General features: G+C 45.6%; 4 protein-coding genes, 1 long non-coding RNA gene and 1 pseudogene across 17 annotated transcripts; 2 read left to right on the top strand and 4 right to left on the bottom strand.

Moving 5' to 3' along the window:
* Positions 1–5,166: 5,166 nt before the first annotated feature.
* Positions 5,167–23,361, top strand: EEF1AKMT1 (EEF1A lysine methyltransferase 1). Of its 7 annotated transcripts, none has more exons than XM_020891191.2 (6): positions 5,167–5,268; positions 16,996–17,149; positions 18,763–18,845; positions 19,292–19,458; positions 21,806–22,081; positions 22,843–23,361. In XM_020891191.2, the coding sequence occupies exons 2-6, from the start codon at positions 17,003–17,005 to the stop codon at positions 23,010–23,012; spliced, it is 843 nt and encodes a 280-aa protein (XP_020746850.1). In that variant the 5' UTR covers positions 5,167–5,268; positions 16,996–17,002; the 3' UTR covers positions 23,013–23,361. The 7 variants fall into 7 exon arrangements, with proteins under 7 accessions (XP_020746850.1, XP_070327755.1, XP_020746849.1 ...); XM_020891190.2 differs by having other exon boundaries at positions 5,196–5,329; XM_020891193.2 differs by lacking the exon at positions 5,167–5,268 and adding an exon at positions 5,357–5,478.
* A 413-nt stretch (positions 23,362–23,774) lies between these two features.
* On the bottom strand, positions 23,775–56,187 carry IL17D (interleukin 17D). The gene is made up of 3 exons (XM_070471657.1): positions 54,513–56,187; positions 53,785–54,080; positions 23,775–25,119 (listed from the first exon to the last, which is right to left on the bottom strand). Exons 1-3 carry the CDS (start codon positions 54,525–54,527, stop codon positions 24,837–24,839), a joined length of 594 nt encoding a protein of 197 aa, XP_070327758.1. The 5' UTR covers positions 54,528–56,187; the 3' UTR covers positions 23,775–24,836.
* Positions 56,188–58,997: 2,810 nt separating this feature from the next.
* Positions 58,998–122,115, bottom strand: IFT88 (intraflagellar transport 88). Of its 7 annotated transcripts, XM_070471646.1 has the most exons (27): positions 121,999–122,055; positions 117,681–117,767; positions 114,967–115,062; positions 107,852–107,914; positions 101,416–101,472; positions 100,272–100,325; positions 99,592–99,655; positions 98,833–98,902; positions 96,108–96,198; positions 94,675–94,779; positions 93,341–93,443; positions 92,839–92,953; positions 90,813–91,044; positions 89,790–89,860; positions 83,457–83,543; positions 82,970–83,069; positions 80,233–80,319; positions 77,434–77,620; positions 76,464–76,572; positions 75,053–75,203; positions 74,481–74,596; positions 73,083–73,135; positions 72,128–72,193; positions 69,030–69,136; positions 62,883–62,949; positions 59,523–59,633; positions 58,998–59,304 (listed from the first exon to the last, which is right to left on the bottom strand). In XM_070471646.1, the coding sequence occupies exons 2-27, from the start codon at positions 117,681–117,683 to the stop codon at positions 59,183–59,185; spliced, it is 2,487 nt and encodes an 828-aa protein (XP_070327747.1). In that variant the 5' UTR covers positions 117,684–117,767; positions 121,999–122,055; the 3' UTR covers positions 58,998–59,182. The 7 variants fall into 7 exon arrangements, with proteins under 7 accessions (XP_070327747.1, XP_070327750.1, XP_070327748.1 ...); XM_070471649.1 differs by lacking the exon at positions 117,681–117,767 and having other exon boundaries at positions 121,999–122,115; XM_070471647.1 differs by lacking the exon at positions 101,416–101,472.
* Positions 122,116–132,841: 10,726 nt separating this feature from the next.
* On the bottom strand, positions 132,842–138,724 carry LOC139036345 (uncharacterized). The gene is made up of 2 exons (XR_011489084.1): positions 138,000–138,724; positions 132,842–135,032 (listed from the first exon to the last, which is right to left on the bottom strand). It is a non-coding gene; the product is annotated as an uncharacterized lncRNA (long non-coding RNA).
* Positions 138,725–138,740: 16 nt separating this feature from the next.
* Positions 138,741–192,357, top strand: CRYL1 (crystallin lambda 1). The gene is made up of 8 exons (XM_070471645.1): positions 138,741–138,971; positions 141,859–141,966; positions 153,696–153,822; positions 176,700–176,861; positions 178,665–178,859; positions 187,700–187,805; positions 191,353–191,459; positions 191,801–192,357. The coding sequence occupies exons 1-8, from the start codon at positions 138,922–138,924 to the stop codon at positions 191,909–191,911; spliced, it is 966 nt and encodes a 321-aa protein (XP_070327746.1). The 5' UTR covers positions 138,741–138,921; the 3' UTR covers positions 191,912–192,357.
* A 27,147-nt stretch (positions 192,358–219,504) lies between these two features.
* LOC110141629 (snRNA-activating protein complex subunit 1 pseudogene) lies at positions 219,505–224,639 on the bottom strand (annotated as a pseudogene).
* Positions 224,640–230,125: the final 5,486 nt, after the last annotated feature.

Raw genomic sequence — 230,125 nt, 5'->3', positions numbered from 1 at the left:
CATATTTCCAAACTTTGCAGTTTTTTTCAAACTAGTTTTAACAATTTAGTCTTATTTCCTTGTAAACAGTGTTTTTAACTATATTACATTACTCTGTTCAGAGGAGGTGGTTACTACCTTTTTTTTTTTTTTTCTTCACAGCTTGCATTTCAAAACCAAACATCTTTCCCCCAGTCAGCTTTACTTAACTTCCCTTACTGTCTTTGGCTGGATTTTCTCTTCTACCAAAAATGTCAAGTCTTTGTATTTCTGATATGACCATATTCTCCATGTCTGTTAATACTTGTATAAATCCCTCAAGTACTGAAGGAAATGAGTTGTCAGTTTCAAGGATTTCAAGTTTGAGTATCTTAATCTGCAGGGTCTGTTGCACCCTTAAAATATTATTTTCATAATTTTACATGTTTCTGTTTGTCACCTCTGCTGTTAGAGGTGTTGTCATTAGATCTTAGTAATTAGCTGTCTCTGACAATGATTCTTGTTATAAGTTCCTGAATAAAATATTAACTGTTCAGAAGAAGAAACCTCAGTACTTCTTAGGGGTTTTTCATAACCAGAGAATAAGGAACCAATTTGGAATTTGAGTTCTTAATATTATAATTTTATGTAAATTTCTCTGTAAAACAGCATAGGTGATTTGAGGATATGATAATAATGTTTTAAATTATTTTTAAATGTAAGTGGATATTCTCTGACTTGGTAATAACTATGTTCTGAAAACACTGCATCTAAGAACTCTTTAAAAATTGATATTCTAAAATTTTAAAATATCCAACTTAGGTATATTGCTGAGCTGAAATTAGTTTGAAGTGCTGTAGTTCAAATTGAACTCTAAACATTTTAATTTAGATGTAAGAAATGTGACGTATTCCTGATCAGTTATACTGGGAATCCATGACATTTAGCCAAAGACTGTATTTGGTTCAGGTAAAGATGAAAGCCTAACGATGGGCATCCTCTGTGTCCTGCAGAGGATGGATGACGTCATCTGTTTCTTGTCTCCAGCTCTGTGCACATTAAAGGTGGATGCACGGTGGTCCGCATGTCGGCCCCCACGGCTCTCACCCCAAACCATCTATGTCCCGCTTGCCCTCTGTGATCTGCCCTTCACCTGGTCCCAGAGTTTCCAGCATTGGAGAGCTTTTGGCCTTGGATTTTCTTTTCAATCTGTGTTCTTAGGCTCTCAGCTGTTAGGAGCGGTCAGAATGTACTGATGGCTGACTGTCCCAGCTTGACATTCAGCAGTGCGTCTGTGCTCTGTACCTGAGGGGTGTGTGCCCCACAGTGTCTCAAGCCAGGCTGCCTGGTGTGGTGTCATCTACCATGTAAGATGGTGACAGATTGCAAATACTGGTATTGTGATTTGGTTCTCTGTACAAAGGAAAAAGCTCCATGCAGTGAGCTTTTTGGCTTCATTTCTGGTTTAATGGTCACAAAATGTTAGCACTGCTACCATTCAGCATGTGTAAAATTTTTTAAATTTATAAATATTAAAATTTTAAACTTATACTGACTTTTCAGTTTTTTTAAGAGACCCAGGGATAAGTATACTGTTTAAATATTCACCTCTATTAACATTATTAATAAAGATATAAAGTTGCATTTAATTTTTCAAAAGATGCTATAGTACAATTCTAGGAATTAAATCAAGGCTGTGTATTGAGCCAGTTATAAGCTGAATATCAAATTGATAAAATTTTATTTGTATTTTTAAATTCATAAATGGGAGTTAAAATGTCTTCACTAAATATTTTTATTACATTTTTGTTTTGATCATGTGTGATTTGTTCATGGGAGTTTAGCTAGACTACCATATGAAACTTACGGAATGGTGCTACTTCACTGACCAGCCAAGGATGACTGACACTGGGGACGTTACACAGTCAAAATAATTTTAAATAAAAAACATGAGGACATATCTGCACAGTTAAAAATAGGGAGTTGCATTACCTTCTGGGAGAATACCCAATCCTAATATTAATAGAATGTCCAAGATTCAAAGAGAAAATCAGAATTTCATTTATATTCTGTTGTACTGAGTAGATGTGTTTTTATCTCAGCTCACACTCTTAGAAAGAATTTCAGAGTTATTAGTTAAATCACTGGAGTGGAGGCATATTTGTAGTAAGTGTAGTTGGATCATTGTTCTTGACTTTTCAGGGAAGATGGAAAAGTACCATCTGCTGGTACTTTTTTCTTTCTTTTTTACCTAATCCTAAATCTTGTAGACATATTCCGTGAAAGGTAAAGTTTTTATTTTAAATTTGATATTGCTTTGAATGTTTGTTGATTTCTTAGGTTATGTTGAGATTTAATTCTACTCCAAGGATGGATAAAGAAACATTAGGCTGTTTAGGAATTCAGTGGAGTTCTTTCATTCTCAAGGGGGGGACCTTAACCTGGCATCACCTGGCATTTGAGGGAGCTGTAGATGGTCTTAGAGGCCATGAATGTAAAAGTCTGGTGTTGTTTCTTAGATACCATCTTTAAAATCCTAGTGTTCTCTTTAAGTATTGTGTGTTTATAGTGTGTGGTCTATGAATGATGACTTTGGTGAATTAATTAGATTATGAAACATTTTTGTATGTTTCTTAAACATAGGATCTCAGATTGGGTCCTGTGCATTTTTTGTAATCTCAAGTGGTAATTCTTTTAAAACTTAAGTGGAAGCAAAGTGGAAGCAAAGGTATTTGGTGATATCAAGGAAAAAATCTTTTGCTTGGAAACACCATACAATACCAATGGCAGCAAGCACTGTCATTTCTAGCACATAAGTCAACATCCTGCTGAACTCTTTCAGTGTAAATTATTTTTAACATCTAGCAAGAGAATGAACTGTGATTAAGGCACTGATGCTTCTCAGAGCTGATAAATGAAAAAAAAAACCTGAAGGAAAGACAGATTTTTGTTTGTTCGTTTGTTTTTTATATGTTGTGGTCTCGCTGTGGAGCATGTGGGATTGGACCCTCGCCCTTGCTTTGGAAGCACAGTCTTGACCTCTGGACTGCCCGGGAAGTCCTGCAGAGAGAGTTTAAAACAGGGACGTGCTAAATACTTTTATTCCTGTAGTAGTTAGCAGTTTTAAGTTTTGGTGGTGTTCACTCTTGATTGCTTTGCCAGGTCAGTTTTCAGATACTCCTCTCAGTAAGCCCTGCCTCTCGGGCTGCAGTTTTATTTGCACAACTGCTTGTAACTGCAGTGCCTGGGATGGTCCTTTCTCAGGACTGACCTGGCGAAGCTGTTGGGACTGGCAGAGTACAGGCTGGAGACATAGACTCAGTCTCTGACTAAGCTTCTTAGGGTTTTCATTGATCACAGGTCTGTCATGTGTATCACAGGGCCACACAAAAGGAGTAATTCCTGAATTGAGGTTGATTTGAACGTATCTTTCTAGTCCAGTTTACTTGACGAGTAGCTTCCCTTTATTTATTTATTGGCCACAGGGCTTGTGGGATCTCAGTTCCCTGACTAGAGATTGAACCCAGGGCCTCAGCAGTGAAAGCACTGCATCCTGATCACTGGGCTGCCAAGGGAATTCCTGCAATTTCTTTCCCCTTTGTTTCAATGATAATAAAACTGCCTCTTGGTATCTTAAATTTTTTTTTATGATTTGCAAAAGCTATTAAATTAATGCAAGCGTTTCAGCTGGAAGAGTTTAATCTTAATGTATGTATTATGTGACATGCTGTCTTAGCAGTCAGCACTGTTGGTGGAGGTGAAACTATCTGAACTTCTGACAACTGTGGTCACTTTAATTATAAAAATAACAGTAATACACATTAAATGGCAGATAACTATTGTCTCATGGTGAAAGCAGTTGAAACTTTGAAAGCTTAAAATATTATAGATCTGTTTAATCCAAAAATAACTTGCTTTAACATAAATAAGCCTTTCTGCTGAATAAGCCAAGGCAGTGTGTCCTATGTATGGAACACTACTACCTCTGTAAAAAATATACTGCCATAAAAGTCGGTTATTGTCTCTCGGTTCATATTTATTCTTTTTAGCTTGATGTATATGTTTTCTTTCCTGCTGCTTTCCTAAATTATAGCTCATTTTGACATATCCGGCTTAGTGGACTTGTCATCCAAGCAATCAAAGAAAAAATGAAAGCATGGTTTGCCCTAAGCTTGGGGGCCGTATTTAAAGTGGAAATTACGGTATTCCCACAGTGACAAACCTGTTTTTAATTTATATCCTCACCTTATAACTAGAAAGGATTAAAGGTATTCAACAGAAGGTAACGTGGGAAGAGGACGGAATTGGTAAGGAGGATGAGGGGAAGGCAGGCAAGGATGCTGCATGGATTGGTGGCCCTGGGGGAGGACAGTCAGGACACTGCTCGGGGTCTGCAAGCGCCTCCTGTCAGCACGCAGGCGTCGGCTCTGACCCAGCAGCGCGGAGGGCGCGCTCCCACCCATGAGTCGCTGCACACAGCGCTGCCGCTTCATGAGGGGAGGGCATGCCCAGCTTGTAGGTGGTCTCAGCACGGGGACCGCATCTTCGGATCCCCGGAGCCCTAGGTGTCAGGCGAGGGTCTACCGTGGCTCCGGCAGACGCACCGTGGAGGGGCCCATGTGCGGGGTTTTAAAGGCCTCTAACGCAGGGGTTAGGGCTTCCCTGGTGGCACAGGGGTTAAAACGTCTGACTCCAGTGCGTAAGACCCGGGTTCGATCCCTGGGTTGGGAAGATCCCCTGGAGAAGGAAATGGTAACCCACTCCAGTATTCTTGCCTGGAGAATCCCATGGACGGAGGAGCCTGGTGGGCTACAGTCCACGGGGTCGCAAAGAGTCTGACACGACTGAGTGACTTCACTTAAACGCAGCGGTGGCGCGAAGCCTCGGTCTGTATATTTCCATTAGACGGAGGAGACGGAACAGACGGGGCCTTGCTGCTTGTGAAACACACAATGAAGTGCAAAAGGCAGGTCTCTTGGTGCGCGTTAAAACCTGCAGAGTCTGCTGCCCCTGTCCTCGAGGACACGTGCGCAGCCCCGCAGCTCCTGGTTCGAGGCGGCCCTGCACGCGGCGGGGGGGCCCAAGGGCCTCTCGGGAGCGCTCGTCTGCGCGTGCGCGGACCGGGCCGGCCCGCAGCCCCGCCCACGGCCACGGCCCCCCACCCCGCCCCGCGGGATTGCTGTGCTGGCGCGGACGCGTCCCTGCGCACGCTTCCGGCCTGGCGCCGCATTGCGCACGCGCAGACGCAGTCGGCTGCCCGACCAGGCCCCGCGGGCTACGGATCACGCGTGGACTCGAGCGGCGAGCCGGGTGAGCAGCCCGCGCCGACTCCGCAGGACTCCGCTCGTCCGCGTCTCCCAACACAGCCAGGGTAGAGGCTCTGGTCCGCGGGGCCGGGCGGAAGGGTTGGGAGGGGCTGCCGTGTCGGGTGCTCTCAGGGCGGCCGCCGGGCCGGGCTCGGGCGCGTGGAGCCGCGCTTCAGCGGGTGTCTCAGCGTGTGGAGGAACGGCCGTCTCCAAGGTGTTGGGGGTAGGATGGGGCGGCGTCCGGCGGTGCGGTTTCGGGAGGCGGGGCGATTGTGGGGGCAGCCGCTGGGGGTGGGCCGTGTGCGTGTGGACACCGGGCGCGCGGGCGGCGTCGGTTCTGTGGAGGGTCACGGGGGAGCCTGCCGGCCACGGCCGCCGAGCCGGCGTCCCCGTAGAGGCCCGGATGCTGGAAATACGGACAGTTTAGAGATCCACCCTCCACAGGAGTTTTGTTTTTTTTTTTTGTCAGCCATGCAAGTAGTTTTCTTAAGCTGCCCTTCGGAATTATTTGCTTTGAAGTTAAAGGCAACTGTTTTGTTTTCATGTTTTTATTTCTAAATAATTAGCTAACAGATTTCAGGTTGCAAATTGAAAGCCATTCTCCATCCACAAATGCAGCTGTGGAAACATCCTTATGCATTCATATGTGTACATAGGAAAGTATGTGAACTCGTGCACTTTTCCTTGCCGTTCAGCTCTTCCAGGCCCTGTCGTCATGCAGCTGGAATCAGGAACCGACTGTACCTGCAGTCTCGCAGGAGACGTTGGATTTTAATATTTGCTAAAGTGGTGTTGCTTGTTTTTTATCTTAGCACTTGCTGTTGGCAGCTGCCAAGGCGTGTGTGTTGTTTTCCCCCACTCCCACGAGTAATCTGTGGCTCCTTCTCTGGCCAGTAAACATGATGGCAGGACTGGGAGATAATTTAGACTTTCTGCCCTTGACAGAGCTTCCTAAAAGGGAAGGAGAGAAAGCCACCCGCCTTTGCTTTACCTTGAATGAACGCACACTAGGCTATTAGGTAGGGATGCTCCCAGGAGATCGTAAGCATTGTGAAGTAAGACCATCCTGAGCAAATGTTGATGGCCCCCCATCACCTCCGCTGAACTGATGTGGTCTCTGGGAGACAGGTGGGCACCCTGGAAATACCTCAGATTTTCCACCGAGGCTCTGAATATGCACAAGCAGCTACTCAGTGTGACCATTTCACATTTATACATGTGCTGCCTTGGAGTGTATGATCCAGTTTTCTGGGGGTGAAAGGTTTCATATTATCTGGGGTCTTTGATCAGAGTAGCTTGAGTGAGTTGAAGAAATTACATTATCTACAAACATTATTTCCAAACCTACAGAAAGGGGTAAAGTTTTTTTAATTTTTTAATACAATTTTTAAGAATTATTTTAGCCTTGAGCGCAGTCTGTGTTTGTTCATGTTTGGCTGTGTCAGGGCTCAGTTGCTGCGTTTGGGATCTTGTGTCATATTTAGCTGCAGCATGGGATGTCTTAACTGCAACATGTGAGATCTAGTTCCCCAACCAAGGATCAGACCTGGGCCCCCTACATTGGGAGCACGGAGTCTTAGCCACTGGACCACTGGGGAAGTCCCAAAAGGGGGTAATTTTTTTGATAGGTATGTTCCTCCCTGGAGCATATTAAGTTTACCTAAGATGTGTAAAGCTGTTCAAAGAAAATTGAACTGTCGTCATACTAGACAAATTCAGCTTGACCCAAAGCTGGCACAGTCAGAGATTTCTCCTGGACCTACTGTACTTTCTTTTCCGTATTACTTACAGTCATAATTTGTGGTAATTTTCATTTTCTGTCTAAGAAGAGGACAAAGAGAAAGGATAGTCAAGGCTTTCCAAGATTCCTGAGACTTCTAAGCTGTCTTTTACTCTGACAATGAGAGGAGATGGGAGAATGGCAGTATGTTTGTTGGCAGAATGATTGCCTTGCTCAGACATTTTTAGGATTCCCTGTCTAGAGTAGTAACCTTTAGAGAGATCCTGAAGGAAAAGAAAAGATGATGTGCCTTGTGGGTGTCACTGGACGACCTCTCAGAAGGCGCTTGGGTACACGTACTTCCATCACGTCCGTTACTTCTCCCCACAGTAGAAGCTCGGCCTTCCACTTAGGAAGGATTAATGTATATTTGGCTAACTGAACAAGACAGAATCCTTTCAGTGATGGCACATTTGATTCATTAGAGCTGATCTTGGCTTCTGGGGAGGAAACCAGCTTGTGACTGAGATGGAGGTGATCTTATCACCTCTCGATCCAGCTCTGCAGGGAGCTCTAGAAGTGGTGCTGGTGGAATGGCAAGCCTGTGAGTCCCCAGAGACTTGACTTTGAAAGGCAGTGTTTGTTGGGATATGTAAGCGTCAGGTGCCCTGTCATTATGTGCGTGTCATTCTGAACATAAACCTGCCCCAGATGTCATATTCCATGATGAGGGTATCTGAACTCCTTGGTTCAGCCCTGCAGCTTCGCTCTCCTGTTACTGATGATTGCGAACAGTGCCCCTCATCGGAGCACTAAATCACCCCCTTAGCAGTTCTGCTCCATTTCTCAGCAGCTTCTAGCACAAATGTGGGACCTTTGGACAGCCCTCGCCAGAGTCTGATGCCCAGTCAGTGGGCAATCTCTTTCCCTCCCAGACTGCAGTCACTTCTTAAAGAACTCGTGTTTGTTCCCATGTGTAGCTCTAAAGCAGGTGACTGCCTGGTTTGTAGCATCTAGAGCTGTTACTGTGTGGGTGATGCTTGCAGTCTTTTATCATGTATGCACACATACACATGCCAAAAGTTAAGGCTGTCAACTTTATATTTTAAGAAAAGTTTTTAATTAAGGAATATTGGTAGAGACCAATAAGTAAATTATACTTTTCTTTATTTTGAAGTAAAAGAGCTGAAGCAAGAAATAACTTTTTAAGGAAATAACCTGATCATGAAAAGTATTTGTGTGAAGAAATACCATTTAAGTCAGTAGGGAGAGTCAGAGGGTCATGAGCAATACAAGAAGATGTGATTTTGCAAACTTTGTGGAAGAAAACATTTCCTTGTATTTTTCCTACTAAAAAACCCTGTCTTATAACAAGTTGGTTACATGAGCATGCATTTCTGAATCATTGATTAAAATCATTCGCTTCTGATTTGAGTTGTGGATTTTATAACTCTTCAGCTTCCCTGCCCTCATCTTTCTTTTTTTTAAGGTGAATTATAAAACTTTAGAGTTTATAAGTACAGTATACTTTAAGTCATTCTTCTGTTAGCTGAGCTCACGTGTTTGGTCTTGGAGGGCCTGGCTTCTCTGCTGCTTGTGATCTTGTGGAGTCTGTACATTAGCATCAGTGTCTGGCGACCCCTGTCCCTGTGATGTGCACAGATACTGCTTTAACTCCAAACACACTCTGCTTCTGGGCAGCCCTTGGTGGTCTGCAGTCGCTCACTCAGGGATGCCTAGTAGTGACATTAAAATACCCACTAGCTGTCTGATGGTATGTTAAGACTGCTTATCTGTTACAAGGGTGTTGGTTCTTTCAGCAGTTGTTTGGACATACTGTTCACTAGACCCCCTCTGGAAATGTCCCAGCCCCATCCTCAAGCAGGCAGGAACCTGTGTCCCGAGGCCACCTCTGTGGTTTCTTGTTGCACTGCTGCATTGGGGCCCCTGGGGCACGGTGATGTGATCGTCAGATGCAGGCGGTGATCATCTTCTCCACTTTCCTTAGAAGAAACAGGCACTACTCTGCAGAGCAAGTTTTCAAGATTCTTTGGTTACATTTTTTAATCACTTGTCTTTCATGGTGAACAAATGTTTTCTGTTAAGCTACCTGAGAACACAAGAAAGAGATATTGCTTGTTTTAAGGGTCGTCCTGTCTATTTTACAAATTTTAAAGTGTGGTCAATATCTCCTCCCTGTACTTTACAAACAGAAGCCACCAGGGATGCTTGCTTGGTACCCTTGCAAAGCTGATCCCATCCACAAACTCTGTCTGTTTATAGATGTGTATGGAGTCGGTGATGACAAGAAGGGTGACCTGGAAGTAATTCGGTTGCTTCCCAGAAAGCTGATGAGCCAGTCTCGTGGCATGTTTGATGCATGAGTCCCCTGTGTCATGACAGTTTCACCACAGTGTCAGGAAACAACCCATCTGCCTCATTTGGAACTGACTGGGAACAGTCCATGTCGGATGAGACGTGTGTTAAGGTTGATTTGATCTGGTTAACAGATTGGGCAAAATGGTGTCTCTATAAAGAAGAGTCACTTTTGACCAGATGCCAGAGGCTATGATACATGTAGATTTCCTTGGATTTCTTTTGGAAGTCAGCATTTACTTCTCCCGCAGTGTTCTTTGGATTGTTTGTGATTTTGTAGATCCATGCCCTTTGAATATCTGTCACATGCAATCCCACATTGCCTGTTCTTGTCTTTCAGCATTTTCAGTGAGCATCATAATGACAGTAGAAAGCAACTGTCCTGTGGTTTGTTGATTCCTTAATTTTAATGGACCTTTACTAAAAATATTAAGTGTTGGAGCCGTTAAGGATCAACTGATAAATGAGAATTTCATATTTATGTTTCATGTAGAAGTCTGTCCAAATTCTTACTCTGTATCTTGTGGGTAGGGGGAACAAGGCAGGGATTTACCTTTTTTGCAAAAATATTTGAAAACATCTGATAGATTTTATATCCATCATTTATAAAAAAACTTACTTTTAAAGCACTAAAAATTTTTTTTCCTGATTCTGAATCCTGAAATACAAGACCAGAATGAAGCCTCTTTGTACGTTGCAGATCAGTTTGCAGTGTTTGACTCTCAGTCCTGCACAAAAGCTAATAATCTCTCGCTTTATTTTTTCTTCTGGGACAGTGAGCATGGTTCACTTGAAGGTGTACCCTGTCTCTGTTGATATTTGCATTATGTTCATTTATTGTTTTTTTAACTTTGTCCATACTTTTTAGTTCTTTTAGCATATTTAGTACAGTTGAGGTCTTTGTCTAGCAGGTATGCTGTGTGGCCTTTTTCAGACATGGCTTCTGTTGGTTTACATTTTTCTTTTCAGTGGGCCATACTTTGCTGTCTCTTTGTATGCTTTGTTCAAAGTGCTTTTGTTCATACTTTGTTCAGAGTATGATTTTATTCAAAGTGCTGGAAATCAGATTCTCCCCCTTCTCCAAGATTTGTTTTTTCTCTCATTCTGTTGTTATTGCGATTATTGTAGTCTGTTTTTGTGCTAAAGATCAGCCTGAGGAAGCTTAAGGTCTTTCTAAGCCTACACCTTTTCCTGGGCATGCACATGGACCTTCTAAATGCCTCCATGTTTGCGATTGCTGTTTATAATGGTCTGGTCCTTAAATGTGTGGCCCATGAAGGGGGTGGGGCAGTGGTAGCACATTAAATCCCCTCAGAGTTGCTTCTGCTGGGGGTGTGGGGGTGGAGTGCTGCAGCAGTGGCTGCCTGCCTCTGCCTCCAGGATCAGAAGTACCATCAGCAATCAAAATCCAGACTCCCATTATTTGAAGAACTGGGTCTTTATTGCCCACTTTCCTCCCACTGGTTACATACAAGCTTCTCCTAGAGCTGTTGGAGTTGCGTTCTGAGACTCGAGCACGTCTGTCTGCCTGGTGTCTGTTCCTCTCAGGGCCGGAGGGGCTTACGTCTTCTCCACAGCTTAGCTCTCAGGTGCACAGGAAAGTCACCTCTGCCCTCATAGGATGTTTTCCCCTTCTGCCCACTGTCTGAGCAGTAAAAACACTGTCCCCATTTTCTCCCTGCCTCCTTGTTCCTGCATGTGACCAGTCTTAGGTGGTCCTTCCCGCTGTGCTGTGACTTGGATTTCTAGAACTGGGAACAGCAAACTTCCCGTGGCATTGACCTCGCTGTGTCATTGTCCTCACTCAGCTGTGTAAGTTAACCCCTGAGCACAAAACCTTCTGAGGCAAGTGGGGATAGGAAGCCACTGGTGAGTTAAGGGCCCAAACTGACTGAAATTAACGACATTTTAGGTCTTCTCCTGGGAGTCGAAAACCTTTGAATAGACTAGTAATCCAAAGTAGTTTCATCAGATAGACTGTCAGTACAATTATCTCAGTATGGAGACAGTCTTCCCAGATCCTTCTAATAACTTGATACACACTAACCATTCCTTCCCACCTTTAGATCACACCTTGATGATGTCTACCTTCTGAACAGTCTCACCTCTCTGACCACTTTATTTTGTGCTATGAGATGATAGATCTGTTAATCTGTGTTTTGTCTAAAAGTGATATAGTGATAGCTTGTTCAGTTGTGTCCAGCTCTTTGTGACCCCGTGGACTGCAGCATGCTAGGCTTCCCTGTCCCTCACTATCCCAGAGTTTGCTCAAATTCATGTCCATTGATTTGGTGATGCCATCCAACCATCTCATCCTCTGTTGTCCCTCAATCTTTTGCAGCATCAGGGTCTTTTCTAATGAGTCAGCCCTTTATTTACATCTGGTGGCCAGAGTATTCAGCATCAGTCCATCTTACATCTGTGAAGGTGACATGTGACAAGTCAGCCAGAGCCAATCCTGCTCCCTGCACACAGCGTTCTCCATGCTCATCGTTTGCTGTCACACTTCGTAGTGTTCTTTAATTATTGATTTCTTGTGGTCCCTTTGCTGCCAAGTAGATAGTCATATGAAGGTACTAAACTACTGGTTGCCACAGATTCCATATTGTCAGTGAGATGCTGCAACTTGAACAGTACTGAAGGTAATTGTTTTTGTTCCTGTTGTGTGCCAAGGCCGATTAGGTGGTTTGTCACTAGAAACTCATCTAATTCAGAACAACTGTATTAAGTAAGTTTTAACATTATCTCCATTTCATAGATGAGAAAATTAAGGCATAGAAGAGTTAAACACTTGCTTAAAGCTATGTAGTTAAGAAGTGGCAAAGCCATGATTTACGCTTAGGTAGTTCGTCTGCAGTTCTTGCTCTTAATCCAGTATTATTGTTTTTCTGAATGTCTAAATAATAGCAGAAATGCTTTTTCACAATCAGTATAAAAAATACCAAGTATCTGCTTCAGATAAGAGCTGTTTGTATAAAGTATTAGAACGTCTCCGTCTTGAGATGAGTCTGTGCAAAAATTATAGATTGTTTACAGTGAAAAATTCCACAAACATTTAAGACTACAGCCTGCAATAGGAAGTTTGTCATGATGCACGACCCTATACTCACGTGTATTTTTTTGTTAAAACATTTCACAGGCACTACTGGCTTCTACTATAAGCCATACATGTACTTGGATACATTTTTTTCTGTTTTTAAAAAAGCTTATATTTTCCTATGTTGAATTCATACCTTAATGGAAATCATTGTACAGTGTGAAAAATGCAGGTAGAAAAATAGATAAGTCATGGGATTTATTCTAAGTTCTTTGAAAAAGATTTTTACTTGGGGAAGGCTCAAAGTGTTTAGAAGCCATCTCAGACACTTTTTGGTTACAGAATCAAGTCCATGGGTCTTTGCAGATAATATAATAAACATTTTAAAAATTATGTATTCCTCACTCCCAGTGATAACCACTATCTTTAATCTTTAGTTTTTCATTAACTTGCTTTTATCTCCATGTTTCTGAACTTCACTAAAATAGAATTATTGATACTATATGTATTCTGTAACTCTGTGATTTAACATATTCTTAAGGTTGATTCTTGTTAGGATATATGGCTGTAGGTTTTTTTTTTTTCCTGTGGTGAACTTCCACTAGGAGTAACAAGGACTAAATTTCCCCTCCCATCTGATAGAACTGAAAAAAAAAAAAAGAAAAACAGGTAAAATATGTGGGGGAAAATGCCTTTGAAGATAACAGGAACCAGGCCACAAAGGTCAGTGGACCCTGAAAAAGGGAAATGAACAGACTGTGCCTGATGGTTGTTCCAGCTTACTGCCTGAGAGAGTTTTTAGGCTGCTATGCAGGGAAGGGAACCCAGGGACCCCTCTGAGTCAAGGAAATACTGATAGATTTGGGGGAAGCCTCATGGGAAGCAGGCAGGGCAGAGTGAGTACCAGAGGAGGAGCTCCAGAGAACTGTGTTACAAGAAACGTTCGTTCAAGCAGAAGGAGAATGACAAGTGATGGCAGTATTAATCAATACAAAATGAAGTGCAATGTAAGTGGTTACTATGTAGGTAAATATAAAAGATTTTTTAACAGTGTGGTGTGTTTTAGTTCAGTCACTCGGTTGTGTCTGACTCTGCAACCCCATGGACTGCAGCACTCCAGGCCTCCCTGTCCATCACCAGTTCCTGGAGTTTACTCAAACTCATGTCCATCGAGTCGGTGATGCCATCCAACCATCTCATCCTCTGTTGTCCCCTTCTCCTCCCGCCTTCAATCTTTCCCAGCATCAGGGTCTTTTCCAGTGAGTCAGTTCTTTGCATCAGGTGGCCAAAGTATTGGAGTTTCAGCATCAGTCCTTCCAATGAATATTCAGGACTGATCTCCTTTAAGATGGACTGGTTGGATCTCCTTGCAGTCCAAGGGACTCTCAAGAGTCTTCTCCAACACCACAGTTCAAAAGCATCAATTCTTTGGTGCTCAGCTTTCCTTATAGTCCAACTCTCACATCCATGCATGACATGACTATTGGAAAAACCATAGCCTTGACTAGATGGACCTTTGTTGGCAAAGTAATGTCTCTGCTTTTTAATATGCTGTCTAGGTTGGTTATAACTTTTCTTCCAAGGAACAAGTGTCTTTTAATTTCATGACTGCAGTCACCATCTGCAGTGATTTTGGAGCCCCCCAAAATAAAGTCTATCACTGTTTCCACTGTTTCCCCATCTATTTGCCATGAACTGATGGGACCAGATGCCGTGATCTTAGTTTTCTGAATGTTGAGCTTTAAGCCAACTTTTTCACTCTCTTTCACTTTCATCAAGAGGCTCTTTAGTTCTTCACTTTCTGCCATAAGGGTGGTGTCATCTGCATAACTGAGGTTGTTGATGTTTCTCCTAGCAATCTTGATTCCAGCTTGTGCTTCATCCAGCCCAGCGTTTCTCATGATGTACTCTATATAAGTTAAATAGGTAGGGTGACAGTACACAGCCTTGACGAACTCTTTTCCCATTTGGAAACACTTTGTTGTTCCATGTCCAGTTCTAACTGTTGCTTCTTGACCTGCATACAGATTTCTTAGGAGGCAGGTCAGGTGGTCTGGTATTCCCATCTCTTGAAGAATTTTCCACAGTTTGTTGTGATCCACACAGTCAAAGACTTTGGCATAGTCAATAAAGCAGAAGTAGATGTTTTTCTAGAACTCTCTTGCTTTTTCAGTGATCCAACGGATGTTGGCAATTTGATCTCTGGTTCCTCTGCCTTTTCTAAATCCAGCTTGAACATCTGGAAGTTCACGGTTCATGTACTGTTGAAGCCTGGCTTGGAGAATTTGGAGCATTCCTTTGCTAGCATGTAAGATGAGTGCAATTGTGTGGTAGTTTGAGCATTCTTTGGGATTGCCTTTCTTTGGGATTGGAATGAAAACTGACCTTTTCCAGTCCTGTGGCCACTGCTGAGTTCCAAATGTGCTGGCATACTGAGTGCAGCACTTTCACAGCATCATCTTTTAGGATTTGAAATAGCTCAGCTGGAATTCCATCACCTCCACTAGCTTTGTTCATAGTGATGCTTCCTAAGGCCCACTTGACTTCACATTCCAGGATGTCTGGCTCTAGGTGAGTGATCACACCATTGTGACTATCTGGGTCGTGAAGATCTTTTTTGTAGAGTTCTTCTGTGTATTCTTGCCACCTCTTCTTAATATCTTCTGCTTCTGTTAGGTCCATACCATTTCTGTCCTTTATTGTGCCCATCTTTGCATGAAAACTTCTTTGGTATCTCTGATTTTCTTGAAGACATCTCTAGTCTTTCCCATTCTGTTATTTTCCTCTTTTTCTTTGCATTGATCACTGAGGAAGGCTTTTTTTTAATCTCCCCTTGCTATTCTTTGGAACTCTGCATTCAAATGGGTGTATCTTTCCTTTTGTCCTTTGTCTTTCGCTTCTCTTTTCTCAGCTATTTGTAAGGCCTCCTCAGACAACCATTTTGCCTTTTTACATTTCTTTTCCCTGGGATGGTCTTGATCACTGCCTCCTGTACAATGTCACAAACCTTCATCCATAGTTCTTCAGGCACTCCCTGTCTATCAGATCTAATCCCGTGAATCTGTTTGTCACTTGCGCTGTATAATCGTAAGGGATTTGATTTAGGTCATACCTGAATGGTCTAGTGGTTTTCCCTGCTTTCTTCAATTTAAGTCTGAATTTGGCAATAAGGAGTTCATGATCTGAGCCACAGTCAGCTCCCTGTCTTGTTTTTGCTGACTGTATAGAGCTTCTCCATCTTTGGTTGCAAAGAATATAATCAGTCTGATTTTGGTATTGACCATCTGGTGATGTCCATGTGTAGAGTCTTCTCTTGTGTTGTTGGAAGAGGGTGTTTGCTATGACCAGTGCATTCTCTTGGCAAAACTCTGTTAGCCTTTGCCCTGCTTCATTACTTGAAGGCCAAATTTGCCTGTGATGTGTTTATTTTATATCAAATATAAAAATAAGACATTGGACAATAGTAACACAAAGGCTTGGAGGAGAGAAATGGAAGTTATATACAAATCGTAAGGTTTTTGTATAACACAGGAAGTGGTGTAATGTTATTTGAATGTGTGCCATGATATCCTGTAAACCTATAATCCTTAAAGTAACTACTTACATAACAGTTACAGGTGGCAAGCCAGCCGAGGAGAAAAGGAAGTGTTTTCATTGTGATCTAGTATCCTACTGTAGGAACATACAGCAGTATATTATGTAACGTCCAGTGAGTGGACATTTCAGTAGTTTTAGTTGTGGCCAGTACACATTCCCACTTTGAACGTATCTCCATGTCTATCTATGTGAATCACAGGAGTTTCATATAGTTATGTGATACTGAATTACTGAGTTTGAAGCAGAGGTAAGGTAATATTGTTATCCAGAATGTTTTCATCAGTTACATTCAGCAGCCAAGTAGGCAGTTTCTATTATTCTACACTGCCCCCCCCCAAAACATTCGGTATTACCTGTCTTTTCCATTGTAGTCAGTCTGGTAGGTATATAGTTATATCTCATTGTGATGGTAATTTGCATCCTCTCTCATCCCTTTTAATTTTCCTATCTCTTCCTCTACCCCTCCTTTACCAATCCTTCACTTATCCCATCATAACAGCTAGGAGCTTTAGGTCACCTCGACAATGACATTCACACATAAAAAGCTCTGATTCAGAGAGTCTACTGTGAATTCTCTGCATGTGACCACTGGGGTGAAAGCAAAACATCTTTACAGATTTCATTCTGCAAGGAGTCATAAAAATGTGAAAAATTTTATTGTAAAATCTGTATACATGGAGAGAGAAAGCATGCATTTATTTGTTCAGCTGTAGTTCAGGGGAAGATCTCTGCAGACGTATGTATGCATGTGTTTGGCTGCGCCAGGCCTTTGTTAATGGCGCGTGGCGTCTCGTTCCCTGACCAGGGATAGAACCGGGCCTTGCACTGGGAGTGTGGGCTTGGCCACTGAACCACCTGGGAGGTTCCTGGTCTCAGAAATTTTAAATACCTGTTTTCCTTATACAACTCACTTCCAGGTTGGATCACTGCTGTGAGTTAATTTTTTTAATTGTTTGATGGAAAGGAAAAACACACTCACATCACTTACTCACTCCCCACAGGTGTGAGATGAGTGACTCGGAAGACGAGGGCCGCCCCCAGCTCTCCTCGCGCGCGCTCGCAGCTCTGCAGGAATTTTACGCTGAGCAGCAGCAGCACCACTCTGACCTCCGTGGTGATGACAAGTATAACATCGGGATAATAGAAGAGAACTGGGTGAGTGAACAAGCGCCGCATCCGTCAGGACGTGTTGGCAGTGTGGAGCGTGTTCTGTAGCTAGTCCACTGTTGGTCTTTACCCCACCTAACAGCCCAGTTTGTCTCACTTTCACTAGGAAGCTGATAGTCTGTTCAGTAGCTAAGACACTGGGAGTGCAGATTCTCTTCATTCTGACCCGGGCTGCTTGGTGGTCAGAGGAGGGGACGTTTCAGATAGGGGAAGAGCATATCACCGTGTCCAACACAGTGTACTGCTTTCTCGTAGACAGGTTCCTTCTGTCGGTTTTTACTGGAGCCCAGCATTCCTTGTGGGAAGGGATCATTGTAGTAATGGGGCAACTGGTGTTAAACATGTAGTGAAAAATTGATGAAAGGGATTTTTAAAGAAGATATTAATAGTTCCTGGTGCACAGTATGTATTTTAATTGTATTTCTATGGGCCAAATAAAAATAGGAATTTTTAAAAGTGAGTTGAGGAAAGCTAACCTAAACTCTAACGTAGAAATCTACCTTTTTTGAAGCATAGTTAGAAATAGATGAGGCTTGAAATTTCTTTGACTACCTTGATCATTGATCTGCCTCTCTTCATCCCTTTGCATCTGGGAGGTGTGTGTGTGCAGTCTTTTACATTTTGTGTCAAGTTTGGATCTCTTTAAGTTATATAAAGTTTATATTATTTTATATAAAATTCATCATCTCTTTGAAACTGTGACAGAAATGTTTCTTTACTCTGAATGTTCCACCTACTCATTTGCCTCTAGTTTTCCTTCGTCACGATTTTGTCTTTAGCTTGATGCTTTGAATAATAAATATTAGAAACCTGAAGTCCACCTTAAGGTAATCTTTTTGTCTTTTCCTTTTGCTTATTTAAATACTGTGTACTTTCTGATTCTGAAAGTAATCTATGGTTGGTGTAGAAGATAGGTAAAAACATGAATTAAAAAAAACAAGTCATAATTTCACTACCTGAATTAACTAATTGTATATTTTTGGCACTTGTTTTGGTTTGTTCACAAAAATGAAGAAATCTCCCAGGAAGTTTGAAAGAATACATTATAAAACTAGAGGGCAAGTCCAGGAGGCATGTGTGAAACTTCTGGATGTAGGTGACTAAGAAGATCCTAGAACCTTCTGTAGAAAAGCATGTCACTTCCAGTGTCTCAAGACAGGTCACATTGCACTTCTCAATAGCTTTATTAGAAACTAGGAAAAAAGTGAAGCACTGCCTTCAGTGTTTGGAGTGAAAATTTCATTCAGTCTGGGACTCTATGCCCAGATGAGTTACCAATGAAATGTGAGGATAAAATCTTAAATGTATTGTCAGACATGGTAAGTCTCACGACATTGACTTTCCATGCACCACTTTTCAGGAGCTACAGGATGATGTTGAGAGAATTAGGGATAGTTTCGGAGAACCCAAGCAAATGCAACAGTGGTTTGTTTATTAACTCTAGAAGAATAGGAGATGCCATACCAGAAGGAAGCGCAGAATATACTGCATAGCCCAGCAGTGACACTGGCTGTTGATAGAGTTCATATTGGTAAGTAGATATGAATTAAAAGGACAAGTGTATGCCAGGTCTAATATAATTCACTCGTTTCCTGTCACAGCAGCTGAGCCAGTTCTGGTACAGCCCGGAGACGGCCCTGCGCCTTGCTGAGGACGCCGTAGCAGCTGCCGGGGAGGGCGGCAGGTGAGATACCAGGTTTGCTTCTCTTTTGCCTTTTAATCTAAAGTAATACTTTAAATATTCTTCCTGGATGAGAGGTGGTTCATAAGAAGGTTCAGCTGTAATCTACAAAACCTGTGGTTGATGATTTGAAGACCACAAGGAAGTAGGAATGCTTTCCTATGGCATCTAGGGGCACACTCAAAACTCTGTTCCGTGTATGTCATCTTAATCTGTTCCTTATTTTAACATTTTTCTAACCTGTTACTTTTATTCCCCTAGAATTGCTTTAAAAGAAAAAAAATCTTAATGTTTGATCTTTCTGAAATTTTAAGAATTACAGGTTTTGTTAGTTTGGTTTTTATTTCTGTCAAAACTTTGTGTGCATATAAAGTCAAATGGACCTGAAAGACTTGTTGAAAAAAGTAATCCATTGTTAATTTTCCCCTTGTCCCCCCCTTGCCTTTCAGCTCTTCTACATCTCTAAGGCTGTTTATGTTGGCACTTGTTCATTTGTCACTCACAGACATCTTACCTGAAGAGACTAAGGATTTAGCTCCTTCATCCTCCACTGCACAGTGCTTCCTGTCTACGCTCCCAGTAGCTCTGCCCATCTTTTTTATGGTTGGACTTGTTGGTAATGTTTTGTTGAGGCTTTTGCTTCTACATGCTTCCCTGGTGGCTCAGCTGGTGAAGAACCCGCCTGCAATGCGGGTGACCTGGGTTTGATCCCTGAGTTGGGAAGATCCCCTGGAGAAGGGAAAGGCTACCCACTCCAGTACTCTGGCCTGGAGATCCCCATGGAAAAGTCCATGGGGTCACAAAGAGTTGGCCACGACTCAGCAACTTTCATGAGTGATAATTAATTTGAAATTTCCTTTTATTCCCTTGGTTTGGGTTTCATATTAGTAGCTTCATAAAATGACCTGGGAAGTGTTACTGTATTTGTTTTCTGGAAGTGATTGTGTAGAATTGGTGTTAGTTATATCCTATCTTGGTTAAATAGGGTTTATACGTCCATATCACTAATCCTCAAATTCTCCCCAGTGGCATAAAAGTCTTAATCAACGAACTCACACATATTTCAACTCCTTGAAAAAATACCACTCCCCGCCCCCAACTTTGCCACCTCTTCTGTCTGGACTGGTTGATGTCCAGTTCTGTTCTTGGTGTTTCCCTCTACCATCTACCAAGTGTCCTCTTAATCTGGTTTTGACCTTCCTGTATCCAGTATCCCAGTCCCTAGTTCACAGCTTTATCCTGGTTGGGTACATCCTTCAACACTTTTCACTAGAGGGAAATTTTTAAAACCTGTCTGAAAATATTTTTATTCTACCCATTCTCTTGATGTGTTAGTTATTGAGAAATACAGTGCCATTCTGATTTCTTAGGCAAAACCTGTTTTTCCCCATCCCTGCCCCCTGCTGGCTTAGGGTTTTCTCCTGATCCCCAGTGTTCTGTGTGTCCTGGTATGGTGCTTTCATCTGTTGAATGGGGTGGAAGCCTTTCTGGTCTCATAACTCGGGTCCTCCAGTTTGGAAAAATTTTTTTTTTTTCTATTCTTCTTTACCTGATTCATTTTTCTTTCTGTCCTTTTCACATATTTTGTCTTACCTGACCTTCTGGGGAAATTCCTCAACTTTATCTTTGAAAATTTCCACTGAGTTTGCCATTTCTGCTGTCATGTACTTTATCACCTGTAATTTCTTAGGTCTCTGGATATTTATCATGGTATCTTGTTCATCCTTCTGAGGATATCACATTACAGGATTTCTTCTCTTCGCAGTCTCTGACTCCAGCATGCCTCTCGTGTTTTATTAATATTTTGGCTCTAGTACGTGCTGACTCTTCTGAGTTGTCTGCTGACCCTCTGCTGTGTGCTTCTAGTTGAGGTGGGCATGCTAAGGCTGGAAGCTCTGATAGTTGGGCAGGCTTTCTCTTTGGTGTTTGCAGTTGGCTGCTGCGGTCAGCTGTTTTCCCAGGAATGCCCGGTCAGTATATCCAGGCTTTTTCTTGTGGGCTGGAAAGAGCCCCAGAAAGAGCGACCTTCCTTAATGGGAGTCATGCATCTCGTTGACCTCATTACAGGAGGCACATAGATCAGGGGTCCCAACATCCGGTGGGTTTAATGTGATCCTTGCCATTCCACACAGCCCTTCACCACTAGTTGTGCCCCCACCCCCATCCGGAGAACATCCTTCCCGTCTTCTCCCACAGTGTGGTGGCTTGGCACAGAGATGAGAATCCTGGGAAGTTTCCTCTTCGATAGACCTTCCAAAGATAGTCCCCCTGCCGCCCCTTCACCCCTACTTCTTGAGTTACTTGGTTTTCAGCTTCCTGAGCTGCAGGTGCTTTGGTGTCGGCGAGGCCCCCTCTCAGCTTTCCTGGCTGCCAGTTTGGGACTTGGCTCCCTTGGGCCTGCAGAGTCAGAAACCACCCAACCCACACCCTTGCCTGTCAGCTTCCTGAGTGTGTTTCCTTTGTCTTCCCTCATTGTCTTGCTGTTGGAGGTTTCTTTCTCATGATTTATTTGCTTTGAAGAAGCAAATCTAAATGAATGTGTTCCCTCTGCATCTTTATCTGAAAGTCCTAAGGCTTTCTTTTTCTTTATATATTAAATATATGAATATTACAAAATAACTTGAAAATATTTAGTTTGAGGCTTAAAAGTATTTGAAATAAATGTTAAGAGAGACCAACAGGAAAATAATAGGTAAATTCAGGTCATGGCCTGCATAACTCTTGTACCTAATGTTTCACATTTTTTACTATGAAAAAAGTACACTTCATACTTAAAAATTATGAGTTGTAGATCTGTAAACACCACATTCCTCCCAAAATTCACTGCTGTTATTACTTTAATTTGTAGTGTTGTTTTAAGAAAATCTGAATGCAGGCCATACTTTTTTAGTGAAGTGGTTATTTGCTGCTATAACACTATCACAAAGCTTGTTCATGAGCTGGGTCTCTCTGTCCCAGAATAGCGTGTGTGAGCGCCCCCAGCGTCTACCAGAAGCTGAGAGAGCGGCACAGAGACAATGTCTCCGTCTGCATCTTTGAGTACGACCGCAGGTTTGCCGTATACGGAGAGGACTTTGTCTACTATGACTACAAGAGCCCTGTGGACTTACCTGAGAGGATCGCCACACACAGCTTTGACATTGTCGTAGCAGATCCCCCCTATCTCTCGGAGGAATGTCTTAGGAAAATGTCGGAAACCATCAAGCTCCTGACCCGGGAAAAGATCATGCTGTGCACAGGTGGGTGCTGGCTGACCACACACTCTGTGACCTCATTCCACTTAACTCCCTGCACCCTGGGGCTGAGGTGCTGGAGACTCTCGGGGCCTGTTGAGAATTCTGTGGCACAGTGCCCCGGAAGTGGGGTTTGGCATGGGGTGAGGGCACCAGGAGTGCTATCTGTACTTAGCAGTGTCAGTTCTAGTAACATGTCTGACTCAGCCTCTCCAGCTGATAAAAGAAATTTGCAACCTCTGGGGTTAAACTGGATGTCAGAGGTTACAGAGTGAGACATTAGGTTCGGTTTACCAGAACAGAAGACATTCTCACTGCTGAGGGGAATTATCCTGGTGTTTCAAAATGAAAACATGAACTGTAGGTCCCTTTACTTCCAGGCCTGAAGCCCCTTGCTCCCCATGGTGCAGTGGGTCCTAAGGACGGGCTGGAGGGAGAAGTACATTCGTACCAGCCTCTGGCTGATGAATGCATCAGTATGAGTTTGCGCAATTAGATATTATTGAGAAAGGGGCCTCTCAGTCCAGGTTGGAAAAGTTTTTAGTAAAATTATCTTTTGTTACTTTGTAGAATATAAGCAATTTTTAAAGTTTCTAAATATCTTAGCTTTGTAGAGGTAGAAAAAAGTAGGAACTTGGCAAAAATGTTGGAGGAAGTAAAAGGATAGAAAGCAGTGACCTTCCCCCTATTGTTGAGTGGAACTGTCAGCTCACCGCTCCTCGCCCCAGCCAGCGTGGCGCTGAGGCTTGTCTGGTGGTTCTCTTCAGGTGCTGTCATGGAGGAAGCGGCAGAAAAACTGCTTGGAGTGAAGATGTGCAAGTTTATTCCAGAACACACTCGCGCCCTGGGAAACGAGTTTCGCTGTTTTGTGAATTACGACTCCGGGCTGGACCGTGATCTTTCAGTGCAGCTCTCAGGGCAGGAAGGACCCAAGTGACATTTCCCCTCTGAAAAACTACCACCTCCCCAGTCCTCATTTTCGAGATGAAGACATCATGATTTCCTTAGGATGTCCCTGGAGCTCAGGGTGCTTTTGCTGACTTGAGTCTGTGGAATTATATCTGGAAGAACTTTTAGACTCCATCTAGTCTGCTCTTCTCACTTAACACAGGTAAAGAGCAGTACGTAGTGACCAGCCAAGACCTCAGCCCCTGGCTCTAACAGCCAAGGGATTTGTAGTTGAGGACACAGTTTGTGTTCAGAAGAGGGAGGGCACGTGCTCAGTAAATACTTGTTAAATGAATTCCATTCAGAGAAAAAGTGCAAATAAAGGTTACCTTTCTGGATCTTGGCAAGGAAAGTCAATTCTTCCATTGGGAATGTGATGCCTTTAACAGCTAAGGTGAGCTAAACTGATGAAAATGGTTAATGGAACTGCAGTATTTTCCACATGCAATCCATTTACTCTTTGTCCAGTGCTCTGATGTTTGCACTATTTATATTTGCAGAGTGGCTGGAAAATGTTACACAATAGTGGCGATGATTGAAATAATTACCCAAGGTTTGAAAGGCAGTTTTTCTTTTTGTGTATTTCTTTGTTGTTGACCTGAACCCTTCTGAAAGGTTCAGATATACCAGTATATCTAGTGGTGTATTCCAGATATACCACCACTAGTCTTACTTTACGTTGTTATTTCCAGAGGTTGAGCAGGGAAGTAATATTTGCCCCAAGCTGTATAGAACTACCCACAGCTATCAGTTTCAGTTCTGAATTTTTATTTGGAAAATATGAATTTTGCTCAGCAATGTTTTTCATGTACAACCTCTGTCAATATATAATACAAACTGGAAGTTCTCAGTAAGGCTTCCATTCAGATCAAACCAAGGCTGATTTTAAGTGGGGAAGAGAGCACATAAACAGAGAGACTGATTCACAGTTGCTCTTAAAAACTTCAACCATAAAATTAAGATAAGACCTTAGTAAACATCGTTTCCTCTAAGAACTAGTTGAGCCTATCAAAGCCGAGTCCAGAGAGAAAACCACAGCCAGCATGCCCTTCACCTACCTACAGGTGTTACATAAATCGAGTCTCACGTTTACAAATAGTTCTGGGCTTTAGCTGCAGTGCTAGAAGAGGCTCCACTCTTGGCATTCTGGAAACTGTTAAGTCTGCGCACTTAATAGCTCCTGAAGCCCTTAAAACTAGCCAGATAGCTGGGAATTGACACAGATCTCGAATGCCACGCGCTGACCTCACTGCTTCTTGTCCATAAACTGGCCCCTGACTTTGAAAAGTAAAAAGCTTTCTCCCTGTATAAACCTGTGGCGATTTATATCCTCATGAAAAAAGTGAGACTGGGGTAAGCTGAGCTGCCCATTGGGAGGGCAGGTTCTGTCCAGCCGTGTCCACTGGTGACCAACCAAAGCAAGAGTCAGCCTACCTGAGCTTCTAAAAATTCCTGCTGAGCAAGTGAAAACAATGTTTATAAAATGTTTACAGATCAGGTAAAAACAATATACTTGCTCAAAACGGCTAGTATGAAAATATTTTGTTCCTGCCCCTATTGAAAAAGTAGCTGAATAAACGGTTTACTCTACTTTTTAAAAAAAGACTGCAAACATCCGTCTGTCCTCTGAGACTCGCCCCTCCCTTGGTCCTGGGGGCAAGGCGGGCCACCCCTCTCAGTCCCCATCACCTTCCGGCCGCCCTGCGCGCCTGCTCAAGAGGAAGTCCGGGGCGGCCCACCACGAGGTCCAGTCTGGTCTGGTCCAGTCCACGGCTGGGCACGTTTCCTCGGGCCCGGGGTCCCGGGTGGGCGGTCAGGGCCGGGCCGATTTGTCCAGGCTGGAGTTGGCGGCGTCCGCATCCTTCTCCGGCCCAGGCACGCAGGTGCAGCCCACCGGCACGGTGACGTACTCCTCGACGTAGACGGCGCGACCACCCGCGCAGCCTGGGGTCCGGCGCAGGACCACCGCGGGCACGAGCACTGGGGCGCTGCGCAGGCGCACGTCCTCCTCCCCGCGTGGCCCGGTCAGGCAGCCCCGGCACAGGCAGTAGGCCTCGGGCAGGTACCGCGGGAAGCGGCCGGGGTCGTAGGAGATCCTGTGGGGAGAGGGCGGCGCTGGGGCCCGGGCCACACTCCCTGAACCGCGCCCAGAGTCTAGTGCACACCCCGAAAAGGGAGATGCCCCTTCTCAGCCCGGAGCCTGCAGCTCCTCCAAGGGTCCTGTGGCCTGCCGCTCCGAGCCGCCAGACCCGTTCAGGAGGACCAGACCCAGGTCCCTCTGTCCATCAAGGTCCACGCACCCCCCTGTCTGCGCGAAAGGGCTGAGTGACACGGGGAGGGGGGCGGGCAGGCCGGGACCTGGAAAGTGAAGGAGACTCTAAACCTGACCACTCCGTGTTCTTCCAAGTCACCCTACTTTCTGGTCAGACGCCAAAATCCAAGCGTCAGCGCCCACAATGGGCCTGCAGCCGCGGGCGGACTGACCCCGCCTCCCTGAAACCAGGAGGTCACACTGGTGGGGGCCAGCACTCCTCCCTAACGTCCCCCACGTCACAAGGTTACCATGACCCCAGACCCTCATCGCTGTTCATCTGCCTTCTTCTAGAGCCGAGCCCTTGTGACCCTGAAGTCTCAAGAGTCACAGCTGTGACCGCTGACCTCATGGGGGACACACTATGCTGGTCACGCCTGGGAAGGCCCTAGAATGCTAGTCCCACGGGAGCACAGGACAGAAATAAACCAAACGAGATCAGCCCAAGGGGACCTCTGTGGACTGGTCTTCCCTGGCCTGCACTGCCTGGGACTGCTGGGCAGCAGCTGAATTAAGAAGTGTCCAACTAAAAAGGACCTTCACACAACCAGTTACGGAAGCACAGATGCGGGAAGGCACGTGATGGGTGACAGGGTGGGGAGGCAGAACCTGAACGGCTGTCAGCGTTGGAGGAAGGAGACCGTGTCAGCCAGGCTAACTGCCCACGGCCTGGGGGCAGCCATGGCCCCTGACTTGAAGGAAGGCCCATGGCTCGCTTCCTCCTTTGGGTCCAGCCTCTTTAGACACTGATTGAGCAGATGACTGAGCAAGAAGACCTAGTAATGGCATCTTGGCAGCAAGTCCACCTGATAACGCTGCGTACAAGCCACTTACACAGCAGGAAAGAACTAGGACAGTCTGTGGGGTGATCTGTGGCCCCAAAGAAGGAGGGGGTGCTTAAACTCAGGGACCACGCGCCTGCCCCCAAGCACCCCAGTGCCCAGAGGGACGTGTCAGAGTCGTTGGCCACCACGTGGATGTGGGGATAAGGTCAGGAAAGGTCAGGTGACCAAGACAGGCGTCACAATGGAGAGGGAGAGCCAACTCAGGTGTGGACCCCCCTCAATTCCCTTCTCATTGCTGTGGGGGGTGGCAGCAGAAATCTGTCGAGATGAACAGGAGGAGGGCAGCAGAGCCAGTCAGCCAGCACCCCTGTCTGCCCCAGGACCTCAGATCCACACCGAGCCTGTCCAGCGTGCACACACAGGGCTGACAATATGTTACGGGATTTTCATCACTTACGGTCAGTCCTGTCTTTGCAAGAGCTTTACCTTTCCAGCCCTCCACCCCCAAACCGCCTCATTCCCATCCTTCAGTGAGGGCACAGCCTCCCCGAACCCCTGCAGGCAGGGGTGGGGGTCATGTCAGGAAGAACCCCAGCTCCTCAGCTTCGCCTTCAAAGGCCTCCACAACCTGCTGCTACCGCCTACCTGCCCGAGCTTGGGCAGGCTCCCCGGCCCCACAGTGGGACACCTGGTGGGGGCTGCAGCTGAGCTTTTGCTCAAGGTGAACTCTCCCCAAAACCAATCTCATAAGGTCCAATCTCATTGGACCTTAAGGTCCAATGCAAGTCAGTATCTTAAGAGTTTTCAGATTGCCTTAGTCAAAGTTAACCTTCACTTTCCCCATATTCCTGTAACACTTGGGGCCTCTCAGACAGAACTGCACCTTTTCCTTACCTTCCCCTGGGGGGGGAAGGTAAGGGCTACATCTGTCCTCCCCTCTTGCTCCAGAAAGCCCACCCAGTGCCTGCACAGCAGATGGTGAGAGGGTGGGTCTGACTCTGGACCCCTCAGCTTCCTGTCATTCACAACTTAGCATTAGAAGGACAAGGAATTTATTATAATATCTCCACTCACATTCAACAAACACCTGAGTGCCAGGGATGTTTCAGGCAGTAGGAATACAGATGAAATAATACAGTCATCGGTCATCCAAGGACTCACCCTCTCCGGGATAAATGTACAAAGAAACAGTTAACCCAGCCATGGCAGCACGGGCGACTTCCTGGCAAAGTGGAGCCCGGGTGGACTAGTCCAGATGGAGGGGAGGAAGGGCCTCTGGGCAGAGGTCAGAGCCTAGACTCAGGACCACGTCACTTAGGAGGTGCCACCCAGGAGAACTGGTGTGGCTGGAGCCCTCTGTGGAGGGTCTGACCCTGAAGGCAGCAGGATGTTACAGGAAGAAGTGACCCAGTCTCGTGGAGTTTAGATCCCTCAGGGCACAGAGTGGAAGACAGTCTGGAGCCCAGGAGGGATCCTGGCTGAGAGGGAGACTTTTACATTATTAGCACAGGAATAGTAGTTAAATAAGATCATTCATGGAAGTGCATATAGAGAGAAACTCAACAGGTTTCATTCCAAAAGGGAAAAGAGGCAGGGGAACTAATTATTAAAAGAGCCTTGAGAAACCATCAGCAAAATGAAAAGGCAGCCCACTGAACAGAAGAAAATATTTGCAAATCATATACAAGGGGATAATACACAAAATACACAAAGAATAACTCAATACCAGAAAATAAAAATGTGATTTAAAAATGGGCACAAGACCTAAACAGACATTTTTCCAAAGAAGGCATATAGATGTCCAACAGGCACATGGACAGATGTTCACCATCACTAATTATTAGAGAAATGCAAATTAAAACCACAATGAGATGTCACCTACATCTGAAAGGAGAAGAGCGGTCATCAGAAAGACAAGAAGTAAGTATTGCTGAGGACACAGAGAAAAGAGAACCTTCATGTACTCTTGGTGGGAGTGTAAATTGGTGCAGACACTGTGGAAAATTATACAGAGATTCCTCAAAAAAGTAACAATAGAACTACTATATAATAGAGCAATTCCACTGCTGGGTATTTATCCAATGCAAATAAAACACCACCTTTAAAGACATATGATCACTGCAGCATTATTTACAACAGCCAAGATATGGAAACAACAAATGGATGAATGTACAGAGAAGACGTGGTATATATACAATGGAATATCGTTCAGCCATGATAAAGAATGAAATCTTGCCATTTGCAACAACATGGATAGAACTTGAAGGCATTATGCTAAGTGAAGTAAGTCAGAGAGAGGAAAATAAACACTGTGTGATCTCATATGTGAAATCTAAACAAAAGACAACACAATCATAGATACAGAGAACTGACCAGTGTTTGCCAGGGCAGGGAGTAGAGGGTGGGCAAAATGGTACAGGGAGTCCACAGTACAAATTTCTGGTTATAAATTGTGGGGATGTACAGTACAGCACGAGGACTAGTTAACAATGCTGTGTGCATATTTGAGAGCTGATAAGAGAGTAAGCTCTTAGGACTCCCTTCAACAGCCAGGAGATCAAACCAGTTAACCCTAAAGGAAAGTAAAAGTTGCTCAGTTGAGTCCAGTGGAATTCTCCAAGCCAGAATACTGGAGTGGCCTAGAGGAAAACATAGGCAAAACATTCTCTGACATAAATCATAGCAGGATCCTCTATGACCCACCTCCCAGCAAATAAAAGCAAAAATAAACAAATGGGACCTAATTAAACTTAAAAGCTTTTGCACAACAAAGGAAACTATAAGCAAGGTGAAAAGACAGCCTTCAGAAAGGGAGAAAATAAGCAGCTCATGCAGGTCAATACCAGAAAAATAAATGACCCAATCGAAAAATGGGCCAAAGAACTAAACAGACATTTCTCCAAAGAAGACATACAGATGGCTAACAAACACATGAAAAGATGCTCAACATCACTCATTATCAGAGAAATGCAAATCAAAACCACAATGAGGTACCATCTCATGCCAGTCAGAATGGCTGCTATCAAAAAGTCTACAAACAATAAATGCTGGATAGGGTGCAGAGAAAAGGGACCCTCTTACACTGTTGGTGGCAATGCAAACTAGTACAGCCACTATGGAGAACAGTGTGGAGATTCCTTAAAAAACTGGAAATAGAACTGCCATATGATCCAGCAATCCCACTTCTGGGCATACACACTGAGGAAACCAGAACTGAAAGAGACACATGTACCCGTGTTCATCGCAGCACTGTTTACAATCACTAGGACATAGAAGCAACCTAGATGTCCATCGGCAGACAAATAGATAAGAAAGCTGTGGTACATATACACAATGGAATATTGCTCAGCTATTAAAAAGAATGTATCAGTTCTAATGAGGCAGATGAAACTGGAGCCTATTATACAGAGTGAAGTAAGTCAGAAAGAAAAACACCAATACAGTATATTAACACATATATATGGAATTTAGAAAGATGGTAAAGATGACCCTATATTCAAGAAAGCAAAAGAGACACAGAGATAAAGAACAGACTTTTGGACTCTGTGGGAGAAGGTGAGGGTGGGGTGATTTGAGAGAACAGCATTGAAACATGTATATTACCATATGTGAAACAGATCGCCAGTCCAGGTTTGATGCATGAGACAGGACGCTCAGGACTGGTGCGCTGGGACAACCCTGAGGGATGGGGTGGGGAGGGAGGTGGCAGGGGGGTTCAGGATGGGGGACACATGTACACCCATGGCTGATTCATGTCAGTGTATGGCAAAAACCACTACAATATTGTAATTAGCCTCCAATTAAAATAAATAAATAAATTGAAAAAAAAAAACAAAACACTGGAGTGGGTAGCCTTTCCCTTCTCCAGGGAATCTTCCCAACCCAGGGATCAAAACCAGGTCTCCCACATCGCAGGTGGATTCTTTACCAGCTGAGCCACAAGGGAAGCCCAAAACCACTGGAGTGGGTGGCCTGTCCCTTATCCAGCGGATCCAGGAACTGAACCAGGGTCTCCTGCATTGCGGGTGGATTCTTTACCAGCTGAACTACTAGGGAAGCCATCCTAAAGGAAATCAACCCTAAATATTCATTGGAAGGACTGATGCCGAAGCTCCAACCCTTTGGCCACCTTATGGGAAGAGCCAACTCATTGGAAAAGACCCTGATGCTGGGAAAGACTGAAGGGAGGAGGAGGCGGCAGCAACAGAGGATGAGATGGTTGGATGCCATCAACAACTTAATGGACATGAGTTTCAGCAAACTCTAGGAGATAGTGATTTATTGTGGTGATCATTTTGTTATACATGCAGATATTGAGTCATTATACTGTACAACTGTAACTAACACAACTTGTCAATTATATCTCAGCAAACTAAGAGCCTGAGCAGAGATACTAAGTGCCAGAGCACTGCTGACCTGGTTTACACCTCCAGATCAGGTGCAGTGAGGAAATGAGTCTCAATTAACAAGTGTTTTCATTTGGATGAGAAATTATATGATTGCTTAAAAAAACATCAGACCTTAAGGACATTCAACAAAACAACACTCCAGCATTGTTTCAAAGTGTCACAAAGTGCCACGATAGACAAAGGATGGAGGGACCATCACAGACTGAGGGCCCTGAGCTGCCCCTAGGCTGGACCCCAGGAGGTAAAGAGGCACCAGTAGGACCCTCTGCTGGTCACAGGTCAGAACACGGCAGCACCTCCACACACGTCCTCATCGTGCTGGGTGGTGACGCTGACCTCTGGGCAGAAGGCACAGGGATTTCCTTATGCAAGTTTCACAGGTTTTTCTGTTACTTTGAAATTATTTCAAAGCACAGGATTAAATAATAAGAGAAAAAATTTTTAAGTTTTAAAAAATATGAGGCAATCAAGAAAATCTGAACCGGACTATTTGAAGATATTAAGGAAGTATTCACTTTGAGGTGTATTAGTGGTACTGTGGTTTTGTTAACAGAGTCCTTACCTTTTAGAGAAACTACCAAATTGCAAGTGTCTACACATGCACGCACGCACACACACAGACACACACACACACACACACACACACAGTGACCATGTGCCTCCGAACCTGACCCTGTCAGCCAGGGGTCAGGACACACTCACGCAGGCCCTGAGGGAGGCCCAGGGGTGAGGTGAGGACAGAGAACTGCTGGGCAGGGAGCAGCACACCTGCGGGAATGGCTGGTGTGTGTGTGGGTACACACGTGTGTGCAGTGGGGCAGGGACCTGTAAGAAATCTGTGAGCTGGCAGGCGCCCTGAAGCCCAGAGCAGAGTCTGGAGTTCCAGCCCTGGAAGCCACGAGGGGCTATGAGTGGCAGACCGGCTCGGGGCAACACGGGGATGCTCAGGCGTGTGGATACCACCACGGGAGGGACAGAACCGGCCTGGCAGAGAGGCCCTGCACAGCTTCCGCATTTGTAACCTGAGTCTGACCTTGGGGCACAAAGGTCCCTTTCGCAGCTGGGATTTCTCTTTTGACACAGGTGACAGTCCCCGTGTCACTGGCTAGTGGACCTGACGGTTGCCTGGATGCGACGATGGGTCAGAAGCCTCATCCGACTAAAAATATCCGCCCCTCTCCCACCAGTCGGCCTTGGGGACGCGCTGGCCAAGGCACTGGGACAAGACCCCCGCCCATCGTGCAGCATCTGGGTTCATGGCCAGGGTTTCTCTCAAAACACAGAGATGCTGGCAAGGGAGGGGGCGCCACGCACCCATGCCATGGCACCCAGCACGGGGGGCCTGTGGGGACCACAGCGTGAGGAGGGGAGGGACCCAGATGCCTCAGGACACAGGACAGATGCACGTTCAACCTGATCCCCCCAACCTCATGCCTCAAGATCCCAGACAGACCCTCGACTGGAGCACTTTGTGAAGAACACTGCCATCAAGAACCGCCAGAGGGGTTGTCCCTGTCACCAACAAGGACACACCGCGGATGTGCGCGCCCGCCTAGAGGAACGGGAACTGGGCCAGGTCTCCTCTGCTGGGACCCACATGTGAAGCTTGGCCGGAGGCAGCGACAGCTGGCTGGCTTAATCCAGGAACAAAGGACGTGAGGAGGGGATGGAAACCGAGCCCAGAGGAATGTGGGTGACGGCAGGGCCAGGAAAAGCCGCTGGGCCCTGGACCGTAGGAAACAATTTGAAGCAGCTCACGAGGACGGTGAGCAGGTCGAGGACAGAGCTGTCGAGTCGGCGCACAAACCCACCCTCCCTCTTTGCAAAGCATAAACCAGTCCACAAACAGTAAAGGCTGTGGGATCGTCTCTCCCACGGCAGTCAGTCTCAAGACCCCAGACCCCAAAGCCAGGAAGAAGTGGGGAAAGGCCCTCCACCACAAGCACTGGAGGAAGTGGCCTCAATAGCCGGGGGTCCCCAGATCCCAAGGTCAACAGACTTTAAGATAAAGGGGCGGCCTGGAATGAGGGTCCTGAACCTACAATTTCATTCCGACCTGCTTACCGACCAGCAACAGGGGCGTGTCACCCCCACTGGTTCTCAGCAAAGTGGAGGTCCCCCAGCTTCCTGAAGGCAAGACTGATAAAGTGACATTTTTATCAATGTTTTCTGCTTAAAAAAGATGCCTGTAATCCCGAGGTTCCAAGGTATCAGAGACTCTGCCCACAGTAATCTGTCAAGTCAGTGCAGTTCTTGTCGATTTCTCTTAAAATTTGGCAGGCTGACCCTAAAATTCACACAGACAAAAAAGGGCTCAGAATAGTCTAGACCATCGTGGGGAAGGACAGGGGGACTCCCACTAGCTGTCAAGATAACAGCTGGTAACAGCAGCGGCCCTTGGGGAAGTTTAAAGGGGCATGTTCCTTTCCCAAGAGCTAGAACTTCTCCTGCACGGGTGCAATTGAGGCAGAAACCAGGCTTCCAAACTGTTTTTTTCAGAATTGGGTGGTGACATGGGGCCTGTGACAGCCCCAACTTCTCACCCTTCACCCCACACCCAGCAGCTCAGCCCTCTGGCCACCAGGGGGCCCAGGACAGAAGCCCCCCCAGCTGGGCTGTAGCCCCAGGCACCTCAGAGGTGGGGAGCATTTTCTGATACACTTCCATCTCAGGATGCCTCCCACCCCCTGCTGGGACGCCCTGGCCGAGGAGTCTAACTAGAGTTCGAGGCCACTGCTAACCCAGCGTGGACGGAGTGGCGCTGACACTGCCAGACGCAGCCAGGCAGTTGAGCCCTCCCCAGGGCTTGGAGCTCAGCCCAGGGGCAGGTCTGAAAGCCCCCTAGACAACCCTGCCCAGCCCAGCGGAGGGCACTGGGCCCAGGTCTGAGGCCACGGAGCACCGAGACGGGGGTCTGTGGTTCCCGGTGGAACAGGCCCCACAGCTGGGAGGAGGAAAGGGGACAAGGGGACAGAAGACCGCAGCACCGGCACTTAGGCCAAGCCTGTGCGGTGCATCCCAGGGGAGGGCCGTGGGGAGGGCAGCAGGCCTGACCTGCTCAGACCCCAAGGCCACCCCTTGGGAGCACCTGGCCCCATGCCGGTGAGGACAGCCAGGGTCAGTCACCCCAAGCCGAGGCCACCGCACTGCCATCCTGAAGCTGAGTCAGACCCATGGGGTCCTCTGCCTGCCAGGCTGGTCCTCACTCCCACCCCTGCAGGGTGACCCAAGGCCCCCAGAGGCTCAGCCCCACCACCAGGGGTCCTGGAAAGGGTGAACCCCCCGAGGCCACAGCAGACGCGCCCACCTGGAGGTCAGGGAAGAGCCCGGAGACACTGGAGGACCAAGCACTGCCCAGGGACAGAGAAGGGGCTGGGTGAGCCAGAAGTCCCCGGCCCTCTCCTCCCTCGGGGCAGATGCCACGCATTCCGGGCGGCCAGCAGGTCTCTTCAAAGGAAAACAGAACTCTTGCCACAGAGGCTCCAAGGAAGCTGCAGAATCTGGGGTCGGAGCCACATTCTCGCGCTGTCCCCGGGGTGAGCGGACAGGCCAGCCCCTTGTGTGAGGAGCTTCTGGAAGGTTACCGTCTCCCTGACCTCGTCAGCTGGGGGCAGCGCACGCACCGCCCTCCTCCAAGCCTCACCAGGCGGCTCTGGAAGATGGATGCCAAGAGCTTGTCCACCCTCTCCCCGCCCGGCCCCATGTCAGCCTGAAGAGCATAGACACTGTATCCGGATGTCGGGATCTGAGAGGCAATCACGCCACGAAACAGTCACGCACCTTCCATGAAAACCACATAGAGCAAGACCCAGCAGTCGGAGAAGACAACCTTCAAGGCACAACACTCTCATCCCGTGACAAGGCTCCCAATGACACTTGTATTTTTACTCTCAAACAGTGGTGGCTGCAGCCAAGCCTGCTGTGTTCTGAGAAGCTTGGAGAAAAAGAAAAACTATATAGGACCTCGACCTATTCAAGTCATTTACCGGTAAAAATATGTGGGGGAGACACACCAACATTTAACAAGCAGCTTTAAACAATGAGCTTGTCCTTTCTCTACCTCGGAGTCTGATGATGTCCCCCCAACCCCCATGTCACATGCTGTGGCTGGAGGCCATCCGCCTGGTCCTTTTCTCCCTCCCTCCCTGCCCTTTGTAACAGAAAGGACTCAGTGCCCGTGACGATGTGTAGACAACACATAGACCCCCTTGAGGGCTGAAAGCTTCCTTTCTAAGTCTTTAGGACAGTGAAGCAGCCCCAGGCAGCAGTGAACTTGCAAATGAGACAGAGACGTGGCTCCCCAGGTTCAAAGACGCAAGGGCTGAGGGCGGGTGGGCCGGTGCTGCCCCCTAGCGGCCCCCCCGGGAGCCCCGCTCCTGCCGATGGGCATCCTGGGCCCTCGGAGCCTGAACACAGGTCTGACCCTGCACTAGGGGAGGGAGGTCACAGAGACAAAGCTAAGCAGGGAGACTAAGAAGGGGGGAAGGCTGTCTCCAGCGTCAGGCCCCTCACCTCTCTGCTTTCTCTAATTAACATTCTTCTACCGGGACTTCCCTGGTGATCCAGTGGCTCAGACTCCATGCTCCCAGTGCAGGGGACCTGGGTTCGATCCCTGGTCAAGCTAGACTCCACACACCACTACTAAGACCCCGCACAGCCAAATAAATAAGAAAATAAAAAAATATTCTTTACAATTTTATAATTCTTTTACAATGAAGAAAAAATGATGTCCAGGGCATAGCCCTGGGCAGTGGATTCGACGAAGGGGCACTGCAAGGAGGACGGTTGATGCGGGGTCAGGGGTGGGGGTGGGGGGAGCAGAGCACCTGTTTCAACCTCCTGAAACCAACATTACCAAACACGCACTGAGGGGCTTGTGGGAATGAGGGTGACCCCTGTGGGCACCCTGCTGGCCTGGCTGGGAGAGGGGTGACCCCCTCCACAAGCTGTTGCTGCTCCACCCCTGCTCCCCAGAGTCACCTGCACAGAGTCTGGGGTGCAGAGAGCAGAGCCAACTGAGTTCTCTTGGGAAAATGCCACTTTTCCGCCACCCCCTAACCCCGGGATGCCCGTGCAGGTCCCCCAAGCAGGCACATCCCCATGGCCCCACAAGATGGTGGCCCCCACCCCTCCCATCAGGTCCTTGACCTCCCCTGCTGGTCCGCCCCACTCCTCCCTGTCCTGCTGCTTTTTCCCTCCATTTATTCCCGAGCTGCTGCTCTGATCCATGCACTTCTTTACTACACAATCAACATAGGTGTGGTTGCTTAAAGGTCCAGGAGGAATTGACAAAGAAAGGTGGCAAAGCCTAAAAATATAAATCCCAAAGGAAAGTTATCTTTAGACTACTACCCAAAATTGAGAAATATAAACAAGTAAATTACACAGCGTGTTGGAGGGTATTTATCTTTGGGGAGTCAATACAGCAATGTGTATCTTTAAACCCTAATAAACCTCTGTGTTCTTACAATAGGTTCCTTAATACGTCAGTGTAGCTTAAAAGTATCTATTGAGCAACCACACTGATTTTATTTTTGTCATATTTGTTTCTAAGCTTAAGAGAAACAAACAGGATGCCACAAAGTAAATGAGAAAATATTTTTATATTCTGGAGGCTGAATGTTGCTTTTCTAAGAGCCCATTGGCGGGAGCACAGTGGGGAAAACAGCACCCTCTGCACCTGTCTCCTGGCTGGGTCTCCCCCTGGCCCCTGCACACCCAGCCTGTGGGTCCCAGGGGTCTGACCTCCGTGAAGCCTGTGAGAGCAAACAGTTTCCTCCAAGCCAAGGCTCCTGGGAAATGGGAGGCTGTCACGACCCACTGAAGCTCTTTTCTCCTGTATCTACTCTTTCCTCATGACTGGTAAATTTCCCTTTCTGCTTTCCACTGTAAAATTCAGATGCTTTGCCCAACCCCCACTCCTTTTTTTTGAGCTTGGCCACGATGGTGGAGCAGGAAGACCACAAGCTCACATCCTCTCACAGGCACACCAAAATGACAAACATTTATACCAAAATGACAAACATTTACAGAGCAACTACTGATAACACATACCAGAACCTACGAGGAAAGATGCTCTATGACTGAAGATAATGACACTCAGCATATACACACAAGCAAGATACTATACATAGAAACTCCTAAAGATACTACTAAAAAACTACTAGACTCAGTGAATTTGGTCAAGTGTCAGGATACAGGGCTTCCCAGGTGACTCAATGGTAATGAATTGGCCTGCCAATGGAGGAGATGCAGGTTCAATCCCTGGGTTGGGAAGATCCCACATGCCTCGGGGCCACAACTCCTGAGTCTGTGCTCTAGAGCCTGGGAACCACAACTACTGAGCCCATGCGCCCTAGAGCCCTTGCTCCAAACAAGAGAAGCCACTGCAACGAGAAGCCCACACACTGCAACTACGGAATAGCCCCATCACTACAACTAGAGAAAAAGCCTGGGCAGCAATGAAGACCCAGCACAGCCAAAAGTTTACAAAATAATAACTAAACAAAAAATTTTAAAAGTTTCCGGATAAAAAATATACATTCCTATACTCTAGATGGGGAAACAATGGAAACAGTGACAGACTTTTTCTGGGCTCCAAAATCACTGCAGATGGTGACTGCAGCCATGAAATTAAAAGACACTTGCTCCTTGGAAGAAAAGCTATGACAAACCTAGACAGCATATTAACAAGCAGACATACTTTGCCAACAAAGCTCCATCTAGTCAGAGCTATGGTTTTTCCAATAGTCATGTATGGATGTGAGAGAGTTGGACTATAAAGAGAGCTGAGTGCCAAAAAATTGATGCTTTTGAATTGTGGTGTTGGAGAAGACTCTTGAGAGTCCCTTGAACTGCAAGGAGATCAAACCAGTCAATCCTAAAGGAAATTGGTCCTGAATATTCATTGGAAGGACTGATGCTGAAGCTCCAATAATATGGCCACATGATACAAAGGACTGACTCGTTGGAAAAGACCCTGATGCTGGAAAAGATTGAAAACAGGAGAAGGGGACGACAGAGGATGGGATGGTTGGATGGTATCACCAACTCAATGGACATGAGTTCGAGCAAGCTCCGGGAGTTGGTGATGGACAGGGAAGCCTGGCATGCTGCAGTCCATGGGGTCACTAAGAGTCAGACACGACTGAGCAACAGAACTGACTGATAAGCTAACTAAACAAAAGATCAGAAAGAGAAATTCAAGAAACAATCCCATTTACCATCTCATCAAAAAAGAATAAAATGCCTAGGAATAAACCTACCTAAGGAGGCAAAAAAACCTGTACTCTAAAAACTATAAGATGCTGATGAAGGAAACAGAAGATGATACAAACAGATGGAAAGATATAACATGTTCTTGGATTGGAAGAGTATTTTTTAGATAACCGTACTACCTACCCAAGGCAATATAGAGATTCAATGCAATCCCTATCAAATTACCAATGGCATTTTTCATAGAACTGGAACAAAAAATGTTTTAAATTCACATGGAAACACAAAAGATCTCAATCTTGAGAAAGAAAAACAGAGCTGTAATAATCACGTTCTCTGACTTCAGACTATACTACAAAGCTACCGTAATCAAAACAGTATGGTACTGGCACAAAACTGGCACAAAAACAGCTCAATGGAACAGGGCAGAGAACCCAGAAATAGACCCACACACCTATGATCAATTCATCTACAACAAAGGAGGCAAGAATACACAATTGGTGAAAAGACAGTCTGTTCAATAAGCACTGCTGGGAAAGCATATAAAAGAAATTAGAACATTCTCTAACTAAATACACAAAAATACACTCAAAATGTATTATTAAATACATAAATGTAAGGTCAGATACTATAAAACTTGTAGAGGAAAACGCAGGAAAAACACTCTTTGACATAAATCACAGTGATATCTTTTTGAATCCACCTCCTAATGAAAATAATAACAAAAATAAACAAAAGGGACCTAGTTCAATTTAAAAGCTTATGCACAGCAAAGGAAAGGAATAAACAACCCACAGAATGGGGGAAGATATTTGCAAACAATGCAACCAACAAGGGATTAATCTCCAAAATATACAAACAGCTCAGGTAGATCCCCTTCATGGATCACAGCCTTGATGTGATAAAGGGGCTTGCATAACTAAATGAAGCTTTGAGCCATGCTGTGCAGGGCCACCCAAGTTGGATGGGTCATGGTGGAGAGTTCTGACAAAACATGGTTCACTGGAGGAGGGAATGGCAAACCACTCCAGTATACTAGCCATGAGAACACCATGAACTGTATAAAAAGGCAAAAAGATATGACACCAAAAGATGAGCCCCCCAGGTCAGAAGGTGTCCAATGTGCTACTGGGGAAGAGGGGAGCAACCTCTAATAACTAATAAACTAACTTCAGAAAGCATGAAGCAGCTGGACCAAAGCAGAAATGACACTCAGTTGTGGATGTGTCTGGTGGTGAAAGTAAAATTCAGGGCTGTAAAGAACAGTATTGCATAGGAACCTGGAATGTTAGGTCTATGAATCAAGGTAAACTAGACGTCATCAAGCAGGAGATGAGATGGCAAGAGTAAACATTGAGATCTTAGGAATCAGTAAACTAATATGGACGAGAATGGGTGAATTTAGTTCAGATGACCATTATATCTACTAATGTGGGCAAGATTCCCATAGAAGAAATGGAGTAGCCCTCATAATCAACAAAAGAGTCTGAAATTCAGTACTCAGGTTCAGCCTTAAAAATGACAGAATGATCTCAGTTCGTATCCAAGGTAAACCATTCAACATCACAGTAATCCAAGTCTATGCCCCAACCACTAATGGCGAAGCAGCTAAGTTGAACGGTTCTATGAAGATCTACAAGACCTTCTAGAACTAACACCAAAAAAAGATATCCTATTCATCATAGGGGACTGTAATGCAAAAGTAGAAACTCAAGAAATACCTGGAATAACAGGCAAGTTTGGCCTTGAGAGTACAAAATGAAGCAGGGCAAAGACTAACAAGATTCTGCCAAGAGATCGCGCTGATCATAGCAAGCACCCTTTTTCAACAACACAAGAGATGGCTTTATACTGGACATCACCAGATGGTCAATACCAAAATCAGACTCATTACAGTCAGCAAAAACAAGACCTTGAGTTGACTGTGACTCTTATCATCAGCTTCTCATAGCAAAACCACTAGGGAAAACCACTAGGCCCCAGTCAGGTACAACTTAAATCAAATCCCCTATGAATATGCAGTGGAAATAGGGAATAGATCCAAGGGATTAGATTTAGTAAACAGAATGCCAGAAGAACTATGGGCAGAGGTCCATATACTGTATAGGAGGCAGCAAACGAAACCATCCCAAAGAAGAAATGCAAGAAGGAAAGTGGTTCTCTGAGGAGAACCTCCTCTCTGAGGAGGCCTCACAAATAGAGGAAAGAAGAGAAGTAAAAAGCAAGGGAGAAAGGGAAAGGTACACCCAACTAAATGCAGAGTTCCAGAGAATAGCAAGGAGAGACAAGAAGGCCTTCTTCAATGCAAAGAAATAGAAGAAAACAACAGAAAGGGTAAGACTAGAGATCTCTTCAAGAAAGCTGGAAATATCAAAGGAACATTACATCCAAAGATAGGCACAGTAAGGGACAGAAACGGTAAAGACCTAATAGAAGCAGAAGTGATCAAGAGATGAAAAGAATACACAGAAAAACTGTACAAAAAGATCTTAATGACCCAAATAACCACGATGGTGTAGTCTCTCACTTGGAGCCAGACATTCTGGAGTGTGAAGTCAAGTGGGCCTTAGGAAGCACTGCTGCCAATAAAGCTAGTGGAGGTGACAGCATTCCAGAAGAGGTATTTAAAATCCTAAAAGGTGATGCCGTTAAAGTGCTGCACTCAATATGCTAGCAAATTTGGAAAACCTGGCAGTGGCCACACGACTGCAAAATGTCAATCCTCATCCCAATTCCCAAGAAGGGCAGTACTAAAGAATGTTCAAACCACTGGCAACTGCACTTATCTCCCATGCTAGTAAGGTAATGCTCAAAATCCTCCAAGCTGGGCTTCAGCATTAGTGAACTGAGAACTTCCAGATGTTCAAGCTGCGTTTAGAAAAGGCAGAGGAACCAGAGATCAAATTGCCAACATTCACTGGATCATGGAGAAAGCAAGGGAATTCCAGAAAAACATCTACCTCTGTTTCATAGACTATGCTAAATCCTTTGACTGTGTGGATCAAAACAAACTGGAAAACTTTTAAAGAGGTGGGAATACCAGACCATCTTACCTGTGTCCTGAGAAACCTGTATGCGGGTCAGGAAGCAACAGTTAGAACCCTGTATGGAACAACTGACTGGTTCAGGATTGAGAAGGAATACAACAAGGCTGTTTATTGTCACCCTGTTTATTTAACTTATACACAGAGCACATCATGTGAAATGCTGGGCTGTATGAGTTACAAGCCAGAATCAAAATGGCTAGGAGAAATATCAACAACCTCAGATATATGGATGATACCACTCTATTTGCAGAAAGTGATGAGGAACTAAAAGGAGCCTCTTGATGTGGGTGAAGGAGAAGAGTGAAAAAGCTGGCTTAAAACTCAGTATTAAAAAAACTAAGATCATGGCATCCAGTACCATCACTTCATGGCAAATAGAAGGGGAAAAAGTGGAAGCAGTGACAGATTTCCTCTGCTTGGGCTCTAAAATCATTGCAGATCTAAGATCACTTAAGACGGCAGCCCTGAAGTTAGAAGACGATTGCTTCTTGGCAGGAAAGCTATGAGAAACTGAGACACTGTGTTAAAAAGCAAAAACATCACTTTGTCAACAAAGGTCCATGTAGTCAAAGCTATGGTTTTTCCAGTGGTCATATATGGATGTGAGAGCTAGACAATAAAAGCACCAGAGAATTATTTCGAACTGTGGTGCTGGAAAAGATTCTTGAGCATTCCTTGGAATTAAGGAGATCAAACAAGCCCATCTTAAGGGAAATCAACCCTGAATACTCTTTGGAAGGGCTGATGCTGAAGCTGAAGCTCCAATACTTTGGCCACACATGCAAAAAGTTGACTCACTGGAAAAGACCCTGATGCTGGGAAACATTGAAAGCAAAAGGAGAGGAGGGTGATAGAGGATGAGATGTTTGGATGGCATCACTGAGTCAATGGACATGAACTTCGGCAAACTCTAGGAGATGGTGAGGCACAGGGAAGCCTGGTGTGCTGTAGTTATGGGGTTGCAAAGTGATGGACATGTGACTTGGTGACTGAACAACAGATAGCTCAATATCAAAAAACTGAACAATCCAACCACAAAATAAGCAGATTGACACAGACATTTCTCCAAAGAAGATATACAGACAGCTTAAAAAGCACATTTAAAAATGCTCAACATCACTAATTATTCAGTTCAGTTCAGTCGCTCAGTCATGTCCAACTCTTTGTGACCCCATGGACTGCAGCACGCCAGGCTTCCCTGTCCATCACCAACTCCCGGAGCTTCCTCAAACTCATATCCATCAAGTTGGTGATGCCATCCAACCATTTCATCCTCTGTCATCTCCTTCTCCTCCCGCCTTCAATCTTTCCCAGCATCAGGAGCATCAGGAATTATCATCTAATAATAACTAATTATTAACAAAATGCAAATTAAAACTACAATGAGATCTCATACTGGTCAGAATGTTCATCATCAAAAAAACTCTACAAATAATAAATCCTGGAGAGGGTGTGAAGAGGAGGGAACTCTCCTATACTGTTTGTGGGAATGTAAACTGGTGCAGCCACTATGGTGAACAGTATGGAGATTCCTTAAAAAACTAAAAATAGACCTACCGTATGACTCAGCAATCCCAATCCTGGGCACATATCTGGAGAAAAACACAATTCAAAAAGATACATGCACCCCAATGTTCATAGTGGCACTATTTACAACAGCCATGACATGGGAGCAACCTAGATGTCCATCAACAGATGAATGGATAAACGTGATGTGGTACATATATACAATGGAATATTGCTCAGTCATAAAAAAAGAATAAATAATGCCATTTACAGCAACATGGATGGACCTAGAAATTGCCATATTGAGTGAAGTCAGACAGAGAAAGACAAATATGATATCACTTATATGTGGAATCTTAAACAAAAAAAGGGTAGAAATGAACTTATTTACAAAACAGAAGTAGAGTCATGGAGGTAGAAAACAAACTTATGGTTACCGGAGGGAAAGGGTAGGGGGACAAATTGGGAAACAGATTGACATGTATATGCCACTACATATAAAATAGATAACAAGGACCCAGGACCTACTGTATGATACAGGGAACCCTACTCAGTATTTTGTAATAGCCTAAATAGGAAAAGAATCTGAGAAAGAATTGATAAATGTATATACATATATAAGTGAATCACTCTGCTGTACACAGACGAACACAACACTGTAAACCAACCACATGCTAATATGAAAAAGATTCAGATGCTTTGCCCACCACTGCCCTCCTCTAGCTTTTTTCAGGAGCTCGGCCATGATGGGGGAGCAGGAAGACTCCAAGCTCATGTCCTCTCACAAGCACACCAAAATGACAGATACTTACAGAGCAACTATTGATAACACAGACCAGAACCTACCAGGGAAGACCTTCTACAACTAAAGATGTAAAGAAGGAACAATGGTGAAACAAGCCGGAAGGGCTAAGTCACAGCACAGCCAAGGCCCACACCCCTGGGGGGCAGAGAGTGAGCAACCCACAAATGGGAGGACAACTACATTGCAGAGGTTCCCCCACTCAAGGAACAAGAGCTCTGAGCCCATTCCTGGCTCCCCAGCCTGGGGATCCTGAGCCAGGAAGACGAGCCCCTAGGATGTCTGGCTTTAAAGGCCACTAGGTCTTACATCAGGGCATCCCTGAGGGCCTGTGGCAGGTGCAGTAATCTGAGAGAAGCCCAGGTCAGCTCCCCTGCTGATCCTGGTGAGTTTCCCAGGATGCTGGCGACTGAAGCTCTGGGGGCCACAGTCATGGGCATGGCCATTCCTTGGAGTTCCTTCAACCACGTGGACAATGGCGCTGGCACACGCCACTGTGGATCCTCTCCAGTGCATCACCTGGCCCTGCCCTGGCCACCTTCTGAGGCCCCAGTACCGGGACTCCTCAAGCTAAACGGCTAACTGAGCAGAAACACAGCCCCACTTGCCAGCAGACAGGCTGCCCTAAGACCCCTGGGTCCACAGCCCCCCTAGACTCATCAGTGAGCCAGCAACCAAGCCCAGAACCCCTGGACCTGGCCGTGCCCTCAGGAGCAGTACCAGTCACCAGTGGGCTGACACCAGCTCTAGGGTCCTAGGGCCTGGCAGCCAGGGAGCCCAGGACCCAGCCCCCCGAACCCTGGGCCCCCACCAGCTCCAGGACCACGGAAGCCCCAAGGTCTGCCACAGCAGGACACAGCCCACCCAATGCCAGCTCTGAGATGCCTGGGCCCCTCAGCCAGCTTCCCCAACCCCCCCCCCCCCCGCCCCCAGCAGGCTGGCACCAGCCCAGGTCCCTAAGGCCCAGCACCATTGATCTGGGACCTGGCTCCACACATCACTAAACCAGCACTTGCCCCAGGCCCCACCCCAGGCTCCAGTTCCCCCTCCACCCCCAGGCCACCATGAGCTCTACATCTTGGACCCTCAGCAAGTCCGCCAGGATCCAGCATCACTCATCAGCAGGCCAGCACTGGCTCTGGGACACCCTGCAACCTGCAGGAGCTGTGTTAAGAACCCAGCCCCATCCCCCAGCAGCTGACACAAGATCCAGAAACACTGGCCCCAGAGCAGCCCACCTGGAATTGCTCCCCACCAAGCCTGCCATGGGCCAGCACTGTCCCTGGGACCCACAGGCCCTGCAGCCATCCTCCTTGTGGCCTAGCCCCACAATGGTTCCAGCAGCCTCCACACAAGACAAGGCCTAGTACCAGAGCCAACTGTACCAGGGCCCTGCAACACCTCCCAGACTACCCACAGTGGTCAGCCACCACAACAGAAAGACACAGGCAGCCCACATAGGGTTCACTACAACATATGGCTCTGGTGACCAGAGGGGACCTGTGTGCTACAAGAGGCCACTTCTCCAAGGTCAGGACACACAACCAACCTACCAGATACATGGAAATAAAAACAGCTAACTAGGCAAAATGAGGCAACAGTGGAACACGTTCCAAAGTGAGGAACAAGATAAGGACCCAGAAGCATTAGGTGAAATGGAGGCAGGCAATCGACTTAATAAGAGTTCAAGGTGGGACTTCCCTGGTGGTCCAGTGGTAAGAATCCACCTGCCAATGCAGGGGACGAGTTCAATCCCTGGTCAGGGAACTAAGATCCCACATGCCACACAGTGTGGCCAAAAAACAACAAAGAAGAAGGAATTTAAAAATACCTGGATACAAATGAAAACAGAAGGCCAATGATTCAAAATTGATGGGATGCAGCAAAAACAGTTCTAAAAAAAATAAGACAGGACACCATAAAACTCTAAGAAGAGAGCACAGGCAAAACATTATCACATAAGTCTTGCCAATGTGTTCTTAGGTTGGTCTGCCAAGGCAATAGAAATAAAAGCAAAAATATATAAATGGGACCTAATCAAACTTACAAGGTTTTACTTTTAAAATCCTTTTTCATTTTAAAAAGCTTTTAAATGAAAAGACTACCTACAAAAGGATTGGGAGAAAATATTTGCAAGTAATGCAACCAATAAGGGTTTAATTTCCAAAACACACAAATAGCTCATACAATTCAATAACAGAAAACTAAAATACCCATTTTAAAAAGTAGGCAGAACACCTTTAAAAGGCATTTTCCCAAAGAGGATATACAGATGGCCAAAAGGTACGTAAGAGATGCTCAACACTTCTGATTACTAGAGAAATGAAATCAAAACCACTCAGACCAGTCAGAATGGACATCATTAAAAAGCCTATGAATAACAAATGCTTGAGAGGATGTGGAAAAGATGGAACCCTCCTACACTGCTGGTGGGAATGTAAACTGGTGCAGCCACTGTGGAGAACAGTATGGAGGTTCCTTAGAACATTAAAAACAGAGCTATCATATGACCCAGTAATCCCACTCCTGGGCATATATCTGGAAAAAACAAAAACTCCAATTCTAAAAGATACATGCACCCCAATGTTCACTGCAGCACTATTTACAATATCCAGGACATGGAAGCAACATAGATTTCCATCAACAGATGAATGGATAAAGAAGATGTGGTACATATATACAATGGAACACTACTCAGCCATGAAAAACAATAAAATAATGTCATTTGCAGCAACATGAATGGACCAAGAGGCAATCATATGAAGTCAAGTCAGACAGAAAAGCAAATACCATATGATACCACTAAAATGTGGAATCCAAAATGTCACACAAATGAATTTATTTACAAAACAGAAAGAGACTCCCAGACACAGAAAATAAACCTGAGGTTACCAAAAAAGAAGGGGGAAGGATAGGTTAGGAGTTTGGGATTAGTAGATACACACTACAGTATATAAAATACATAAAAAACATAGCCCTACACTATAGCACAGGAACTATATTCAATATCCATAAGAAAACATAATGGAAAAGAATATGAATATATATATGTATACACACATATGTGTATGCACATTATATCTGAATCATTTTGCTATACACCAGACGCCAACACAACATTGTAATCAAAACTACACTTCAAGTAAAAATGAAAAAAAGGAGCTTCCCTGGTAGTCCAAGTGGTTAAGAATCTGCCGTGCAATGCAAGGGACACTGGTTCAATCCCTGGTCCAAGAAGATCCCACATGCCTTGGGGCAACTGAGCTCGTGTGCCACAATTAATGAGCCCAGGCTCTGGAGCCCAAGAGCTGAAACTCTTGAAGCCCACATGCCCGTGATCCACAACAAGAGAAGCCACTGCAATGAGAAGCCCTCACACCACAACCAGAGAGCAGCCCCTGCTTGCTGGAGCTGGCAGCTGGAGAAAGCCCTCATGTAGCAAAGAAAAGCCAACATAGTAAAAAATAAATATAAAATAAATAAAAAAATACCTAAGGGCATTTGAACAAAAAGTATGAAGACTATTTCAATAAGTATTTTTTAAAATTTAAAAAAAAAAACAGTTCTAAGAGGGAAGTTTATAGTGATACACACTCAAGAAAGAAAAACTCAAAACAACCTAAACTCGCACCTAAATGAAATAGAAAAAATAAGAACAAAACCCAAAGTTAATAGAAGGAAAGATAAAATCAGAGCAGAAATAAATGAAATTGAGACAATAATAAATAAGAAAATAAAAAGATCAATAAAACTAAGAGTTGGTCCTTTGAAAAGATAAAGTTGATAAGTCTTTATCCAGAGTCATCAAAAGAGATTTTGGTTAAAACCAAAAATGAAAAAGGAAAAGTTAACAATTGATGCCACAGAAACACAAAGGATCATAAAAGACTATTACAAACAACTGTATATCAATAAAATAGCAAAACTAGAAGAAATGGACAAATTTCTAGAAATCTACAATCTCCCAAGACTTAACAAGAAATAGAAAATATGAACAGACCAATTACCAGTAATAAAATTGAATCAATAATTTTAAAAAATACCCAACAAACAAAAGTGCAGAATCAGATGGCTTCATGGGTGAATTTCAGCAAACATTTAGAGAAGAGTTGATCATTCTGAAGACTATTAAAAAAAAAGAAAAGAAAAGAAAAACAGAGGGAAGAATGCATCTGAACTCATTCTACAAGGCCAGAATCACCTTGATACCAAAACTAGACAAGGATATCATACAAAAAAGAAAATTACAGGTCAACATCACTTGATGAACACATGCAAAAATCCTCAACAAAATATTACCACACTAATTTCAATAATACACTAAAAGGACCATACACCATGATCAAGTAGGATTTATCCCAGGGACGCAAGGATTTTTTTCAGTATCAATAAATCAATCAGTGTGATACACCACACTGACCAACTGAAGAATAAAAACCATACGATCATTTCAATAGATGCAGGAAAAAGCTTTGGATAAAATTCAAAATCCATTTATGATTAAAAAAAAAAGAAAAACTCTCCAGTCCTGGATATAGAGGGAACATACCTCCACATATACTGAGAAAAACGGAGCTGGAAGAATCATATTCCCTGACTTCAGACTATACTACAAAGCTACAGTAGTCAAAACAGTATGGTGCTGGCACAAAAAAAGACATAGTAGCTCAGACAGGATAGAAAGCCCGGTAATAAACCCACATACCTATGATCAATTAATCTACAACAAAGGAGGCAAGAATAAGCAATGATAAAAAATAGTCTCTTCAGTAAGTGCTGGGAAAACTGGACAGTTGCATATAAAAGAATGAAATCAGAACATTCTCTAACCTCATACACAAAAATAAGCTCAAAATGGATTAAAGACCTAAATGTAGGGCTGGATACTATAATATTCTTAAGAAAAAAACATAGGCAGAACCCTTGTTGATATAAACTGCAGCAAGATCTTTTTGAATCCACCTCCTAGAGTAGTGGACATAAAAACAAAAACAAACAAATGGGACCGAATTAAACTTAAAAGCTTTTGTACAGCAAAGGAAACCATAAACAAAATGAAAAGACAACCCATTGAATGGCAGAAAACATTTGCAAATGATGCGACCAACAAGGGATTCTACCTCCAAAATACACAAACAGTTCTGCTGCTGCTAAGTCACTTCAGTTGTGTCTGACTCTGTGCGACCCCGTAGATGTCAGCCCACCAGGCTCCCCCATCTCCGGGATTCTCCAGGCAAGAACACTGGAGTGGATTGCCGTTTCCTTCTCCAATGCATGAAAGTAAAAAAGTGAAAGTGAAGTCACTCAGTTGTGTCCGACTCTCGGCGACCCCATGGACTGCAGCCTCCCAGGCTCCTCCATCCATGGGATTTTCCAGGCAAGAGTACTGGAGTGGGGTGCCATTGCCTTCTCCGACACACAGTTCAGGCAGCTCAATACCAAAAAAGAAAAAAAAAAAAAAAACCAACCCAATCAAAAAATGAGCAGAAGATCTAAATGGACATTTCTCCAAAGAAGACATACAGATGGGCAAAAAGCACATTAAAAAATGTTCAACATCACTACTTATTAGAGAAATGCAAATCAAAACTACAATGAGGCATCACCTCACACTCATAAGAACAGCCATCTATAAAAAAGTCAACCAACAATAAATGCTAGAGGAGATGTGGAGAGAAGGGAACACTCCTACACTGCTGGAGGGAATGCAAATTGGTGCAGCCACTATGGAAAACAGTATGCAGGAAACAGAGCTAACATCTGATCCTGCAATCCCACTCCTGGGCATATACCCTGTAAAAAAAACATGATTTGAAATAATACATGCACCCCAATGTTCATTGCAGCACTATTTACAATAGCTGAAACATGAAAGCCACCTAAATGTCCATCAACAGATGAACGGGTAAAGATGTGGTAATATACACAATGGAATATTACTCAACCATAAAAGAGAATGAAATAAAGCTACTTGCAGCAACATGGATGAACCTAGAGATTACCATACTGAGTGAAGTAAGACAGAGAGAGACAAATATATGATACCCCGTATATGGGAAAATCCAAAAAAATGTAAAATGAACTTATTTACAAAACAGAAATAGAGTCACAGATGTAGAAAACAAACTTATGGTTACCGGGGGAAAGTGGGAGGATATATGTGTACACACACACACACACACACACACACACACACACACACACACACACACACCCCTGAATCATTTTACGGTACACCTGGAGCACTACATTGTAAATTAACTATACTTCAATTAAAAAATAAAATGAAAAAAATAGAACTCCCACCTCTAAAACAGAGAGTTGACTTTCTTAAAAATGTGGAAAAATAAAATTCAAGACAGAAAGAAAGAAAACAAGAATGCCCACTCTCACTACTTTCATTCAACATACTACTATTGGAAGTCCTAGCCATGGCAATCGGAAGAAAAAGAAAAGGGATCCAAATTGGAAAGGAAGTAAAACTGTCATTGTTTGCAGATGACATGATACTATACATAGAAAATCCTAAAGATGCCTCCAGAAAACTGTTACAGCTCATAAATGAATTCAGTAAATTTGTAGACAACAAAATTAATATAGAGAAATCCATTGCATTTCTATACATTCACAACTAAAGATCAGTCTGAACATTGACATAAATCATAGTGATATTTTTTCAATTCTTTTCTTAAGACAAAGGAAATGAAAGCAAAAATAAATAAATTTACAAGCTTTTGCACAGCAAAGAAAACTAATGACAAAGTCAAAAGTCAGTCTACTGAATGGGAGAAGATATTTGCAATTGTTAAAACCAATAACTATTATCAAAAATATACAAACAGCTCATACAACTCAATATAAAAAAAAAACAATTTAAAAAGAAGACTTGAATACACATTTTTCCAAAGAAGATATATAGATGACCAACAAGCACACGAAAAGATGCTCAACACTGCTAATCAGGGAAGTGCAAATCAAAACCACAAAGAGCTATCACCTCATTCATGTCAGAATGGCTATCATCAAAAAGATCACAAAAATCAAATGCTGGTGAGGATGTGGAGTAAAGGGAACCCTTGTGCACTGTAGGTCGGAGTGTAAATTGGTGCATCCTCTATGGAAAATTGTGCGCGTTCCTCAAAAAAACAAAAATAGGGCCTCACTGTCAGCTCAGTGGTAAACAATGGTGGTAAACTGGTGTCAAACAGGAGACAACCAGTTTGATCCCTGGTCCAGGAAGGTCCCACATGCCTCGGAACCACTGAGCCCATGCACCACAGCAACTGAACCTGTGTTCTAGAGCCTGGGGGCCGCAATCCCTGAAGCCCACGTGCCCTAGAGCCTGTGCTCTGCAACAAGAGAAGTCACCGCAATGAGAAACCTGCATTTCAGAAACTGAAACTAGAGAGTAGCCCCTGTTCACTACAACTACAGAAGAAAGCCTGCACAGCAACAGAGGCCCAGCACGGCCAAAAATAAAATAAATAATTTTTTAAAAACTAGAACTGTTATACCATATGATCCAGCAATTCCACTCCTGGATATAAATCCAGAAAAAATGAAAAAAGACACATGTACCCCAAAATTCATAGCAACGTTGTTTACAACAGCCAAGACATGGAAGCAACCCAGGTGTCCATCAACAAGCAAATGGATAAAGACATAGTAAATATATATAAGGGAACATTAGCCACAGAAAAAGAATGAAATTTTGCCACTTGCAGAATTGTGGACAGATCTGGAGGGTATTATTCAGGAAAAGACAAACACTGTTACCCTTTTGTATGTGGCATCTTAAAAAAACAGAAAAGAAGCAATAAAACAAAACAGAAACAGAGAGCAAACAAGTGGCTGGTTGCCAATGGCGAGAGGAAATCACGGAAAGACAGGGTAGGGATTTGAAACTGTCATAGTTACTCCCCAACTCTCTTCCATGGAAGCTGGACCAGTCACACCAACACTGTGTTGGGAGACTCTTTCCCCTCACACACCTGCAGCCCCGCCTGATGAATGCCCCACCAGGAAAGTTCTCTCGGTACAACACTACACCTGAAGGCAAGGTCTGTCCAGGACAGTCCATGGCCTCTGTCATCCTTTCATCACATCTTTTTCTTGGTTTGTAAGCACTCTTTATAAAACAAGCTCTTTGTCACATGGATTTTGCACCATATTTTCTTCCAGTTTGCCCTTGTATTTTTTTTTCAATTTTGCCAAGAAGAAATGGCATATTATTATGCAATTAAATGTATCGCTCTCCTCTTTTGTGACTCTGGGGGTCTCTTGTGTATGTCCTTTGTTGCTCAGCTGTGTCCAACACTGCCACTCCGTGGACTGTTGCCCAACAGGCTCCTCTGTCCATAGGATTCTCCAGCCAAGAATACTGGACAGGGTTGCCATTCCCTCCTTCAGGGGATCTTGCAGACCAAAGGATGGAACCCAGGTCTCTGGTACTGGCTAGCAGATTCACCATCACTTAGCAACCAGGGAAGCCCACTGGGGGTCTGGAAACTACTAAACAGGCCTTCTCCACTCAAGAGTATGAATATAACTTACTGCTCTTTATGTGTTTTTGTGGTTTTATTCTTCACACTTAAGTCTTTGAGTCATCTGGAACTTATTTTCATACAGGGGTGAGATCCAATTGCATCTTTTCCAAGCTGGTTACCCAGTCCTAACACTATTTATCGAATGACCTGTCTCTCCCCTAAAGACACTGAAAGCTACCTTATAGTCCACGTTTCTATTTCAAAGCCGACCTTATTCACCTAAAGTGGTCCTTTCTGGTCTGGCAAGTAGTGGCTTCCTCATCCAGTACCCTTTGTTCTAGCCTTAACCACCACTCTGAGTCTGAGCTGACTCCACACAAGTAAGGCCACTATTTTGCTCAAGACCTGCCAGGCAAGAACACCTAATAAGCCGACCCCACCACTCACAGCTTAGAATAGGTTCCTGGCTGCCAAGTGCACGACTTTTTCTAATCTTCCCAGGAACTCGGGAGGTTGGGAGGCGATCTGAGGGCGGGGCAGAGAGGGGTCCCCCAGCAGCCAGCCACCTGCAGCCCAGGCCCCGCCCAGAAGCCAACCCCCTGCAGAGGGTGGGGCCAACCGCCACGTGAGTGCTCACGAGACGCATGAAAACCACGCAGGTGTAACTCCTGCTCCTTACCAGCACCCGGGACACTGGCTGCTGTTCTCAACAATCATCTCTCCCCTCCGAGGCCTCCCCCTCTGCACCGAGGACTCCCCTGGGGAGACAGGGGCTCGGTCTACACACACACACCCTCATGCCCCCAGCCCCCAGTCTCAGGGATAAGAACCAGCAGGCCCAGCTCTGAAAACTCATCTCCTCGTGCTGCTGCTAGAAGACACCAATGCAAGCCAGTTGCATGGCAAACAGGCCCCTCATGGTCCCGTGGTCCCCGGGCCTCAGGGGCCTGGGAAGCAGCTACGCGCCTGCAGAGAGGAGTGTGTTGTCCACGATGACACGTGGCACACCAAGGCTGTACAGGAGGATACAGGAAGAGGGGCCTGACAAGAACCCACCCTCTGGGGCCCTGGGCGTGGTGGGAGGAGGGAAGGCAGAGACCAAGGCCAGGATGAGTCCCGGGAGCAACAGACGGAGCAGAAACGGGGAGCAAGGGGAGGCGGGAAGGTGGGGCAAAGACCAGGGAAGCAGCCTGGGGTTCTTCACAGGTTCCCTGCACACAAACCCCAGCGTGGACGTCTGTCCTGAGCCCCTACCTCCCGCAGTAACCATCTTCACTCAACCCGGTCAGTTTCACTTCCTGAAGCAACCCTGTTCAAACTGGTCCTGCTTCACCTCCTCTACGCCCCGGTTCGAGTGTCCTTGTTCTCTTCCAGTTTACCCTGCTGGAGGACAGCTTCCTTGATTGAAAAACACCCTCAAAGATAAATGTCAACTTTGCAACCCTGCTAAAGTCAAACCCAGGCCTGCGCTCCCACCACACACATGCACACCCGCACAAACACACATACACACAGGCCTGGGTCCCTCACTCTCCTCCTTTCCTCTGGGTCACCCCTTCCCTTTCTTGAGGCTTCGGAGTGAAGGCTCCCACCTTCTGCAGTCTGACTATGAGTGCCTTGGTACGGGGATGGCAAGGAAAGAAGGGGACAGTCACACGTGGGCTGAGGACACTCCAGCCACACTGGCCCTGTCTGCACGCTGCTCCTTTCCTCCGAGATGACCGACCTCTTGAGAAGCCACGTAAAGACTCCCTACCTCCAAAGTGCCCGGGGCGCATCCTCACCCCGACAACCACCGCACGCTCAGCTCCACTCTCCTCCCGCCTCGGTTACTCTCTGGTGACCCCCACCGCCCCTCCCGTTTGGCCATGGGCGAGAAAACTCAGAAGATGCACTACGGAGATCCAATGCCCAGCTGTCCCTGGATGGGCACAGGCACCCGGAAAACATCTGCAAGACCCGCACGGGCCGCCCGTGCAAAGCTCTGTAACAAAAGCCCACCCGGCTCGGTCCCCCGTGGACTCCACTTAACCACGTACCTGGCAAAGAGCAGGTGCTCAAGAAACCCTGGGGCGTCTGGCAGAACGACGAGTTCCCCAGAGGACGCGGTCCCCTCGGAGGAAGGTGCAGGGCCTCTGCGGGAAGGCCTGCTCCGGGTCCAGACCCCTGGCGCCCCCCGCCCTCCCGGCGCCCCGCTCACCTGTAGGCCCAGGGCGACACGCTGCGCAGGTTGGTGGGCGGCCGGAAGCGGCGGTCGGCGGGCCTGCCCCCGGCCGGGCAGCTGGCGTTGCGCGCCTGCTCGCGCGGGCCCAGCTGCAGCGTGTGGTGGAAGGCGCCGAGCACGCCGGCCGCCAGTCGCCCGTACAGCTGCTCCAGGAGCTCCTCGGGCCGGTCCGTGCAGCCCCGCGCCCGTGCTGGCCGCCGGCCCGCCTTCGGGGCGCCCCCCGCCCGGCCCGGCGACAGCGCCAGCAGGACACCGGCTACCAACGCCCAGACCTGCGGGACAGGCCGCGCTCAGCGCCGCGCGCAGGAGGGGCCGTACCCCGGCCTCCCGCGTCCCCCGCCCCGGGTCCCCGCCCCGCGCCCTCCACCTCTGGGGCCCCGTCCCGCGCCCCCGCCCGGAGGATGGGTGCGGACCACGCCGGGCCCCGCGCGCCCTCCCCGCCCGTGCGTCGCCCTCGGGGACCCCGCGGCCCTGCTCCGCGCCGGCCCACGCGCCCCCCGCCGCCGCCGCCCCGAGCCGGGGTCCGCGCGGAGCACGGGTGTGCGGTGCGCGTGTGCGTGTGCCGGCCGGGCTGCTGCGCCGCCGGCTGCGAGTGCCTATGACAGCGCCCGGGCCCCTCGGCGGCCCCCGCGTGTCCGAGGCGCGCGGGCCCCACGAGCCGCCCGGGCCCGGGACTGAGCTGGGCGCTTGCGCCGCGCACTCACTGGCGGCCCCAGCATCGCCGCGAAGTGGCTCCGGTGGTCGCGGCGGCGCGGACACGTCCGAGCGGAGCCGCGCGGCGCGGCGCGAGCGGAAGGAGGCGCCTCGGCTGGAAGGGAAGTCAGCGGGTCCGGCCGCGCGGGAAGAGCCCCGGGACGACGGGCACCTGGAGAGGAGCGCGCGGGCCTGGAGGCAGCCTGTCTCACCACGCCTTCCTGAGGGACTGGAGACTGAGTGTTCCGAACCGGGTGGGGGAGCGGCCGTTTGTCCTTCCCCCAAACGCCCAGGAAACGGCCCTTCTCTGCACCCACCCCCGCCCCCCAGCAGCTCAGAAAACCGAGCACCAAACACCCGACCCAGGCTGCCCTTTTGTGGCTGGAAACCGGCACCTCTGGGCGCGCCGGTGTCTGGACGCCTGCTCCTGAAGCCGGGACTCTAAGCGAGAGCAGTGGTGTGAAATAAGACCGATACTTTGTAAATAAAGACAATGTACTTACCTCGAGGGATTCTATTTCAAGAACAAGCAAACATGCTCGCTCATTCTATAAATCTACCTTAATGCTTTTAGGCGGCGGCCTGGTGAATACGGTCATTTCACAGCCGTCATACTTCGCCAATAAAAACAAAAGAATGATAAGAGCTGAAAGGTTTCCAAAGGTACAGAAAATACACAATTTATGATTCCTTAAACGGTTTCTAGTTTTGGTATTTGCCTTGTAAATCACTGGTGAAACCACATTTCAGTTATGCTGTGTAGAAAAACAACACTTTTGTATGCCTTGAATACCCTATAACTGAAGAGGAATCGCCCTATTTACTGCTAAAAAGCCCACAGAAATTGCCAATTTAAGCAATTAACAGCTTGGTGAGTAAGCGTTCGTTTTGAGGTTACTTTTTTTTGACTAGTAGGTAAATTGTGTTCTTTGTTTCCTTTCTGGTAAAATGGAAATAAACATATCAATGCACAAACATACTGTTTGTGGTTTTTTTCCCCCAATTTGGTAAAGGTGTGGGAATACTTTGAAAGGTTAGGCAGTACAGACCAGACTGTTCCCTCTGCATTATTCAACGAAATACCTTCCACTGTCTGATAACTCAGTAACTTCTCTCTCCTCCCTTGTTACTTAGAAACGAAAATATTTACTTTCCAACAGTTTTCATTTTGTGAAAGATCATAAACACTGAATATGCTCGCCCACTTGATAGAACATACAATTCATCTTTTCGATACTAAACAAAGTCGAGAAATTCTCTTCTAATAGGTGCAAAATCCAGTAGTCAGTACCCTCAGCTCAGAACATACTTATGAAGTGAACATATTTATGAAATAAACATGTTAACAATTCAAATCCCATCCTAAGACAAGTGAGATAATGGGAAGGAAGTTCTCAAAAGCCAAGCTCCTCATCTAGGCACTCAGAGCTGCTGTGGGGGCAGCTGTTTCCACTCACCTTCCTGGGTCAGGGCAGACCAAAACTCTTTCCCTCCTGTGAAAGTCAGTGCCTCTTCCTCTGCCGTCTCCTCTGTCAGCACCTGGATGTCCCACCCCTGCTCCTCACTCCCCACCTTGGACACCCGAGGAGTCATCCAAAACTGGCCTCCAAGTGGCTACCCCGGCTCCACCCACTGTTCCCCATCAGGTCTCAGGTCCTGGAGCATGTGGCGGCCCCCCCGCCCCTTGCACACACCCCTCATCCCCCACCTTCAGGTGTGATCACTGTGGATACCGGTTCCCAGTTTGGCCTGTGACTCACCTCAGGCACTAGCACTTTCTTCCCTCACTTTCTGCAATTCTCTGATCTCTGACCCTGCCTCTTCACCACTGCCCCCCCATCCCAACGAGTCCTGGTGTCCTCCCCCCAACGTTCGACAGTTACCCCAGTCCCTTGATCCTTTTTAGCTGCTATGTTCAGTTCACACAGCTGGCTGACCACACACAGCTGTCTATGCCACATACCTGAGGCCTCCACCCACACCCCTGTGCATCACACTTCTGGACTCACAGTCACTTTTCCCAAGACGACTAACTTCCACATCCGTCCTCGGATCTCTGCCCTCCTTCACCTCCATGTCCCGGGCTCTACACACTTCTTAGTCGTGCTGCTTCCAGCCCTCCTGTGACCTAACACCCACAATTTTCTGCTGTTCTCCCCTGGAAATTAGAGCAGCAGCCCTGACCTGGGGTGACCAACGGCCTTCCCCCTGGATCGCCCACCTCCGTAAAAGGCAACACCAACAGCCACTCAGCTCCTCAGCCGCAAAAGTGGCCATCAGCCTCCCTTCTGGGTTTCCCTCACTAGGACTCTGGGTGTGCCTTTCTCTTACTTGTCAGGGTTGGACTAAACTGTTAACATGTTTATTTCTTTAAGTATGTAGTGTTGTTTAGTCGCTCAGTTGTGTCCAATTCTTTGCAACCCCCTCCTCTGTCCATGGATTCTCCAGGCAAGAACACTGGAGTGGGTTGCCAGTTTCTTCGCCAGAGGATCTTCCTGATCCAGGGATTGAACCCAAGTCTCCTGCACGGACACGCTCCACCTCCTAAACATGGGCTCAAATGGACCAATCCCAACGGCTTTCACTGCCAGAACAAGGCCTGCCCGGTGACCTCTCACCCAGGCCTCTCCCCCATCCCCCTGACACCAATGGGGTCACTGGTTCTAGAAGTTAAATCAAGTCACATCACTCACCTTCCTCTCTGCTGTTGCTAGAAAAAGACCCACTCCTGCTTCCCTGGTGGATAGCAGCCCCTTGCCCGCTCCCGAGCACACTGTACCCACCACACCGATGGCCCCAGACGCTCTAGCTCTCTGCCCCCAACATCCCCAGACCCCCCTGCTTGTGGGTTAGCATCTGCTCCTCCTGCCCAGGGCATTGCTGCCTGAGAATCATCACCTGATGCTGATACAAACGCCCCTCCCAGAGGAGTTCCCAAATCATCTCCTCCACCATCAGCACTCTCTGGATGTGCCTTCATTTCATCTTCTAACTGCCCTCACCAGAGCTGTGGTGTTCCCAGTAGTCATGTATGGATGTGAGAGCTGGACCATAAAGAAGGCGGAGCGCTGAAGAACAGATGCTTTTGAACTGTGGTGTTGGAGAAGACTCTTGAAATCCAACCAGTCAATCCTGAAGGAAATCAGTCCTGAATATTCATTGGAAGGACTGATGCTGAAGCTGAAACTCCATTATTTTGGCCACCTGATGCAAAGAACTGACTTATTGGAAAAGATCCTGATGCTGACAAAGATTGGGGGCAGGAGGAGAAGGGGGTGACAGAGGATAAGATGGTTGGATGTCATCACCAACTCAACGGACATGAGTTTGAGTAAACTCCAGGAGCTGGTGATGGAGAGGGAAGCCTGGCATGCTGCAGTCCATGGGGTCATAGAGTCAGACACGACTGAGCAACTGAACAACAACTGCCCTACAGCTCACTGAAACTACATTCACTATCTGTCTCCCTGGCCAGAATCTAAGCTCTTTAAGGACTGGGTGTTGCTCTCTTGGTCATGACTGTGTCCTCAGAATATCGCATACACCAGACATCTCATGTATTTGCTGAACAGCTGCCCCATCAGGTCATGACCTTTTTCGGGAGCAAGGAATGTGCTCTAATTAGGTGTTTCTCTCCTGCACCTAACAGAAGTGTGCATGTGGCAGAAACAAGCTAAGATGAGACGGATGGGCCCTCCTCTCTCATGAGGTATTACAGACAAGCCACTTCTCCTGACTGCCCACCAATGCAACTCTGCAAGACACGGCCAACCAGTCAGGTGCACTGCTGAGGATGCAGGCAGGCCTGGCCTTGACCCCACACCCAGAGTCCTGATGGGGAAGCCCCCTTGATGCTGCCATTGCTTGGGTGGTTGGTGCTACAAGGCTGCAGGAGGAGGCGACTACAGAAAAGATTGAGAGGCTCAAGACCTGGTATTTCCTGTCAATACACCTTCCTGCCTTCAAGACACAACTGCTTCACTAGTGCTGGAGCCTCCGCCAGGCAAAACTTCCAAACTCAGTCCCCAAACGCCAAGCAAGCTTGCTTGAACAACAACTCATCAAGGGAATATCCGAGCACAGTATTTTTCAAGCCACAAACCATTAAGTCAATATAGTGCTTTCACTACTAACACTGTCTAAGAAATTACAGAAAAGAGCAGCACATACCTCAGTGATTAGTGATACTTACCTGGGTGTGGGTGCCAGGTAGTGCTGCAAGATTTACTTCTTGTCCGTATTTCATTGTTACTGTTATTTAGTCACTCAGTTGTGTCCGATTCTTTGTGACCCCCTCCTCTGTCCATGGATTCTCCAGGCAAGAATACTGGAGTGGGTTGCCAGTTCCATCTCCAGAGGATCTTCCTGATCCAGGGATCAGACCTGTCTCCTGCCTTGCAGGCAGATTCTCTACCACTGAGCCACTAGTGAAGAAGATTTACTTCCTACTGTGGATCAATGTTTTCAAAAGGGTAAGTCAGTCGCTGGCCTAAGTGTTATTTTCACATGTTTTTATTCCATTAAAAACAAAACCTAAACCCCAAATTCACAGAACAGAATATACTTATTAAAAGTTTTGACTGTGCAAAATTAAAGTTTGGATATTTAATTCAAAGTTCAACATGAATATAATCTTGTAAGGTGACTTCTTTCCTTTAATAAATAACACATTAAAATTGTACTATTCCGGAAGCAAATCATCTCCTAACTCTTCATCAGCAAAATCATCCTCGTCCATTCTCTTTTTGGCTGCAGTTTTAGGTCTTTCTATTTGAGGACCAAGCGGATCCACATAGGAGGCGTCTGGGTTTCAGAGCAGATGGTGACATTAGAGGGACAGGAAAAACAGCAAATGTAGAACCAGTTAGACTTGTTGTCAACAGTGAGCAACCCAAAGTGAACAGGAACGCCTTCCAAGTCACAAGAAGCTTTGTCTGTGTTGCAGAAACTCCTACCGACCCCCAGGGGCATGAGTCTGTCCCTCCACCATCCCGGCAGACCCATGGGCCAGGGGCACTCACCTGGCTCCTTGTTGCTGCTGCTCTCATAAGGCTCGTCTGTGCCAGGCAGTGCTCGGAGCTGGGCACTCAGTCGCTCGCCTTTGCCGCCAGCACTACAGTTCTGGCCACTGTCTGGAAACGGAAACAACAGGTGTTGAACATGCCGTGGGAACATCACACTGCATTATCTTACAGTATAGTTATCTGCCAAAAAACAGGCTGGTTGTTTCATCTGACAGCCAATTTCCAAGGGATGTAATTCTCGTCTTCTGAAATTTCTAAGAAATCCCATGGTGAAATCCCAAGTAGAAATCTCATACTATAGTGAGAGCATCACTTGAGTAGTCTTTACATGGCTCAGGTCCCACCGGGTGCTGGAGACACTGGCGAAGGTCCCCCAGCTTGGGGGGAGGGGCTGGGCCATCAGCTGTGTGCAGCCTGGGAGCCACCACAGCCTCACAGACTCAGTGGGCTAGGAGGCCAAAGACTCTCACTGCATGACCATGGGTTTGGTGGAAAAGTGGCAGCAGTGACCTCTCACCTACACAAGGTCGTTCCCGTAAGACACAGCAGTGGTTTTCTGGGTGTGGCCCTGGGACCACCACAGCTGGAACCTGGTCAGAAACACAAAGTCCCAGGCCCATCACTGGCCAGCTCAGAGAGGCTGGGGTTGGGTCTGTTTAAACCAGCCTTCCCAGTGACTCTGATACATGGTAAAACCTGAGGACCCCTCATAAGGAAGGGTACTGAGGTTTATAAAACAAATTATTGAGAAATAAGGCTACAATGAGACCAGTCTGACACACAAAAAAGAACCATTTTCAAAGGCCCTCAAACATTTCAGAAAGAGCCATTTTGTAGAAACTATTAATTCTGATTATATGTTCCCTATGGTCCTCTCATAAATAATCAGAATTATTTGTATAAAATGGTCCTCTCTCCTAAGCAGCACTTTAAAAACCCAGTTGTAGGCATGGCATTTATTTCAACACACTACACTTAAACCAGCTCAGGTCTGGCCTCAACTGGACTCATGAAAAAAACCCTTTCCCCTTTGTGAACTGTGATTCTCACCCAGACAGAAACGCCAGAGATGTACACGCTGAGATGTGAACGTACATCACTGGGTCTCCCAGGGCAGAAGTGGAAGTGGTAGGACTGGGCACCCTTTAACACACAGGCTGTGCTGGCAAGTGCAGGGAGGGGACACTGCTGAGGGTGGGCCGTGTCCACGGAGGCCCCATGGTGCTGTGGGAGGGGCCCCGAAGGTGAAGTGGGAGGAAGTCAGGTGGTGCCACAGCCTGGTGGACTCAGACCCCAAAGCCAGGGAGAGCCTGGCCCCAGGCCTGAGAGAACTGGAGGGGGGGTGTTGACAGGCAGGCTCCGGAACAGTGTGGGGGCGCTGGGAGGAGGTGGGGCCATCAGCGATGACAGGAAACCAGGAACAAAAAGGCAAGTGTTAGGAGAGAGCAGCAAGAGAGCCGGGTGCTGCCCCAGGGCCAGGCCCTGATACCTGGCCCATCGGGAAGCCCAGCTTCAGCTTCCAGAAGCTCGTTTGTGCACCACGACTGCCTGTTTGTGTTGGGCTGACATGAGCTGGACGACAGAAGGGAAAATTTGCTAAGAAATAGCAGCAGCGGCAGCAGGAAGGCCCCCAGGAGGCCCCTCTCCACACAGCCTTGGCCCTCCTCAGCCTGAGGCAGCATCCCAGGGCCTGGGGACACTCTCTAGGGCTGGACACTGTCCTCCAGGCTCTGGTTCAGCTTCACCATCTCTCAGGACACCTGGCTAGGGGGGACGGAGCTTCCAAAGTGGACTTTAAATGTGAGGTGGGGCCTCAGCCACACCGCACAATCCCATGATGACCCGGGAAGGTGGTTTGGTGGTGGGTTTGGGAGGAACCGGTTGCTCACTCTGAACTGAGCATTTCTGGAGGGAAGTGTAGGATCCTGAACTTCAGTAAAGAACTGATGTTCCCCTAGGGTTATTCCTTAAAGGAACACCCAATTCAAATGCGCTCACAGCCTGGGAACCTGCCTCCTAAGAGAAGGGGAGTGGGAGGAGAGGGCTGCTGGGGCCCTTTCTAGGCTCTTCTCATGGATGCACAGGCTGGTCCACAACTTCCCAGATGCTGAGAACTGTTGGTGCACGCAGGCCCACATTCCTCATCTACAAGCCCAATTCTAAACGGCGCTAAAGCAGGTTTCTGGGGGGAAACATGGCTTCATGTCAAGAATAAAACCTGCCTTGGCCTGAAGCAATCCCAGGCCATTATTTATCCTCAGTGTGAACATTCCTGTTTCACTAAAGTAATGAGATATCACCTGACACTGAGGTGATCCCCAGGGGTATTACATAGCTGGGGTTCCCCTGGAGCAGTGGGGCTGCCCCTCGGGGCATCCAGGCGCCCTGCTGCCTGCAGTGGCTGCACACACCTGAGGAGCAAAGCCCCGCCCTCAAGGAGTGGCCGTCCGGGCCACGGCCCCACTCCGCCAGGCAGCGCCCACAGTAGATCAGGGCTCGTGGGTCCTTCCAAGTCGATCCTGACTTCCTTGAGGGCAAAGGCCCCGTCTCATGTCGTTGGCACCCAGAATGCAGCCAACAGTAATGAAGGAATGAAAGGAAGACCTCCCTGAGCTGCAGGCCAGGCCTGCATGCGTTGTGTCCCCTGGACCACAAGCAGACAACAGGATGAAGTCAGTCCTGTGTGCATGGTGGGGCTAAGTGTGGACACAACTTGGATCTCAATCTAGCACTTGGTTTTCTAATTAGTTTCCTTAAAACCACCCAACTTCCCCTAAATATAACTTCTACTACACCCTGAAATAGAGAAAGAAGGTGGATTCTGTTGACAGGGAGAAGGGGGAGGAAAACATAACAAATTTTAAGTAACGATGTCACAAGCAGTCACAGAGCAGGAACTCAGGAGCAGCCCAAAGCAACAGGGTTTGCGTGGCTGGTCCAGAGGCATGCTGCTCAGTGCCCAGGCTGGCACCACTTCTGCACTGAGGTGCAGCAGTCCGTCAGCATCCTGTGAGACCCCTCCTAACAACATCCATCTGAACACCATGACACAGCAAACCTCACTGGTATGGACGCCTACAATGATCTACCCAACATGACCGTTTACTCATCAATCAGCAGAAACAGGGCTGGTTATTTAACAATTAACACCTGCAAACACCTGTTCGTAATACAGCAGGCTGATGCTTAGAAAAGTAACTTAAAGTAAGTGAGGTAAGTGACTAAAAGTGAAAGTAAGTGAGGTTTGCTGTATATAAAAAAACAAACAGGATGTTTCTGGATTGTTTCAAGGGGCTTCCAGAAGCCAGTGCACTAGGATCTGCCGACCCTGGCCTCTCCAGGGTCAGGGACACTCACCACTGCCTGCACTCCCATCTCTCCGGCCGCGGGGACACCCGCTGCTGTCCCGACCAGACTTGATGCGCTAGAGCAAGAAGACCACATGTTAACAAGGACACGCTGGACATAAGTCCTGCTTCAGTGAAAAGAATAGATGATAACCTGCAGGGACCACCATAACCAAGCATTGATTTATTGTTAAAACACAGCCCCCACACCTGACTGGTCCTGCCTCCCAGGCTGGGTTCACGTGACCTGCCCTGGAGCCGGCCCCACAGGAGGAAGGACCGGCTGTCCTGGAAATGAAGTGGGAAACCTGGAGACCCCAGTCCCACTACACACACGGATGGCACTGGCCTTTATAGGGCAGGGTCACCCATGCTTCTGCAGGTAACTTAAAAACCAAGTACTTCCCAGATGTGAAAGCTCAGGTCTTAAACACAGCAGCTAAAGAGGTGGAAGGAGAAGGGGACTTGAGAGTGGGCTGTTTCTGCTTTAGCCCCATATGACAACACTGGACCAGAACTGTTTCAGGAGGAAAAGGACAGCAGGGCTTTGAAATTCACTGTTCCACAGTAAAGGCACTATTAAATCTCAAAGGACACCTAAGGTCTGCCCAACAGTCTACTTTCCTAGATGTAAAGCACACGTAAGTCATAAGAATTATCTCCAAACTGTGACATTCTCAGGTTTCTTTCTGAATCTTACGGTTATTCTGTGTTTTGCCCAAGTTAGAATTTTTGAATTAACACTGGAGTGCCTCCAGCACTGTCAGTTTCTTGTACATATAAAGGTTCATTGAGAGAAAACAGTACTCAGTGAATAGAAACAGACAGTGTTGGACAACTATTTACAACTGAATTTTCTCAACAAAGGTTGATATCTTATTTAGATCTTTAATATCATGAACATAATTCCATAAATAACTCAAAGGACACATTATTTACACCCTCAAACCCGACAACTCTCCAATTTATTTATAAATTATCAGGTTATTGACAATATAGTCTGCTAGGAAGAAGAAAACACTTTTTTTCCCATAATCCAAGACTCAAGTCTGTACAATGAAACACTCTCCTAAAACTCCAGTCTTCCAAATATCAGTAAACATGCTCAAGTTACTTTCTATTAAAAAGAAACCTCACTGGGAACCCCGTCTCTCCCTTTGCCTCTACAGACAAAAGAAAACCCAAAGATGATGTAACAGAAATATTTATATCTATACTCAGACTGTAGAAACTTGGTGTTCATCTGTGCTTAGATGTTCAGTCATGTCCAACCAGTGCGATCCCATGGACCATAGCCCACCAAGCTCCTCTGTCCATGGGAATTCTCCAGGCAAGAATACTGGAATGGGCTGCCCCTTTCCTCCTCCAGGGGATCTTTCCGACTCAGGGATCCAACCTGCATCTCCTGTGTCTCCTGCATTGGCAGGCGAATTCTTTACCACTAGTGCCACCTGAGAAGCCCATAGATGAATAATTACTAGCATATTTAAAAGACTTAAGACAATGATAAAATAATTAAACTTATAAAGACAAATGTCCATATAATCTTCCCTCCTAGCAGGGAAGGAAGAGGGACACCTGGGGGCAGAAGAGACAGGTCCAGACTGGGGGAACCTTCTGGAAGAACAGTAATGGAGCAGGTACAACAGTAATGGCTTACTGAGGGGCCCAGCCCCACAGCAAACAGGACAGGTGCAGACACAGGCCCAGGGACACAGGCACATTTCAGTGACTGAGAAGCCTGTCTCATTTCTTTCTCAGCAGGTGGTCTGTGCTGATGCCAGGAGGAGAGACGCTGCCATCTTCTCAGAGTTTCGACACCTCGTAAAGTTCCTGGGAATCTGGACTGATCTGGGGGAGTGAAGTATGGATACAGGACCGACATGTGAAGGAAACAGCTACGTGACAGAAGAGCCACAAAAAATAACAGGAGTCTGCCTTCAGGGACACAGGATGCTCCCCAGGTTGTTTTGCTAAGTAGGGGGAAAATCCAGGGTATAAGCAGTATTTTGTAAAAATCTCACTTTTGTTAAAAAAAAAAAAAAGAAAGAAAAGTTCCCATTTTAAAATGCGTATTGAATATATGTTTGTATATATTTGTAAAAATGCTTGGGAATATAAATACCAAAATGATAATAATAGTGATCTCAAAGTTGTGGTTTAATGATTTTCAGATTTTTCTTTACACATTTTAATTTGACTACTACTTACAAAAGCCATCTACCTATATTTTTAGAATAACACTTGCCTTTCCAATAATATGGAAAAGGATGTGAGGGCGATCTGGTTGCGACATCTGTCACCCCATTGATCGCCAGGGTTGATTTGGCTGATCTGGCTGGCTAGGCGGGTGTCCCCTTCCTCCCTCACCGCTCCATGTGCGTCCCTCCCGAAGCTGCGCGCTCGGTCAAAGAGGACGACCATCCCCGATAGAGGAGGACCGGTCTTCGGTCAAGGGTATATGAGTAGCTGCGCTCCCCTGCTAGAACCTCCAAACAAGCTCTCAAGGTCCAATAATATGGAAAAAAAAAAAGAGAGAGAGAGAGAGAGAGATGCCATTCCCATATTGGGAGAAAAATGAGAGAAGAATGTAAACACAGGAGTGTCGGGAGACGGCACCCTCCCTGCCGTGAACACACAACACTGCTCCCCCACAGGGACCCACCGTGTGGTGCCCTCCGGCCACACTGTCGCCTGCCCCCAAGAGTGGCCACAGGACCCGGTGGGGGGTGGGAGGGTGGGCTGCAAACTCTCCCAGTGACTGGATGTTGCTGACATCCGAGTATGTGGCCATTTTCTAGCAATGCCAGTGACAGACTGGGACAAACCTGACTTCACTGTGGACAGTTTCTGAATGCTGACCGGGGGTAAGAAGGACAACAGCCCAGGGTTCCGTCCACGACAGGACTTTTATTCCGTAAGAGCTAGAGCCTTGTCTTAGAACAAGGAACGGATGTTACCAAGTTAAGGATCCTTAAGAAGACTGACTTCAAATTCAATAGAGAACAGACCTGAAGACCTTTTTTCGTGGCTTCAGCTCCAAAAAAACCCATGAACGTGGCTGCATCTTCCTGCTCACACCTCAACTCACACCTTCCCGCCTCTCTGCCGGGCCCTGAGGTCCAGCCACACCCTGAGGACCACAATGCATGTCTGTGGGCCGGGCGGAAGCACCCTGCATTCATTTTATTCTCCCACCAGGTGACCAGCTTCTGGAGCACCTTCCCCATTCAACTGTTTCCTGGACAGGTGAACCTAGGACTAGCACCGTCTACCTAGGACGGAAGCCCGCAAGGCCCCCAAGCCTCAACAAAATGCACCGGAGCCTCACCTGGAGAGCGTCATCCAGCCCAAATCACTATACACTTTGCACCAAGGATAAATGTCATATGGGTTATCCTCTGGTTTTCTTTCTTGAACTTTGTAAATGCAATAATATATAAAATGTGCAAAACATGCTTGCCACTTTTATTACAATTTCCTTTACAGTCAATTTAAAGCTGTCCCTTTAAGAGTTCTTCACATGGACTCTTTTTCCATTTAAGAAATATAGCCAAAAAGGTTTCTGCTCAAATAGCTTTTGGAAATAATTGGAAATTTAGGGGTAAGTACTAACTACATTTTATATTAGTTTTGAATGTCCCACGGTATTTTAAGTTGGCCAAAACAAAGAATTTCTTGAAACTGTTTGATTTCTCTGGGGTGAGGGGCGGATGGGAATGACAAATATTAAGACAGGAGTTCTTTATTTATTAATGTTACAATATAACTGCTTTACAATGTTGTATTAGTTTCTGCTGTACAACAACATAAATCAGCTGTATATATGCATATAACTCCTCCCTCTTGGGGAATTCTCCTTTTGAATATTGTAAGAATTTAGAAATTCAATTTCTAAAATTGAACAAATTATGAGTATGCTTCATGTTTGGATGAGCAATGAAAACTTCCTGCATTGTGTAAACTGTCTCTCTCCTATCCTCTTTTGCCTCCTAGTCATTCCCTTTTATTCTCTACTCCTCTCTAGTTTGGGCTAACATTTTCCTCTTCCTTGTTGTATTTAAAATACTCAGTCCTCAATTCCTGCTCTTCTCGTTTTGCTCTTTTCCAGTTGTACAACAAAGTTTTACAAGTTTCTTGCAACTAATGTTTTTATGTTCAGTGAAGCAGAAACACAAAATGCTGAAAACTCAGCACTGCTGGGGGCTGCAGTGTCCCACCCTGCCCAGCTGTTTGTCGCTGCCCCCAAGAACAGGGCGCAGGCTCCCTCCAGGCCCAGGAACTCGACCCAGAGCACAAAGGGAGAACAGTCATCTTCTCCATAAATGTTCCAGAAAAGGACACGCTCCTCTGAAAAGTCAGTCCACAGAAACAAACTTCCAGCTTTAATATCTTAAAATAGGACCTAGGGGCTTGGCGAGATCCATTATCCTGACCCAAATAAACCTGAATCCATTTACCTTTCCTTCTGTGGTGGTGGTTTAGTTGCTAAGTCATGTCTGACTCTTTGTGACCCCATGGACTGTAGTCCTCCAGGTTCCTCTGTCCATGGGATTTCCCTGGCAAGAATACTGAAGTGGGTTGCCATTTCCTCCTCCAGGGGATTTTCTCGACCCAGGAATTGAACCCGTGTCTCCTACACTGCAGGTGGATTCATCACCGTCTGAACCACCCCAGGTCTACACAAATCCTTCTTCATTTGAAAACAGTTTTTAAAGTCCATGGCCTAATTTATTTTGTGTTTACTTTTCCCTTTAAATCAGATTTTGTATCCTAGGCTGGTGTTTGATCATTTGAAGGTAACCCTTCAGAAGCATAACTCTAGACCAGTGTTTCTTGAACATTGTGGATTAAAAAATTACTTGGAGAACTTGTTTCCAAAACAAAGACTCAAAATAAAATAAAATAAAATAAAATAAAACACAGACTCTTAGACTCCAGAGATTTAATTCTGGGGCCAGGATGGGTATAGGGTGGGGCCCCTGCTCTGCAAGACCAATTTAAAGCTCTTTTAGCTTGATGGAGGTTTCCCAAGTGGTGCAGGGGTAAAGAAAGTGAAAGTGAAAGTCAGTTAGGTCTGACTCTGCGACCACGTGGACTATAGAGTTCATGAAATTCTCCAGTCCAGAATACTGGAATGGGTAGCCTTTCCTTTCTCCAGGAGATCTTCCCAACCCAGGAATTGAACCCAGGTCTCCTGCATTGCAGGTGGATTCATCATCAGCTGGGCCACAAGGGAAACCAAAGAAACCGGAGTGGGTAGCCTATCTCTTCTCCAGGGGATCTTCCTGACTCAGAAATGGAACTGGGGTCTCCTGCATTGCAGGTGGATTCTTTACCAACTGAGCTATCAGGGAAGCTGCCTTCTAATGAAGCAGAGGTAAGAGACATAGGTTCAGTCCTGGGTCAGCAAGATCCCCTGCAGGAGGAAATGGCAACCAACTCCAGAGTTCTTGCCTGGAGAATCCCATAGACAAGATTTAAAAAAAAATAAAACAGATCACATCCTCCAAGCAAACACAAGAAAACCACATTTTGAAAGCAAATATGGAACTTAGGTTTAATTATCTAAGGTAATTAAGTTCTTGAAAAAGTTTAAACTTAAAGAATATATTTCTTTCTATGAAAAACAGATACTCAAAAATAACGTTAAATTTTTAAATAGTCTAGTCTCAAACACAGGAGGGAGTACTCACTTTCAGAAGCAAAAATACCGCAGGGAACACAAACACATACAACCCTTCAGGCACCAGCACTACTCTCAGTGCCATGTCCTACTATACAACAAAAAACCACCACTGCTACACATGAGCCCCTGCATCTTGGTTCCCACAGGCATGGACTCTCCAGCTGAAGTCAGGTCTATAAATTAATCTGCGGTTATTTGTAGCAGGAAAATTACCATTGTTAGTCTATTAGTAGCCACCTACTAAGGACTACATTGAATCTAATGCACTTCCCCCGATTAGGAACAAGGTTTTGACAGAAATGTATGCTAAAACTACAGTTTCAGTTATCTCTCCTTTTATGCTAGAGCAGAAAACTAATTTCAACTTAGTTTTATTGACAGAAGCCCCGACATCACTCAGATGAGCACAAAAGGCTGATGTTTTCAGAATCGACAGACAGCAGTTTTCAGCTCATTCATGTGAGATACCTGTTCTCTGATTTCTTTCATTTTTTCCAATCTCTTGAGTTTTGTTGCATATTCTTGAACTTCTTTCAATCCAATGTCTGTGCAGAGACGGACCAAGAAACGTAGACCTAAATTATGAAAAACATTTTCAGAGACGTGTTTATACATGGTGTTCAAAGAACAAATCAATACACTCGATCCTCGGGGACAGTCGGAAAGATGCTCACAGTGTTTGTTTCTCCCCAAAAATCTCTGCAGTTTGCATTCCTGGCCTTCAAAGAAGTAGCCTCCTTGAAGGAGGGCTTAGAGCGACTCGGCACACCTGCCCGCCACCCTTCAGGGGAGACCATGACACCTACAATTCGAGCCTTTAGCTCCTCACCTGTTTCTCCTTGATGCATTTACGACTCCTGACATGTTATATATTTATTGTCTTTTCCTTCCCACTAGAATCCAAGCTCCACAAGGCCATGATTTTCATCTGTCTTGTTTTCTGTCACGCCCATAGGGCAGGAACAGTGCCATGGACCAGCATTGCAGTCACCTGATGACTTTTCTGGGTTCATCAGAAAAGTACTCTGCTCAAAGTGAGGCTGCACATGGGTGCAAGGGTTTCTCCTATGCTAGCATCAAGGTAGGCTACTGATTACACCTGTTCTGAAAATTACCCAGGCCCGTGTCCTGGACATTCCCTGTGGCATAGATAATCGTTCGACTTTTACAAGGAATCCTAAACTCTCTTTAAAGAAAGAAATGTGGCCTTGCTGGGAGGTGCTCGCTCTGCCGTCCAATGTGGAGATGCTGTGACTACCGTGGTGGTCCTCCACCTGTGTCAAGTGTGTCCCCAGGGGACACCTGGCAGCACCCAACAGAAGGTATGCAGCTGGCACTGTGGGTGGAGGCCAAGGATGCTGTTAGACATTCCAGAATTCACGGACGACCCCACAACAGAATTATCCGATCCCCAACATCAGTGGTGCAGAGGCTGGGAAACTCTGCCTAGCAGACTGCTGGGTTTCCATTTCCAAAATGGAATTACTATTATTACTACTACTACTATAATGGGCTTCCCCAATAGCTCAGCTGGTAAAGAATCCACCTGCAATGCAGGAGACCTGGGTTCGATTCCTGGGTCGGGAAGATCTACTGGAGAAGGGATAGGCTACCCACTCCAGTATTCTTGGGCTTCTCTTGTGGTTCAGCTTGTAAAGAATCCACCTGCAGTGCGGAAGATGTGGGTTCAATACCTGGGCTGGGACTACTATAATGATTATTCTATCACTGCTCCCATGTAATGTCTAAAGCATCAGTTTCCCAGTGTGGCCGAGCTTAAGAATTATATTAAAAGTTGTTAAAAAAGAAACAGGAAAAAATCAGACATCCAGGTCCACTGCAAACCTGAAGGAGACTCTCTGTGGGCTGGGCTACAGATTTGTGGTTTTTACAGGCTTTACAAGTAATCCCCATGTATCCTGTTTTTTTTGACTGGTGTTTGGAAACTGCTGTGAGCTAATGAACCCACATCTGAGCAGCATTACAAAACCCCTTGCCCTAGGCTCCTTTCAAAGGCCGTAATTCTGAGTTCTCTGCTTTTCACAAAAGCCAGATTGAGAAAAATATTACTGAAGGAACATGCAGCATATCTAACCCCTGGATTGGACTGTGCCACTGAAAACTTGGCCCAGAAAAGATCCGTTTTTACGGAAACGTGCCATTTTGTGTACACAGTCACTGGAGGACAACATTCAGAATGGTCTTTTCACACACGTATTCTACTTGCTGCAGGGATGTTAGCAGAAGGGCCAACGTCTCTCAGTGACCTTGCCCACCCTCCTCTGCGTCTCAACACGACTGCAGCAAGAGCTGAACAGATCTGCTTCCTCCAAAGAACTACTTCCTGTTTTGCTCATAAATAGTAAAGATTTCATTCATACAAACCACCGTGTTTTTTCTTTTTCCTTTAGCCCCAAGGCTACTCAGGGCCAAATGCAGTTTAGTGAGAATATACAACCTAGAATACAGTATTTTTCCCTGAAAAGTCGCATGGACAGAGGAACCTGGGAGATTATAGACCAAAGGGTCACAGAAAGTCAGAGACAACTGAGCAACTGAGTACACACACAGAATACAGTTATTTTGTCCTTTTCTGGATCCTGGTCTTGATGTTACTGTAACACTTTGCATTGTTACTTCAAGTTGCATCAAATCCACTGTGTAGTAAGATTGAAAGAAATAAATATTTTATACAAAGCCAACTTTATAAAAGGGAAATAAGATATACCATAAGGTTTAAAAATAAAACTTCATTTGCTGTATCAGCAAGATTATTAGCATTCTATTATCATAAACTCTAAAGGTATATTTTCAATCTCAAAAAGATACATTAAATGGATAGTTTAAAATGCCTTTTCTATAAAATACCATAGTTTATAAACTTTAAAAAATTAATAATAAACCAAAATCTAGTCTTAAAATTTCATAAAGCTTTGAAATATAGACGTCTTTGCTACTGAAGAGAATTAAGTGGTATATGTGTTTGTTTTTAACTGAAGCCTCACTTTTTAAAAAATTCTTTTTTTTTGGCCAGGCTTCAGAATTAGTGGAATTTAGTTCCCTGACCAGGGACTGAATATGGGCAGTGAGTGGGTGAAATCCTTTCCACTTGACTGCCGGGAAATTTCCCAGTGATGTATTTAAATCCACCAAAATTAAATTCTGTAAAAATATGTGCATGTGTGCTATGTCACTTCAGTCTAACTCTTTGTGACAATATGGACTGCAGTCCACCAGGCTCCTCTGTTCATGGGATTCTTCAGGCAAGGATACTGGAGTGGGTTGCCACGCCCTCCTCCAGGGGATCTTCCCAACCCAGAGACAGAATCTGCATCTCTTAATGTCTGCTGCATTAGCAGGCAGGTTCTTTACCACTAGCACCACCAGGTACTTGCATAGTCAATTTTTCTGATCCTAGGATCACATATTTGAATACATGTACCACAAATTATAGGTTGGTATCTACATATGCAGCTAGCTACTGTAGCAAAGGTAATTATTACATCTTTAGACATAAAATGTGAGAACCTATACCCTCAAAGGTTATAAACTGTAGTCCCACTTACATTCTACATTTTCTGGAAATTTTCTGTGAATATCTTTATAAGTGTCTAATGCTTTCTGGTAGTTACCTATAAGTAAAACAGAAAACAAACATACAAGCAATTACAGAAATTCAGAGGATTCAGCAAAGGACTGATTTAAATTCCATATGCTGGCACCACTTCATTGGTTTAGAAGAATAACTTTCATGCTTGCCACAAGCATAAGTAACCATTCTTAATACAACCTCTGGAAGAAATGCACAGATAAATGCACAGATAAATTTGAAAAAGGGGTAAAAGCAGATGTAAACCAGTGATGGCTGAAACTTAGTTCTACTTCTTAAAATAATTTGAGAGACTAACTGCAATGTCATTCACCTGGAAAAAATGAAAAATAACTTGTTTTGCAGTTTTACTTTGAGACATTAAGAAGTTTATAGAAGGCATTTTATTTTGTAATAAAGTAATTTAGCTTCACATATCAGCAAAGAATTAAAAAAGTGAATTTTGGATCAAAGATGTTTGCAAAAATCTCAGGAAATAGCTTTGGCCCTGTGTTGGCCTCCATGTACAAGAGGGCAGCCCTGCAAGCCTCAGAGTCTGGTAGGAATGACCGAGGTGAAGTAGGAGCGTCCAGCTCAGGTTTGCCGGGTTAGCTGAGGCAGCTTCTCTTCTCCTGACCTACACATCGGAGCTCAGACCAGAGGACCTCACACATACACTTCACAGACGGGCGTTCTGTGAGTTCATGCAAGTGATGTAATAAAATGTGTGTACACATCGAGGTTGTTCTGCCAACAGGTACATAACTTTTTTCTTTATTGTGGCAACCACTGTCTTTCATATAATGCCTCAAATATGTGTGCTTATAAAAAGTTATTATTAATAAATACACAAAATCAGAACACATGTTTATACATAATGACCTAAATGACAGAAAGAAGCAACATATATTAAAATGAATAAGAGCATTTACCACTTCTTCTAAAACAACTAGCTACCATCAGCTGCCATTTCACTTGTGTAGGCCTATAAAAGAAATAAATTAGATTAAATTAGATGAAACAAAAATAATATGTGGTCAAACAGCTTTATAAAGCCACCTACCTGTACTATCTTCTGATTACTTTTTGACATATGATTAGATCACCTTTGTTATTAAAAACAGCATATATATAATGTCCTTCACCATCATCTGCCATATTTATATGAGGAAATTTAGATTCAGAGTCCTTCAACCTAATTCACACCTTTATTTAGCTATAAGAATAAAGCTCACCAATCTGGGTAAAGTTCTCAGCATTCTATATTAAACTTTTGCCAGTTCTTTGGCTTAGTACCTCAGGCTTAGAAACTGAGCTTTAGGCTTGCAAATTTAGTACCTAAAGGCAATTTTTGACCTTGTATTTGAACAATTAGACTTCTACTAAAAAGAAAGTAAAAAAGAATTCTACTCATCCTTTTTTTATCCCCTTAAAAAGAATTAAATGAATTTTTTTCCTAAAATAAACATGACCAGGATTTCTAAAGACTACTATTAAAAATTTCTAAGAAAAAAATTGGCAAAATAAAAGATGAGGGAACAATTTAAAGCTCTCCTCACTTTATTTTTCCAAATCAAATATGTAGTTGATTTACAGTATTAGTTTCAAGTGTACAACATAGTGATTCAAATGACTCCATTTAAAGTTGTTCTAAAATATAGGCTATATTCCCGGTGCTGCACAATATGGCTTCGTGTCTTATTTATTTTATCCTCATAACCACTCCCTCCCCACCTTGTCCCCCACCCTCTACTTTCCCCACATTTAATGTTAAAATTCAATTAGGCCAAATACAAAACAGAACATGGTATAACCCAATTATTTTTTAATCAGACATGTACAGAACATTCTGATATGAACTTAAAGCCATCTTTAAAAGTTTCATTCTTAATATATAATATACGGAGAAGGCAATGGCAAACCACTTCAGTGTTCTTGCCTTAAGAACCCCACAAACAGTATGAAAAGGCAAAAAGATATGACACTGAACTGTACAATGTATATCAATTATAAATTGAGACAAGTGAAACACTTCTATTAGGGCTCTTTCAGAAATTAAACTCTGCCCTTGGACTGAGATAGTCATTTTCTAATTGATAAAGAAATAATAGTTGCTTGCTGAGATGTGAAAAATACACAAAGTACCTTAAAGAAGTTTTTTTTTAACTTGTGCATAAAAAGGAAATATATTTATCACAATAAAGACTGAGTCAAATGAAACACAGAAAATGGAAATGACGCATGAATGTTCACTACAACTGTTCAGGAGCGCAGCACGTCTATCAGATTTCAGGCATTTAACTAAACACAAAATCACAACAGTTACTTACTGTATAAGTGAAGCTCTTTCAAAGTACTGAATGGCTTTTTCACAAAACTGGGTGTCAATGTAATAGGCCCCGAGCCACTCGATGACCTCAATGTTGGACGGGAAATACCTATATGACTGGAGAGTGAACTAGTCAACAACGGTTCAGTCTGTAGCATTTACCCACTGGCCAGAGTAATTTATCCAGTGTGACATGCCTTAATTAAAACACACCAGCTGTCAGAAGCACTGTACAACCTTTGAAAGTACACACGATTTGGAGAACTTAAGATTCGCTTGACACATTTTTCAGTTATCTATAAACATCTTTTTGATGTACTGATACACAATCTGAGTCAAATTAAATATGTAATAGACTCAAAAGGAATGAAATCATCCTTCAGGAGAAAAATGAATTTGAACTTTTTATTTTTTATTAAAATCAATCAAAAACTAACTTTATATTCCACAGATGCTTTATTTTAAATCATTATTCATTTAAAAGCTAATAAGCACTTCTAATTTTTAAAACTTCAAAGGCCTGCTGTCTTCTTTAAAACAACTCATGGAAGGTAGGCAAGACTGCACACCCACCTCGTAGTAGTACTGGAACGCTTGGGACTTATCCCCCTCACTGTCGTACAGCCCTCCCAGTTTAGACAGGGCCCTGGAGTCAGTGGGAACAACGCTGATCAGCTGCATCAACCATTCCATAGCTTGACTGGGATCTTCCATTAACTCATATCTTAGACAATTTCAATTAAGGATAACATAATTTTTCTAAATTCATTGATCAAGAAGCAAACCTAAAGCCAACATTTCAATAAAAATGTTTCTTAGTCTATACTAATGTGCTACGTAACACTGTTTACTCCAGGTTTTCTTCAGGGATGAGGATGAAAAATGGGGTCTCACTTCTGTCCCTGTGTACACCTTGCTTTTCCTTCTGCTTCATTACTACCCACTAAGATTGCCACCACATTTGTACAAGAATTAACAGTGTGCTGTCCTATTCAATGTCTTATCCAAAATTTGTTCTTAACAAAGAAACGTGAATGCTGTGTTCAATTATTCACTGTCTCTTAACATGAGCAATATTTTAAAAGAATGGTTTCTGTGTACTTTCCGATCAGTTTTTCTCTAATTACAGTACAAGCCCAAGACAGCTTTTTGTAGCTCTGTGCCTTGTAAATCCTCTGCATACATTAAAATAATTTTATTCATACCAATACTTATGGATTACTAATTATTTTGTATTAGCTACCTTAATGAAAATATTTCAATCCAAAGTTTCACTGAAAAATAAGTTTTCTGTTTTTAATGACGACAAACATGACACAACAAGAAAAACATAAAAACAAGGAAATGTATTCAAATAGCCTCAAACACATCAATTGTTTGTCTGGACCCAAACTGATCAGGAACCAGACACCAGCAGGTCATAACACTGACATCTCAGGAGAAAAGAACTCAACAAAATAAAAAAGGCTAAAAGAAGTAACAAACACTATCTGCTCTACAACTAAAATTTTTTAGCCAAAAAATTTTATCTACCCTACCAGAAGAACAGGAGACAATATGTAAAACATTATTATTTCTGATTATTTGGCATGATGCACAGGTTGCAGGATCTTAGTTTCCTGGCCAGGAATCAAATGTAGGGCCTGGCAGTGAGAGCACACAGTCCTAACCACTGGGCGACCACGGAGCCCCCTGAAGGGTCTAATTTATGCTTAATGAACAGCCTGTATGGACCTGACATGACACCCAATTATTTCAATTATTATTTCTAAAGATTAATAATAGCTGTCACTTCTAAATAATTCCTCCTATAATGCACATGACCGTTTAAAACAGGATCACTCAAATATTTTCATCACATATTAAACTGATAGCTAGATTTTAAAATATATCCCCATTAATTACTTCACTGGTTAAGCTTATCTAGTAAGTGGTACTCAGTCACAGCTGAGTGAATTAATGAAACCGTCCTCAAGGAAGATACACATTTGCTATCTGGTAAAGGACTTGGGCGCTGTTTCTTAGGATTGCATGAAGTTTCAGGAAACAGTCCAAAGCTTCATCAAGCCGGTTTAGCTTCTTATAGGTAAGGCCTTGAAAAGAAGGAAAAGAAAAAACATAAATTATAAGTACTAGCACTGGTAGTAATTTTCTCAAAGTAACAGAATGAGTATTTAAACATAGGTAAATATTCATCCAGAAGACAAAATAAAAATGAACACAATTTGTTAAAAAGGGAGAGAAGACAGGAAATTCCATTGATGTTTGGCAGACACCAAAACAAGCCCAAAGCTTTCATAATTTAAAATGGGGGGTGGGGCAGGAATGAGAAACAGATAGAAAGAACCATAACAAACAGTTCAGAAACAAGCTGGGTTACAGAATTCAGTCAGTGGGCATTTGAAGTTGAGGACAACTAAGGGACAAATTATAAAGGTGCCAGGACAAGTGACCATGCATGACGAAAAATAGAGAGTCCTCTCTTGAATTTTTTCCTTTTTCAAATAAATTCATAATTTATTTGAAAAACAGAAAAAACAAAGCTATCAAAGTATGAAAAGAAAACAGAGGAAAATGATTTTGTAATCTTGAGGTGGGGAAGGGCTTTGTAAAGCAATAAACAAATAAGCCACAAGTTTTCAGAAGCCAAATATGACTACATAAAACATAGAAAAATTCCTTTTCACAGAAGAACAAATGAAGCTCCTTCAAGCAATGGACTAGGAGACACATTTAAATGCATGAAGAAGCTAAAACAGACAGGTGCCTGGTGAGCGACCTCCTGCCCCAAGGGGTCTACACTCACCCTTCTTCTATCTACGCCCCTTCCTTCACAGGCAGCTTTACTGTCTGCCTGCGCCACTAAGACTGCTCATTCCTCCCTGCTGGCTCCTCTTACCCAGCCCCAATCCAGGAGGGTGGAAAAAAAAGGGCAACTTTCCCATTTTACTCACCAATGTTATAAAGCGCTTCAGTGCAAGAACAGTCATTTCTTAGAGCCTCTTTATAGAACTCAGCTGCCTTCTCATAGTCTCCATTTGCAAAGACTGTATTCCCTTTATTAGTAAGAGCCGACGGATTATATCTGTCAGAGTTCACAGCTAAATCTGCATAGCTACTGGCTTGTGCAAATTCATTTTCCTAAATAAAGTACCAAATGCACAAATTACCTGAAGCTCTTCATACCTTTTCTGACCCTTCTGAGATTACAAACATGATAAATGGACTTTCTGAAATGACATATAGGAGAAACACACATTTTATATATCCTGGTCTTGCCAGACTCATCCTACAGAAGGGTTTTAATCATCAAGAAGTTTCTTATGAATGACTTCTCCACAGTCATGGTCTGAACACCCCACCACTCAGAAGTCAGCGGCTCCATCTCCTGTCACCACGGATGGAAGGTGTGAGCACCCTACGCCTACAACACCCGCACAGCTACCAAGGCACCACTGTCCCCACCACCACCCTGGCTGCATGGCCCAAGGATCCCCTCATCACCAGAGTCCACCGCCTCCGCTGCATCCCCAGTGTCACTCTGTCACTGCCTGATGCGGACACGGCTGTCCTTCACCCGCCCCATGCAGGCCTCTCACATAACTGCTGGTGCCTCGTCGTCTTGGCTGAGGGAGGGACCCAGCTTCCCACCTCCCCTCCCCTGTGGTTCTTGTCCAGCGGCTATGGAGCTCCAGGATGTGAGGCAGCACCACCCTCCCCTGCCCTGGTGAAGGTTCTTCCAGGTCTCCAGCTGCAGGGCTGGAGTGGAGACGCCCCTGGGCCCCAGGCTGTCCTCACTCGCTCCTTGCCACAAAGTCCAATTCTTCCTCCTGCTGATGAACATGACCCGGATCTGTGCCAGGCTGGGCAGTGGACCACAGAGGGGGCAGCCGCATCCCAGGGACCTCTCCACCAAGCTGACGGGCACTGGGGTGTTTCCAGCCACTTATGTTCATTGAGAGTGGTGCTGCCCTGAGCACGCACATATGAGAATCAGTGGGGACCCTGCACTCTAATTCATGAATCAGTACCTATCAGCTGGGTGCTGCTGCCAAATGCACTGAAACATGCAACACTGTCTCCTGGACTAGGCTGCAGGAAGAGCAGTGAGGGGCTGCTGCAGAGAGGCCATGAGCCACAAGTGGAGGCTGGAAATGGCTTTGAGCCTGATACTGTGGCTGGATGACCTCAGGGTCCCGGGAGGGAGGGCAGCTGTACACAGCAGGAGGGGAGGGGAGGGGAGAAGGGAGAGCAAGATTCAAGAATGGCCTCGAGGACAACCGTAGCCTTCATGCCCTCCTCTCCAAACCTTTCCCAACAAGACAACAAACTCCATGTGGACAGGAGCCTCTGCTCTCAGGGACCCTGGCAGACGAGCAAGCAGAGCTGTGAGATGGAGGGAGCACCTCCCAGCCTCAGATGATGGGGCGCCAGGTAAATCCAGGCCCTTAAGGCAGGATGTGAGGGGGCCTTGGTGACTTCAAGCACTAAGTCTTATTACAGAGCAAGAGACCCCACACTGGACACAAGCCACACACCTTGGACTATGTCACCCACATGACACCCCAGACTGGTCACACTGCCTCAAACACTCCCACAGAACCAGGAGCAGCGAGTCACTGGTCAGAGGCTGCAGTGGCTCTGCTTGGCTGACCACTCAGTTCTCTTCCTCCTTGTAAGTTTTTCTTGGTCTCCTCCTGCACACTCATCCAACCTGATAAAAATCTGGTCAGGAAGTAAATCATCTTCACAGAGTCCACGGAAGATTTTCTAAATCTAATGGACTGGCTGCAGCGGAGACACGTCCAGGAACAGCTGGGAACGCCAGGTTCCAGCCTTGCTGTCAGCCCGCTCATGACCCTGGGGTGGGCAAGGGCCCCTCCTGGGAGCAGCTGCAGGTACAAAGGCCCAGACCTACTGCAGCAGGAAGGTCCTCAGGGTCAGCTGAGGCGTCAAGTGATGGTATGAAGGCCAAGCCCTTCCTCTCCCCTCTCTGCCCCCGTAGGACTCCCACCTCCAGCCCGGGATCTCTGTCCTCCTGCACTGGCTCTCTACTCTCAAGACTCCTACTTCCCTTCGTGCCTTCCACCAATCAGAGTTGTCAGGCTGTGAGCTTCTCCTCTCCTGTCTCCATCTAACTGGCACTCTGGCCTTCTTGGTCCCCACCCTGTATCCTGTGCCCCACTTGCTCCCTGGACACGCAGCTGCTGTCTTCATACCTGAGCTGGGCCTTCAACAACAACAGTCACTCTCACGGTTCTGGAGACTGGAGGGCAAGGATCGAGGGGCCAGCAGGTCTGGTGTCCAACAAGGGCCATGTCCAGACCTGCAGGTGCCCACTTGCTGTATCCTCTGAGGGGAGGGCTCTGGTCTCCTCCTCTTCTAATAAAGGCACAAATCCCCTCACAGCCTTGGCTAAACCTAAGTCCCCACCTCCAAATACCATCACACGGGGTATGAGGCCTGCAAATATGAACCTGGGGGAGATGGTCCTCCTGTCCACGGAATCTATTATCAAAGCTTAAACCTCCAAGAGACAACTGGCCAAGTCCATCTCTCATCCTGACGTCCCAGCTGGGATCAGTTCCAAGGCCCTCATTCCAGGACAGCCCTCGCCCTCCTGTCCATAAAGCCAGTCCAGCACCCCTGACCTTGCCCTGGTGTCACAGTCCCGCAGCTTTTCCAGAGCATCACCTTGGCACCAGCACAAAAATACACAGCTCCAATACATGCTTGTGAAAAGCAAAACTCACCAAGTAATACAGGAAAGAGAGGTTGGTCGCAGCTGCACTCTTCACTCTACTGTCCTTTTTTTCAAACATTTTTAAGGTCTCCACAGCCTAGAAATGAAAAATCTGCAAGTTGTTACCCTGGTAACATGACAGCACTTAGACTGAAGTAGGGGACAAGATTAGCGTACCTGGACAGAGGACCCGGAAAGGCCGGGGGTGGCTAGTGTGTTAAGGAGAACAGGTGACAGGTCAGGAGGTCAGTGATTATCAGGACTTGTGAAAAAAAAACAAACTAGAAACAGTTAAAACTTCACAAAGGTCCCTCATTTCACAGCAAACAAATGGGGAAACAATGGAATCAGTGACAGACTTTATTTTCTTGGGCTCCAAAATCACTGCAGATGGTGACTGCAGCCATCAAAGTAAAAGCTCCTTAGAAGAAAAGCTATGACATATCTAGACAGCATATTAAAATGTAAAGACACTACTTTGCCAACAAAAGTCCATATAGTCAAAGCTATGGTTTTTCCTGTAGTCATGTAGGGATGTGAGAGTTGGACTATAAAGAAGGCTGAGCACCAAAGAATTGATGCTTTCAAACTTTGGTGTTGGAGAAGACTCTTGAGAGTCCCTTGACTGCAAAGAGATCAAACCAGTCAATCCTAAAGGAAATCAACCCTGAATATTCACTGGAAGGACTGATGCTGAAGATCCAATACTTTGGCCACCTGATGTGAAGAGCTGACTCATTGGAAAAGACGCTGATGCTGGGAAAGATTGAAGGCAGGAGGAGAAGGGGGCGACAAACAATGACATGGTTGGATGGTATCACTGACTCAGTGGACCTGAATTTCAGCAAGTTCCAGGAGATGGTGAAGGACAGGGAAGCCTGGCGTGCTGCAGTCCATGGGGTTGCAAAGAGTCGGACACAAGTGAGTGACTGAACAACAACAAGAAATAGTGACGTTACAAACACAACTGGTGGGTCCACAGCAATTATATTTGGCTAAGGGAGCAGTGACGCTGGTTCTGTGAGCCTGTGATGTAGTCAGTGTTTACCTGAAGAAGACCACCTTCTCTCAGAGAACAATCAGAAAAGTCAGATAACTCACTAAAAATATTTTTGAGGGCACTGGAGAGCTACTGAGGCAACAGAATTTGAAGCCAAGACTCAGCAAACACTGAGCCTAAATAAGCACAGAGGAAGAAAAGGCTGAGAAACATTATTAAAACATGAGGGCCCTGTGGATGGAGGTGAAGAGAGGGACAGACACGATCGCAGCCCCAGGAAAGGAGACACAGCTGAAGCAGCCTCAACAGTGGGACAGGAAACAATTCTGGAGCATTACAAAGTGACCTGCTGCAGATCCAAATTTGACTACACTCTGCAGCAAGAAGACTTTAAAGCACGTTCTTAACCTTCTGCAAGTCTGAGATGTCCCGACCAAGCAGGACACAAGGGATGTCAAACTTAGAAGAATTTACAAAAGTATTTAGAACCTCCAACATCCACTTAAAAACATGGACAGAATAAAAACATATTTCATATTTTAAGATGCTATACTATAATATTCTGAAAAGACTAAATAATTAAATTCTAATAAAAGGAACATTCTCAGGTATTTTTGGCTCTGAAGTAGGCAGTTTTCATAATGTTCTTTACATGTTTTACGAATGTCTCCAACATTTGTTTTTATGAGACTGACACGCTGCCCACTGCGCTAAGAAGGCACTAACATTTGTTTTTAAAAGTAAAATAATATAAACATATTTATAAATCAAACTGATAAAAGTTCACTTAATAAAATTTAGTTGTAAGTGGAAAAATAAATAATGAAAATAAACAGTGTTAGTTTGGGTTTTTTTCCCCTCCAAGAAGAATTGTTGTGGCTATTCAGTTGCTAAGTCATGTCCAACTCTTTGTGGCCCCATGAACTGCAGCATACCAGGCTTCCCTGTCCTTCACTATCTCCCACAGTTTACTCAAACTCATGTCCATTCAGTTGGAGATGTCATCCAAACATCTCATTCTCTATTTCCCCATTCTCCTCCTGCCCTCATTAGGAAAACAGATAAATCTCTGTTTTCATTTCTTTTCCTGGCTGATACTGTTTGAAGCTACAGGCTTCAGCTTTCCTGAATGTGTTCATCTACCACCACTGGCCTTCACCCTGTCCATGTGTAGCTTTAATGGAATTCTTTCTCTGACATAAAGATGACCACAGGGACCTCCCTAGCGGTCTACTGATTAGGACTCTGTGCTTCCACTGTTGGAGGCATGGCTCCATTCCTGGTCAGGAACTAAATCCCTGCAAGTTGCCTAGCATGGCCAAAAAAAGAAAGAAACAGAAGTGACAGGTCAAAATTAAAAAACACAGCATTGTTAAAGGAAATTATGTTTAGAAATAAAAATATTATTCTACTTCAGAATAATCACAGGTAATAGTATTCTAGAAAAGAGTTTCATAATAATATCACTTTGATCAGTTAACATGAAATTCCATCTAAACACTTTTTTTTTCTGGTTTTATTCATGAAATGAGAGTCAGTGCAAGAGCCGAGCAGACCCAGAGGGGACAGTGACAACCGGGCAGGGCCAGCAGAGCTCCATCTCACCCGCTCCACCCAGGGTCCCCTTCCCGTGGTTGACTGTATTCAGACCTACCCAAACACTAGGCTGTCAGAGTTAGCGGGGCCTGGGGGGCTGTGTGGGGGGGGGGGCAGTCCCTGTGCATCTAAACAGTTTTTTTAAACTTACTTGATTAAAGTCCTTTTGTCTCAGGTATGTAATTGCTTTGTTTATTTCCAGATCATTTGCCAGCTCTACATACTGAGAGGCTTTCACAACTTCAACACACCTATAAAATAAAGCATAAAAAAGGTTATTTTAGGCGACTTCCCAGGTGGTACAGTGGTTAAGACTGTGCACTCCCAATGCAGGGGGCATGGGTTAGACACCTGGTCAGGGAACTAGACCCCACATGCTACAACTAAGAGTTCGCATACTGCAGCTAAAAGACCCCTTGTACTCAACTAAGACCTGGTGCAGCCAAATAAATAAATAAATAATTTAAAAAAATGTTATAACTTTTAGAGTGTCCTATGCTAATTTACCACATAATATGATTTGCTTCATAAGAAGAAATCACTATTTATAATTATTTATTCATTTTTCTAATAACAAAATTTTAAATCAATAAAAGAAAACACCATGTCCATCCAGTCACAGTGAATTTCTCTCTTACCAGTCATAACCTACAGCAAAGGATGTTTCAATTACAGGAGCAATGAGTTTTGCAGCTGTCATGATATACTTTTCTGCCATGGTTTTTCTACATCAAAAAAACAAAAGTTTTATTTAGAAATATGGTATAAAAAGTTTCAATTTACTCCTTAAAATATAAACTTATGCCACTGGGGAAGAGCAGAGAAACAGCTCTAGAAAGAATGAAGCAGCTGGGCAAAAGTGGAAACACTGATCAGCTGTGGATGTGTCTGGTAGTGAAACTAGAATCTGATGCTGTAAAGAACAATACTGCATAGGAAGCTGGAATGTTACACCTATGAATCAAGGTAAATTGGATGTGGTCAAGCAGGAGATGGCAAGAGTGAACACCGACATCTTAGGATCAGTGAACTAAAATGGATGGGAATGGGTGAATTTAATCAGTGACCATTATATCTACTACTGTGGGCAAGAATCCTTTAGAAGAAATACAGTGGCCCTCATAGTCAACATAAGAGTCCAAAATGCAGTACTTGGGGGCAATCTCAAAAACGACAGAATCATCTTGGTTCATTTCCAAGGCAAACCATTCGATATCACAGTAATCCAAGTCTATGCCCCAACCAGTAATGCTGAACAAGCCGAAGTTGAATGGTTCTAAGCAGACCTACAAGACCTTCCAGAACAAACACCAAAAAAAGATGTCCTTTTCATCATAGGGGAATGAAACGCAAAAGTAGGAAGTCAAGAGAAACCTAGAGCAACAGGCAAGGTTGGCCTTGGAGTACAAAATGAAGCAAGGCAAAGACTAACAGAGTTTTGCCAAGAGAACACAATGGTCATAGCAAACACCCTTTTCCAACAACACAAGAGACGAGTCTAGACATAGACATCATCAGATGGTCAAATTATTCGCAGCCGAAGATGGAGAAGCTATATACAGTCAGCAAAAACAAGACCAGGAGCTAGCTGACTGTGGCTCAGATCATCAGCTCCTTACTGCAAAATTCAGGCTTAAATTGATGAAAGTAGGGAAAACCTCTAGTTTATGACCTAAATCAAATCACTTATGATTATACAGTGGAGATGACAAACAGATTCAAGGGATTCGATTTGGTAGGAAGACAGCCTGAAGAACTATGGATGGAGGTTCGTACATTATATAGGACGGGATGACCAAAACTATCCCCAAGAAAAAGAAATGCAAAAGGCAAAGTGTTGTCTGAGGGAGCCTTACAAATAGCTGACAAAACAAGAGAAATGAAAGGCAAAAAAGAAAGGGTAAGATATACCCATGTGAATGCAGTGCTCCAAAGACTAGCAAGGAGAAATAAGAAAGCCTTCTTCAGTGAAGAATCAAAGAAATAGATGAAAACAATAGAATAGGAAAGACCAAAGATCTCTTAAGAAAACTGGAGATACTAGGGGAATATTTCACGCAAAAATGGGCACAATAAAGGACAGAAATGGCAAGGACCTAACAGAAGCAGAAGAGATTAAGAAGAGGTGACGAGAATACACAGAAGAACTACACAAAAAAGGTATTAATGACCAGGATAACCACAATGGTGTAGTCACTTGCCTAGAGCCAAACATCCTGGAGTGTGAAGTCAAGTGGGCCTTAGGAAGCATTACTGTGAAGAACGGTAGCAGAGGTGATAGAATTCCAGATGAGCTATTTTAAATCCTAAAAGATGATGCTGTTAAAGTGTTCACTCAATATGCCAGCACATTTGGAAAACTCAGCAGTGACCACTGGACTGGAAAAGGTCAGTTTTCATTCCAAATCCAAAGAAAGGCAATGCCAAAGAATGTTCAAATTACTGCACAATTGCACTCATCTCACATGACAGCAAGAATATGCTCAAAATCCTTCAAGCTAGGCTTCAGCAGTACATGAACAGAGAACTTCCAGATGTACAAGCTGGGTTTAGAAAAGGCAGACGAACCAAAGATCAGACCACCAACATCTGGTGGGTCACAGAAAAAGCAAGAGAATTCCGAAAAAACATCTACTTCTGCTTCAATGACTACGCTAAAGCCGTTGACTGTATGGATCACAACAAACCATGGAAAATTCTTAAGAGATGGGAATACTAGACCACCTTACCTGCCTCCAGAGAATCCTGTATGCAGGTCAAGAAGCAACAGAACTGGACATGGAACAGCAGACTGGTTCCAAATCGGGAAAGAAGTACATCAAGGCTGTATATTGTCACCATGATTATTTAACTTATATGCAGAGTACATCATGAGAAATGCTGAGCTAGACGAAGCACAAGCTGGAATCAAGATTGCCAGGAGAAATATCAACAACCTCAGACATGCAGATGACACCACCCTTATGGCAGAAAATGAAGAAGAACTAAAGAGCCTCTTGATGAAAGTAGAAGAGCAGAGTAAAAAGCTGGCTTAAAACTCAACATTCAGAAAACTAAGATCATGGCACCTGGTCCCATCACTTCATAGCAAATAAGATGGGGAAACAATGGAAACAGTGACAGACTTTATTTTCTTGGGCTCCAAAATCACTGCAGATGGTGACTGCAGTCATGAAATTAAAAGACACTTGTTACTTGGAAGAAAAGCTATGACCAACCCAGACAGCATATTAAAAAGCAGACATTACTTTGTCAACAAAGGTTCGTCTAGTCAAAGCTATGTTTCTTCCAGTAGTTGTGTATGGATGTGAGAGTAAGTTGAGCACTGAAGAATTGATGCTTTTGAACTGTGGTGTTAGAGAAGACTCTTGAGAGTCCCTTGGACTACAAGGAGATCCAACCAGTCCATCCTAAGGGAAATCAGTTCTGGATGTTCATTGAAAGGACTGATGCTGAAGCTGAAACTCCAATACTTTTGGCCAACTGATGGGAAGAACTGACTCATTGGAAAAGACCCTGATGCTGGGAAAGATTGAAGGCAGGAGGACAAGGGGCCAACAGAGGATGAGATAGTTGGATGGCATCACCAACTCAATGGACATGAGTTTGAGTAAGTTCCAGGAGTTGGTGATGGACAGGGAGGCTTTGCGTGCTGCAGTCCATGGGGTTGCAAAGAGTCGGACACAACTGAGCTGAACTGAACTGCTCCTTGGAAGAAAAGCTATAATAAGCATAGACAGTGCATTAAAAAGCAGAGATATCACTTTGCCAACAAAGGTCAATCTAGTCAAAGCTATGGGTTTTACAGTAATTGTGTTCAGATGTGAGAGTAGGACCATAATGAAGGCTGAGCACCAAGAATCAATGCTTTTGAACTGTTGTGTTGGAGAAAACTCTCGAGTCCCTCGGACTGCAAGGAGATCAAACCAGTTAATCCTAAAGGAAATCAACCCTGAATATTCATGGACAGACTGATGCTAAAGCTCCAATACTTCGGCCAGCTGATCCGAACAGCTGGCTGATAGGAAAAGACCCTGATGCTGAGAAAGATTGAGAGCAGGAGGAAAAGGGGGCGACAGAAAATGAGATGGTTGCATGGCATCACTGACTTAATGGACGCAAGTTTGAGCAAGCTCCAGGAGATGGTGAAGGACAGGGAAGCCTGGTGCTGCAGTTTATGGGGTCGCAAAGAGTCACTGACCTAGCGACTGGACAACAACAATAACAACAAGCATAAACACTGTCCACGAGCAGCTGTGCTAGCAATCTGTTTACAAATCAAGTTGAAAACCATGACCAGAAAACGGGATTAGAAGGCCATGACGACCTGTGAGATCAGCAGTTTTTGGTCTGTGATGCCTCCGATGAAAGAAGGAAAGCAGGGAGTGGAAGGGGGAGGGAGGGACGCAGCGGACAGACACAGGACTCGGCAGCTGAAGCTCTGGAACTTGCACCATCTGGGGAAGTCAGAGTAAAAACCGCCACTGAAGAAGCTATGGTAAATATTAAAACTGAACTGCTACACGTCTCTACAGAGCTGCCTAATCTTCTTCACCTTTCATACAAATGGAGTCAGATTTATGTGTACTGTAGCATGTCAGTATTTCATTCATTTTATGGCTAAATAATATTTTATTGTATGGATGGACCAGATATTTTTTATCCATTCATGTTGTGGACATTTGGGTTGGTTCCCTTCTTGGATGGCTACTATGAACATTTGTTAAGTGATTGTGCAGATGTATGTTCTAATTTTAAGCATGTTCATAATTGCTCACTGAAGCATTTTTATCATGGTTGCTTTAAAATTTGTCAAATAATTTTAACATTTCTGTCATTTCAGTGTTGGCATCTATGGACTGTCTTTTTTCACTGAGATCTTCCTGGTTCTTGGTATGGTGAGTGATTATTGATCAAAACTTGGAAATTTTGAGGAGTTCCCTGGCAACCTAGTGGTTAGGGTTCTGGGTTTTCACTGCCATGGTCTGCGTTCAATCCCTGGGTCAGGGAACTGAGACCTCCTGCAAGCTGCAGCACAGACAAAAAAAAAGAAAGAAATTTTGACATTTTTGGTATATATATGATGATGGAATATTACTCAGCCATAAAAAAGGATGAAATAATGTCAAGTGCAGCAACAAGGATGGACCTAGAGATGAACATACTAAGTCAAATATGCAGTTTATATGCGGAATCTAAAAAAATGATACAAATGAACTTATTTACAAAACAGACTCATAGGCATAGAAAACAAAGGGGAATGGGGAGTGTTTATATATTAATATACAGAGAGTAAATCAACTATGTTTCAATAAAAAGTTAAAAATAAAATAATGTTCATTTAGGATCTTCTATACTACTTTCACCTTGATTTTAAGGATTTGGGAAGTGATGTATTGTAAAGAGGCAAATGCTTTTGTATTTTATTTGGGGAAAAAATGATAGGTAGAAAATAAAAAGACTGAATTTTATTGAAATCTTCTGTTTTAGCTGTCTTTCTTGACACCACTCCAGCTGGCAGAGAAGAGATATCACCGCATCACTTGCAGATAAAGGGAGACGCCCACATTCCCCAGAGCCTGCTCTGACCCTCATCTTGTCCTTTGGCTAAAGAAAGCAGACTTTTTAAAAAATGCAGCCCCTGGCTTCCTGACTCCCTATTTATTCAGCTCCCAGTCTGGGAAGCATGAGGGGATCACTGTCAGGCTGCTCTTCAAGTCACCAGCGCCCCTGCTCATCTGGCCTCTTGTCTCCACATTTCTTCTCACTTTGTTTTATATACAATTCCCAGGGTTTTTACTTGTACTTAGTGGGACAAACATGGAAAAGTACATCTACTCCATCTTCCCAGAAGGATAAACTTAATTTTTACTGTTAAACTAACTCCTAAAGATTGAGGGCTCTCCATACACAGGGCTTCCCAGGTGGCGCTAGTGGTAAAGAACCCACCTGCCAATGCAGGAGACCTAAGGGACATAGGTTCGATCCCTGGGTCAGGAAGATCCCCTGGAGGAGGGCATGGCAACCCTCTCCAGTATTCTTGCCTGGAGAATCTCCACGGACAGAGGAACTTGGAGGGCTACAGTCAAGAGGGTCATATAGAGTCGGACATTACTAAAGCGACTTAGCATGCATGTATACATACAATGGAATATTATTCAGTCTTAAAAATGAAGGAAATCCTGTCACATGCTAAACACAGATGAAAAGCCAGTCATAAATGAACAAATACCGTGATTCCACTCAGATGAGGTCCCCAGAGCAGTGGATTTCATATAACAGACAGCAGAGTGGTGGCTGTCAGGAACTGGGGGGTAGGCAGAAGTTGGTGGGGGGAGTTGTGCAGTGGGTACTGAGCTGCAGTGTGGAAGGTGAAGACTTCTGAACACCAGTCACAAATCAATGTGAATGTTCCAATACTTAACACTATCTTTGAAATGAAGAATTATCTACCATGGTTGAGATAAATTTTACGTTATGTGTATTGTACCACAATTTAAAAAAACTGAGCCTTCTCTCATGTGATATAACTTCTAAGATGCCTGATGCATACTCAATATTAGAATGTTCAAGCCATACTTGACAGAGACTAGGTACCATACTGGAGAGAGGAAGAAAAGATATAAAGAGAAAGAATTTTGTCTCTGGGAGCTGTAATTTAATTGGGCAGGATAAAAATACAGAGATATACTTAAACACAGGTAATATGAACAAAGTCCTAATACTGTACCAGATGCAGAGGGAAAGCAAACTACAGAGAAACAGAGAAACTGAGTAAAAATAACTGGGATTAACATGAGGACTGAGATTATTTTGAAGGAGAAAACAGAATTCAGTAAAGACAGAAATGGTGAAATAGCACTATTCTAGAAATATACTGAACACAACAAGTTTTGAAAGGAATAATCAGAATGCACATTCAAGTCTCTTAGAGAAGACCATATTTAATCATAAAGTGCCCAAAATATTACCTTTCACGTTCCATTTGTCTCAGATGATCATTTTTTATAGCTTCAATCACTAAATTAGTATGTGGGTCATCCTGGGGGAAAAGTGAGGGAATCAGAAGTAAACACTGAGAACTGGGTGGCTAATCAGCCTCAGCACTAGGCCACACCGTACACAGTGGAAAGTGAGTGAGTCTTTCTGAACTGTTTTTCTCATGTAAAACAGAACTTTTTCTCTTCTTTCTGATGACCTGTCACACTCTTCACTGAACTAATGCAGATTCTAGCAGTTGACACAAGGTCAGGCTGGAAAGCATAGGACCAAGAATACGGAAGCCATGGTTGTCAGTACAAAAGGGTGAAAGCCTAAGTCACATGTAATTGCCTTAATGACATCAGTGACTTAGTATGACCTTACATTGACCTCTACTTCCTACTGAAGACAAGGATGATTTCTTTCACAACATACATTATTTTTTCTCAATATGAAAGTTATATATGATAATTAACATCTACCCAGCACTTACTATGTTCCAGGATTAAGCATTTCACATGCATTCCCTCATTGGATCCTCACAACCCTATACAGCAGGCTGTTGTAATTAGTGCTATTTTAAAAACAAAGGACAAGGAGAATAAATACTGAGCAGTGGGGCCGACCACCACACTGCCATTCCCTTGTAATCCATCAAGAAAATCTAGCAGGTTCCTTTATGAAATCGACACTACTATACCATCACGATCTATCAACATGGACAATTTCACATGATTTAACTTTACATAACATTAAGGAATGGTAATTTTTCATAAGATTCTCCCTTTTGTTTTTCGAGTAAAATTGTGCAGTCTGTTTAAACCATAATCTCCAGCCCTATTTCAATAGTTCCATTGTTAACCTAATCTAAATAACAAATGAAAATGATAAAACATATTAATATAGGACTGGCAGAAACCTGAAGAGTCATTCACCCCAACTTCATCACTTTTGGAGACAGAGAAGCACAGCTAATTAGGAGCTGGCTACGTAAGAGTCTTCTTCATACTCACGCTTGGCGAAATGTATTTATCATCTTCGTCAATTTCTAGTGGAACAGCAATCAGTTTTTGGAATGACTTCTTCATTTTTTCTCGATCTCCAATGGCAAAGTAACTAAGAATCAGATTGAAGCCTGCCTTCAGATTTGGAGCCATACTCATGATATGCTCAAAAGAAGAGATGGCATCCGAATACTGGCCAGTTTTAATAAATGTGACTCCAATGTTCTGCATAATTTTAATCCTGAAAAAACACATGGACTCCCTTTAAAAGTTTGAACTCCCCAGCTGGCAATCAAGTTATTCCACAAATAATTTCCTCCTTTTCTTTGCCATGTTACTTTTTGTTTTGTTAAGATTTACTGAGGTTTATTTTACACATAAAATTCACTTGCTTTAAGTATGTGATTCAATGACTATTGCTGTACTAACACAGTTGTGAAACCACAATCACACTCTGAGTCATTTCCATCTCCCTAGAAAGAACACCTGTGCCCACCTGCAATTACTCCTCAGTCTAGCCTCTAGCCTCAGGCAAACGCTAATTTCCTTTCTGCTCTCTGGACTAGACTTGCCTTTCTAGACATTGCATATGAATGGAGTTGCACATGTGATACTCTGTGCCTTCATTCAATTAGCATAATTTTTGAGGTTCCTCCATATAACAGCATGTAAGAGGATGTCATTCCTTTTTCATTGCTGAATAGTATCCTACAGTGCAGCTATACCACCTTCCATCCATTGACTACGTGATAGATACTTGGACTGCTTCTACTTTTTGGATATTATGAATAATACTGCTACAAACACTCATGTACAATCCTTTGCAACGATATATGTTTTCATTTCTCTTGGTTATATACCTAACAGTGGAATTGGCCATATAGTAAATTTGCATTTAATTTTTTAAAAAACAACCTTAATATTTTTCAAAGTGTCTGTGCTATTTTATATCCTCAGTGCATAAGGACTCTTACTTCTCTGCATCTTCCTCAGCACTGATCATTGTCTATATTTGATGACAGCTATTCTACCTTATCCAACCACTATGTAATATAATCCCATTTCAACTAAATCTCTTTAGTCATAATTCTCTGACCATCAGACCATGGTGTTTCTCAGCCTTTTCTCAGTGTCCTTTTGTCTGGAATGTCATCTCTGTCTTCACTTCAGTAACCAACTCAAGTGCACCTCCTTCACTAAGCCTTTCCTGACCTTTCCTGAGAATTCCTATTCTCAGTAATTATTCCTGCAATTTAATTACTATACTACCTCTTGACTGTGGATTGTTAAGCACTTACCATTTACTACATAATACTATCTTTTTCTAAAATGTTTACATTCTTGGTCTCACCTGGGTTAAAAGTACCTCAAGGGCACTATGTTCTATAAGTTAGATAACTGCTGATGATACTGAGATATCTTGCATAATTCAAAAACAAATGTTAGTGAAAAGTGGCATTTACAAATAAATTAACTTTCTCAAGGGAATTGCACCATGCCCAGGAGAAATTATGAACATTAAATATCCTAGAAACCTATGTTCCCCTAGTTATTACCAGATTAAGATAACTTACTGTTTCTGCTCTTAAAATAATATAATAGGAAATACCTCAGCACCTCCCCTGCCCACCTCTTCTAAGAGTCAACAGTAACCCTTCCTCCACTATTTCCTTCTCGAAGCTCCGGTAAGAATGTAAGGAATTAAGTATCCAGTCTTGTACTCTGGAGTCTGCTATGTTCTAAACAACTGCTGTCTGATTTGGTGTGGGCAGGAAGTTGTATTACAGTGCTAATGGCTGGAGGGTTATTTCCTATACAGGCCCATAAGCTCAGTTTTATTCCAACTGATCCCGTATTATGCCTTTAACCTTTAGCTTCCATCATACAAATGCATGCAAGGGTCAGACCTAAACACTACACCTATAAGAAAAATCTAACACCTCTAATGTACCCACACCACAAAGCACTCAGTCCACTGGCAACACGTCAGAAGAGTGACTTTGTTTCTGAAGAATGACAAATTTTATAAACTTACCTCATTTCTTTATGGACACTTGGAATTTGATCTAAGGCCATTCGGTAGAATTTAATGGCTTTGGAATAATTTCTTTGCTTTAAATAAATATTTCCCATATTCACTTTCAACCGTCCTAATTTAAAAAAATATTAATGAATATATAATATCCTATTTATTTCACTTTTTCTATGAGACCAAAAAGTATACAGTATAAATACTAAATATAAACAACAATCTCTTGTGGATAAATTCTACAAGGGAACATGTTCTATGGGGTTGCTATGGCTAATTCTACTTGTGATACAGAACATAGTCTTCATTTACTGTTAGGCAATATGTCTTATACAAACTATATTTTTTCATTTGTATTTGTGTGAATTTTCATATCCTTTAAGCAGGACACTATCACAAATTTAACTTGCTTACAGCATAGATAATTTCATAAGAATAACTGAGGAAACTGTAAACTAACACTACAAAAGAACTATACTTATCAGAAAAACTAACTACACACACCTACCTGCATTGCTAAACATCTTATTTTTCACTATAACTTGATACGTGTTTAGTGCTTCAGCATACATCTCATTAGCTGAATACTGACTGGCCAAGTTGAAAAGCACCTAAGGAAAAAATATTGCAAAGAAACATAATGATCATCTTAGGTCCCTTTTGCCTATCTTTCTAGAGATTAAAATACTATAAAATACTATAAAAATGTTAGTTGCCTCTATGAAGACTCCCAAACCATTAAGAAATGAAGTCTACAGACAGTATCTTGCATTCCAACATGAACCAAAACATTAGGACAGGTGGAGTGATCCTCTAAATTCCACCTAATTTTCCATGTATTCTTTCTGGTCAATGGATTTGCTATCCTTTAATCTCAGGAAGACCCACAAAGAATATATGTGTATTGTTAGTATTGCTGGTAACAAAAAGAGTAAGGAAGATAGTGGAACAAATTCTCTTTGAAAACATAAACATCATGTGGAAATATCTTAAACCTTAATTTGTAGAGTACTGCTGCTCTATATGCAAATTTATAATTTAAATAATTGAGCTACAGTAAAGTATGTTCCTAGAGGAAAAAGATGATCATTGTAAATTATTCCCATGTCTAAAGATTCCATGGAATCTAAAAATATTAACTATAAATAGTAAATGTCTAAATTCTTCTTCCTCCAAGTTTCAATGTCCTTTTTCACTTGTTTAGCATATGAAGATTTCTCCTACTGAAAACACACCCTTTTAAACATCAGTATATATATGAAAGAAGTGTCTTTTCAGAATTGAATAAATTTTGCTAGAAACTAGCTGGTTTTTTTCCCCCTAGTATCCTCACAAAACACTGTCTTATTAAATTAGTTTGAAGCTCTCTAAAATCACAGACCAAAAAGTCAATATTCAAACCTCATTATCTAACTATGTTGTTGACGGATGTTCACTAGACTTATTGTGGTGATTATTTCACAATATATACAAATATCAAGTTGGATAGCTGAAATTAACAGAGCATTGAATCACAATTATACCTCAAAACAAAACAAAAGGAATCTTGTCAAAGTAACCACACTATTGAATAGAGTCCAAATATTAGTAATCTTCAGGAGTCCTTAGCTGGAAGGTTTACTAGTATTTACTGCATTATTTAAAATGACTAACTAAAGAAGATCACTGTACAGACCAAAGATGAGAGTGGTCCCATTAACTGAAGAGCATTATTAACTGAATTCTGGGCACCTTAAGTCCAATTAGACTTAAGGAACAAGAGAAAACAACAAAGAAAAAAGACTTCTGGAATCTATAAATTCTCACCAAAATAACTGTATTCAACAGGCACTTTGTACTTACTGAGTAAGTTAAATCCAAGTTGATGTTCTCTGGCCTTGTAACTTGTTCTCGTTGCCTCACCAGGACTCTCTCCTTTCTGCCTGCATCTTTTGCCTTTTCCAAGGCCTGAAACCAAGTGTACAGGGTGTCAACTTCTTCACAAACTCACATAGCTCTTGGTGCATCAGAGGCACCTGCAGATGCATTACCCCTACTTCCTGGGTGCTCTGAGCACTCCTACCATAAACTCCCCTCCTGTTTGCCTAACCGTGAGCTCTCATCCCTCATGGAAAGTCCATGTGTCTTCTCTGGAAAAGAAGGGGAAGCACAGGGTGGGAGCTAATACCTGGAGCATACCTGCCCACACTGAGTTTCTCATCACCTCTCCTCCTACCAACTTTAGGCCTGACCATGCCTACCTACATGTCTGACCTACAACTGTTAGGGCTTCCCTGGTGGCCTAGCCAATAAAGAATCTGCCTATAATGCAGGAGATCTAAGTTCAATCCCTGGGTCGGGAAGATCCCCTGGAGGAGGAAATGGCAACCCACTTCAGTATTCTTGCCTGGAGAATTCCATGGATAGAGGAGCCTGGCAGGCTACAGTCCATGGGGTCACAAAGAATCCAACATGACTGAGCGACTAAAACTTTCACTGCATGCCCCTCTACTTCTTTATTCCTTTCAGCTCCTGAATCTTTGGTGTTTTAATTCAATCTCATGAGACAGGAATTTAGGTGAGTTTGTTTGGTTTCTGGGATGCTCAAAGTACAGATAACCCATGGATAACTGTTACCCAATAGGACAACAGATCCTCAGTTTCACTAAGATCTTACTCAGAACATTTTAAGAACCTTTAACTGATTTTCATGGAGAGACTGACCAGTCCCATTAATGCCTTAATCTGATAATTAAGTCACAGAAACTGTATTTATGTGGTGTGATGATCAAAGTAATGTGAACAAAGCACCTAAGAGAAAAAAAATTTAGGAAAAAAAAAAAAAGCCACAGAGTTGGAGTCCCAAAAAGCAAATCATGAGTTTGCAGTTTTACTTAGGACAAAATATTTTAGGGCAGTGAGGCTTAAATAAGAAAAAAAGCCTTTAGTACTGTTATTGTGGATCACAGTAGCTCTGCCTGCAGCAGGCTGTGCATCAATCCAGTAATCCACCAGGCTGCAAAACTTAGTCAACTGATACATCAGAATTCTCTCCCCTCCTTAAATGACCAATGAGAAAAATTACAAAATCAACCAACTGTTTTGACATCAGAGTTTATGAAGCAGAGTTAAAACTGTAGGCTCTCGAAATAATTATTTCAGTGAAAACTCCAAGGCCAGTCCACAGCAAAATGAAAATATTTATCTAGATGTGTGCATGTATGGGTGCATATACAAAAGCAGATACATACTCACACACTTCATGATCTTGAATCTTAATCAGTTTATGGACTTACCAATTTTAAGTCTCCACAACTGTTAGCAATACAGCTTTCTTCTACCAACTCATTTACTTTCTTCTCTAATTGTCTGATCTTTTCTTCTGGACTGTTAAAGAAAAAACCAAGTGTATTCTGAATCATTCAACCACTAATAAAATGTACGAAATTTAACTTATTTTTAACATAGTCCATCATGTGCTCATTAACTTTAAAAGTAGGTCACAGATAAGACAAACACATAAATGGCAATGAACAATAAATTTACCACTGTTTTTAATAACTACAGTATACATTCATAATAATAGTAAATATAGTTTATGTTTTTTTCAGCATAAGTGTAATTTAATTTTGAGCTAAATGCTTTACCCTAATTATGTCACTTAATCTTCATAAAAATATTTGATACAAGTACTATCATTATTTAATTTCACTGACAGGGAAACTGAGGTTTACAAAGTTAAGTACTGGCAGTCCAGTGGTTAGGACTCTGCATGCGTCCACTGTAGGAGGCTCAGGTTCAGTCTCTGGTTGGGGAACTGAGATCCCACAAGTGGTGTGGAGAGGCCCAAAAAAGAAAGAAAGCAAGCTAAGTATTATGCCTGAGATCATACATCTGGTAAGTTACAGAGCCAAGGTTTGAACACAAATAAGGTAACTCTAGGGCCCATGCTATCATATTGTTAATACCATTCCTGAAGGGAAGTGGATCCTATGGCAAATGAAAACTTTATCAATGGTGGAATAACTGAAGGTGGAATAAAAAAGAGAAAAATTACTATGATTTACTACCAAATAGATACCAGAGTTTTTTTATTTTTTGGCCGAGGAGCACTGCCTGTGGGATAACCAAGGACGGAACCCAGACCACATTAGTAAAAGCCTGGAGTCCTAATCACTGGACCACAATAGGGAACTCCCCACAGAGACTTCTAACAAGGTAAAGAATTTTTAAAAATCTTGACTCCATCAGTAGCACACGAAGTATCTCCAAACCAATCACATTTCAAACCAGCATCAATGTTGTTTCATTACCACTTTCTTCCAACAAAGTATCACAACATTCTGTATGTACATCACTGCCTAAACAAACTTCTACTACAAATATGTCAGAATAAACATCAATTCTCCTAATTCTCTACAAATGGACTTTTAAAAAGAACACAGGAACAAATTAGGTCTATAAAATCAAATTCTTCAGTAAAACCTGGGATTAAGGCAACAAATTTTATTATAGAGATCTCCAAAATTCTGAGTAAATGAACACAATAGACGGTGGTTTTGTAAAGGTTAGTAAGGTCAGAATTCAAGTACAGAACTCTATTTTCAAGTTGTCTGAAACACTCTAATAAATGTCTTTAAACAGTACTTAAAGAGTGTTACTTATAAGCCTAAAATATCAATATAGAAATTTAAAATCTGTAAGAGAACTCCATGAAGACAGTGGCAGTAACTGACCCATCCCCACCAGATGCCAGGAGAATGACCCTGTATGCAGACCCTGCTGGAACCCCCCACAGGTACCTGCATCCGCCTACCACTGTGTGCTCGGAAGCCAGGCTACAGAAGAGTCCCCCTCTCCAGCCAAACATCTGGTTCCGTCAGACACCTGTGCTGAGATTCTGGCCAATGAGAAACAAAGACATGCCTTCCCAGGGCAGATGTCTCCCAGAAAGGCCTTTTCTTCTCAAAGGGGACCTGAGACTGGGCATCTTCGGAGTCTAGGTGTTAATGACTACATGAAGGTTCCAGACTCCCGTGACCCTCTTGGAATCATGAGGACAGGCAGTCCTTGAGAAAAGCCAAGAGAATCAGAGAGAAGCTGGACCAGCGTGAGGTTACAGAGCAGCTAACCATCCTCCAGACTTCATGTTATGGGAGATAATCAACATTCTTGTGTTTTTCCTGGTGCTTTCTGCTGTTAGCAGCTGAAAAGCTCATAAATGACATATTTAAATAAACTAATATTTATTAGCAAACTTGCTGTCACTAACTAGCATACAAAGTAAACTGAATTTCTATAGAAGTTCCTTATTAGTCAAAAAGGGAAATTATTTAATTTATATAACACCCCAAATACTGGGTTTAAGGATTACAATTTAAAGACATGAGCCCTGGAAGCAGACAGCCTGGGTTCCAATCTGTCCCACGTGTCCTTGTAGGACCCAGCTTGCTCTCCATGCTCCCCTCTCACTGAACTGAGGACACAGGGCTTGGTCTTCTAGAGACGCATGTGCATGGCACTGGGCACGTGGTGAGCACACTGTGAGCGCTGGCTGCTGTTATTTGTAAAATGTATAGATTCACAGTGCTCAGGTATCAGTACATGCTACACAGCTGATTTTACGCTGTAGCTTTTAGCTACTCTCTACCAGCATAAAACTAATACTATAAAAAATTAAATTTCTCAATATCAACATAACATACATTTTCTTAATTTTTTTTCTTTGAAGTATGCTTTTAAAATAAGAATATCTATCACACACACAACCACACTTGGCCTTCAAGAGAATCAATACTGGCACCCATAAAAATGAGACACGCCTTCAATGTGCTCCAGTAAAACTGCACAGATACATGGGGCTGCCTTTCTTAGACATGAGTCTCTTCCTAGATGCTAGGACAATGCTTTGATTACTATTCTGCTGACACAAACTTTCAAAATACGTAAGGATTATGTATTTGAGAAGTAGAAACTGAAGACATGCAACCACCACAGCAAAGTAGCATAGGACTTGCATACCTGTCTTCACTCCTGGCCTCCAGGGGCGGTGCGGGGCCCCATGACTGTCCAAGGGGGTCAAACGCAGAACCTGGGACACAACAGTCAAGAGATCACGTTCAATGTGCATCCACACAATTGGAGGAACTGTGAAACCCTGCACACACTATCTAATTCACCTATTTATTAAATGGAATGGACCTTCTTTATGCTTACATGAGTATTCTTTATATCAAGAAACTGGTAAGATTTTTAACACTCATGCTGCCGCTAAGTCACTTCAGTCGTCATAAAACCATGTAAATAAAACTGCATTAGCATATAAAAACAAAAATAAATACTCTTAGTACTTATTTCTCCCCACAGTAATCTATCCCTGTTATGACTTCTAAACTGTCAATCATGGGATTAATAACCTGGTATTGGCTTTTTAATTTTCATTATTGGTATTATAAACATTAATTTTGTCACAGTAGTTTTATTTTAAAATTATTATTTAACTTATCAAATCCATTTAAATACTATTTTCACTTTTGATTCTTTAACTCTAACTCACAAATTTTCAGTGTGCAGCACGGCATGATCTAACATGACAGGCAGTGTGACTATACCTCAACTGGGACAAAGAACACTCCCACCACCCTTTTCCTTTCCTGACCCTAACCCTAAAATAATCAATGACATGCTAAGTTTTATTTGGTAATATATTTATACATACAAAAACATTTCAAAAATTAAAAGATTTGAAAAAAAATTAATAGCTGAAATAATGTAACAAACCTCTCAAAGCTCCCTTGGTAAAGCCAGCGGCTCTCACTGCTGTCATGGGTCTAGTAACTCCATCCTTAGGAAAACAAGAATCATTTAAAAAGTGTTCTTATGTATGATCTACCTCTTATTTACAGTTCTGCACATGACACACATCTTAATAAAGCCCCAGTCTTGGACAGAGGTTTATAAACCCTCCCTACTGTTCCTCACTTCTGCCTCCTCATGTGTCAACCTGTCCGAACTTTTCCATTGTCCTATAAAATTTCAATTCTTTAATCAAACTGGACTTACTCCTAGTTTGAAAAGAAAAACACTCTCATGGTTTTTCAGTAGTACCTTATATAGCTTAGTGGCTGGCTACTCCCTACTTTGGGCTGGTCTCCTGTAGGCCTATGAGAGAAACCATAGAAACCGTTGGAAATGACAGCACAGGAGAACCGGGTCCCAGAGTCCATCCTACAGACAAACTAGAAGGCCTATGTCCATTCCCCTGTGGGATTTCACTTGAGACCTGAGTAAATGGTGATAAACCCAGAGACTGCTGCCAAAGATTTCAAGCAGTTCAAATTTCAGCTCACAGTTTAAAAGAATCAGGGTTACTATGTAAGTAACATCTTTAAAAAACACTTTGGTAATAATATTCTAAGTCACAAGAAAGGCCCAAGATGCAAACCCACACATGGGGATACCTGAATAGCCCCTGTCATCGGTCTTCCCATTGACGACGCCAGGGAGGTCTTGGACTAGTGAACAAAAAACTAAGTTTTAATCATTTTAACGATTCCAAAAAACTTCTACACTTAATTTTATAAACCAAGGTATAAAAGTTTCTTTATAACTTTTTTTCCTTCATTCTACTGGCAAGTAAACCTAATATTTTTTTCATTTACCTCCCGAGGATATAGGATCAAACAATAAAACTCTAAAACAGGCATCAGCAAACTACATCCCTCAGCCCTTGTATGGGACAGAGCCACTCCCTTCGTCTGCATACTGTCTGTGGCTGCCTCTCCACAGATGCACAGCTGGGTCCCCCAGAGCCTAAACCGTCTGGCTCTTCACAGAAAGGCTCGCTGACTCCTGTTCTGAAACATCATTAAAACCAAATTCATGAGTGATATCTGCTCTGACTGATTAATAAACCGATGTTTCACCCGATACAACATTAAGGCCACTCTCTCAGTCTGTAGGAAGGGGATAACTGGAAGGCCAGTGCCCAGGACCTCTAGGTTCTGAAGCCATCTTTACGACCCCTATGAAATATTATCAGAAAGACTAGGAAATGCTATTTCACCTTATTCCTTCATTTTTTCTCCCATTTCTCTACTGTTTAGCATAAATGAAAATATCCAAATTGTTTATAATTTGGGCAAGATTTAAAAGATTTTATGGATTTTTATATAGCATCTTTCCTCCAAAGATCTCAAATAAAAGCAAGATCCAATTATATATGCCTCTTAAATTTTTCTTCAATTTTATTTTTTCATGTATTACTTAGTAAATTTTTAGAAATTATAAACATTACGTTTATATAACACTAACTTCACACAAAATATATGAATGTAATACATATGACACTTGGTTATATGACATAGAAAATGAAAATCAACAAACACAATGTTTACAGACAAGAAAAGATAGTAAAACATTTACAACCAAAATGACTAGAATATTCAAAGTTATTTATCAACAATTAATAATATTCATCACTATTCAAAATGGAAAATACATCTGGATCACGAGCTGAAAGGTAGCCAGACTTATTTAAAACTGCCTAAAGTGAACTTATATATGAGAAAAGTATCTTCATATCTTCAACTCAAGAAAACATACCCCATATCCAGTAGCTACGGGTCTAGAAACTGCTGTGCTTGGTATTTTAGCAGTTATCTTGGGGAGGAAAAAAAAAATAGTTAATAGAATTCAGATTAAGTTATATAATAGAAAACTGGAAAATAAATGGAAAATACAGACTTATCAATAGGGAAATATTTATATAACATTTAGAATACTTTCTTTTAAATTATTCTAAATATTAAGGTGCTGGAGTATTTTAAGTACTGAGAAGGAGGTCTATTCTGGAACTCATCTGAAAGGAGAAAAGGAACTTTAGAGTGACCTGTGGATCAGTAGGATACAGGAGTCTCCAATGGACACACCTACCATTAATTCTGCATGATTATCACCACCAGACACTGGGTCTAACAACAGACACTGAATGTGGAGTCAGGGACCCTGGGTTTGAGACTCAGCTCTCCCTCTACTTGCTGTGTTTACTTTGCCTCTCTGAACATAAATGTTCTCATCTCTGAAATAAAGATACAAAGCATGTTGATCACAAAATTGTAGCCATAGTTGATCATGGAGTTTTTCATAGAAGCACTGGGCTGAACAGATAAACCCTAGAGGGGGTCTGCTGAGGGGATAGCCCTGGGATTCCTCCAAACTTCAGACTGTGACCTCACAAGGCTTCACTCAGACTGGAAGGTCAATCAGCCCGTGTAAGACCTGAGCCCAATTTAGAAACATTTCACATTCAACTGGGTTGAGGTGATTCAGTGTTCCAAGCATCTCTGCAGCCATACACAAAAGTAAATTCTCTCCAGTAAAAGACACCTGCCCTAATAAGGCAGCCACGTGGCTGTTGAGCATTTGAAATGTGGCTCAGGCAGTAACATCTGGATTTTAAATTTTTACTTACTTTTTAATGATTTAGATGTAAATAGCTACAACATGGCTAGTGGTTATCATTCTAGACAGCATAGATACATGCCTTAAATTATCTCTAAAATGTTTCATTTATAATGTCTGGCATCCAGTCTAAAACAACCAAACACATAGGAGCAAGGGTCCCTAATCAAAATCCAAGAGAAACAAAATGGAAAGACATGCAGAAGGAGAATCATATGATGGAAAGAAACATCAAACACAGGCCCTGACCAGCATGCTCAACATGTTCAGTGAATCAAAAGACAAGATTGACAATTTCAGTACAGAACTGAAAACTATGGAAAATGGATAACTGAAAATAATGTAAAAATTTGGCATTGTCCAGAAAGTAGTAAAATAGTAAATTATACTAGACTGATAAGTTAAAAAATGAGTATTGTAATCTTTACTAAAACACTAAAAGAATGGTCAAGGAATGTAAACTCCCAAGAGAACAGAGGGAGAAATGTAATAAAAATCAAACAAAAAAAGGTAAGAAAGGAGAGGAATAAAGCAAAGGAGGAAGGAAAAAACAAAAAGCAAATACTAAGACAACAAATGAAACCAATTTCATTAAATGTAAGTAGATGAAATACTTCACTAAAAGAATAAGATTATCTGACAATATTTAAACAAAAACAGAATTCTATTCATATTGCTAATAAAACATATTTCACTAAGAAATATATCTCAAATACACAGATATGAGAAAGCTGGAAGTGAAAAAAATGGGGAAGACATACAATGCAAACACTAGACAAAAGAGAACCTGGGTTCTACAGCAATGTACTAACACCTGACAAAACAGACACACAGCACTACTAGAGCTAGAATGACATTTCATAACAATAAAAGACTCAACATAAAAATATAACAATTCTAAATGTTTTTACTACAAATATATAAAACAAAAACCTAAACAAAGAAATTCAGTCATAGTGTACAATCTATTTCTCTCATTGATAATAATATAACCGCAATTCCTGCGTCCCCCCCACCAAAAAAAAATCAATAAAAATACTGAACATTTGAACAAAATCATTAACAAACTTGACCAAACTGACAAATAACAGGTCTTGGAAAAACATGAAAAGGAAGGATGTAGTTCCTAGCAAAAATTTTCTGTGAGAACAAACTGAAGGAAAGAGACTATTTTTCTTTTTAATCACTCACTAATGACTAGGTATGTTCTTCTGATTTTTACTCTTGGCACTGGACTGATCTCTTAGAAAGACTGGATCCTGTGTCACCTCGCTCCTTACTCACCCTGCACCCTCACCCACAGTGCCTTTCCTCAACATACCTCAAGGCTGATCTTAACTGCACACATCCTTAAATATTCAACTGTACATTTATCTCCTGACTGTCCCAACTAGGGATAAAGAACTTATCTTTGTGGTCCCAGAGCAATTTATACTCTTTTTAAAACACAAATTATAATATGCCCTGTCATTTCTATTTGTGTCCACTTTACTCTTCTCTGGAGCTAGCTGGAATTTCATCCCTCTTAAATGAGCCCAGGGCCTCTCCTGTAAAAGTAGCACAGTTTTTTCCCATTTAATACAGTAAGTAGGGTGTGATGACAATATCATTCAAAGGGGTGCAGACCTACTTTCTGTCCTGGTTACAGGTAACTGTGAGACCTCTCCTCTCAGCCTTGTTTCCTGTCTATAACATGAAGGTCTCTGAAGTTAATTTCTAAACATCAATGAAGGGCCAGCTTGGAGACATTATCACTTGTTAATATACCAAATCACTAAACTGAAGACTTTCACTTATTCACTAAGTTGTGATATAAAGATCTGTGGAGTACCCACAGCAAACAAAGAAAAGATCAATAAATAAGACAGTTTACCTCTTCAAAAAGGTTACAGTCTTGTCATTAGCCAAGTGCAAGAACTTAATCTATAGTTTTCCTTTCCATAATGAAGGTAACCTTAAAATCAAAATACAGCTTATGGGATGTGTAGTCAAGAACTGACTTCACCCAAAGAGAGTACTGGCTCTGCCCTTCACTACCGGGAGGTGATCTGTACGCCCCTGTAATGTCCTGCCTGATACATCCCTGTTTCCCTGGGGGGCTTTGGCCACCAGACAATCTAACTCCCAGATATATTAACTTGAAGCTCCATGAGGGGCTAGAGACTAATGGACAGCCACAAGGACAGTGTGTGATGGAGCCCCATAAATACCTTGGACATCAGCCATGGGAGGGCCTCCTTGCTGGCTCTACAAGTACCGTCACCACACAGAGGGGCCAGGGTGGGTTAAAGCCACCCCAAGGCTCCACAGGGAAAGGACAACCAGACCCCCCACGTCTGACCTCCCAGACTCTGCCCCAGGTCTCTCTTCTCTCAGCAGATTTCATCTGTACCCTTCTCCTGAAATAAACCATTAAGTATAATAGCTTTCAGTGAGTTCTTTGAGTCTTTTCAGAAAATTACAGATGCTGAAGGTGGCTGCAGCTGGAATTATAAGTGAGGACAGTCCTGTGGATGGCTGTGCTAACTTCGAGGAGAAAACCCCACAAATGTGATGGGCAAGGTCCTTCCCACCGGAAGTGGTTTAATGCGGACCTTTTATTATTGCTGAACAGTTCAGTGTGGTGGGAGGAAAGAGGCTCTGACAGAGTGAGGGAGGGTAGGCGGGAAGACACGCCATCTATAGCAGGGGATTCACTCCCTAAGAGCCTGTTGACCTGGCACTGCCGGCCTCTTTTAGGTAACTTACTGTGGGGTGGCCTGCTGCCTCCGAGATGCTGGCACTGGTCCAAGTTATGAGAACTAAAAATATCTCCAGGGCAAACATGTGCTAGGGCAGGTGGGCAAATGGGCACTGAGAACCACTGCTGTGGAGCCATGGGTGGGCAGAACATTAGGCATAGAACTTTCTGTACTTCTCGCTTTACCTAGTGCCAACATTGTTTATTTTCAGTTACAAAAGATGCTCAGTAGAGTTCCTGCACAATGGAAGGCAGAAGTCTATTCTCTGTGTGACATATAAAAACTTTCCTAATAACACTGAAAACAATCACTCTAGCCATGTATGTACTGGTGGAGGATTAATTAGCAGACAGTCATTAATCCAAGGGAGGTGTAATTTGCAACTTAAGCCCCAGTGTTTTCAAAGATCAATATTTACATAACATTAAAAATTAGAAAGACAAATTTTTAAAAATAATGTTTTGGGTAAACATATTGCAGTGTCTTACATAAGTAATAATATTTATATTCTCAAGAGCATAAAAGTTCTTTGATCTATATTACTTTAAAATTAACTTACTGGATATACTGTAAACTATAAAACATTGCTATAAGAAACTGAAAAAGAAACAAATAAATGGAAAGACATCCTGTATTCAAGGCTGTAAACCTTAATATTGTTAAGATATCTATACTGAACTTCCCTGGTGGTCCAGTGGTTAAGAATACACCCGCCCTATAATTGAATGGAAATGGCAAAAATGGGCATCATTACTAATTCTAGGGGAAAAGCTTTTGGTCTTTTACCACCAAATATGTTGTTAGCAGTGGGGTTTTCTTATATAGTCTTTATCATAGTGAGTTTCCTTCTATTTCTAGTTCATTATGTGTTTTTATTGTGAAAGGATGTGGAATTTCGTCAAGTTCTTATATTGCATCAATTGAGATGATTTGGTTTTTTTCCCCTTCATTCTATTACGGTGACATATCACATTGATTAATTTTTGTCTGTTGACCCATTCTCAAATTCCCGGAATAAATCCCACTTGGTCATAGTGTATAACCCTTGTAATACACTGCTTTGGTTGGCTTGTATTTTGTTCAGGATTCCTAGGTCAGTATTCATAAAGGATATTTGTAATTTTCTTGTAGTGTCTTTGCCTGGCTTTGGTATCAGTGTAAAAGTTTTCAAAATATATTCTGGATTAAAAAAAAAAAAGAATCTGCCTGCCAATGCAGGGGACATGGGTTCGATCCTTGGTCAGGGAAGAACCCACATGCCTCAGGGCAACTAAGCCCATGAGCCACAACTACTGAAGCCCACATGCCCTAGAGCCCACAATCCACAAGAGAAGCCACCACAATTAGAAGCCCACACACTGCAACTAGAGAAAGCACATGTGCAGCAACAAAGACCCAACACAGCTAGATATAAATAAATTACTTTAAAAAAAGATATCTATATTACTCAAAGCAACACACAGATTCAATGCAATCTCTACCAAAATCCCAATGTCATTTTTTTTTTTTTAAAGAAATGGAAAAATCCAACCTAAAATCATTTGGAATCTTAAGAGACCCTGGAGAGCTGAAAAATTTTGAAAAAGATCTAAGTTGGGGGACTCCTATCTGCTGATTTCAAAACATATTACAACACTATTGCACTGGAAACAATGTGGTGCTGGCATAAGAAACCAACGGAAGGAATGGCTTTCAACAAGGGTATCAAGAACGCACAATGGGGGAAGGTCAGTCTCTCCCAAACGGCACTGAGAATACTGGATATCCTCACACAAAACAATGAAATTGGACCCTTAGTCTTATAGAGCATTCAAAAATGAACTCAAACTATATTAAAGGCCCAAACATAAGACCTAAAACCTAAAAGACTATAAAACTGCTAGAAAATAACAGAGGACAACTTCATGGCATTGGACTTAGCAATGATTTCCTGGATATGACATCAAAAAGCACAGGCAACATAAGCAAAAACAGACAAATGGGACCACATCAAACATACAGCTCTTTGTGAGTTAAAGGATCCAATCAACAGAATAAAAAACAGCTACCTACAGAAAATATCTGCAAAGCATATATCCAATAAAGAACTACAACTCAACAACAAAACATTAAATAACCCAGCTTAAAAATGGGTAAAACACTTGAACAGACATTTCTTCAAAGATCATATACAAATGGCCAAAAAGTATATGAAAAGATAACATCACTGATCGGAGAAATGCAAATCAAGACCACAATGAGAACCACCTCATACCCATTAAAACTGCTACTATTAAAAAATAGAAAATAACAAGTATTGGTGAGGGGTAGAGGAACTGGAGCCTGCGTGCACTGTCAGCGGAACTACCATACAATCCAGCAACCCCACTTCCAGATATACACCCTGAAAACAGGGCCTCACGATATTTGTGTCCCCAAGTTCACGGCAGTGCTGCTCACAACAGCCAAAAGTGGAAGCAACCCAAGTGTGTGCAGACAAGATGTGGTCCATTCAGACAATGAAATGTCATTCAGCCTTAAAAAGGAAGGAAACTCTGACACCTGCTATACCATGGATGAACCTTGAAGACGTTATGCTGAGTGAAATAACTGTTCAATTCCACTTACATGAGGCACCGAGAACAGGCAAAAACAGAGAGAGTAGAAATGTGGCCAGCAGCTGGAGGATGTTGTTCAGTGAGGACAGAGCCTCAGTTTGGGAAAATGGAAAGTTCTAGGGGTCTGTTTCACAACAATGGGAATTAATTTAGCACTCCCAATGTGTACATTTAAAAACAATGAACAGGGTAAGCTTTGTTGTTTTTTTTTTTTACCATAACAAAAAAAAATTCACTTACTGGAGGTCTTCTGCCATGACTAGTTCTCACAGCTTGCTGAAAGGCTGTGTCATTCTCCAATTCCTAAAACAAAAAGGAAAATTTAACATTCAATGTGAGGTGACAAATTTTAAAAAATGTTTAGCTACTACTGTTTGGTGTTCAGGATCCTTTAGGATACATCTTTCTTCATCTGCTGACATCCAGGTAGGGCTCAAGGACTCCTGTCCTCAACTTGCCCTTCACAGGACAAGAAATACTGAAGGCCCTCTCCCTTGGAGAGGAGCACTGACAATCTAGTCAAGTGCAAAGACATGTCACTGGCTACTGGCTCAATAGGTACTGTCAGCATGCCTGGTCCCAAGATCAAGTCTTTCTTGTCTCTCTCTTCCAAGTGACTGGAGCAGCAAGAATAGAGAATCACCCCCACCTTTCCCCCTCCTCTCTTCTTCCATATCCTGGGCCATGGCTACTAACCTTACCTTAGAAGCTGAGGACAGAAAAAGCTGCATCCTCTCCCAGAAATTGGGCAAACTCTCTTGTCTCATCTCCCAAGTGAAAACGGTTTTTCATCTCGGGGAGAGGTAAAGTCTGAGACCCAGACTGGATCCAGCCCAGGCTCCACTGGGTCCAACCTGTCATGCTTTGGAACCAAAGGCTCAGCTGACATAAAACATTACTGTGCTTTGCTGATTCCTGACCCGTGCTCACATTCTCCCTCAGGAACCTGAGGAAAGTCACATTAGTCAGGGGCAAGTTACCAGGGCCCCCAGGTTTCCTAGATAAAATGCTATTTTCCAACTGCCAGTGTAACCAGCCTTTGCCTCTGGTTCCTTCACTACCATAAGCTCTGAGTCCAGCCCTCTATACACATCAGTGCACACTTCTCACACTTGCCTCTGACTCACTTCAGTCTACTTCCCACAGAAATATATTTGCCGATTACTAAAAAACAATACAAAAAAAGTCAGTATCAATTAGCTTTTTAAAACCCTGGAGACAACATGGCTTTATAACCAGGATGTACTTTACACATGAACAAAATACAATGTACTTTAAACATGATTATACACAAGCATTCTTTAGTTTTACTTCAAGTAATCTTTATAACCTTCCATATCAACTACATAAAATAAAGTAAGTACAACACTGCTCTATTTAAAATGTATAACCAACAAGGCCCTACTGTGTAGCAGATGGAACTCTGCTCAACGTCATGTGGCAGCCTGGATGGGAGAGGGGTTGAGGGGGGAGAATGGATACATGTATATGTATGGCTGAGTCCCTTCAAAAGAAAAAAAAAAAAATTAAGTAAGTACACAAATCTCACTCAGCCATAGAAACCAGGCAACTTTCCTGAGTCAAGCCAAGGGCTCCTTGGGACATCTTTTAGGAAAAAAAAGTCTAATATTCCTATATTACTAGTAAAATTCAATTAATCAACTCAAAGAAGTCTAACTAAACGATAAACTAAAACCTATCAACAAATTCTCCAATTACAAATACCAAACTAACACAACTTTTGTAATTTCTTTTCCTTTGTTCATGATTTAACAATTTGCACAATCTATGAACACCTTAGCAACTGTTTCAAGTAATTCAGTTATATATTAACTTATTCCAATTAATTAAAATAAAAGGAAACCATGAGCAAACCAAATTTTTATTTTACTGTATAATTTACTTTTGTGTATGATATTCTGAATATTTGCTTCAAGTTATAATAGATAATGAAGCCACACTGTGATGACCTGAAGAGTTAGGAAGTTTATTTGATATTATTAAAAATGATCATGATGATCTACTAATTGTACTTGTGGGACTCGACCCAAGAAATGTTTGATCACAAGGTAAAAAATTACTTATGCATAAAATTGTTCACTGTGTTATTGTTATTAATGGGGCAGAAAACTATAAATAACTATCCTATAGTCAGAAAGTAATCAACTATATATAGTCAGTAGTATGCAGCCATTAAAACTATATTTAAATTTTTAGTATCATGAGATATTGTTTATGACATAGCCGAAAATAGGTAAGCAAACAGAAAAGAAACGGTCAGTTCAGTTCCAAACATTCTAAAAGAAAATTCTGTGTATATGCATGAAGGAAAGACAGACAAAACATTCAGTCAGTCAGTCAGTTCAGTCGCTCAGTTGTGTCCGACTCTTTGCAACCCCATGAATCACAGCACACCAGGCCTCCCTGTCAATCACCAACTCCCGGAGTTTATTCAAACTCATGTCCATAGAGTCGGTGATGCCATCCAGCCATCTCATCCTCAACCCAACATCAGGGTCTTTTCCAGTGAGTCAACTCTTCACATGAGGTGGCCAAAGTATTGGAGTTTCAGCTTCAGCATCAGTCCTTCCAATGAACACCCGGGCCTGATCTCCTTGCAGTCCAAGGGACTCTCAAGAGTCTTCTCTAACACCACAGTTCAAAAGCATCAATTTTTTGGCGCTCAGCTTTCTTCACAGTCCAACTCTCACAATACATGACCACTGGAAAAACCATAGCCTTGACTAGACAGACCTTTGTTGGCAGAGTAATGTCTCTGCTTTTTAATATGGTATCTGGGTTGGTCATAAATTTCCTTCCAAAGAGTAAACGTCTTTTAATTTCATGGCTGCAATCACCATCTGCAGTGATTTTGGAGCCCAAAAAAATAAAGTCTGACATTGCATCCACTGTTTCCCCATCTATTTCTCATGAAGTGATGGGACCAGATGTCATGATCTTAGTTTTTGGAATGTTAAGCTTTAAGCCAACTTTTTTACAACCTTCTTTCACTTTCATCAATAGACTTTTTAGTTCCTCTTCACCTTCTGCCATAAGGGTGATGTCATCTGCATAACTGAGGTTATTGATATTTCTCCCAGCAATCTTGATTCCAGCTTGTGCTTCTTCCAGCCCAGCGTTTCTCATGATGTACTCTGCATATAAGTTAAACAAGCAGGGTAACAATATACAGCCTTGATGTACTCCTTTTCCTATTTGGAACCAGTCTGTTGGTCCATGTCCAGTTCTAACTGTTGCTTCCTGACCTGCATATAGGTTTCTGAAGAGGTGGGTCGGGTGGTCTGGTATTCCCATCTCTTTCGGAATTTTCCATAGTTTATTGTGATCCACACAGTCAAAGGCTTTGGCATAGTCAATAAAGCAGAAATAGATGTTTTTATGGAACTCTCTTGCTTTTTCGATGATCCAGCTGATGTCGGCAATTTGATCTCTGGTTCTTCTGCCTTTACTAAAACTAGCCTGAACATCTGGAAGTTCATGGTTCACGTATTACTGAAGCCAGGCTTGGAGAATTTTGAGCATTACTTTACTAGCGTGTGAGATAAGTGCAATTGTGTGGTAGTTTGAGCATTCTTTGGGATTGCCTTTCTTTGGGATTGGAATGAAAATTGACGTTCTCCAGTCCTGTGGCCACTGCTGAGTTTTCCAAATTTGCTGGCATACTAAAAGCAGCACCTTCACAGCAGCCATCCCTCAGGATTTGAAATAGCTCAACTGGAACTCCATCACCTCCACTAGCTTTGTTCGTAGTGATGCTTTCTAAGGACCACCTGACTTCACATTCCAGGATATCTGGCTCTAGGTGAGTGATCACACCAATGTGATTATCTGGGTCATGAAGATCTTTTTTTGTACAGTCCTTCTGTGTATTCTTGCCACCTCTTCTTAATATCATCTGCTTCTGTTAGGTCCATACCATTTCTGTCCTTTATTGAGCCCATCTTTGCATGAAATGTTCCCTTGGTGTCTCTAATTTTCTTGAAGAGATCTCTAGTCTTTCTCATTCTGTTCTTTTCCTCTATTTCTTTGCACTGATCGCTGAGGAAGGCTTTTTTTCTCTCTCCTTGCTATTCTTTGGAACTCTGCATTCAAATGGGAATATCTCTCCTTTTCTCCTTTGCTTTTCACTTCTCTTCTTTTCACAGCTATTTGTAAGGCCTCCTCAGAGTACCATTTTGCCTTTTTGCATTTCTTTTCCATGGGGATGGTCTTGATCCCTGTCTCCTGTACAATGTCACGAACCTCCGTCCATAGTTCATCAGGCACTCTATCAGATCTAGTCCCTTAAATCTATTTCTTACTTCCAGTGTATAGTCATAAGGGGTTTGATTTAGGTCATACCTGAATGGTCTAGTGGTTTTCCCTACTTTCTTCAGTTTAAGTCTGAATTTGGCAATAAGGAGTTCGTGATCTAAGCCACAGTCAGCTCCCGGTCTTGTTTTTGCTGACTGTATAGAGCTTCTCCATCTTTGGCTGCAAAGAATATAATCAATCTGATTTCAGTGTTGACCATCTGGTAATGTCCATGTGTAGAGTCTTCTCTTGTGTTGTTGGAAGAGGGTGTTTGCTATGACCAGTGCATTCTCTTGGCAAAGCTCTATTAGCCTTTGCCCTGCTTCATTCTGTACTCCAAGGCCAAATTTGCCTGTTACTCCAGGTGTTTCTTGACTTCCTACTTTTGCATTCCAGTCCCCTGTAATGAAAAGGACATCTTTTTTGGGTGTTAGTTCTAAAAGGTCTTGTAGGTCTTCATAGAACCATTCAACTTCAGTTTCTTCAGCGTTACTGGTTGGGGCATAGGCTTGGATTACCGTGATACTGAATGGTTTGCCTTGGAAATGAACAGAGATCATTCTGTCATTTTTGAGATTGCATCCAAGTACTACATTTCAGACTCTTTTGTTGACTATGATGGCTACTCCATTCTTCTAAGGGATTCCTGCCCACAGTAGTAAATATAATGGTCATTAGCAGCAGTTATTTCTCAGTGGTGGAATTATGGACAATTTTGTTTTCCAACAATGGGCACATATATTTTTATACATGTAACTTTTATAACTGGGAGAAAGGGAAAGATTTGATGTTTTTCATAATTAAAACTAACTTAGGAAAATGCCCATGTTTTAATACATATTTTTAAGAACTAGTCTCTACAGTTATATCCATGTATACAGATATTTGTATTAAATATATAGGGAGGGACACACCTATCTATATAAAAAGACAAGGAACACAGCAAAACATCGGTGCTCACTGCAACAAAAAGAATAAAATACTTAGGAGTATATCTACCTAAAGAAACAAAAGACCTATACATGGAAAACTATAAAACACTGATGAAAAAAATCAAAGAGGACACAAACAGATGGAGAATTACACTGTGTTCATGGACTGGAAGAATCAATATTGTCAAAATGGCTATACTACCCAAAGCAATCTATAGATTCAATGCAATCCCTATCAAGCTACCAACGGTATTTTTCACAGAACTAGAACAAATTTCACAGAACTAGAACAAATTTCACAATTTGTATGGAAATACAAAAAACCTCAAATAGCCAAAGTAATCTTGAGAAAGAAGAATGGAACTGGAGGAATCAACCTGCCTGACTTCAGACTATACTACAAAGCCACAGTCATCAAGACAGTATGGTACTGGCACAAAGACAGAAATATAGATCAATGGAACAGAATAGAAAGCCCTGAGATAAATCCATGAACCTATGGTCACCTGATCTTCGACAAAGGAGGCAAGGATATACAATGGAAAAAAGACAACCTCTTTAACAAGTGGTGCTGGGAAAACTGGTCAACCACCTGTAAAAGAATGAAACTGGAACACTTTCTAACACCATACACAAAAATAAACTCAAAATGGATTAAAGATCTAAATGTAAGACCAGAAACTATAAAACTCCTAGAGGAGAACATAGGAAAAACACTCTCTGACATAAATCACAGCAAGATCCTCTATGACCCACATCCCAGAATATTAGAAACAAAAGCAAAAATAAACAAATGGGACCTAATGAAACTTAAAAGCTTTTGCACAACAAAGGAAACTATAAGCAAGGTTAAAAGACCACCCTCAGATTGGGAGAAAATAATAGCAAATGAAGCAACAGACAAAGGATTAATCTCAAAAATATACAAGCAACTCCTCCAGCTCAACTCCAGAAAAATAAATGACCCAATCAAAAAATGGGCCAAAGAACTCAACAGACATTTCTCCAAGGAAGATATACAGATGGCTAACAAACACATGAAAAGATGCTCAACATCACTCATTATCAGAGAAATGCAAATCAAAACCACAATGAGGTACCATTATACACCAGTCAGGATGGCTGCTATCCAAAAGTCTACAAGCAATAAATGCTGGAGAGGGTGTGGAGAAAAGGGAACCCTCTTACACTGTTGGTGGGAATGCAAATTAGTACAGCCACTATGGAAAACAGTGTGGAGATTTCTTAAAAAGCTGGAAATAGAACTGCCATATGACCCAGCAATCCCACTTCTGGGCATACACACCAAGGAAACCAGATCTGAAAGAGACACGTGCACCCCAATGTTCATCGCAGCACTGTTTATAATAGCCAGGACATGGAAGCAACATAGATGCCCATCAGCAGACGAATGGATGAGGAAGCTGTGGTACATATACACCATGGAATATTACTCAGCCATTAAAAAGAATTCATTTGAATCAGTTCTAATGAGATGGATGAAACTGGAGCCCATTATACAGAGCGAAGTAACCCAGAAAGATAAAGACCATTACAGTATACTAACACATATATATGGAATTTAGAAAGATGGTAACGAGAACCCTATATGCAAAACAGAAAAAGAGACTCAGATGTATAGAACATACTTGTGGACTCTGGAAGAAGGCGAGGGTGGGATGTTTCAAGAGAACAGCATTGAAACATGTATATTATCTAGGGTGAAACAGATCACCAGCCCAGGTTGGGTGCATGAGACAAGTGCTCGGGCCTGGTGCACTGGGAAGACCCAGAGGGATCGGGTGGAGAGGGAGGTGGGAGGGGGGACCGGGATGGGGAATGCATGTAAATCCATGGCTAATTCATTTCAATGTATGACAAAAACTACTGTAATGATGTAAAGTAATTAGCCTCCAACTAATAAAAATAAATGGAAAAAAAAAAAAAGAAGTTAGTACAGTCTTCAGTAATAGCACTTTTCCAGGCTTTTAATCAACTTAACTTAATCTAAAGCATAATATAGCAGAACTGTCACATCCAAAATTTTCACAAACCAGCCGGTTAGCAAAGACCAAAGTAAAAACCAATAAAACAATTTTTTTTTTTTACCTCAGTATCATAGGTTGGATTGTAGTCATTATAGCCAGAATAAAGATCATCTTCATCTGTTTCTGGGGCCAGATGTACATTTTGCATCATTTGTACCTGTGAAAAATCACTGTTGTAAATGTATTCTTGAAATAAATAATTCTTAACTGAAATAAAGCATAACTATTAACAACCTTTCTGGTCAAATTTATGTCTACATATGTTTATGGCTTAAACATTTTTCGTGTCAAATTCTTAAAACTAGGTATCAAAACAGACACACAAGTCAATGGAACAGAACAGAGAGGGCCCAATAAATGTGAGCATTAAGATCGATTAATTTATGACAAGGGACCCAAAAATAAACAATGGAGAAAGGACAGTCTCTTCGACAAATGGTGTTGGGAAAACTGGACAGCCACATGCAAAAAAATACTGGGCCCCTACCTTATACCATATACAAAAATCAATGCAAAATGAGCATAAGACTTGAAACCATAAAACTTGTAAACATAGATGTTAAGTGCCTTGACATCAGTTTTGATGATATCTTTTCTGGAATTGACACCAAAAGAAATGACAACAAAACTAAAAATAGGTAAGTGGGACTAAATCAAACTTACAAGTTTCTGCACAGCAAATGGAATCATCAACAAAATGAAAAGGTTATTGGGAGAAATATTTGCAAATCATGTATCTGATAAGGGGTTAATATCCAAAATATATAAAGAACTCATATAACTCAACAACAACAACAACAAAAACTCAATTAAAAAATGGGCAATCCAATCAAAAAATGGGCCAAAGAACTAAACAGACATTTCTCCAAAGAAGACATACAGATGGCTAACAAACACATGAAAAGATGCTCAACATCACTCATTATCAGAGAAATGCAAATCAAAACCACAATGAGGTACCATTACACACCAGTCAGGATGGCTGCTATCCAAAAGTCTACAAGCAATAAATGCTGGAGACAGTGTGAAGAAAAGAGAACCCTCTTACACTGTTGGTGAGAATGCAAATTAGTACAGCCACTAGGGAGAACAGTGTGGAGATTCCTTAAAAAACTGGAAATAGAACTGCCATATGACCCAGCAATCCCACTCCTGGGCATATACACCGAGGAAACCAGATCTGAAAGAGACACGTGTACCTCAATGTTCATCGCAGCACTGTTCATAATAGCCAGGACATGGAAGCAACATAGATGCCCATCAGCAGACGAATGGACAAGAAAGCTGTGGTACATATACACCATGGAATATTAGCCATTAAAAAGAATACATTTGAATAAATTCTAATGAGATGGATAAAACTGGAGCCCATTATACAGAGTGAAGTAAGCCAGAAAGATAAACACCAATACAGTATGCTAACGCATATATATGGAATTTAGAAAGATGGTAACGATAACCCTATATGCAAGACAGAAAAAGAGACATAGATGTATAGAACAGACTTCTGGACTCTATGGGAGAAGGCGAGGGTGGGATGATTTGAGAGAACAGCATTGAAACATGTATACTATTAAGTGTGAAACAGATCGCCAGTCCAGGTTGGATGCATGAAACAAGTGCTCGGGGCTGGTGCACTGGGATGACCCAGAGGGATGGGATGGGGAGGGAGGTGGGAGGGGGGGTTCAGGATGGGGAACACATGTAAATCCATGGCTGATTCATGTCAATGTATGGCAAAAACCACTACAATATTGTAATCAGCCTCCAACTAATAAAAATAAATGGAAAAAAAAATGGGCAGAGGGGACTGCCCTGGTGATCCAGTGGTTAAGAATTCACCTGTCAATGCAGGGGACAAGGGTTTGATCCCTAGTCTGGGAAGATCTCACATGCCATGGAACCTGTGCTATAAAGCCTTTGAGCCACAACTACTGAGCCCATGTGCCACAACTACTGAAGCTGGTGAGCTCAGAGCCTGTGCTCCACAACAAAGAAGCTACAATAAGAACCCCATGCAACACAACGAAGAGCAGCCCCTGGGGCTCACAGCTAGAGAAAGCCCTCACACAGTAACAAAGACCCAGGACAACCAAAAATAAATACAGTATTTTAAAAAATGAGCAGAGGACCTAAATATACATTTTTCCAAATCAGACAATACAGATAGTTATAAAAAGATGAAAAGATGCTCAACCTCACTAATCATCAGGGAAATAAAATTAAAAATACAAGGAGATAGCACCTCACACTGGTTAGAATGGTTATTGTAAAAAACAATAGAAGCATTCATGAGGATGTGAAGAAAAGGAAACCCTTGTGCACTGTTGGTAGGACTATAAGCTGATGAAGCCACTATGGATTACAGTATGGAGGTTCCTAAAAAATTAAAAATACAGTTACTGAACAATCTAGCAATTCCACTTCTGGGTATTTATCTGACACAAATTAAAACAGTAACTCAAAAAAGTATCTGCACCACTATGTTTGCTGTATCATTACTACCAAGTAAGATATGGAAACAACCTAAGTGTTCATCGATGGATGACTGGATAAACAAAATGTGATACACACACAAACACAGGTGCACACACACAATGGACTACTATTCAGCCCCCAAAAGGAAATTTTGCCATTATGATTATGGATGGATCTATATGGCATTGTTGTTTAGTCACTAAGTAGTATCCTATTATTTTGCAACCCCATGGACTGGAGCCCGCTGGGCTCCTCTGTCCATGGGATTTCCCAGGCAAGAATACTGGGGTGGGTTACCATTTCCTTCTCCAGGGCATCTTCCCGACCTAGAGATCAAAACTGCATCTTCTGCATTGACAGGCAGATTCTTTACGACTGCACCACCTGAGAAGCCAAGAAGGCACTATGCTGAGCGAAATTAAGCCAGATAGAGAAAGACAAAAACTGCATGATCTCATTTATCTGTGGAATCTAAAAACAAAAACAAGGGAATTCCCTGGCATTTCAGTGGTTAGGACTTGGTGCTGTCACTGCAGAGGGCCTGGGTTCAATCCCTGATGGATGAACTAAGATCCCACTAGCCCCATAGTTGAGTTGAGTCGCTCAGTCGTGTCTGACTCTTTGCGACCCCATGGACTGCAGCACACCAGGCCTCCCTGTCCATCACCAACTCCTGGAGTTTACTCAAATTCATGCCCATTGAGTTGGTGATGCCACCAGCCATCTCACCCTCCGTCATCCCCTTTTTCTCCTGATTTCAATCTTTCCCAGCATCAGGGTCTTTTCCAATGAGTCAGGTGTTCACATCAGGTGGCCAAAGTATTAGAGTTTCAGCTTCAGCATCAGTCCTTCAATGAATATTCACGACTGATTTCCTTTAGGATGGACTGGTTGGATCTCCTTGCACTCCAAGAGACTCTCAAGAGTCTTCTCCAACACCACAGCTCAAAAGCATCAGTTCTTTGGCACTCAACTTTCTTTATAGTCCAACTCTCACATCCATACATGACTACTGGAAAAACCATAGCTTTGACTAGACAGACCTCTGTTGGCAAAGTAATTTCTCTGCTTTTTAATATGCTGTCTAGGTTGGTCATAACTTTTCTTCCAAGGAGCAAGCGTCTTTTAATTTCATGACTGCAGTCACCATCTGCAGTGATTTTGGAGCCCCCCAAAATAAAGTCTGTCACTGTTTCCATTGTTTCCCCATTTACTTGCCATGAGGTGATGGGACCAGATGCCATGCTCTTAAGTTTTCTGAATGCTGAGTTTTAAGCCAGCTTTATCATTCTCCTCTTTCACTTTCATCAAGAGGCTTTTTAGTTCCTCTTCACTTTCTGCCATAAGAGTGGTGTCATCTGCATATCTGAGGTAATGGATATTTCTCTTGGCAATCTTGATTCCAGCTTGTGCTTCAGCCAGTCCAACATTTCTCATGATGTACTCTGCATATAAGTTAAATAAGCAGGATGACAATATACAGACTTGATGTACTCCTTTCCTGATTTGGAACCAGTCTGTTGCTCCATGTCCAGTTCGAGCTGTTGCTTCTTGACCTGCATACAGATTTCTCAGGGGCCAGGTTAGGTGGTCTGGAATTCCCATCTCTTGAAGAATTTTCCACAGTTTGTTGTGATCCACACAGTCAAAGGCTTTGGCATAGTCAATAAAGCAGAAATAGATGTTTTTCTCCAGCTGATGTTGGTGATTTGATCTCTGGTTCCTCTGCCTTTTCTGAATCCAGTTTGTACATCTGGAAGTTCATGGTTCGCATATTACTGAAGCCTGGCTTGGAGAATGTTGAGCATTACTTTGCTAGTGTGTGAGATGAGTGCAACTGTGCGGTAGTCTGAACACTCTAGAATCCGCCTGCAATGCAGGAGACCCCAGTTCAATTCCTGGGTTGGGCAGATCCCCTGCAGAAGGGATAGGCTACCCACCCCAGTATTCTTGGGCTTCCCTTGTGGCTCAGCTGTACAAGAATCCACCTGTAAAGTGGGAGACCTTGTGGCTCAGCTGTACAAGAATCCACCTGTAAAGTGAGAGACCTGGGTTCGATCCCTGGGTTAGGAAGATCCCCTGGAGAAGGAAAAGGCTACCCACTCCAGTATTCTGGCCTGGAGAATTCCATGGACTAAGTCCATGGGGTTGCAAAGAGTCGGACATGACTGAGAGGCTTTCACTTTCACTTTGAACATTCTTTGGCATTGCCTTTCTTTGGGACTGGAATGAAAACTGACATTTTCCAGCCCTGTGGCCACTGCTGAGTTTTCCAAATTTGCTGGCATATTGAGTGCAGCACTTTCACAGCATCATCTTTTAGGATTTGAAATAGCTCAACTGGAATTCCATCACCTCCACTAGCTTTGTTCATAGTGATGCTTCCTAAGGCCAACTTGACTTCGCATTCCAGGATGAACTAAGATCCCACAAGCCTAATAGTGGAGCCCCAAAACAAACAAACAAAAAAACTACTGCAGTATAAACAATGAACATGCTTTAGTTCTTTAGTGCATTCTTTAGTTGTGCATTCTTTAGTTCTGTGCATTCTTTTTTTTTTTTTTAATTTTTCAACTGAAGGATAATTGCTTTATAGAATTATCTGTACGAGCTTTAGTGTAGAAGTGTATTTTCAATTCTACTGAGTGTGTCTGTATGTGTGTGTATATATATATGTACACACACACACACAGGAATGGAATTGCTGGGTCACGTGGCAACATTGTTTAACTTTTTGTCTGTTCAGATGCTTTGCCCATTTTTAAATATTGGTTTTTTGATCTGATTCATGTTGAGGTTTGACAGAAAACGACAAAATTCTGTAAAGCAATTATCCTTAAATTTAAAAAAAAGAATTCCTTGGGAGTACCCTGGCAGTCCAGTGGTTAGGACCCTGCACATTCACTGCCATGGGGCTTCATTCCCTGGTCCCACAAACCAAGTCTTGTGGCACGCAAAAAAAAAAAAAAAGAAGAAGAAGAAGAAGAAAAGAATCCCTATATATTCTTGATAATAGACCTTGTCAGAGAAACAATTAGCAAATATTTTCTCCCATTCTGTGCACTGTCTTTCCACCTTCTTGTCCTTTGAAGCACAAAACTTTAATTTCAATGATGGGCTTCCCAGGTGGTGCAGTGGTACGCTAAGAATCTACCTGCCAACGCAGAAGATGCAGGTTCGATCCCTGGGTCAGGAAGATCCCCAGGAAGAGGAAATGGCAACCCACTCCATATTCTTGCCTGGAAAATTCCATGGACAGAGCCTGGCGGGCTACAGTCCATGGGTCGCAAAGAGACAGTACCGAGCATGCACGCGCACATGCACACACATAATTCTTTGGTTGGTTGTGCTTTAGGTGTTAGAGCTAAAAAACCACTGCCTAATCCAAGTTCAAGAAGACTTACACTTGTTTTCTTCTAAGGGTTTCATGGCTTTAGCTCCTAGCTTTAGGGAATTTTTCTTTCTTTTTTTTTTTTAAGCTAAAAGGCGGGGCATGTGGGTCTCAGTTCCCCCATGCCCCCTACATTTGGTGGACAGAGTCTTAACCACTGGGCCACCAGAGAAGTCCTAGATTTAGGTCTTTTTAGTTAACTTTGCATTACTTTTTGGAGATGAAAATTCACAAGAGCAAATGTCAATCATATACAAATGTTCATTCCAAAATACCTCCGGAAAGTATTAAGTCAATGATAGAAGATATATAAAAAATTTTAACTTACAAGCTTTAGGTCAGGTAATGTGAAACCAGGGGTTCGAAAAGGTTAGCATTTGCCAGAAACCCAATATAAAAAATTTTAACTTACAAGCTTTAGGTCAGGTAATGTGAAACCAGGGGTTCGCAAAGGTTAGCATTTGCCAGAAACCCACGGACTTCTTAAAATAAGGTTGCCATTCCCCGCCTTCACCAGTATCTTATTCACTGGTGGGAGTCATCACCCTCATTCCTTGGAGAGTGAAGTTCTAACAAGTTTCTAATCAGGTGTTGCTTATGCTGATATGGTCCATGGACCACACATTGAGGACCACTGTGCACAAGGAGAACCTCCTGATTACAAGCCCCACTTAAGTCAATTTAGTTGACATGTCTGTCAGCAAAACTAGCTGCTTTACAACTGGAGATCCTTTCTTCTGGACTAACCAGACCAAAAAAGTTCATCTATGAGAAACTCGGCCTAAATCGACACGGTGGGAACAAACGCAGAGAGTGTGGGTGGGGAAAGGTGAGGCGTTCAGGTGAGGCGGTCGAGCTCCACCAAGGCCCGGTGCAACGGCAGCTCCCGGGACGGCGCCTCCCGTACTCAGCACGGGAAGTCCCCCCGGGGCCCCCGTCCCGACCCGCGGCCTCCTGCCCCCCGGGGTCTGCACCAGACAGCCCGCTGCCGAGAGGCGGGGGCCGACTCCAGCCCGGCGACGCCCACCTCTGTGAGGGAAGCCCGAGCTCGCGCCTCCCTCACCCGCCAAGCCTTCCCGGGGATTTCGGTGCTTCCCGTTACGAACTCGGGTGAGGGGTTTAGGGCCGCGCGGGAGGGAAGGGCAGAGCCCCCTACCGCGTCCCACCCCCACGGCCCCCTCAGAGGGCGCCTGGCACCCGCGCCGCCCCGGGGCCCTCCCCTACCTCGCCGCGAGTGGAGGAGGGCGACCGCGAGCGCGGCGGGGCGGGTGCGACCTTGGCGGGACTCTTCAGAGAGCGGCGCGTCCGCGGGGTTGCCACGCGCGAAACCAAGGAAGCCGCTCCCACAGTGCTCTGCGAGAGGGCGGGACCGAGCCTTTAGAGAGAAATCGGCCTGGAGGGCGGGGTGGGGCCTGAGGGGCGGGGCGGGGCCGGTCGCGTGGAAGCGGGCAGGAGGAGGGGCTGCACAGAGTCGTTCCTAGCGAGGCGGCGGGGATGGTGGAATCGGGCACGGGGTACCGGAAGGCAAGGAAGCCACAGTCCTCTAGATCCTAATGAACTCAGCTGGAGGGCCGGTCACCGGCGGGTGGTGCTAGTTGCTGTGAATAGCTCCGGTGGCTGCGGCACTGGCCTGTGAGCCCTGGAAGAGCAGTCAAGGCCGCGCTGGCTGTCTGGACCCATCCTCAGCCCCACCCCTCGGTTCCCCTTGCGTCCAGCTGGAGCCCGGAAGGCTCTCGGGGCCTCCCTCACCTCGTGGTCCTGCCTTGTGTATTCCTGCCCTGGACACCTCGGGTGTGGCCTGAGTCGGCCCAAGGCCATCACCTCAGTGTAATGCTAAGCAAGAGAATGAGGAGTGGACTTCATAACTGGTTCACATCATTAAAGTTTCTCCTACATTTTAAAATAAATCGCAAGGAGGTGTCTAAAGACACCAGTAATTAGTAATTTTTAAACTTTAAGTTTTAAAGTTTGAATTGTGCTGGAGAAGACTCTTGAGAGTCCCTTGGATTGCAAGATCAGTCAATCCTAAAGGAAATCAACCCTGAATAATTGTTGGAAGGACTGATGCTGAAGCTGAAGCTCCAATACTTTAGCCACCTGATGGGAAGAGCCAACTCATTGGAAAAGACCCTGATGCTGGGAAGGATTGAGGGCAAAAGGAGAAGCAGGCAGTGGAGGATGAGATGGTTGGATGGCATCACCGTCTCAATACATGAGTTTGAGCCAATTCCAGGGGATGGTGGAGGACAGAGGAACCTGGTGTGCTGCAGTCAATGGGGTCACAAAGAGTCAGACACAACTGACCGACTGAGCAACAACAGACTTTAAGTACATGTGGTGAGACAGTTCTCCACGAATGTCTTGTTTCTGTTCTGGACCATTGTGATGGTTAATGTAATTTTCAGCTGGACCGTGGTACCCAGTTTTTTGTCAAACACCAGTCAAGTTGTTGCTGTGAAGGTGTTTTTTAGGTGTGCTGGCAGTTAGGTCAGTAGACTTTGAGTAAAGCAGATTATCCTCCATAATGTGGGTAGGCCTCATCCAATCAGTTGAAAGGCCTACGAGGAAAGACTGACATCTCCAGGGAATGTGGGAGTCCTGCTTCCAGTCACCTTCAGACTCAGCCACAACATCAGCTCTGCCCTGGGCCGCCAGCTGCTCCCATAACCTCAGAGTGGGTGCCTTAAAGTCATTTCTCTCCCACTTGGTCTCTATGGAGACTATATTTTGAAAGAATTTTGTACAGGAAGGGCTTCCCAAGTAGGCAGAGTGATAAAGGACCTGCCTGCAATGCAGGGAGATGCAGGTTTGTTCCCTGAGTTAGGACAATCCCCTGGAGAGGTAAATGGCAACCCATCCCAGTATTCTTGCCTAGAGAATCCTATGGACAGAGGAGCCCATGAGGTCGTGACGAGTCAGACATGATTGAGCACCCACACATGCATGCACTGGAAGACTGAGATCATGGCCTTCCTCCAGTGCAAAAGGCAGGTTGTGCTCTCTGGCACAGTAGAGACAATGTCTGCCTCCAGGGCAAACGCTGAGCTCTGTGCTGGCCTGTAGTTCATCACAAGACCGAGGTTTCCTCCGTTTAGGGTCCTTTAGCAGTGACACAAACTCACTGCCTGTTTAGTAGCACTGGGCTACCCCCTTGGGACTCGGGAGGCGAGTGGGCCGAGGGGGCATGAAGTCCAGGCTCTCGCTGGCAGTGAACAGTAAGGTCCTGTCCCTGAGCTGGTGCTTTCTGCTGCAGTCACACACCCACTTAGCTTGTCAGCTAGGAGGTGCTCTTGAGAGTATCCATGCCTGGCTCAAGCCGCTGCTCACGGCATGTTTGGTGAATTAATTGCTGAACACTGCAGAGCCCTCAAGTCGCTGTGTTTCCATTTTCATTGTGTCTTTAGATCTCCTGGCTGTAAATTTCCAGCTCCCTCAGTTGTCTTTGTTTTGTTTTAAATCAGAAACAGATTCAAGTTCCTTTCCACTTGGTCACCCTTTAAGCATGATACCATTACCTGCCAGGGTGTACAGGATCATCTTTTGTTTCAAATGTTGTAATGAAGCTACTACTTAGTAGTAGTAGTAGTAATAGTGAAAATCACTCAGTCGTGTCCAACTCTTGCGACCTCATGGACTGTAGCCCACAAGGTTCCTCTGTCCATGGGATTCTCCAGGCAAGAATACTGGAGTGGGTTGCCATTTCCTTCTCCAGGGGATCTTCCTGATCCAGGAATCGAACCCATGTCTCCTGCATTGCAGGCAGATTCTTTACCAACTGAAATAGGAGGGAAGCCCTACTACTTATTAAGCGCATGCCTACATCGCCAGACAACATGCTAAGGTCACATAACTTGTGTTACTAAAATATAAGCTCTAGAGAAAACAGATTCTCATGTCTGTCCCCTCCCACCTGGAGGCCAGGTAGCCATCTTGTGCTGCCCAGTTTCCTTACCCCTGACTCTCCCCACTGCCTCCTCACTCCCATCTTCTCTCACTGTTGCTCCATCTGTTCTCACAGTGTAAGCCTACGTGATCATCCTGCAGTGAAAATCTGATCACATCCCTCTCTGCTCAGAACCTTCTGGAGCCTCTGTCCCTCCTGGCCTTGACCTGTGAACAAAGTCTAAGGCCCTTCAGGGTTCAGGACTCAGGATTCTTTGTTGTAGCCAAGAAAAATCAATTGTTGCTAACTGAAGCAGAAAAGGAATTTTTTGGAAAGGTATCAGGTGACTCAGAATTGTCAGAGAAGCTAAGGAGCAAGGTTTGGAAAAACAACAGCAGATCAGGCAGTAAGGCCCAGCCAAAATCATCCCCCAGAAGTCAGTGGCCAAAGCCGTGACCTCACCGTCAGCTCAGGACCTGTGTGGGATTTTAGAGTGTCAAGCTAGGAAAATCCCAGGAAAAGCAGGACAAGTTGCCACCCCACTTAGTCTGCTGCTGTGGGTTCCTGCTGACTCAGTACTGTGAGACCTGCCTTCTTGCGGGTAGACACGTGGTCACACAGCTGTGCTCTGGGCTCTGGCGTGTCCTGCTTTCTCACTGGGCCCTGGTTTCGTCCCAGGGCCATTTCTAATCATCCTGTCCTTTATCTGCCTTCCTACTGGGTCAAAGCCCCAGATGAGAACACATGTTGGCTGTTTTTAAGTCAAATGCTAAGAATTCCTCAGTGGTCCAGTGGTTAAGACTCTGCACTCGCAATTGAGGAGGCACAGGTTTGGAGGCACAGGTTTGATTCCTGGTTAGGAAACTAAGATCCCACAGGCTGCACTATGTGCCCAAAATATAAATAAATAAATAAAATGAGGACACCAGTCAGATTAGATTAAGTCCTGTGCTCAGGGCCTCCTTTTAGGCCCACCTTAATCCCTCCTTAAAGGCCCTGTCTCCAAATACTGTCCCATTCTGGGGTCCTGGGGGTGGAGCTTCCACATTTGAATTTGGGGGACAGGATTTGGTCCATAACACCTGGTGTATGTGAGGCCCTGTGGATCTGCCAGTATCAGAGCTCATAACAGTTGCTTTTTTTAAGATTTATATATTTATTTATTTATTGGCTGTTCTGGGTCTTCATTGCTGCATGGGATTTCTCTAGCTGAAGCAAGAGGTAGCTACTCTCTAGTTGCAGGGTGCTGGCTTCTCATCGTGGTGGCTTCTCTTGTTGTGGAGCATAGGCTCTAGGTGTGCAGGCTTTAGCAGCTGTGGCACATGGGCTTAGCTGCTTTGTAGCATGTGGGATCCTTCTGGCCTAGGGATCAAACCTGTGACCCCTGCATTATAAGGTGGATCAAACCTGTGACCCCTGCATTATAAGGTGGATTCTTAACCATTAGACCACCAGGGAAGTCCCTCATAACAGTTTTATAGTTACTGTTTATTCATAAAAGTTTATTTAAGTACACCCCAGGTGTTATCACCACTGGGTTCCCACTCCAGCTTGGCAACACTTCGTTTATCTAATAAGTAATTTATTAGGCACTGTGAAGACCTTTCACCTCTTCTACTTGGAAAAATACCGTGAAATGCAGTGATTGCCTGTTAAATATTTAAAATTATCATGGCAATTTCTTTAACCGTAAAAGCTAGAAGCCAGTTAGCCTGAAAATGTAAATCAAAGTTTTTTTCCCTCATCTTTTAAATAACTGAGACCAAGTCTTTCCTGAGGTTAACAACACGACCAGTAAAGCTTATCATCCTTTTTAATATGTGTTAAGGGGGGCTTCCCTGGTGGCTTAGAGGGTAAAACGTCTGCCTGCAATGCAGGAGACCCGGGTTCAATCCCTGGGTTGGGAAGATCCCCTGGAGAAGTAAATGGCAACCCACTCCCATACTCTTGCCTGGAAAATCCCATGGGCAGAGGAGCCTCGTAGGCTACAGTCCATGGGGTCACGAAGAGCCAGACACAACTGAGCTACGACGACAAAGAGGATAGTCACCACTCAGTGTCATGAAAATACAGTCACTGAAGTTCCATGTACTCTTTTAATCTTTTACTGTTTTAAGACATATTAGTGACCTATACTCCACAGGACGTCTTACCAGGGGTTCTCTTTGGGTTGAAATGCGCAAGAGAAGGATTGAGTAGGCCTAATTTTGCACTGTTATGCCTGATGTCCGAATCCCTGAGCGGGAAGAGAGAAGGCCTCCAAGACAATGCAACTCGCAAAAAGGGAAGTTTATTGCTGACTCGAGTCAGGGCTCCTGCTGCATCCAACGCAGTGGTGCGGGGTCAGAGAGCCCTGAGCCCAAGCTGTTACACAAATTTATAGGGTGAGCACACGCCGTTGGTAGTTGGTTTAAGCGGAAGTGGATTGCAAAGCAATTTCATTGGTCAAAACTTTCACTCGCGCGGGACTTTCCCAGGGGTTTCCGCCCCGTTCCTAACTGGCAAACAGTGGTCAGTGTTAAGCAAAAGCTGATCCAGGTGGCCTGATTATCTTACCACCCAGAAGTAGGAAGGCCTACTCCTAATCTAAGCTGTCTGCCATGGCATTACTTCTGCTCGCCTCACATGCACATTCTGCATCAAATGTCCTATGCTGCCTCCCTCCAGAGCCACCTCATTGAGAGTCATATTTGTTAACATGGAAAGCACTGCTTCTCTAACTGGCACCAGCCAAGGCCAGAGAAGTCAACCTCAGGGCCTTTGGGGAGGATTGTTAGACCCTAAATTCTGGGTGGACGTTTTGTGCTCAGGCTCAAAAGATTTCTTACTTGCGAATTACAAATTAACTTGAACCTGCCAATGATTTCAATCTGTTCTAAAATAAATGGGCATTGGACTGTGAATTACCCTCTGTCCATTCACACCACAGAAACCAGGCTCATTAATTGGTTGATATCAAGAGGTAATATACAAGGCAGCGTGAGACACTTAAGGTTGTACCTATAACCATCGCCTGCCCACAGGTGCTTCTTGAATCTGTATTTCCTAGGCTATACTCTTCCAGCTTAGCTTAAATAAAGCTCTTTTCTGTTCCTATTATAAATTGTTTATTGATTATTTTCATTGAACAGGGGTTGGGTGGAGAAGGAAATGGCAACCTATTCCAATATTCTTGCCTGGAGAATTCCATGGATGGAGGAGCCCAGTGGGCTCCAGTCCATGGAGTCGCAAAGAGTCAGGTATGACTGAGCGACTATCACACTCACTATTTCCATCAACAGGGGCCAGGCCTTATATTTCTTGGTATCCTCCATGGATATGTAGATTTTTTTTCTTCCCTTAGTTTTTCAACTATAAAAAGAAAGTTCAGTTCAGTTCAGTTGCTCAGTCGTACCAGGATTCCCTGCACATCAACAATTCCCAGAGTTCACCCAAACTCATGTCCATCACATTGGTGATCCCATCCAACCACCTCATCCTCTGTCATCCCCTACTCCTCCTGCCTTCAATCGTTCCCAGCATCAGGGTCTTTTCCAATGAGTCAGCTCTTCACATCAGGTGGCCAAAGTACTGGAGTTTCAGCTTCAACATCAGTCCTTTCAATGAACATCCAGGACTGATTTTCTTTAGGATGGACTGGTTGGATCTCCTTGCAGTCCAAGGGATTCTCAAGAGTCTTCTCCAACACCACAGTTCAAAAGCATCAATTCTTCAGTGCTCAGATTTCTTTATAGTCCAACTCTCACATCCATACATGACTACTGGAAAAACCATAGCCTTGACAAGACAGACCTTTGTTGGCAAAGTAATGTCTCTGCTTTTTAATATGCTGTCTAGGTTGGTCATAACTTTCCTTCCAAGGAGTAAGCATCTTTTAATTTCATGGCTGCAGTCACCATCTGCAGTGATTCTGGAGACCAAAATATAAAGTCTGTCACTGTTTCCACTGTTTCCCCATCTATTTGCCATGAAGTGATGGGACCAGATGCCATGATCTTAGTTTTCTGAATGTTGAGTTTTAAGCCAACTTTCTCACTCTCCTCTTTCACTTTCATCAAGAGGCTCTTTAGTTCTTCACTTTCTGCCATAAGGGTGGTGTCATCTGCATATCTGAGGTTATTGGTATTTCTTCCAGCAATCTTTATTCCAGCTTGTGCTTCATCCAGCCCAGCATTTCTCATGATAAGTTAAATAAGTTAACTTAAGTTAACTTATAAGTTAAATAAGTTATATAAACATATAAGTTATATAAGCATATAAGTTAAATAAGCAGGGTGACAATATATAGCCTTGACATACTCCTTTTCCTATTTGGAACCAGACTGTTGTTCCATGTCCAGTTTTAACTGTTGCTTCCTGACCTGCATACAGATTTCTCAGGAGGCAGGTCAAGTGGTCTGGTATTCCCATCTCTTTGAGAATTTTCCACAGTTTATTGTAATCCATACAGTCAAAGGCTTTGGCATAGTCAATAAAGCAGAAAGAGATGTTTTTCTGGAACTCTCTTGCTTTTTTGATGATCCAGTGGGCGTTGGCGATTTGATCTCTGGTTCCTCTGCCTTTTCTAAAACCAGCTTGAACATCTGAAAGTTCATAGTTTATGTACTGTTGAAGCCTGGCTTGGAGAATTTTGAGCATTACTTTACTAGCGTGTGAGATGAGTGCAACTGTGTGATCATTGGAGCATTCTTTGGGATTGGAATGAAAACTGACATTTTCCAGTCCTATGGCCACTGCTGAATTTTCCAAATTTGCTGACATATTGAGTGCAACACTTTCACAGCATCATCTTTTAGGATTTGAAATAGCTCAACTGGAATTCCATCACCTCCACTAGCTTTGTTCATAGTGATGCTTCCTAAGGCCCACTTGATTTCACATTCCAGGATGTCTGGCTTTAGGTGAGTGATCACACCATTGTGATTATCTGGATCATGAAGATCTTTTTTGTACAGTTTTTCTGTGTATTCTTGCCACCTCTTCTTAATATCATTTGCTTCTGTTAGGTCCATACCATTTCTGTCTTTTTTTTTTTTTTTTTTTTTTTTTTTTAGTTCTACCACTTTATTGCTACCAACCCATCTCCCTCCACCCTTGTGCACACATGCTCAGTCATGTAATCCCATGGACTGCAGCCTGCCAGACTCCTCTGTCCATGGACTTTTCCAGGCAGGAATACTGGAGTGGGTTGCCATTTCCTTCTCCACATTTCTGTCCTTTACTGAGCCCATCTTTGCATGAAATGTTCCCTTGGTGTCTCTAATTTTCTTGAAGAGATCTCTAGTCTTTCCCATTCTATTGTTTTACTCTATTTCTTTGCACTGATCATTGAGGAAGGCTTTTTTTTTATCTCTCCTTGCTATTCTTTGGGACTCTGCATTCAAATGGGTATATCTTTCCTTTTCTCCTTTGCTTTTCGCTTCTCTTCTTTTCACAGCTATTTGTAAGGCATCCTCAGACAGCCATTTTTCTTTCTTGCATTTCTTTTTCGTGGGGATGATCTTGATCCCTGTCTCCTGTACAATGTCATGAACCTCTGTCCATAGTTCATCAGGCACTCTATCAGATCTAGTCCCTTAAATCTATTTCTGACTTCCACTGTAAAATCATAAGGGATTTGATTTAGGTCATACCCGAATGGTCTAATAGTTTTTCCCACTTTCTTCAATTTAAGTCTGAATTTGGCAATAAGGAGTTCTTGATCTGAGCCACAGTCTACTCTGGTCTTGTTTTTGCTGACTGTATAGGGTTTCTCCATCTTTGGCTGCAAAGAATATAATCAGTCTGATTTCAGTGTTGACCATCTGGTGATGTCCATGTGTAGTCTTATCTTGTGTTGTTGGAAGAGGGTGTTTGCTATAACCAGTGCGTTCTCTTGGCAGAACTCTATTAGCCTTTGCCCTGCTTCATTCTGTACTCCAAGGCCAAATTTGCCTGTTACTCCAGGTGTTTCTTGACTTCCTACTTTTGCATTCCAGTCCCCTATAATGAAAAGGACATCTTTTTTGGGTGTTAGTTCTAAAAGGTCTTGTAGGTCTTCATAGAACTGTTCAACTTCAGTTTCTTCAGTGTTACTATTCGGGACATAGACTTGGATTACCGTGATATTGAATGATTTGCCTTGGAAACGAACAGAGATCATTCTGTCGTTTTTGAGATTGCATCCAAGTACTTCATTTCAGTATCCTAAAGGAGATTAGTCCTGGGTGTTCATTGGAAGGACTGATGCTGAAGCTGAAACTCCAATACTTTGGCCACCTTATGTGAACAGTTGACTCATTGGAAAAGACCCTGATGCTGGGAGGGATTGGGGGCAGGTGAGAAGGGGACGACAGAGGATGAGATGGCTGGATGGCGGCACCAACTCGATGGACGTGAGCTTGGGTAAACTCTGGGAGTTGGTGATGGGCAGGGAGGCCTGGCGTGCTGCGATTCATGGGGTCGCAAAGAGTCGGACATGACTAAACGACTGAACTGAACTGAACTGAACTGCATGTCAGACTCTTTTGTTGACTATGATGGTTACTCCATTTCTTCTAAGGGATTCCTGCCCACAGTAGTAGATATAATGGTTAAATTCACCCATTCCAGCTCATTTTAGTTCACTGATTCCTAGAGTGTTGACGTTCACTCTTGCCATCTCCTATTTGAACACTTCCAATTTGCCTTGATTCATGGACCTAACATTCCAGGTTCCTATGCAATATTGCCCTTTACAGCATCGGATCTTGCTTCCATCACCAGTCACATCCACAACTGGGTGTTGTTTTTGCTTTGGCTCCATCCCTTCATTCTTTCTGGAGTTATTTCTCCACTGATCTCCAGTAGCATATTGGGCACCTACCGACCTGCGGAGTTCATCTTTCAGTGTCCTATCTTTTTGCCTTTTCATACAGTTCATGGGGGTCTCAAGGCGAGAATACTGAAGTGGTATAGTAATAAGTGGTATAAAAAGAAAATTAGAAGTTAAAAAAAATACTCAAATAAAAATATTTATTTGTAAAGGATTGTAGACAGCTTCTATAAAATATTCGGACATGCACATTCTTTCATCTAACCCATAAAGCTTGTTTATCTGAGTTCAAACACATTTAATAATTCACATCCAGTTATACTGAGTATAATAACTGCCAATAACCATGACATTATTAAGAATACCTATGTAACTATGGGGCTTCTCAGGTGATGCTAGTGGTAAAGAACCTGCCAGCCAATGTAGGAGACATAGAGATGTGGGTTCAATCCCTGAGTCGGCAAGATCTCCTGAAGGAGGGCATGGCAACCCATTCCAGTATTCTTGCCTGGAGAATCCCATGGACAGAGGAGCCTGATGGGCTACAGTCCATAGGGTCACAAAGAGTTGGACACAACTGAAGCCGCTTACACACACACTCACACATCTAACTATATGTGTGTGTGTGTGTGTGTGTGTATATATAAAATTGTATATAATAACTACATAACTATTGTTAAGGGAAATTTCCTTAGTATTAATGAATATTTAAATTCAAAAATAAGATTTTCCTTTACATGAATCTCTCACTTTTAAGTCAGTAGAGTGCCCTAGATTTAATGTAATAAATCTGTGTTCAGTGTGAAAGGAGATTGTTGATTAACACAGGGGAGTGGGGCAGACAGAAAAAAGTGGAAAAATACTAGTGAATGTTCAGACAACATTTATGGATGGAAACTAGTTAAAGGCAAACTGAGGTGCCTCTGATTGCTGCCCCAGTGGTCCAGGCTGAGCTTCGAGCAAAGCAGACCAGGGTGAAAAGGTCTCTTCAGAAAGCCCTTGCTGAAGCCACACACACCATGCACCCAAGATGCTCAGGCTTCACCAAGGCCTTGCTCTCAACAGGCAACTTGTGCAGCATGTGTGCAAAGTAAATTCCCTTGGCCTTGACTTTCCCTTTCTGCTTGCATAACAACTTGCTTATAAAAAGCCACACCCTAGTAGAACATGTCAATTTTTTTCTACTTGCATGACTCCGTAATTAAGTCAGTTTCATAATAACAGGAATTTAGCTTTCTAGCTCCAAAGTAGGATTAGTGAAGGTGGAACGTGGCTTATGAAAAAACCTATAACTTTTTTCCAATCCAAAATAAACACTCATTCTCTCATCAAAATCACACACACACACACACACAACCAAGTATGCTCAAATAACCAAAACTCCTTTAGAATATTGTACAAGGATATTTAATGACCTGAAACAGTGAAATCAAGTGCTTTCTATTGTCAGCATAAATATTTTCATTGCTCTGTGTCAGTTGTGTTCAGAGTTTAATAGTAACATTTGCTCATTCTTTCATTCATTCATTCAGGTGTAGGAGAGTCTTGAGAAATAAGGCATTTCTGGAAGATGGGGCAGGATGTGTAAGCAGCATTAAGATGGTAACCAGTAGCTGCTGGTGACTATTTAAAATGAAAAGTAAATCAAATATAAAGTTTAGTTCCTTAGTCTCGTTGGCTGCATTCAGCAGGTGTGTACTGGAGACACAAGTGCAGAACTTTTCCATCATCACAGGAGTACCTGCCCATAGACTCTGTACCTGTACAGGATGCAGAGATCTTTAAACTCACCTGATGCATCACCAGGAACAATTGGAATAAACTACAGATGTTTGTAAGCCCAGAACATGGCCTAAAGAATCATCAGTGACCTGGTCAGTAAATTCTGCTAAATATCTATAACAATACAATACATAATGTTGAGAAATGAATTACTGTTGTATTGATGCGTGCTCTTCAAAATTCTCCATGTGAAGAACAGATATCACTTCACAGAAACATCGTTAGCCATCACATTCATTGGGTTCATGTTTTGGGTGAGTTTGTTTAATTCCAGGGGGAAGTGGGAGCGATTTGCGGGAAGATATTTGTGTGTGTGTGTGTGTTTTAAGCCATGCGGCTTGTGGGATCTTAGTTCCCTGACCAGAGAATGAACCTAGGACAGGGCAGTGGGAGCTCTGAGTCCTAACCACTGGACCACTAGGTAATTCCCAGGCTTTTGTCTCTTTTTTGTCTCTTGTACACAGAATTGTTGAACTGAGCCAAAAGGCAAGAGGAATCTGTTTTTATTGCAAATGTGTCTATCCAGTAATGCCTTTGGAACGGAGATCAAAGGACTTTCTCTAAAACCCCAGTAAAGTCAGGGGTCACTCAGGGTGAGGGTCTTAATTGATTGAGCCCCTTATCTTCAGCTTTCTGAGCATCCTGCCACCCCCAGAATCCTAAGCCCAGACAAAGATAAAATCCTTGAATGACATCTTCTCTGGGTAAACTCAGAAATCATTTGGAAACAAGTCATAGTGATTATAATGGTTATGAAATCCTACCTTTCTGACAAGGAGTTACAATCCCTCCAGACAGAGCTACATTCAAGCACATGAATTTCCCTAGGCAATGTTTTACTCCTCACAGCCTCTGTCACATATGATTGTACAGGTTGGGCACTGCACAAGAGGGGGATACATCATATATTGGGTATCATAGATTTGGTGCTTATCAGTTCAGTCAGTTCAGTTCAGTCGCTCAGTCGTGTCTGACTCTTTGCGACCCCATGAACCACAGCACACCAGGCCTCCCTGTCCATCACCAGCTCCCGGAGTTTACCCAAACTCATATCCATTGAGTCAGTGATGCCATCCAACCATCTCATCCTCTGTCAGCCCCTTCTCTTCCCGCCCTCAATCTTTCCCAGCATCAGGGTCTTTTCAAAAGAGTCAGCTCTTCATATCAGGTGGTCAAAGTATTGGAGTTTCAGCTTCAATGTCAGTCCTTCCAATGAACACCCAGGACTGATTTCCTTTAGGATGGACTGGCTGGATCTCCTTGCAGTCCAAGGGACTCTCAAGAGTCTTCTCCAACACCACAGTTCAAAAGCATCAATTCTTTGGCGCTCAGCTTTCTTTATAGTCCAACTCTCACATCCATACATGACCACTGGAAAAACCATAGCCTTGACTAGATGGACCTTTGTTGACAAAGTAATGTCTCTGCTTTTCAATATGCTGTCTAGGTTGTTCATAATTTTCCTTCCAAGGAGTAAGCGTCTTTTAATTTCATGGCTGCAGTCACCATCTGCAGTGATTTTGGAGCCCCCAAAAATAAAGTCAGCCATTGTTTCCACTGTTTCCCCATCTATTTGTCATGAAGTGATGGGACAAGATGCCATGATCTTAGTTTTCTTAATGTTGAGCTTTAAGCCAAATTTTTCACTCTTCTCTTTCACTTTCATCAAGAGGCTCTTCAGTTCTTCACTTTCTGCCATAAGGGTGGTATCATCTGCATATCTGAGGTTGTCGATATTTCTCCTAGCAATCTTGATTCCAGCTTGTGCTTCATCCAGCCCAGCATTTCTCATGATGTCCTCTGTATATAAGTTAAATAAGCATGAAATATAATAAAAATAAAAATGATTTCCCAGAAGATGGCAATAAAATAATCTTATTCTAAAAAATCAATATAGCACAGCAGTTTAAAGCAGATGGGAACATAGTGTCCTGAGGAGGAAGCGCCTTTTTCTCACTTACACAAAGGTGTGAAATGGCTCATTACTTGCTCTAGGTCCTGTATAAAGTCAGCCCTCTATTATTGGTGAAAATGAACTAATGCAGTTTAACAGGTAGAGAAAAGGAAAAATAATTATCTAGGGTATATTTTGAAATTCTAGCTTCTAAAATGCTGACTCCTTGTTAAAATAACAGTTTCAATATATTACATGTGCTATACAGTATGGATAACATAGCAGAGTTTAAGCTTTCCTAGGCCTCGTGGGACCATAGGTATAACCGTGATTTATGGAAATAGAGAGGAATCTTTAATTTTGAGGTACTTTTTTTGCTAGGCTCTTGCAATTCCTTTGGATGTTCCTGGAGACTGTTCCTGAGGTTATAAATTCAGAGTTGAAATTCAAATTTCAAATCTTTTGAGAAACATTGTTCAATCTTAGGATAAATATAAAACTCAGGGCAGCTTAACTGGAAAGAAAAGTTCTGATCCAAGATTCTCAGTATCTCCTTCAGCCTCTGGGAATCCCGGGTGCTCAGTCGGGGAGAGGGTAGAATGATGTCCCAGCTCTGCAAGGAGGCTCCGAGGGCCATGGGGAAAGCACACAGCAGACCTGCCATGGAGACCTGTGTGGACACATGTCAGCTGGCACTGACTGTGTTTCACAAGGCATTACATCAATGAATACAGTAACCACCTTCAGAGGGGAGCTCTTATCGTGCCCATTCTACTAGGGAAGAAACCAAGTTTTGTATTTCCCTGGTAGTCCAGTGGTCTGAACATAGAACTCTATGTTCTCACTGCCGAGGGCACAGGTTCAACCCCTGGTCAGAGAAGCGATTTCCCACAAGCCACACAGTGTGGCAAAAAAAAAAGAAAAAGAAATTTAAGTTTTGAGGAATGAATTAACTGGTCCAGATCACATAGTATGGGATGGAGAATCTGAGATGGAAGCCCTTGCAGGCCAACTCTGGAGCCCCCATTGCTGACCATGGTACCACCGAGCCTTTCTGATGCTGACCTGTAACTGTGGTCTTCATAGCAAGATGTTACGTTGAGAATTACAGTCAGTACTCTAAGACATCAGACATCAGATCTGTAAAGGTGAATTGCTAACTAACGCTAATCCTCACCACAGATCACTTTTTCCAGAGTAAGCTGTCAGGAGAGTTTAGAACTTTGGTTCCTAACTAGCCTTGGGGTAAAGGATGGGAGCTGGACTCAAAGGAGGCAGAGGAAGGATGGTGGGGGTAGGGGTGAGAAGCCATCCATGCTCTTCTACCTGCCACGAGGACTGTGGGTGGACAGAGGGAAAAGTGGACCGAAAGAGACCACTCAGAGAACTGAGGGTTGGGAGATAGAGGATGAGTATTTGACTCCTTTTGAACTGTGGTGTTGGAGAAGACTCTTGAGTGCCTTGGACTGCAAGGAGATCCAACCAGTCCATCCTAAAGGAAATCAGTCCTGAATAGTCATTGGAAGGACTGATGTTGAAGCTGAAACTCCAGTACTTTGGCCACCTAATGTGAAAAGATGACTCACTGGAAAAGACCCTGATGCTAGGAAAGATTGAAGGCAGGAGGTGAAGGGGGTGACAGAGGATAAGATGGTTGGGTGGCATCCCCCATGACGCGATAAACATGAGTTTGAGTAAACTCCAGGAGTTGGTGATGGACTGGGAGGCCTGGCATGCTACTGGGAGGCCTGGCCTGGCATGGGGTTGCAAAGAGTTGGACATGACTGAGCGACTGAACTGAAGTGAACTGATTTGACTCCTGCTGGGGAATCTAAGGAGCCAGGAAAAAGTCACAGATTGAATAGAAGCCAGGAGATGGCTGTTACGTTGGAGTCCAACATGGCCCAAGTGGGGGAGACAGGGTGCTCTGTAGCTGCGGAGCAGGAGGACCCCCTAGGAGCAGTGGGGCTCCCCCCACCCCCCAGGCCCATCTGCCCTCCCTGTATTACTGAAGGCAAGTGAGGCTAAACAATTCCACACAGCTGGAGTTTGTAGCAGACAAATTTCATTAGGGAGCAAAGCAAGGAGAACGTGGTGGTGATGGGGGCCAACTACTGAGCCTGCATGCCACAACCAGAGAGTCTGTGCCCCGCAATGAAGATCCCGCATGATGCAACTAAGACCTGACACAGCCAAATAAATAAATACATATTAAAAAGAAAAAAGAGTATGTGCTTAGTAAGGAGAAAAAGAGGTATGGTTCTTAACCTTAAGCTTACAATTTAATTGAAGACTAAACATTAAGCTGACCCTAATACAGTGGCTTTTATGGTAGAAACTTGAGTGAATGAATGACTCAGTGGACCAAAAGGTGCTTGCAGGAAGTTCAGATGCTTTAGGAAAAGAGCAGTCACCCAACACCCGGTCTAGTAGTCACAGCTTCAGAGAGGAAGTGGGACTTGGCTACTTAAAAGAAGACAAATTTTCGGGTAATTTGTGGTGAAGGCAGCACAGGAGCTGGGGCTTCATTATAAAGCCAAATAGCTATGTGAGGGCTTCCCTGGTGGCTCAGCTGGTAAAGAATCTGCCTGCGATGCAGGAGACGTGGGTTGGATCCATGGGTGGGGAAGATCCCTTGGAGAAGGAAATGGAAACCCACTCCAGTCTTCTATATTCTCCATTGCAGTATGGAGAATCCCATGGACAGAGGAGGCTGGTGGGCTACAGTCCATGGGGTCGCAAAGAGGCGGACAGGACTGAGCAACTAAGCCCCCACGCATAGTTATTTCAACATTTAAAGCCTTATCTTGGGGACATCTTTGCTGTGTCACTTTTCTCTTGAGTTGAGTGCCTTTTCAAATGCTGACCGATACCTTGTGAAACTGCTCTAGGCTCTGACATTCCTCTTTCCGTCTGGGCTGGGGAAGACAGAGGAAGGGCCCTGCGTTTCCGCTGGAGCGCTGCCTTGACCTGGATGGCTGGCGTGGCCCCACCTCTGGGGCTGCGCGGACGCGTGGTCACGGGCACGTGCGCCTGTTCCTCCGCTGTTTCCGAAAAGAGCCCGGGGCGGCGCGGGGACACTTCCTCCTCCTGGAAGAGAGACCAGCTCGGCCTCCGTGAGGGGCCTCCGAGCCTTCCAGTGTGGTGGACACCCCCTCCCGCCCCCCAGCCCTCCTGTCTGCCGTCCCAGGGCTCCCGGGCCTCGGCCTCCTCTGTGGAGAAAGGCGGGTCTTCCTCGAAACCGACGACAGTGTGAACCCAGCAGTGGATCCTTAACTCGTGCGCCCGGACGTGGTGCTAAATCTTCACATGGGAAGGGAATTCCAGGGTTAAGTTTGGGGGTTCCTTTAGCGGTCGCACCTTGTCGTGGTCTGGAGGTGTCCCCCTCCTTGTGCGCGGACTTTGGGGGTTCAGTAGGGAACTGACCAAAACAAAGTGAGTCACTAGAGTCCGAAGGGGTGGCTCTCCCACCCGGCCCCCATCCACGTGACGCTCCCGGCACCTCCTCCGTGCGCGCTCCGGGGAGAGGGAGGCGAGTGCTCCGCACGCCCGAAGGTCCAAGCCGCTCCCCCCACCCCCCAAGTCCCGGGCTCCCTGCCCGCCCCGCCCACAGCCCCACTAGCCCCTCTAGCCCCGCCCGGAGCCCTGCGCGCCCGCGGGGCGTGGAGAGGTGGAGGCTCCGCCCGCGCCCCACCCACGGGCCAGGCCCCGGGGCCCTTTCGCGGCCGCGGGGCGGGCGGAGCCAGTGCCCGAGTGGCGCGCGCCGCAGCTGTCTCCTCGGGCACCGCGCGGGCCATGGCGTCCCCAGTGTCCTCGGCGCCCGGCGGGGTGGCGGTGGTCGGCAGGTGAGGGCTCGAACCCGCGTGCCCGGGAGGGTGGCAGGTGGGCCCGGGCGTCGTTGCCCGGGCGGCGAGGGGAGGCTGGCGGCGCGACTCCAATGACCCCAGCGCGCCTCCCTAGGACCGGGCCGGCCGGGCGACGGCGGGGGGCGCAGCTCCGTGGGGCCCCCGCGGCAGCCCGGCTGCTTCGCTATGCGGTTACGGGCGGAGTTGGGTGATGCAGGCCGGGCGGGGACGGTGGCTTTTGGCGCTACGAGCGGACGCAGGGCTGTCGCGGGCCGCGGGTCCGCACAGGTGTGTTGTCTCCTTTCCCGTCCGAGGGACGGGCGCGCAGAGGGGCTGCGGAGCCGCGATCTGGGTCAGGCGAGGCGCGCGCTCGGGCCTGTGGCTGTCGCTGGGCGACCCCGCCTGGCCGGGGAGGGGTGGGGACCCACCGCGCGGTCCGGATCCGGATCCAGGCCTCCTGAATGGCGAGGGCACCCTATCCCCAGGGCATCCGGGTTCTCCGAGGCTTGGGTGTCGGGTTAGCAGCTCAAGTCCCATCCACGGTTTCCTGGTTGATGCTCCATCCTCTTTTAAAACTCCTGCAGTTTTCATTTTTTAAAGAAGGCGTCCACGTGCACCTTTGCATTGGTAAGCTGGCATAGCGAACTACCCACTTGTCGATACTTGTTGGTCATCAAGCACACCTTCTAGGAGGCTCGGTGTCGGGTTATGCCGCCGAGGGGCTGGCCCGCCTGATCAGTCACAATCGCCGTCCTGAGAATAAGTCGTGTCCGGGGCCCCTCCTTGAAGCCCCTTCGAGGAAGGGGTCAGGGTGCTTTGTCACTTTCCTTGGCAGGGAGCAATGGCCTTACCTGTGCCTGTGTGCTTTCCAGGCAGGAGGGCGACCCGCTGCCTCCTAATGGGATATAAAATATAGAAGAAAGTGCACTTTGTCCTGGGCGTGGTGACCTTGCTTGCCTTGCAGCCTTTGTCACGGTCAAGTGTCTATCAACCACGGGCTGGGACTGGCCTGCTGCTGCACCCAACAGTGTTCGGTGGAGTCTAGAGTTGATGGTACAGGGGACCCTTGGACCACTGGCAGGTGGAGGGCACCCCCCTGTCCATTCCCACCAGAGAAGCCAGTGTAATTTACCGTCAGTTCCTCTGCATCAGTGATACCCAATGGCAGATCCCAAGTTTTGTAGGATTTACCATTTTAAAAAGCTTGCTTATAGGTGGGCCCCGGGGAGTCTAGCTCCTGTTGTTCCAGGGTCCACTCTGCCCTTCTCCAGCTCTAATTGTTGTCCAAAGGAGCCGTGCTTTGGGAGTCACTTTATTTCCAATTCCCCAGGGGAGGCTGACAAGGAATTAAGTAGATTGACTGCAAGAAATTGCAGAAAGTGAAGAGGAACTAAAGATCCTCTTGATGAAGTGAAGGAGAGTAAAAAAGTTGGCTTAAAACTCAACATTCAAAAAACTAAGATCATGGCATCTGGTCCCATCACTTCATGGCAAATAGATGGAGAAACAATGGAAACAGTGACAGACTTTATTTTTTTGGTCTCCAAAATCACTGAAGATGGTGATTGCAGCCATGAAATTAAAGACGCTTTCTACTTGGAAGAAAAGCTATGACCAACCTAGACAGCATATTAAAAAGCAGAGACATTACTCTGCCAACAAATGTCCATTTAGTCAAAGCTATGGTTTTTCCAGTAGTCATGTATGGATGTGAGAGTTGGACTATAAAGAAAGCTGAGCGCCGAAGAATTGATGCTTTTGAACTGTGGTGTTGGAGAAGACTCTTGAGAGTCTCTTGGACTGCAAGGAGATCCAACCAGTCCAACCTAAAGGAAATCAGTCCTGGGTGTTCATTGGAAGGACTGACATTGAAGCTGAAACTCCAATACTTTGGCCACCTGATGCAAAGAACTGACTCATTGGCAAAGACCCTGATACTGGGAAAGATTGAAGGCAGGAGGAGAAGGGGCCGACAGAGGATGAGATGGTTGGATGGCATCACCTACTCGATGGACATGAGTTTGAGTAAGGTCTTGGAGTTGGTGATGGACAGGGAGGCCTGGCCTGCTGCAGTCCCTAGGGTGGCAAAGAGTCAGACACGACTGAGCGACTGAACCGACTGACTGACCTTCCCACAGCTTTAATACCTCAGGAAGCAGCCATCTTCACTTTTGGGGTAGCCCAGCTTCCCTTCCCTTCTCCCTCCTTCCTCCCTCTCCCCTCCTGTCCCCTCTGGCCCCTTTCTCTCCTGTCTCCCCTCCTTATCTCTTGTCTTTCTCTCTCTCAACCCTATAGGTTGCTGGGGAGTGTGAACTAACTGCTGAAACCTGGTTAAGTTTTTGTATTTCATTCTTGGATTTCAACAAACCAATACAGGGGCCCAGGTTCCATTCTTGGTTAGGGAACTGGATTCTCCATGCCTCAACTAATACCTGGTGCAGTCAAGTACATAAATAAATATATACAAAAAATTTAGCATCTCCCTTGTGGGGTTGTTTTCAGATTAATAGAGGTAAGATGTGTACAGTTTTAACATCATCATCTTTAGTGCTGGTGGCGGTAGGAAAAACTGAAGCAGCAGGGGAGATGCTGCCTTTTTTCTCCAGTCCGGGACTCAGCTGACACTGGTCTGTTGGGGGTCCCTGGCATGGTGCGTGGACACCCTGCCCCTCCAAGCTGCCCCCAGGTCTGGAGGGCACTGCAGTGAAGACCCAGGACCTCTTGTGTGGAAGCAACATTTTAAGTGGATACTGCTGTCAAAATGTGGAGTTGTAAGCCATCAGGTGTTTCAGTAACAGGATGCTGTGTGCTCTGAGACTCACCCTGGGCTGGCGTGGAGTGGCTCCACTTTCCAGCTGACCTGCGCCTCTTCCTTCTCTCCCTGCAGCGGGCTCATCGGGCGGAGCTGGGCCATGCTGTTCGCCAGCGCGGGCTTCAGGGTCAAACTGTTCGACATCGAGCCTCGGCAGGTGACCGATGCGCTGGTCAGCCTCAGGTGAGTCCCCTGCACATGCAGAGGCCCTGCGGCCTCAGCCTATCTATTCGAGCCCTTGAAGCTGGAGTCCTCCTTCTCCTGTGGGGTCACAGTCTCAGAGCCGGTGAAGCCAGGCTGAGTGAGACGTGGATCCACCCCACATCAGGGGCTCAGACTGTGAGGACAGACTTCCGGGGGTAGAGATGTGCAAGGGGGCTGGAGGAACCCAGTGTAGACCCTCGACTTGCAGCCCAAGAGCTGGTGAACGGTTCTGTGCCACATGCCCGGGAGCTGCACTGGCCCTCCCCTGTGGGCACAGAGGTCCTGAGGGCCCCAGGTGTGTTCTTACCTGTTGCTCTGCATGGCAGGACTGGAATTAACTGGGACAAGTGTTGTTTGAGGTGTGAGAGTATGCAGACCTAGCAGATGCTGAGCATTGAGCCCACGGAGGGTAGCATTTTAGGGACCACCTCAGGAAGAAAAAGAATAGGAACCAAAGGAAAAAGGCGGAGACAGGGAGGCCAAAGACAGAAGGACAAATTAATTCATGGGTTGCCCCCCTATGATGCCATTACTGATAACGGCTCTGATCATCTCAGGCTTGTCAGGTAGTTACTCTCCTGGTTGGGGGCATAGCCATGAGCATTAATTTGTGCATTTTGTGTAACAGAAGATGCTTTATCATTGGCTCTTTGAGAAGACAAATATATAGGGCATGATGTCAGGCTCTAGGCCTCAAGAAATTACATACCTTAGGTCAACTTTGTTGTATAGCAGATAAGAACCCAAAACCCAGAGAAGTAAAGTTGCTTCTTACATAGAGTAACAGGTAGCTGGTGACTAGGTGAAACAGCTTTCTAATTGTGATGCTGGAAACTTCTGAAAGTCCCTTGGACGGCAAGGAGATCAAACCTGTCAATCCTAAAGGAAATCAGTCCTGAATATTCATTGGAAGGACTGATTCGGAAGCTAAAGCTCCAATACCTTGGCCATCTGATGTGAAGAGCCAACTTACTGGAAAGACCCTGATGCTGGGAAAGATTTAAGGCAGGAGGAGAAGGGGACAACAGAGGATGGGATGGTTGGATGGCATCACCAACACAGTGGACAGAAGTTTGAGCAAACTCTGGGAGACAGTCAAGGGCAGGAAAGCCTGGCGTGCTACTGTTCATGGGGTTGTGAAGAGGCAGACACAACTGAGCAACTGAACAACAACAGATGAAACATCAATTGAAAGAAACAAAAAGCAAAAAATGAAACAACCACCATAAAGCTAAACACTCCCCAATGCTTTGTTCTGTGCCATTAGGGAAGGAGGGGGACTTGGCACACAGACCTCTATTTCCAGGCACGTGCTACTCACCAGGGACACGTGGATGAACAAGACAAAGCTAGTCCTTCCCAACAGGACAAGTTCAGCCTGGTGATCCTGCCGTATGAATTCTCATAGTGACCCCCACAAGGCAAGACCTCATGTGGCCACAAAGCCTAAGATACTACAATGTGGCTCTTTACAAAAGATTCTCAACCCACATGTTTAAAAGTTGCGATTCTGGTCTCCACTCCTGATGTGTGGGCCTTCCCAAACCAAGCTGTTCTCTGACCCCCGTGTGTGTCTTGCAACTCAGCTCAGCCCTGAGACAGCATCATGTCTGACAGGTGGGGATCTCCACCCCACAGGGCTGCCCTGCCGCTGACACGTCAGACTCCAGCTCAGTCCAGTTGCCTAGTGGCTGTGGTTCCTACCATCCCTTCTTGGGTTTGCTTTACTGGCTAGAGTGGCTCCCAGACTCAGGAGACCAGTTACTCAGTGGATTCCTGGTTTATTACAAATGGAATTAGGGTTACTGCAACCAAGCAACTCAAGCTTGGGACTTGAACCCATGGTCTTTTAACTGAGATCACACACCTGGTCTCGAGACTTAAGAAGCTCAGGTTCTTTATGTCTCATTGAGAATTCAGTGAGAGACAAAGTGATAGGGAAGTGGATTTATTTAGAGAGAAACACACTTCACAGATAGAGTGGGGACCATCTCAGAAGGCGAGAGCCACCCCAGGGTAGAGGGTTTTTAGCTTTCATGTGCTCAGTCATGTCTGACTCTTTGCAACCCCACAGTCTGTAGCCCGCCAGGCTTCCCTGTCTGTGGAATTCTCCAGGCAAGAATACTGGAGCCAGTTGCCATTTCCTTCTCCAGGGATCCAGACAGATCAAACTCTGGTCTCCTGCATTGCAGGCAGATTCTTTACTACGGCAACACCTTACTTATTTTATAGGGGTGGGTAATTTCATAGGCTGATGAGTGGGAGGAGTATTCCAGCTCTTTTGGGGATGGGATGGGGACTGTCATGGCACCTGGGAGTGTGTCACTTAGCATGCTGATGTGTTAGAGCGATTGCCTGCAATGTGAGAGACCTGGGTTCGATCCCTGGGTTGGGAAGATCCCCTGGAAAAGGGAAAGGCTACCCACTCCAGTATTCTGGCCAGGAGAATTCCATGGACTGTATAGTTCATGGGGTTGCAAAGAGGCGGACACAACTGAGTGACTCACTTTCACACACTGAGGCTTAAGGTCCAGTGGAAGTCAACTTGCCTGCCATCTTGGACCTGTTTGGTTTGGTTCTTAGCTGTTTATATCATGTCCTCAGACTGTGTCATTGTTTTAAAGGTTGTGTCCTTCCCTCCTCTTTCACTTCCAATCAACAGCAAGATGAAGAAATACATAGGAGACATGTGGTGGGCAGGGAGCTTTCCTGCCCTCTGGTGTCCCCTCTCCCTGAATATCCTGTTCAATCCTGTTTAACCTGGAGGCTCTCTGAACTCCCTCTTTGGGTTTTTTGGTGGCTCTGACACTTAGACACTATTGATTAAATCACTGGTGATTGTACTTAGCCTCCAGCTCCTGTCCTTCTCCTGAGGTCAGGGGCAGGACTTCAAGTGCTGGCCCTGAAATTACTGGATTGGTGACATAAGCAAGCAGCCCTCTCCTGAGGTGCTTTCAAAAATCACCTCATTAACATAACAAAAGACACGTTATTGCTCCCCCAACAGGATATTCCAAGGAGTTTTAGCAGCTCTGTGTCAGCTCTGTGAACGCCAACTACATCTTTCTTATTATATGTCACAACATCACAATAGTAATAGATGCTAAGATGAAAATATTAATATTAACACATTTTGCGGTGGTTTATCCCTATTGCTGTTTAGTCACTAAGTTGTGTCCGACTCTGCAACCCCATGGACTGTAACCCACCAGGCTCCTCTGTCCATGGGATTCTCCAGGCAAGAGCACTGGAGTGGGTTGCCACTTCCTCCTCTAGGGGATCTTCCCGAGCCAGGGATCAAACCCACGTCTCCTGCATTTCTGCTGAGCCACGAGGTTTATCACTAGGGGTGGAGAAATGGTCCTTTCTTTGCTTTTAGGTTCTTTGGGTGATCTGAGAGTTAAACTGATGTAAGGCAGATTAATAGGAGAAAAACAAATGTTATTCTGTGTGATGGGAGCCCTGTGAAGCAGTGGGGGCCCACAAGGAATCAAGGGGCTGAGGCTTCTGTAAGGCCTGGTGGGTGGAGGGTGGGTCAGGATGTGGGGAGGCAGAGGAGGCCTTTGCTGGGAGGGAGAGGAGACCTGCCCTGCTGTATGGGTGTTTCTTGGGTGAAACACTCTTTTGACCCAGGCCCCCTCACCCCCCGAAGTATAAACATAAGCAATTGAAGGGAAGTTCAGGAGAAGCTCCTGAACCTGCTGGGTTTTGATTGCCTTTAGGTCAGAATAATCCTTGTACCAAAGTGGCATCTTTTGGGGTGAAAAAACCCTCTCCTTTTTGTTGCCTTGTGTATTTGGTGATCTCTGAGTTTGGGTGCATTGGCTCTAATCTGTGGAAACCCTGGGCCTGCCCTGGGTCCTGGTGAGGTACAATGTGAATGCCCCGTGGGGGGGTTTCTCGGCCATCCACCTGTCTGCGGACAGACTGGGGTCTGACATTGTCTCCTTCACACCTGACCTGGGGTCTCAGGCCCAGGTCCCCCCTGCATGTACCCTCATGGCAACCCTGCCTTTTGCTGGTTTCAGTTCTTTCATTTTTTTAGTTGATAAATATTTTCTAATGAAACAACACCTTTTTAATTTCTAGGTTTTCTCTTTTTAAAATTGTTATTCAGTCGCTCAGTAATGTCTGACTCTTCGCGACCCCATGGACTGCAGCTTGCCAGGTTTCCCTGTCCTTCATGGTCTCCCGGAATTTGCTTAGACTCATGTCCATTGAGTCAGTGATGCCATCCAACCATCTCATCCTCTGTTGCCCGCTTCTCCTCCTGCCTTCAATCTTTCCCAGCATCAGGGTCTTTTCCAGTGAGTCAGTTCTTCGAAAAGTTTTGGAGCTTCAGTTTCAGCATCAGTCCTTCCAGTGAATATTCAAGACTGATTTCCTTTAGGATCGACTGGTTTGATCTCCTTGCTGTACAAGGGACTCTCAAGAGTCTTCTTGAATACCACAGTCCAAAAGCATCAATTCTTTGGTGCTTAGCCTTCTTTGTGGTCCAACTCTCACATCTGAACATGACTACTAGAGAAAGCATAGCTTTGATATATGGACATTTGTCGGTAAACTAACGTCTCTGCTTTTTAACACACTGTCTAGGTTTGTCGTGGCTTTTCTTCCTAGCTCTGGAGTTCATATAATTTTCACATGTCACAAAGTACTCCCAAGCATTTAAAAATGTAAAAATTAAAAAAAAAGTAAAAATCACCCTTATCTCTCAGCCACAGGGCAATAGTGGACTCTGGTTTGCTGACTGATGTACTTTTCAGTTCCGTTATAGTTTCATCTCTTATGTTGTAGATCTTATGTTGCGGCTGTAACCAAGAGAAAATTAAGATCCCTAATTGCAAAGTTCTTTGTCCTATCTCTTGGGTTATTTATATTGATAGACTTTATTGTTTAAGTGTATCTTGAAAGAGTTTGGTCGCTTTTTAAAGTCCTTTCAGGCATCAAGGAGAACATTGGGAAATTATAAATAAGGTTTTCTTTTTCTTAGGCTAGATTAAAGGCTTTCCTATAATATTTTCCTACTACTATGCTTAATTAAGAGCTAATATTTTAAGTATTATTGGTGGCCAGTTAGATTGAGCTTTTAGATATCAGCCTAAGATTTTTGAACCAAGGAACAAACAAATAACACCCCCTCCAAAAATTAGTTAGCAGCCTTACTGTAGGAAAAGCAAATGTCCTGAATTATGTGTCTTTCCTCATGAGTGGCTTTCTTTCTAGACCCACCCCTTCCCCCCACCACATGTAAGCTGACTGCACTTTAATGTGCAGAACTGGTTGTGCTTCTCTGACAGGAAGCAGGATTTCAGGGTATCTCGTGACACCTCTGCTCAAGTTTTTGCTGGCGAAGCCGCCAGGAGGATCAACTGTGAATCGTGTCTTCTCGCCTTCCTGATGGAGGGGAGGTACACTCAGTTTTAGATCTTATGACTTGTGTAAGGCCACCTACATCCCTTTATTTTTTTTAAATTAGGGAACTAAAAGATATCGCATGCCACAACTAAGACCCAGCACAGCCAAATAAATAAGTATTTTAAAAAAGAAGAAGCGGCAGCATAAACAGTGTATCTTCTCGACTGGATTGAATTGACTGGTGTTTGGGGAGAATGGATACATGTATATGTGTGGCTGAATCCCTTTGCTGTCCACCTAGTCTTTTTCTAACAGAGTGGGAAAACTAGTCTCTTAAAATCTCATGTATTCAAACTCATAACAGAAAGGGAACTTGACCTTGGAAAAACCTATTAGCAGATGCTTCGCTGCTTGGCTTTTGTTCTCCAGCGAATGTTCAATGCTTGGCCTGTGTTAGGGCTCAAGAATTTGAGAGAGTGGTTGTATTTCAAGAAGAAAAACCCAGGTCGAGTAAACAAAGTTGAAATGTGGACTCAGAGATTGGGAGTGTTTTGTTTCTCATGACTTGGGTTCAGTTTCATTTCCATGTGGTGATGCGCCGGGCTCGCCTCTTCGGACCAGAACCCCAGCCTGGGCCATGGTGACATCTGAGTGACAGCCCCACATGTGGGTGGGGGGCCAGCTGCCCATCTGCCTGGAGCCCTGGCTGAAATCACCATCTTTGGGTGAACTCTGCTTGTATCTCAACTGCTATCTCCATCATGTGGAGATGGTCATTCCGAACTTGAGTCACTGAAAATGGATCTGCTTTTCCATGTGGACATGGATTTAGTAGACCAGCAGAAGTGGTCTCTGAAAACTGGGTGGCTGCCCTGGGCTCTGTCGCCTCAGTAGCTGAACTTCCTATCATGACAGCTGAGTCTCTGACTCGGTTAACTCGCCACCCAGATCTGTGCATTTGCTTCAACATCTTGAACCTGGATTTGATCTGGATTCCTCTGGACCAGTCTGGTTTGAAGCTTCCTTTTAGTTGTCCACATAGCTTTGGTTGGAATAATTGAGGTTAATAGATCACAGAATGGCCTCCCCTGGCTCCCATCCAAGTCTGCTACAGTCACTGAAAAATGTATGCAATCTGGGTGTAACTATAAGAAACATGCACAAGACATTCATGGAGAAATTTTTTTAATCAATTGTATTTCTGGCTGTGCTGGGTCTTCGTTGCAGCACAGGCTTTTCCCTAGTTGTGGTGATTGGGGGCTGCTCTCTAGTTGCGGTGTGTAGGCTTCTCATCATGGTGGCTTCTCTTGTTTTGGGCACTCTAGGTGCACGGGCTCAGTAGTGGTGGTTCCCGGGCTCAAGAGCACAGGCTCAGTAGTTCTGGCATGTAGGCTTAGTTGTCCATAGCATGTGAGATCTTCCTGGACCAGGGATCCAACCCAAGTCTCCTTCATTGGCAGGCAGATTCTTTATTACTGAGCCACCAGGGAAGCCATCGCCGAGAGATTTTTTTTCAGCTGTATGAAGGCCAGTAAAGAAGAAATAAGTTAGCGGGCAGGAGCCTGTCTGCAGGGATATAACCAGGAGGGTGCAGGGCAGTGGGTGATTGGACCTCCCTGGGCTGAGAAGTTCCCAAGTGACCTGAGTGCTGTCGCCAGAAGCTGACTCCAAGGGGCCATGGGTTCCGTGGGTCGTTGAACCTGACATATCTGTGTATTCACGGGTCATGCTGTCCCTTGGCTGTCACTAGGACAGTCCAAATGATTGCTTCATGTCACTTATTGACTCTTCTTCCGAACAGGAATGGTTCCCCCTTCTCTGATTTGTGAAAGCTTTTATTGTTGTTCAGTCGCTAAGTCAGGTCCGGCTCTTTTCGATCCCATGGACTGCAGCATGCCAGTCTTCCCTGTCCTTCACCATCTTCTAGAATTTTCTCAAATTCATGCCCATTGAGTAGGTGATGCCATCCAAATATCTCATCCTCTGTTGCCCCCTTCTTCTCCTGCCTTCAGTCTTTCCTAGCATCAGGGTCTTTTCCAATGAATCAGTTCTTCGTATCAGGTGGCCAAAGTATTGGAGCTTCAGCTTCAGCATCAGTCTTTCCAGTGAATATTCAGGGCTGATTTCCTTTAGGGTTGACTGGTTGGGTCTTGCTGCATCAGTTCTTCAGTGCTCAGCCTTCTTTATGGCCCAACTCTCACGTATGCTAATTGTACACTTAAAACTGGGGAGAAGCCAGAGTACTTTGACTGTCTCTGGCTGGTAGGGTGAGGAGTGACTGCTCTTGGGTTCAGGGAATCATGCCAACGTCCTTGTCCTGTGCGCTCCAGGCGTGTGGACACATGTGTTCCCTGGGCAGGAGGGCTGTGAAGGCTCACACAGGATTAAGTGGGGTGTGGACACAGGAATGTGATTTCCGGTTGCTTCTCCCTATGAGGTTTCCCTCGAGCAGTGGGTCAGGGCATGCAGCTCCCAGGTCTCCAGTGGCACAGACGGAGGGACGGTCTGCCTGCAGCGTACTGGCCTTTATCTGCCTCTGGGGAGGTTTTCAGGTTAAGGTGTCCGAGGCACAGGGCTAGTCACCCTCGGGAGTAAACGGTGTGTTGGGAGGAGCAGCCATCAGCAGACTGGGGACTGGTCCCTGTGCTGTCAAGCAGAAGTCTCAGTTCAGTTCACTCAGTCGTGTCCAACTCTGCAACCCCATGGACTGCAGCACACCAGGCCTCCCTGTCCATCACCATCTCCCGGAGCCTGCTCAAACTCATGTCCATCGAGTTGGTGATGCCATCCAACCATCTCATCCTCTGTCATCCCCTTCTCCTGCCTTCAATCTTTCCCAGCATCAGGGTCTTTTCCAATGAGTCAGTTCTTCTCATCAGGTGACTAAAGTGTTGGAGCTTCAGCTTACTGACCAAACTGATCACATGGACCACAGCTTTGTCTAACTGGACGAAAGTATGAGCCATGCTGTGTAGGGCCACCCAAGATAGACGGATCATAATGGAGAGTTCTGACAAAATGTGGTCCTCTGGAGAGGGGAATAGCAAACCACTTCATTATTCTTGCCTTGAGAACCCTATGAACAGTATGAAAAAGCAGGTCTGGAGCTCATGTTTTTAATAAAAAGCTTGGTATTCTGCCTCTTCCCCTCCCCCCCACTTCAAAGACATTAAAAATGACAAAAATGAGATGAATGAATGAAAAAAGTGTCCACACAGTGTTCCACTGTGGGAGCCAACAGGGTCCCTTGACAGGGTCCGGAGCTGGAAAGCCCCCCCGCCACCCCCGGCTGGCCTCTTGTCTCCTGGCTGGCCTCTGCGGGTTAGGATTTTCAGTGGCAGAGGCCAAGTCACCTCACATTCGTGAGCTTGGTACTCCTGCTTCTGACTTCCCGACTCTTTCCCGTCATCAGCAGCTGTCTCGGCACCTCAGACCTCAGGGAAGAGGTGGGGAGCGGAAACCCTCCTGGGGACTCCATGACAGGCTGACGGTGAGGTGCCAGGAATACCCTGAAACAGCTAAAAGCCTATGTTGTTGTAGTTTAAAATTTTTTATTAGGGAAATACATGCATAAAGACAACTATCACTACAGAGTGTATAACCCAATCCCTCAGTCTCCAGTCCGATGTCCCTATCTGACCTGGAAACACAGTCTTCTGTTCGGGAAATATTTGTTTTATTTTTTTGAGAAATTCTTATCTTCTTAAATGAGTAAATGGTACTTTTGAATAAAATCTCATAAACAGAAATATATTTAAAAAGATCACCATATGTACCCTATACTGATCATTGTTAACATTTCTTTTTCTCCTAATTCAAAACGTAATTTTGCTCATTAGGAGACAAGTATCTATTGAGTCCTGGGTGGTGCTCCACTGCCCTCTAGAGGTGAAACTGGTGCACTGCAGTCACCTGACCAGATAGGTAGCGTATGAGGCCGAGAAGCTGGCTGAGCATCTCACCAAATAGTTCGTTCCCTGCAAAGATTGAGGCAGAAATTCTAGAATACTCAGTGTAAAATATTGGAACTAGTAGAACTAGTGTTTTGTGTGGTTCTTTTTTGCTAATATACTATAACTCTTCCAAATCATTTATATGACAAAAACCTCAGAGATTGTCTCTCCTTAAAAAAAAAAAAAAAAATTTAAACCCAAGTCTTCCTTGGTGTGATGGATTGTGATGGCTTCTTCACCCAGCTATCTGGTATCAGGAGAGGCCACACCCGCCTAAGGGGTCTTGGACTCCTTCTCTTTGCCATGAAGCTGCTTTCAGTTGAAGATAATAAGAAATCTGTATTTCAACGTGTCTTTCTGGTGTTTTTTTTTTTTTTTTTCCCACAGTAACAATAGCAAAAGTTTCCCTTCCTCTATTTGTAGCTGAAACAAAAAATTTGAAATGCACAGCTTTAAGGAAGAAACGGGACAAGGGAGCTGGCTGACCCAAGTGGGCCCTGGCATCCCAGGAGTGCCAGCTTCCCAGAGAAGGACAGGACGAGCAGGGCCCCCACAGGTGCCTGGGCTCAGGGGTGACCTGCAGACCCTTGACCCAGGCCTGCCCCTCCTATTCAGTGTTCCCACACTCAGCTGTGCCACTGCCCAGCCTGTCTTACAGTCCCCAGCCTGAGACCTGAGACCCAGACCCTTCAGGTCACCAGCTATGCTTGAGCTGTTGCCCCATCCCAGGGCCTCCCTGACCTTGGCTGACACTCTGCACCCCTGAGCACAAACCCAGCTTGCTGCCAAGAACTCCGACAGCTTAATGATAAACCTGCAGCCTAAAACTATATGAGAGTGACTGAGTCCCTGGCATGGGAATCCAGAGAATGTTCTGGAGCCTGTGCATGTGTGCTCATCTGTGTATTTAACGTGTCCTGAGTTACAGGCAGGACACACTGCACCATCTGCCAGGCCGAGACGGGAATGTGGGTCCAGCTCAGGAGTCTTCATCCTGCCTGGTCCATATCTCCAGGCACCTGCTCTCAGCCCTCTCCCCAGGGGCACTGAACTGAGGCCCAAGAAGCCCTGCGTTCTGCTTCTACATCCCATGGGCATTGTTGGGGGGACGGGGAAGCTGTGCCTCAAGGTATTGGGATCTTAGTTCCTTGACTAGGGACCAAACCTGTGCCCCTGGCAGTGGTTAAGTTCAATCTTAAGCACTGAGAAGTCCCCTATCTTAGTAACTGTTGTGTCCATTTTGGCAGTATTAAGTACATTCACAGTGTTGTACAACCATCCATCCCCACAATTCTTGTCCTCTTGAAAAACTGAAACACTGTCCCCATTGAAGAACGACTCCCCTCCCACAACCCCCATTCTCTCTGTCTCTGTGGATTCTGTCACTGCACGTCCCTCATATAAGTGGAATCACATGGAATCTGTCCCTTTGTGATGGGTTATTTCACTCAGCATCATGTCCTCAAGGTTCATCTGTGGAGTAGCAGGTGTCAGGATTCCCTTCCCTTTAAAGGCTGAGTAACATTACATTGTCACTGCAACAAAAGTCTGTGTAGTCAAAGCTATGGTTTTTCAGTAGTCACATACAGATGTGGGAGTTGGACCATAAAGAAAGCTGAGCACCAAAGAATTGATGCTTTTGAACAGTTGTTGAAGACTCTTGAGAATCCCTTGGACTGCAAGATCAAACCAGTCAATCCTAAAGAAAATCAACCCTGAATATTCACTGGGAGGACTGATGCTGAAGCTGAAGCTCCAATACTCTGGCCACCTGATGCAAAGAACTGACTCATTAGAAAAGACTCTGATGCTGGGAAAGATTGAAAGCAGGAGGAGAAAGGGGCAACAGAGGATGAGATGGATGAATGGCATCACCTACTCAATGGGCATAAGTTTGAGCAAATTCCAGGAGATGGTGAAGGACAGGGAAGCCTGGCGTGCTGATGTCCATGGGGTCACAAAGAGTCAGACACGACTGAGTGACTGAACCACAGCATTCCATTGTGTGTCCATTCATCTGTCTGTGGACATGGAGTTGTCCCCATCTTTTGACCACTGTGAACAATGCTGCTGTGGATATGGGGGTACAAATATCTGAGTCTCCACTTTTACCTTTTGGATGTAGGCCCAGAAGTGGGATCGCTGGCTCACAATAGTCTTGTTTTTAATCTTCTGAGAAAGCACCTGATGTTGGCCACACTGGCTGCAGCTGTTAAGGCCGGGCCAGTGGTGCTGGGGTTCCTTGCTCCAGGTCTCACCGCATTTGGTTTCTCTTCTGTTCTTTCGCTGCTAAGGGCTGCACCGTGCTCTGCTTTGCATTTCCTGCTGATAGGTGAAGCAGACTTCTGACTTTGAGTTGTTTTGAATGCTCATGGCTCACTCTCCACTGCTTTCCAGGAAGGAGATGAAGATGCTGGAGATGTCGGGGTACCTGAAAGGCGAGCTGGGCGCTGAGGAGCAGCTGTCCCTCATCAGCGGCTGCTCTGACCTGCGGGAGGCAGTAGAGGGCGCCCTGCATGTGCAGGTGAGTGGGAACACCTACCCACCCAGCTGGCAGGGCCTGTCCCCTGGGTCCTTGGGTCAAAGGCAGGGGGAGCCGTGGGGATCGTGAGCCCACAGGTGCGGATGGCGTTCACGTGACCAGAAACACTGTCTCCCCAACCCCCCCCCCACCCCCTCCCCAAGATGGAGTTCGCTCTTGGGTTGTTAGAATGTTAAGCAAAAAGAACATCTTCTGGACAGCTAACACTTTCCTATTTTCATCTAACTGGATGAGGGACTGTTGTTCTGAGATACAAGAGATCGCCTAAGAGAAACCCTTTCGTGTCTTGTAATGTTTGCATTTACTTTTTCCAACGACTTCACTCAGAGAATCAGGCTGTCCCCACCGCCAAGGACACTCCAGGCCCAGCAGACTGGGGGCAGCTCGGTGCCCATGCAGGCTCCAGCCCACCAGGGCCTGAAGGCAGCCCCCGCCCCATGAAGACCCGGTGTCTCCTGGCTTCCAAAACGTGACGCTTAAGCTGCCCGGGGTTGACGGGGCCTTGCTCCTGAGCCCCTCCTCGCCCCATGTCCAGCCAGTGCTGCTGTCTTGTCTGGTCTGTGACGCTGGTTGAACTGAGAACTGGGAGCAAAGCCGGGCCTGAGCGGGGCTCCTGGTGCAGAGGCCTCAGGCCTGATGCTCCTCCAGTCCACACCGTAGACTTCCTCGTCTCCTCCCGCTCTTTCTACCACATCTTGTGTCCCACTCAGTGAAGGGTCCAGGACAGACACCAACCAGGCCCTGAGCGCTGAGCCTCTCATCCTGGCCCGCTGAGGCCTCGATTGCCGTCCTCAGAGGTTGTGGTCACCTCAAGTGACCCTTATTCCAGGCCAGGCTCCATTGATTCCAATGAGAACAGTAGGAAACCCCTTTTGGGGTCAATTTGATACATGATATTTACATGATGGAAGTGAATGCTTACAATGACGTGTATGATGTGACCTGACAGGTGAGCATGTGACGTGTCACCACACGTTTCCCAGAACAATGGTGTCCACTTGGGTCTGTCTCCACTAGAGTGATTTGGCTTCTTTTCTGAACAGTTTCCAGTGCCCTTTGCTTTTTCCTCTGAGACGTTTGCTGTGCTTTGTAATCCGTGTGTGATGATGGCTGCAAAGTTTCATCTCCAGCCTCAAGTACTAATTGTCAAGCCTTCCGTTGTTTTTTTTCTTCCCTGCAGTGGTATGGTATGATCCACATGATAACTGGCAGTGTTATTTTTCTAAAGCAATCTTTGTATGTTAGTTTCGTGTTAGTTTCTCAGTCGTGTCCGGCTCTCGTTGACTCCATAGACTGCAGCCCACCAGGCTGTTCTATCCATGGAATTCTCCAGGCGAGAACACCCAAGTGGGTTGCCATTTCCTTCTCCAAAAGCAATGTTTATGAGGTTCATTATAAATTTTCCAGCACTAGCCATTGCAAGGGAAGCCCTGTGGCTTAGTGGTAAAGAATCCACCTGCCAATGCAGCGGATGTGGGTTTGAATCCCTGGGTCAGGATGATCCCCTGGAGGAGGAAATGGCAACCCACTCCAGTATACTTGCCTGGAGAATTCCATGGACAGAGTTTGGATAGAGTCGAAAAGAGTGGGACATGACTAAGCAACTGGGCATGCACACATGCAGCTATTGCAAAGTCATGCCCCAGGAATAATTAACATGTCTGTGTTAAATTTCTTTTTCTCCTGATCCCATTTAAAAAAAAAAAAAAAGGATTCTGGGACTTCCCTGGTGGTCCAGTGGTTGGGACTCAGTGCTTCCATGGCCTGGGGCCCAGGTTTGATCCCTGGTCTGGGAACTAAGATCACAAATGCCACATGGAAAAAAAGAGAAAAAAGACCTTGAACCTAAAGAGTCAAGGCTCAGGGCTGCACTTGCTCTCCAGGGGCCTCACAGCACCTCCAGTGTTAGTGCTCAGAGACCTCCTGTTAGCCGCCTCCTCTGAGCAACTCTGTATGGCTCCCTCTTTCCTGTTTAAGGAAAATTTTCTCATCGTGGAAAAATTCACCTAGGCTTTTTGGAGGCTTCTTTGTTTATAAAAAGAAAACGATCATTGCTTTAGGGAATTGCTCAAAGGCAGGAGGAGAGCATGTGAATTAACACAAACACTTCTTTAATCACAGACCTTCCAGTTGTGCGAGTTACTGAGCCCTGGGAATCACCACCCTAGAAATGCGAGTGGTCAATTTGTCTTCCACCCAAGTCCCAGTGGGCGGGTGCCTGGGTCAGAAGGTTTCCTCTGCTAAAATGTGAGAAGGAGTGAGAATGGAACCTGAATTTCTAGCACTTAGTGCAATTTTGAAATCAAATCTGGCCTGGCAAGAAAATCTAGTGTGCTGGAGAAATAAGTATATTCTGAAAAGCTTCTAAAGTATTGACCGTTGCATAGCGTTAAGGGTCATTAGCTATGACACAGAGGCTTTATCTCATCTCTGCAACTTTTTACCTAAGATCCAGGTAGCTAGCTGGTAGGAGCCATGGGAATTTTGGTCATGGAATTGTGAGCTCTAAATGGACTTTCCTTATAGTCAGCACAGACAACTCAGATGTGTTTTTCCATGTCAATCTGAACCTTTACCTCTAAAACTGGGTAAATGATTAGTCATTTTGGTAAGGACTTTGAGATTGTTAGTAATTACAGGAAGCAGTATTCGTAATAAATACTATGGTTTAAAATTTATACATTTGCAAGGTCGGCCATTTTTTTGGTCTTGTTCCACTGAGACTCAGAGTGATCCTCCTTTTGGTAGGAGTTGGGGGGGGGGGTTGCGGGGGGCGCGGGGAGAGGGGGGCGGCAGCACTGAGTGTGCGCAGGAGTGCACGTTGAAACCTGAATTTCATTTTTCCTGTTCCATGTGTGTTTTAATTTGTAAAATCGGATTATTATTCACATATAATAAAAGCCGGCAGTTTTAGTGTTCAGGTCTGTGTGTTCTGACAAATGCATGTGGCCATGTCACCACCCTCCCCCATCTCCCCCCGCCCTCCCCAGCTTCAGAGCATTTCGGCTACCCCACAAAGTCCCCTCCTCCCACTTTGCAGCCTGACCCAGGCCCCAAAGCCGCTGGTCTGGTTTTGTCCCTGCAGCTTTGCCTTTTCTGTAATGTGGTACAATGTGGACTCACCAGGACTGCACGTGATTTGTTAGATTTACTCATAAATGTGTCCTGATTTAGATGCTACTGTAAATAGTACCTTCACAAAATTTCAGCTTCTGCTTGCTCATTGCTAGTACATAGTAATATAGTTAAAAGTGGGTTGTTTAATTTATTTAAATTTGGAGGGTTTTCCATATATCTTTGTTATTGATTTTTAGTTTAAATCTGTTCTGGTCTCAAAACATACTTGACGTTATTTCAATTCTTTTATTTTGTTGAGGCATGTTTTATAACTCAGAATATAGTCTGTTTTGGTGAATATTCCATATGCAGTTGAGAGAAATGTATTTAGAAGTGAACTGTAATATGTAAATATGGGTAAAGTTGCTGGATAGTGTTATCCAGGTCTTTTCCATCGTAACGGATTTTCTGTTACTTCTATCCATCAATGAGAGAAAAGTATTGACATCTATAATTGTGGGTTCATTTCTCAGTTCAAACCAGGCATATAGTTGGGTGTTGAGCTTCTGCCCACTCTGACAGACCCTTTTAATTAGCACGTTTTGGTCCATTGCATTTAGTGTAATTATTGATAGGGTTGGATTAAAAGCAACTGTCTTGCTTGTTCTTTTCCATTTGTTCCATTTGTTTTGTGTTCTTCTTCCCCACCCTACTTTTCGGCTGGCTTGTAGATGGAGCATTTCTTATCATTTCATTTATCTCCATGATTGTTCATTTATACCTCTTAGAAATATTTTTTTGGTGATTACCATAGGGTTTATAAAGTTTTTTTCTAACTAGTCATGGTCTATCTTCATGTATTGGGTAAGAACCTTATAGCAGCACATTCCCAGCACCTTTCTGCTTTTCTGCTGTTGTCACAGGTTTTCCTTTTACACATCCTGTCACAGCACATACAGCTGCTGCCTTTTCTTTGTATAGTCAACTAGTTTAGGGCAATTAAAATTAAACTTTATATTTATCTGCATTTTCACCATTCCAGCATTCTTCAATTCTTTGTGTAAATTCAATTTCTCCTGAATTTTTTTCAATTTTATTTATTTATTTATTTTTTTCTGTGTCTGATGTCAGGGGCAGATTGGCCGATGAACTGAACGTGAAAGTACAGTAACCCAGCAGGGGTAGTGATATCTAGGTTGGTATATTTCTGGACTGCCTCTGTGAGGCATGCCAAGAATAAGGCTGGATTGTCGTCTGCCCCTTGGGTGACTTCCCTGACTTTATCATAATTGACATGGATATGAGTATTTTTCTGCATTCCTTCTAGAATGCAGGTGATCATATGATTGAGTCTCCTGACACCTGGGTCACCAGGCTGGTAAGTCCAGTGGGGCTCTAACTGAAGTACCGCCTCATCAGCAACTGGGCTGTCCCGGTCTTGGTTATGTAAATGATCAGCATGGGCTTTTGCCGCTTGCCAGATACGGTCTTTTTCATCTAGGGTGAGAGTGGCATTTAGGATATGATATACGTCACTCCATGTGAGGTTATAGGCCTGGGAGAGTCTCAGGAATTCTTTTCTGTATCTGGTAGGATTTTCAGAAAATGATCCTAACTTTTCTTCTATCTGGCTCCATATCTGAAAATGAAAATGGCACATGGACTCAGGTGGGGCCCTCTGGTCCTGCCACCTCTCTCAGGGGAAACATGTGCTGGGTACGTGACCATGTGGCAGGTGGGGAAAGAAGGGGGGAGGGGGAGTTGGGGAGATGGGGTAGCGGGGCTGAGGGGGAGTCAGGAGAGGTTTCAGTGCCAGTAGGTGAGTTGGATGAAGGGGAAGGAGAGGGGCGGCGGGGTGGCGGGTAGGGAGGGGGCTCCTCTGCAGGGTCGAACTCTGGGGGTGCAGTAGGTTGCGGTCTGCGGTTAGTTGAGGAAGAAGAGCCCTTTTGCTTGGGAGGCAAGGTGCATAGAAGGACCTCGTGGGTGGAGCAGGCCTGGCATAGGGAGGGCCTGCTCCGAAGGGCCCAAAAGGCTTGGGCATAGGGGATCTCCAACCACTTGCCATTCCGTTTAAAGAAGTCAGTGAGATTTTGGAGAATGTTAAAGTCAAATGTGCCGACTTCAGGCCGGCGGTCTTGATTGTCTAATTGGTATTGAGGCCAAATCTGTGTACAGAGTTGCTTTAAGCAGTTAGCTTTGAGTTCAGTGAGAGTGGTTTGAGATTTTTGAGAACACAGGCCAGAGGGGAATCTTTTGGGACAGATTGGCCAGACCCCATGATTGAAAGGCAAGCAGAGGCTCCTATTGGGAACTCGAGTCGTCACCCGTATTCGCAATAGGAGTTATGAGAAGAGAGCTCTGTGTCGACGTGGAGCGTCCCCCACCGTCGCCTACAGAGTGACCCTGGGCCGGGGGTCCCTGGGACCTGGAAAGGACTGAATTCTAGGGCGCCTCTAGAACTCTGTCCGGATCGGATCTTACCTTAACCTAGGGGCCGGCTTGAGTAGAGTGTTGCATGTAGAGCGGTCGAATGGCAAGAGGTCCCTATTCTGGAGGTCGTCAGAGAGAGAGAGAAAAGGGGGTAAAGCCGAGGCCTGGGGGTACGCAAATCATCAATAAACCCTTAGCACAAGGCTTGCTCTGCTCACGAAGGCACTAGGCGTCCCTGAGGGGAACTTAAGAGCCCTGGCAGAGAAGTGAGCTCCGAGGATGTCTGCGCTCCCAGACTGGGGGGGGCGGGGGGGGGGGTGGGGAAGGGGGAGACAGTGAGAGGGAGGGAGAGTGAGAGAGAGTGAGACAAGTGCCTCGCCCTCTCCCCGGTTTCGGCACCAAAATGTAAGGTACAGTTTCGGCGAGGCAGAAAAGGAAAGAGGACCTCAACAGAAGTAGGTTACCTTTATTCGGGCAAGGAGGGGCAACAGTTGGCCTAACGACCAGGCTGAGCGCCCAATTTTATTTATATTTATTATTAAATATTACTTATTTATTTATTTATTGTTTGGCACAGCAAGCAGCATGCGGGATCTTAGTTCCTGACCAGGGATGAAACACGTGCCCTCTGAAAATTTCAAAAGTGGTGTACACACACACACACACACAAATGGCTTACACTTGTAGGGGAAAGAAAAGAAGCATAAAGACATTATGAAGTAAAAAGTGAAATTCTTCTTCCTTCATCTTCCAGCCTCTGGGGGTAAATATTGTGTGGAGAGTCTGAATTTTATTTATCCAGAGTTCTACAACTCTTGTTATCATATATTACAGACTTAACATTTTAATAACATGAATCCTATAATGGTGTAATGTTTTTGACTTGATTTTTGCAGTTAGTAATATATTGACTTTCCCCCCATGTCCTTACATACTGATCTACCTATTAGCGTGTTTTTTATAGGTTGGGAAATCGTTTACTTGTACACTATCCAATTATTAACTAAATAATGTGTTTTTAACCATTGACCATTAATGTTTAGCAATAAAACAGTTTAACACATTGAAATAATCTTTATGGTTCGAAGACTACCTTACCATATGACCCAGCAATCCCACTACTGGGCATATATCGTGAGGAAACCATAATTGAAAAAGACACATGTACCACAATGTTCACTGCAGCACTATTTACTATAGGCAGGACATGGAAGCAACCAAGATGTCCATCAGCAGATGAATAGATAAAGAAGTTGTGGTACATATATAAAATGAAATATTTCTCAGCCATAAAAAGAAACACACTTGAGTCAATTCTAGTGAGATGGATGAACCTGGAGCCTGTTATACAGACTGAAGTCAGTCAGAAAGAGAACAAATATTATGTATTAGGACATATATCTGGAATTTAGAAAAATGTATGATTTGCAGGGCAGGAATAGAGACATAGACATAGAGAACAGACTTTGGACACAGCAGAGGAAGGAGAAGGTGGAATGAATTGAGGGAGTAGCTTTGATACATTTACGTTACCATATGTAAAATAGCTAGCTGGTGGGAAGTTGCTATATAACACAGGGAGCTCAACACAGAACTCTGACCATCTAAAGGGGTAGGATGGGGTAAGGGGTAGAGGGGGAGGTTCAAGAGGGAGGGGACACACATTATACTTATGGCTGATTCACCTTGTTGTATGGCAGAAGCCAATACACTGTTGTAAAACAATTATCCTCCAATTTAAAAATATTATAATTTTTTTTAAAAAAGGCATAATAGGTAGTATTTCAGCCTCTGAAAGTTTGTGTGCTAATAAAACCTGCTCTAAAGTGCGTGTGTGCTCAGTCGTGTCCAACTCTACGACCACATGGACTGTAGCCCGCCAGGCTCCTCCGTCCATGGGGTTTTCCAATCAAGAATACTGGAGTGGGTCGCCATTTCCTTCTCCATTACTCTAATATATGGTCCGCAAATTTAAAAAATAAATAAAAGCCAGATAGTAAATGTTTCAGGCTTTGAGAGCCGAGTGCAGCCTCTTGCATATTTTACAGCCCTTCAGACATCTAAAAGCCGTTCTTGGCTGGGGGCCGTAGACTGTTTGGCCTGGATCCCAGCCTGCTGGCCCTGCTCCAGTTTGCTGAGGTGCTTTCCTCCCCGCGACCTAGAGGAAGGACTCCGCCATCAGCGCGTCTAGCCTGTGGGCCTTTCCGGCTTCCTGAGCGCATCTCTGCGGCAGTTTCCGGCTCTGCGTTTCCCGCGCGCTCTCTTGCTTCCCCTGGCGTCCGCGTGCTACACTGCAGGATCTCCGAGCGGGACTGACTCCCATCCGCGTGGGGTCAGGAAACCAGCACCTCGCACCCGCGAGGCAGGCCGGTGGATGTGCCGCTCCTGCCGGGCAGAGGCTGTGGGCTGGGCTTTCCCTCCCGGCCCTGGAGGTGCTGGCTTAGGGGAGGCGCTCGTGGATGACACCCACCTTCACGCACTCGTTCTTGTCCGTTCTTGTCCGTGCACCCGCCTGGCCCCGCCGCCTCCTGGACTGTGGCCCCAGGTGAGCCTGTCTGTCCACGTCCATCTCCTGCTTTCTCTGCAAGGCCCCTGCGCAGGTGGGATTCGGTCAGCCAAAATCAACGTGATCATCCTCAGTGTTTTTACAAATGAAACCTGGTTGATGATCGCTGTGTATCGTTCTTCTGTATTTTAAGTTGTGTTTTTAAGGTCAGGTTCATTGAAAATGGAACCTCGAGGTTTAGACCACTATCTGGCCCTTGGTGGCTTGTTGCTGGTCTTGTGAGTTCCTCTCACCCTTGTAAGTGCGGCCAATTAAGACGGAGGATTTCAGGATCATCAGTGTGGGGTACACTGATCTCCAGTGTGGGGTACGTTGATCTTTAAGATGCTTATTAAATTGATAAATGAAAACAGGTATTTCATTACCCAAATTTGTAGCAACAAACATGTTCTTGTCCCAACACTGACATTTATAATTTGGTTCCAAAGTTACTGTGAAACTGAATGAGCAACCCTACTTCCCCTAAACTTTATCAAATAGAAGCTCAGATCTCTGTTTAAAAAAGTACAGTACCACTCTTTTGGAAAGAAGGGGTGACATTATAACAAATCCTGGAAGGGTGATGTAACATTGATTGTATATAATATAAATATAGATAGAAATCTAGATATCACTGTGTATCTAAACCTTTCTTCCTATAGTTAGGAACTTAATTATCCCTTATGCCTTAGGAATTGTAGGTTGCTAAATTAATGCTCAAAGTCAAAATAGTCAAGTGTTTAATATAAACATTTTTATTTTATGAAATCTGTTAAATGGAATGTATAGATACCAACCAAGAAAATTATTTTTAATCTTATCATTCAGTTTTAAAAGTAGCCGTGGCATGCATATTTAGTGCTTGGGATGTGAGAGTTGGACCATAAAGAAGGCTTATGAACTGTGGTGTTGAAGAAGACTTTTGAGAGTCCCCTGGACTGCAAGGAAATGAAACCCAGTCAATCCTAAAGGAAATTAACCCTGAATGTTCATTGAAAGGACTGTTGCAAAAAAAAAAAAAAGGACTGTTGCTGAGGCTCCAATACTCTGACCACCTGATGGGAAGAGCCAACTCATCAGAAAAGACCCTGATGCTGGAAAGGATTGAATGCAAAAGGAGAAGAGGGCAGCAGAGGATGAGATGATTAGATAGTATAACTGACTCAATGGACATAAATTTGAGCAGACTCCAGGGGATGGTAAAGGACAGGGAAGGCTGGCATGCTGCAGTCCATGGGGTTGCAAAGAGTTGGACATGACTTAGCGACTGAACAACAACAACAAATAGTATATACTTTTGCAATTGTAATATTATTTTCCCTTTTTGTTCTTGGTGGTGGGTGGTCATTGTTTACCAAGAAACTTAGGCATCATACAGCACATCATGAAGTCCTGCCTTTTTGAGAGATATATTTTAAGGCATATGAGGAATCTGGGAATTTAATATTAATAAAAACCCAGGGACACCTGGAGCAAAACTCCATTCTAGTGAAAGTTTGAGGGCTCCGTGTCCCGCAGCGAGAGCCATGGAGGCCTGGGGTGGTGTTTGTTTTCCCGCCAGCTCTCTGGCTCTGGCTGTTCCTGGTGGCACAGGCACCCGGGGTTCAGATCTGCTTACTCTGAGCCACCCTGATGTTTATTTTCATTTGAAAGTCAATATTCCAAGACTTGCTGCCCAGCATATCTGTTTGAACAACTGGGGGAAACATAAGGAAGTTTCTTTCAAGTTGGTGACTGTCCCCTTTTAGGATTGGGTTCAGACCAGCTGCCCAGGGGAGAGCTGTCTGCCTGACATGCAGAAGCCTGGTCACCAGCAGAGCCCTGATGGATGGTGTGTGTTGGGCATGGAGGCCTTCCTGGAGGAGGCGCTTTCACACTAACTTAGAACCCTTTAAGGACCACCTTGTTCCAGGTGGTCCTCTTCTTTCCTGAAGTGACCCTCGGAAGACTCGGTTCGGCTCTGGCAATGTGTCACTAGTGACAGTTACTTACGTGAGTGGGGTTCTACACAGTGACCCTGCATAAAGCCAGCTGTTAACAGCCAAAAGTGCCAGAAATATGAAACACATGTTGTCCCGGCCTTAAAACTCCAACTGGTTTCTGTCCTGAAACAGAACGGCTCTCCGAAGTGGTGGTTGAGGTCCAGCTGCTGCTCCTTATAGATTCAGGGCCCACACCCACACTTTCCTGGGTGTAAGCTGACATTTTTATTAACTGTCTGCTGTCTCCCTAACCCCTAAGGAGGGAATCCCCTTTTTTAGAGAGGAAGAGTTGGAAATGGATGTCCTTTATTATGACCATTGTGGTACAACGGAATTACCCTGTTGCTTAGATCCAGTTAACCTGATACATTTGGGGTACTTTCCTGAGACATTATTCCTGAAATGTTAGAATAGGTGAGTGTCATTGTTTTAAAAATGAGAAATGAGAAACAAGTTATCTTGAGTCCTGCCACCCTCACAAAAGACCTGTTTTTCTTTTTATTTATTATTTGGCTGTGTTGGGTCTTAATTGTGGCACTCGGGACCTTCTTTGTGGCTCACAGACCCCCTAGTCACGGCACAGGGAGCCCCCCTAGTTGCGACTCATGGACCCCTAGTCGTGGCGCACTGACCCCCAAGTTATGGCACACGGACTCCAGGTTGCGGCTCACAGTCCCCCTAGCTGTGGCACGCGGACCCACTAATTGAGATGCGTGGACCCCCTAGTTGTGGCCCTTGAGCTTAGTTGCCCCTCAGCATATGTAATCTTAATTCCCCAACCAGGAATCAAAGCCGCATCCCCTGCATTGCAAGGCCAATTCTTAGCCACTGGGTCACCAGGGGAATCCCATGGTACTGATTTTGATAATGTGTTTTCTAGCCTATTTGGGGTAGATTTTTTCATCACTGGCCTAAAGAAGACACAGAATACGGCAAACGCTATGGTCAGTCGTTGCTGATAGCGTCAAGCTGCAGCTGCCTTGGTGTCTCCCTGGTGCGTTTTCTTTCGCATCCTTGGTCCAAGCATTCAGCTGAGACCAAGTGCGTGTGTCCTAGAGGCGTGAGAGCCATGCCTGGGGAACAAAGGACAATTCTGGCTGGAAAGGACTCTCTGGAGGGAAGGCTCATTTTGTGTAATATTCTGCGGCCTGACTCTCATGCCAGGAAGAGGAGGATGAGGTGCTCTGGAAGCCTCCTGTCGGGGTGAGATGGTTTGGGGCGTGGAATGCACCCCTGTCTGCTCAAGTTATCACCTGTCCTTAGTCAAGAAAAGGATGGAAAGGCTGGCGCCCTGGCAAGGCCACAGGGCACTTCTGCCCGTGAGAAGCTTGAACCTCCCTTGGGAAGTAAGTGGGACTGGAAGTAAATTGAACACACAGCTCAGAGTGGGGAGGGGCGAGGAGAGGGTGCAAATGATCTTGGGGACAGGCAGCTTTCACACGAGGGGGAGGAGTCTTCCTACATGTCCTTCTTGAATAAAATGAAGTACCATGTGTCTTAAGGAAACTTCTGCTGCAATGACCAGACAGTTGTAGAATGGGAGTCCATCTGTGGGGTGATCTGATTTTTCAGGGGGAAATGCTGGGAAAAGACACAAGTGTCTTGGAGGTGGAGTTTTGTGAGGCTTGTCCTTTTCCTTGGCCATATTTTCTAGATTTTCCACAATGAGCATGTATTACTTCTGTGGTAAAAAGCACATGGATCCCCTGGCAGGTGTGCTGGGAGCAGCTGAGCCTGTAGTGGTCAAGACCTGGCCTTGGGAGACAGACAGATGCGGGGTCCATGGCTCGGCGCATCTCTCCCACAGTACACAAGTTTCAGCGCGTTCTCAGCTATGCAGCAAACAGCTGTCTCTTTTCTAAGACGTGGGTCATACACAAAATGATTATCCTGAGAATTAAATGAAAAGGTGTGCAAAGCACATACCACATACCAGCTGCTGTTGAAATGCTCAGGAAATACCAGAGTTTCTTACGCCAACAGGTTTTCTTAAGCTTTTTTATACCTGAGTTTGAGTTGGGCAGTTTTGGCTTTATTTCTGCTTATGAAGCATGCGTGAATGTACGTTTCCTGCAAGTATTAGAAGAATCCTGTCATTGGCTATGGCTTTGTGTGCTCAGTCACTCAGTCGTGTCTGACTTTTTGTGACCCCCATGGACTGTAGCCCACCAGGCTCCTTTGTCCATGGAATTCTCCAGCCAAGAATACTCGAGTGGGTTACCGTTTCCTCCAGGGGATCTTCCTGACTCAGGGATCAAACCCACGTGTCCAGCGTCTCCTGCACTGGCAGTCTGTTGCTTTAGGGAGGCATAAACTTGGTAGCTCCTCTGGGAGCTTGCCCAGGCCCAGGTGGGCTGCCCGACCGGGGCTTGTCCAGCCTTCTGCGTACTGAGAACCTTGAAGTCGGGCGGTGGCTGGGCCTCCCCAGAGCCGACTGGTGACACCTGCCAGGCCTGCCGAGAGAGAAACAAGTGCTTACTTATTATGTTAAATGGCCTGTGTGAGTACGTGATGCACCTCAGCTCCTGCAGCTGCCAGGAAAATGTTCCCACGTCTTCCTGGGAGGCCTGGCTGGGCCCCAGGACCCTCTGTGCTCAGACGTGTCGGGGTTGATCTTATTGCCGGTTTCCGGCAGCAGATGTGGTCATCGCTTGCTCTGTGCGTGCTAGAAGGGCATCCTAGATGCCCTAGACAAAGACCATGTCCGTACCCTGATTCTCCAGATGTTTCCTGGTGCCAGGTGCCCCCTGGCACCTCACTCACCCCTGTCACCTCCCGCCCCAGGCTGCTCCTTGCCGTCAGCACCTGATCCTGCTCCTTTGGACAGTTTGGGGTCCTACTCTTGTTCTCTTTGCTTTAGATTCTGTCTAGTGGGCTGTTCTAAGCAGTACCCCCTCCACCTGCACCACCCCCTGCTGCCCACAGGGTTGGGGTGGCTCACAGACCCTGCTCCCTGCTTCCCTCCCCTTCCAGCTCCCTGAGCTGTTGTTTTTTAATAGTTTTGTTTGTTTGTTCTTTTAATGTGGTCCCCATCACAATTATTTTTGTTTGAAAAAAATTTTTTTTTTTTTTGGCTATGCTGCATGGCATTTGGAATCTTAGTTCCCTGACCAGAAATTGAACCTGTGCCCCTGCCTTGGAAGCGAGAAGTCTTATCCACTGGACCGCGAGGAAAGTCCCTGTTGCTTTAATAGTTTTAGGTTGTTTTTATTTTGAGAGTGACCTTCAACACATATTTTTAGTGGCTTTGAGAGATCCGCACTGTGATTTGGGGCTGTAACTTCTGGCAGAATGGATGCTGGTGGCTCCTTGTTTAACACGTGTCCTTGGGCCAGACTGTGTGGTCGTGGTTGCCACAGGCCCAGCGAGGCTTGAGCACTTGACAGGTGCTGCGAACTGACACAGGTGTAAAATCCCCACTGGATTTCAGTGACTTACTAAGGAAAAAAGAAAAGAATGTAAAATATCTCAGTTTTTAATACTGATTACATATGAAAATGACAATGTTTGGGTATATTGAGTTGTTTAGTCTCTCAGTCGTGTCCGACTCTTTACGACCTCATGGACTGCAGCACACCAGATGTCCCTGTCTATCACCAACTCCATTGAGTCGGTGATGCCATCCAACCATCTCATCCTCTGTCACTCCCTTCTCCTGCATCTTTCCCAGCATCAGGGTCTTTTTCAGTGAGTCGGCTCTTTGCATCAAGTGTTCAAAGTATTGGAGCTTTGGTTTCAGCATCAGTCCTTCCAATGAATAAAATGACAGTATTTGGATATATTGAGTTAAATAAAATTTATTGGTATAACTAAGTTCATCTGTTTCTTCCTACTTTCTTAATGTGGCTACTAGAAGACAGTGTTGTGTACATGACTCATGTGTTTCGTTGGGTGGCTGGTCTGGAGCGTGAGGTCTCCTTGGCCCTGCTTTATCAGTTAATTGTGGTCCCTGCTGTTCCCCTGGGCAGGGCCTGTCCTTTTGGTTACTGTCTAAAGGGAAGTAACCACTTGTTTTACTCACCTCTGCACATTTGATCAAGCCTCTGCCCGAAGCTGTGCACTGTGATTATGCTAGCACATTTGTCTTCAGACCTCTGGGAATATTCTGAGTGAATTATCTGTGAATGTACTGTATGACACCATATCTACGATGCTATTGATTATAAGATGTCTTCCAATGTGAGAAACGCTAAGGAAAACAAATGCATCTTAGAAGGTGACCCGCAATATTCTCTAACCCTTGACCTATTTGGTGTTTTGAGTTTCTTCCTCTAGTTAATTTGTAAATGATAAATCAAAATGCTTTGTAATGTTTTGCAGAGACCTTTAGAATGACGGACGTGGTGTCAGTGAAGTGGAGGAGTCTGGCTTCAGAGGCGGGCTCCTTACCCAGTCTCTCTGTCTCAGCCCCCTCCACTGTAAAATGAGGCGATCATGGAGCTGCTCCATTGCATTGAGAGTTGAGCGGGCGTCTGTGAATTAAACGAACTCCTTTTTATTAGCACCCGAGCAGCGCATAGCTCAGAGGAAGTCAGCAAAGTGGGCTCACCCTTCAGCCCCTCGGTATCCCCATTTACAACCAGGGAACCGAAATGACCAAGGTTAAACATGCAGTCAGTGGTGGCGGTAGGTCAGTGTTTATCTTCTCGAATCAGATTGCATTTCTGAGCCAGAAGTGAATGTAAGAGTTCTGGCTCAGTGATGTATTTTCCCTCACGATCCTGAAATTGGATGAATGTTGCATCTCATGTGAACTCCTTCCCACATCAGCTGTTCTCAGAGTTAGAGAGACTGGTGGGCACTCAGCCCCAGGAAGGACGCCTGGAATTGCCTGAACCTTCAGATTTTTCACGTTAAGCAAGTGAGAAATTGGAATTTTTATTTCTGATTTTTAAATCTTAGTTCAGGTTTTCTTTTTTTTTTAATATTTGCTTCATTATTTGGCTGCGCTGGGTCTCAGTTGTGGCATGTAGGATCTTTTAACTGTGGCATGCAAACTCAGTTGTGGCATGTGGGATCTAGTTCTCTGACCAGGGATCCAACCCAGACACTCTGCACTGGGAATGTGGAGTCTTTCCTAATCACATTGTGACCATGTGTGACCTCTGACCACAATCTGGTCTATTAATTCTGTTTGACACTACTTGTTTCCTTTGAGAACTTTCATGAGTGTTTTCTTCTTGACCACTTTTGTTTTACTTCCTTCAAAGACATTTCTCTCAGGCTAGTGGATATGTATATAACCCTATTGTTTCGATGGTGACTTAGAGAGTGTTAAGAGTTTTATATCCAGTCTTCATTACAAAACACATTTTTGGTAGGAGGAGGTCTAACAAAGGCTTAACATAGATGTTAAAATACTTAACAGAATATTAGCAAATCAGATCTAAAAATATACATAGAGAATTATATATCGTGACCAAGTAGGACTTATTGGAGCTATACAAGGCTGGTTCAATACTTGAAAATAAATTAATGTAATCCATTACAATGCACTGCTCTTATTTTTGCATTGGATGTTCACTTATATTTTAGAGCAATTAAAAACAAAAATTTTATCTTGATTTACTCCATTTCCAGTGTTCTTCATTTCTTTGTATAGATCCAGTTTTCTGTCTAGTTTTTTTTCCTTCTGCCTGCAGACTCCCTTAAAATTCATTCCTATTCTTAGACTCATAAGTTGGCTTGGAATGAATTCCTAAACTTACTGTTTTTCTCAGAAAAGTTTTTGTTTCTTCATTTTTGAAAGATGTTTTTACTGACTATAGAACTATGAGTTGACAGGTATTTTTTCTTTTAGCACTTAAAAATGTCACTCCATTACTTTCCATCTTCTATGATCTCTCAAAAAGTCTTAATTTCGTTCTTGTATATATTATGTGACTCTTTTTCTGACTGCCTTCAGTATTTCTTTGTCTGCCTTACTCAGCAGTTTGAATATAACATACCTCTTTATCCCCAAATCCACATCCATGTGTGTGGATTTGGGGGTAAAGGGGGGCATTTATCCTGCATTGTGTTCTCTGAGCTTCATGCTTGTATAATTTTTTATTTTCTTTAGTTTTGGAATATTCTCAGCCATTATTTCCTTGAATGTTGTCTTCTGCCCCATTCCCTGTCCCTAGAAATGTTTGGATTTCAGTCACACATGTGTTAGATCATTTGATAATTTTCCTACAGGTCCTGGATGCTCTGTATATGCTCCTCAATCTTTTTGCTCTTTGTTTTTCACTTTGGCTAATTTCCACTGAATGATCTTCAAGTTCACTGATTCTTTCCCGACTATGTTGAGTCTACTGATGAGTCAGTCAAAGGCATTCTTCATCTTTGCTCCTTTGCTTTTCATTTTTAGCATTCTCTTTGATATTGTCTTCTAGTTTCTATTTCTCTGCTGAACTCACCCATATGATGTTGTCCACATTTTTCACTGGAGCCTTTAATATTTTTAATCACAGTTACTTAAAGTTCAATGTCAGATTGTACCAGCATCTGAATCATACCAGGTTCTGGTCCTGTGATCCCTCTGTCTCTTGGGTGTGCACTTTTTTGTATGCCTCATAATTTTTTGTTTTTGAAATCCAGACATCTTGAGCAGGACAGCAGATTTACGCCTGGGATTTGACACACCTTTCCTCCTACAAGGCTTTTATTGTAAGGATTTGAGTTGATCTAGTTAGGAGTTGGGCAAGTTTTAAGGTTTGCAGGTTCCTGTAGTCACCCTTGGTGCTTACAAGTTTCAAATCCTTAAGCAATACCTGTGTTAGGGTGAGGACTGGCTGCCAAAGGGTTTTCTCCCTCAATATATTCTCCACCCTCAGCTTTCAGTCTTCCCTTTGCACTGCTCTCAGAAAGAGTCTCTTTCCATGTTCTTGCTCTGTCCCTTCCCAGAAGTGTTCTTTTCTCACTAGTTACTTAACACTTGCTGGCTTGGGAAGGGTCTTCTCTTGGGATTCTGATTAAGCATTTGTCTCAGGCAGCCTGTGGCTCAGATGGCAAAGAATCTGCCTAAAATGCAAGAGACCCAGTTTTGATCCCTGGGTTGGGAAGATCCCCTGGAGAAGAAAATGACAACTCATTCCAGTATTCTTGCGTGGGAAATCCCTGAATAGAGGAGCCTGGTGGGCTACAGTCCATGGGGTCGAAAAGAGTTGGACATGACTGAATGACTAACTCTAGCATTCATTCCTCTTCCTGCCCCAGGGATAAGGGTTTTTATTTCAGTTCCCTTCTCCCACCTACAGTGAGTTTTCTGTAATGGTAGGTTTTGTGCTTTTGTCTGCATCCACTTCAGTGAATTAAGATGTATTTATGTGACATGCTGAAGGAGTCAAATGTTGGACCACAGTTTACCTGTATGTTAGAACTTTTCAACATTTCTGCATGTTTTAAAAAAATCTTTAAAAAAGTATTTCTTTTTATTTTTTATAATTTAATTAATTAATTAACTTTTGGGTGTGCTGAGTCATCACTAGCTACATGGGCTTTTCTCCAGTTGCCCAAGTGGGGGCCACTGCCTAGTTTGGTGGGGGCCACGTGCAGGGACCTCTCATTGCAGTGGCTTCTCTGGTTGTGGAGCACAGGCCCTGGGCACAGGGGCTTCAGTAGTTGCAGTGTGTGGGCTCACTAGTTGTGGCACACAGCCTTATTGCTCTGAAGCATGTGGGATCTTTCTGGATCAGGGATCAAACCTGTGTCTCCTGCATTGGCAGGCAGCCTCTTAGCCACTGGACCACCAGGGAAGTCCCAGAATATTTTAAACTATAATATTTTTTCATGTCAAGCATTTTAACTTAATTGTAAATAAGTGATTTCCTAAAAGGTATAAAATAAATTGTTGGAATGAAATGGGGATAGACACACCATCAAGGCCAGCAGTTGTCACCTGTGTCCCTTCTCTCACCTCCATCCCCTGTGGTTACTTGAGAAAGGAACCATTTCTGGAAGCAGACCACAGCCACCCTGGTCACCTCGACACCCAGTCCCCAGGAAGTCACATTCCTCAGGACAGCCTGCTCTGCTTTTTACTTTAGAAAGGTCTCTTATTGGGTATAGTTTATTCTAGATTACTATAGAACATTGTTTAGATTTATAATATGCTTTTAAAGTGTTTTGATTTTTAAGGAAAAATGTCAGGCTTTGGTTAGAACACAGTGCAGTTTATTATCTGTGATATTGAAAATCTGCACTTTTCTCTAACATGTGCTATTTGTTCTAGAGTAAGAAGGTTTATGGGATTTTTTTTTTTTTGTAATTATAACATCCACCTCTTGAGAAGTCTAGTTATAGTAGTCTATTAATCTGATAAATTTTTAACAATTGTCCTCTTTCAAGAAATAGTGGGACTTCCCTAGTGGTGCAGTGGATAAGAATTGGCCTGCCAATGCAGGGGACATGGGTTCAGTTCCTGGTCCAGGAAGATTTCACATGCTGCAGAGCAACTAAGCCCATGAGCCACAACTACTGAGTCTGCCCTCTAGAGCCCATGACTCACAGCTACTGAAGCCCATGCGCTAGAGCCCGTGCTCTGCAACACGAGAAGCCACCTCAATGTGAACCCTGTGCACTGCAGCTAGAGAGTAGCCCCGACTTGATGCAACTAGAGAAAGCCCCTACAAAGCACAAAGACCTAGTGCAGCCAAAAATAAATAAATTGATAAATAATTTTTAGAAATAAAATAAAGAAATAGTTGATACAAAAAAAAAGAAATTGCTGATGATTAAACAGGTTTCCCAGTAGTCATGTATAGATGTAAGAGTTGGACCATAAAGAAAGCTGAGTGCCAAAGAATTGATGCTTTTGAACTGCGGTGTTGGAGAAGACTTTTGAGAGTCCCTTGGACTGCAAGGAGATCAAACCAGTCAATCCTAAAGGAAGTCAGTCCTGAATATTCACCGGAAGGACTGATGCTGAAGCTGAAGCTCCAATACTTTGGCCACCTAATTCGAAGAACTGACTCATTGGAAAAGACCCTGATGCTGGGAAAGACTGAAGGCAGGAGGAGAAGAGGATGACAGAAGATGAGATGATTGGATGGCATCACTGACTCAATGGACAGGAGTTTGAGCAAGCTCTGGGAGTTGGTGATGGACAGGGACGCCTAGCTTGCTGCAGTCCATGGGATTGCAGAGTTGGACATGACTGAACAACTGAACTGAACTGAAACAGGTTGAAGCAAGAAATTGCTGATGATTAAACACATTGAAGCAAGAGATGTATTTAGTGCAAAGAGACAGAACTTATGATGTAGATCATGTCCATCCTCACGTTGAGAATGGATTCCCTTCTGCCATGGTTACAGTAGGATTTTAGCTCAAATTTCCATTCTTGCCATCTCTTTCCCTCTAAAATTGGCTAATAGAACTTCTTTGCATGTAAAATATCTTAAGCACCAAAGTCTTCTAGTTTAGTTTTTCTTTCTATCTGGAAAGAACATTGAGGACTGTTTCCAGGTATTTTGCACTGGCAAATGTAGATTTTTCTAGCAACAGGACGCCTATCTAAGATGCATGAGTTGCCTTTAAAAAAAAAATGAAATTTCATTTTCCCCGTGAAAGTATTTGTTCTGGAAGCTGCACAGGGTTGCACAGTGAGTGACTTCTGCGGAAGTCAGCGCCCTTTCAACCAGTCCCGCCTTTGCCTGGGGATTGTCCAGAACCCCGCCTCCTGGCCACGCCCCTGCCTCCTGGCCACGCCCCCTCCCCAAAACCGCCCTGCAGGATCTGAGTGCTGTCCTTGGTGAATTCTACTGATCTGTGTGCTGAGTCACTTCAGTCTCTTCCGAGCTCTTTGTGAATAAAACACTAAAGTATATAAATTGTTTACTTTAAAAAATTATAAGTAAATGAGAGAGAACAAAAAGTTAGACACGTTAATAATACCGTCATCCAGTGTCTTCCTTCTAAGTCTTTTATGCTGCTGCCGAGTAATCTTCTGATGTGCCAATAACAGTTGTGATACTTGGAAAGTTCCTTACACTTTCCTTGTCTTCAGAATCTGAGCTAGTGGTTGTGTGTGAGATTATCACTTATTATAGATACATCTCTCCCACTTCAAAACAAACAAAACACAAATAATAGCCATTGCTTGGAAAATGTCAGAGTTTAATGAAACAAAGTCAAGCTAGTTACCTTCAGCAGTGAAAGAATTTTCGCTGACACTTGACATCTAGTGGCTTTCCCTGGACGGGCCCTGGAAAGGCACGGTGAGCCCCGGGGCACTCTCACCTACTGGGAGCGGGATGTATGTCTAGCTGTTTGCTGTCACTTCCTCCCAGCTGTCCATGGCCACTAAGGGAGAGCAGCCACTCTCAAGCTTCGCGATCCACCCAAGAGATGACCATTCCAGACAAGCAGTTCTCAGACAAGCAGTGAGCAACAGTGAGATGATGAACTCAAGGCTTGACATGGATAGAGGCGTCATAACCCTGGCCCAGCACATAGAACACAAGTGGGTTAACAATGATGGCAACAATGAAACTTCAAGCAAATGCGCTGTTAAAACCCTTGCATAATTGTAGCAGGCTTGGGTTTCCTGCGCTTCGAGTGTTCTTGCCTCTTTGATAATCAGACGATCTAAAGAAAGGCATAGAATTTCAGGGGAGAATCTGCAGGCCAGACTCACAATGAGGCCATTCACGGGGCTCTTTCATTAGCCTGCACGGTATCGGCATCACGATTCGTCTCTGGCTTCACTACAAGGCTCCATTTAAACCCAACCCAACTCGCAGACTTAACTGATCCAGGAATTACTCAATACAGCCCGCCAGCTACTGTAGCTTTTCCCCTTTGATAAGGGGTTTAACACAATGGGCTTCACAGTTCTTAAATGACTCCACTTTTTTCATCCTGTCTTTGAGATGTGGTGCTTATGTGACCTTTTGTTCTGAATAAAATTTCACGTGGTGTGACTATATTTTTTTAAACTACTAACAGACGCAATAGTGATGCCTTACCCACAGAGGAAAGCTTTTAAAACCTTGTAGATGGTATAGAAATGAAATTCATGTCATAATATTTACCCAGCTAACTTCACTCTATTAGATTATTAGATATTATTAAACTTGAAGATATTTTATTTTGGGGGTGATTCTGATAAAGTTACAAGCAGTACTTCTGCATTTCGCATCGACTTTTGCACGCTGCTCGTTGTCTTCTGGTTTGTGCAGTTTCTGCCTCCACAGTGCTGATGGAAGGACCTGGGTACCCTCAGCAAGCTCCTGGTGGGGAGGGTGGTGGAGAGCCTGATCTCAGAGTGGGAGACCCTCAGGAATGAATGTATTTGGCCACAAGCCATCGGGAGTGCGGTTGGCTCCCATCGCACCCCAGAACTGTGGGTCTTAGACTTCAGTGAACATAAGTCATCAGAGTGATGGATAAGCATGCAGGTACCCAGGCCCCATGCTGAGTCTGACTCAGTACGTCTGTGGTAGGGGCTTGAGGATTTGCATGGTTAACAGTTGATTCTATTATCGGACCCCACTAGGAACCATTACCCCAAATTCACTGGGGACTGTGGGAACTCAGGGACCCTCCTGAGTAGGAGTGACCCCTGGTGGGATTTCCTGGGGCAATGCTGGGAGGGGAGGGCACACCTGAAGGTCCAGCTAGCATCCCCTTCTGTTCCTCGTCCCTCCACAGCAGGGCAGCACCCGCCCTGAGCATCCAGTTTTCATGGACCTGTGTTTGTGCATCTGAGAACGGCTTCCCACCCCACCCCCGCTCTGTGCATAATTTGAATTTCTGAACTGTCATTATCTGTGGTATTTAATCCAGATTTGCTACTCTACCCTCCTCTGTTGCCCCCTTATTAAAATAATTTCAGGTTTTTAGTAGCAAAGGTCTTTTTCAAAGGATTTCTGATTAGAAGCGGACTCTCAAAAAGCCTTTTGGGAATTATTGATGTAGCATGTTTGCTCATTTCATGAAGATAAGATTTTTCCTTGAAGATAAGTTGATCTGATGATCAGGACACACAAGTGGTGGTGACTATTGTTGATATTCATACACTTCGCCTGCAGTGCTGTTGGGTGTGCTGTTTGTAGAATCCACCCCCATACAGTTGGAGGGCTTTTTTATTATGAGAATTTTCAGCCTGACACAGAACTAGAAAATACAGTTCCCATATATGCATCACACAGTTCCCAGAGTTACCAAGATCTGTCGTACTTTCTGACAGCTATTTTTTTCCTGTTCTTAAATATTTAAAAAATTTTTATTTTTGTATTTTGTATAGTTCTTTTTGAATTTATTTTTAATTGGAGTATAATGGCTTTACAATGTTTTGTTGGTTTCTGCTGTACAATGAAGTGAATCAGCTATCCCCTCTCTCTTTAGCCTCCCTCCCACCCCCCCCATCCCACCCCTCTAGGTCATCACAGACCACTGAGCTGAGCTTCCTGTTTTACACAGCAGCTTCCTACTAGCTCTCTGTTTTACACAGGGTAGTGTGTATATGAGGGCTTCCCCAGTGGCTCAGATGGTAAAGAATCCACCTGTAATGCAGGAGACACGGGTTCTATCCCTGGGTCGGGAAGATCCCCTGGAGGAGGGCATGGCAACCCACTCCAGTATTCTTGCCTGGAGAATCCCATGCACAGAGGAGCCTGGCAGGCTACAGAATCACAAAGAGTCAGACACGACTGAAGCACCCGAGCATACACACTGTATATACGTCAGTGCTGCTCTCTCAGTTCCCCGCTGTGTCCACAAGTCCGTTTTCTACCAGTTCTTGAGTGTTGCTGGTGGTTTTCTAATTGGCTCATTCTGGGAATGATGCAAACACAAGATGCTTTGCTTGGGCCTGAGTGTGGCAAAGCTGCGTGATAACGTGAGGTTGTCCTTTTTAGGAATGTGTCCCGGAGAACCTGGAGATGAAACGGAAGCTGTTCGCTCAGCTGGACAAAATCACCGATGACCACGTCGTCTTGAGCAGCTCCAGCTCATGCCTGCTGCCCTCCAAGCTGTTCGCTGGCTTGGCACACGTGAAGCAGTGCCTGGTGGCCCACCCCGTGAGTATGTCCAGCCTGGAAACCCAGCAAGTCTCATTTGGGGTTTCCAGGAGCAATTCGTCTCGATGAAACTGCTTGTGCTTTTTAACTGCTTTCCTGAGATGTAATTCATATATCACACAATTCAACTTGTACAGTCTAATGGCTTTTTAATATATTTAGCGAGTTGGATGTTATCATCATTTTAAAAAGAATTTTATCCAGAATTTCTTGAATTGTATCTTGTATCTCATGCATTGTGAAAATGAACAAATCTTACAGACTTCTGACCTCAAGTCACTCACTGTCACAGGCCTGGGGTGCTGTGGTCAGGTTGGCTCCCACCACCTGAGTTGATCTAAGACAGGTGGGACATATGCTCAGGTGGGGTATGTGCTTGGGGTGGGTGTGAGAGTTACATAGTTACATACTATGCATAGTTAGAACTATGACTCAGGGAATGGGGAGGCCACATGTGGTCTCAGCGCTCCTGTGGTGCCGTGTCTCCTGGGGGGTCTGAGTGGGCAGAGGGAGGCCGGCTGCCAGGGTGGCCCGGGGGCAGCAGGGCTTAAAGGAAGTGTGGGCAGGAAGTCTGCAAGGCAGCCTATGAGCGAGACTGAGACAGGAGCGAGCCAGATGCACAGAAAGATGCCTTTTACCTGTTTGTCCTGACCTGTGTTCTGCCCCTACAAGGCTCACAGCACTGCAGAGACCCCAAGCCCAGCATCCCTGTCTTCCTGTAAAGAGAAGTTCATTACAGACAGACATGCTCCCAGTTCTTATAATTCTCATGTTTAAAAAGGCCAGAGGTCACACGTCTCTGGAAGGAACTCAGTGACTCCAGGCAGGGGGCTAGTGAGTCAGCCAAGAATTAATTTATAGTTTATTTGAAGTAGGTACTCCCCCAGGACAGGCTGGGAGCAGAGGAAACCTCCAAGGTGTGAGGGCCAGCTGCCCCTCCAGGCTGTTCCAGGGGAAATACTTTCTTCTCTCCTGTGGAAGTCATTTTAAAATGGATACCTCTTGTACTTTTTGGTAAATGTGAGATTTTTACCCGTTTTCACCCATACTCAGAGGAAAAACAACTTAAAATACAATATTCTTTGGGGAAAGAGTTTAGCAAACGTGCATCTGCTTAGTGGTGAGGGTTGTCAGCAGCCTTTTGTCAAATAGCATTTTCTTTAGAGGTAGGAGAACTCTCCCTGAGAATCTTCAAGAAGGATTTCTCAAAGTAAACCAAGAAAACCAGAGCCAAGAAGCCCCAAGAAAACCAATGCTGGGCAGGCAAGCCATCCTACCGTGGGCAGACTCTCTTCCTGTCTCAGACGACACTCAGTACTGAGGCTCTAGGGCGTCGCCTTGTGACTCGTGGGTGAGATTTGATCAGGGGAGCCAATATTTGAGGCTCAGCATGGAGACATTAAGGGAGTTCCAGGTTTGGGGAAGATACTGCCCATGGCACCGATGCAGTAGAATGGCTGTGACTCATGTGGGAAGAGGAGGCTGGGCGAAGGTGGGGAGAAGCCCGTGAGGACAGCTGATGGCACAGCCCCGGGAGGTCAGCAGTAAACATGCAGGGGCCCACTGGCACCCGTGAGCTGGAACCTCAGGGTTGGTTACAGTTCCTGTAGTTCTGTGCCCAAGTTCTTTCTTTGTCTGCCCTCTTTGTGAACGACTTTATTCCTCCAGTTTCTTGTCATCGGATGGGCCTCTCATTCCTGTGTCGAACCTGCCTCCCACCCACCCTGACTGCTCAGGATTGTGAATGACACCCCGAATGCCAGAGCCGTCTTCTCAACTCTCTCCGGCCATCTCTCTCCCCAGGTCAACCCACCGTATTACGTGCCACTGGTGGAGCTGGTCCCACACCCAGAGACGGCCCCCGCCACCGTGGACAGGACCTATGCCCTGATGCGGAGGGTCGGACAGTCCCCGGTCAGGCTCCTGAGGGAGGTTGACGGCTTCGCCCTGAACCGCCTCCAGTATGCGGTCATCGCTGAGGCCTGGCGGCTTGTGGAGGTGTGTGGCTGGGCTGCGGCCCATGGCTGAGCAGGGGTCGGGGGGGTTTGGGGGGTATGAGGGGCAGGAGCGGAGAACCAGGCGCTCCATCTGTTCCAGAGACCAGGGGAAAGCCCTTCCTCTCAGAGATTCCTCTGTACCACCAGTCACCTGATACTTGCATGTGATGAAGATTTCTATTCTTGCCCTTTCCTGTCATTTCCACACCATTTTCTCTGTGATGTGCTGAGTTTCCCCGTGGTCACAGTACCACCCCCAGTGGTACTATTTTTCAAGAGGAAAAAGAAATTATATTTTGAGTAAACTTGTGTCCTTTAAAGGAAGAGCTTGAGGAAGAAACAGTGGATGGCTTTTAAACTTTTTAGTTCTATGCTTGTCTCACATATAGAGAGCAGTTTATTTATATATATACACCTATATATTTACATATGGACTTCCCAGGTAGTTCTAGTGGTAAAGAACCCACCTGCCAATGCAGGAGACACTGGTTTGATCCCTGGGTCGGGAAGACCACCTGGAGGAGAGCATGGCAACCCACTGCAGTATTCTTGCCTGGAAAATCCCATGAACAGAGGAGCCTGGCGGGCTACAGTCCATGGGGTTGCAAAGAGTCAGATACGCCTGAAGTGACTTAGCACACAGAGGTTTGTCAGTTTCTTGAAAAGAAGGTTTTTTGTTTCACTGACTTTTTTTCCCCCTTACGGTTTTCCTGCTTTTCATCTCACTAACTATGGATGAAGGGTGTCCCTTCATCACAAGCAGGAGAGAGAAATTCTAGAGGAGACAGAGTGGGAGGGTGGGGCCGTTACTGCGGGCCTGTCGTAGTGGGGAACAAGGTGGGACATGACCAGGGGAGGTGGGCAGGAAGGGGCTCCACGGGGCACATGGTCCCACCCCCGGCCGCGACTGCATGAGGCTGGTGGGTGCTCACAGCTGCTCGGTCCTTTTTCTGTTGCCCGTTTGGCTGCAGAATTGGGCCGGAGCAGCCCTAGTTGGCTGGGAAACGCTGACGACTGCAACCTAGGGGCCCGTGGGTGATGGATCCTGTTGCTGGGAAAGTGCTTTTCAGCCCATCCTTTTAAGCTGATGGGCACGATGAGGGAAGAAGCGTTGAGATGATAGACTCTTGCCCAGACAGTGGCTGAGCTTGCACTGCCCGTAAATTCCTGTCCTGTTGCAAGAGGGTCGTGGAGGCAAGCGGGGGTGAGTCACAGAGCTGCCGAGGATTCTCAGCTCGTTGGAATGTGTGGGTGGTAATGAGTTTCAGACTGCTGACCTCAGGTGGTGTTCATGCTTCTGAGAAACAGAACCTCCAAGTGGATATCTGCCCGTGGGCCCTGAGCTGCAGGGCTTCCATTCTAGTGTCCGGTTTGGGACGTGAGGTCTGTGGTCCATACAGGAACCTTGGAAAGAGACCAGGCCTCTGTGGCCCAGCTTTATTCTGGACATGGATGCAGCCACTGTGAGCACTGCTTTCAGCTACTAAGGTGCATCTCAAAGGTCACGTGGTAAAATGAACAGACCAGGCTTTCTGTGGTAAACTCCATCAAGCATTTCTGTTGAGTGTAGTTTAGGACAGTGCAGTGTTTCCCTGCAGCAAACTTTAATCAAGCCTAATTGCTTACATACCTGATACCACATGAACACAGCTGTTTTTTTAAATACATGTTTTGTTTTTCTATTTTTGGCTGTGCTGGGTCTTTGTCTAATAAATGCTTTCATTAATTTTTCTATTATTGACTGTACTGGATCTCTGTTGCTGCTCAGGCTTTTCTCTAGTTGCGCTGCAGGAGCTTCTCATCTTGGTGGCTTCCCTTGCTGTGGAGAAAGGCTCTCGACTGTTCGGGCTCCAGTAGTTGTGGAACACGGCCTTAGTCGTTCCTCAGTATGTGGGGTCTTCCTGGACCAGGGATCAAACTGGTATCTCCTGAATCAGCAGGTAGATTCTTTACTTCTGAGCCACCCAGGGAAGCCCAACATTGATTTTTTAAAACGATTTAATTTGCTTTCACTTAAAACACAAACATGTCTGAACAACGAACACTAGTTTTCTCTGCTCCCCTCATCCCGCCCCATCCGCCAGACGGCATCTCCCTTGTCCCGCTGGCCTCCTGCTTGGCATCTTGGCATCGTGGTGCAGCCTTTGATTTCAGGAGTGGAAGTGCAGATGGCAGGCTGCTTTTCCTCATCTCCGTCATGTGAACAGAGGGTCCCTCCAAAGGTGGCGGCCGGATGGGGCAACTCCTCAGGCCTGAGAGGAAGTCCCTTCTCCGGTCATTGCGAGTCTGGTGCTCCTGGGCCAGATCTGCTGCTGGGTGGTGAGCTCCCGGCCTCGTCCTGAGAGTGTGCTTAGACTGGGGGGAACAGCAGCTCCTTGACAGAGGGGGCAGCTGGGGGAGGTGGTGTGGCCCAGGGAGTCTGGGGGCGAGAGGACCCGAATCTGTGGATGTCCGAGGAGCGCTCACACTCCTCTCGCTTGGGCTGTGATCACCTGGAGGCAGGAGGTCCTTGGCTTTCTTCTCTCCTTTCAGAGCCAGGGTCAGTGTGCGTGCTCCTAGTTCCCCAAGTCCAAGTTCATCCAGGAAGTTTACCACTCACACACGCGGCCTCTGAGAAGTACCTTTACTGAGTCCAGGGGTGGTGGGGGAAGTTTTTTCTACGAATATCACCCTGAGTGGGTTCCCTGCAGCCCAGTAAGTGCGGGCCCTCCCAGCTGTTCTGGAATGAAACCGGAACAAATGGACGGTGAGGAGGCGAAGGAAAGCACAGACCCAGGCTGAGCCACACGCTCCCCGGCCCTGGATCAGGGAGCCTGCAGCCCCAACAAGAGGAAGCAAGTTCAAAGCCTGGCTCTGAGTGGTGGGTGTGGGGCTGGTTAGAAGGTTTCTTCAGAGGAAGGTGCTGCAAACAGCAGGGCTGCTTCAGCTTGGCTCCCCTGGTGTGTGGCCAGAAGGGAAAAGCAGAGGCTTGAGTGAAGTGCTGCTGAACAGACCTTGGCGACACCCATCTGTGTATTTGGCAGGGAGATTCATGTAGAAGGATGTGAGGGAAATCAGAGGAGCCAAGAAGAAGCTGGGCTCCTGCCTCCATGCCACCACGCCCTCTGCCGTAGGACTCTACATTTTATGTTGTCTAAAATTTAAGCTTGAAGGTTTAGGGGTTGGGAATTCCTTGGTTGCCCAGTGGTTAGGGCTCCGCACTTTCACTGCTGAGGGCCTGGGTTCCATCCCTGGTCTGGGAACTAAGATCCCACAAGCTACATGCCCCCTCCTCCCCCTCAAGAAAAAGTTTAAGAGTTAAAAAAAATAAATTTATGGTCTATTTATTTGGCTATGCTGTACAGCTTGTGGGATCTTAGCTCCCCAACCAGGGATTGAACACGAACCCCCAGCAGTGAACATTCAGAGTCCTAACCACTGGACCACCCGGGGACTCCTACCATCCTCCAGATTAACCGACACCTGCTTTCTCAGCTGTTAGTTGGAAGAGCCTCCTGTCAGTGGCCTTTCATTCAGAGGTTGATGGAACGGGAGACATTTTTTGTTATAGGATAGGTCTGGAAGGACCCCATGGTCTCAGCATTTTTAAGAAGCCCCAGAACTATATCAGAAGCACACCCACGGCTCAGCAAATGTTTAATGTCTTGCACTGACCACTGGGAGCCAATCAGAGAAACTAGAGGTCACTCATAGCTAACCTGAGTTATTCCACATGTGACAAACTGTAGAACCGAAAGGCAACAGGAGCTTTTCTAAGGCCAGTGGTGGTTTTGCGCAGACTCGGGCTTCCCGGGTAGCTTAGATGGTAAACAATCTGCCTGCAGTGCCAGAGACGCGGGTTCGATGCCGCATCAGTTAATTAGAACTCTTCCAGCAGTGATGGTCTGTAAGAAGTAGACCATTTTTATAACAGTGTTTACTGTTTTATGGGAGGTGACTTTCTGAGTAGCCACAGTGGCGAGCAGTAAAGCCCTATTCAAAGGAGACATGCTGCTGATGTGTTATTTTAGAGACAACTCCAGCCCCATTAACAGATAAACATAATGAAAACACCAACCACACATTTCAATTAAAAGAAAAAAAACCTGTCTGGCATGCCTGGGGTTACTCTAACAGTGTTTAAAGCAAAAGCATTTATGCTAGTGTTCTAACAGCTCTGAAAAAAAAAACAAAGTGCGGTGCTGTTACTCTTAACACCTGACTGCGTGTCCTCTCCCACAGGTGCTCGGGCAGTGAGAGGTTTCAGCTCCTCTGGTGTGAGCTGACAGGCAGGCCGGGGGCCCCAGGTTGGGGTGGGGGTTGGGGTGGGAATGTGTCCCCAGGAGAGGAGGCAGAGAAGGGGGCCACAGGTAACAGCTGGACAGGAGCCTATTCATCCCGCCCCCAGTGCAGGCGGGAGCTGGCCCTGGAGGTCTGAGGGGCAGAGACTCAGTTGTGTGTGCCTGCTTTGGGGTGGGGCTTTCACTGCTTGATTCAAAGTGAAAGTGTTAGCCCCTCAGTTGTGTCCGACTCTTTGCGACTCCCATGGACCTTGGAATTCCCCAGGCAGGAACACTGGGGTGGGTTGCCATCAAACCTCTCTGTAAAGAGCTTCGTTCCCGAGGACCCTCAGTCCCAGCCTCACCGAGCCCCAGTGCACTTATATTTGCACAAACAAGAGATTTTGCTGTGAATGGTTTTAAGGTTCAGACTTTTTGTTTCTATTGGCCTCTTTACCACTGGTGTTTTTCTTCCTGAGAGCTTTGTTACGAGAGAAGTGGGTAACACCGCTGTGGCCCAAACAGCTCTGGACTGTCCCTTTGTTGTTCAGTTGCTCAGTCGTGTCCGACTCTTTGCAACTGCATGGATTGCAGCACGCCAGGCTTCCCCGTCCTTCACCTTCTCCTGGAGTCTGCTCAAGTTCATGTCCATTGAGTCTGTGATGCCATCCAACCATCTCACCCTTTGTCGTCCCCTTCTCCTCCTGTCTTCAATGTTTCCCAACGAGTCAATTCTTCTGATCAGGTGGCCAAAGTATTGGAGCTTCAGCATTAGCATCAGTCCTTACAATGAATATTCAGGGCTGATTTCCTTGAAGACTGTCCCTTGGATGGGCACTAAGTCTTTCCTCTCCTTCCCTTTCATTTTTTGGGTTATTTCCACTGAAGGCTTTATTCTCAAAAATACTCACAGGGAAAATACCACTTCTGTTCCCCACCCTGAGTTAGATTGCTTTTATTTTCTGCATTCTTGTCTAGTCTGTGTTGAGAATACTTTCCTTGAGTTTGTGTTCATTTTTAACAGCTTCGTGGTATTTTGTTTCATTGATCTTTTTGAAAAAAAAATCTAAGCTTTCCCCTGTTGTAGGATGTTTTAAGGTCATTTCAGGTATTCTGCCTTATGGCGCCTCTTTGTACGTCAGTCTCCTTCTCCCAGGACTACTAGGGCAGCAGGGCCACCTGTCTGAAGGGATACCTTACCGGGGGTTGGGCCCGCCTGGGCCCGCACATCCCAGGGGCCCTGCCAGCTGGAATAGTCCTCTCCGTGTCTCTCATCACATCCCCCCACCCAGGATCCTGTCTGAGGCTCTTTACACAGGGGCGGGAGGGCTATGATCCAGTGCCCTGTTGCATCAGCTAAGCGTGTTCAGTCAGCTCATCTCCAAGGTGCTCGAAGCCCGGTCATCCCGAAGGAATGGCCCCGCCCCGCTTTCCAGAAAACGCACAGCTCATGGACTGCCAGCCTCGGGTGATGAGAGCTGGCCAGCAGCACTGGGCCGTTCTCCCTGCGAAGTCCTGTGAAGTCCTGTCCTGTCCTTGCCCCACCTCCTCCAGGAAGGAGCTGTGGGTGGGGACGGGCAGAAGGGACGTCTTTCAGTCTTGCTCTGGAGCCAGTTTCGAGGTGCACGTCAGACACGTGGTGCCTGGCAACGAGTGTAGAGAGGAAACACGCAAGTGTGTGTGCGTGGAGGGAATGAATTCATGGCTCCAGGTGCTTCCTTATGAGAAAAGCCGGCCTCCTTGTCACCGTGTTAGTTCTTAATTTAAACTCCACTGTCTGTAACTGCCTTGCTCTGAATCCGGGGTCTGTACGGGCTGTGGAGTTGGACTTTCTAAAGGCAGGCCCGGCGCCCCCTGTTGAGCCTTACCGTCTTGCATTAGGGTCATTCCCATCTGGCTCGAGCTTGATCGTCTCTGGGGATCTGGGGTTAAGCCTCAAGGGGCCTCTTTCCCTGAGACCCTTTGTCTTGAGTCTCTGATGGGGGTGATGCTGGACTATCTCAGGTTTCACTCATTTTTACCTTCAGATACAGAATTTCATTGTCTAACATGTAGCAGTAAAACGTTTTTTTGCCTTGGTCAAAACACTGGATTGAAGCCTGGACGGCTCTGGTTGTGGGCTGGGAAACTATAACTTTGTCCCAATTCCTGGGGGGCAAGTGTATTCCTGGTGGTGGTGGTGCTGGCTGAGGTGGAGAAGTGTTTGCACAAGAAAAACATGAAAATTCAGGACCACGTGTGGTGAAAAGTAGAGCAAAACAAAGTAGAAGAAGATCAAGAGCTGGGAATTAGTAATTTCTAGAAAAGGATAAAAAAAAAAGAGACCAGGAAAGATGGCAGGAGAAACATGAGAAAAGTAAGTGAATATGAGGGCATACCAAAATACATGAATTAAATGAGAGAATTTAGTAGGAAAATGGGCTGATTAGAAGGAAGACTATTTCTGTAGCTGGTGATCAGTAGAGGAAATAGTCCCCGGGCTTGCCTCACTCAACACATTTTGCATCCCTGAACTGTGCACGACCCCCAGGACCTCCCCCTTCTTCTTTGTCTCCCCAGGTCCAGGCCAAGTCCCACAGTGGGTACTTTAGAGATGTCTTCCCGCCTCCTCTCCCTGCCAGACCCAGGATGCCCAAGGGTCCCATGTGAGGGTCGGCTGAGCAGAGGGCCGGTCATTCTGTCACACACAGTGCTGACAGTGTTTGATATATGTGATTAGCATCTAGTCAGCTGACTCAAGTAAGGAGATTGTTCTCAATAATCTGGGCAGACTTCATCCAATCAATTGAATGACCTTCAGGGCAGAGCTTAGGTTTCCACCAGTCAATCCTAAAGGAAATCAACCCTAAATATTCACTGGAAGGACTGATGCTGAAGCTGAAGCTCCAGTACTTTGGCCACCTGATGCGAAGAACTGACTCATTGGAAAAGACCCTGATACTGGGAAAGATTGAAGGCGGGAGGAGAAGGGGCCGACAGAGGATGAGATGGTTGATGGCATCACCAATTCAATGGACATGAGTTTCAGCGAGCTTCAGGAGATGGTGAAGGACAGGGAAGCCTGTCCATGGGGTTGCAAAGAGAGCCAGACACAACTGAGCGACTAAGACACAAAGAAGTCTACCTCAGAAAATCCATATGGAGCAGAAAGAAGCAGTTAGGAAGAGGAGGCATGAAGACTTTTCCCTTTTCTAACTTGTTCAGCTAATGAATAGCAACTGATAAAAACCTGACTGCCCTCTGTGGATGAAGCAGGAGGGAAGGACCCAGAGCCCGGAGGAGGTATGGGTTCTCCGGACCTGACAGTGTTGGGTGGTAGGAAGCCCTCTGACCCTTTGTCTAGTCAGGTCAGTGTCCCCGCTCATGACACAAATCAAGAATTAACTGCTCTGGGGTGGCTCACTTTGTAGGTGTTTTGAAATCTTTGGAAGTCAGCTCTGAAAGTGTGGAATGTAGTTGTGGAAGAAGAGAGCCAAGGCAAACAGCATCGCAGGTCAGGCTGGCCTCCGGATCCACATCCCTCACAGTTTGGTGCTGGAATGAAAACCCCAGGCTGTTGGAATGTTGACCCAGGGACCAGGGCTGGGGGGTTGGGAGTCAGCCATCCCCGCCTGGCTGCCTCTCACAGCATCCCAGGGGCCAGGGCGGCCCTCTGAGAGGACCAGCGGAGACGTGGCATGGGAGGCGGGGCACCTTGCCATCCAGCAGTCGTTTCTGGCGGTTCTGGGCGGCCCCACGGGCCTCGTTTGCGCTGTTTCCTCCTGACACCGCCCTAACCCCCCAGCGTTGCTGCCAGGAGCTGAGGCCCGTAGACTGAGCATTTGAGCAACCTGAGTGGATTTGCTCTCATCAGTGGTCACGTGAACCCAAGGATGGTTTAGAACTAATAGGAAACTTGGAGGAGGACTCTTGCTGACAAGGTGCCTGACACCCAGTGTCGGCACCAGGGGCAGGGAGCCCAGGCTGCTGGGGGCATCGGCTGTTGGCAGAGGACGCGCCAGGACATCCCGGGGGTGCCGGGGGTCGAGCAGGTTGTCACCACGCGTTCCTGGGCCTCCCCAAAGGAACGCATGGGTGATGGAGGCCCTGTGAACGGCAGCCCCACCTCTGCAAACACACAGCTCTGAGCTGTGTTTCATCACAGAAGCACTCTTCCACAAACTCGTTAAAAGCTGGGCAAGGCCAGGCTTGCAGGCTGGCAGAGCCTGAGGATGGCTTTCCTGCTCCTCCGATGGCCTTGGGTCTTAGATGTCAGGGGACACTTCTGTCCGTTTCCTCTGGCGCCCCATCCCCCATGCCCCCTCCTCCCCTTCCCTGAAGCTGTGATGGGAGCTAGAGAAGCCAGGACACTGGAGGTGGGGACCGTAGGGACAGGAACTGAATCTTTGTCCAACCACTTCACGAACTGATCTTTTCTCAGGGTTTGTTCATGTGTGATCGCTGTGTAATGCCACACCTGATGAAGCCTGTTCTAGGGCTTCTGGGGTGTTTGGGGTCCTGTTTAGAGAAATGAGGATGAGACCAATGGTAATGGATTGTCCTCCCTATGAGCTCACCTCCAGACCCCATTCTCTCCTCTCAGGAAGGTGTGGTGTCTCCGGGTGACCTTGACCTCGTCATGTCAGATGGCCTGGGCCTGCGGTATGCGTTCATCGGGCCCCTGGAGACCATGCACCTCAACGCGGAAGGTAGGGGCTGCTGAGGGGTCTGTGCCGGTTGCTGCTATCATGGTTTGTAAACAGGCTTGCCTTTTCTTAAAACTGAGGAGATGCAGCACCATGTAAGAGACGCTGCCTGGAAGTATGTGTCATGTTTTTCTTTTTCTTTCTTCCTTTTTTTCTCCTTGAGAAAAATAATTCAGATATCACAAGAAATCAATAGGGAGAGACTGAGAACAGTTAATTCTCAAACAAATAGAAACAGAAGCTGATGAAACTTGAGAACAAACAGCATGCAGACAGGAAGGAGGCCCTCGACAATTTTTCAAACAAAGCAGCTGATAAGAAAGCCTAATTGACTGACCGTGATAGTGGTGGACAGATGTAGCTTTCAACTTCAGAGCATTCCAGGGAGCAGAGGGAGTCAGTTCTGAGATCTGGCTCAGGACCGTGGACATGTGCGTGATTCCTCACTGTGCCACCAGAATGTGTTGGGAATGCCTCCTTTTGGGTGTAGTTTTCATAAAGCCAGCATCTCAGGTTAAGGCTGGTTACTGGTCTTAAAAGCTATAGTTTATCTGGAAGTGGTAGAGATATTTTAGGATGTGTTTTTAATCTAATAAAATAGTGCCTGAGAAAGAGAAGGCCAGCATGCCTACTCCCCTGTGAAGTGCCAACTGTGGCCGGCAGGGCCCTGCTGGACTTGCAAGCTACATGACCTCGTGCAGGTCAGTTCACTGCACCTCAGTTTACCCACCTGTATAACTGGTACCGCAGCCGTGACCTTCACAGGGGTGGTGTGAGAATAAGCTGGATGGAGACACTGGGCTTGAGTCAGAAACGGTGAGATGAGCTAAATCTAATCTCAGGAGAATCTGTTTTCCCCCCATCTTTTCTTATTCTGTATAAGCAGCTCTTAAGCAGTTAGGTTCAAAGTCTTCTTTCTGGAGGGAGAGGGAGCCTGTGCCATGCAGCATGAGAGATCTTAGTTCCCTGACCAGGGCTCGAACCTAGGCTCCCAGCAGTGGAAGCATGGACCGCCAGGAAAGTCCCTCGGGGTCTTCTCGAAACCTAAGCTCTGTGAGTTCTTGTGAGCGGATATTGTTGACCAGGCAGAGGGCATGGATGCAAAGGAGATGGGGGGTGGGAGTGGACAGTGGGATAAAAGGTGAGGTGGCTTTTTTCCTTCACATTGTCAGTGAGATCATTATTCCAGAGTAGTTCCCATACCACTCACTTTCATGGTGTAGAGAAGCCAAAACTACAGTTGGAAATAAACTAAAACCCTCCTTTTTTTACTGTAATGGGAGGGGAGAACTTTCCTTCACTGGATCTTCCTTCACAGCACGGGTTCCAAGTCGCCACAGGCTTCCTGTGTCTGGAGTGAGTGCAGGCTACTGGCCTAGCAGACAGTGGGCGTTTATCCGAGAGCTGAGGGCCTGCTGCAGAAAGTTTTCTTATATTAGTAGAACTGAAATACTAATTGGTTTTTGAGCAAGTTGGGGAGGAATTATGAATTGTTTAAGAGTTTTACTGTATTTTATTCTGTTCTGAAGAAGTGAAAAGCTCTTTTAAAACTACAAATTTTATAAAAGGCAGTAGGAAAAAAGGTACGAGAAAGCCCCTGGGATTCTCAGATGACTTCACTGGGGCCAGGAGAGACATGAAGTAGCCGGAGGTGAAACAGGGCACCTGAATTGCGTCCCAAGGCTCATGGTGGGGGAGGACGGGCAGGGCAGCTCGTTTTCCCCAAAAGTGGGTGAGCTCACAACTACAGCACACCTGCCTGCTCTCTCCTCTCAGTCTTTCCAGTGTTTTCTGTTGGGTATCTCTGCTCCCTCAAAATGGGTAAGCTGTGTTTGTGCCTAGATTGTATCACCTTTAGTTTGAATAAACCTACGAATAGGCAAGGTGAAGTAAATATTTAATTTCCAAAAGTACGCAAATGTTTGGGGCATTTTCCACGTTGCAGAGATGCTGCATATCCAGGAGAACTGGCGGAGGTCGGGGGGCCTCCCCAAGCTCTGAACTGTCCCCCATGCTTCTGGTATATGCAGTGAAACCCTTCAATTTAAAAAGGAGTGTCTGGAGCTTAAGTCCAGGTGCTGATGTCAGAAAAGTAGTGTGTTTGAATTTTCACCCATCGGATCACTTTCTCTTCTAAGACAAAGTGGGTGTCATCCTTCTCAGAGAGAAGGGAAATGATTTGAGCCAAATGCAGTTGAAATCAGTGAATTTAAGCTTTCACACAGATGTAGATACACAAAAACTAACCCCACAGAAGTTATGAGTCTTTTTTTTTAAGGCGTGTCCATTGGAGATCACTTTTAAGTGAATCATGCAGTGTATGTGATCCTTGGAGGAGGGCATGGCAACCCACTCCAGTATTCTCACTTTTAAGTGAATCATGCAGTGTATGTGATCCTTGGAGGAGGGCATGGCAACCCACTCCAGTATTCTTGCCTGGAGAATCCCGTGGACAGAGGAGCCTAGCGGGCTACAGTCCATGGGGTCATACAGAACCGGACACAACTGAAAGGACTTAGCATGCACACACATGCAGTGTCTGTGGGGCAGGTGTGAGCCCTGCTCTGGGTTGCTTCACATCCTGCAGTTTGTTTGTTCCCTGTTATCCTTTTAGCCTGCCTGACCAACTGCTGAGTCTCCCTGGTTCTGAAAGAGGCTGGCTGAGGGCCAGGGCAGCTCAGCAGGTTTGGAGGGGGGTTGCACTGGGCTCCTGTGAGACCTGCCCCGAGCGCAGGCCTGCACTGACCGGCCTAGCCTCCTTGCCTGGCGGGCAGGGGCAGGCTGGGCTGTGTGTGTGCGGAGCGGCCCGTTCAGGCAGGCCACCCCGTGTGTGGGCAGCCTACGGCTTCCTCTTGGAATCAGCCTCCCCCACGCACATCTGACACTGCCGTAAGAGTGGCGTCCCCTTTGCCCCTTCAGGGTCAGCCTCTGCTCCACATGCTTCTCCGCCGCAGACCGAGGACTCCGTCCTCCACTGAGGCCCGGTGTCAGCAGACGTGTTGGGAGGCGTGTGGTCGGGGGTCACCTGCAACCCCCAGGGCTGGTGGGGCCCTAACTTGGCGGCCACAGCCAGGCCTACCCCGTGGGGGTAAATAGCCCATGTTGAGAACCTGTTGCCCAGAAGATGAAGGACCAACTAGAGCCCCTGGTTAAGAGGCAAGTAGGGAATGGATGCAGTTGAACTTGCCATCTTTGGTTCTCAGGGAATGCATTTGAGTGGTGTACACAGGTGACCTCGTAGGCACATTGTTGAAGGAGACATTTGTGGTGCAAAGAGGACTCATGTGACACTTGAGGACTCAGAGCTGACCTGGGCCATCCGAGGTCCTTGAGAGATGCTAACCCAGACACCGTGGGAGCCTGGAGGTCGGGTCGCTTCTCAGGACTTTACTGCTGGGAGAGGCTGAGTTCTGACCCCTATGTGGCTGAGCAGGGGGTCCCACCCGCCGGCCCTCGACACCCACAGGGGCCAGACCCTGCGGACACGCCCAGGTTTGGGTGGAGACAGAGCTCACTGACCTGGGGGTATTCTTGTTTCCTCTGCTTCCAGGTATGTTAAGCTACTGTGACAGGTACAGCGAAGGCATGAAGCGTGTCCTGAAGACTTTTGGACCCATTCCTGAATTCTCTGGGGCCACAGCTGAGAAGGTGCACCAGGTGTGTGAGCTCCTGCCTGCAGAAACAAGGTGTCGCTTGCAGCTGGGGTCTTTGCCTTGACCTCCAGGTTCCTGTTGCCGACTGTCTATGACCCCGTCAGTGTCACAGGGGACCCTGCGAGCAGTGTGACCAGAGAGCTGGCAGCTCACCCAGGCGTGTGCTGGGGAGCTGTCCGCCCCCCTGAGTTTGGGGAGTTACATCAGTTGAGGGTTTGCCAGGCTTCTTCTGTCTCTGAAAGCAGATTCAAGAGTGTGCACAAATAGGAGTGGCTTTCCTTCTGCTTAATTAGTTGTCCTTCATGCTTCTTTTCCCTTTCTTCTCTCTTTTTTTCCCTTTCCCAGGCCATGTGCGTTAAGGTTCCAGATGATGCAGAGCACTTGGCTGCCAGAAGGGCGTGGCGGGACGGATGCCTCATGAGACTCGCCCAGCTGAAGCACCAGCTACCCCAGTGATGCTGCGGTGACCACTGCCACCCCCAGTGGGGACCACCAGCCCCCAGTCCCACAGCTTTGAGACACCGGGGTTGGGGAGGGGGGCTGCGGGAGCCCGACCGGGGGGAACCCTGCTTGCTGTCCTCACCCTGGCAGGTGCCTGGGGAGGGCGTGCCCCAGGCAGGGGTTAGTCACAGCCATTGGGGTCTGTGGGCCATGGATCCCCCCCAACTCCCAGCAGATAAGAGAGCAAATCGTCCAAAGATTTGACTGCTTACTTTCATGTGATTCCACCTGTTTACATATCATGATCAGTGGTTGTAGTTTCAAGTCATTTTAATCTGCTGCGAAATGTTTTTGTAATTATTTTCTGATCTCTTGCTGAGGACCCTGTGGTCCTATACGTTTGAGGAGTTCCCTTCATTTTTCTGATCCTTATTCCAAATAAAAGTGTTTGATTGCATAAAGACATCTTTCCTTCTGCTCTTTCTGGGAAAGACGTGTCCTGGTGATGGACATCAAGTGACCACGATAGCCAGGTCGTAAAGCAGATGCTTTGTTCGGAGCTCCCTGTCTGCCGTTCGGTGAAAACCCACACTTTGGGCTGGTGTTTCCCATGGTGCTATTGGGGTCAGGGTCAAGTGTGTTGGGGAAGCCCCCTCTGAGGGTGGCGGACAACCCCCAGATGCCCCCACAGGGAGCACACGAAGATAACTATTACCCGGGCCCTGTGTCGCCTCAGCCTAGAGAAGGGCTTGGTGTGGGGGACGGTTCAGAAAGGGGTTCCTGAGGGTGACCATGGGCTGTGGAGGCTGCACCCAGGACTGAAGCTCTGGACCAGAGGCTGGGGCATGAGGCAGAGCAGCACCCTGCAGCGAAGGGCCCTGGAGCCCACAGCCTTCCCCCGGGGCCGCCCCCTCACCCCCGTTTTAGCCCCCACCACATCCTCATCTCTGGACCTGCCCCAGCCTCCTAGCCTGAGAGGACAGCAGACAGGACAGAGGTCCTGTGCTCTCCTGTGGGACCCTCAGCTGCCCTGAGCTGGCCCAGGGCTGCCCAGCTGGGGCCACTCCCCTGGTTCCCACTGGCCCAGGGTGCCCTTCCAGGCGGCTCCTCTCCCCTGCCAGCCTCCTTCTGGCCAGGGCTAGGCTCCTGTCGGACAGCCTGCAGGACACCACGCCCTCCGGAAGAGCTGTAGCTGTCGCTTCTGGGCTGGGCCCTGGGGCTCAGCTCCAGCCTGCTCCGTGCTTGCTGGACCCAAGATGGGGTCCCTGGAGGGTCTCTTGGTGGGAGAGGAACACACATCCCCCACCGGCAAACGTTCACCTGTCCAGGTGACTCTGGACAGGTGGGAGGGACTCCAAGCCTCTCAAGGACGCTCCTGTCCTTCAAGGGCTTCGCAGTCATTCCAGCCCTGGGACTTGGGAGGGTTGTCCCAAAGCGTCCCTCAGCTGGAGGTGGTGACCTTTTGTTTCCTTCTCGGCAGGGCGGTCATTTGTATTCTGCTGAGGGAAGACTCTGTTCCCTTCCTTTTGGGCTGGCTTTTTTTTTTTTGGTTTCTGCTTTTTTTCAGATCTCTGAGCAAGGTCACTGCCCTTCCCCCAACACATCAGATTCCACACCTCCCCCTGGAGTCCTGCTGCTCCAGACCCGCTCCTGCTGGCCATCAGCTCCCGGGCTGGAGAACATCTCTGGTCCTGGCCCCCCCTCCCGGCTCCCTGCACCGCCCCCCACACCCACCCCACACACACCCCCCCCCCCACACCCCCCCCCCCGCCATCCGCCGCCCTGGTGGGTGCTGGGTTTCTGCCCAGTCCTACCTCTGGACCAACACAGTCTCTTTACTTACCATGAGGATCTCAAATGATCCCTTCACCTTTTTGGAAAAACTGCCTTTTAATTTTGTGTCCTTAGACACACCATGCTTTTTCTTTTTTTTTTTTTTTGTTTCTTCCTTTTTTGGGGGGAGTGGGGTGTTTAACCTGAATAATTCCCAAAATAACTTCACTTCCACCACCCCTTTCCTTCCGGAAGCTGGCTAGAGACCAAAGTCTGCCTCCTAACCTGAGGCCTCTTGTGAGGATGACCCTACAAGGCTCCCAGAGAGGAGACTGAGGATGCCGAGAGCTTCCCCTGTTGCTCTAAGTGTCATTGTGTAGAGGCTGCATTACTGTGCAGTGTGGATGAATAGACACGGGCCTGTGGACTGGGCCCAGAGCCACTCAAGGGCAGGGCTGCAGGGCGGGCCCAGCTAGTAGGGGGCTGCTGGTCCCCCAGTCTCCCCTGGGCTATTGTACCAGCGTGAGTGTCCAGGGGCCACCTCTTCCCTGAAGCCCTCTGGGCCCTCTACCGTTCCCTTGAGACCTTGAGCGGCTGCGGCAGCACACATTCGACCCCCAGCCAGCTGCAGGGGCCAAGGGATCATTCAAGTCTTGTTTCTGGGGGCATCTCACACAGAGCAGGTTTTCAACAAAACTGGCCCCACAAACAAACGGACTTGATGGTCCACTTCAGGCCTCTTCTGGTAACAACTGGGTGGGTGACTTGGGGCAACTCTCCACAGAGGACAAATGAGAAATGAGCCCACAGGGCTTCCCTAGAGGCCCAGTGGTTAAGAATCTGCCTTCCAATGCAGGGGACGTGGGTTCCATCCCCAGTCAAGGAGCTAAGATCCCATGTGTTAATAAAGCAACTAAGCCCGTGCACCACAACAGGGACCCAGCGCAACCAAAAAAATTAAAAAGCAACAAGTACACAAACATCTTCTCAAACAGAAGAGCTAACACAAGACATGAGGAATCTGAGCCACATTCTGAAAACCCAGGAAGGACATGCACGCAAGGACACCTCTTGAACCACCAGGGCAGCCAGCCAGGCTCTCTCTGTGTCAGTAAGAAAAACAGACACCACGAGCTAAAGCACAACCAACGTGTCAAAGTCTGTGAGCTCCTAATGAAACTAAGAAATTAAAAAACCTTGTCGATCGTGCTTGGAGCTTCACTCACACGCGTGGTGCCCACTGGGGACCTGGGCTCCTGGACATAGGGCTGGTTCCTCTGTCCTTGGTTCCCTTTCCCGGGTGACCCACTGGCCCCAGGTGCCCCACTGACTGCCAGGCAGCTCTACAGGCCCATCGTGGGGGTCAGTTCCCAGCTCTAAGTCCCTAATGTCAGATCCATAGCCTGAAATCCGGCCCCAGGTTCATCACACTGTGCGTACACAGTGTGTACGCATGTGGACACAAGAACTTGCTAAGGCTCAGAATCAAGCCCTGTGTTTGGTGTGCGCCTGTTTGTGTGTGTGTATTTGTGTGTGTGCATGTGTGTGTGCTTGCATGTGCATGCGTGTGAGAGAAGGTTAAACACTCTCCAGCTTGGCATAGGCTGGCATCAACCTGCTGAGTCCTGGTTGGAAGGGACGAACCAGATGTCCTGAAACCACCACACAGGGACTCAGCTCTGCCTGGCTCTTGTGAAGAGATGGATTCTGGGTCTCTCAGAGTCCTGCTGACTCGGGGCCACCCCAGCAGGGCCCAGGGATCTGTGTTTTTGCTGGAATTCCAAGTAACGCAGGTGAGCAGCCAGCAGCCTCCCCCAACCCCTGACACCATCTTGAAATCTCTTCAAGACCCCCGGGGGCCCATCTGACCCTGGGGACCCTGACTTGGAAGGTATTTTTCACTGTGAGTCAAATCCGCCTCCTGGATTCAACTAACCCTTGGTTAGTCAATCCCTCTAACCCTTGGCTCCCAGTCAGTCATGAACCAGCTTCCTGGCCTGCTGACTTCTGACCCGCTCTTTCCAGAACCCCTGGTACAACAGAACTCCTCTGACTTGATCATGGGATTTCCCTTATACAACTGGAAAGGCAGCTGTGTTTCAAGAAAATGGTACTTTCCATCAGGAAGAGAAAGGGGATCTCCCAAGTATGTAAGCTGCAAGTAAACTGTGCCCTTGGGACTTGGTGGCAGGCACATCATGTTAGACTCCCCATGAAAGCCTAGGCAACTGGACCTGGTTCGACGTTCGACACTTCCAGGGCTCAGACACCTGCCACGTGGGCAGCGTGATCCCAGAAAGAAACAATGGAGGAGCACCTCACAAGACTGGGTCTGGAAGCTAGAGTCCATGGCGGGCCAGCTCAGAAAATGCTGTTGACGGAGTGAGAAAAGCTTACACTGATATTAGCACACCTTTGAAAATGGAGCCAGTAGTTCTTCTCTAAGACTAAGAGTTGGGGAAACTTTCTGATGTAATGTAGGAAAACAAAGGCCACCTGAACTCGGCACCCTTCCTGGTATTAAGGCCACTGCTGTTACTGTGCCTGATACAATGAATCCTTCAGAAAAATACTTATTCCACTCAAACCCTCAACACAGCTGAGTAAACTGCCTTGCTCAGCATGGTAGGAAGGTGCTTAACTCTTGTCGGGTCCATCTTGATTATGGGCTACATTCCAGGTTTTTTTGCTTGTCTATTGCATTTCTAAAAATGACTTTTTGGGGGATTGTGAATAATCTGTGAAGACTTTGAATTGTCTCATCTTCCTCTGTCGTGGGTTGCTCGTGGGGTGGTGGGGGCAGTCAGTTTCTGGCAGGGCCTCAGGCCTGTGGGCTCCAGGTGTCCCTCTTATGGGGCATGGCCTTAAGCCGTGGCTGAGCTGTAGTCCATCTGATTTGTCAGGAACAGCCTGTGGGTTCACTGAGCCCCGTCCCTGAGTACAGGCTCAGGGCGCTTGGGCCTCCACCTCTTGCACAGACTGGTGAGGACAGAGGGAAAACACACTGAGTCAGAGCTGACCCCTCCATCTGCCCTGCCTCTTGGAACATTCACCTCTGTCTTCAGCCCAATTCGATGGCCACTTTCTGCTCAAGCACCTGTTTTGCTTTGTATTCGGTGACTGGCTGGCTGGTCAGTGTGGAGCTGGCCGGGATCTCGTCCTCCTGTGGGGAATAGGCTGCGCCTGCTCCTGCCCTTCAAACCACTGGTCCTTATGCCTGACCACTCTGCCATGATCATGAGGATGGTTAGTCCAACCCGAGCCCCGCTCCGTAGCTGGAATCAGAACCCCCTGAGCAGCTTTGAGAAGTCTGGAGGCTGTGTCTGCACCCCAGACTACCCACCAGAGTTTCCAGGTGTGGAACCCAAGCGTCAGTATCTTTCAAAGCACCCGGTGACTTCTGTGTAACTAAACTTACTGGAAATATTTCTTGAGCCCTTGTATGTCTCAGCATCAAAGTGTGAAAGTGTTAGTGACTCAGTCATTCATGTCTAACAGCAACCCCATAGACTGTAGCCCACCAGGCTCCTCTGTCGATGGAATTCTCCAGGCAAGAATACTGGAGTGGGTAGCGATTCCCTTCTCCAGGGAATCTTCCCAACCCAGGGATCAAACCCAGGCCTCCCACATTGCAGGCAGATTCTTTACCATCTGAGCCACCAGGGAAGCCCTGTATGTCTCTACTTTTCATGAATTATTTTTCTTAATTCTATGGTAGCCTCATTATTTTCATACAAGGGAACTAAGAGTCAGATGAACAAGCATTCCAAGGCCACGTGGACATGCCAGAGCCAGGACTGTGGCCAGTCTGAACTCAGACCCTCACATTAACTCCATGCTTCATCACAGTACATGGGGAGGGCACGCTTGCAAGAGACTGAAAGTTCAGATTTGAATGAATAGCACTCCGTCGTGTTGCCATAACTTACTTGCAGTTTTCCCTGTTGTAGGAGAGTCAGGATGTGGTCAACATTTTTACTTTATAAATTATTCTGCATAGAATATTCTGTGCCTAAAGCTAAGTACATCTCTAATTGCTTACTCAGGACAGGTTATTGGAAGTGGAATCAGGTTTTCACTAGATAGAAAGGTTTATAAATCTTGGTACACATTTCCAAGGACCCCGAGTGTACACGAATGCCGGGTGCACCAGGGCTGTGGGCACATTTTTCACTGGGAAATAAACAATGGGTTAATTTCCAGTACATCTTCCTTCTAACGACATTAAATTTGCTAAACTCCACGTCCGCCCAGGGGTCGTTAGTGGTAAAGAAGCCACCTGCCAATGCAGGAGATGCAAGGGACCTGTGTTCAATCCCTGGGTCGGGGAAATTCCCTGGAGAAGGGAATGTCAACCCACTCCAGTGTTCCTGCCTGGAGAATTCCATGGACAGAGGAGACTGGCGGGCTACAGTCCTTGGGATCACAAAGAGTTGGACATGACTGAGTGACTTAGCACACGCATCTGCCCATCAGCAGGTGCATGGGCTTCCTGGTGGGGAGAAGAGGGTGAGGGTTTGTCTGTGTCCATGGTGTGAACTCACCTGTCCTGGATCAGGCAGGTATGTCTGCTGAGTCACCCACAGCCAGACTTCCCCTTAAGCCACCTGAGCATTTCCTTGCCATCTGTGCCTTGCCACAGCCGCCTTGCCATAAATTCTTCACCATGTTTATCCTTGGACTGATTTGTGAAGGTTGATGAAGCAATAAGATGAGATTTAAAAAAACAAGTTCCACCCTTTCTGGACTGACTGCCTCTGTGTTTGGTGGCGAAAAGCAGGAAGGGAAGGGGGACAGACAGCAGGCGTGTGCAAGTCTGAGGTGCCCAGGGCATGATCAGAGAACTGGCTGAGTTCTTCCTTTGGCACATGTTTACAACAGGCAGATGACACAGCATTTATAGATATTTTCAAAGCACTGACCCAAGTAGAAAATACAGTGTAAATCAGGCAAGTTTTCAGTACACACAACTCTGCAACACAGTGTCCTTAATGGTTCTTCCTTTTTTTCCCCCTTTTTATTTTTGACTGCAAGTCATGTGGGATCTTAGCTGCCAGACCAGAAATCAAACCCATGCCCCCTGAAATGGAAGTGCAAAGTCTTAGCCATTTGTCCACCAGGGAAGGGCCTTTCCCTTTTTTTTTCTCTTTTGTTTTTATTTTTTAAATTATGAAAGTACAATAACATATTTATGGGACACTTGGAAAATACAGAACAATGTTACATATTGTTCCACTATATATGATAATATATACTATTTTTTAAACTAGATCAATTGTGATTTTTAGTTGGAGTTTAATATCAAACTCTCAAGAATGAATAGAATGAATATATAGAAAAGTAGAAGGCTATAGTAGACCTGAAAAGCACAATGAACCAATTCAACGTAATTAAGACTTACACAATTTTCACGCAACAGTAGGATACAGATTCTATTCAAGTTCCCATAGCCTATAAACTATGAGACACTGGAACATATCCGGGCCTTCCCCTTTTAATTTAATTTTATTATTTACTTATAACGGGGTGTGGGCTCTCTAGCTGTGGCCCATGAGCTCTAGAACGCATTGGCTTAGTTGCTATGCTGCATGTGGCATCTTAGTTCCAGGATCAGGAATCAAACCCGCGTCCCCTGCATTGGAAGGTGGATTCTTAACCCCTGGACCCAAGGGAAGTCCTTTTCTGGAGAACTCTAACACAGAAGCAGCAGTTCTTCCAGTTTCTCCAAAGCAGAGCTCGCTACACAGAACATTTAAAGTCAGGCGAAACGTGCTCCTGAGCCTAAGCCTGGAAACCGCTGAAAAGTCAGAGGAACCTCCTGGCTCCCTGCGTGAATACAGACCAAACCTGGGTAAAAACAGGTCCCAGTAAACATTATTCTGACAGTTACTAAGCTCAGAACCAATATCTATCACATCCACAGGCGTGAGGAGGTGGCGCCTTCCCCAAGTGACCAGTTGAGAAGGCGCCTCTGTGGTTTTCATCAGCTTCATGGACACACAACAAAGCGCACGCTGACATCTGTGGTGTGAGTCCTGACAGGTCTGAGTCTGGTTGCAGAGCGTTTGTTAAGAACCTCCAGAGCCTGTGTACCCTTGCTCACGCCGAGAGCTGAGTGGACACAAGCCTCCCAACCACGTCCCTGAAAAAAGCCACCTCCTGAATGGAAGTGTTTCCTGGAGTGGCCATCGGAGTCGCTGCCCTTCAGGTTTTACTTTAGAGCTGCCCACACAGCCTTTCCGAACCTGCTCCTGCACTGACCAGACGTGCGGCCTGGAAAACGGGTGATGTTTGCTGCAAGCATGAATTTGCCCAGAAAAGGCAAGAATGAACAAGTAATAAAAACAGATGGGAGGAAAGTTGGCTGTTGTAGCTCAGATTCACGAGCTCCTAGATATTAATTAAGGATGGGGTGGGCACGGGCTGGGGTGGGATGAGGCTGGGGTCCGCGCCTTGTTTGTGCCCCAGGTCTGCACTCAGAGACCAGGGCAGGCGCAGTGTCTTTCAGGTGCCAGGCATCTCACTGGACAAGCTCTCAATGGACTCTGCGTGTCTCCGTTGTACTTTTCAGAGCAACACTGAGTCATCTTTTCTGGAGAAAACACTTTATGTTGAGAATGCAGAGCAGATTTAAAGGACTTGGAGTGAATTTGGGTTTACGTTGGAAATAGACATGCCGATCTATCCCCAGTCAGCTTGCTTTCTTTTCCTCTTCTTAGGGGCACGCTCTGGGGAGAGGGCGATGCCCTCTTCTCTCCTGTCGGAACCCACCCTCCAGCCTCCTTCTGCATCTGCAGAGCCAGACTGGGCACCCCCAGGCAGCCATGGGACCCCCTGGAGAGGAGGAAGGAGAGCTGAGCCCCAGGGCCCGAGGATGCTTCTTCCTTACCGTGTGTGCTGAGGAAGGCGGGAGAGCAGCGGGTTTGTGCAAATCGTGGTCAGTTCTGTTGCAGAGCTGCACCAGGGCCACATCTCCTTTCTCTCACTTCCCAGGATGGTGCCCATCCCGTCTGTGTCCATGGGGCTGGGGGCCCGAGATGAAGACCCAGGGCTAGGCCTCATGAGCCAAGATCCCGAGCTCATGGGCAGTGGACTCGGGGAGAGGGAGGTTCCGCCCGGCCCCGTTTTGGGGCAACCTTGATGCCTCTACTTGCAGCTCAGCTCTGGTCCTGATCCGCCGCCCACATGGGAGGCAGGCTGTCACCACACCTGGTGCACAACACAGGGTGGGCCCTCCCTAGGGTGGCGGTCGAGGGTTTTTTCTGTTCCATCCTGAGCTGCAAAGTGTCAGGGAGATGAGACAACTACAGGCCTGGTCCCTGTTCCTCCTCCGGGACTTCGTGATCCTATCAGAGACTCGATTATTATACAGGACCAACCAGTGTCCTCATAGGCTTGGGGGACGCACACCCCGAGTGGTCTGGGGGAGCCTGTGGGGCATGGCTCGCAGGGAGGGGCCTTGGGGGACGGAGGGGCCTCGGGGGACAGAGGGGTCTTAGGAGACAGATGGGCTGAAGACGCAGTTAGTGGTGAAGGCCCAGAGGGTCCAGCCTGGGTGCAGAACAGGCATTGAGCCCGAGTGAGATGGAGGGAAGACCGCCTGCCCAGACCAAGGCCGGGGCAGCATCCGTTGTAAGGCAGGGCCCCTGGCTCCCCGTCTGGCACGCGTTCTCTCCCGACTTCAGGGCCCCTGTGTGGAGCCGAGGGCCTGGTTCCTGGCACCCATCCCCCGTCCTCGCACAAAACAAATGTGAGTCTCCTTCTCCAGCCCCGTTGCGGTTAGGTATCTGGGTCCGATTTGTGGGTGCTGGGGCCTGGGCAAGGGGGAGCCCCTCTGAGCACCAGCAGCCAAGGTCTGGTGGGGGTAAGTAAGTGTTAGTCACTCAGTTGTGCCTGACTTTTTGTAACCCCATGGACTGCAGTCCACCAGGCTCCTCTTGTCCATGAGATTTTCCAGGCAAGGATACTGGAATGGGTTGCCATTTCCTTCTCCAGGGGATCTTCCCAAACCAGGGATTGAACCTGGGTCTCCTGCACTGCAGGCAGATTCTTTACTGACTGAGCTTCAAGGGAAGCCTGGCGGGGGTTGGGGGGGCCCTTTCAGTGGGGAGCCCAGGACAGGCCTGCGGCTGGGAGAGGGAGGGGAGGTGGGTGCCCATGTGCTCCTGCAGGTCCCTACAGGGTGACTTGGCAGGAGCCAGGAGAGCAGCTGTGGCTTCCAGGCCCGATGGAGGCAGAAGAGTGACTTTGGGGCTGGAGGCGTCCAGATCCAAGGTGAGCTGCAACCTCTTCAGGGCCCGGAGGATCTGTAGAGTCGGCACAGTGACCCCTCTACTTGCGGGTTCTCACAGTTGGTTTGGTGCCAAGACAATTAAATACTTCCCAGAAGGCAAGCTCCTAGGAGAGAGGGAATATGAACCTCACCAGGTAATTCGTCCTGTCTTCCATGTCGAACGCAGCCACCAAAGGAAGACACTTCTCTCGCTCTCCTGTCATTGGAGCCTGGGTCACTCTGGCCGAGACTCCAGCCGGGGGAGCAGTCAAATTCCAAACACAAGAGGAGAGTCTGGCTTCATCCTGCCTCCGTGCTGCCCAGCGAGCGAGCCTCTGGCCTGAGAAGGAGAGGAGAGGAGATCGTTAAGGCAGGCGAGCGCTATGTGTGTCCCCAGCACACGGCTACTGGACATGAGACACTTCATATCCACGGACTTGTATAGTATCTGGTCCTTTCCTGACTTCTGCTTAGAATAACGTTTCCAAGGCTCACCCGTGTGTGTCAGCTCCTCACTCCTTTTTGCAGCCTAATATTCCACTGTGCAGAGGGGTCCTGTTTTATTTGTTCATTAGCTAACGGTCATTTGGGTTGTTTCCACTTTCAGATTACAGCAGTTTTTAAAACCATACAAAATATAGTTTCTCCGCACAGTAGACTTGCAAGGTTGGAGCCTGGGCTCGTGGGGAGGTGCTGACTGGACCCTATGCCCACTCCTTCCTATGGCCTCAGGTCCTGGCAGTGCCAGCCTGCAGGGATCTTGTCCAAGGAACATTGCACACACTCGGAAGTCAGCCTCACTTTTCCTGACATACTTGTCGATTTCCTTTACAGTCTACACTGAGAAGACCCATCCTGACTAGTCACATCTAGCTTCAACTGGGTCTCCTGAAGAAAGAGAAGGGACTTCCCTGGTGACTCAGATGGCGAAGAATCTGCTGGCAGTGCAGGGGATATGGGTTTGATCCCTGGATCAGGAAGCGCCCCTGGAGAAGGGAATGGCTGCCCACTCCAGTATTCTTACCTGGAGAACTCCAAGGACAGAGGAGCCTGGTGGACTACAATCCATGAGATTGCAAAGAGTTGAAACTGGGTCTAGAATTTTTTTTTTTAAAGCCATGACTCAAAGTTGCCTTGTTGTGCAGCATTTTTCTAATTTGATAAATTGGGCTTTGTTGTGTGATCAGATAGTGAGAAAATATTGGTTTTGGTTACAGGCTACAGCTGCGTCTTGGAACCATCTTCACACCAGGTGTGCAGGAGGCAAAGCACCGATTTAGCATCAGTTTAGGGCAAGTCCGCCCCTCCACCAAGACATGATGAGGTTTGTCAGTCTTCCAGGGGTCCCTGTAGACCCTCCGGGCGTTCTCCTGTTTCTCCAGCTTCACTCCTGCTGTTGGGCCCCAGTGGAGAAAAACTGTGACTCCCAAACTTTGGCATAGTGAAGGGAAGGTCATGGCATGTGTCAGCCTCGGTCCACTGGAAAAAGGAAAACAGAGGTGGTTGTGTTCTGTGGGAGGTGAGGCTTCCGCACAGCGTCTCCTATTTTCAAAGCAGGAACGAGTCCACAGCTAATATTTGGATGGGCCCACAGGCGTGCCTCCCACCCGCCGAGGCCTGGGCCAGTCCCAGCAGAGACAAAGGGCTCTTGCTGGGCACCTGGGGAGAGGGGCAGGCAGGGCCTCCTCGAGCTCTTCTTGTTTCAGGCGGAGTCTTGCAAAGGGAGCGGTTCAGAGTAGAGCAGGGTGTGGGGCGTCCGCTCTGAGACCCTCTGTTTCTCCACCCAGGACGGCTGGTTCCTCCAGGCTCGGCCAAGGACAACACTGGCCCAGGAGCCTGGGCCACGTGGAGCTTCACTGCAGAAAGGGCAGAGGAAGCAAACAGAGCCCACTTGGTCCCGCCATCTCTTAGCCAGCTCTTCTGGGGCCTCACCCAGAGCGGCAATGATCGAGGCAGCGGCGGGCCGAGACTGCGGTCCGGCCACCTCCCACCCACAGACCGCGGAGGGTCAGGGCGGGGAAAGCACGCCTGCCAGAGGCTCGCCTGTTGGAGGCGTGGCCAGCATAGAGGTGACCCCAGCGGTGATGAACTACGTACAGGGAGGGGAGGGGAGCACCGCAGGGGTGATGTGGCCGGGTTTTAAGGACAGGAAGTCACCCCGGGACAGCACGGGGGCTGGAGAGGGAGAGGTAGCACCCGAAGTCGAAGGAGCCGGACAGGCAAGGGCCTGAGGCAGTGAGGGGTGGTCCTGAGATGCTTGATCGTGGGCGAGCCTGCCCATGTGTGTGTGTGGCTACTTAAGTGATCAGTCAGCAATCTGCAAAGTCCTGCGGACATTCCCCTATGGACACTCATCAGTTTAATAAGTTATTTTAAGATTGTCAGTCTTCTCACTAGATTATAAAAGTCATCTCTATTTGATCAATCTTAAAAAGACTTGAATAACTGGAGAGCTGTATTACTTTGCTGTTAAAGGTCCTTTTAGTCAAAAAGTTTTTCCAGTAGTCATGTATGGATGTGAGGGAGAGCTGGACCATGAAGAAGGCTGAGCACCAAAGAATTGATGCTTTTGAACTATGGTGTTGGAGAAGACTCTTGAGAGTCCCTTGGACTGCAAGGAAGTCCAACCAGTCAATCCTGAAGGAAATCAACGCTGAATATTCATTGGAAGGACTGATGCTGAAGCTCCAATACTTTGGCTACCTGATGCAAAGACCCAACTCATTAGAAAAAACCTGATGCTGGGACAGACTGAAGGCAGGAGGAGAAGGGGATGACAGAGGGTGAGATGGTTGGATGACATCACCGACTCAATGGACTGAGTTTGAGCAAGCTCCAGGAGATTGCGAAGGACAGGGAAGGGAAGCCTGGTATGCTACAGTTCATGGGGTCGCGAAGAGTCAGACAAGACTGAGCAACTGAACAGCAATAATTCCACAGCCCTAGCTGAAAAAACTGTTGTTTAGTTGCTCAGTCACGTACAACTCTTTGCGACCCCATGAACTATAGTTCATCAGGTTCCTCTTTACATGGGAATCTCCAGGCAACAAAACTGGAGTGGATTGTCATGCCTTCCTCCAGGGGATCTTCCCGACCCAGGTATTGAACCCACATCTTCCACATTGCAGGCAGATTCTTTACAGCTGAGCCACCTGAGAAGCCAGTGGCTAGATGAAAAAACTTAATTTTGCAAAAACAGAGACATTCTACATTAAACTGTGGAAGTTTAATGTATTCCCAATGGGAAGCTTTTGTAATGTGAATCTAGATTTAAATTCCATCAAAAATGTAAATGAAGAATCATATTTCCAATCCCATATTAAAACTGTCAATAAAATAGATGGTTTTCATGCAAACACATGTAGAAATAGTTAGATCAACAGACCAGAGGAGGAAATTTCAAAACAAAATTAAGTATACATGATAATTCAGTTATTATAGTGGATCACACTGTTGGTGGTGTTGGAATAACTAGCTTGTCATTTGGAAAACAATTCACCCAAATGGCTTGGTGTATGTATGGTCCAGGTGTTCTCAGCACACAGCAGGTGCAACATGTTTGTGAGTTCATCAGCCAGCTCCGTGGTCTGTGTGGCCAGGGGACATCAGTGCAGAGGAGGGAGCGACAGGTCCCCCACCTGTCCAGCCACTAAACATGCCCAGGGTCCTGCCTCTTCCAGCTCAGGGTCCTGTCCAGGAAGACTTGTGTCACCTCCAGGGCAGTCTGTTCTCTGAAAGACTCCTATTTGAGCAGGTGGGGTACAGTGGATAGTGTCCATCCTCCAACATTTGGGTTTACATCTGGGGAGAGTTTGGTCCTTCTCCCACTGAGGGAAAAGCCCATCAAGCAACTTACAGTAAATTCACTGGTGGGCTTTCTGGGGAAGCTTTCAAAGTGAAGGAGTGCAAAGAATTTTATTAGGTACATTCAATAATATAATTTTAAACAAATTCCACTGAGATTACTTCAGTGCCCAGAAAGGAGGCAGAAAGGGACTGGAATTGATAAGAGGCTGATGAGAGGGCTGCTGAGGGGGAGCAGGTGATGGTTTACAACAGCGTGAGTGCACTTAACGCTCTGAGCTGGTTACATGCTTGTTGGTTACAGATTCATAAACTGAAAGTTCTCAGGGACAATGGAGTCCGGTGATGGCAGGTGTCTGGCCCATGTCCAGTCCCCAAGAGACGTCACCCCTCCATGGCACGTGGCCGTGACTCAGTGGCCTTCTCAGCTGCCCCTTCAACCATAAAGCAGTTAAGATGTTTGGTTTTGTGTACACTTTACCACATTAAGGAAGGAGGAGAAGGAGCAAATGGACAAGAGTTTGAACAAATTCCAGGAGTTGCTGAAGAAGAGAAGCCTGGTGTGCTACAGTCCATGGGGTCGCAAAGATTTGGACACAACTGAGCAAGTAAATGAGTCAAACCAAGGTTGAAACTCAGATCTAACTCTAATATGTTTTTCCTGTGAATGCTGTTGTTTCCAGGGATGTTACCACAAAGCCTTCACACATTCTAATGGGTAGTTTGTCCAAGTGACAGTCACTCCCTGGGGACTGAGCATCCCTTTGGCCTACAAAGTGGCCAGTTAGCATCAATGATGTGCTCAGTAGATGTTCCCTCACAAGCTGTGATGTGAAAGGAAAAAAGTCAAACGAGGTAGGTTGCTGTTGGATTTGGTCCCCAAAGATCCTGATCGGAGTCGAGATTTGATGGGGTGGAGCCTTGGGTGGTGACAGGGACAAACCCAGGCCCTTCTCTGGAGCAGCCGCAAATCATCACTGCGGCCGGGATGAAGGGTCCAGGGGGGAGCAGTGAGAACTGCCTAGCAGTGTTGAGGCAGGGCATACACGGAATTAGCTGGAACCCTTTTTTCTGGGAGGGGAAAACATGGGTGAGCTAAGTGACCTAAGTATACGCCTGGACCTACCCATGACCCAGGGATGATAATTCTACCTTTTATGACTCAAATCCTCTCCCTGTAAAATGGGACAAATAGTACCGCACTCCCTTTACATCCTAGAGATGGCAGGAGAACTCATAGAAACTGTCTTAACCCGGAACCCTGGTCCGGCCCCAAATACAGTCCTGAGTCTTTATTTCTTACACCCACAGGGGAGGAAGGTTTCCTACATAAAGCACAGAAATCACCGAGTGTGGTCTGAGTTATTTCTAAAATTCAGTTTCTATCAAATTTGAGCACCCTTGTTGGTTATAGATTCATAAACTGCAAGGTCTCAGGGGCAATGGGATCCAGGGATGGCAGGTGTACGTCACCCCTCCTCAGACAGCACCCCACCACGCCTCCACAGCCTTCTCAGCTGCCCCTCCATCACCACGGTAGACTGCAGCTGGGGTTGGCGCACAGCTGCAGACCTGTGACCTGTCCCTGATCCAGTCCAACCCTTTCATTTTAGAGAAGTGGACGCCCGGAGAGACGAAGTGGTGAAGCCGGGATGCAGCCAGGACCTCACCGCAGGTCAGAGGCAGGGCCTGCACCCGGGTCTAGGCCTCTGACCTTCAAGTTCATGTCCATGTCGTCATCCTTCTCACACCTGCAGGGCTAAAAAGACCCACTGTACTGATCATGTATCCAGTGAGCAGGTCTGAGAGCCCATTGTACCAGGCACTGTGCCCTCAGCCGGCCAGGAAGCGGCTCAACAGACCACTGACCCTTAATCCACCCAGCCTGGGCTGGATCAGAATTCAATGAGAGAGAGGGTGGGGGCAGGGGGAGAGGGAGGGAGGGGAGAAGGGAGGGAGGTAGTGGGCGGGGGGGGGGGGGGGGCACAGATATTCCAGCTTTATTTTTTCCAGAGATTTAAAACTTCTCAAAGGGAAGTTTGCAAAGTTAATAGCATTGCTAATAAGATAACTGGTGATTATGCCCCACTACTGGCAGTCTTGTTTGTGAGTTTTGCATTTCTCCTGATCACTGAGCTGTGAGAATCTGTGTTTAGAACATGACTATACACAGTCTTGATGAAAAAAACTACTAGAGAGGGAAATTCAACACATTCTTCCAAGTCTCACATCATAGTTTAGGAGAGAAAAAAGATCTAACGTCATAGTTCTCAGTTACATTGACATTATCCACCGTGAATAAAATGTGAGTTGAAGGTCACCTGTATTACAGGCGGGACAGCACTGGACTCAATTTCAGAAGCCCGGGTTCTGGTTCTATTTTCCCCAGGCAGATTGTGACACCGCATGACTCAGCCCCACGCTGCTGACCCTCTGTCCCCATTTGCAGAGTGACTTAGTGTCCTGCCTGGCCGGCAAGGCTATAATTAGTATTAATCACATTAATAACAGAGGCACTGCTATTGTGACTTACCTTCAGCAACACTCTTTCACAACAACTCTGAGAGGTGGGTGGGGTAGTTATAATAAGCCCCAGTTAAAGATGAGACATCCAAGGCTCAGAGAAGTGAAGTGACTTGCTCCAAGTCACCCAGTGAGAAAGTGGCCAGGGTGGGGGGAGCATCTGCTTCCCACTCACTTCTCCAGGGGAGGCCACTGTGGTCAGAACACATACTCTGTCCTGGGTGCATGGAGGTGCTCACATCCTGGTCGTTCAACTCAACAAGTAGATGTAGATCCCTCACAACTGTTTCACTCAAGAAAATTGTTTAATAAGAATATGAAGTAAACAAAACAGTCAAAATGGGAAAAAATTACAGAAAGAGATTAAAATTGAGCTTGTAGACATAAGGAAACACACTGAGGATCAAAACCTGTTAACTCCCAGATGGATCAGAAAAACAAGAGACAGAGCTGGACGCTGATGGATGTGGATGCCCAAGAAAGTTAGAGGGGTCTGACATCACCTTAGAGGATGAGAAAGATGAGAAAATTAAACTAGAAAGAAGCGAGTAGTTGTGAGTAACAAGGACGACTAACTCGGGACCCTAGGTGGGAAAACTCAGGAAATACAACAGAGACTGGGTCCAAAAGTTGTAACACGAGAACATTGTCCAGAGAAAGAACAGGAACAAAATTTTGAGTCAAAAAAGCCACATTTCAGAAAATTTTCATGCTGCTGATGGTGGTTTAGTCACTAAGTCATGTCCGACTCTATACAACACACGAAACATATAGTTAAGCTATCAAACTTCAAGGCGAAGAATGTCTTCAGACATGGAGCAGAAACATCAAAACACACAAGCCCCTCCCCCTCAGTTCAGTGTGATCCCTGACTTCCCCACGGCATGGCTCATAGATGCAGGGACAGTAGCGGGCATGCAAGGAGACCCAGGGGGCCCTGGGCCGGCCTGAAGGCCATGGAAGAAATTGGACAATGCGGGGAGGAGACCAAGGGCTGAGGCTCTGGGCTCCAGAGCCCTCATGAGCTAAGACAGAGCAGTGCTGGGGCCACAAGCAGTGGAGGCCACACCCCTGCACAAATAAGAACAGGATGGACAAAAATGGTGGGGGGATGGGACAGGGGAGTCACGAAAGGACCTACATGGTCTCTTGAAGCTGAGTCAACAAAATCTCAAAACCTGAAGCACGTACTTTGGACAACCAGCAATACTGACCCACTGTTCCAATTCTTCTCACAGCTTCTCTGTTTAAACTAGGAGTGGGGACTTTCCTGGTAGTCCGGCGGTTGAGACTGTGCTCCCAAAGCAGGGGGCACAGATTCAAGCCCTGGTCAGGGAACTAGATCCCACACACCACAGCCAAGACCCAGCTCAGCCAAATAAATAAATATTTTAAAAACCAAAACAACAACAACAACAAAAACCGAGGGTGATTTTTAGGAAATAGTATTTCTTGCAGTAAGTTCTGAATTTCAAAAATCCTTCAGGTTAATTTTCTTCTATTAAATTCAAATAAAAACAAATGTAATATTTTAGTAATAACGACATTTCAGCATGGCTATATTTTTTGGAAGGATTTCTCTCCTTCTGTCTTCATCTCCGCCAGGGGAGATGTCCTGTCTAATGTTCACATGGGGTTAGCACAGTCATCTCTGGGAGTGGAGCTGGGCACTGAACACCACTACTCTTCTATGTCCTGTGTTTTTCTACTTCATATCACAAACCTGGGGCTTCCCACGTGGCGCTAGTGGTGAAGAACACATCTACCAAGGTAAGAGACCTAGGTTCTATCCCTGGGTCAGGAAAAGCCCCTGGAAGAAGAAATGGCAACCCACTCCTGTATTCTTGCCTGGAGAATCCCATGGACAGAGGAGCCGGGTGGGCTCCATGGGTTGCAGATTTGGACACGACTGAGTGACTAAGCACGCACGCCAGGATCTAAGATCTAAGGATCACGAATACAAGTAGCCAGCTTGTATCTGGGGTTTAGAAAAAAAAAAAAAAGTGTCCTTTGCCCCGAAACTAGTCAGTAGCGGCTCAGCTGGTAAAGAATCCACCTGCAATGTGGGAGACCTGGGTTCAATCCCTGGGTCAGGAAGATCCCCAGGAAAAGGGAAAGGCTACCCACTCCAGTATTCTGGCCTGGAGAATTCCATGGACAGTCCATGGGGTCTCAAATAGTTGAACACAACTGAGCCACTTTCACTCACTCACTCACTCACTCATGTTTGACAGGCTTGTTAGAAAAGTCAGAAGAATGTGTCATCGCTGGCCAGGACTCCAGCGCACAGCCCTCAACAGCCGCACTGGCGTGGTGCCAGGTGAGCAAGCGCCTTAAAGTCCTGCGTCCACTGGGTGAGGATGGTGTCAGGAAGGAGGAGCTGGCTCCCCTACTTGGGACCTGTCCTGGGGGGGCTCCTGCGAGGTGGGGATACTGCTGCTGGGGCTGTCTCTCACCCTTAGCGCTGCCCGGGAAGTGTTAGAGGAACGCGTCTACCTCTCCAAGGCTGCTTTCAAGGTTCCAAGCTACATTCAGCCCAGATCTAAGGTAGGAAGATTGACACAACCGAACACGACATGACAGAAAACAACTGTCTCACTAACAGAACCCTCTGACTGACGTTACTGACTGCCAGTGGGCTTGTGCTAGTTCTGTGTTTCCTGTGTGTCACTGTGGGTGTTGATTCATCACTTTCTTGGTTTTCAGTACTTTGTGGTCATTTATATAGAAGGGGGCCTAATGTTTGGTTTTTCTACTTGGAAAGCATGGCAGTAGATTTCACTTCTTACAAGGACCCGGAGAGAGAGAACATCATGGGAGCAGTCACCAGTTAACGGACAGGCAGGAGCTGAGTTTGCTGAGGTGTAAGGGATGACCAGAGAAGGAGATGAGTTAGTGTGTAATAAAAAGGTGTCTGATGATGCCAAGGTGGTGGGTTTTCTTCTGTCTCTGTTTGTACCATTTTTATTGAGTATAGGGAATAAAATGCGCACCGTAGAGAAGTTGCTGCAGAGGGTTTGAGAGTCTTTGGCCTGTTACTTCTGTGTGTTTTTTTAATAATCATGGACTCAGCTCTGACTTTGCCACTTACATAACCTTCACAAACAACGAGCAGCCATGAAAGCGACCTTGTGTGTGACCTGATGAACTTTCCTGCTGGGATTCCTTGTCCTGAGGGGATAAGCTGTTCCCCAGAGAGAATGTCACCGATGGGGAATAGTCCAACATCCTACAAGGGCCAGTTCTCTTTAAAAAAAACAAAGAGCAAAAGAGAGCATTTAGAAACATTACTATGAAGACATCTGTCATCTGCTCCTTTAAAGACGAGAAAAATGACAGCATCGCGAAGGGAAGTAGCACCTTTTTAGGTAAACCTCTGGCATCCCAGGAGTGTGAGTCCCTCACCTGTTGAAATATTTTCATTGTTGCTGTTCAGTCGCTCAGTCATGTCCAACTCTTTGCGAACCCACGGACTGCCACATGTCAGGCTCCCCTGTCCTCCACTATCTCCCAGAGTTTGCTCAAATTCACATCTGTTGAATCACTGATGTTATCCAACCATCTCATCCTTCATCACCCCCTTCTCCTTTTGCCCACGGACTGCCACATGTCAGGCTCCCCTGTCCTCCACTATCTCCCAGAGTTTACTCAAATTCACGTCTGTTGAATCACTGATGTTATCCAACCATCTCATCCTTCATCACCCCCTTCTCTTTTGCCCTCAATCTTTCCCAAGTTTTGGGTTTTCATTAGTCTAAGTGATACTTGAATATGTAAGGTTCCTTCTAGTGGTTTGTGTCTTTAGTGAATGATTCATTTAGAAAAGGCAAAAAAGTCTTGAAGAGCACTGTTTATGAGTTCCTGCTTGGAGGGTGGGTTGGCTCTGAGGTCATCTGGATTAAAGTCTGCATCAGCTTTCAGATCAGGGTCTGGCAGGGTCGCCTCCTCTGGCAGTTCTCTTCCGAGTCCTCATGCAGTCACCCCTTACAGCTGCCTGAAGATGTCACGAGCAACCCCCTCCCCACCCAACATGGTCCTGTTCCACCACCCAGGGCAGCGGGACTTGGGCTACCGCCAGTGTTCTAACCAGATCCAGCCAGGAACCAGGGGTCCCAGCACACGGACACAGGTGGGAGGCAGGTGGGAGCTGTCACCAAAGGATCCCCCACCGCGCACCTCTCCACCAAGTCACCAAGTCACTGCAGCAGCCCAGTCCAGACAGAAAGCAAACTCCTTTACGCCAGGCTCTCAGCAGTGACTGAAGTCATTGGTCAGAGTTGCAGATCCCTGCTGTCACCCCCAGAATCACGAGCACCTGGGGAGTCCTGATGGGGAGTCTGCTGAGCGGGTCAGCTCCGGACCCAGGCAGTGCGTTCCACATCCCTCCAGGCAGGGCGTCAACCAATACCAACTTTCACCCTCAGAGAAAATGCTTGTGGTTGGGGTATTTTAAGAACTTCTTTATGAAAAAGAGGAAATATAGAAACTGTGCTGCTTTCTATAAAAAAAAATTGAAAACTCTTCTTGTTTTGCTTTGGAGTGAAATGAAGACAAATAATTGGATCTTTAATTTTCTTTGTCTCAACTGTCCATTTTTGTAAGAAAGTGAATACAAGCAAAACACAAATGGCTGTAGAAAATTCTGCCTGACTCAGCAGTATCTTTAAAAGTAAATAAGCGCTGGAACCAGGGAGTCCCCAGGGACACACACCATACCCAGTGGGGGCTATGAGCCACCACCCAACCTCAGGACCCCTCCAGCCACACGTTACAAAGATCAGCCTTTGTTTTACCTACTCTTTGCTTTCATATCTTTTTTTTTTTCCTAAACAGCTCTATTGAGGTTAACTTACATACAAAACAATTCAAAGTTCACAATACAGTAGTTTTGGAAAAATTATGTTATTAACTTTTAACATTGTGAAGTAAACATATAACATAAAAGATGCTAGTTAACCATTTTTAGGTGTACAATTCAGTGAGCGGCTTTAAATGCATTCACAATGTTTACAACCAGCACTGTTATCTATTTCCAGGTCATTTCCATCACCCCAAACAGACTGTGAGACCTTGAAACACCGACTCCCTGCTCCCTGCACCTGGCCCCTGGCAGCCAGCCTGCGCTTTCAGTCTCTGTGACGCTGCCTGCTGCAGGGTCAGTGTAAGTGGACTCGTGCAGGATAGTCTTCTTGTGTCTGGGTGGTCTCACTGGGCCTGTCCTCCAGCCTCCTCCGTCTGCAGGGTTGGCTGCCCATCGCTTGGTGCATGTGCCCCGGTATACTCCGCTCAGTGCACATGCTCCGGGTATACCTGCATCTGTAGTGGACACTTGGCTTGTTCCCACGGCTGTCATGGCGAAGGATGCTGTTACAGACAGTCACATACAAGCATCTTCTGAGCTCCGGTTTTCCGTTCTCTTAGGTATATCCCTGGGCATGGGGTCGCTGGAGCACGTGCTCAGCTTGTTTAACTTTCTGAAGAGCCACCCAGCAGTTTTCCACAGTGGCTGCATCATTTCACATTCACACCAACGGTGTACAAGGGCTCCAATTTTTCCACATCCTAAAAAAAATTTATAACCATCCTAACGGGTGTGAGGTGATGTCTCATTGCGGTCTTTAAAAACTTTTTATTTTATATTGAAGTATAGCCAATTAACAATGTTATGACAGTTTCAAGTGAATATCACAGGGACTCAACGATACAAGTGAATGTATTCATTATCCCCTAAACACCCGTCCCATCCTGGCTGACACATAACATTGAGCAGAGTTCTCTGTGCTATAAGTAGGTCCTTGTTGCTTATCCATTTTAAATATAGCAGTGTGTACATGTCCATCCCAAACTCCCTAACTGTCCCTTCTCGTTACCATCTTCCCCATCAGCAATCATAAATTCATTCTCTAAGTCTGTGAGTCTCTTTCTGTTTTGTAAGTTCATCTGTATCTTTTCTTTTTAGAATCCACATATAAGGAATGTAATTCAATATTTCTCCTTTTCTGTTGGCTTACTTCACTCAGTATGACACTCTCTAGGTTCACTGCGGTTTTGATTTATGTTTCTTTAACAACTGGTGATGTTGAGCACCTTTTCATGCGTAATACGTACTGAGCATTGTACATCTTTGGAGATACGTCTATTTGAGTTTTATGCCCATTTTCAATTTGGTTTTTCTTTCATTGTTGAGTCATAGAACTTCTTTATATATTCTGTATTTTTAAGCCCTGAAAGAAAGTGTTAGTCGCTCAGTCATGTCCAACTCTTTGCAACTTCATGGACTATAGCCTGCCAGGCTCTTCTGTCCATGTGATTTCCCAGGCAGGAATACTGGAGTGGGTTACCATTCCCTTCTCCAGGGGATCTTCCCGACCCAGGGATCAAACTCAGATCTCCTACATTGCAGGCAGATTCTTTACTGCCTGAGCCATCAGGGAAGCCCCATTTAATCCCTTACTAGATACACAATTTCCAAGTATTTTCTCCTATTCAGTAGGGTGTTTTTTGGGGTAAAATCCTTTGATGTATTTTAGACCTTCACATGTCAGTCAGTAGCTCAGTAAATTCCTCCTCACTACCAGCCATAGCAGAGTGACTATGAAAGGAAATATAAGGTCATTGAGATATGCCCTTTTCTGAAATTACTGATGGATTTCACAAATTCCTCAGTGCATAAGAAGTCTTGGAAGAAGGGCTTACACTTCTTATCAGCCTGGCATCAGAATGAAGGGCCTGTCTTATGTCCCAAATCGACTTCTCAGCCTTCACTCCACTGAGTTCTCAAGCTAGGCTCATAGGGGCTCCATGACAAAGGGAGAACAGTTTTGATGCTTAAAAATAATCATTTAAAAGAAAAAAGTGTTTTTCATTCTTTTTCTTGCATTGTTTCCTCATGCTTTTTGCACCTAGACTCTACCGCCCACTTGCTGGTGGTTTTTGTTTTTAGGTTTAACCCTTGTTACTAAACCTAGTGTTTTTCTTTTCCTTTTATTCTCTCTCTTCTTTTCCCTCCCACTGGGATTTCTATTAAAACTTATAAAGGTGATACTACTTTAAAAGATATTCCTTAACAGTAGAACTCAGAGGAGAAATCATTTTCAGGTGACTTCTGACTTTTGATTTTTTTTTTTAAAAGGAGTTTGTAAACCACATTACTTGTTTTAATTCACACTGGGATAAACCTCAGTGAACCTCCCTCAACTGAGGATCTGTTAATAATACGGTGTGTCCACTCTTTCAAATGCCTTTATCCTTTACCATCAAATAAATCTTAGATATTTTCACATGGAGGAGTCAAAGGCCAAAATCCTTGTATTGAAACTGCAGAGAATAAATCACTGGAATAACTTCCTGGTAGGAGTCAAATGGCCAACTGGAACAGAGATAAACCTGGATTTAAGATGCCTCGCCTGTCATCACACCCTGCCCAGATTATTATAGTAATTAAGCCACAAATAGACTAGCACGGAAGCCTATCTCTGCCAACATCAAGACTAACTTCATCCCCAAGTCTGCAGCCAGGCAACAGGATCGGGGCTGAGGGGTGGGGGTGGGAGCTCTCCGGACATAGGAGGAGGGGCAGTAACAATGAGATGTTCTCGCCCGCAAGCTGTTCCCCAGACACCAACCACTGCCAACCTTTCAGCCCCCTCCACTGCTCTGTCTCTCATAAGGAGGTGCTCGCACCACCCCTTCCTGACTTTGGGGCAGATCTGGGCAGAGACCCTGAAAATCAAAAGTAGGGCAGGAAGGAAGATTTGCCTTCATAAATCTGGCGTCTGGACCAGAGGCAGAACCTGACACTCTGAGCCTGTTCACCCAACCTCTGTCAGCAATAACTTCTGAAGCTGAATATTCCTCACCCTTTTTGGCCATGACTCACAGGAGGAAATCGGTTTTATATCATCTCACACCCACACACACACAGGTATTGAAAACAAAATCTGTACAAAGCAATGCCTTGCAAAATGCCATGTGTTCTGATGTTTTATCTCTATTTTATTCTTATTATTTAGAAAGTTCTGGGTGTGACCCATGAAATTGATTTCAAAGCCTGCAGATGGTCTGCAGTGGTTCATAAACCAGGAGGCTTCCCTCAGGGGGCAATGAATACAAAGATAACCCCCTCCCCCTCCCAGCTTCCTGCTTCAGTCTCCATCTTGGGGGTTTTGGGAAACTCACATGACTTCCTCAATGAAGAACCATCGTCTCTGATAGGCTGTGGGTCGGAATGTAGTGTCCACTCACATGTGTCTGTGGAGGTGCCCCAGTCCCTCCAGCTCCGGACACGAAGCCTTTTCAGGACCTGGGGGACCGACAGGCCAGAAGCAGGCGCACAGACTCACAATGAGACCGGCCATCAAGGGCGGCAGTGAGTGCTGCACAGGGCACGGAGCTTGGCTGGTGTGGCCCTCTCATTCTGGGGCTTACATGTTTACAATAGACTTTATTCTGAGAGCAGTTTCAGGTTAGCAGCAAAGTTAGGCAAAATGTAGAGAGATTTTCCATGTACCCACCGCCCCCCACACAACAGCCCCCACCCCAATTATAGATGTCGCCCACCAGATGGTGCGTATGTTACAGCTGGTGAATCTACACTGACAGGTCATCATCACCCAAGTCCATTCGCTCATGGTATTGTACATTCTGTGTATAAAGTGCCCAGAGCTCTTCTAGTTACAATATTTAGGAAAGAAGGCCTAAAATCCAGCAGAATCAAGAAATTGATCTTTTTTACTTATAATTTATACCTCATGTATTTGTAAAAAACATTTGGTGTAACTTAAAACATGAGGTCATAAAATAGTTGGATGCGACTGAGCAACTAAACAGCAAAACTTTAGAAAGCATGAGGAAAAGTGCATGCTGAGCCACTTAAGTCATGTCCAACTCTTTGTGACCCCATGGACTGTGCCCACCAGGCTCCTCTGTCCATGGGATTCTCCAGGCAAGAATGCTGGAGTGGGTTGCCATGCCCTCCTCCAGGGGGTCTTCCCAACTCAGGCGTCACTTAAAGGTGAGATGACTGCTATCTGGGGAAGCAAAGAGACCCACAGGGAGTTTTCCTTCTGTTTCTAAGCCGAGGACTCAGCTATTGGATGGTCTCCCACCTTCCTTCCTAACTCTCCTGTCTCCCCATACCTGCTTCCTCATCCCACATGCTCTCCCTTGGAGCTTCTAGTCCACACCAAGAAAGCCCCCCTACTGGGACACACTTTCACCTCCTCCCAAATCTGTCTCCGTCCAAGTGACACAGTCGGTACCCAGACAGACCCACCATCTCCTTGTGCGGCCCGAAGGGTGGGATGTCGCCTCCAACCACTGCTCATCCAGGCAGCAGAACCACACTGCCCTGATCTCCACATTGAATGAGTCACCCAGCTTTTTCCAGCAGCGCCCGCATGAGCAGACATCCTCCTCCGCAGCTTCACTCTGCCCCAGGGCCTGCCCTCCTGGAACCTCCTCCAGCTTCCCGTCCTCCATCCTCCGCACGGTTCCACGGGGGTTTCTTGAAAACTAATCTCTGAGCAACATGCATGGACCTAGAGATTGTCATACTGACTGAAGTAAGTCAGACAGAGAAGTAGAAATATCATATGATGTACCTTCGATGTGAAGTCTAAAAAGAGATGATAAAAGTGAACTTACAAAACAGAAAGACTCACAGAGAACAAGCTTATGGCTGGAACTGGGGAAGAAGAGGGGAAGAGAGAGTTAGGGAGTTTGGGACCGACGTGTAATGGTGCTATATTTAAAATGGAGAACCAACAAGGACCTCTCTGCACAGCACAGGGAACTCTGCTTAAGTTAAGTGGCTGCCTGGACTGGAGGGGTGTTTGGGGAGAATGGACATGTGTATGTGTGGCTGAGTCTTTTCACTATTTACCTGAAACTCTCACAATATTGTTTATCAGCTGCTACCCAATACAAAATAAAAGGTAAAAGTATGAAAAACAATGTCACTGATCACTATGACAAAATAACTCATCTCTGGGGGTCTCAGTGTCCACAGGGTCTCAGGGTCCACAGACACCCTGTCTCACATACAGCCCCGGATGAAGGAGCTGCTCCACCCAATCGTGTTTTTGAGAGGATTCTGGTTTGTCTCTAAGAACAATGAAAATAATTATACTCATATTGTCAAAAATATTGATCATCTATTATGTGAGTCAGGTCTTTCAAACAGAGAGCAGCTGCCAAAATTCACCCATGATGGCTCAGGGTCAACACCATGGGTTCCAGGGTCACACCATGGTTTCCATCACCACCATGTTATAATGGAGGGGGCGTCTCAAGGCTCCTCAGGCCCAGGCTGCTGGCTTCAGTTGTATCCCACTCTTGCAACTCCATGAACAGTAGCCCTGTAGGTTCCTCTGTCCATGGGGATTCTCCAGGCATGAATACTGGAGTGGGTTGCCATTTCCTCCTGCAGGGGATCTTCCCCACCCAGGGATTGAACCCACATCTCTTATGTGCCCTGCATTGGCAGGCAGGTTTTTTTTTTACCATTAGTGCCTTCTGGTTTGTATCACCTTCTAACTCTGTTCTACATGTCAGGCACTAACCAGATTTTTATCACTGTTTCCCAGAGTCCCCAGGTGATCTGATAAAAGCAGCCATTAGACAGAAAACCTCCTCTCCACAGTGATACTGAAGCCTGTGCTACTTGCCCAGGACACACACTACATGACAAGGGTGTTGCAGAAGGCTGGGTCCTATATGAGCCCGGCAGCTCCGTGAGCTGGGTGAGTTTTGGGTTCAGCCTGGACTCGGAAGCTGTTTCACCACTGAGTGAGTCACACACACACCCTCCTCATGCAATACCTGTATCTTCCCAATCACCATCTTCCCTAACCAGATCCTGTGAGTATTAACTGCTGAAACTCACACGAGGATGTTCTCTGCCATAAAACCCATCAACGGGGCTAGAAAAATCGGTGTCAGAAGTCCCAGTGTGGGACTTCTCAGGGCTGAAGCAACCAGCCATCATGAAGCAGCTGGGGTCGACACACTCCGGTACACATGTCTTTAAATTTTCTTCTCACCGGCATCTAGTCCACCCAGGCAACAGCAGGATTCTTCCTGAAGGGATATTTCCATTTGATGGATCAAACACAAGGAGAATATAAATAAGAAAATGTGGATAAGAACACAAAAGAGGAGACATCCATGTTCTTTATTTGAAGCTCTGCAGCCTGACAAATGCCTGAGGTCCTCTTTTGAGGAGCAGGTCCTTGTATGAGACCCCCACTTGCTGGAAGGGGACAGCCTGGTGTTGCAGAGCAAACGGGGGCTTTGGGGCCCACAGATCTGTTCAGAAACTGGCCTCTCCGAGCCCTGGGGCTGAGGCAGGTAATGTGACACCTCTGAGCCTTGGTTTCCCCATCTGTACAATGGGAATCCACCACCTAGCCCTGCAAGGTTATTTTGAGGATTTGAAGAAATGCCTGTGGTTCCCCAAGAACACCCTCTGGCACTAACAAGAGACATGTGTGTGATTTCGTCCTGTCTGGCTCAGAGCCATTGGGAACGCAGAGCCCCCACTCCAGGTCCCTCTCTGGACCTCCCTCTGCCAGAGGAGGTCTCAGGCCATCTCCCGCCCCTGCAAACTGTCCTGAAAACCACTGGGTATGTGAGTGGGCTGCCCCCACCGACCAGCAAAAATGTGATAGGAGCCTTCTCTCTTGGTTCACCCCACAGGCTAATCCAACATAGCAAGATGTGTGCTGCTCAGTCGCTTAGTTGTGTCCGACTCTTGACAACCACCAGGCTCCTCTGTCCATGGGGATTCTCCAGGCAAGAACACTGGAGCGGGTTGTCATGCCCTCCTCCAGGGGAACTTCCCAACCCAGGGATTGAACCCTGGTCTTGAACCTGGGTCTCCTGCATTGCAGGTGGATTCTTTACCATCTGAGCCACCAGGGAAGCCCTATAGCAAGATGGAAATACACTGGAAGGGCCAGCACCGGAGGTCACACCACAGCTGCCTGTGAGGATGGGGGCCTTGACTGCCAGTGAGATGGCAGCTCCCCACCCACCTCCAGAGTTCTGAGCACGTGAATGAGGAGATCTGGCTGAAAGAGGGCCACAATGGCTGGTGTGTGGAGCAGGGAGGCAACCTAGACCCCTCTGGGCAGATGGGCGATGAAATGGTGAAGCCTGGACCATGAGGAGGCCAGAGCAGAGGCTGGTTCTCCCTGACGAGTCTGTTTGGTGTCAAAGAGAAAGAAAAAAGTCCAGACCAGCTGAGAAAAGCAGCCCCTGGCCCCACCCCAGCTCATCTCCTACCTGGGAAAGCACCCAGCCCCTGCCCCAGAGATAAGACACAGGGCAAGGTGGGGGGTGCTGGGGCAGGAGATGAGCAGCAGCCACCTGCAGGAGCTTCTCGGGGAGAGAGTGTTCCAAGGAAGCAGAGAGAAGTGGCGCCGTGTCTAGACAATGTCTGACCGGCAGCTCTCTGCGGATGGATGAGCAGGAGGGCCCTGGCGCGGCCTCCATCAGGGCAATCGTGGGCGCTTGTGCTGCCACAGGAAGCCTGTCACCCACTCACCATCGCGTCTCCACGTTCCCCTCGGCCTCAAGTGCTTGAGGGACCAGTTCATTCATCTTTGTTCATCAGTCCAGGCACAGAACCTGCAACAGTTCAATCAGCATTTCCTGAAGAGAACGGAGCTTCATTTTGGTGCAATATTCAGCTACGTGAAGAATAATGCTCATTTGGCCACCATGCTGAACACTCAAGACAGGTTTATTCCTTTAGCTGACCTGTGATGGGAGCTGAAACAACAGTTAATTATTTCTATAATTCTCAGTGAAATGAATTCTCCTGTGGCTGTCTGTATGAGATCGCTTTTTCTAAATGGTCAAAACTGATCTTAAACTGGGCTGAGCATCACAGGATTTTAGTTCTGGTATCCTAAGTGAAAATCGCTCAGTTGTGTCCAATTCTTTGTGATCCCATGGACTAAAAACTCCATGGAATTCTCCAGGCCAGAATACTAGAGTGGGTGGCCTTTCCCTTCTCCAGGGGATCTTTCCAACTCAGGAATCGAACTGGGGTATCCTGCATAGCAGTTGGATTCTTTACCAACTGAGCTATCAGGGAAGCTAAGTTTTTTTTTTTTTTTCAATTTACAACTTAGTGCTATTATTTTATTATAATCAACTTGACAATACAAATAGCTTACTTTAATATAATAGGTAACCAGTGCTTGGACATATTTTAATTCACCCACTGTTAAACACAAATATTTTCCTTTGAACTCTGCCCAATAAGCTTTTGTTTCACATTTAAAGCAAATCTTATCAAGTGCTTCACACCCTATCTTCAAAATATAGTCATGATTTCACATATAGGTATTAATGTACAAAATTTGTTTTTCTCTTTCTTACTTCACGCTGTATGACAGTCTCTAGGTCCATCCACGTCTCTGTGCTGTGCTTAGTCGCTCAGTCGTGTCCAACTCCTTGCGACCCCATGGACTGCAGCCCTCCAGACTTCTCTGTCCATGGGGATTCTCCAGGCAAGAACACTGGAGTGGTTTCCATGCTCCCTTTCAGGGGGTCTTCCCAACCCAGGGATTGAACCCAGGTCTCCCACATTACAGGCAGATTTTTTACCATCTGAGCCACTAGAGAATCTCTGTCTCTGCAAATGGCAAAATTTCATTCCTTGTTATGGCTGAGTAATATTCCATGTGTATATATGTGCCACATCTTTTTTATCCATTCCTCTGTTGATGGACACTTAGGTTGCTTCCATGTTCTGGCTATTGTCAATAGTGCTGCAATAAACACTGAGGTGCATGTATGTTTTAGAATCATGGTTTTCTCCATGTATATGCCCAGGAGTAGGATTGCTGGGTCACGTGGAATCTAGAAAAATGGTAGCTGTTGCTGTTTAGTCGCTCAGTTGTGTCTGACTCTTTGCAACCCCATCGACTACAGCACGCCAGGCCTCCCGGTCCTTCACCATCTCCCAGAAATTGCTCAAATCCATGTCCATTGAGTCAGTGATGCCATCCAATCATCTCCTCTGTCACCTCCTTCTCTTCCTGCCTTCAATCTTTCCCAGCATCAAGGTCTTTTCTAACGAGTCGACTCTTTGCATTGGGTATCCAAAAATATAGGTAGGGATGAACCTATATAAATCTTTTCTGTCAAAGAGCTCAATATTAAGTACTCTACACCAGGTTTTTGTTCTGTTTTCTTCTCCTCTTAGGTATAGTGAACTCTGTTTCACGAAAACTTTTGTTCTCCTCATCCTCTTCTGTAACCACAGGCATACTCAGACTTAAAGATTTCTCTTCCTTATGTATATTCTGCGTGTCACCTCTGGCTCTGGAAGACACTTCACTTTCTGCTGGTTTCAACATTTCTTTGTTTCTTCTTTTCCTAGTTGCTTTGGTTTGTACTTGACTGGGTGTAGAATCAAGAGTCAGAAGTCAATTTTGACCTGATGTTGCCTTCTTGACTTCGATGCCTAAACAACTGAAAAGGCCTTTGATTTTCTTTTCACTAATGATGCTGCCCTTTCACATCTCTGTGATTATTGTAAATTTCTCTCACTCTTTTCTTCTCCATCTTTAACTTTCTGTTTTAAGGGTGGATTCTTTCTGTCTTTGTGCTACTGCTGATGCTCCAAAGCCATGTTCTTGATATTATTAAAAAAAAAAAATCATCCTTTATCAAGTTGAGGGATTTTTCCGGATTGGACTTGTCAGCTGAAATTACGTTTCATTCTCTGATAATGGTCATGAACATTCATCATTTCCTCTAATACATCAGAAGTGATAAGTTTCATTACACAATCATTTGGGTCCTTAAATTCTTCAGTAATTTCAGCTCGTTGAATTTTTGTCTTCAATTTGTATGACAGCAATTTAGGCATTGCTGTAAAGTGAAATGCTCTGTCTAGTCGTAGCTTCCTAAAAATATAAGCTGCCTCAAAATGCTGCGCATTTATCAAATCTTGCTGAAATTTTAAAATTTCATCCCAATCCTTCAGGGAAACTCTAATCTTTTGTTTTAGTTGACACAATTAGGTGTTATATAACAGATACAAAATACCAGTTCTGATCTGGAAGGTGTATGGAGGTAAAAAATATCTCCAAGCCAAAGCCAAACCTTCTTTTGCAGATGTGCTCTTTTCTAAATTTCTCATTCTACCACGGAAGATGGTTCCAAACTTCAAACTCCTCCAGAGCTCAAAGAAGTCCTCGAAGCGCACTCTATCCATCTCCCGGAAGCAGCTGAGCAGCGCCTCGAAGTCATCCTTCAAGCCTGCAGGAGCCCCCATGTCTGCAAAGGAAGCATGCCATGCGCAGTTCAGCTGTCGGCAGTAGCCGAGGAGGAAGCTAAGTATTTAGTAATTAATACCATTGGTATTAATCAGAAGGGAAGTATGGAAAATAAACTATTAAGTAATAATAAAAAGGAAGAGAGATTCTTCCCACTATCATTGTCATTGTTTTGTAAGTAGTGAGTTTCCATCAAGACAAGGAGTAAATTATAATCAAAGTCATTTCCTGTCTAGAGAGTCTTCATTGACTTGTCTCATCTCACTTGTGACATCTCAATTCTTCAGTCTGCTTTTTTTTTTTTCTCCTTTTTCTTTGCCATGTCACACATCTTTTGGGATCATAATTCCCTGACCAGGGATGAAACCCATGTCCTCAGCAGTGGAAGCGCACAGTCCTAACCCCTAGGCCACCAGGGTAGTCCCCACAATCTGTCTTCAAAACAAGAAATCAATAACCTCTAACCAGGAGGAGTAACCCACCACCTCTGCCACAATTTAGGGGGTCTCCTATTTTGTCTCACTATTCAGTGTCATCACTTTCCTTCAGCCTAACGATATTGAAAAAAAGGGGGAATATGGCAGATTGAATGTATGTTTTATCTCCTCTCCTCCCCAAGCCCATTCAAATGACCACAGAGTTATATTTTTAAAGGTCTAATTCCCCAAGGATAAAGATCAGCTGGAAAGACAGTAGCAAAATGTGGGAATGAAAATTGGACAGGTGGCCAGAGGAGGACTGAGGCAGGGGGACTCCAGGAAGAATGACACAAAGAAGGAAGTGGGACTGGTGGATACGATTACTGTCTGGGAGATTCACCCCGGCGGAGGAGAAAGCCACTGGCCCGCACAGCCTCCTCGTCACCCACCCAGCCAGCTGTGGGAGAGCTGACCTCGGCTCCACTGACCTTACTGTCAGACCTGCTCCACCTCCGGAGTCTTCCTGCTGGGGTGCCTCTCCCGAGGCCTGCAGGCAGCTTGCACCCGTGGAACCTGCTCTTCCTCCTCATCCAGAGCTCCTGCTCCCAAACCTGTCCGGTCCTCCCATCCCATCACCCTCCCCTGGAGGCCATCGCCTGCCGCTCCTCTTGTTTGGAATGAGACACTGTGGTTAAAGACATGATGAGTTCATCATCACTTGGCACAGTACTAAATTATAATACTAATTCCAAACCTGATTTTGGAATCAAGGCGGCATTATTTCTGTTATTTAGAAGTCTCACCATTTTGTGCTGCACAATGAACACTATAAATAAGTAAAAATGACCAGTCTCAGTGAAAAGATTATTGATTGCTAACACAATTATCCATGGAGCAGGACTCTGAGGGAGGAGAGGATGTGCCTGTCGCCTGATGAGGGAGTTTCAGGACTTGGCTGAAAGCACCTTCCCAGAATGACCCTCCAGAGAGAACTGTCTGAACAAACAGGAGTTTCTAGAACATGGCTGAAACTCAAGCAAGTGTGACAAGAGTGGATTCTGACTGTGAATAGCATCAAATGCAAGAGAAAAGGGCCTAATTAAAGAAAGCCCCAGTGGAAACGAGTTCTTGGGGGAGCTGGCAAATCAGCCTGGACGTGGGCTGCATTGCTATTTGGTATAAGGTTGCGATGCTCCTAGCTTTTATTTTTTTAAGCAGTAGAAATCCTTCTTCAAATTGAAACGAAAGCAGAACTCTGACTAAAACTGAGGTCAGGGGTCTGGAGCCCCACTACCCAGTCCCACTGACTTTGGCAGTGATGCCAAGCCTGTCTCTAGAACTAGAAAGATGGGCCCCTCTCCTGACCCAACTCCTCTGGCTCCTGTCACCATGTACAGTGATATTTGCTAAAACACTTGTCCTGGAATATCTGAGCATGTGTGTGTAGGGTTGCAAAAGCTAACAAATACGGAATCTGATTTTTTTTTTTCCTAAGAAGCTTTCTCAAATTCTTACATTTCAAAGTGACTACATGCTGTCCCTTTTGTTTTTTCTCAACCCTAGCAACCAGACACCCAGTCTTAGGAGAATCCAGGTCATCCTCTTTAGCATCTCTCTTAGTTACTTATCTGTGAATCAAATAATAAGTAATTAGATGTTCTATATTCATATACATTCATATTTAATAGGCAGTTGGGAAACAAACTGGAATAGGCATAATCTCTGCCCTCGAGATACTTGAAATCTAACACAGATTAAAACTGATAAGGGTAGGGAATTCCCTGGCGATCCAGTGGTTTGGACTCTGAGTTCTCACTGCAGAGGGACTGGGTTCAATCCCCGGTTAGGGAACTAAGATCCCACAGGCTGTGCCCCCAAAAATCCAAAAAACAATTGAGAGATTAGGAATATGCACAGAAATTATGGAAGCCCAGAGAAAAGTGTTAGTCGCTCAGTCATGTCCAATTGTTTGCCACCCCATGGACTATAGCCCACCAGGTTCCTCAGTCCTTGGGATTCTCCAGGCACGAATACTGGACTGGGCTGCCATTTCCTTCTCCAGGGGATCTTCTTGACCCAGGAATCTTCCTGACCCCCGTCTCCCAGCAAAAGAGGCACACAGGTATAGAACAGTCTTTTGGATTCTGTGGGAGAGGGCGAGGGTGGGATGATTTGGGAGAATGGCATTGAAACATGTTTATTATCATATGTGAAACGAATCGCCGGTCCAGGTTCAATGCATGATACAGGGTGCTTGGGGCTGGTGCACTGGGATGACCCAGAAGGATGGGATGGGGAGGGAGGTGGGAGGAGTGTTCAGGATGGAGAACACATGTACACCCATGGCAGATTCATGTCAATGTATGGCAAAACCACTACAATATTATAAAGTAATCAGCCTCCAATTTGAATAAATAAATTTTTATTAAAAAAAAAAAAACGTTTCTCCTGCGTTGCAGGTGGATTCTTCACTGTCTGAGACAGAAAGTACGTGAACCAGATGACAGTGAGAGAGGTCAAAGGATGCTTTCCAGAGAAATGACATAGGACCATGTTTTGAACCAAAAAAACAAGATTAAGATAGAAACAAATGATTTGCTAAAGTGATGGGCAAAGTCCAGATTGTGAAAAACTTTGTGCTTTTCCTCTCACACAGATAAAACCCCAGTCATGGGGAACAGATGAGTGGTTTCTAAGGTGAGGGTAGGGTGACTGCTGGGGCAGCAGAGGAGTTACGGCACGGGGGTGCAGGACTGCTCTGCATCCTGGGGTGGAGGTCACACTGACCTGTCCCTGCACCAACATTCACAGGCCCACGTGCGTGCTGAGTCGCTTCAGTAGTGTCTAACTCCTTGTGACCCCACGGATTGTAGCCTGCCAGGCTCCTCTGTCCATAGGGATTCACCAAGCAAGAACACTAGAGTGGGTTTCCATGCCTTCCTCCAGGGGATCTTCCTGACCCGGAGATTGAACCCATGTCTCTTACATCTCCTGTATTGACAGGCGGAACCACCTGGGAAGACAAGAAGAGCCACCAAAGATCATATATTTCTCTTGATAAAAATAAATAACTATCTCAAAAATCACGACTCACTGTCTCAAGGTCACCCACTCAGTGCACTGGGGGAAGAAATAAGTCTTCATCAGTGGGTTTTTTTCTTCCCTATAGTTATTCGTCAGTTTTCTAAAATATTTATCTGTAAAAAGTACAATATCTGCAAAGTGCAACAAAGTGGAATGCAATAAAATGAGCCATGCCTGTGTTTTTAAAATATTTTGAAATGTGCTAACATTATAATATTAAATTAAAAAGGCAATAATAAAGAGCTAGATAGGGTAAGTCCCAACACGCAGAGAAAACAGAGTGGAGGAAAGACAGCAGGATGCCAACATGGGCCGAAGCAAGGGCAGCATGCCTCACAGGGCTGCACTCGATCAACAGCTCCTAAGAGGAGAAGAAGATGGCAAAGAAGCAGAATCCAAGGAGAACTCTCCACCATGTTGCAAGTGAACCTGCTGCCACTGTTTGCCCTGGGTGAGTCATTAACCTCTGCAAACCTCAGTGTTCTCATATGTATAACAGGGAATGACTCCTTTGTTATAAGGATTAACTGAGAGGGCATGTGTACAGCCATCTATGATGTCTTACACAATCATGGTTCTAAATGATGCATTTAAATAATAAATGATACTAGTTCTTGACGTTTATTGAATGCTTCTCCAGGTTCAGACACTGTGCTTTACGTGTTATTTAATTTAATCTTCAAACCACCCATGGGGTTAGGAATGATTCTTTCCATTTTACAGAAATTGAAGGGCAGAGCAGTTAAAGGAACTTGACCACAACAAAATACATCAGAAAAGCGATGAGAGACCAAGGAGGATACAGACCACATCACGCTGAGACCTCGACAGCCCACGAAGACCCACTGAACCAGGACTGACACCAGGCTGGAGGCTCAACTCTGCCCCAAGGTTGGTCCAGACCCACTTCTCCTGTAGCTTCTGGTCTAAAATGAAGGGACTCAAGGGGTTCCCTGGTGGCTCAGATGTTAAAGAATCCGCCTAGAAGGAGACCTGGGTTCGATCTCTGGGTCAGAGAGATCCCTTGGAGGAGGGCAAGGAAACCCACTCTAGTATTCTTGCTTGGAGAATCCTATGGACAGAGGAACCTGGAGGGATACAATCCATGGGGTTGTAAAGAGTCAGACAATAGTGAGCGACTAAGCACAGCACATAAGCCTCAACGGGTGTGAGCTGGTGCCCCCCATCTCTGTGTGTGTGTGAGTGTGTGTGTGTGAGTGTGTGTGTGTGTGTGAGTGAGTGTGTGTGTGTGAGTGTGTGTGTGTGAGTGTGTGTGTGTGAGTGTGTTGTGTGTGTGAGTGTGAGTGAGTGGGACATATGGACCTCACTAGGGTGTTGCAAGTGCCACCTGCCCCCGCTGTGTGCCCTGGGTGAGTCACTAACCTCAGCAAACCTCAGTGTTCTCATATGTAAAACAAGGAATGACACTTCTGCCATAAGGATTAATTGAGAGGGCACACACACAGCAATCTATGATGTCTTACACAATTGTGGCTTCCTCAGGAGGATCCTGGTTATTCTTGACGCTTTGCATTCCCATATACATTTTAGAACCAGCCTTTCAATTTCCATGAAAAACTGTGCTGGGCTTGCATTGTGTTCCTCTGGGGAGAACTGAAACCTTTATCATATTGCTTTTTCTGCTCAAGAACGTGGGATATTCTTCTTAGATCTCGTTTTCACCTCCTTTCAGGAAGGTTTAAAGGGTCTTGAACACCTCTTGCTGTACCCATTCCCAGAACAGTCAATTGTCTTTGTTTATGGATTTTGCAGTTTGCAAGCTTGCCTAGTTGCTAAAATTTCTAACTCCAAAATCAATGCTTGTGGCAAAAAATTTGGGTAACCTAATGCACATTTCCGGCTGAGGTCAGACAAGGTTGGGTGCTGTGCTCTTGTTCCTGCTCTTGTACTGTAGCAAGTATCCTTTTCAAAGTCTATTTAGAGTCACACTTTTACATTTCTGGTTAATTCTTTTTGAGGGGAGGAGTAATTATGCTTTTAAAACGGTCCCAAAATGTAAGGTTAAATCGATGTACGATGTCCTAAATAAAAGCTATGATGTATCTTAAGGAGAAAAACGTGTCAGGTATGATTTGCTCAGGCTGTGGTTACAGTGCTATTGACTGTGAGTGAACAGTATATTGTTGAATATACATGAATTAGGTGTCTTTAAACAAACACACATAAGGTAAGTTTACGTAGTGATCCCTGACAGACTATGGCTCTGAGGTTCAATTAACTGATACCCGGGGAAAATGTGCAAGAAAAAAAAGATGACAGATTTGATCCCCAAGGGTAAGAGCAAAAGGTGCTTAATCCCAGTGGCCTCTGAGAATTTTTGTTTTTGCTTTTTTTTTTGGTCTGTGTGCGTGGTGAAAAAAAAAACCACATGAAACAAAATTGACCATCTTCACCATTTTTAAGTATATAGTTTAGTGGTGTTAATATGCAGTTGGTGCTCATATCTATGGGTGCCCCATCATTGAATTTGACCAACTGAATCATAACTATCCCCACAAAATTCCAGAAAGTTCCAAAAAGTGAAACTTGAATTTCCTGTGCTCCAGCAACTGTCCACACAGCGTGTACATTGTATTAAGCTTGTAAATAATGCAGAGATAACTCACAGCGTGCAGGCGTGTATGCGGTGGTTGTGTGCAAACACTACACCGATCACTTACTTTTTGCTGCCCTCCCTGGGTCTTCGTTGCTGCACGCAACTTTCTCTAGTCGTGGCGAGTGGGGCCACTCTGCACCACCCACACTTCGCAGCTCCCCTAACTGTCCACACTCCACTTCTGACCACATCCCTCTCCTCCCTGTGTGTCCACTGCATACCCCTCCCTTCAGGGGCCCCGCTGCCCTCCCTCATCTCCCCGGCCCAGATCCCAAGAAGCCCCGTTTTTGCCGCTCTCTCAGCAGCACCAGCCTCCCTCCGCCCCGTCCTGCTCCCTGCACCTCCAGCCTAAGCTTAGGCGGCCTTAGTCTGATTCGTCCTCTCCCTTTTCTCATCCCGCCACAGGTTGCCGAGTGTCACAGGAGGAGAGGTACACGCAGT

This window comes from Odocoileus virginianus, chromosome 8 (genome assembly GCF_023699985.2).
Source record: "Odocoileus virginianus isolate 20LAN1187 ecotype Illinois chromosome 8, Ovbor_1.2, whole genome shotgun sequence".
In the NCBI taxonomy this organism is placed as follows: domain Eukaryota; kingdom Metazoa; phylum Chordata; class Mammalia; order Artiodactyla; family Cervidae; genus Odocoileus; species Odocoileus virginianus.
The sequence above is the reverse complement of the archived record's forward strand: the minus strand, read 5'-3'. Positions and strand labels throughout refer to the sequence as shown.

Bases quoted from the DNA above. Each gene is read 5' to 3' on its own strand.
- EEF1AKMT1 (XM_020891191.2), top strand. From the start codon at position 17,003: ATGAGTGACTCGGAAGACGAGGGCCGCCCCCAGCTCTCCTCGCGCGCG. The intron at 17,150-18,762 runs GTGAGTGAACAA...TTCCTGTCACAG, and splicing joins GGATAATAGAAGAGAACTGG to CAGCTGAGCCAGTTCTGGTA. The intron at 22,082-22,842 runs GTGGGTGCTGGC...GGTTCTCTTCAG, and splicing joins AAAGATCATGCTGTGCACAG to GTGCTGTCATGGAGGAAGCG.
- IL17D (XM_070471657.1), bottom strand. The intron at 25,120-53,784 runs GTGAGCGGGGCG...CTCTCCCCACAG, and splicing joins GTGTCGCCCTGGGCCTACAG to GATCTCCTACGACCCCGGCC.
- IFT88 (XM_070471646.1), bottom strand. The intron at 77,621-80,232 runs GTGAGTTTTGCT...TACTTTATTTAG, and splicing joins TCTCTTTCCTGTATTACTTG to GAAAATGAATTTGCACAAGC. The intron at 69,137-72,127 runs GTAAGTGGGACT...TTCATAATTTAG, and splicing joins ATTTCCAGAAAATGTAGAAT to GTCTACGTTTCTTGGTCCGT.
- CRYL1 (XM_070471645.1), top strand. From the start codon at position 138,922: ATGGCGTCCCCAGTGTCCTCGGCGCCCGGCGGGGTGGCGGTGGTCGGC. The intron at 178,860-187,699 runs GTGTGTGGCTGG...CTCTCCTCTCAG, and splicing joins AGGCCTGGCGGCTTGTGGAG to GAAGGTGTGGTGTCTCCGGG. The intron at 187,806-191,352 runs GTAGGGGCTGCT...CTCTGCTTCCAG, and splicing joins CATGCACCTCAACGCGGAAG to GTATGTTAAGCTACTGTGAC.